Source organism: Oculina patagonica, chromosome 13 (assembly GCF_052425735.1).
Source record: "Oculina patagonica isolate OP01 chromosome 13, crgOcupat, whole genome shotgun sequence".
In the NCBI taxonomy this organism is placed as follows: Eukaryota; Metazoa; Cnidaria; class Anthozoa; order Scleractinia; family Oculinidae; genus Oculina; species Oculina patagonica.
Window position 1 is genome coordinate 26,318,825 of NC_135770.1, and position 243,793 is coordinate 26,562,617.

The window sequence follows — 243,793 nt, forward strand, 5'->3', positions numbered from 1 at the left end:
TTAAGATTCAGAGAACGCCTTGCAGTGTTCCAGAAAACGAAAACCGAGTAATAAGTACTAATTTTGTGGTAGAAATCCGCGGCTGTTACAATCAAGTTATACACATAAGTATCTCCTCAAATGGCCGCTGTCATTACTGTTTGAAATTACAAGTTGTGCAAAGTAAGAACCATCGTTTCTGTGAACCCGTTAAGCAATTTCTGGATTATCGAAAAACGCCCTGGTAAACTGAAGGCCGTGAGAGAACGAGTGCTCCAATCGGAGAGTGTAGTGTTTGAAATACATGTAGCAACTAAGATACAACACAACATTGTCCTCCCTTGGACACGACGACAAGTTAATTTTATTTATCGCATTGCATTACTGTTGATAATAATTACAATCGTGATTTATTTCGCAATGTAGTGTTTTCAGTAATTTTCGTTATAATCACAATCTGCAAAATTTTCGCTTTTTTCCCTCCTCCAACCATTTGACTGCTTATAAACTCATGCTGACTACCAGTTGTGACTACAGACCGTCCGAAAATCCAAAAGCAAAACAATGTTACGGACAAGAAATCACAATGGAAATCGAAAAGATGGGCAATACAATCAATAAGTATTTCTCTGCAGTTGAATAACAAGAGTTGACAAACCAGTACAAAGTGGACTTGGAAATTTTCGGCCATTAAACTCTTCCAACCGGACGAAGCCAAACCTATATAACCGTTCGTTAGTTCACAGTGAAGCCACAGTTTCCACTGAAAAACAGAAAACCGCGGTAAATGTTTTCTTTTTTTAACAGATGGAATCAGCAGTGAAAGTATTGTTTTTTGCACTGCGAAAATTTCGCACGGCACTCTCTCAAACAAAAGTTTCATTCATAGAAGGAAATACTTGGGAAATGTTCAATTTGCGTGACAGATTGTTGATGTCTGGAAAAGGTCATGATGCTTTAAATATAAATTTGGAAACATTCACTTTTATGTTTGACAAATCAAAGAAACTTTACTTAAAAATTCGAATTAATAAGTTGACACTGGCTAAAAATATTGTTTTTGAACGTTTCGGCCACTACTGTTGCCTTCTTCAGCAAGATAAAAATGCAAATGTTCAGCGGCGTCCTGTTAAAAATTATGTAACGAATGTGTGATAAAAACTAAATGAACTTTCCGAGTGCAACAAAAGTCTCTAGAGCATTCTTAATGAGTGTATGGATTCTTAATGCTATTGTAAACGTTTGGTAGCGCTATGTGTTCGTTTATAGCGTTCCTATCTCGCACAGAATGCCAAGCTTCAAGAATTAGTCGTTGTTTCCACACCGTTGACCTGTCAACAATTTCGACGCTCTCCAAATCTATTTGATGGTCGTTAAGCATATGGTGTTTTGCCAACAAAGAGTTTTTATCCAATGTTGCGATGGCCTTTGCGTGTTCTTTCATACGTGTTTTAAGCGCGCGTGATGTCTGACCAACATAAACACAGTCGCAATCGTTACCCTTGATCTTATATACAATTTCTCTATTTACAATTTAATGTATATGACTGTCTGTAGGTGTTGTTAAGTAGTTAACGAAAAGCAAACTTCCAACAAGAACATCGAGAAGCCGTCAAGACAAACTATAGAGACAATGGAAATGCTGATCAGTCATTCTCACTACAGTATAATACATTGCCATGTCGCTAGAGGCATGGTTCCACTTATAAAACGAACTTTGTCCATTATGTTGCATGAAAGTTTTCGTCATTTTCTCTACATACATGTTGCAAAAGAGTCTAAATAATTATAAGGTTTACCTCTACAACCATAAAGCTCCACTCTCATCGATGTCCACTGATACCAAGCAACTGGTAGAAAACGAACGTAACGTGACGTGATTGGTTGACTTAGGTCATGATACACAACTGTGTCCTGGTCCGTGTTTCCAGCAAATTCCTAAATCAGCAAGACAGCAATTTGTTAGAGATTTTTTAACTAAAAGAAGATCGAAATGGGATTCCTGGAACTCAATTTTATAGTCTCCTTAAACAAAATTCATCTACAGTTTGATCTCTTTATAACGAGAACACTTTGGATAAAATGAACGGGTCATTGTCTTATAGCGTAACTGAGAAAATACGATCCGTGTCAGCATGTGAACATCAATGCAAAACAGTGAACCACGCGTTATAGGGACAAAATCTCATGATTGTTTTATCTAAATATAGCCAATTGTCCCTGGACATCCTACGATGTCCTATTGTCGCTTCAAACTTCCAACACAACCAAATTGAGGACTGTAAATTGCCACAAACCATCCATTTATTTCACAAGTTATTCAACATGGCGACAACCACGAGGTCGCTTCCAAAACTGCTATCACGTGACAACTGATAGGCATGCAATGTGTACAAAAACGATGAAAATATGAAATGTCAATGTTCAGTCGCGACACCTATGGCTAAGGCATTTTAGAGCTGCGATTTTTCTAACTTAACGTTTAGAAGTGAAATAAACAGGATTGGTAATATTCTGTGGCAGTTACAGTAAGCTTTAGTAAGTAGGTGTAAGTAAGTAGATGTTTCCAAAAATTGACTGTAATTCACCTTGTCTGCGGCATCTCCTGGTTCTCTATAGTATTGGAAGTTCATTCCATCGTTACTGTACTGAAGCTTGTACTTGGTCACCCAGTTAGAAACGCCATTTCGTCCTTGTGTTGCTACACGTGTCACTTTAGTGTACCGACTACCCAGATCAATCTGAAGCCATTGATATGCATTATTTGTGGCAACCACCCAACCTCCAGCTTTAACTGCAGTTGCTTGATAGTGAAGCCTTCCCTGATGGGCGGCCTCATCAGCATTCCATTGGGAAGACGCAGTTATTTGCCCATCAGAGATTGCACCGTCTTCCATGCCAAGAGCATCTAAACATTTTAAATGTTTTGTACAATAGATGAAGATACAAAGCTTATTTTGGACATTACTACAGCACCTCAAGCGAAGTACATGTTGAGAATTGCCATATTGGCAATCGATCTACGGAGGTACGGGGTGATGTATTTACTTTCACAACACTTCTTATGTGGCCAGCAGAGCTATTAAGTGCCACTGCAAATTACATTTCATTATTTTGGCGTTCCTTGAGACATCATAATTTCTGGAACGAAAGTAAAGAAATGCAGAATAAAATAGTGACCTTTTAAAGTCTTCGGTATTTATAGTTCATTTAACAAAATCGGTTGATTCTGATTAGATGAGAGCAGTACTCATGACACGAATTTTTACGAAGATTTCCAAATTTAACGAGAAGACTTCTGAAGATCTCAGAAATTGACCCGAAGACCCGTGAAATTCGAAGTCAACCCAATGGCTTCCAAAGATACCCGAAGTTGTTCCAAAGTCTTAAACGTAGAGTTCCGAAGGCTAATCATTCATAGTACGGAAATAAGACTGTCCTAATTTTGTTGAATATACTATAAATACAAATTCGATGACCTTCTCGTAAAATTCGTGATTACTAGGCATTCGTGATTTTTTGAAAGTACTCAAATTGCACTCGCCTCAAGGCTAGTGTAACTTTATAACTTTCAAAACATCACTCGTACCTATTAATCATGAATTGTACTCCAGGTCGTGTGATTTCCTAAACATTTTTTCTTTCCTCTTTAATGACACTTTTCAAACTGAAAGAAATTGTGACAGAGTGTTTATTTTAGCCGTACAGCAACATGATGGCCAAATAACTTATTCCTGAACGACGCTTTGGCTTCCTTATATTACCCTTATTATCATTTTACTACTAAAGGGAAGTAAACTATGCGTTGCCAATTTTAAAGGATTGTCATTAATAGCTGTAATACCTTTCTTGCAATTGTCTCCATAAAATCGTTCGGTACACTCACAAACATAGCTGTCCTCTCCTTTTACTGTGCAGGTTCCTCCATTTTCGCATGGGTTGCTCGTACATGGAGTTGCTGAACGAAAAACATAAGGATCGAGTTAACGGAGTAGACCGAAGGTTGATGAAGGAATAAGCAGGTTACATTAAGGGCAGAGGAAAAACAGAACAATCTTCTAATTGCGGAAAATCACGAAACAGGTAAACAAATCGGATACCACGCTGTATACTTTGAAAAAGCGTTCGATTCCATCCACCGTGTAAGCCTGATGAAAACATTATGAAGACGTACGGTATGTCGAAGGGGAAGGGTCGGGGGGGGGGGGGGGGAATCTTTTTTCTAAATACACTGTGAAGTTCTATATTTTCATTTCGCCTGATTACACGCAATTGTAAGAAGGCCTTGTTACAAATCACTAATATTAAAGGTTGCTGAAGCGAGAAATATCACTGTAAAAACCAGTAAATCCTTGCTCACTTATTTGTTGTAAAATATGCGAGATATGATCCGCGTGCACTGATAAACATGCAATTGCGGCCTGATTTTCTCTTTCATTTCAATATTTTCTTAATATATAGATTTAGGCAAGCCTAAAAGCGGAGCTCCACATTTATTTAATTTTCACTGGAGTTTACATATGCGGTCATTCAAAGCTTTAATGTATACGCTGGCCCATAGGTGTAAGACAAAATTAAATCGATCATGGTTGAAATGAATGTCTTTATACGGTACAACAAAAATAATAATCTCAAGAACAACTCATGGCCTAAAAATCAATTAAGAGTTAATTCTCTGATTTCTAAGAATAGAAAATAGTTTCGCGATCCTCTTATCTTTTTGCTTTATACAAAAGGTACGTCAATATATTTTGTGGAAAAATATTCCCGTCTCGCTTTTCTTGTCTTAACATCTGTGCACTCAAATGGGTTACTCACGTACGCAAATTTAAAACTTTAATAATAACAAATCGTTGTTCATTTTTTAGCTTTTTTTATTTCCTACCGTGTGCACAGTTTAAACAAATTTTAACGTACACTAAATCATCTCCATTCAGTGTAGTCATTCAGTGTAAAAGTGAGCTTCACTAAAGCAAAAAACAAAAACTACTTTAAGGAAAATATTATTCAGTTTATATTCATAGTTCGCGCTCTCGATCTAGATGGGGTAAACATGATTTTCAGAACAAGTTTAGTTTTTTTGCTCGAGGTTTCTGCTTTATCGTCGTTCAGCACTTCAAAAAACATCACTTATACTGTATGAATTTCTTTTGCCGAGAAAATTTACGGCTTAAAGTCGAAATAAACTTACAGCAATAAGAAATAAACTCTCATCTGACAGGACACAACTTCAAGGGACTCGAAATCTACTTTATACGGCCGAACAAAATCAACTCATTACGCCAATAAATAATCAGTAAATCCATAGCAAAATAAGTCTAAAATAAAACCAACTCAGCGGAACAAAAACAAAATGAGCTGACATGTAAGCATAAATGTATTACATATTGAAGCGACTGAAAGCGGCAAAGTATTTACTGAAAGATCTAAACCTTGCTGGCGGAATCTCTCGAAACTGCGTTCAGAAAGTAAAAACATTTTCTGTCATAAAATCAGCTCAGCAAGGTCGTTACCTTGCATCAGACTCCTGTCTCTTTCTTCAGCGGACATGATCCATGCAGTAGTTAGCTTCGTTTCAACACATAGTTATTGTATTCTTGATAATGCATGACAGCCGTAGATTCAACCGCAAACAACAGAAAGAAAGCAAACTCGACTTGCACAAGGAATATCATTCGCAATTATTTCGGATCTCCTCGTAAACCTTTTTCGTTTTCCACAGTTTCATGGAATACACTGTAGATACGATGACTTTTTAGGTCATCGTGCGAGAAATATTTTGGTACGAAAGTTCTCCTTTTACTGGCGATTTCATTCAGCCTACACAGTGAACACCGCGCAACAAATTTTCCCGCGTTTTCAAATCATAACTTCGTTTAGATCGAACTGAAATGTCCACATCATCCAGGACCATAAAGTCAATTGCTCGTTTTACGGTTACGGAAAATGAATGCGACAAAAGACCGATAAAATAAAAATTTAACCGTGTAGCAATCGAGCGAGAGCCACATTTGTTTGCGTAAAGGTGCATAGAGGCTTCGATACACTCACACATAAAAAAAGGCAAACATAAAAGAGCAGTTGGATAATAAATCTCTCAGATGTTTTGCTGTGTAGTGTCGCTGAGTAATTTTACCCGTTGTCCATATTTGTCTTGCCCCATGCCATGATGACCATGAAAACTCAGCCACATGGTTTCTCTACTTGTAATTTTCTATGGCTATGGGGCTACGCTCTAAGGAGCTCCGCTAAAATTCATTGGAAGCACATAATGTTAAAACACTTTGACGCAAGTGCCGCATTTTCCCAGATATATATCTGCGCTCGGAAGACTTAAGAGAATTGAAATCGCCATAAATAGACGGCTGGGTGCTATAGATTCGAAATTTATAATAATAATGCCAGGATTTTTTGACAAAACACCGAGCGTGTTGACCTCAAAAAGCTCTTCAATCATAAAAAGAAAAAAAGTTTAAAAAAATGCGCTGATACAGTTTAATTAGGTCACAATCCGATGCATTTGTTAGTAAGTAAAAATGAGGTTGTTGAATAATTTTCGCCCTTTTTTGTCTATTGGATAAGTGGCGTTTATTAATGGAAGGCGTTTTCATTTATTAATTTTTTCATGAAAATATAGAACATGAAACTGGATATTGAGCAAATGCGGAAAAAAGTAAAGGGCAGAGATTAAAAGCATTAAAGCTAAGAACTTTAAACTTATCTCAAGTTCTCCAAACTTGGGTTCACAAAAATGAAGCAACAATTAAATTTATTATTGACACTTGCCATAACATACCTTGTTATATTTCTATTTTTTTAGTCCCTATTGTTTGGGTGGCGTCTGCTAGACATGGGGGCTACTATCATATATAATTAGATACGGGGCTATTGAAAGTTTCCTGGGTGTTTATTACAGGGGCGTTTGTCGGTTTTTTGTAAATCATGCCTGACACTCGATTCGAAAATGTGGTCGTGTGTACTGCAATTTAAATTTTCTCGCCCGCCATATTCTTAATAGCCCTTTAACCATCTGAAAAGAAAGTGCTGTTTGATATATTTCAATAAATGGTTTGGTGAATATCGCAATTATTTTTGTGGCTTACAGCTGAAATCACACGTTATGTAACGCATAATTTTTTGGTGGCTGGCAACTAAATTAAAGAATATAGATTCAATACTGTTTCAATGCTGTGATTAGAATTCGCACGTCAATATAAAAGGGCAAACAAACCTGTGCCATATTCTAGTACTCCATTAATTACAACCATCAAGCCAAAAACCCAAAGAGTCTGAAAATGCAATAAGTATCTAGTTGCATTAACCATGCAAGTAGTATGAAGAAAAAAGGAAAAAAAAAGAAAAACACGGCTTTACCTTGAGAAACATTTTTCTCACACCGATAAAGACATCAGTAGAATGTTTTTAAAACGTTAAAAGCTTCGTTGCCCGTCTAATACAGCAGAAGATGTTTAAATTTACTTTTCACTAAGGAGATGGGTAGCCCCACAGAGATTGTTTGACTGGGTCAAGAAAAGTGCATAAAAATTTAATAAAGATTTCTTATAAAATTTCGCAGATTATTAAGAAGTGAAAAATCTAGAAAACTATAACAAAAATACAGAAGGTGACAAAGGTCATGGCAGCGAAGAGCATATTTAACTTTTGACACCAAACGTTAAGGTACAAATGCGGTAACTTTCTTGTCTGTGTATGGAACCCAGCTGTGTGACAAATCAAATCAAAGCTTTGGAGAAGTCGTGGTGCTGTTTGTTTTTCGATATTGTGTAAGGTGATGTTGGAGAAAACTATTTGATTTTCAACTGAGTTTGCTCAAGAGAGCGAAGGGGATAATTAGCTAAAAGCTCTGAAAAAGAATAGGGGGGTTTAGTCCTTAATGAATTGACAGTGGTTTGAATTTCAGTTTTTAGACAGCCTGGATTATTTTGGAATCAGCCTAATTGAAGCTTCATGAATACCACTGTTATTTGTCAAATATTCATTACCCACATAATTACATATCTTTTTGTTTGTTTATTATAATGGCAGTGCGTAATAAAGTAAATTATGTGGGTAATGAATGACGACAAATAACAGTGGTATTCACAGTTATGAAGCAACTTCAATTAAACAGTTCCAAATAATCCAGAACAATCTAAAAAACTGAAATTCAAAGCCACTGTCAATTCATTAAGGACTAAAATTCTTTTTCAGAGCTTTTAGCTAATTATCCCCTTCGCTCTCTTGAGCAACCTCAGTTGAAAATCAAATAGTTTTCTCCAACATCACCTTACACAATATCGAAAAACAAACAGCACCACGACTTCTCCAAAGCTTTGATTTGATTTGTCACACAGCTGGGTTCCATACACAGACAAGAAAGTTACCGCATTTGTACCTTAACGTTTGGTGTCAAAAGTTAAATATGCTCTTCGTTGCCATGACCTTTGTCACCTTCTGTATTTTTGTTATAGTTTTCTAGATTTTTCACTTCTTAATAATCTGCGAAATTTTATAAGAAATCTTTATTAAATTTTTATGCACTTTTCTTGACCCAGTCAAACAATCTCTGTGGGGGCTACCCATCTCCTTAGTGAAAAGTAAATTTAAACATCTTCTGCTGTATTAGACGGGCAACGAAGCTTCTAACGTTTTAAAAACATTCTACTGATGTCTTTATCGGTGTGAGAAAAATGTTTCTCAAGGTAAAGCCGTGTTTTTCTTTTTTTTTTCCTTTTTTCTTCATACTACTTGCATGGTTAATGCAACTAGATACTTATTGCATTTTCAGACTCTTTGGGTTTTTGGCTTGATGGTTGTAATTAATGGAGTACTAGAATATGGCACAGGTTTGTTTGCCCTTTTATATTGACGTGCGAATTCTAATCACAGCATTGAAACAGTATTGAATCTATATTCTTTAATTTAGTTGCCAGCCACCAAAAAATTATGCGTTACATAACGTGTGATTTCAGCTGTAAGCCACAAAAATAATTGCGATATTCACCAAACCATTTATTGAAATATATCAAACAGCACTTTCTTTTCAGATGGTTAAAGGGCTATTAAGAATATGGCGGGCGAGAAAATTTAAATTGCAGTACACACGACCACATTTTCGAATCGAGTGTCAGGCATGATTTACAAAAAACCGACAAACGCCCCTGTAATAAACACCCAGGAAACTTTCAATAGCCCCGTATCTAATTATATATGATAGTAGCCCCCATGTCTAGCAGACGCCACCCAAACAATAGGGACTAAAAAAATAGAAATATAACAAGGTATGTTATGGCAAGTGTCAATAATAAATTTAATTGTTGCTTCATTTTTGTGAACCCAAGTTTGGAGAACTTGAGATAAGTTTAAAGTTCTTAGCTTTAATGCTTTTAATCTCTGCCCTTTACTTTTTTCCGCATTTGCTCAATATCCAGTTTCATGTTCTATATTTTCATGAAAAAATTAATAAATGAAAACGCCTTCCATTAATAAACGCCACTTATCCAATAGACAAAAAAGGGCGAAAATTATTCAACAACCTCATTTTTACTTACTAACAAATGCATCGGATTGTGACCTAATTAAACTGTATCAGCGCATTTTTTTAAACTTTTTTTCTTTTTATGATTGAAGAGCTTTTTGAGGTCAACACGCTCGGTGTTTTGTCAAAGAATCCTGGCATTATTATTATAAATTTCGAATCTATAGCACCCAGCCGTCTATTTATGGCGATTTCAATTCTCTTAAGTCTTCCGAGCGCAGATATATATCTGGGAAAATGCGGCACTTGCGTCAAAGTGTTTTAACATTATTTGCTTCCAATGAATTTTAGCGGAGCTCCTTAGAGCGTAGCCCCATAGCCATAGAAAATTACAAGTAGAGAAACCATGTGGCTGAGTTTTCATGGTCATCATGGTATGGGGCAAGACAAATATGGACAACGGGTAAAATTACTCAGCGACACTACACAGCAAAACATCTGAGAGATTTATTATCCAACTGCTCTTTTATGTTTGCCTTTTTTATGTGTGAGTGTATCGAAGCCTCTATGCACCTTAACGCAAACAAATGTGGCTCTCGCTCGATTGCTACACGGTTAAATTTTTATTTTATCGGTCTTTTGTCGCATTCATTTTCCGTAACCGTAAAACGAGCAATTGACTTTATGGTCCTGGATGATGTGGACGTTTCAGTTAGATCTAAACGAAGTTATGATTTGAAAACGCGGGAAAATTTGTTGCGCGGTGTTCACTGTGTAGGCTGAATGAAATCGCCAGTAAAAGGAGAACTTTCGTACCAAAATATTTCTCGCACGATGACCTAAAAAGTCATCGTATCTACAGTGTATTCCATGAAACTGTGGAAAACGAAAAAGGTTTACGAGGAGATCCGAAATAATTGCGAATGATATTCCTTGTGCAAGTCGAGTTTGCTTTCTTTCTGTTGTTTGCGGTTGAATCTGCGGCTGTCATGCATTATCAAGAATACAATAACTATGTGTTGAAACGAAGCTAACTACTGCATGGATCATGTCCGCTGAAGAAAGAGACAGGAGTCTGATGCAAGGTAACGACCTTGCTGAGCTGATTTTATGACAGAAAATGTTTTTACTTTCTGAACGCAGTTTCGAGAGATTCCGCCAGCAAGGTTTAGATCTTTCAGTAAATACTTTGCCGCTTTCAGTCGCTTCAATATGTAATACATTTATGCTTACATGTCAGCTCATTTTGTTTTTGTTCCGCTGAGTTGGTTTTATTTTAGACTTATTTTGCTATGGATTTACTGATTATTTATTGGCGTAATGAGTTGATTTTGTTCGGCCGTATAAAGTAGATTTCGAGTCCCTTGAAGTTATGTCCTGTCAGATGAGAGTTTATTTCTTATTGCTGTAAGTTTATTTCGACTTTAAGCCGTAAATTTTCTCGGCAGAAGAAATTCATACAGTATAAGTGATGTTTTTTGAAGTGCTGAACGACGATAAAGCAGAAACCTCGAGCAAAAAAATTAAACTTGTTCTGAAAATCATGTTTACCCCATCTAGATCGAGAGCGCGAACTATGAATATAAACTGAATAATATTTTCCTTAAAGTAGTTTTTGTTTTTTGCTTTAGTGAAGCTCACTTTTACACTGAATGACCACACTGAATGGAGATGATTTAGTGTACGTTAAAATTTGTTTAAACTGTGCACACGGTAGGAAATAAAAAAAGCTAAAAAATGAACAACGATTTGTTATTATTAAAGTTTTAAATTTGCGTACGTGAGTAACCCATTTGAGTGCACAGATGTTAAGACAAGAAAAGCGAGACGGGAATATTTTTCCACAAAATATATTGACGTACCTTTTGGGCTGTTCCGAAAACGCGGAGTGCGGAGTGCGGAGTGCGGAGTGCGGAGTGCGGAGTCCGAAAATGCGGAGTCTGTAAAAAAATAAAAAAATAAATAAAAATAAAATAAAAAAAGTGTGATAAAAAAATTAAAATAAAATGAAAAATATATAAATATTAAACTAAATATTAAAAAAATAATACACATTTTTGCATAAACTGTCGATTACTTGTCGTGACTCTGTTGTGTTAAATTGTACCTTGCCTTCAAGGCGCTAGTTTTCAAGACTTTGACAACGTTCAAATTTCACTCTGTTCACTTAAATTAGGAGCAGTTTTGATTTTTTTGAAAAGATAGACTTGTGAGGTATCACACATATGTGTACGTTATTTTCAATTTAAGTTGTAAGAGAATGCCTGCATTGCCAGCTTTATGTACAATTTACCATTTCTGTGCACTAAGTGGAAGGGATAATGTATGAAGTGGATATTTCCTGTTTCTTTCTTATCAGTAGCATGTTTAACTTGCGACAATTGATTGTTGTGGACAAGAAACAGTTAGCCGCGTTAAACGGTTGCGTTTTTTACTTAAGACATTTATATCTCCAGACAATAAGTTGCCGTTATTGTTTTGTCTTTTTGTTCATAGTTAGGGAATTTTCCATGCACTATGTATGGAAACACACGAGAATGAAAGCGTTTTTTGTGTAAACAACGAACCGAGACAGTGTACATCTAACCCGTATCAAAATATACAATGTTACTTTTCAGCAACAGATGTGTCATTTGTAGTGAAAAGCAAAAGCTATTGCAAGCTTGACATAACCATTACCAGTTATCACGATTGTCCTTGACACAGACGTGTTTCCATGACACCTGAAATAAACGGTTCCCAGGTTCCGAGTTCCCAGCGAAAAGAACTTACAATCAAAAGAATTAGTATTCTTGCACTGAAAACATGATTTCAACCAAAAATGACATGTCCACAGATGGATGTAGATATCCACGGCACAAAGGCGGTTAAATGACTTTTGGGGAAATTTTTATTTATTTATTTTTTGCTTTTTTATTAAGTGCTGCGGAGTAGCGTGTCGTTGTTGTACATTTTTCTTTAATTTGAACTTCGTCTAGCATAAAAGGCGGAGTTGAAAAGTGCCACGTTGCTGATGGTTCTTTTAGAGAGTTTACTGTGTATTCGTGGAAAGCCAGGCGAAGCAACATGGCTTTAGGCTCTTTGGTAAAAAAGAAACTAAAGTTATTTGAAGTTTACGAGTAGTGATTCCAAAAAATTGGAAATACTGTTTGTTAATATTTCGTGAAACGTGAACTGCAGTCATTTTTGAAGAAAGAAATGGCCGCGGTCTGAACGATCCGCTTCACTGCTTCGGGCGAAGCTGTGCAAAAATGTGTATTATTTTTTTAATATTTAGTTTAATATTTATATATTTTTCATTTTATTTTAATTTTTTTTATCACACTTTTTTTTATTTTATTTTTATTTTATTATTTTTTTTTAATTTTTTTACAGACTCCGCATTTTCGGACTCCGCACTCCGCACTCCGCACTCCGCACTCCGCGTTTTCGGAACAGCCGTACCTTTTGTATAAAGCAAAAAGATAAGAGGATCGCGAAACTATTTTCTATTCTTAGAAATCAGAGAATTAACTCTTAATTGATTTTTAGGCCATGAGTTGTTCTTGAGATTATTATTTTTGTTGTACCGTATAAAGACATTCATTTCAACCATGATCGATTTAATTTTGTCTTACACCTATGGGCCAGCGTATACATTAAAGCTTTGAATGACCGCATATGTAAACTCCAGTGAAAATTAAATAAATGTGGAGCTCCGCTTTTAGGCTTGCCTAAATCTATATATTAAGAAAATATTGAAATGAAAGAGAAAATCAGGCCGCAATTGCATGTTTATCAGTACACGCGGATCATATCTCGCATATTTTACAACAAATAAGTGAGCAAGGATTTACTGGTTTTTACAGTGATATTTCTCGCTTCAGCAACCTTTAATATTAGTGATTTGTAACAAGGCCTTCTTACAATTGCGTGTAATCAGGCGAAATGAAAATACAGAACTTCACAGTGTATTTAGAAAAAAGATTCCCCCCCTCCCCCACCCTTCCCCTTCGACATACCGTACGTCTTCATAATGTTTCCATCAGGCTTACACGGTGGATGGAATCGAACGCTTTTTCAAAGTATACAGCGTGGTATCCGATTTGTTTACCTGTTCCGTGATTTTCCGCAATTAGAAGATTGTTCTGTTTTTCCTCTGCCCTTAATGTAACCTGCTTATTCCTTCATCAACCTTCGGTCTACTACGTTAACTCGATCCTTATGTTTTTCGTTCAGCAACTCCATGTACGAGCAACCCATGCGAAAATGGAGGAGCCTGCACAGTAAAAGGAGAGGACAGCTATGTTTGTGAGTGTACCGAACGATTTTATGGAGACAATTGCAAGAAAGGTATTATAGCTATTAATGACAATCCTTTAAAATTGGCAACGTATAGTTTACTTCCCTTTTAGTAAAATGATAATAAGGGTTATAAGGAAGCCAAAGCGTCGTTCAGGAATAAGTTATTTGGCCATCATGTTGCTGTACGGCTAAAATAAACACTGTGTCACAATTTCTTTCAGTTTGAAAAGTGTCATTAAAGAGGAAAGAAAAAATGTTTAGGAAATCACACGACCTGGAGTACAATTCATGATTAATAGGTACGAGTGATGTTTTGAAAGTTATAAAGTGTTACACTAGCCTTGAGGCGAGTGCAATTTGAGTACTTTCAAAAAATCACGAATGCCTAGTAATCACGAATTTTACGAGAAGGTCATCGAATGTGTATTTATAGTATATTCAACAAAATTAGGACAGTCTTATTTCCGTACTACGAATGATTAGCCTTCGGAACTCTACGTTTAAGACTTTGGAACAACTTCGGGTATCTTTGGAAGCCATTGGGTTGACTTCGAATTTCACGGGTCTTCGGGTCAATTTCTGAGATCTAGATCTTCAGAAGTCTTCTCGTTAAATTTGGAAATCTTCGTAAAAATTCGTGTCATGAGTACTGCTCTCATCTAATCAGAATCAACCGATTTTGTTAAATGAACTATAAATACCGAAGACTTTAAAAGGTCACTATTTTATTCTGCATTTCTTTACTTTCGTTCCAGAAATTATGATGTCTCAAGGAACGCCAAAATAATGAAATGTAATTTGCAGTGGCACTTAATAGCTCTGCTGGCCACATAAGAAGTGTTGTGAAAGTAAATACATCACCCCGTACCTCCGTAGATCGATTGCCAATATGGCAATTCTCAACATGTACTTCGCTTGAGGTGCTGTAGTAATGTCCAAAATAAGCTTTGTATCTTCATCTATTGTACAAAACATTTAGAATGTTTAGATGCTCTTGGCATGGAAGACGGTGCAATCTCTGATGGGCAAATAACTGCGTCTTCCCAATGGAGTGCTGATGAGGCTGCCCATCAGGGAAGGCTTCACTATCAAGCAACTGCAGTTAAAGCTGGAGGTTGGGTGGTTGCCACAAATAATGCATATCAATGGCTTCAGATTGATCTGGGTAGTCGGTACACTAAAGTGACACGTGTAGCAACACAAGGACGAAATGGCGTTTCTAACTGGGTGACCAAGTACAAGCTTCAGTACAGTAACGATGGAATGAACTTCCAATACTATAGAGAACCAGGAGATGCCGCAGACAAGGTGAATTACAGTCAATTTTTGGAAACACCTACTTACTTACACCTACTTACAAATATGTTAAATGGCCATCTGTATCAATAATAACCTCGGGTAAAACGAATCCTTCGCCGACCTAAAGCTTACTGTAACTGCCACAGAATATTACCAATCCTGTTTTATTTCACTTCTAAACGTTAAGTTAGAAAAATCGCAGCTCTAAAACGCCTTAGCCATAGGTGTCGCGACTGAACATTGACATTTCATATTTTCATCGTTTTTGTACACATTGCATGCCTATCAGTTGTCACGTGATAGCAGTTTTGGAAGCGACCTCGTGGTTGTCGCCATGTTGAATAACTTGTGAAATAAATGGATGGTTTGTGGCAATTTACAGTCCTCAATTTGGTTGTGTTGGAAGTTTGAAGCGACAATAGGACATCGTAGGATGTCCAGGGACAATTGGCTATATTTAGATAAAACAATCATGAGATTTTGTCCCTATAACGCGTGGTTCACTGTTTTGCATTGATGTTCACATGCTGACACGGATCGTATTTTCTCAGTTACGCTATAAGACAATGACCCGTTCATTTTATCCAAAGTGTTCTCGTTATAAAGAGATCAAACTGTAGATGAATTTTGTTTAAGGAGACTATAAAATTGAGTTCCAGGAATCCCATTTCGATCTTCTTTTAGTTAAAAAATCTCTAACAAATTGCTGTCTTGCTGATTTAGGAATTTGCTGGAAACACGGACCAGGACACAGTTGTGTATCATGACCTAAGTCAACCAATCACGTCACGTTACGTTCGTTTTCTACCAGTTGCTTGGTATCAGTGGACATCGATGAGAGTGGAGCTTTATGGTTGTAGAGGTAAACCTTATAATTATTTAGACTCTTTTGCAACATGTATGTAGAGAAAATGACGAAAACTTTCATGCAACATAATGGACAAAGTTCGTTTTATAAGTGGAACCATGGCTCTAGCGACATGGCAATGTATTATACTGTAGTGAGAATGACTGATCAGCATTTCCATTGTCTCTATAGTTTGTCTTGACGGCTTCTCGATGTTCTTGTTGGAAGTTTGCTTTTCGTTAACTACTTAACAACACCTACAGACAGTCATATACATTAAATTGTAAATAGAGGAATTGTATATAAGATCAAGTGTAACGATTGCGACTGTGTTTATGTTGGTCAGACATCATGCGCGCTTAAAATACGTATGAAAGAACACGCAAAGGCCATCGCAACATTGGATAAAAACTCTTTGTTGGCAAAACACCATATGCTTAACGACCATCAAATAGATTTGGAGAGCGTCGAAATTGTTGACAGGTCAACGGTGTGGAAACAACGACTAATTCTTGAAGCTTGGCATTCTGTGCGAGATAGGAACGCTATAAACGAACACATAGCGCTACCAAACGTTTACAATAGCATTAAGAATCCATACACTCATTAAGAATGCTCTAGAGACTTTTGTTGCACTCGGAAAGTTCATTTAGTTTTTATCACACATTCGTTACATAATTTTTAACAGGACGCCGCTGAACATTTGCATTTTTATCTTGCTGAAGAAGGCAACAGTAGTGGCCGAAACGTTCAAAAACAATATTTTTAGCCAGTGTCAACTTATTAATTCGAATTTTTAAGTAAAGTTTTTTTGATTTGTCAAGCATAAAAGTGAATGTTTCCAAATTTATATTTAAAGCATCATGACCTTTTCCAGACATCAACAATCTGTCACGCAAATTGAACATTTCCCAAGTATTTCCTTCTATGAATGAAACTTTTGTTTGAGAGAGTGCCGTGCAAAATTTTCGCAGTGCAAAAACAATACTTTCACTGCTGATTCCATCTGTTAAAAAAAGAAAACATTTACCGCGGTTTTCTGTTTTTCAGTGGAAACTGTGGCTTCACTGTGAACTAACGAACGGTTATATAGGTTTGGCTTCGTCCGGTTGGAAGAGTTTAATGGCCGAAAATTTCCAAGTCCACTTTGTACTGGTTTGTCAACTCTTGTTATTCAACTGCAGAGAAATACTTATTGATTGTATTGCCCATCTTTTCGATTTTCATTGTGATTTCTTGTCCGTAACATTGTTTTGCTTTTGGATTTTCGGACGGTCTGTAGTCACAACTGGTAGTCAGCATGAGTTTATAAGCAGTCAAATGGTTGGAGGAGGGAAAAAAGCGAAAATTTTGCAGATTGTGATTATAACGAAAATTACTGAAAACACTACATTGCGAAATAAATCACGATTGTAATTATTATCAACAGTAGTGTAATGCGATAAATAAAATTAACTTGTCGTCGTGTCCAAGGGAGGACAATGTTGTGTTGTATCTTAGTTGCTACATGTATTTCAAACACTACACTCTCCGATTGGAGCACTCGTTCTCTCACGGCCTTCAGTTTACCAGGGCGTTTTTCGATAATCCAGAAATTGCTTAACGGGTTCACAGAAACGATGGTTCTTACTTTGCACAACTTGTAATTTCAAACAGTAATGACAGCGGCCATTTGAGGAGATACTTATGTGTATAACTTTATTGTAACAGCCGCGGATTTCTACCACAAAATTAGTACTTATCACTCGGTTTTCGTTTTCTGGAACACTGCAAGGCGTTCTCTGAATCTTAATGTAATGTTTGAAAAAAGCCATAACTTTGTTGTTTTAAAACGTGAAATCCTTCAGGCACTAATATTGTATATATGTTCCACGGAACCAGATGTATTATTTGTAGATTTGTAGGTTTTGGAAGCGCTAGTTGATCTTTCCGTTTCTTATCGGCATATGGTTTCATCACTCTGACCTCCTTTATCTTCCGTTATGGAGCCAAAACATTTCATTGGTGTTTTTCCTGTTAAATTTTATTCTGAAATAGGGGGCAAAAAAGTAAAGTATTGAACATATCACAAAACTCCGCGAGCCTGCTTGAACGCTGTTGCATGTGTAAGATACTAAAATTGCGGCCAGGTTTCATGATATTTTATGCACAAAAGTTTTGGCGCTGGCTTCCTAAACGTTATATACAACGTTTCGTAAAAATGCTAAAAAGCGTTTCGACCTAAAAGCTTAGGCCTTCATCGGTTTTGTGGAACGAGAAAGCGTAACGATGACTAACAAAGTCGCAAATTATGCAGATATGCTAGCCTGTGGGAAGTTAGCAAATTAACGAAGGGAGGTGTAGATGTCCGGAATGTCCACGTGGTCATTCCCTGAGCTGGGATCTCTTTAGAAAATACCATGATTCCAAGAACAATCGTTTATCATAATTTCGTTCTCTTTCAATGATCTTAATTTTTTCAAAGTCCATGCTGTGGTCGTGTTGAAGTGCGAGATCATCGAATTAGCATCGATAGTACGGACGGCTCTTCTGTGTTCCTACCCTAAGGGTTTCTTTCAGTGTTAGTATTACGTCACTTTTACGATTTGCTGAGTGTTACGCGTCACACTCTGTACTGTTTGCCCGTCTCCAAGCCCGATTGTGATGCCAGCAGATTCTGGAGAGAGTGATATATTGAGAGCTTATCCCGGGTCGCACCCTCAGTTGCGTTGGTGCGAGTGATCCCGTCGTTGTTTCTGTATCATCAGCAGACTTATGATTTCAACACCTGACACCGCATTACGGTACTTTAATTGTCCGTGTTCAGAGTTGAGATCAAATAATTAAAAAACTTTCACGTTTATGAGTCGACATCATCATCATCATTAACATCATCATTAATAGCATCATCATCAGGTATTCAGATATGTAGCTTTCAGGTTTCGCTTAAGGTAACAGTAGGTAAATTTTACATTTAGTTTTCTCATTCCACCTTTTTAATGACTGGTTTCTTTATTTTTTAGATACTAATTTAATATGTCGTAATTCCTACAAGATAGAGTTTTCAACCTATATTTTTTTCTTTTTTAAAGAACAGCTGCTCTGAAGCAGAATTACATAGGAAAGTTATTGATTTCCTTAAATATCATCTTTATGTTTCAATCAATCTCGTTTATCTCTTAGAATGTCAAGAAGCACTTGGCATGGAGAACAATGCAATCTCTGACGGACATATAAGTGCCTCTTCGCATAATAGAGTGGGAACTGCCCCCTTCAAAGGCAGACTACACTTTACAGGATTTTCAGGAGCTTGGAGGGCGGACAAAAACAATGTCAATCAATGGCTTCAGGTGGATCTGGGTAGTGTGTACACTAAAGTGACTGGTGTGGCCACGCAAGGACGACATAGACCTGATATGCCAATGTGGGTAACCAAGTACAAGCTACAGTACAGTGACGACGGACTGAATTTTCAGTACTACAGAGCACATGGACAAAGCGTAGACAAGGTAAAATATACTTATCGTTACCAACTGAAACACTGATAAACTCCAGTTCTTCATTTCTTAAAATCGACGTCTGTTCGTACTACGAAGTGAGCCAGAATTTGTATCTCAAATTATCAGTCCAACCGCGGCTTCTCTAGCTTATGTAGTTTAAAGGTATCATGTGACTCGTACAACCACGCTCGCGCAATCCAGTGAAAATCATGATGAAAGCTGACGTTTATAGGGCCGCACAGATTGGCGCGAGATGGTCCGGTAAAGCCGTATGGCCCCGGGACTGCCGTGAGATGAAATTTGAAAACATTTGGTTCTACAGTTTTTATACTAAAATCAAAATGAGAGACAGCAAAGACTAAACCTGACACAGTGTAGGTCCCACTAGTCAGTCTGACATATGAAACTTTTGAGTACTTTCTGGGCGACAACCGAAATGCAGAGCTCAGCATTTGTCGAGGAACTAACGAATTCAGTCAAGTGAAAGCAGCATGAATCCTCAATGGCAAACCAAACGACTTGAAGTCGAAGGGAAAGGAAGCGAAACAAACTGTACGATTAAGTTAGGTTCGGCTGGACGGGAAAACATTAGGCTCTCGGTCAGGATGCATGGAATTCGCTGCCCTCGGTCCTTACGTCTTGACCTCGAGCCAAATATTTCCCCTCCGACCCTCCCAGCCAGTCAATAAGTACATACTCTCACAAGTTTTCATGTTAATTATTAGGAATTTGTTGGAAACACAGACCTGGACACTGTTGTTTATCATGACCTTGATCCACCAATCGCAGCTCGTTACTTCCGTTTTCGACCAGTTGCTTGGCATATATCAGTATCAATGAGAGTTGAGCTCTATGGCTGTGTAGGTGCTGTACCAGGTTTTTGTTCTATTTTGACATTTTTCTGCCAGCTATTGCATACCAAGCGTATGATTTTATATTTATACTGGAATCACCATCAAGGATTGCGATGCACAAAAGTACTGCTTCTGGTTACCTGAGACGTTACCTAATTTCGTAATGCACGAAATTAAAATTATCATAAAAGGCAAAGCACAAACAAATTATAACATTAACGGCAACAGCAACAAAAAGTTTTTTATTTGAAACTAATTTTTACATAACAACAAATACAAAACAAATTCAGAATAATGACCGTAAAGGTCATATATGAATCTATAACTGTGGCTCAGGAGTAAGTAAACAATCGCACTATGACAAGCTTTTTTAACAAAGCGTAGAAAATAGAACTTTTCAGTTTCTTTTTGTGTAGATTTTTGAAGCTGAACGCAAATATTGAGCGATCACAAGTATAAAAAGGTCTTATAAATTGCTCTTCAGTAAATACTTGAATTCACACTCAACAGGCTTACTATTAATTAATTTTTAAAAACATTGTGGTGAATTTACTCTACTAGGTTTTTGCATTGCCACGTCTTCATGATTTTCTTTTTTTATCCTGTAGCCGTCAATATTCCACATCCTAAGGCCCTCTATCCTCTGAACAGCTGGTTTGCAACACGGGAAATCAACAATGAACAACCCCAGGGTACCGCCGTTGGGGTGTCTCTAGCCGCTGGCCCGAATGATGTGGACGGTGGCTCTTACCAATTCTACGGACATGTCAACAGTTACATCGAGTTCCCAAACAATGGAGGATTAGATATACAACACTCCATCACAATGTTATGTTGGCTGTTTCCTGAAAATACAGCCGGACCTATTTTCCAATATCGACCTAGTGTTGATTGGGGTGTTCATATGTGGATTGTGGGGTCCGGAAAACTGTGGGCTCAGTACACGAATAGAGATTACTCACCTACATCTGCCTTGTCGACCAGTCAATCCCTGGCACTTAACGAATGGCATTATGTTGGTACTTCCTATGATCACACAACTGGTATTGCAAGTATTTGGCTGAATGGAGAAAGAGTCCTGCAGCAGGATATCGGAACCGGCATGACTCTTGCTACTCAAGATGACGTGAGAATGGGTGTGAAGTCAGACGATAGCCGGTACTTGTTGGGACGAATTGCCGCCATGCAAGTTTTCGATGCCGCATTGACCGCAAAACAAATAAATACAGTGAAGAAGGCTGGTCTAGGTAGGGATCTGTGTCATCTTTTAGTTATTTCTTTATTTACTGCTAATCGTTTAATGTAGAGTAAAATAACCCACAACAACAACGTTTATATTTTTGTAGCAAAGTAGGCTTCCGTTTACAATACAATACAATACAATACAATACAATACAATACAATACAATACAATACAATACTTTATTTAAAGTGAGAAACATGCTTAGCTTAGAATAGCTAGTTTACAGATGTTCCACTAAAATAAAAATATATAATCTAAAATCTAAAATGTTTAAATGCACTACCTAAAAATATTATTGTGTCTAGTATGTTAAAAATGCTATAAAAAAATTACATCTCTCGGCTAAAAAGTTTAAAAGTTTACAGTGCGTATCCTTCGGACAAATTCATTTTTACCAACAATGGCCCTGATTTCATTTGGTAGCTCGTTCCATATTTTTGTAGCAAAGTAGCGCCATGACTTTAGACCTTACTTGGTGGTATTTACTTTTGGCAAGGCCAACATATTTTCACCCCTAAGATTGTAACTACAACCTCTTAATGAGACTAGGTTCTTAATGCTAGGTGGGGCTTTGTTACTTAGGCAGTTATTTATAGTACACAACATGTCCTGAATTCGTCTATTTTGCAGTGTCTGGGAACTCATTCGTTTCAACAGTTGTTCGTATGACGATTTCTTATCTTTAAAAACATAACGTAATGCCCGTTCATTGACTTTTTCCAGTTTTCTGGTGTTTCTTTTCCCGCAATGGTGCCAGACTTGAGAGCAGTAATAAAAATGTGGTAAAATGAAAGAACGATACAGCGACTGTTTTGTTTTTAACGGTAAAATGGTCTTCAGTCTATTAAGAGCATTAACTTGACTGCTGACTTTTCGACATACGATGGCAACATGGGCGTCGAACTTTAATTTACTATCTAATGTCACCCCTAATAGGCTGATCTGGTCCTTAATAGGAATGTTAATATCGCCGGATTTAAGGCTGATTTCTTGAGAGTTTTTGCCGAGTACTATGGCTTGATACTTGTCCGGGTTTGCTTTCATACCATTTTCTTTGAACCACGTAGCTGCATTGTCTAGGTCTTGGTTAACAGCTAATTCGACAGCCCCAGGGCTAGCATGGGAATGGTAGATCTTTGTGTCATCGGCATAACTTAACAGCCTACCCTCCCTTATCGCATATATCATATCGTTCATAAATATGTTGAACAGCAATGGCCCAAGAATTGGATCCTTGTGGCACGCCTCTAGAAACCTCTTTCCATGCTGAGTAAGTACCGCTCAATTTTACCCTCTGAAAGCGTGATGATAAATAACTGCGCAAAAGCTCCAATGATGTATCATCCATTCCACAGAACTTTAATTTATCCAGAATCAAGTCGTGGGGCAGGCAATCAAACGCCTTACTGAGATCGATTGCCGCTACTCCAATTACCTCGCGTTTATCTAATTGTTCCTTCCACCGCTCTGTGAGGGTCAGCAACGCCGCAGGACAACCATGGAACTTGCGATAAGCAAACATGAAGTCATGGAAAATTGATTCAAAACGCTCAGTTATTTGTGTATGCAAGATCCGTTCAGGATCTTGCATACAGTTAGGCTCTCCGCGCTTCCAAGTGTCTGGGACCTCGATCTTAAAATGATGGAATTGACAAGATCACTTAGAGGCTCTGATATGGAAGGGGCTGATGCTTTGACTGCCCGAGGTGGAATCTTGTCATGCCCTGTGGCTTTGTTTGTTTGTTTGTTTGTTTGTTTGTTTGTTTTTTTGTTGTTTTTTTTATTAATTGCAACACACACACACACAAAAAAAGAAAACGCTTATTTACAAATTGATTGCTTACATTACCTCTACTCACGGTACAGTTACATACATTACTTTACAGAAAAAAGAAAGACTACTTACTAATCGATTACTTGCACTACTTACGGAACAGTTACTTACATTACTTACAGGAAAAAAAGACTACTTACAAATTGATTACTTACATTACTTACGGGACAGTTACTTACATTACTAAAATGAAATTATAATTTATTGAGGCTGAGCAGGAGAAGAAACTAACACTACTTACATTAAGTCTATAGGATCGAAAAAAAAAAAGAAAAGAAAAGGGGAAAACGATACTACTTTACAAAATAAAAGAGGAGTTTAATAGTTAAAGATTAGGTGTCAATGTGTCAGATTTTCCACTTTGTATTTAAGATTGAGTTTGTTGCTAAAATCAGTCAGACAAAGTAAACTGTTATTTAGCTTTCTTGCATATATATAGTATTTCATGAAGAGGAGGGTGTAATTGACTTTTCTCTCTAGCACCGGGTTGTTTGGGTATTTACAGGATGAAAAAAGCATTTCCTTCGTATCCGGTTGGAAACTAGAGCCATTTTGAACATTAAACCAATCAATGACATTACGAGAGAAGGTTCGAGTAAATGTGCAATTAATGAAAGTATGATCTATAGAATCTGGTTCACTGCAATATGTACAATCACTGTCAGCGTGGATTCCATATCTGAAGAGTTCTTTCTTCGTGACGACAATCCTATGGATGAATTTGAACTGAAATTCTTTTAACTTATTTTCCTTGCATAGCTTTGGGTTTTCGCTAAAAATTTCTTTCCAGTCTTCTGTATCCATTGATAGATCGGTGCTCCATCTTTTAGGGCCAGTAGGGGGTGATTGATGTTTCTTGGCAAGAAGTAGGTGGTAATAGTCTCTTGCTTTAAACTTTTCCAGATTAATTTGGGTGTTTTGATTTAGCAGAAACGATGTAGAATTTTCGCTGTAGTTAAGCATCGGGTTTTGTCCTAAAGTTCGCGCTTAATCTTTCAAAGAGCCAGGAATTGCGCTCAAGATTTGGTAAAACTGGAGAAAATTCGTTTTGCAATGATATTTTATCTGAAAATCGTGGAAGGTTAGGTATTGACCTTCCTCATTCAAGAGCTCTTTGATCGTATGGATGCCTTTATTAAACCATTCCCTAATAAATATAGGCTTTCCATCAATTAAAATATCCTTATTGTTGAAAAGGATAATGTCGTTTCCTTGATCACGGTTGTACAAAGTTTTAATTTCGTCAAAGGCAATAAGTATGTCTCTTTAAAATTCTGGAAAATGCCCAAGGTATTTGGTATCGTAGTTACATCGGAGTAGGAAGTTGAGGTCACCATGTTTTTTAAAGAAGTGGTCCGGAACTATTTTCCAGTTGCCTTTGTTTCCAAAAAGAAGTCTTTGAATCCATGCTAATCGTAATGATCTTATTGCAAGTTCTATATCAACCATTCGTAACCCCCCATTACTATAGTCCTGATAAAGACTCGTCCGCTTTATTTTGTCCTTTTTATTTTTCCAAAGGAAACGAAACATTTTATCTTTCACCGTTGAAACTATCTCCTTGGGAACGTTTGCGTTCGAAATTGAATATATTAGGTTAGATAGCCCCAAAGATTTAATTATTAGCACTTTTCCATATAGCGTTAACCCTCTCGAATTCCACATATCTAGATTCGTTTGTAATTTTTGCACTTTCAGGTTGAAGTTCCTAGGAATTTTGTTGGACTATTTACCCATTTCATCCCTAACAGTTTGGTTTTATTTTTTGACCATTTTCCTAGCCAGATGGCTTTTGTTTTCTCTACGTTGAGCATTAATCCGGAGAATTTACCAAAGACATTCACTGTGTCTAGAGCTTGTTCGACCGATGTCAGATCACCACAGAATAAGTTCGTGTCATCTGCAAACTGACTTAGTTTGACCTCAGAGCTAAATAGACGAATTCCCTTGACGGTCGGGTTTTGTCTTATTTTATTTGATAAAACTTCTGCAGTTAAGATAAACAAAAAAGGCGAGAGTGGACATCCTTGCCTTACTCCTCTAGAAGGCTTAAACCAATCCGTAGCGAAGCCGTTGTTCAAGGCTGCACTTTCAATATCTGTGTAGAAGATTTTGATCCATTTTCTTACGCTATCCCCAAAGTTGAATTTTTGGAGAGTGCTCTGAATACATGACCATTCCAGTGAGTCGAAGGCTTTTTTGAAATCAACTGATATGAGTATACCTGGGATGTTATTTACTCTTGTTTGTTCCATTATATCGAATATTAGCCTTACATTTTCCCCGATATACCTTCCTTTTACGAAGCCGGTTTGGTCCGGATGCACAAGTTTTGGCAACATTGGCTCGATTCTCATTGCTATGGCTTTTGATGCAATTTTGTAGTCTACGTTGAGTAGAGTAATGGGTCGCCAATTTTGTAGGAGCAGTAATTCTGCATCTTCTTTAGGTAAAAGAGTAATTATACCCCGACGCTGGGATATTGATAACCTCCCAAACTCGTATGCTCTGTTTAGGCTACCTAAAAGATCTAATCCTATCAAATCAAAAAAGTGTTTATAGAATTCAACGGTTAAGCCGTCTACTCCTGGTGATTTACCGTTTTGAAACGCTTCCAGTGATTTTTTGCATTCTTCATATGTCAAGGGGCCGTCTAGTTCATCCCTTTCCTTGTCCTCAAGTTTAGGGATCTCCAAGTTTTCTGTAAATGTTTCGAAGTTATCCTGTGTCTCAGTTGTTTTGGAACTATTCAGGTCATTATAATACATTTTAAGTGCACATGTTACTTACGGTCAAACATTTGGCGGTAAGAGTCCTTAAATGGATTTCGCTCATTCTCTTACCACGGGTAGGCCTTAATATGAAATAAATCACAGTGTACTTTGTTTGGCTAAATATCGATTTGTTTTTGAGAAAATCGATAATCCTAAAATCCAGCAAAATTGACGCTTTCGGAGCTCAAAATTTATGCCGAGTTTGTTAGCTTCGCGTCGAAAAATAAAGCACTCTGGGAGAAAAATACCTATTAAATATCGAAGAATAACATCAAATTAGTACGTCGAAAGCAATTTCTGCCCTTGAAGTCCTTTTATTTACAAAATATAATTAAATTTGTTCGACACACTTTTGATTTAATTCAAAATAGGTCAAACTTATCGCTTTATTTAAGTATGAGCGAAGCGAAATAAATGGCCGAAAATTTGATATTAGACAGATAAATGATTGTTCTTTTCGATACTAAAAGGATTTCCTTGGGAAATGATTTAGTGCGATGCTTTTAGATCTCAAAGTTGCTAAAAATTCGTTAATTTAACCGACCGTGACATTGTTGGTCTTATCAACTTTATGTAAACATTCCACGCAAAGGTTAATTTTCCCCATGTGAACTTCATCTGAGTAAAATAAAAACATAGACTTGCTTACCGTGGTGTTCGCTGATACATTGTAAATCCTGTTTTCCTCATTTACGACAAAACCGAAGCCCTCGGCGAAGCTGGTTATCTAATTTTCTTGACGCTTGTAACTGATTTCCACGTCTTGAGGTGACACTTCTTTTCCATGCATTCTTGAAAATAGTCCAGTCTTAACTGATCAGTGTAAACAGGAATACGAAGTACTTTGCTTTAAATCAACTTAAAGCTTAGCAGCAGTGGTAGATAAATCGATACGGCCGGCGAATTTTCGTTTCGAAAACCGCCATTTGAGATTTGTCGGCCTTTTGTCCTTCGGTATGCAGATAATTAATTCACACTTGAGTAACTTCCGGCACATGAAATCGACAACCACCGTGACCAGAAAGCACCCTGCTTTTGGTATATTGGTTGAGGCACTATTTTTATTATTTTAATATAAACTCTGAATGAAAAACTTTTGGGCTGAGCTTGTAATTAAGTTTCACTTCAGTTAGCCACGTTCGAGAGAGTTGTTAAATGGTTGCATGAAAGCGCTTTTAACTTCCGGGTCGAAAGTTCTTCTGTTGCGTTGTTTCGCTTTGTTTCATATTTTTTATCCAGTTCTTTCCCTTGTTCAAATTCTTGATTAGGCTTAGGCAAAACAGTTGTAGAGTCAACTCTCGCTTAATGAAGACCTCAATAAGACGGACACCTGGTGTTGGTCCTGTCCTTGCCGTTTTTTCAGTCATTGTTATACTGTAACTAATTCACCGGCTTTGAGACGGTAACATAGAAATATCTAACAGAAATCTCGTGCGACTGTGTAGGGCATATAACTAGTGTATGTAAACGATAATTTGAGATGTAAATGTAAAATGGGCCAGATGATAGATAACTGTTTCCATACGTTTCGGGGTTACTGCCCCTTCTTCAGTGGAAAATTTGAAACGACGTTAAAATCCCTATAAGACGGACTTCTTTTAGACGAACTGAGTTGGAGCCGGTCCCGAAAGGTACCCGTTTCAGAGAGAGTTGGCTGTACACAAAACCTTAGATGGCGTCGTTGGATCCGTCTCCCGTGAATGTTAAAAATATATATTCTGTGTAGTCTAGCCTGTAAACAGGCTCTCCTACTTTCTCCTGTGGAGGATTGGGCGAAATGAAAGCGGAAAGGAAAGGTGGGGAAGGGGTGGGGAAAAAGGGACCATATATCATGTATATGCAGTTGTAATACCAGTCACGGTAAACAATTTATAATAAAACGCCGAACATTTATGACTGTTTACACCAAGGTGTATATTGGTGTAAAAATAAAGGAAAGGGTGTTTTTCACTTCATTCGATTAAAGCTAGGTGAAGAAAAGTACACGTAATCAGAAGTTTGTTATGGACTTCTGACGTGATGCCATTTTTTGTATTTATTTCTGCAAAATACAACAAGGCATTTATACCAAAGTAGCATTATTTAAAAAAAAAATGAGCATAATTACAGTTAAACATTATTTCGGACAAAAAACAAGCATTGCTAGAAGCATAAAATTCCCTTTTTACCAGCATAATTGGAAGAGCCTCTGGTATCAGTTAAAAGATACCGCGTTCTAGAAACAAGTCACCCCGTTTTGGCTGCCGATATTTTGAAACTTTTGTGTGTTCAAAATACCATACCTCGTTCTAGATATCGTCTATTATTAAAAATCCCGTTCTAGATCGGGAACCCAAAATTACGACCCATTGGACGGCGTTTTTGGGGAATACCCCAGCTTCCACAACTCCCTCCTAATGAAGTTCGCCTAGGGAATTGAGAATTAAGGTGATTATAAAGTTATTACTTTATAGCACTTGTTGTTTGGAAACTTGAGTCGTATTATAATTACAACCGTCGTATTTGCGAAGGAACAGACTGCGGATCGGGACCGTCTTTCCCCTAATAGCTTCTAAATTAACTCAAAAACACACCGGAAAACAGGTTTAAAAACATAATATTTATATAATGATATGATATTTTTAATACATTTGGGTCCCCTGACGGCGAGGCGTTCAGTCCCTCCCCGCAAGCTCTGGCGGGGGGCACCTTCCCTTTTTACGCCAGACCCCAACAGAATATATATGGTCATATACATATTTTTAACATTCACGGAAGACGGATCCAACGATAACAAAACTTAGGTACGGACTCGTCAAAAAGTTGGTCCGTTCCCGTCATAATTTGGTCCGCACCTAATCATTTTTGTAGAGAAACAGTTAAATCAAAACGGGGCCATAGGCGCCTATGGCCCCGTTTTAATTTGACTGTTTCCCTACAAAAGAGATAAGGTGCGGACCAAATTTTGACGGGTACGGACCAATTTTCTGACGAGTCCGTACCTAAATTTTTCTGTCGTGTAAACGCGCCTCTAATCAAGAACTTGGGCAAAGGTAAGAACAAAAAAATATAAAATAAAGCGAAGCAACGCAACAGAAGTACTTTAGATCCGGGAGTAAAAAGCGCTGTCATGCAACCATTTAGCAACGATTTTCGGACCGGCTAGGCCTTCTGTTTGCACGGGACCATTCTGGAACCGGTCCAGAACGGATCCAAAACTGGGCCTGCTATTTTGCAGGTCCAGTTATGGATCCGTTCCAGACCGGTTCCAGAACGGTCCCGTACGCGCGAGTAAACACCTGCATCGGTTCCAAACGGTTCCATGTAAACAGGTCCGGTTCGGTTCGGAACGGTTCCGGACCGGTCCCGTGTAAACGTAGCCTTAATTACATGTTCAGCCCAAAAGTTTTTCATTTAGAGCTTATATTAATATAGCAATAATACGGTGCCTCAACCAATACTCTACCAAAACGCAGGGTACTATCTGGTCACGGCGGTTGTCGATTTCATGTGCCGGAAGTTACGCAAGTGTGGAATACATTGTCTGCATACCGCAGGACAAAGGGCCGACAAATCTCAAATAGCGGTTTTCGAAAAGAAGATTCGCCGGCCGAATCGATTTATCTACCACTACTGCTGTCCGGAACGGATCCGGTCTGATTTTCGGACCGGATTGGCCTTCAGTATACCCGGGACCGTTCTGGAACCGGTCCGGGACGGATCCAAAACTGGACCTGCTATTTTGCAGGTCCAGTTATGGAACCGTTCCGGGCCGGTTCCAGAACGGTTCCGTGTAAACACATGGATCGGTTCCAAACGGTTCCGTGTAAACAGAAGCCGATCTGGTCCGGTTGAGTCCCGTGTAAACGTAGCCTAGCTGGTTACAGTATAAAAATGACTGAAAAAACGGCAAGGAAAGGACCAACACCAGGTGTCCATCTTATAGAGGTGTTCAATAAGAGAGAGTTGACTCTACAACTGTTTTGCCTAAGCCTAATCAAGAATTTGAACAAGGGAAAGAACTGGATAAAAAATATGAAACAAAGCGAAACAACGTAACAGAAGAACTTTCGACCCGGAAGTTAAAAGCGCTTTCATGCAACCATTTAACAACTCTCTCGAACGTGGCTAACTGAAGTGAAACTTAATTACAAGTTCAGCCCAAAAGTTTTTCATTCAGAGTTTATATTAAAATAATAAAAATAGTGCCTCAACCAATATACCAAAAGCAGGGTGCTTTCTGGTCACGGTGGTTGTCGATTTCATGTGCCGGAAGTTACTCAAGCGTGAATTAATTATCTGCATACCGCAGGACAAAAGGCCGACAAATCTCAAATGGCGGTTTTCGAAACGAAAATTCGCCGGCCGTATCGATTTATCTACCACTGCTGCTAAGCTTTAAGTTGATTTAAAGCAAAGTACTTCGTATTCCTGTTTACACTGATCAGTTAAGACTGGACTATTTTCAAGAATGCATGGAAAAGAAGTGTCACCTCAAGACGTGGAAATCAGTTACAAGCGTCAAGAAAATTAGATAACCAGCTTCGCCGAGGGCTTCGGTTTTGTCGTAAATGAGGAAAACAGGATTTACAATGTATCAGCGAACACCACGGTAAGCAAGTCTATGTTTTTATTTTACTCAGATGAAGTTCACATGGGGAAAATTAACCTTTGCGTGGAATGTTTACATAAAGTTGATAAGACCAACAATGTCACGGTCGGTTAAATTAACGAATTTTAAGCAACTTTGAGATCTAAAAGCATCGCACTAAATCATTTCCCAAGGAAATCCTTTTAGTATCAAAAAGAACAATCATTTATCTGTCTAATATCAAATTTTCGGCCATTTATTTCGCTTCGCTCATACTTAAATAAAGCGATAAGTTTGACCTATTTTGAATTAAATCAAAAGTGTGTCGAACAAATTTAATTATATTTTGTAAATAAAAGGACTTCAAGGGCAGAAATTGCTTTCGACGTACTAATTTGATGTTATTCTTCGATATTTAATAGGTATTTTTCTCCCAGAGTGCTTTATTTTTCGACGCGAAGTTAACAAACTTGGCATAAATTTTGAGCTCCGAAAGCGTCAATTTTGCTGGATTTTAGGATTATCGATTTTCTCGAAAACAAATCGATATTTAGCCAAACAAAGGCCCGGGTCGCACTTGAGACAAACATTTTAAATGTTGCAAGATGTTGAGGACAATGTTTGTCTCGGAACTTGTCCGAGACAATTTGAATTGTTGTATTTAGGGTCGCACTTGGACACACAAAATTACCCGTCACTTGATACTGTGTTAATTTCGCAGCAAAAATAACATTCAAAAGGGAGAGACAAACCGGTCGCATCGAATCAAATCAACGCAAATTTTTGTTTCTACCTTCGTAATGTGAGCGTTCGTAACGATGTCGAAGCTCATATATAAAGAAAGCGTGCCGCCGTATAAAGCGGAAAATTTGATGAGCAAATTGCTGTGCATCATGATTCGGACTGCGGCTACAGAACAGTTGCCCTAGCCTATACCGATCTTTCCTTTCATTTGAATTATCTTGGCGAGGGATCTTTTCCCAAATAACGGAAATATTCGGTCGAAAACAGCTTGAATTCGTATTCATCAGACTAGACAGTAAAATGTGAAGCGAACAATTTTTTAAGGATCACTGAACTGATTGACACTTTTGTCACAAGAAAAACAATTTTTGTTTGTTGTTCTTAAAAAGTCCTGCGTTGAGGCAGGACGACGGCTTCTTTGAAGATTTGTCTCCGTGGACAAGTTTTTGTCCGCGTAGGGACAAGTAGGTCGCACTTGGCGTGGTCAACTGATGACAGGAATCTGACAATTTTTTTGGTTATCTAAATAAACTTGTCCCGATTTTGTCCCAAGTGCGACCCGGGCCAAAGTATACTGTGATTTATTTCATATTAAGGCCTACCCATGGTAAGAGAATGAGCGAAATCCATTTAAAGGACTCTTGCCAAGAATTTTCATTTTTGTGTGAAATTTGTGCACATGTCCTCTTAATCATCGACAAGATTTGCTTTTCATCTGTGGTTGTTACCTCGTTTTCTAATTTAATTTCATTTATGGTTTTCCGATTGTAATTTCTTTTCTCTAAGTTAAAGAAGTATTTTGTAGCTTTCTCTCCTTCTTCGACCCATCGACATTTAGACCTGAAAATTGCAGCTTTGCCTTTATTGTCATAGTGTTGTTGGAGTTCCTTTTTGAGGTCATCATATTGTTTAAGGATAGAATCGATATTATCAAGATTTTGGCTATTGCAGATTTTTTTATCTAGATCATCTAGTTGTTCTTTGATCACTGTCTCGCGTTTCTTAATTGTTTGTGCCTTTCCTTTAGCAAAGGAAATGGTCGCGGTTCTTATTTCCATTTTCATCAGTTCCCAAAATAGCTGTTGATCGTTTACATAAGAGTACTTTCTGCGAAGCTCAGGATATAATTCTCGAATTTTGGATGTGTACTCCTCGTCGTTTAATAGAGTGTTATTGAATTTCCAAAAACCCGGTCCGCGAGGGTGCTCATCTGGCCACGATAATAACAAAAATATTGTATTGTGATCAGGCGCTATTGATGTTTGGATGTCCACTTTTTTAACAAATTGTGTTAAATGTTTAGCAACTAGAAAAAAGTCTATCCTTGATTTAACACCTAATGCCTTAGACACATAGGAGAATGTGTTGAGCTTCGGATGGCGTGTTCTTTGAATATCAACAAGATCAAGACTATCCATTGTAATTTTGACTAAATTCCTATACGCTGTGGGCCTCCAGGGGACACCACCTTTTTTGTCTTTCTTTTCCAAGGTACAATTCCAATCACCCCCTACTATTAGGGTTGCAATTTCGGCTTTGTCAATTAAGAGGCAATTCAGTTCCTGAATAAAGCCTAGTTGTTGTGTGTGGTCGTTTGGCGCGTATATATTGCAAAATGATAATTTCAAGCCATTGTATGTAATGTTAATTAGGATTATTCTGCCCGAGGTGTCACTGGATGTGCATGCCACCTTTTCCTTTACCGCTCGATTGATCAAAATACAAACACCTTTACTGTGACAGGTGCCATGAGAAAAGTAAATTTGACCTCCCCATTCATTTCTCCAAATTGCTTCGTCGCTTGGTTTGGAAAAAGTTTCCTGAAGAAAATAGAAATCGGCTTTCTGATCGTTTAAGTACATAAAAATGCTCCTTCTTTTAGAAGTATCTCTTAGACCCCTAACATTTAACGAAATTACCGAACATTTGTGTGATTTATGCATTTAAGTGTAGTTCTCTGGTGAAATATTATGTTTACGTTCTCCTACAGTAATAATAACAATAAGCGACAAAAAAGCTAATCAAAAAAACAAAATTAACGAACACAAAATTTTTAAAACAAACCTATTTTAAGAGTTCCTTCTCTCAGCAAATCCAGTCCGTTATCCCTTCATTTGTTCAATAGTCTGTTGATTTCATAGATCTTCTAAGTCCTCCTCACCGTAAATTCTAATCGGCGCTCCGTCTGGCGATGTCTTCACAAAAAGTTTTCCATCGATTGTCCACGCGCTAATGATCATATTGTCCTTTTTCTTCTTATTTGCTTTCCAAAACAATTCTCTTCTGAAGTCCGTCAAATTCTCGTTTATATATATACGTTGTTCTTGAAGAGAAGCGTTGGCGTAGCTTGGGAAAATGTCAGACACTTTTAAGCCCTTTAGCTTGGTTCTCGCTATTCGTACTGCATAAATTATCGATATAGCATATAAGTGGCACAGATTATGAATAAATTGACATTGCTCAAGTGCATCGGCTCCGGGAGCATGCCTGTGTCTTTCGTCGAGTTTTCATCGGAAACTTCAACACTATCTTCAGTCTTGACTGCAGACTTGAGCTCCTTAGATTAATTGTAACTACAAATGTGTATACCATTGCTTTTCCCGGTTAAATTGTAAACGTGTGAGCTTTCGTCCTCCAGTGTTGAATTTTATGGACGGAATTGCTCGACGAGAACGTTCGCGCGAGGACCTCAAATGTAGATTACATCGGCTCCAAGGGAAAAGTGGAACGCTTTTGGTGCTGGATACGTATTTCCAAGGAAGAAGGTTTTAGCAATGCCTTAGTGGGGCATTTCAGATGCCACAAGTCCCGGCAGGTCTTCTTTAAGCACATGGGACGTCAACAGCTCAACCTTGTATGCTTTAAGGTAATATTTTTGTTCAGGGTATTGTAAAAGAATTGACTGTGCTAGGTCGGCTAGACGGTTTTTTCGTTTATATTGGTACGTTCATGTTAGTTTTTGGGCATTATTTTAAAGGAGTCGAATCTTTTTGTTATTTTCACATGGCCGTGCGTATCAGTACTAGTTTGTGGGGCGTCTAGTGCGCTTGACCGAAGGTGTTGCATGTGCCAAAGAAGGTGTGTCTTTACTATTGTAATTTTTCCACGTGGTTGGGCTCCACTGTTAAGTTATTCTACGAGTGTTTATTTTTACGATTGTTTGGAGCTCAGAATTTGATTGTTCTCTTGGTGAAATGATTCTTTCGGCAAGGGACCGTAAGATGATCACTAATGAGTGTTTATGATATTTTGTTTGGAGCTCAGAATTTGATTGCTCTCTTGGTGAAATGATTCTTTCGGCAAGGGACCGTAAGATGATCACTAATGAGTGTTTATTGATATGTTTGTTTGGAGCTCAGAATTTGATTGTTCTCATGGTGAAATGATTCTTATGGCAAGGGACCGTAAGATGATCACTAATGAGTGTTTATTGATATGTTTGTTTGGAGCTCAGAATTTGATTATTCTCTGGTGAACTGATTCTTATGGCAAGGGACCGTAAGATGATCACTAATGAGTGTTTATTGATATGTTTGTTTGGAGCTCAGAATTTGATTGTTCTCATGGTGAAATGATTCTTGTGGCAAGGGACCGTAAGATGATCACTAATGAGTGTTTATTGATATGTTTGTTTGGAGCTCAGAATTTGATTGTTCTCATGGTGAAATGATTCTTATGGCAAGGGACCGTAAGATGATCACTGATGAGTGTTTATTGATATGATTGTTTGGAGCTCAGAATTTGATTGTTCTCATGGTGAAATGATTCTTATGGCAAGGGACCGTAAGATGATCACTAATGAGTGTTTATTGATATGTTTGTTTGGAGCTCAGAATTTGATTGTTCTCATGGTGAAATGATTCTTATGGCAAGGGACCGTAAGATGATCACTAATGAGTGTTTATTGATATGTTTGTTTGGAGCTCAGAATTTGATTGTTCTCATGGTGAAATGATTCTTATGGCAAGGGACCGTAAGATGATCACTAATGAGTGTTTATTGATATGTTTGTTTGGAGCTCAGAATTTGATTGTTCTCATGGTGAAATGATTCTTTCGGCAAGGGACCGTGAGATGATCGCTAACGAGTGTTTATTGATATGATTGTTTGGAGCTCAGAATTTGATTGTTTTCATGGTGAAATCGGATTCTTTCGGCAAGGGACCGTAAGATGATCACTAATGAGGGTTTATTGTTATGTTTGTTGAAGCTCAGAATTTGATTGTTCTCATGGTGAAATGATTCTTTCGGCAAGGGACAGTAAGATGATCACTAATGAGTGTTTATTGATATGATTGTTTGGAGCTCAGAATTTGATTGTTCTCATGGTGAAATGATTCTTTCGGCAAGGGACCGTAAGATGATCACTAATGATTGTTTATTGATATGATTGTTTGGAGCTCAGAATTTGATTGTTCTCATGGTGAAATGATTCTTTCGGCAAGGGACCGTAAGATGATCACTAATGATTGTTTATTGATATGATTGTTTGGAGCTCAGAATTTGATTGTTCTCATGGTGAAATGATTCTTTCGGCAAGGGACTGTAAGATGATCACTAATGAGTGTTTAATGTTATGATTGTTTGGAGCTCAGAGTTTGATTGTTCTCATGGTGAAATGATTCTTATGGCAAGGGACCGTAAGATGATCACTAATGAGTGTTTAATGTTATGATTGTTTGGAGCTCAGAGTTTGATTGTTCTCATGGTGAAATGATTCTTTCGGCAAGGGACCGTAAGATGATCACTAATGAGTGTTTAATGTTATGATTGTTTGGAGCTCAGAATTTGATTGTTCTCTTGGTGACGTAATTCCTTCGGCAAGGGACCGTAAGATGATCACTGATGAGTGTTCACCGTTATGCTTGTTGTTTTCTTGGTGACATGATTCTTCCGCAAGCGATCGTAAGATGATTGCTGATGAGTGTTTACTGTTATTATAGTTCTGAGCGCGGAAAGTTCTATGGTTCTTCTTTCGCACAGTTCCGCAAGCACCACTTGGCTCGATCCGTTAAGAGACAAAGATCAAATTAAGAACTTGGATATTGCATTGTGACAATGGCCGAGAAGCATGACCTCGACGTGTCAAGAACGAAGTTTTTAACAACCACTGCACAATATGATTCCAGTCGCCGATAGATCTCTTTGTTATTATGTCAACCTGTTGTAAATGGAAGGGAGATCTGGGTGTTACGCTTCCGGACTAGTAAGGCAAGCATTTGAGGAACTGGTCAAATGTTTGAAATATTCTTTCAGCGGTGTTAGTTAAAGAATAAATGCTTACAATACTGATGGTTAATTTCTGACTGTTGTTTTCTACAACCTTTTCTCCACCCTGGGGACTGCAGTAAGTGACAATTGCGAAAACGGGGTACCTTAAACCAACCCTCCTAGTCATTCTGGGTCACAATTGTCACCTCCTGCTGGCCTTGGGGTTTTCCCTCGTGATACATAATTGTTGCTACTGTTTTAATAAGAAGCTTTACCCATGCATGCTAAGTCTCCTCCTTTTCTACTTCAACGTGTCTGTTTACTGGAGGGGAAACCCTTCAAAAGCCAGTATGGGGGGTGACAATCACTTCGTTGAGGAACTACAACTTCGCATGGCGATGGGAACGACTCATGGGTGATCGTTCGAGCGGAAAAGCCTTCAAAGTTTTTTACACGGAGCATAGAGTGATGGAAGATGCTGATAGGTGGCATCCGATCAGCTGGACATAGTTCGGAGACTTTTGAGTCTTCTGGCATAAGGCTTCTAAGAGCCAACTTGTAACGTAGTTTTAAATTACTTAAATTGCTCTCAATGTGGATGGAGTTAATATGTATTCTTTAGCAATTTCCCAGTGAATAAATGGTTGTAATCTGTCATGTTGTGCCATGTTTTACGGGAGATGGTTGTATGTCCACTGATTGTTCGCAAGGGTTTATAACGGCGTTATACTGTAAAATTTAGACTCCTAAAGTGAGGCCTGTGTTTGAGGTTTGGGAGTAAGGTTTGGGACTGAGTGTTTCAGGATTAGTTGGCCTCCGTAGGTGCCCATTAATGGTCTCTTTGTTTGGATATGAGTTTTGGGGTAAAAGAGCCCATTGACATTTGGGATTGATAAGGGTTGACAATGATGGCATTTGTGGCAATGTAGGCGCATTGTTGTGTGTTGTATACATGTAACTTGGCCTCAAAAGGAGACCATCAATGGTCTCTTTGTGTGGATTTGAGTATTGGGGGATAAAGAGCCCATTGATGGTTCCTTGATCAGTGAAGCATAGGTGATTCTAGGTGAGGGTCGAATTTTATCCCCAATCTTAATCCAAACTTAATGCGATGCGATAATTGTTGCAGTACAGAATAGTATACTTTATAAAGTCGGGACTTCACTTTGTCGCTTAAGAATCGTACAATTATGGGTCTGCTGTTTTTTCTTCGCAGCTTGTGAGATATTTCTATTTCTTCTGGGTTGATGGTGATGTTGACAGCTTCTCCTATGCGGATCACGACTTCTTCGGTGGATGTGTAAGCGCTTTCTGGGACTCCGACAATTTCCAGGGAATTTTTGTGCGAGTATTGTTCCAACTCGTCATAGATTTCGTCAAGCCTGTCCGTCTCTTCTATCTGTTTATAAAGCTTGTGTCTTGTTTGTTCAAGCTCGTTCTGCAAGATGCCGTTTGCCTTTTGTCGAGCACTGCTTTAACTTCATGACGATTTGTCAAACGGAAACCGAAAGAGTCCACGCAGTCGACTGGAATGTTCGAGGCATGCGACTGTGCACTAATGGTAGTGTGCCCCTGCATATCCAGATCATTTGCTACGTTAATAAAATAGTCATTTAGCGTCTCTGCCACCTGCTCAGATCTAAACATAAACATGTATCAAATTAGTGTCGCATGGGGTCTTCGTACAGTGCGACCTTTTAGACTGTGCTTTATATATCTTGGGGTATTGTATGAAATAAATTTAGCCAAGACTAAAACCGGAGATCCCCGGTTATTTACTTTGCCCTTTTTGTAAAACCGAATTTACTGAACGTTAACAGAAAAAAAATATGGCACTTGAGCCCGCGATCGAATGTTAACCATTTCTTGGTCAGCGGTAAACCTCGAGAAAAAATTGACCTTAATGACTTCTATATGTGAGCCCGCGATATGGTCGTGTGATACTGGTCAGCGGATACCTTGTTTTGACAGCTGTCAATTGACCATCACATCGATGTTTACTATCAAAGATGTAAGCTGACGTTAACCATTTCTACTTCTGGAGTATGGCCACCATGTTGGGGCGACGTCGTCGCTAGGGCGCACGCGCCCGCGAACCATGCCGCTAGCCATTATGACCATGAAAATCCAAAAGCATGGGTCTGTTAATTTTCTATGGGTATGGGGCTCTGTAGCGCCGCGTTGCCTATCTACCAAACTATTGAGTGGAATAATTGTTTTATTTAAAATGCCCAAAGAATTGCAACATTTGAGCTTCCCGGCTGTTTTCGTTGACGCATATCGGATATCGGCTACCATGTTTGTGATCAATGGTATACTAGCTCATATACTATTGCCTGTTAACCAATCAAAACTCAGGAATTGCAATATACCCTTGCTAGTTTTTAATAATTAACAATTAGTATAAATTCAAACACTGGATAGCGTTTTTGGCGCGCGCTGATTGGCTACTAAATCTCTGAATATCCTTTGCTATTCACCTCCAAGCAACTCGCCCCAAAACTGTAACTCGTTAATGTAATAAACTAGTCAAAAGTCATCCTTTCGGGTTATATTATCTCACTGTTTGAGTATATACTAAGACAACTATTCACCTCAGTGTCGGTGGCTAGTGGTGGATATTTAGCTCGACGCTTCGCGGCTCGGTAAATATCAGCCACTAGCCACCTCCACTTCGGTGAATAGTTGTTTATTATTCCATGAGCGCGCGTTGGATATGAGATGGCAGTTAACTATCTCACATCCAACAATCGCGAATGGAATAATTGTGTTATTAAAAACACCCAAAGAATTGCTGTCGCGCGTAACATACTTCATTTTTTTAACAGCGAGCATGTACATTAGTCGAATGGGTAACAATGTAGCCAACAAGGCGCATTTTGATTTACTGTTATTTGTCTGCAGACGAAGACGAATGTCAAGATCAAACACACAATTGTGATAAAAACGCTCAATGTAGCAACACTTTTGAATCATTCAACTGTACTTGTCTCCAAGGATATTTAGGAGATGGCATAAACTGTTCAGGTATGCATGATAATATAGTTTAATCTACACATTCTTGTGACAATGGTTGTCGTGTACTTGCCTTTCTTACTCGCCATTTGTAGTACCCACGTTATAAATGGATTGGGTTTTTTTAATAGCCGCACGTTTAGAAGATTTTTGATGCTCGTATGAGCAAAGAGAGCACCTTTGAGGGTGAGTCATCTTCAGCTATGTCCTAAACAATTGATGCACTTCTCTCGTGCTAGTGCCCCTTCCACCTTTGCAAGGTATATCAATGTTAAATTATCTTGGGTGGCTCACAATACTAACACCTATACAAATATGCACTAGGAAAGTCATAGTGGATCCCAAATTAACCCGGTCGACTAGCTGCAATGCATTGAAAACACGAGTACCAGCACTATTTTTGACCAAAAGCGAGTCATTTGACGTAATTTACTCTTCTAACACCATCGGCAGAACTTTGAAAAAAAAATTGCAAACTAACGTTAATCGTCCAATTTAGCACGATGGAAGAGTATGAAGTGTCAGCCGTCCTAACGCCCTATTTTTCTTGTGTGTGGGTGTGTGGGGGGGGGGGGGGGGATTAGGGCGAGGAGACAGCTGCCTACCATTGAGCCCCGGTGTCTGACATTTGCAGAATGCAGAATGCAGAACGCAGAATGCAGAATGCAGACTAACAGAATATATTGTGTTACCTTTACCATTATTGAAAGCTAACCGTAAACGGTAAGAGAGGCTAACCGGAGTGTGTAGTAGGCTAACCGGAGTGAACTTTTCACTCAGGTTAGCCTACTACACACTCCGGTTAGCCTACTATTCCCTCCGGTTAGCCTAAATAGCACTTCGGTTAGCCTGTTTAAGGTTAGCTTTCAATAATGGTAAAGGTAACACAATATATTCTGTTAGTCTGCATTCTGCATTCTGCGTTCTGCATTCTGCAGTCTGCATTCTGCATTCTGCATTCTGCATTCTGCATTCTGCATTCTGCATTCTGCATTCTGCATTCTGCATTCTGCAAATGTCAGACACCGCATTGAGCCTTGCTTCAGACTACTGGAAAGGTGAAAATTCTGGATTTGCTGGCAAATGCACAGCTGTGCTCTTGGTATAATTGCAGGGTGCCCGAACGCTCTTACTTAGGGAATCTTGGGTGCCCAGCTCTTAAAATCTTTTATGATAGCAAAGTTATCTAAGTCGCCCAAAGGCAAAAGTCACCTCTGGAACCCGGGCCCTCCTAGAGCACAGCCCTAAAATGAAAGCGAAACCCGTACCAGTAAAACTTTGATCTATGCTCTAAGTGTCTAAGTGTTTGTTGCGAATGCGTGTGTGACATTTGAAATTCGTTTTCCGGCTGCGTATTTAAGTTGCACATAAACAATGCCCAGCTTGATCCTTAACACTTCCATTTGCGTTCTCGTTAAAATATTTTACCAATTACCATTTAATTTCTCCGCAGATGTGGACGAATGTCAAGATCAGACCCATAATTGTGACGTGAACGCTCAGTGTAACAACACTGATGGTTTATTCTATTGTACATGTATTCAAGGATATTCAGGAGATGGTGTAAACTGCTTGGGTATGACAAGTCAGCAGTTGATAATATTTTACCATCTAAACAAACATAATGTTATTAATGGCGGTCACTGCAGCATAATGTTACATTTGCAACCATGCAGGATCCTGCTATCCGAGCTTTCACAAAAGAGATGGGTTGATTGATATTGTTTAGTTAATCGTCCAGTGGAAAGATGATTTGAGCGTATTGATGCCAACAACAACAGGACAGATTCAAATGTTTGTATACAGTTATAAGGCTTTGAATTAACATAGCAAGTTTAGAACACACAACGTATGGGGAAGATTCAATAATTTTCATTAAGAATAAAAAACTGCGGTACCGTGAGCTTTCACCACCTGAACAAATTGATTATTTTATCTTCCTTTGGCGAAATTTCTGTCATTATACATACCTGTATGTACAAATACAATCTTTAGCTGATCGAACCAACCAGTTTAGCGACCAACGTAATGTACATACATCCATTGTTCGAACAATTATCCTTCAAAATCTCGCGAAATATCATCTGGTTCTCAGCCGGCGAGGACTGCAGTATAATTGATTTATATCAGCACGTCAGCATTTGATATGATATGCCATCTATCAGCACGTAAGCAAAATTTCAAGAAACGTTTATGAAAGTACTAAATGCACACATAAGCGTGCGAGGCGGGGGGGCGAGAACCCCCCCCCCCCCCCCCCCCAGTGCCAAAATGTTTCGGGGAAAACGCTAAGAATTCGGGCAACAAGCCAGAGAAAAAATAGAAAATAAGCAGACAAATCTCAATATTACAATCAAAATAAATTATATCAACACTTTCAAGTGGGGGAAAAACAATGTAAATTGCCTCCCAAAAAAACTTTTATTTTTGCTGAACTAAAGTGAATAAATAAAATATTTCCGAAGAAAAAGGAATCAGTGCATTGACATCTTCGGGCAACGCCACGAGATTAATTTAAGAACTATCGTTTAATTTAAGCAAGCAGACAAGGTTTGTACACAACTATTTTAACGCACGTTCTGTTGTCCATTTCGTATGCCTGTTTATTCGGCTTTCAACCCATGCCATTTTTTTTTTCGGGCAACAAGGTCTCCCCCCAGGTCCGAAGGTGCCCGTACGCCTATGAATGCACAGCTGCGAATCTCAAGTCACACGAACTTCAGCTTTCAGTCTTGACAAACAGGTTAAACGTTTACTTTATCTCCCATACAAAACAAACCTGACTAATATTGCTTTAACGATTATCCACAGATATTGATGAATGTGCAACAGCAACTCACAACTGTCATGGAGTGGCTAACTGTTACAACAATGAAGGTTCCTTCACCTGCGAGTGCCGAGATGGTTACAGTGGTGATGGAATAGTAAATTGTGAGCCCATGGGTGAGTGTAAATAATGAAATAATCTATTAAACGTTTTTAACGTGTTTGCAACTGAATCAAAATCCTCTTCGTCCAACATACTTTCACAAGAAAACTCCAGCGCCTTGTGATGGTAGCACATAACTCAAATGTATGTAAAACGCCACATCAGGAATTATCTGCAATTCCCGCAATCATCTGGATTCTCCGACCAATCCATAGACCTAGATGAAAATTCTAGTGCATTCATACCTAATTTGTTGCATAATTGGAGACCATATTAGATTTTATGATACTTTTTGATCCAATTCAAGTTGTTACTACGAGATCGCTTTTTCTTGGCAAGTTTCATTAAATCACTCATCATTGGATTACGCTTCTTTTCATCGAAATGTTCTGTCGGTATACCATTCACTCTACAAAGTACACTGAATGGTTTGGCTCCAATTGTTAATTATAACCTGCTTATCTTTTTTACCTGATGACGTTTTTATAACACTTCCAGGAAGCTTAAACAAATCAGCCACATGTTGACGTTTGTAGTCATCCGTTCTTGAATATCTCGCGTACGTAACGATGCGTTTTGTGGCTATTGCCAAAAAAGTCAAGCTACTCTCACATCACTTGCTTCATTCAATTGTAATCGGCAGGAGACTTTTCAGTGGCCATCCGAAACATTTCTAAGGACAAGTACCATTCGACTGTTGTCGAAAGGTCCGCCAAAAGTGTCAAAGAAGCGCTCATTCTAGGTCTACCACCTAATGTTGCTGCTGTATTATCACGGACACTGGAATGGCGTATCATAAGTGAAGCAGAACTTGCAGCTTCAGAGACAGCGGAAGGGAAAATAGTAAGTCAAGGAACAACTGAGTGGACCATTAACAGAAGGTCCATACCCGCTGGTATCTACCAAGTCAAACTATCTGCGTCATACACGATTGGTGATCCATCGTCCCCACAGACTCTTACTGCTTTCGACTATGGCTTTATTGAGGTAATTCCCGCGCCGGTACGAGCAATTATTGATGGTGGAAGCAGCGTTCGATGGGGATCTATGGGAATTGTAACCGTGGATGGGTCATTGAGCTACGATGGAGATATCGGTCCTGGAAATCATACTGGGCTTAATTTTGCTTGGTCCTGTCTCTATGCGAACGACAACGCTACTATTAGCAACGATTGTTTCGGTTCGTTTGTTGGAGAAGTAAATGCAATGTCCACTGCCATTAGCATCGACCCTGGTCTACTCGTAATTGGTGAAAACTATATTTTAAGATTAACTGTTTTGAAAGATGAGAGGATTTCCTTTGCTGAAATGTCTTTTGAGATAGCAGCGGGCGAAGTACCTCAGGTGGCATTAAGGTAAATACTATAATAAAAGCAATACGCTAGCTGCAAAATGCTTTTGGGTACGACCTTTTTCTCCAAGTTTAACACCAATTCGAGCCAGCAATCTGCTGTTGTTGATGCAACTTTAAATTTCTTTGAATTTTTACCAAGTCAAATTCACTGCTTCATACACAATTGGTGATACATTGTCCCCACATACTCTTACTGCCTTACGTTTTATTGAGGCAGTTGACATTATTTCTTCCACGCACTGACCACATTGTTAGTTTCATCATTCATTCCCACCAAACGAGTGCTCCGAAACTGAAAGTTACTTGATAATTTTATGTTGTACATTCTTTTTAAGATGCTTTGTAGATTGTGGCGCATTAGTGTCTGCTTCGAACAAGCTCCGAGTGACATCAGAATGCCCCAACTCGCCTTGCAATGGTTCAGTTTATGCATGGCGATTAAAAAGATTCAATGACGATTCAAGTAACTGGGAAGATGTACCTATTTTACCTAACATGACTTCAACTTCAGTTAACGCGACGAATATGGTTATCAAGAAGAACTCATTGCTTTCCAAATCTAAATACAGTTTAAAGTTATTCGTAACATCTCAAGAAGGAGCAGAAGGTTTCGCCGTGCTCGAATTTGAGACAGCCGGAGCGCCCCACAGCGGCTACTGTACGTCGTCAGTCAGTGAAGGAGTTTCACTTGAGACGGAGTTTACTTTTAAGTGCTTTGATTGGCAAGATACAAGTTCTCTTACTTATGAATTTCAACTTGGAGAAGAGCCAATATCATATGGCAGCTCTCCCCAGTCTGTGTCGACGGTGTTACCGGCGGGATCTCCAGAAGACGATTACCAGTTGCAAATTAACATCGTTATCAAGAATGTTGTTGGTGTAGCGGTTGTAGAACGGCTGATTATTAAGGTTAAAAAAATATTTCTGTTTATTTTTTCACCTTTGTAACTAGGAAACCAAAAGTTCTCTGTTAAACGGAAGTGCAGTAAGGAGGCTGTACACACGAACAGTTTTCGGCACTTTCCAGCTCTAACTTTGATGAGTCAGTGCTAAAAATAATAATCAGTCACTGATACAAAATTTGGTATCAAACAAGTACCCAATTATTGTTAAACAAATTGGGGTTATTTTCGGACTTCTGGTACTGAAGACGCCTTGTTATCTTGAACCAGGGGGAGGAGAAAGTCGGCACTTTTCTTCAATGACATAGCGGTGTCGGGAAACCGTGCAAATCTGTAGCAATCAAGCCGTTGCTAAGTTAGACGTCACCATGTTTTTTTGTTTCGAAAAGATTTTAATACCAATGCATGCATTCGTGTAGAATGCGAATAGCTTGAAAAAGTTCTTCGTTTAGTTCGCATGTTTCGGTCTTGACCGTCCACAAAACACATTAGGTTTTTTTACTTCTAACAAAGCAACAAGCCAATAGAAAAGTCACTGTTTTGGAGTTTATACATAGTGTTTAAAACAAAAGATTGTGTACCGTAAAAAAATTCCAACATATTTGATCTGTCATCAAAATCTTTAATCCCATTAATTGGTCTTTTGCAGGTGACAACATCTTCCTCACTTGATCTGTGCCTTTCGCCTCCAGATGCAGTTGCCACCAAATTGAAAAGCTATGTACTCGGGGAGGGCAATCCGCTAGATGAATTTCTAAATAAAGGGGAACTCTCCCAGGCTGTCCAGCTGTCTTTGTCTGTCCTCAAGTCTACCAACGAGGAAAATGATTGTGGACAAGAATTGGATCCGGATGTAAAAACGTTGGTACGTTCACTAACACACTGTTAAGAGAGCAAAACGATTTCTTTGGTTATAGGCTAAATCGACACTTGTCAGAGCATTTAATTCTCCCGCCAATCCACAAGCAAATCTTTTAGTGGTGTAATTTATGTACTTGTTCAAACCGTTGTTATCATGGAATGAAACCTATTTTGAAGGACTGAAACTCTACATGCTGATTAACAAATTTCCTTATAACTTTAATTTGGGGAATTTATATCACTACCCAAGCTGACAAATTGCGTACAGTGATCATATTCTTGTTTGGCAAAGGTTCATAGAACAACTCAAACGTCGATACAATACACAGTTATTGATTTTATCTTCCTAAACGGAAAATTTAACAGTGACACCAAGCAGGGCTGGTGCCACGTCTCGCTTTATCATGATTATGTCTGTTTAGTGGTACGGAGTAAATAAGCAAAATACTTTGTCTTTCGTGTATCAATGTCGGCTTCTTTAGCATTTTGTCTTCTTGTTAGATTTCAGAAACATTAATTGTGAAGTTTACAGCTATAACGCCTGAGAGTCTTGACATGTCTCGCATGATTATGTCCGTGGTTAGCGCGGCGATGGGTGGCGGACAAGGAAGCGGCAGTAATAGCGTTAGCCTAGTAAGTAACATCATCAAGACAAAAAAAAGCTCACGTTTTCTGTCATTTTTATTACCTACCTTTCTCTGAACCTCTTTCTCTATCTATCTATCTATGTTTTGTCTGTCTGTCTATCTGTCTTTCTGTCTGTCTGTCTGTCTGTCTGTCTGTCTATCTGTCTACGTTTCAAATCTTATTCAACGTAGTTGCTAATTTAGTCGCTGATCAATATGCTTAGTAGTGATTTACATGTGTCCACTAGAATCGTTCCTCTTAATCAGTCTGTATTGTTGCCGTTTCCTATTTTATCACTTGGGAGCGACAACAGAACGCGAATACTTTCACGTGATTTATCCGGGATAATGTAAGGGAATTGATCATAACGATCTTCACCAGCAAAGTAAAACAAGGCTGAAAATTTTATATAACGTGTCACCTTCGTCATTGTTGCCTTTATGCGTGCTCTAATGAAACAAGATAACGTTACGCAATGCTTTGCCTCTTTAACTTTGCAACTCTGTATCGAAATACGTCTTTTTTAGAAACACTTTTATCTGGTTAAAAGCATCAATTTTGTGAATATCTCACAAGTTGACAAAATTCTCATCACATAAATGATAAAGAAGGTGAGCATGAATCAGTTGTGCTTTGCTTTCTCGGAACTTTAGTCCAAAATAGCTTCAGCTGCTTACTCGTGGGAGTTTTACCTTCTATTTATTCACTCTTCTGCGGTAGCGCCGACATCTGCCTGACCTATTCTGTGATTAAACGTGTTCGAGAAGGCCATGTATGCATAATTGATACTTCTTATATTATTTTAGTTTTTCATTTAATGGTGTTTTATTCATGCTTTTAGCATGACAACCAATTAGATTAGTTCTCTGCTTGTGTGTTCGATTCAATAAATGCGTTTTGATGAATAGAAAACTCGATGTGACAAAAAAAGAAATTGTGCCATCGCTGTCGATGTTTATAGAAAGCCCACGCACACAGACAGATATCTAGATTATAATTCTCACCATGATAATAAACACAAGGCTAGCACGGCGGCAACTCTTTTACACAGAGCCCTAAATTTACCCAACTCTTCCGAAGGAAAACAACGAGAACTTAACCGAGTTCATTCAGCGCTTGAATCTAATGGTTACCCATCGAAGTTCATTAAAAACATCCAGTCTAACAAAACCCGACCATTGACAGTGTTGTCCCCGGAGGAACTTGTTGCAACATTTTTCAAGATGATCGAGGCGCCCGAATCACACAAGTCATTCGCCTCTCTACCATACATTAAAGGCGTAACAGAACCTCTGACCCGTGTTCTCAAAAAGCACGATATCACAGTAGTAAACAAACCACTGACCACCCTCCAACAACAGTTCCCGGCTCTAAAATTTCGACCTTCTTTGGAATCGCAGACAAACGTTGTCTATAAAATTCCTTGTGCTGAGTGTTCATGGTGTTACATTGGTGAGACGGGCAGAGCCTTCAACACCAGGAAAAAAGAACACCTGAGAAATGTTAAAACCGCGGCAAAAGGTTCGAGAATCGCTAATCACGTCTGGTCCAATAATCACACGATTGACTTTGATAATGCATCTGTCATTGACAAAGGCGGCTTTAGAACAAGAAAAACGTTGGAAGCGTGGCATTCGAAGCTAACTCCCAATGCGGATAACAATTCCTGTCCTCTACCTGGACAGTACAACATTCTTTTTAACAAATATTCTTAGTTATTAGCATTTTTATTTCGCAACTTCACACACTGCATTTTTTACCTTTTTACATTTTACCCGTCGAAGGCTGTAGTTCAAACAGCCGAAAGTTCGTATTTTTAAAGTTTTTAAGCCAGAGATCGTTTTAAATTTTATAAAAACAAGAATATCCAAACGATGTAAGCGCTCTTTCCGTTGTCTGATCTCTTTTCTGTAGTCATCTGCCTCTTCACATCCACAGGGTTAACAACTTTACCTTCTTGCGAATTATAGAGCACCTGTTAATATAATATATTTTCTTCTTTTCTAGGAAGCAACGATGCAAATGACAGAAAAGACCGCAAATATGCTGATGGATAACGTAAACGACTTAGAAGAGCCATTTTCCCCGGTAATGGAGCTAACAGCTAAGAGTGTCACAGGGTGTCTTACGAATGTTCTTCAGTCAGCAGCAGGTGCGACTCAAGGAAGCGGAGCCTCAGATGTGAACCAACCATCTCCAGAGGTATAATGAATTTACTGGAGTTGTCTGTGTAATTGGATAACAGCTATCTATACCACAGCACAGCACAGCACAGCACAGCACAGCACAGCACAGCACAGCACAGCACAGCACAGCACAGCACAGCACAGCACAGCACAGCACAGCACAGCACAGCACAGCACAGCACAGCACAGCACAGTACAGTATAGTACAGTACAGTACTGACAGTATAGTATACTCGGTTGCACACAAACTAGGAAACTGCTTTGGGATTTTGATTTACTGGTTGAAAAAGACCAGTAGCATGACGGAATCGATATTATAAACTTGATTTGAAAAGTACTTGCTGTAGAACACAATTCCGAATTCTTCTCTTGTTGTAGTTCGTGAAAAAGTCTTCTGGAAAATTGAGCAACATGAGCGATGCATTCTTTGGCCGCTTGGTTCCAGCTGAAGACCTTGTTATTAAAACAACCAACTTAGCAATATCTCTTAAGAAGGTGTCCGCTGACGATGTAAAGGGACTGGGTATGGAAGAAGGACCTTCAAAATTTAAGTTACCCGGTAACCTTGGAGATATGGGTGGTGGAAACATCAACGCAAAGGTAAGGAGAGTATAATCGGTGTCAAGATGTTGTTGTAGCGTTTATACCAACAAAGGAATTCCCTTGACACACCCAGGATTTCTGTACGTATATTAAAACGCCCGTGGCTTAAGCTAAAACAAACAATGTTGGACTCTTTATAACTAACATGTGAACCCTTTTTTGCGTGACAACGACAACACAGGTCAATAGCTGTCCCAAAAGAACTCGGACAAAACAAGCATGTGTAAGCGGGAGGCGATGACACATGAGTGCTACGGTTTTAGGCAATTTCAGTGCAAAATGATATTTCCCATTACCTTCTCAAGAAGAATTCCTATTTTGGCAAAAACTGTTGACAATGAAAGATCTAAGTCTTGGTCGCTTCAACGCAACTTATTTTGTAGTCTTAATGATAAGAACCGCGGTAAGTATTACGTCAACCTTTATAGACAAATTAACATGAGATTAAGATGAGGTTGTGCAAGGAATATTTCGGAACAAAATTTTGTCACGCTTGCTTTCAGCCTAAACGTGTTTCATTCACCTCTCACAGTGAACAGCGAGAGAACGCAGTCGTCTCGTTTTGATCAAACTGAAACTTACACATTAGAAATTGTAACATGTATATTTCGCTGCTTTGCTACTGATAAACATAAAACATAAATGATCCTTATAAGGCTACTTTTGTTGTTTTTCTTTTCAGATGCAGGCTGTTAATTTTAATCCTTTTACCTGGGACAAAAGCAGCAAAAAGGTCAAGTCAAGTGTGACCAGTCTCGATCTTCAAAGTGGCAATGGAAACAAGATTAATGTTTCAAATCTCAATAATGACATTGAAATAGTTATACCGATTTCCAGTCCACCAAAAAACACCAGCAACGGAACGGAGCACAATTTCCTAAAGCCAAACAAAATGTCCATCCGTAGTTATTACGCAGAACTAGCAGATGTCCCTGTTTCTATAAAAATCGGTTCGCAAGAAGAAGGCATTGTTATCGAGATGTTTGTTAAATTTGGATCAAGACCTACAGTCGATGACTCTGATCACAACTTTACTGTTACATCAACATGTTCAAACCAAACAGATCACAAGCAAAACGAAACAACCTGCCTCATTGAAGAGAGTTCTGTAACAGTGGTGCCTTTGGAGCCAAGTTTTGTTTACGTCGGCCTGTTGTTCCTAGGAAGTAAAAATGTCTCCGAACACTCAAGAAAGCGTAGATCGTGTTTTGGTCATGGTCGTGAAAGACGGTCATGCGTTGGCGTTAAGGATCCTCCACCCAAAGGAGTCTATAAAACGGATGTTCCACAGTATGACCCGTCAACAGATGTCAACTACACGTTCAGTATTACCCAATCAAGTTGTCTGTATTGGTCTGAAGATAAAGAGAAGTGGACGTCCGATGGCTGCAAGGTAAATCACATTCCCGACATCATGATTAAGCTTAGGGCAGTTAGTCAAATGACGAATGAGACCGTTTCACTTCGAAATGTTTTCTCATCAGGCAGTGTTTCCGCGAATCATTATCGTAGGAAGTGAATTCGGAGCATGTTTTTAAATTATTTCAAATTAAAGTGGAGATGTAACTCGAACGTAACAAGTTCACCATAAATGGAGAACGGACGAGATCGAAGGGTCGCAGAGCTTATTAAGAAAGACAACAGCCAGTGCAAGTAATTTTTTTGTTAAACTTAAATTAAAGTTAAAGTTTACAAGACCATCATTGCACGTGTTTGGAAACGAACGATGGAGGGAATGTTTTAGGGAAACGTTTTTCTTTCATGTTTTCGTTGACAATACGAACACCGAATAAGGTTAGAAACATGGAAGGAAAAGATGCAGCTCCTTACGAGTTACAGTGCAAGATGGAAAATTTCCTTTTATTTTTGCTTACAACAGATTTCTCTATCGTAGGTAGACGCCAGTTCAAACAGCACCCATCTTAAATGTCTTTGCAACCACTTGACTTCCTTTGGTGGAAATTTCATTCAAGCGCCAAACCCTATTGACTTTGATAAAGTTTTCACCGCGTTTACGCAGCTTGGCGAGAGTGGCAATATTTCAGTACTTGTGACAATTGCATGCGCTTTCCTTGTTTACTTCGTTGTGTTGGTCTTTGCGAGAAGGGCCGACAAGAGAGATGAAAACAAGGTGTGTTGTTGTTGTTTTTTGTTACTGTAAATAAGGGAATTAACTCTATCATGGCAGTGAAATAACCTATGATTTTTCCTCTGAATGTTAACTCTTAGAAAGAAAATAGAAAACGATACAAGCCAAGAAAACTAAATTATTTTTTTATCTTTGAAGGATTCGTACCCTAGAAATTTCCCACTACACTACATTTAACTTTTTTAGGGCAAACGCTCAAAGGGAGTCCCATGGGCAATTTTCCGCACTTTTGTTTCTATTTATATTTTTTGTTTTGTTTTTCAACTAGTATTTCTATCTTTCGTATAATTGACATTTTTTGTCAAATCTTATAGTTAGTTCGTAATTGCACATAAATGCTACTGAATCAGTGCGTGTACATATAACTTGACGCATCTATCATAGTTAGTATGCATCTATCTATCGTTTAAATTAACTATCAACTAACGACCGTTAACACGAGTACTGGCACCGTTACCATATATATCCCATTTTTGTTATGTTACATACAACGGACTATAACTTCAATTCACAACAATTTCTTTATTAATTGTAGATTTGTCCTCCAAAACATGTCGCTGTCAATGAAGGAGGAACCTATTTTTACGACATGGTCATTAGCACTGGAGTTTGGAAACATTCAGGAACAACAGCCAACGTAACAATAAGTATCATAGGCGAAACAAACGAGCACAACTTAATTTCACTACGAAGTAAAGGAGAGACAGGTGACATATTTGCACGAGGAGGTATTTATGGCTTTGTCATAATCACAAACGAACCGTTAGGATCTTTAAAAGAAATAACTTTGGAGCACGACAATTCAGGGGATAATCCTTCTTGGTTTGTAGAAGCAGTGGTCATCAAAGACAGGCAGACAGAGGAACGGTGGGTGTTCCCGATCAATCGATGGCTTGCGTTGGAAAAAGACGACGGACAGATAGAAGTCACCGTAGACAGCAAGAGTCCTACTTCCTTTTCAGCTCAAGTGCGTTCACGCTTTGGGAGAAAAATTGCTGATGGTCACCTTTGGATGTCAGTGTTTGGAAAAGCATGCAGCAGTACTTTCACACGCGTACAAAGAGCCTCCTGCTGTCTTTCAGTTTTGTTCAGTGCCATGATTGCCAATGCCATGTTCTATAACATTGGTGGCGAGTCGGATGGAGCTATACAGGTTGGACCATTCAAGTTTTCATGGAAACAGATTGTCGTCGGTGTGCAAAGTGGAATCATAGTTGCACCTGTAAACATCCTGATCGTCCTCTTGTTTAAGTCTAGTAGACCAAGAAGGAAAAAGGGAGACAAATATAAAGACATTGATCATGCCCAGCAACTTGTGGATGAAATAAGTGAAACAGGTTGCATGCTGCCTCATTTCTTTGTATATATCGGTTGGTTTCTCTGCTTCGTCACAACTCTTACCGCAGCAACGTTCACCTTATTTTACAGTTTAATGTGGGGTAAAGAGGTTGCCGAGCAATGGCTTGCCTCCATTTTGATTTCCAATGGACAAGATATTTTCGTTGTACAACCAACAAAGGTTATGTTGGCAGTCGTTGTGATTTCTTTAATCCTGAGCAGAAGCAAGGACAGTAGCGGGGATTCTGAGGAAGGCAGTGAGCAAGGTGACCCACATGAGAATGAAATCGATTTTCTGAGTGATGATCCAAAGCAGCGCTTTAAGCGATATCAGATGGAAAAGATGCGTGAGCGATCTAAAAAGGAGGCTCGGTTGACAGTCATGGTGAGGGAAATTATCCTTCATTTAATATTCATGTTCCTTCTGGCTATCGTTTGTTACGGAAACAAGAATGGAAATCGTTTTTTGATGACAACAGCAATGAGAAATCAATTCACGAAATTTGATAAGGTAAGAACTTGCTATATGACAGCGTAGGTGCTATATCCATGGGAGCGATGATGAGATTTTTTTGAGTGAACTACCCGAGTTGGGGTGGGAAAGGAGAGAGCCTGTTCACAGGCTATGGTCTATGGTGATGTTTCTTCAATCTCTTGGAAGGGCTTGGAACCTTCAACCAGTATTGAAGCGGACGTCTCATTCGCATTCAGATGGGGGGATTGTTCTTTTCTTTGGAACATGAATCGTAGCTACATTATGTAATACTTTGAAGACAGACCGACTGAAATGTTAAAACTGTCCCTAATGCAAACTCTCATTTTCTTTTTCAGGTAACCGACTCGCACAGACTATGGAGTTGGTTGACGCAGCAGTTCCTACCTAACATTTACAACCAGCCGTGGTACAATGGACTTGAAGAGAAAAAAGACGTGTACATCGAGAACAAAATGTCCATATTGGTCGGTATGCCTTGGATGCGACAGTTGAGGATAAAGAAAAGTAAGCTCCTAGTGCAGTTTATCTGTTTTTACAAGTGATCGTTTATGACGAGTATTTCTTTTACACACATATAAATAGTATTATAGAGGGGCCTTCATTTAAAATTTCATACAGGAAATTATATTAAAATGGATTTATGTCAGTGACGTGATCAATGGATTAGCCTGCATGGCAGGCGTATAAAGGAGACGGGAGAGGGAAGAAAAACAAATTAAAAGCCCTATTCGACGCCTGCAACGTAGGCTATCATTGAAATAGTTAAGCCACGTTTCTCCTGGGATGGATGCTTAAAATATTATTCAATGACTTTAAGCAACTCAAGAATGATAACTAATAAGAAATATTTGCTTTTCCTCTTTTTAATACACTGCGTAGTTCAAATACGTGATACTTTTTATATTCATTTCTATGTCTCCCAGAGATTGATAGCTGAGTAACTAGTCAATAACTAGTTAATACTCTGTGGTGAGCAATAAAAGATGTTCTTGACCAATACCATCTTGGAACACAGAATCAGAATATTCTCCTCTTTAACTTTGCACCAATAGGAGTTACCGATTAAATGCAGGAAAAAATGTCTCTTTGAGAGGCATCCGTATATCAAATGACATCTTTCGAAAAAACATTTAATATACCATTTTAAAAAAAAAATTCCATTGGAATCACAGAAGCAGATAATTGTTTTAAAAACTTTTGCCACCAACGTTTGGACTATCCTGGTACAACGTCGAAGTTTTCGGATGTTTGTAGTCGTTTTTCAACAGTACTTTCACACCAATTTAATTATAAAATTTTCTAATTTTGAAGGTTCCTGCGGATCACTCTCTAACATAATTTCAAAATGCTTCTACGACTACTCTCAAGATGGCGAAGATACTACATTACTGAGTCTACCAGGTTGGAAGCCTATCCCCTACAACACGTCATGGCCAAAGGCTCTAGAAATGTGTCCAAAGCCCTGGCGTTTCCAAACAGCCGACGAACTTGACAATGATCCAATAAAAACATCCCACAATACATATGAAGGGGGTGGCTATCCTGCAGTGCTGGGGTATGACGAAAACACTGCCAGTGGCGTCCTAAACGAGACCATCGGCCATGGCTGGCTTGATCGTCAGACTCGTGCGGTGATATTAGAGTTCGCAGTGTTCAACGTGAATACAAACTTGATAAGCATCGCTACGTACTTCTTCGAGGTACTGGCTAATGGTGCTGCCTACAGTTCAAGGCGGGTTGAAACACTCGAGTTGTACAGTACAGAGTCAGGGGCTCTCATGTTCTATCTCATTGGCCAGTTTCTGTTCATGGCCATGGTGCTCTATTACTTCATCGTGATGCTGATCCACCTTTACCGACAGCGCCTTGGTTTTTTCAAGTCTGTCTGGAATATGGTTGAATTCTTGATGATTGTGTTTTCTATAGCGTCAGTAGCCTTCTACATGATCAGATCGAAGAGTGTTTTGAAGAGCATCAAAGCCATCCAGGCTAATCCTTATGAAATTGTACATTTTCACGCAGCCCTAGACTGGGCTAACCTGGAAAATGCCTCAATCGCTGTTGCCATTTTTATGGTGACGCTGAAGCTTTTGAATCTCATTCGTTTCAATCCTTATGTGATTTACTTATTTTCGTCTTTTCGCCAGTCGGTAGGATACCAACTGTCCTACGTGTGTTTCTTTTTTATCGTATTTAACGCTTTTGTTGTATCAGGAATGCAGTTTTTCGGTGGCATAGTCCTTGAATACTCGAGCTACGGTAACGCAGTCGTTTCACAGTTTGAATTTCTTTTAGGCAGGGCTGTTCCACTTGATGACCTGCGAAATGAAAAGCCCTTTATTGGGCCGACCTTCGCTTTCTTGTACGCGTTAGCCACGACTATATTCATGATGAACATGATGATGTCTGTACTAAATGAGTCCTATACTGACGCCAAGACACAAGCAGAGGAATGTGCAGAAGAGCTTGAAATGGCGCGCTTTATTGGTGAACGTTTCATGGACATGTTCCAAGAAGGCGGAAACCGAACTGAATTCAAGCTATTCTGTGACGACACGACGTTCGTGAACATGTGCCGTTCTGACGCGGAGCCCAACTGTTTAAATTCTGAAAGTATTCTTCAATGCACCGAGGACAGGCTGGAAAAAGTGTCAAAGAGACTATCAGTTCTCACTCGACGAACAGAAAACTTTGAGACTGAACATCTGAAGGAGGAAGCTGAGTTCCTTGACCTCGTTGAAACGATTGCCAGTTGTCAAATAAACATCCATTAGACCTTTATGCTCTAGGTTGTAAAAATGAGTTCGAATTCATGATTGTAATGTTGCTATATTAGGTTGCCTTTAAGTATTTGGCAGTACATCGATTAAACTACCTTATTGATAATTTTCTTTAGACTACGACTCCTCTTATGGTTACTACCATGCCAGGTTTGTCGTATAAGCTTAGTAACCATTACCAATCGCTTAATGTGACAAAATAACTTCATCGAAGAAATGGCTTTTTGGGTCGAATACCTTCATGCAAATGCGTTTTTTGACAGTGACGCAGTTTCAGTTCAAATGTAAACGAGCTATGGTTATCGTAGCTGAATTTAATGTTTCCACACGTTCATTCGAGGATAAATCACACAATTGCTCATGTAGACAGCAACCATCAAACAAAGATTTTAAATATTTACGGCTTGCCCACTTGTTGATAAGTACTGGGGACATTCATGAGTCCGCCGGTGGCAAGTTTTACACGGTTTTTCATGGCCTTGTGTGTTTTTAAAGGAGATAAAACAGAAAACAACATAATTCTTTTTATCGTATTCCATTAGAATTCCATAAACACAGTCTTCTTAGTCCGAAAAAAGTAGAGTAGAGTAATTTACTTTGACGTGAGCTTAGAACGGCCCTCATTGAAAGCCACCTACAAAAACATTGTGTCAGAACTATGGCGCTACACTTTGTCAGCTTTCTTTAGACATGTTTTTTCTTTAATTCAAGGGAGAATATATGTAGATATATTTGGATTTTTTGGCCCATACGGGTGTGATGAATTAATGTAATAAGGTTCCAAGTAAAATTTTCAGTATATGCAGTTATGATAATATTAAACAATCATTTAACTTCAACATCTTTAAACGTTTCTTTCCTTCACTTACACAAGTTTATGTACTACAATTATACTTACTGACAGATAACCATCTTCTTCGTTTCGGCAAGGGGAATAACCCGAGCAAGCCAAACGAGTAAAGCTGAAATCAATTTGTCACCAGGCACGTTCTATATCAAAGAAACCTCTGCTTAAATTGGTCATTAAAAATCTTACTACCTATGATGATAAAATTTGAATCCCCAGTGACATCTCAGTGTTCTGCCTGGAAATGTACTCGTCTTGCAGAATTGGCTTTTGTTTCCGCTTTGCCCTGTGGTGGAAGTCATAAAATTTGAACTCCCGGTCACATTCCTATTTTCTGCCAGGAATTGGCTTTTATTTCTGCCTAGCGTACGTCATTTCAGTGACTATTTCAAGTTCATTTTGATTGGAGGCATTATGTGGGAGGCACGGATTTAGCGATGAAGGTTTTAGCCCTGACCAATGTCATTGCGTTGTGTTCTTGGGCAAGACACTACATCCTCTTATAGTTCACCACTAAGTTTCCTCCGATTCTGATTGGTTTAAATTGATCACGTGCCGCGATAGTGTTTATCCGCGGAGGGCACTATCAGCCCATAGTGCCCGTCCGAGAAAGATGCCCGGATGGATAGTGCCCGCCCGTTAACTTTTTTGTAAACAAACGTGACTGCAGACAAAACAAAAAACAACAAATTCACTGCATTTAAAGGGTTTCTTGTCCGGTTTTTGTTTCGTTTGTTCAAATTCGGCTTTCAATTGAGTTTTTATCCTGAAAAGTAAAAAAAAAAAGAAATAATTCACGATGCTCGTTTTTGAATGCGCACGGAAGAAAATTTAGTGGTTAGCAATAATAACGATAGAGTGCTTCTGTCTCGGAACTATCAGTCTGATAGTTGCCCCTTGGAAATTTGATGTTCGTAAAACATTAATTTCATTTTACTTTCCGCGGGGCAGCTATCAGACTGATAGTTCTTCTACAGAAACACTCTATTGTTTAAATAATGTTTCTTTTCACCCAGGTGTATGAATACTACCGTGGTAACGCTGAGAAGTACTAACCTCCCTTCCATGATAATACCTTAATTATGATGGCTCATTGCACTAGTATAACAATTTGAAACAAAACTAGACTGACAACTTTGTCTTTTCAAAGTCATGCCCATTGTAGTGCCCCCGTGACAGCTGGTTGAAACTTTTCAGCAACAACTGATTGCTACACGTTTTAAGAAATTTTTAGTCCAGTGCAATTTTCTTGTTAAGATGAATCTCATGATAGCTGGTTGAAGCAAAGGGACGCTTTTGTTTGAACATATCATCAGCTTTTTTTTTCATTTTTGTTCCTCTTTTATTTCGTACTGGGTATGTTGACTGCATGTTTATCGAAAGGCTTTCTGGTTTACGAGATAATGAGAGAATGTTGCTGTCTTTGCGCAATTCAGAAAATTAGCCCTAACAATGGAATTTTTCTGGAAAAAACAACAGTTGTTATATTGATTATATTAAATATTTAAACGAATTTTTCTCGTGACCGATGAGAGGTGGTACAATTACAAGCCACCCCATTTAAAACATGTGAGTCGATCAGTCTATGATTTTTTTTAAGAACTTTGGAGAAAAAAAATAAAAAAATGTCACGCCGCCGACGCCAAATGTCGAACAACCACGAAAGAGAAAGAATGATGCGCCAACAGAGACCCTCGATGAAGGAGGACAAATATTTGAAAGAACAGAGCAAAGATCGATGATTAGAGCCTAAAAATACAAAAATTAAATCCATTTTGAGCACGCCTCCTATGCGAACCAGTCACTAAATGTTTAAAAGAGATGTTCTTTTAATGGTAAAAAATCAGCCTTGGGCTTAATTGCACAAGACTCCCCTTTTGGACGAAATCACAACACCGACTGTCAACAACCGCAAATAATCGAATAAGGCCGAAACGCCCCCCAAAGCCAAAACCACATCACCCATACCACTCATTAGCACCGCCAAAATGCATCCACTCAAACGTACCAGCCCGAGACCAAAAAACAACAGCGCCGGCAAACCACCGCATCCGTCCACAGCCACCACGAAACGGCCAACAGAACGCCACAGTAAAAACCGCGTTTTGGCCGTTGTTTTGCAGAAGACAACAAGAGAAAATGGCGGCGACACGTCACGAAGAAGTCATGAGGGAGACCAAAAAATTTGTGGGGAGAGAAAACCGAACTCGATCCGAAACACCGTAAGTGGGGGGGAAAACGAAGACCTCCCCCAAAAGTCACGACACAAAACGACACAGACTTGCCACGAGAGGAGCAGCACAAGAGAAAGCCCGCAGAAAATGACGCAACGACCCCGGGAGCAGAGAGAGAGAGGCCAGGAAAACCGAGAAGAGAACCCCCCACCCCTCCCCCTCTCCTCTCCCTTTTTGCATCTTCATTTTGTTCCGCTCCTCTTGCTTTCCCGCTTCTTTTTTTTTCGTGCCTTTCCTTTGCTGCGTGCTTTTGTCTTCTCTTTTTTTTTTTATAGTGTGGTTCGCGGCTTTTTTGTGGTTGTTCGGTGTTCTTGCTTGCGTTGGGTCCTTCCCGAGTTCGTGACTCTGCGTGTGAGGTGGTGTTCTTTCCTCTCTTTGAGGCTTCGTTGTGATCTTTTTCAAGTCCCTTGCCGAATGCTTTGCTGTGAGGCCTTTGTTGGCTTTCCTCTTGTTTATTTTCTTTGTTTGTTTGAGGTGTACTGCGTTTCGTTTGCTTTTAGTCACTGTCGAGGTTGAGTAGGACTTTCTTTTCAAGCCCAGAGCATTTTTAAAGTACTCTTTCTCTTCTAGCCAAGTTTCAGGCGTCGAGTTTCGCTAGCAAGTTACGTCTCAATGTCTCCTCCTGTTCCAGTTCAGTTGTTTTTTTTTAGACTCTTTCTCAATGAGAAAGTCTCATTCGTTTTGTGAGCTGTTCTTGTGACATGCTCGTCGCTCTTTTTCGGCCATTTTATGTCGCCGGGCACTCGTTACAGTGTCTGATTTTCTCGTTGTTCTCCCCGTTTTCGACTTCCTAGTATCTCAGCCAAATGAGGTAGATGACTTGGTTTGTCCGCTTTTTTGTTCACGCGGTCTACAAAAAAATTCGCTCTTAAATTTTCTTTTTGAGATCAGCACGGGAATTATCTTTACTTAGCATGGTTTCACATCTTCTGAACGAAAATTAAATTTACCCTTTCCGTGGTAGCAACGAAGCTTCTAATTTGCAGTCTAATGTAGAACTTATCGATTTTAGGTCTAAATTTTTAGGTTTAAATTTTATCATCGGTCAGCATGTTGATCTCAAGTATGATTTCTTTTAAAAAAAAATCAGAAGCGACCAACGTTTCGTAATCCTCATGAAAGCATTATCAAGCTCAAAATGTCATTGTCAAATGCGATGAAGTATTTATGAATATAATAATATTATTGAATGATTACATATCTTTTCGTTTGTTTATTATAATGGTAGTGCGTAATAAAGTAAATAATGTGGGCAACGAATGACGACAAATGACAGTGATAGCAACCTCAGTTAAACACTTCTAAATAAGTCCAGAAAAATGGGAGGCTCACTAACGTTCGAAGTCAAATGTCAATCCATTAAAGACTAAACCTTTTTTCAGAGCTTTTACCTAATTATCCCCTTCGCTCTCTTGAGCACCTAAGTTGAGAGTCAAAGAGTTATCCCAAACTTCTTTTTAAGCGATACCGAAAAACAAACAGCACCACGACCCTTCCAAAGCTTTGTTTTCGCCACACAGCTGGATTGCATTCACAGACAGGAAAGTTAAACGGCATTTGTAGCTTAGCGTTTGATGTCAAAAGTTAAATATGCTCTTCGCTGACATGACCTCTTTCACTTTCTGTATTTTTTTATAGTTTTCTAGATTATTCACTTCTTTATAATCCGCGAAAGTTTGTAAGAAATCTTTATCAAATTTTTATGCACTTTTCTTGACCCAGTCAAAGAATCTCTGTGGGGCTACTCATCTCCTTAGTGAAAAGTAAATTTAAACATTTCCTGCTGTATAAGACGAACAACGAAGCTTCGAACGTTTTAAAAACATTTTACTGTACTGATGTCTTTATCGGTGTGAGAAAAATGTTTCTCAAGGTAAGGCTATGTTTTTCTTTTTTTTCTTTTTCCTTCATACTACTTACATGGATAATACAACTAGATACTTATTGCATTTTCAGACTCTTTGGGTTCTTGGCTTGATGATTATAACTAACGGAGGACTAGAATATGGCACAGGTTTGTTTGCCCTTTAATAGTGACGTGCGATTTCTAATCACAGCATTGAAACAAAATTAAATCAATATTCATTAATTTAGTTGCCAGCCACCAAATAATTATGCGTTAAATAACGTGCGATTTCTGCTGTAAGCTTTGACATAATTGCGACATTCACCAAACCATCTATTGAATTACTTAAAACATCATTTTTTCAAATTCTTTAATAGCTATAATGGCATGCGAAATTGCAGCACATACGCCCGAATTTTTGAATTCGAGATATTATTTACCGTAAATAAAACCGACAAACGTCCCTCTAATAAACGAGAAGGAACCGTTCAATAGCCCCGCATCTAATAGTAGCCCCCATGTTTAAAATATTCCTCCCAAGCAACAGAGAGAACGAAATAGAAAATATCACAGTATGCTATGGCATGTCATTAATAAATTTTAATTTCACTCAATTTTCATAAACACATGTTTGGAGAATTTGAGATAAATTTCATTAAAGTTCTTTAATGCTTTCTGCACCTTCGTTTGTCTTCACATTTGCTTGATAACCAGTTTACAGCGGTTCTATCTTCTCTTCCATAAATTAACGCCACTTATCCAATAAACAAAATTAGCTCAAAAAAAGAAGAGCATTAGTTGGTAAGGTAAAAATGTGTTTGTTCAAAAATTTTAACGCTTTTAAACTGAATCAGCGCATTTTGCCAACTTTTCTTCATTTTATGACTGAAGAGCTTTTTGAGGTCAACACGCTTGGTGTTCGCTTAAAGGAGCCTGGCACTCGTGAATGTACGAATTTATAGCACCCCGCCGTCTGTTTATGGCGATTCTCTTAAGTCTTCTGAGCTCACGTGTATATCTGAGACAATGCGAAACTCGCGTCAAACTGTTTAACATTATTTTTTTCAAATGAATTTGAAGATAAAATCGGGCCGAAATATCTCATATATTTTACAACAAATAAGTGGACAAAGATTCATTGAGTTTTACAGTGCCGGATATTTCACGCTTCGGCACTTTAAATATAAGTCATCTGTAAAGAAGCCTTCTCGCAATTACGTGAAATCAAGCAAAATGTAAATATAGAACTTCATAGCCTATAATCATACATCTATAATCGTACATCTTCACGATGGTTCCATCAGGCTTACACGGTGAATGGAATCGAAAGCTTTTTCGAAGTATACAGCGTGGTATCCGATTTGTAGACCTGTTTGATGATGTTCCGCGATTAGAAGACTGTTCTGTTGTTCTTCTGCCCTTAATTGCTGCCGCAGCGAGTGAGCCTGAAGCGAACGGGCGAGGCAGCTCTCTAATCGGCAAAGTATTACTTTATGGGGCCTGAAATCACTTTTTTTTACCAAGCGCAAGGAATTGTGGTCGGCGGTAAGATCAAAGGCGCAAGGAATTGTGGTTATGCGCGAACGGAAGATTCAGGATGCGCAGTGTAGTTCGCAAGGAATTGTGGTTATGCGCGAATGGAAGATTCAGGATGCGCAGTGGAGTTCAACAGGATCTTTGTTGATCTTTGTGCTAATGCAATTTGAATAATGGCGGAAGATGCAGACGAAGCTCGCATGTACGTCCTTCTTCTTGTCATAACTGCGTTTATGCGTTAAGTCCTGGTTGTGCTGAGTGTAGAAGCCACAGCTCATTCTGCAATATAAGAAAATAAACGGTCCACGTGTGCGTGCGACATCGGCAAAATGAACCTTCGTCACTAGAGGAATAACGAATGGAGACCAAAGGAAATGATTTCTAACGTTAGCTGAATGCTTTGCATTTCAATGTTGAAAGGAAGGAAATTCGCCTTTCAGGGCTTGCTCTTGGGTCATTGCAGATGTAAGCGAGTGGGAAAAGCAACTGTTTTCACGAGAAAAACAACCACCGTAAACGTCTGCTTTCACTCACTGTAATGAATCCATTTTAACAATGCGTAACGCAATGACTTCATAATCGTCATCTTTCTCATCAGAACATCGCCCTTTCGAACATGTGACGATATTCCCACTACTTGTTTCTACCGAACTTTTTAAAGGCACAATATATAGCATTAAACTTAGAAATACAGTAAACTAAAAACGGAACGACGTTTCGGTGTCATCTTGGCACCATTACTATCATTCTCATTTTTGACACCTCACTGGTATGACATGAACACTGAACAATAACAATTTAATTTATTCTATTTCGCACCACTGTGCGCAAAGTATTTCTCGTTACTTTTTAGTGCGAGCAAATTTTTATTGTACCCAAAGGCCAACTCAGAAACGTGCGCCAATTTGTCGGCCTCGTTGATTGCGTTTTGATATGTGACAAGGCGCGATGCAGGATTTAAAACAAGTGACATCTTGAATTTTCAGCGTGCACAAAGTAAACTAAACCATGTTAAGTACTCTGCTTTTCAAGGAAAAAATTGCAGAAAAAGTTCATTCGAATCGACGCAACAGGGGAAGTAGCCTTGTGTAAAATAGCCTGCGTAGCTGGCGGTATTGTTGGGTATTAACGCGCCCACCAGCAAGCGGGGAAGCCGCGACAACGAGCGGCGCAGCCACGAGTGGCTTGGGGAGTTTGATGGACGATTTACATCGCTTTAATACGCTTTAATACCCAACACTACCGCCAGCTACGCAGGGTAGGTGTAAAACGTTTTGCATAAACCAGGCAGTGCTAATGCTTAGACTTGCACCAAGTCACCCTGTATTGGCGAGCGAAGCGAGCCGAAAAGCGTGGCGAAGCGACGCGCAGCGTGGCGATAAACGCGAAGCGACGACCGCGTACCTAACCCGCGTGTCGAAGGACTTTGAAAAAGTCTATGCTAATGCTGTGCGTCACCATACATGACCGGCAAAAGTATACACGAAAGTGGATCCTGCCTAAGCTCTTGTGCAGACTATAAAATCATAAATTGCTTCCTGAGGAATTATGTCATAGTACACGTCTGTTAAACTTTTATTAATCCTACGGCACCTTGCATCGATCTCGCTTTCTCGATTTCTTCTCCTTTGGAAGCACTTCTACCATTTAGGTATACTAGTTAATGTAACTTGCTTATTCCATCATCAACCTTTAATCTACTCCGTTAACTCGATCCTTTTGTTTTTTCGTTCAGCAACTCCATGTACGAGCAACCCATGCGAAAATGGAGGAGTCTGCACAGTAAAAGGAATTGACAGCTACATTTGTGAGTGTACCCGTCAATTTTATGGAGACAACTGCAAAGAAGGTAATACCAATTAGGGTCGTAACGGTTACATTCTCGACCTCTAAAGCAACAAAAAGCCACTAATTTGCTATCTGTATAACTCGTGGTGTCGCTTTACCACAGTAGTTTGTGCGCAACAGTAGTACCACAGCACCACAGTAGTAGTTTCTTTTGTAAGCCTTCGTCTTTTCCAAGAGTAGTGACCACTTGGATTAATTTACCGCACATCTTTCCAAATTGACATGGGAGGCTGATGTTCTACTATATTACTTCTGAGTCTTGAAATTTAGCTTATTGTAGTTAGTCTTATCAGATGTCTTAATTATACCGCAGTAGTTTTGTAATATTAATTAGTGACCTAAATGTGCGGGATTTTTTTTTGGCCCGTCCTAAGCTAAGGCTACTGTATTAGTTATATTTTTACATGCGAAACCAGTTAAGTTCAAGTGAAGGTTAGTTGCGAACTTTAAAGAAACGAAGTCCGGTCTATTGTCCATAGTTGTCATGTAAACGATGTTTCATCATTTTCGATGGTAGCTTACTCAGTATTCATACTAAAAATAAGGATGATCACCAAAAGGTTACCTCGAAAAATACCATTTCCATTTGGATAATATTTATAATCCAATGAAAAGGAATTCGCCCCTTACGTCTCTTGCTTTGTAAACAGTTGACCTTCCTTTTGATTGAAATCTTGCTGGACAACAAAATACTGAAACTTAAATTTGGATTGCATGTACCCCTGATTTTGACCGTTTAGGTGAAGAATCAATGATTAATAGAGCAGCTCTAAACAAAGCCAAATGAATACACTTTCAAAACGATTAGACACAGTTCGACTGGTGTCGAACCAAACAAAATGCACAACCCACCCCTCGAAAATCCAACTAGAGAATTTCCAGCATCTACATCTTGAAGTTTTGAAGTGCTTCTCTGAACAATTCTTAGCATTGTTATTGCAAATACTCCATAAATCCGTTAGATTGTCACGAGGCTTTCGGCATGGAAGATGGTAGAATCACAGACAACCAAATAAGCGCCTCTTCAGAGTTGGATTCCGGACATGCTGCGATCCAGGGCAGACTTCACTTTCAAGCAACTTCAACTAAAGCAGGAAGTTGGAGGGCTACTACAACAGATGCCAATCAATGGCTGCAGATCGATCTGAGTAGTCAGTACAATAAGATAACAGGCGTAGCAACGCAAGGAAGAAATGGCTTGAACGAACATGTACGCAGTTACAAGCTGCAGTACAGTAACGATGGAGTGACCTTCCAGTACTACAAAGAACCAGGAGAAGTCGCAGAGAAGGTACATTTACCAAATTGTAAACGCCACAGCGTGCACTATTGAGTAATGAATGCAGGCGGGAGGTTGCTAAGCACGAAAGAAGCGTAAGAGTCGCCGAGGACACAGATCAAACTTTTAAATAAGCATCAGACGTGGCGTACACTTAAAAACCTTTCAGTTTTTTTGCGTTGATAGCTTGCGCCACTGTCGCATCACATCAGCGCGCGCGCTCAGGTTGAAAGTATTCGTCAGCGTCCACCCATGAGAAAATAGTAGACGCTAAATTAACCAATCAAATCTAGAGCGCGCGCTTTACTTGTGCTATAATAGACATTTAGCTGGCATGTCGTTTGTAGAATAGTAGTTCGAGAAAATTTTGTTTATGCAACAGAGTCCTTTAACTAACAAATTGCTATATTACTGATCTAGGTATTCGCTGGAAACGCGGACGAGGACACTGTTGTTTATCATGAGCTCTACCAGAACGTCACAGCACGTTACATCCGTTTTCTACCATTGACTTGGCATGAGCAAGTGGCAATGAGAGTGGAGGTCTATGGTTGTGAAGGTACATTTAAAAAATCGTACTAGAACTTTTTCCTAAGCTGAACGATATTTCGTTGTTCTCTTAGTATGGACATTAAACAACAAAATTCAAAATTCTTTCTTAGCTCCTAAGCTAAGGAGAATAAACTTGAAATTTGTTATTATCGCCTTTAGCCCCGGGGCCAAGCTGGAACTAAAATACGGACTAACGAAATATGCTTATCGAAACTTTCAAAAGAAGAAAAACGTTGATAAAGAAATATTTCTGCACGTTCCAGGCTGGTTCTCATATAATCGCCCCAATCGTTTCTATTGCCGCTGTCACTTTAAAAAATGGTCTTGCGAACCTGTTCACTTACATGCATGTAGCTACAACTTAAACACCGTTTCGTTCAAATCATAACTTGCTAGCGGACAGTTTTATCAGGTATGTAGTGATGTGCCAGAATTAATTGGACAGATAGATTTTGTAAAAGGTTTGTGAATTTTGTACTCGTATCGTTCTAGTTAACACGGAATCCGCTAGAACTTAGTATTAATTGGACAAAATTATGTGCCAAAATAAATTACATCTTATTGCAAACCGTAATGTTACTGTTTCAAACATTCTATCAAAATAAATCATTTCTAACAAAACCAAACATCGAAAACAAATTTCGAATTTCCGGTGAATTCCAACCTAAAAGACGATTTTACAAAAAAAGCTACACGTGAGATTTAGCCTATAGCTTGTGAACCTCGAAATTCACTTTCTCAGGCTCTGATGAGACTGAAACTGTTGTTGGTGTTATCACAGATAATTACTTACATCTTTAGCAGTTAAAACGGGCAGAAAATAACGCGAAAGGAATTTAAGTTATTCTGGTTCTATTATTGTCCAACTTAAATTAATATTAGTCGATTTCCTGAAGGATTCCTTCTTAATTCAATTTTGCAGAATGTCGAACTGCTCTCGGAATGCAGAATTATGCAATCTCTGACGGTCATATAAGAGCCTCTACAGAATTTGATGTCAATCACGCTGCTATACAAGGCAGACTGCACTTTATAGAATCTGGGTTAAAACGTGCATGTTGGACGGCTGGCACAGTGGACGCCAATCAATGGCTCGAAGTGGATCTTGGAGATCAGTACACTGAAGTGACACGGGTTGCAACGCAAGGAAGAGGTGATTACGGTCAGTGGGTCACTAAGTACAAGCTGCAGTACAGTGACGACCAATTAAACTTCCAGTATTACAAGGAACAAGGACAAAATGTAGACAAGGTGAAAACAAACAAACAAATAAATAAAAAATAAATAAATAAATAACAATTCATTCAAAGTTTACTAAAACAAAACTACAAAAACGCCTTAAAGGGAAATTTATGTTAGCTCACCCAAACAATAAATGAAGAAAAGTGTAATACTTATGGTTTTACATACATACATACTTTATTCGTCCCAAATGGGCTTTTCAGAATAAAGAGATACACAAGTAACTTAAAAATTAATCAACTATTAAAATGTAATTAAAACAAACAAACAAAGGTAAAACAATTAGGTCTCTAAAAAATTTGAAATTAAGCTCCTCTTCAGGCAACATTTGAAGACCTTTAGTGTTGGTTTCAACTTGAGAGTAGAGTCCAATGAGTTCCAGAGTTTAACTGTCCTGAAATAGAAAGTTCTTTGTCCTGTGGCAGTTTTATACAAAGGAATATTTAGCATTTGGGAGTTCCTCGTTGTACGCTTGGTGATGGTTACTCTTTGAATATATTTAGAAAATAGAGAGTCTGGTGCGCACTCAGTCATGCATTTAAAAGCCATTATTGCGTGGCGATAATACAACTGCTTTCTTACAGGAAGCCATTTTAAGTCCTTGAGGATTGGGGAGATGCGTAAAGTATTTACGAACTAATCAACGTTTACATTCACTTGTTTACATTCACTTGTTAAAACGATTTGAATTTCATAACCCTTCCACTTTGATAGGGCCTTCCATAGCTTGGTAATCTTCTCTAGGAAAGAGTACGTTTTCGCTGATTTTGTCTGTGTGGTTCTTTATCTTCACAAACGCTCTCACATTTGGTACATTCGACATAGGTTTTACTTTTCACGTGGTTGGAAGTTTGCCTTGAATTGATTATCGATCTCAACTTGTCCAAAATGATGACTTACCCGTAGATTAGCTGATGTAGAATTTATAGTTTACAGTAAAGTTTTAATGCAGTAGATTGTTGACAGTTTGCCATGTTGATTATTTAGGAATTTGCTGGAAACAGTAACCAGAACACGGTTGTTAGACATGATCTGAACCCACCAATCAGTGCACGTTACATACGTTTCCGACCAGTTTCTTGGTATGGAGAGATATCAATGAGGGCGGAGCTGTACGGATGTATAGGTACGACTAAAGATTTTTATTTTTTGACATCAGTATTCTAAAAGTTACTGAATATAAAGTATACGATTTTCTCTTTCTTATGAGACATAAGAATTCGTTTTGGTAAATGAATAGATTTCAGTTTTTGGATTGATCTCGAGGCACTCTCAAAACTCGGAGGCGGTGCGCGGTCAATGGGGAGGTAAATTTTGTCTAGATGAAGTCAATGTGTCTGAGTGTCAGAAATATCCTTCAGCTTAATATATAAAGACAGAGTTCAAGTCCAAAGAGGATAACGAAAAACAAGTTAATACGGTTCACGTTCTCCGAAATGCGCTACTATTGTCCATTTATGTTGTTGCTTTGCAGAGAACAGCTACGGCATTTACCGACATGTTAAAACACACTCAAAGTGCTCCTCATTAAAGCTTTTGTCAGGCGACGTTGTTGTTTATACGCCTAAGTTTGTTTCCTTGCTGGCAAGTAAAAATAGTGGACAGTTGATGAATAAAAATTTTTCGTCGTGACAGAATTTCTCTATCATTATACATATTTTAATCCTGGAAATCCTTGAAAATTTGTGGGAAGACTTTTTGGCAAAGTGTCTTTTCAAAAAGGATATTGGCAGGACAAGAAGTTTTAAAACTTGAATTTAACTGCTTTGAACCGATAGATTACCGAAACTTAGTTTAATACAGTCCGCTTGTAAAAGCTCATTATATAATTTCTTGTCAGGGTAACAACCACATTGGGTTTTTAATCGGACGTGGCCGATTTATAGTTTATCCTTTGGTCGTGCTAGACGATAGTCTCCTGTCGGCTAAAAACGACGGGGATAGCCTGGGCCAATCGGTTTCATTTCAGTTTTGACAGTAAATCGTTGTAGGTCGACTTTTGGGCTAATCTGCAATCTGGTTCTCTTCTTTGCTTCGGCGGGAGGACAGAGAAAAAAGCTTAAGGGGTAAAGTACTAATAATCACCATTGGGAAACTGTAGTTGCTTTGACAAGTTGAAGCTATTTTTGTAAATAAAAGGGGTAACGTCATTCATGTCACGCAATGTTTTTGTGGGAAATTTTGAAACTAGACGCTTTACTGGTTTCTACAAATAGCAGTGTGATCTGGCGGTACATTTTTTTGAGGCGGACTCCACTCTAAAACTATTTTTTTATATATTTAGCAAAAAGTATGTCGATTTTCATTTCCGCACAGTTGGGCGTCAAAGTCGCCTGTCACAAAGAGTAGAATGTTTACACAACATGTTTTGGATATATTTTAGATTTAACTAGTGACGTTAGTAAGACACAGCAAAACATTGGCAATGTAAAGTATTGGTGTGGACTTGAATGGAATTTTTTACGAGATCAGTAAGGCTATTGAATGAAAAGATGACTTCAAAATGAAAACTTCGAATAATTATAATTAAATACCAATTGAATTTTAGAAGAGAAATTCCGGAAGTGACATCTGTGTTCAAAATAAGAATTTTTGTACAACTTAAAGTTCCGAAAAAAAAGACCACATGTAAAAATCACAGACAAACATGATCAGGAAAACAAAACAGGCCAATGGGTTTTATTCACGAAAATACAACTTTCTTAAGAAAGAGTTTGTAAACAAGACAATGGAATCGAATTACATTTCACACGAAATTTGCGTGCATACATTTGAACTTCCAAAAAAGAAGTATCTCTGCCGAGACATAATAGCGAGACCTTGCATTAATAATTATTGTATTCTGATCTGATTGTTATTTTTATGCATTAACTATTTGAAAGTGGTTCTCATTGATGAAAACAAAACAGTTTTTCATTCACTGCTTGAAGTATTTATAAACGTGAAAACATTCGCTTAATCAAATTACATTCTGCACGAAATATTTTGTATCCATTTGTCCCGAAACTTTGAGGAAATTGAAATATTTGTTGGACAGTACTGCATAAAAGCAGTTCATATAATTGAATAAAAAGATAAGAACCATATTGATAAAGGAAATTTTAAAACTTTATTTTGGCTCATTTTGACGAAATTCAGGATTTTCAAAGACTGCCAGTAAACGGCTGTATCTTGTCTGTCTCTAACGATTTTGCTACAGTTTCGAACGAGCTAATTTTTCAACATGTTATCATGGTAGCGGACAGAAGTCGGTTCGTTCTGAATTTTTCAATACGGTATACAAGTTACAGGTCAATATACAGACCCTCTGTACAGTAAAAAACGTTTGGGAACAAACCATTGTGAACTTATTTTCTATGTTGATCAGTAAAAATCCTTAGTTCGACATGGGGTTTGTTATCAAGTTCGTTAGTACGTTAATACTGCAAGGTGTATAACCTCAGAGAATTATTTTTCAAGTGTGTTTTGTTTTATTAGCGGTTTATACTCTAAGGTCTTGGTATGGGAGATCAAAATTAAGGCAAATTTCTGTTATTATCTGATTGCTTGGCACAGATTAGTACGATACTGAATTGGTTAGGAAATGTAAACAAACATTAAATTGAATGAGAGTAGAAAGGGAGGGACAGGTGGTGGTGAAAGGCTAAGGAGATGGAAAGGGAGGGAGAATTAAAATCCATGCTTGGTTATATCAAGCAACCTTTGACTTCTGTTGTTTTCTCACAAGAACAAAAATTAAGGTGGGGTTCTACCTGAATTTGAATGGAACTTTAAGAGATTTAAAGAAGGGATTGAAGAAAAGAATGGAAACACCATCAAACAGTTGACCCCCTCGCAAGAGCACTCCGGGTTGTCAGGAGACTGTTTGGTATCCGTCCACCATTTTTTAACTTCAAATTCAAATTTTAAAATCACATTAAATCTCCAATATTTCTTATTTGTCTAAATTTTACTAATCCTTTGTGAAAAACTATCGCCTCCCAGACATCCCCCAAAATCGTCCAAAAATTAACAAAATACTGCAAAACAAATATATATGGGATAAGTAAAGCTTTTTTGGATTCCTTGAAACGCGGCTGAAATGGTTTTCAGTGTTTTCCAGCCCTTAAACTTTGGGTCACTACTACTATTCTTCACCAGTTGCTATTACAGTAATGGTATGAAACAACAAATATCTAATCATTGGTCAATAAGTTGTGATCATTTTCTTGACAATAGTAGTTACCTGATAAAGAGTTGTACACTGTTCCATTAAAGTGTAAGGGCTGGAAAATACTGAAATGCGTCAGCCACCTAAAGCGTTGGAAAAATTGGTATTCAGGTAAAAACCCTGCCTTTATTAAGTATTGCGAAAAGGCTGCACTTTGCTTAGTGTTACAAATTTATATTTTCTAGACGTCTAGTTCAATCGTTTATTTGTATTGTGCGAAATATATTTATAAATTGAGACCATTATGTCATTAAGTAATAATGCAATCTTGAAAACATTCCAGATTTTCATTATTAAATAGAAACACGAAAATTAAAAATTTGGGAAAACAAGCCTGTCAAAATGACGTTGCCATGGTGATTTCAAGTTACTGGCACAATAACTAATCCTACCAAATTATTGCGAGATAAATTTTAGATAAACTCGCAAAGTTTGGCAGCGTTTGGTTGAATCTTGAAAACGTTATAAGCGTCCAAAGTCAGCGCGGGCCTCAAAAGCCCCCCCGGTCTGAATAGGTTTAAGTGACTGTTTTTCCAGTGATTTTTACTGTACTGTACCCTGCCTTATAAGTCAAAACAGATAGCTAGAGACGACTGGCAGATCCTGTTTCCAAGATGGCGGACTGATTAATGGTGGTGTTGAGAAAAAAATAGGCACTATTAATTAGAACGCTTTCGGGCGCTTTAAAACGCCACAATTTGCTCTTCCACGATATATTTAAGACTAACAATCGGAGATTTTTTATCCATATCACACGGCTAGTATTCGCCCATCACACAACTCGACCCGTACGATTGCCCAACTACAGATCACTACAGTGTAATTAATCTTTCCCGCCGGGGAAATATAGAGACCTCAATTTAACTAAAACGCTTTCAGTCCGGTTGAAATACCGGTAAGCGTCAACAGACTTGTCTACATTTCTTTTTATGGTGAGAAAGTCAAACTCAAACTGAAAAATATTAATGTCTGACGGTTTCCTGTTGAAAGTGTTATAATTTGGGTCAAGGGGTCACGGCTAAACAATTCAAGTGCCGCCGTCAGATTATTCATTTATAAAGCTCGGACTGATCAAGGACGCACTTCTGGCTCTTTTCATATCCCTACAATCATGTTGCAACATATCGTTTAAAGCTTTATTATTAATTTACTCTGAAAACAAGCTACTCGGTTTTTTCATGGAATAAAACACGGGAATAAATGGTCACGGCATTCGCAGCATGATTATGTTCAGTTATGTTGTAATTTTTAAACTCATGCAGAGAGAATTTTATTGACTCACAAACGATAACCCTTTGTAATCCAGAATTACAGGGATCCATACCTTGCAATGATTACAAAATGATACTTGTGATTTTTCCTCTCTTCGAATATTCGAATGTTTCCAATGTTTCTGCTGGTATACCATCCAGTAGATGTCAACATAGCGAGCAGTTCAAATCAGCGACAGCGGCAAACGCGTACAAGCCGATAAGCACAAAAAGCTACAACTGTTGAACAAAACTGAGTGATGTTTGAGCCATACAATATATTTCTTCTCGTACATATAATATATTTCTTCTCGTATTTCTTCTCGTAAACCTATTGAAGCCGCCTTCTACCGTCCTGAAAACTTCCTTGGCCTTTGTTGTGACGGACGCTTGACGCGAACTCAGTGCGATAAAGAAACGCCGTTAAAAGTAGCTTTCTAGCCGCCAAATACCTCTGAAATTTCGCCTGGTACGACAATTAGGGACCCTAAATGTATCTAGCCAAAAATATATCCGAAAAACGACCAGTGCACACTTTTCGACTTTTCAACACACTTTTCGACTCACGATCTGCCAGTCGTCTCCTTCGCTTCTTCTCTTCCTTCCCATGATTCCCTCCGTGTTCAGCAGTCGACTCAAGACAGACTCAAAAGACGACTGGGGACGAGTCAGTGCTCGTTGCGTTACGTTGGCACCACATGATTCCAATATAGATTTGAAATCTTTTACGCGCAAGTCTGTTGACTATTTTGCGTTTTGTATATGCCAGTCTATGGTTCAGTTTAGGCAAGACCATGATTTCGATCCTCCATGTGGATCAGTTGCCGGTATTTGGTTTTCTTTAGTTGCTAGCGCAACTTGTTCATGTGTGAGAATGTTAGAAGCATTAATCGATCTACATATCAATCACATCGTATTCTTGGATAAACTGTTGGAATTGTACACTTTCAAGGCTTAAAAACGCCGAAAAATGAGGATGCCAAGAAAACGACAAAATTGCCAAGAAATCGACACGTTTTCTCGCAGGCGTCCCGCTCCCTTTCCTTCTCCTTCCCGTGGTCCCTCGCGCTTCGCGCTCGTCACCAGTCACTCGCGCTTCGCGCTCGCTTTGTTCTCGCTTTGTTGTAGCGAAAATCGAGGCGCCTGAGGAGGAGGCTGTTCTTGTTCTCTTTATTACATCCATTTTGAAATCACTGGTGATCCTTGCAATCTGATTGGCTCTCAGCAGTGCGATTTATTCACGAATCTCACTATTTTTTGCTCTAAATCGCATCTTTTTTTCAGCCAATGAGAAAGGAACAGTAAAACAAAAGAACCAATCAGATTTAAAGGAATGCATAAGTAACTAATCAAATTGCAGGAAAATTTTATGAAAAAGAAAGCCATTGTCTATTGTTTAGTGAATTTTTAACTTTTGTTTCCAAAATCTTGCTAAAAATGGATTAATTTAATTACTTTCAGTTTCTGAATGACAATAATGAGTTCTTTCAGGCCTAAGACCTACATTTGAGGAAGTTTTTAACTTTCAGTGTCATTTTGACAAATATTTTGGCGATTGTTCTTTACCTTTTGCACAAGATCCGTGTGATCCCGAGTCCATCAAAATATAAACAAACGAAAACCACACAACAAATACAGAGCCAACACAAGAAGTATAGGTTTCCATGCAGGTTTCCTTTAGTTTCAAGCGATGGAATACAAGAGCTCAAGTCTGTCGCTGTAAACGATGATTGAAGAAGCTGGTATCAGTTCCGCCATCTTGAAAATCTCGCCACTAAAACAATGGCACCGGAGGAACAACTTGACAAGATCAGTTCGCGTATGATTTCAGACCAAATTGCACTCCACTCAGTTCAATTACCATTATTTATTACATCCATTTTGAAATCACTGGTGATCCTTGCAATCTGATTGGCTCTCAGCAGTTCGATTTATTCACGAATCGCACTATTTTTTGCTCCAAATCGCATCTTTTTTTTTTTTTTCAGCCAATGAGAAAGAAACAGCAAAACAAAACAACCAATCAGATTTCAAGGCTTACTTAAAGTAACTAATCAAATTGCAGGAAAATTCTATGAGTAAGAAAGCCATTGTCTATTGTTTAGTGAATTTTTAAATTTTCTCTCCAAAATCTTGCTTTAAAAAATGGATGAATTTAATTACTTTCACTTTCTGAATACAGAGCCAACACAAGAAGTAATGACGTTTCCATGCAGGTTTCCTTTAGTTTCAAGCGATGCAATACAAGAGCTCCAGTCTGTCGCTGTAAATAAAAATACGCCAAAATATCACAAAACGATGATTGAATGTCTTTCAGAATGGTGCCAGTTCCGCCATCTTGAAAATCTCACCACTAAAACAATGCCACCGGAACAACTTGACAAGATCGGTTCTAACCTGCGGTCAAAAAAGGACGGAGAATATTACAAGCCGGAATCCCTTTACACTGTAAATCATGTAGAGTGCCATTAAACGGCATTTGAAGGAGAAAACCCATCCACTGACCTGATCGAGACCTGAGCATCATGAGATCGAGAGAGTTTCGCAACTCACAAGAAATCCTCAACACGATTAGGTTCCGCTTTCTTTCCAGTCGGCTACTGGATCAATAAAATATTGGTACTGACTAAAATCTAAATTGTGCGATTTCAAAATGGATGTAATAAAGTGGTAATTGAACTTCGTGTCGTGCAATTTTGGTCTGAAATCATACTTGTGATTTTGAAATCACGCGTATGATTTCAGACCAGATTGCACTCCACTCAGTTCAATTACCATTATTAATGCATTTCAAATTTTGCTATGACAGATTATGACTTGACGGTTAAATTATTGACATTATGTAGAAAGTGCGCATTTGTTTTTTGTTTTTGTTTTTGTTTTTTTGTTTTGTTATGTTTTTGTTTTTGTTTTTTTTTTGCTTTTTTTCTCTTTTTTGATTTTTTCTCTTTTTCTCTTTTTTTATTTGTTTGTTCGTTTGTTTGTATTTTGAGCGAAGCTTTTTCTTTCTTTGAAGTTTTACAGGCGTTCAATAGCAGGTGCAAACGTTCAATTGCAAATATGCTAAAACAATTTTTCACCTCAGTCTGGGTGGTTGACGGTATAGAAAATCCTATAACTTAGTAGCCGTTAACTAACCTTAAGGTGTAATATTACTTTCTTTTTCTGTTCAATATTGTAGCCGTCAAAATTCCAGATCCTAAAGCCATCTATCCTCTGAACAGCCAGTTTACAACACAGGAAATCAACAATGAACAACTCCAGGGTATCCCTGTCGGTGTTTCTATTGCTCCTGGCCCAGATGGTTTGGACACCAGCTCTTACCAATTCTATGGACATGCCAACAGTTACATCGAGTTCCCAAACAATGGAGGTTTAGACGTGCAACACTCCATCACACTGTTATGCTGGTTGTATCCTGAGAGTACAGTCGCGCCTCTTTTTCATTACGTTAATCCAAATAATAATTGGGGTGTTCATATGTGGATCTCAATGGGAAAGCTGTTCGTTCGTTTTAAGAAAAGAGATTACTCCAGTACACCTTCTTTGGCCACCGATACGGAGCTGCCCCTAAACCAGTGGCATTATGTTGGTTCTTCCTATGATCACATGACTGGTATTGCAAGTTTATGGCTGAATGGAGAAAGAGTCGTGCAGAAGAATATCGGGGCCGGCATAGGTCTTTCAACTCAAGATAACGTCCGAATGGGTGTATATGGAGACGATCCAGTATACAGCCGCTATCTGACGGGAAGAATTGCCGTGATGCAAGTTTTCGACGCCGCGTTGACCGCACAGCAAATTAATAAAGCGAAACATACTGGTCTAGGTAAGCAGCTGTGTCATCTTTTAAGTAACCCGCCACTGATTTTTAGTTTTAGCGGATTTAAGGTGGCCCGCGGGTATGTACGACGCTGACAGTTCCCTTTTTTTAATCGCGTTTTAAAACGGGAAAACGTGAAGCGATTGCTTAGAGTTTTGAGAATCTGAAAGATTAATCACTAAATTATATAAAATCATAAATTTTGTGGCGAACAAACGCGATTTGTTTAAGCTGTGAGCGATTTTCGGAAGCCTTCGTTTTTAATGAAATGCGATTATTATTTTTAAATGCCACGGTGAATGTTTTTGTAATTACCTCAAAACGCTGCCAAACAAATGAAGGTTACTCAAAACAACTTACAGGAAAATCCACTCCGTAGATTTCCTGAGCGAGCGACTTTTTTATTTTGCATTAAAAACTGTTGTATTATGCGTCTGTCTTGATTGTCGCATAAATGTGAAACTTGTAATAACCCAGTACCAGCCAGTTTTGAGGCTGATGTCACCTTAATCTCGTGTGTAAAAGTTAAAAGGATCGTGTACATACATCAAATGTTAGCAGTCAATAAAGATGGATGCTTTTCTGCCGAATTTTTTAAAATATCAAACAAATGACGTATTTTCAAATACGGAAAATGTGTCGATTTGTTTTGCACTTTTTTTATGCTGCAGCTAGAACAGGATATCGCAAAGTTTTGTGCCGAATTTCAGCGTGTTCCTTTCATAAGGTTTGGAGAATTTTCGGTCAGAAAGTCAGGTACATTTGCTTTCCAAGTTCTAGTCCCTTCGTAAACCCCGCTTGTTTCCTTTTATTACATAGAGGCACCGCAAGGTAACGAGAATTTTCAGTTTTTGAGTTAACAGCTACGAAATTTTTGGCAGGAAAAGACCGGCTTCGCCATGTGTCTAAACGAATATAGTTCACCGCTATCGTTCGCTGTAGCGCGTAACCCTTACAAGTCACGTGTTGCGAATTCTACAATTGTTTACAGCACGCGTAAATAAGTTGGATATTTAACAATAACGTGGCCATTGAAGCGCATTTTGATTCGCTTAAATTTCTTTCCAGACGTGGACGAATGCCAAGATCTGACACATAATTGTGACGTCAACGCTCAGTGTAACAACTTTTATGGTTCATTCAACTGTACTTGTCTTCAAGGATATTCAGGAGATGGCGTAAGCTGTCCAGGTATGACTACATATTATGGTATACACATTCATATGACAATGGTCGTCGTGAACTTGGTGGTCGTGTACTCCAGTATAAGAAACGAGTTTCTTGTCATTTTTAGTATGTACGTTATAAATCGGCATGCCTTTATCAGATTGTTGATGCTCGTGGAATGCTCAAAGAGCACTCTTGAAAGTGAGTTATACCCGGCTATGGCCCAAGCAATCATTTTGCTGCTCTAGTGATAGAGCTCTTCCACCCTTGCAATTGTACATCCATATATTTCCCTTTTTTCTGCATTCTGTCTAAAGTCGGATTAAGGAAAAAAGAGAATAAAACCTTGGGTTGATTCCAAAGTTATCCAGGCCGACGGACTGCAATGCATTAAGAAGTCGAATCCCTACTACGCCTTTTTATTGCCAAAAGCGCGTCGTTTGACTTAATCTACTTTTTACACCATCGGTGAAAATTAAACAAAAACGAATCAGCAAAACTCTTAGGTATTGTCCGTGTCTCACGTTGGCAAATTAACTGGGACTTTTATAAACGTACAGTAATCCCGCTACAGGCCTATACACTTAACAATACATTAGGACATCAAGACGATCAAAATGTGTAATTCATTACGAATTCAGTTATTCATTCATGCATGTCCAACGAAGCGGTAGATGTCCCAGGAGGACTTAGTGAGTTAGCAACCGAATACAGTTTTATCGATTACGAAAAACCGGTTTTTGACTCCGCGTAGATAAAATAACAGAGCGGCGCTTCAATCATCCACAACAACGTGCACTGTTTTTCGGTGATTTAAACGGTAGAATGATCGTTATAGGCAGAAACAATGTTCTATGAAAGTTCGTATGATGTGCCGTACACTTTTTTTTTTTTTTTCAAGAAAGTTTCGTGTTAACACGCGTCGGCGAGACTTGTTTGCTAATTGATTGTCTATTGTAGCGTCACGGCAAGTAGGTGTGTGGTGTAAAGAATGATGGTAAATTTTGGGCTAGGTAAAAAATGTGAATGTACGAGCGTGAGACAGAAAAATAGTCTGAGTACCCGACGGCAATCGAACCATGACCTCCAAAACACCGGGCGGTCGTTCTTTCCATACTGGTGGTCATTTCGTAGGTTCATATGTGACACTCGTTCTGCATACCGCTAGGATAGTAAGTCATGTTATGCAACATTTAACACCCGTTTCCCGAGTATTTAAGAAGCACATAAACAATACCCACCTAGGTCCTTAACTGGGCACTTGAGTTTGGGTGAGGCTATAAAAAAACACTATCTAAGCCACATCAACACTCGACTCGTCAAGGTAATAATTGCCATTATGTCTCCGCAGATGTGGACGAATGTCAAGATCAGACACACAATTGTGACGTGAACGCTCAGTGTATCAACATCAATGGTTCATTCTACTGTATTTGTCTTCAAGGATATTCAGGAGATGGTGTAAACTGTTTGGGTATGACTAGACATACTATAAAAATTATATTACTGTCTACACATTCCTAAGGCGCCCGTGGTTTTTTGTAGTCTTTTCCGCTTAGCAAGTAGGTAGTAGCACATTAAGTTGCATTAGCATTGCATTCACTTTATCCTAGCATCCACTTATTTATGTGCCGTATCGTTCAATGATCTAGAAAACTATACTGTTGTATTAATTTGACGTCAGCATCAAAACGGCAGATTCAAATGTCTGTTCATAATTACACGCTACATAATTGTGATAAAAAAGCGTTTTTTTGACAACTTTCAGGCTCGAGGATACAGTCAACTCTCTCTTAACGGACACCTCCATAAGACGGACACCTCCATAAAACGGACACCTGGTGTTGGTCCCGTTTCTTTCTTTTTCAGTCATTTTGCTGTAACTTGGACCCGGTCCCGACGGTGTTCGTGTAAGAAAGAGATGACTGTACACCAATACACCAGCCGCCCCAGAGGGTTTATTTACTAAATATCGAGGCGTCAGTGAACTTAAAGAAATGTTTAATTATGGAAGCATTGAACGCACATTCAGTAATCTTACGTCTTACGACTCCAACGCAGTCTTGATAAACGAGTTGAAAACGTATATTCAATCTTTCATAAGAAACAAACGCGACAACATTAGTTAAATTATTTTTTTTAAAAAGATATCGATGAATGTGCAACAGCAACTCACAACTGTCATGGAGTGGCTAACTGTTACAACAATGAAGGTTCCTTCACCTGCGAGTGTCGAGATGGTTATAGCGGTGATGGAATATTAAAATGTGAACCCGTGGGTAAGTGTAAATAATCTTTTTTTAATGTTTATAACGAGTTTGTACACCGAGTCCCCTTCTTCCATCGCTCTCTCACACAAAATCTGCACTTGACTGCCACGACAGCACACAACTCAAATTTATGTAAAACGGTACATCCGCAAGCATCTGCCCACTCCAACCAAACAAACATTGATCTTATCGTTGACGCAGTTATGTAGTAAATGTAAGTAGAATTAACATAATAGAAAAAGAGGACGAGATCCTCTCTCGTAAAACAGCCTTTCTTCCAATGGATTTTAAGTTGTTTTATAAACACAAACCTTATTTACTTTTATGATATTTCCTTTACCAATTTGTCATTAATTTGTCCTGTAATTAAAATATAGAGGCGTATATTATGTCACTTATGCTGCTCACTAAAATCTTAGAGATAATTGCGCTTCTACCCACGCGAATCTTTTGTGGTATACATGTCAATCAAAGCCATTTATTGCACAAAGAAGAGCGACTTGTTTGACACCATTTGTTAGCGCGCTTATTTTTTTCTGATGACCTTAATTGAAATACTTCAAAAAAGCGTGAACAGAATCAACGGCAAGCTGACGTTTTCCACTGTCCGTCTATAAATGTCTTGCGTACTTAGCGTTACGTCTTGTGGCTATTGCTGTAATGAAAAATAACTCAGCTAGTATCGCATCAATTTTGTTAAAAACAGAACCTTGCCCGAACAACACTTTCGATCGCCTTGCTTTCAGTTCCTTGACTTTTTTCTTGAATTTCACTGGGCAGGAGACTTCTCAGTGAGCATCCGACACATTTCTAAGGACAAGTACAATTCCACCATTGTCGAAAGGTTCGTCAAAAGTGTCAAAGAAGCTCTAGTTCAAGGTCTACCACCAAATGTTGCTGCTGTATTATCACGGACACTGGAATGGCGTATCATAAGTGAAGCAGAACTTGCTGCTTCAGAGTCGGCAGAGGGAACTTTAGTAAGTCAGGGAACAACTGAGTGGACAATTAACAGGAGGTCCATACCGGCTGGTATTTATCAAGTTAAATTCAGTGCTTCATACACTATTGGTGATCCATCGTCCCCACAGACTCTTACTGCTTTTGACTATGGCTTTATTAAGGTAATCCCCGCGCCTGTACGAGCTATTATTGATGGCGGAAGCAGCGTTCGCTGGGGATCTGTGGGAGTCGTAACAGTGGATGGCTCATTGAGTTACGATGGAGACATCGGCCCTGGAAATCACACTGGGCTTAATTTTGCTTGGTCCTGTCTATATGCGGGGGACAGTGCTACTAAAAGCAACGATTGTTTCGGTTCGTTTGTTGGAGAAGTAAATGCCATGTCCACTGCCATTAGTATCGACCCTGGTCTACTCATAGTTGGTCAAACCTATGTTTTAAGGTTAACTGTTTCCAAAGATGAGAGAAGCTCCTTTGCCGAAATGTCTTTTGAAATAGCAGCAGGAGAGATACCCCAAGTTGCATTAAGGTAAACACTATCACAGGTAGGTAGGTAGGTAGGTAGGTAGGTAGGTAGGTAGGTAGGTAGGTAGGTAGGTAGGTAGGTAGGTAGGTAGGTAGGTAGGTAGGTAGGTAGGTAGGTAGGTAGGTAGGTAGGTACGTACGTACGTACGTACGTACGTAGGTAGGTACGTAGGTAGGTAGGTAGATAATATTTTTTCATGGCTTCTGTCGGTACTTAATGCAAATGTAAACGACAAGCTTGCCTTGTCTAAGTGCCACGTCTCTATTAAAAGTGACATAGTTATAAAAAAGCGGCACTTTATCACTAATACATCTAAGGACTTAATTATGAATACGTTTTTGACGCCAGCTTACATTGTCTAACAAGCAAGATTTGTTAGAGCCTCGTCACTGCTTTGATGTCTTTCAATCAATCGTGCAGGCCTGTACGCAGCACATCTATCAATGTGATCAGAATTCGCTTTCCGGTAGCAGTTCCATAACGAGTCACAGTAGTCAATTTCTGACACTGATAAATGACTTGTAAATCAATTTTCAGTCTTTGTGGTAGCATAACACCTTATCCGACTCAACATACCCACTCTCTTGTCAGCCTTACCTAAAACATACTTCACATGGGTATTCCGAGAAAGCGCAGTGTTTAGCCCTCTAAATTTAAATTGTTAAACCACTTATCTTATTCATGTGCTGATACAACTTTCAATATTTTGAAGGAAGTATTCTTCACTTTGACCACACTGTTAGGTTCTTGTTTAATGGTGATGCCCACCTAAATGAGTGCTCCAAAATTGCAAGTTGCTTCACACTAACAAATTCATTGTTTTGCTTTCTACTTAAGATGCTTCGTTGATTGTGGCGCATTAGTGTCGGCCTCGAACAAGCTCCGGGTGACATCAGAATGCCCCAACTCTCCTTGCAATGGTTCAGTTTATGCATGGGGATTAAAACGATTCAATGACGATTCAAGCAATTGGGAAGATTTACCTATTTTACCTAACATGACCTCAACCGCAATAAATGCCTCGAATATGGTTATCAAGAAGAACGCATTGCAGTCCAAATCTAAATACAGTTTAACGTTATTCGTAACGTCACCAGAAGGAGCTGAAAGTTTTGCCGTGCTCGAATTTGAGACAGCCGGAGCGCCCCACAGCGGCTACTGTGCATCGTCAGTCAGTGAAGGCGTCTCTCTTGAGACGGAGTTTACTTTCAAGTGCTTTGATTGTCAAGATGAAAATACTCTTACTTATGAATTTCAACTTGAAGAAGAGCCAATATCATATGGCAGCTCTCCCCAGTCTGTGTCGACAGTGTTACCAGCAGGATCACCAGAAGACGATTACCAGTTACAAATCGACATCGTTATCAAGAATGCTATTGGTGTAGCGGTCGTAGAACAGCTGATTGTTAAGGTATCAAGAGTATTGTGGAAATATTTCTTTTTTCTCTCTCTCTTTAACTACGAAACAAAAACGGGTATCGTTGTTAAAAGTGAAAGCCACTGTACACTACTTCGTGGGGTAAATCTTTGTCTTACAAAGAAACAATTACTGAGTACCGACTTAGGGATGGTGGAGCGGGGGGACTGGGGGAGCTTTACTCCACTCCTCCAATATTTCCGAAAAATAAAGAATTAATAAGAGAAGAGTTTCTTAAGTCGCCCCCACCCCCCACCCCCGAATCCCCCGCCACCCACTTCAAGTCACTAGTCAGCCCCTCAGTTGACAAAAATGTTCCGCCGTCCCTGCGACTTTAGAACCGATGAAAAATATAACAACTTCGAATTAGTTGACTTCCACCCCCTGACTTTATGGGCTGATTTTAACATGCAATATAGTCAAAATGGAAGTGGAAATTCATATTTTATTAATTAATGGAACTCTCTTTTAGAGAGTAGTAAGGTGTGCCTTAGAAAAAGTTACATCTGTAACGCAGTTAACACAAAATAGCAGGCAAGTCTAAGCGTGGCATTCACCCGTTGTCTGCCGTCAATTTGGAACTGCAAATGCCAAAAGGCAGTTAGTTTAGCTATCCTTTTAAATATTCCAAGAGTTACTTGATACCTTAATCTAGTGCCTAAAGGAAGCCAATTATCTTAAAATATAAAAACACATGGCCAACCACTTGACTCTATACAATATTTATCTGTAATAAAAACTTGAAATCTTTTCATTTGGGTTTCTGCAGGTGACGCCATCTTCTTCTCTTGATCCGTGCCTTTCACCTCCAGATGCAGTCGCTATGAATTTGAAAAGTTTTGTACTCGGGGAAGGCAATCCGCTAGATGAATTTCTAAATAAGGGTGAACTATCCCAGGCTGTCCAGCTGTCTTTGTCTGTCATCAAATCTGTGAATGCGAAAAATGACTGTGGAAAAGAATTGGATCCGGATGTAAAAAAGTCGGTACGTCCACTAGAACGCTTGTATTGGTGATAAATTGGGTTATAGGCTTAATCAATACTATAATGCAAAGCAAACACCTATCACAGCATTAAAATATAATTCTTCCTACCACTACGTACAAATCTATAAATGGTATAATTTGTTTACTTGTGAAAAGTGAAAACCGTTGTTATTACGGAATTTAGAATATTTGGAAGGACTGAAACTCTCTATGCTGATCGCACATTTCCCTATAATATTAATTTGGGTAATTTGCTACTGTAGGCAAAGCTAGTGAATTTCATTCTAATTTCATTCTTTCGCCCTTTTTTCTTTAACGAAGTTTCGCAGAAAAACTGAAAGATTGATCCATCTTTGAGAGAACATAAAGTATTTTTCTTATCTCCATAAACTGACAGTGACACCAACAGAGGGTGGTGACAAACCTCTGATCATATCTGAACCAAAGAGTAGACAAGCAAAATACTTTGTCTTCCTTATGACATTGTCTGCTTCTTAAACATATTCACTTTGTCTTGTTTTTAGATTTCAGAAACATTGATTGTGAAGTTTACAACTATTACACCTGCGAGTCTTGACATGTCTCGCATGATTATGTCCGTGGTTAGCGCGGCGATGAGTGACGGACAAGCAAGTGGCAGTAATAGTCTAGTAAGTAACATCTTTTATTAAGACGCTAATGTTGTGATTTTCTCTGGAGTTGAAAGAATTCTTATCAAATAAATGACGTAGAACGAGAGCATGAATCAATTCGCTTCGCTTTCACAGTCCAGTAGAACTTGAGCTGCTTGCTCGTCAATGTTAAACTTCCTTTACATCCCTCTTAGAATTCATTCAACTCCTGTCAGTTCTGTTTTGCGTTTTCGAATAAAATTTATGTGTTCCAAAAGGCTATGCTTGCATAATTGATATTTATTATATAATTAAAAGTTTACATTTACTGGTAGTTTGTATATGCTTTTAAAACGACACCCAATCAGATCAGTTTTCTGATTGAGATCTGTAGTTTATTAAAAGCCTTTGAATATTTAATAAATTAATGCAAGTTAAAGGAGATACGATGGAAGTGAAACCGTCTTAGCAGATACTTTATAATTGACGTGGAAAAAGGGCTACAGCAAGCCTATCCCCATATGAGTGTGATATTACAAGCCGACCTCTGTTGTGTAATCCTTTACATCTTCGAGGCTTACAACGCCATCTCCTTGCGAATTATCGCACACATTAATATTATATACTACTTTTCTAGGAATTGACGATGCAAATGACAGAAAAGACCACAAATATGCTGATGGATAACGTAAACGACTTAGAAGAGCCATTTTCTCCGGTAATGGAGCTAACAGCTAAGAGTGTTACAGGGTGTCTTACGAATGTCCTTCAGTCGGCAGCAGGTACAACTCAAGGGAGCGGAGCTTCAGATGAAAACCAACCATCTCCAGAGGTATAATGAATTAACTGCAGTTGTCTGTGTGATTGGATAACAGCTATCTATACACACCACAGCTCAGCAAAGCAAAGCAAAGCAAAGCACAGCACAGCACAGCACAGCACAGCACAGCACAGCTCAGCTCAGCTCAGCAAAGCACAGTACAGTACAGTACAGTACAGTACAGTACAGTGCATACTAGTTATGCAACGCTTTCGAGTGGTATACTTAACAATTATTCCATGAGTCCGCGTTGGATACGAGGTGGTAAATAGCCAACGAGGCGCGAAGCGCCGAGTTGGCTATAACGACTCGTATCCAACAAGGGCGAATGGAATAATTTTTTTATTAAATTCTTCTCAAGTTCACTGAACTTGAAAATCGAATGGACATTTCATTTTGATGTAAACGAAGTGATAGTATGAGGAGGCGCGAAAATTTCTGGCGCGGTGTTCACTTCTTGAGTTGAATGAAACATACGAGGAAAGCGAGCAAGAGAGTTTTCTTCAGAAGATTTTCCTCAAACAATCCCCTCTAAAGTCGTCTAAATATCATGGAAATTGTGACAACAGTTAAGATTTACGAGAAGATCCGAAGCAAAACCTTTTCTGGAAACTACAAGTCTTGAGCAAGTCGAACGAAGCAAGTGTTTACATTGTACTTCTTTACGGCTCCACGGCTGTCATCAAGACTGCTATAGTATTTGAAGCGAAATTGAGCTCAAAGTGGACAGTGAGTGGAACAGGTTTACTAAAGTATGAAAGGACAAAACCAAGATTAAAAGGTAACAAACTTTACTGAAGTGCTGAGCCTAGTTTTATGACGTACACTGAATGAAACTGTGTCAGTTTGCCGTTCTTTCGTAAATTATTTGCTGCTTTTCTACTTTATTCACTAGCTCTTGCTGTGCGTTCAGTTTAAAAGTATTATTAATTACACTTTTCGCATCTATCCTTTTGTTTTGCGTAGTTTAATTTACTTTGGCATTTCTTTGGTTTTTGTAGGCACCGCTAATTCTTTCTTGTTCATAAAGCTCGCCAAATTTGCTGTTAAAAACCATTTTGATGGAACTGTCGCTTCCCGCAGAAAAATTTTAGTTTGGCAACAGTAACGCAATCATTTTCCAAATAAGGTCAAACTAAGGTATACTAGCTGACAACCGGGATTGAGTGAACCAATCAGAATGCTAGAAATGCAATATCCGTGGGTGAAAATTTAATAATATGGAATATCCCACGAGTCACTTGTATTTTCTCGGTATACACACGAGCGAGTGTGTATACGAAGAAAATACAAGTGACAAGTGGGATATTCCATAGTATACCACGAGAAGTGTTGTGTAACTACCATGCCATAGAAAATACGCTTACTAAATTTCATCGAGAATAAGATCGCAGCGCACAATGGGAAGGTTGGGTTGAATACCGTCGAATATACAACGGCTTTCCTGTATTCTGATTGGCTGTATTTTCTATGGCATGGTATAAAGTACAGTACAATACAGTACAGGACAGGACAGGACAGGACAGGACAGGACAGGACAGGACAGGACAGGACAGGACAGGACAGGACAGGACAGGACAGCGCAGTACAGTACAGTGTAGTATACTAGCTTGCACACACACTAGAAAACTGCTTTGGGATTTGAATTTACTGGTTGAAAAAGACCAGTAGCATGACGGAATCGATATTATAAACTTCATTTGAAAAGTACTTGCTGTAGAACACAATTCCGAATTCTTCTTTTGTTGTAGTTCGTAAAAACGTCATCGGGAAAGTTGAGCAACATGAGCGATGCATTGTTTGGCCGCTTGGTTCCAGCTGAAGACCTTGTTATTAAAACAACCAACTTGGCAATATCTCTTAAGAAGGTCTCCGCTGACGATGTAAAGGGACTCGGTATGGAAGAAGGACCTTCAAAATTTAAGTTACCCGGTAACCTTGGAAACATTGGCGGTGGAAACATCAATGCAAAGGTAAGAACACTACCCATGATTGGTGTTCCAGATCTTGTTGTAGTATTCATACCACAAATAGGTCCCTTTCCTCAGCAAGGAAAGGCTGTACTTATAAACAATTGAGGCTACAAACACGATATTATTTCAAAACAATGCCATTCCCTTTATGGTAAACATGTGGACACCGAAGATAACACAAACCTCGGCCTTGATAACGTTCGCTATATCGCTCCATCACATTCCATAACAGTTAATCATTCTTTACTCGACTACTTCCGTTGGCTCGTTTTCAGATGCAGGCCGTTAATTTCAATCCTTTCACCTGGGACAACAGTAGCAAGAAGATCAAATCAAGTGTGACCAGTCTCGATCTTCAAAGTGGCAATGGGAAAAAGATTAATGTATCAAGCCTCGATAGTGACATTGAGATTGTTATTCCAATTTCTAGTCCACCAGCTAACACCAGCAATGGAACAGAACATTATTTCCTAAAGCCAAACAAAATGTCCATCCGTAGTTATTACGCGGGACTAGTAGATGTTCCTGTTTCTATTAGAATCGGTGTGCAGGAAGAAGGAACAGTGACTCAATTGTTTGTCAAATTTGGATCAAGACCTACAATCGAGGACTCTGATCACAACTTTACTGTTATATCAACATGTTCAAACAAAACACATGACAAGCAAAACGAAACATCCTGCCTAATTGAAGAGAGTTCCGTATCAGTAGTGCCTTCTGAGCCAAGTTTTGTTTATGTCGGACTGTTGTTCCTACGAGCTGAAAATGTCACCGAACATTCTAGAAAGCGAAGATCGTGTTTCGGTCATGGTCGTGAAAGACGGTCATGCGTTGGCGTCAAAGATCCACCACCTAAAGGAGTAACTAAAACAGTTGTTCCACAGTATGACCCATCGACAGATGTCAACTACACCTTCACTATTAGCCAATCAAGTTGTCTGTATTGGTCTGAAGATAAAGAGAAGTGGACTTCAGATGGCTGCAAGGTAAATGATTTTTAAGTTATCTCGTTTCAATTACTACTGGTTTGAAATAAATAAGCTAATAGTAGCTGGAATTAAATAAGATAACTCGTTTTTTAAAACAACATCATACATATGAATTACGTATAATATAAAAACGCAAATTACCTTATTACATGAAATTTTCGCGACACGTTAATTTTGCGATTTTGAGGTGCGCATATTTCGCGACACTTAAATTTCGCGATTTTGCGAAAATTTTGTATTTTGAATCACTTTAATTTTGCGTTTTTGAGTAATACACAGTTTACATTTCCTTGGCAATATTATTTTACATTCCATTGAATTAAATAAAACGACTTCATCAAAGGAAAAATAACGTCAAAATTAACAAAAACGCAAGGGCAGGACGAAAATCTTGGAAATAGCAACAACAGAGCAGTTCTCACAATGTCTACAAGTAGGTTATGCTTGAACGTGCATGAGTTATTGTTCTTGATTCAATTGACGACAACATCCATTAAGATTGATAATTCCTTCCTTCAGTGGTACTAAACTTATTCTATCTTGATTATTGACATAATGTGAGTCTCTTAATTTTTGCGTCATGTTATGTTCGCGACACTTATTGTTCGCGTCACTTAAATTTCGCGATATTTTTGGAATCGCGAAATTCGCGAAATTAAAGTGTCGCGAAAATTTCATGTAATAAGGTACAATAAAAATTGTGTAAAATTTAGAACGTAAAGGCGAATCAATCCTCCTTTAAATGGGTTTGATATTAAAAATGAGTTACCTGATTTTAGATTTTTAGATCAAATGAGTTCTTTCATGTTTAGTTATGTTGTTGATTCCTTTTTGCCGACATCAGAACTTAATATAATTGGATCTAGACTCAGTTAAGTCGACGATTAACCTTCCTCGGAACTGATAAGTGGATGTTCTTTGGTTTTCGACAGAGGAAGGAAAAAGACCCTGTCAAGAATGAAAATGTTATAAATTTTATAATGGCAAACAAATATATGTAGAAGGCTCCGATCTTCAAATGTCGTGGAAGAAAAATAAGAAAGAGTGAATAAAAATGTTCAATGCTTTTTATTGTTACTGACAAAGGATGCTTCTTTCGCACTAGGTCGACGCCAGTTCAAACACCACCCATCTTAAATGTCTGTGCAATCATTTGACTTCCTTTGGTGGAAACTTCATCCAAGCACCAAATCCTATTGACTTTGACAAAGTTTTCACTGAGTTCACGCGGCTTGGTGAAACTGGCAATATTTCAGTACTTGTGACAATTGCATGTGCTTTCCTTCTTTACTTTGTTGTGTTAATCTTCGCAAGGAGAGCCGACAAGAGGGACCAAGATAAGGTACATCAATGATTGCAAATTCAAATCAATTTACTACAGTCGTAACATTTGAAAGAACTAAACAAACGCTTTGCCCCCAAGTTAGATTTGCTCAAGACGTCTTAATTGTTACCAAAGAAAGTTTTAGAACAATTCTATTTCACTGTAATTTTACTGACTATCACCTCGGCTTAGTTATGTGAGGCAGCTGTAGAAATCAGTAACTGTTTAATTTAATAAAAAGCTACACAGATGTAGGTAGTTTTTTGGATAGTTTCAAATTTTTAAATTATTAATACTACACGACCCCATAAGCGTTTGGCTTTTAACAATCATGCAATCGAGAAAAATAAAGATATACCGTATCGCATCAATTTAAGAGGAGATTGTCGAGGAAAATCTTCGAAAGAAAACTCTCTCGCTCGCTTCCTTCCGTGTTTCATTCAACTGAAGAAGTGAACACCGCGCCACAATTTTTCCCTCCTCCTCATACTCTCACTTCGTTTATATCAAAATGAAATGTCCCGTGGATTAATACTTTAAAAGTAATTTAATGAAACATTTATTCTATTCGCCCTTGTTAGATACGAGTGGTTATAGCCAACGAACAGTCATATGCGCGAAGCACTCGAGGAAAGCTGACGAAAAACAATAAACATGATTTTTCTATGTTTTATACTCTGATAAAACATAGGTTTTTAGGCAATCAGAGCGCGCGTAGACTCCTATCTATGTTATAAATAGAAAGATTGTACCTTTTTTGCCACTAATTATTCATAAAATAAGTAACCATGAAGAATAACTCATTCTAAATCTCTAAAAAAGGCACCAACGCTTTAAATAACCCCTACTTATATATTTGTTTCAGATCTCGCCTCCTAAACATGTCACAATTGTTGAAGAAGGAACTTACTTTTACGACATGGTCATTAGCACTGGAGTTTGGAAACATTCAGCAACAACAGCCAACGTAACTTTCAGTATAAAAGGCGAAATTAACGAACACAAGCTTATTCCACTGCGAAGTAAAGGGGATTCAAGTGAAATATTTGCGCGGGGAAGTGTTGATGGCTTTGTCCTCATCACAAACGAGTCGTTAGGTACATTAAAAGAAATAACTTTAGAACATGACAATTCAGGGGATGACCCATCTTGGTTTGTAGAGACAGTAGTCATCAAAGACAGGCAGACAGAAGAACGATGGGTGTTCCCCATAAATCGATGGCTTGCGTTGGAAAAAGAAGATGGACAAATAGAAGTCACGAGTGGACAACAAAAGTTCTTCTTCCTTTTCAGCTCAGGTGCGTTCACGCTTTGGAAGAAAGATTGCAGACGGTCACTTGTGGATGTCCGTTGCTGGAAAAGCATGCAGCAGTACTTTCACTCGTGTGCAGAGAGCCTCGTGTTGTCTTTCAATCCTGTTCAGTGCCATGATTGCCAATGCCATGTTCTATAACATTGGTGGCGAGTCCGATGGAGCTATACAGGTTGGACCATTCAAGTTTTCGTGGAGGCAGATTGTCGTTGGAGTGCAAAGTGGACTGATAGTTGCACCAGTAAACATCCTGATCGTCCTCTTGTTTAAGTCTAGCAGACCAAGAAAGAAAAAGGGAGACAAATATAAAGACATTGACCAGGCCCAGCAGCTTGTGGATGAAATAAGTGAAACAGGTTGCATGCTACCTCATTTCTGTGTATACATTGGTTGGTTTCTCTGCTTCGTTACAACTCTTACGGCAGCAACGTTCACCTTATTTTACAGCTTAATGTGGGGTAAAGAAGTTGCTGAGCAATGGCTTGCCTCCATTTTGATTTCAAATGGACAAGATATTTTCGTTGTACAACCAACAAAGGTAATGCTGGCAGTCATTGTAGTTTCCTTGCTCCTCAGCAGAAGTAATAAGAACAAAAGCGAGGACTCTGAGGAGGAGAGTAAAGAATGCGATGCCTATGACGATGACATCGATTTTCTTAGTGATGATCCTAAACGGCGCTTTAAACAAAATCTCTTGGAGAAGATGCGTATGCGAAGCAAAAAAGAGGCTCAGTTGACGAACATGGTGAAGGACATTGTCCTTCATTTAACATTTGTGTTTTTCCTGGCCATCGTTTGCTACGGCAACAAGAATGGATATCGTTTCCTCATGACAACTGCAACGAGAAATCCATTCACGAAATTTGATCAGGTAAAACGTAATCGACAGTTTCGATAAGTAGTGCAGGATTTCCCCTTAGGTAGGGTGACTAGCTGTACAAGTACTTCCCCAAAGGAAGGCTCGCTTTTTAGAACATTCAATTAAGCAAGCATAGAAGTTTATATAATATATATGTAAAAATAATGAATGTAACGGTAAAGTTGGCTTAATAGGTCATCTTTTATTGAATTTACAAAAGTGCCAGCTATTGGTCTAATTGCTATAATATCCATATGGAGGTAAATACAAGTCACTTGGCTCAAAACTATTGGTTCCCATATGACTCCGAAATGCCAGCTATGTCATCTCAAATACACTCTACCTCAAATGTAGTATACCTATACTGTCTGCGATGTAGCTGGGTGAAATAAGAACGACTTTTTTGTGGGCACCGCAGGCATTCTGGATCTAAGCAAGACCCAGGCGTAGAAAATAAATGAAAAGAGGGAAAGAAGTATTCAATTTTCTCCGCGAACAAAGTTCAGGGCACTATCTTAAGAACAATATTCCCCTGATCAAACAGGTTTAAACATTTTATGAAAATGTAATATTTACGATATGGAGATAAATTCCACGACTAAAATGTCACCAACAATCGACATCGAGTATATGGACAAAGAAAAGCAAAGGGGAAAGTTGTATCAAGGTGTGAAAGGAGTTCTGCTAAAATCGGACGATAAAGGGGCAGAAATTTATTAATACTAATATTATCGAATTTGTTAAAAAATTACCGACAGCCTTTGAACCTCAACTGAGAATACCTGTTCCAAACGATAGAATACGGGTAGGATATCGGAGAAAGAAAAGGAAAACGCAGTTCCTTGAAACCAATATTTAGCCAAACTAATGTTCCCTTCTAGGTAACAGACTCGCACCGACTGTTGGGATGGTTGAAGCAAGAGTTCCTTCCAAATATTTACAACCAACCGTGGTACAATGGGCTTGAAGAGAAAAAAGACGTTTACATCGAGAACAAGATGAACATATTGATCGGCATGCCTTGGATGCGACAGTTGAGGATCCAAAAGAGTAAGATATTTTTATTTATGTTATCATTATCATCATCGTCGTTGTCAACGTAACTGTCATTTTCACTGTCATTGTCACTTTGACTCTCATTGTCATTATCATTATCAATGCATTGTTATTGTTGTTATTATACTAAAATGTATAAACATTACTTGCAAAGCCTGTGTTTTATACCAAAAATGAAAGCACTGTTTCTCTAAAGAGAGAGCTCGTCCTTTCTCGGTTGTTGTAATTATACAGGTTCGCATCTGTATAGAGATCACGAGAAAATTAAAATGCTATCCAAATGACCTACTTCGATCACATTCAAACCGGTCATCAATAACAGTTGAAACAAAACAAAGTATTCTTAATTGGAGAAAGGTTCGCGTTGGTTTCTCTGCACATTATTACAAAGGAGGGGTGTCATTCAATTTAGTGAAAATCAATGCAGTATTTAAATTTCTGTAGTGGCTATACAACAGGCGTTCTCAGCCTATTAAAATGATTTTCTAAAACTTGGACCAGTTGGTAACTATGTTATGAGCGTTGCGATGCAAAGAGGCAATTACCGTACTCATGCTTGTATAACATGAATGGAATGGCCATAATAGTAAAAACACGACCCCCGAGGTTTTCAATAGGAACCCTAGCAATCGGAATGGGCAACTACCATTATTTCTAAGAAAAATCATTTTTTGCATAAAAATATTAGAGAATATCAACAATATGAACTTCGATCTCACATATAAACTATTTTAAATGAAATTAAATGTTTGGCTGCGTGTGCACATAAATAACAAAACCTGAATACGTGTCTTTTACAGCATTCTAACAAAATTATCCCAAAGAAGAATTTTTCACTTTTTTAATTCACGACGCGGTGTTTGATGTTTATTTACATTTATGTTCTTTTCAAGGTTCCTGTGGCTCTCTCTCCAAAATCATCGCACACTGCTATTACGATTATTCACCTGAAGGCGAGGATACTACATTGATGAGTCTACCAGGATGGAAACCTCTCCCCAGCAATACAACATGGCCAAAGGCCCTGCAAATGTGTCCAAAACCTTGGCGTTACCAAACAGCTGAAGAACTAGACAATGATCAAATCAAGGCTTCCTTCAATTCATATGAAGGAGGTGGCTATGCTGCCGTGCTAGGTTATGACGAAGAAACTGCCCTTGGGGTGGTAGATGAAACATTTGGACATGGATGGGTCGATCGCCAGACTCGAGCGGTTATCCTAGAATTCGCAGTATTCAACGTGAATACGAACTTGATCAGCATCGCTACCTATTTTTACGAGATAATCGCTGCTGGTTCTGCCTATACTTCAAAGAGGGTAGATACACTTGAGCTGTACAGTACAGAGTCAGGAGCTCTAATGTTCTATCTGATTTGTCAGTTTCTGTTTATGGGTATGGTGCTCTTTAACTTCATCGTAATGCTGATTCACCTTTACCGACAGCGCCTTGGATTTTTCAAGTCTGTCTGGAACATGGTTGACTTCTTAATGATTGTGTCTTCTGTGGCCTCCGTTTTGTTCTATATGTTTAGATCCAAAAGTATATTGCAGAGCATCAAAGCAATCCAAGCAAATCCTTATGAAATTATGCATTTTCACTCAGCATTAGATTGGGCCAGCTGGGAAAATGCCTCAATCGCTGTTGCAGTTTTTATGGTGACACTGAAACTTTTGAATCTCATCCGCTTCAACCCGTACGTGATTTTCTTGTTTTCATCCTTCCGCCAGTCTGTGGGTTACCAACTGTCCTACCTGTTTGTCTTTCTGATTGTCTTCAATGCATTTGTCATATCTGGAATGACATTTTTTGGCGGTACAATCCTGAACTACTCCAGCTACATGCAAGCAGTAATCTCGCAGTTTCAATTTCTCTTAGGAACCGCTGTCCCAATTGATGACCTACGTAATGACAAGCCCTTTATTGGCCCAACATTCGCTTTGTTGTTCATGTTATGCATGACTATAATCCTGATGAATATGTTGGTTTCTGTCCTGAATGAGTCCTACACTGATGCCAAGACAAACATTGAGGAAAGTGCCGAGCAGCTTGAAATGGCCCGATTTATTGGTGAACGTTTTATGGAAATGTTTCAGGAAGGCAAAAGGAAACCTGAGTTCAAGCTGTTTTGCGACGACACAACGTTCACTAATATGTGCCGTTCTAACGCTGAGCCATTCTGTTTGAATTCTGAAAGTATCATCCAGTGTACTGAGCAGAGACTAGAAAAGGTGGAGAAAAGATTATCCGTTCTTACTCGACGAACACAAAACATGGATACTGACAGTTTAAAGGAAGAAGCTGAGTTTCTTGACCTTCTCTTCCTGTGTACCAAATCTTCCACCCAACAAGAAAGCCTTCGTTAACTCTTGTAGTCCCAGGCAGAAAAAACTGCCTTTACTCATCGTTATTGAACAAGGAATATTAATATTCTTTTCACAGCACCTGTCTGCTTCACAATCTGTCATTTTTATGTATCATGATTTGTTATCCAAAACTTACTTTGTGACAAGATAACCTTCGCTAACATGTGCTGTTTGAATGTAGTTTGTATCCAAAACTTACTTTGTGACAAGATAACCTTCGCTAACTGTGCTGTTTGAATTTAGTTTGTAAAACACAAACTGTGATGACAAGGTCTGTCCCTACTCGACGAATCAAAAACAGTGAGACTGATCAGATGAAGAAGCAAGTTTACATAACGCACACACCAATTACTCAATTCTGCCTGATATCTCCAGTCATAAGCCCATGTTAGATATTTATTATTTCAGAGCCTATTGGCAACCTCAAAAGTTTGAGGTTTGATCGGCAATGAAAACGTCAGCAATTATTGCTCTTACTGTGTACTATTACACCCCGTAACATTTTGCTACTTTACATCTAGTTGTTTTTTAGTCAACAAGATCAATAACACATAAAAATAGCACAAGCACACCCATTTCAAAAATAGCCTTAAATTTGGCTTAAAAATTGCTAGAAAAGCCATAAACACCTATTGCAACAAATAACGGCTTCATTGGTAATTAACGATATTTTGATACATCTTTTAAACCTCCGTGCACGTAAAAAATCGCTATGTTAGCAAACATCCTACTCCTTGAGGCTAACTTTTTTCTATAGTATTTTATTTTAATTCGTTTTTTTTTTTATGCAAAAACATTTATTAAACAGTTCAACAAATAACGTACATTTAGTAACTATTTCCACGAATAAACAAAAGGTCATCTTTTACATTACTTGTAAGTTCAGTAAAATAAAGAAAAGGAAAAAAAAATTCATACAAGAATCAAAGCGGGGGGGAAGGGGGGGGGGGGGGGGAGGGCGAGAGGGAAGGGGAACCCCACCAGGGGCCTGTTTTCATTGCTTTCGTGCAGTCTAATAAGCATCTTTGTTTGATTATTGTGTAATAACTTTATTACGTATACATGTTAGAGCGCATGAGTAGTTGTTTAATAAAATCATTTTTTCCGCTGTTCACATTGGTGCCAGTTTTCTCTTACTGCTAACAGTTGGTCGAGGAGGTTTATGAGACTCTAATTAAGGACGTTCGCGCCAAAAAATTCTACTCGATAGATTTCTTTAATATTTTTTTGCTGTGGTCAGAAAATGAGTTACTTTTGTCAGAAATGCAAAAAAAGTTGGGGTCACCGACTTCGTTTCAGAGAGAAAGCGTGTGGAAAACAACCCTAATTTAGAAAAATTGGCGCACGAAATTCAACATGGTTTACATGGTTTATACTTAAAAATATCTAAGATGAGTAAACGAAGGCTAACGATCTAAGTCACATTTTGTAGAAGTGCGTCTGTTGCGTAAATAATTCCCAGTTTTGCCATCTTTTTTGTAAAACTAAACCCTGGAAAAACGCATTTGAAACTGTCGTACGGCAAAAAGGAAAGCTCAAAAAGCGGAATTCAAACCGTCAGTGTGACAAAAAAAATCAACTTCCACTCGATAGATTTTTTTTTCATTTTCTCGCAAAACGTAGATATTAATTAACATAAGCGAACCGTGAAGGAAAAACCTAGGGGTCACCGACCATTTAGGAGAGCAAATTGCAAGCGAAGCTGGCGGAACGGCAACCCACCCTATATGTTCTAGAACTTTTACTCAGCGCGCGCGCTCAAAGTATGACGTGGCATGACGTTGCGACACGAATTACTTGCGCAGTAGGGATGCGCATAAACAATTAGCGCGAACGTCCTTAAAATGACTATGATGACATCTTTTAACCTGTGAAAAAGTCTCTCTAAGAGGGAAATGGTCGAAAAGAAAGCAAGCGGAATGAGCCTAGGGGAAACGGATGCTCAAGGAACATACAAGGGCTGTGGATTAGGGTAGGGGGTGGATAAGTACGGTCGTATTACACAACGGCGCAGTCAATGAAATCCGAAATGCTAGTTATGAATCGCTAGGAAATTCGAGACAAGGCTCTAATTATGATCTATATGTGACCCTCCACGGGATTTGGGTCACTTTGGTGTTGACACGCGCACGACACGTTCGCACGGTGATAACACGACACGCTTAGCGTGTCAAGAACCTCGATATGCGCATAACTAATAAGCAAAACAAAAGCTAACGTGTTCCGTGTTGGTTGCTTTTGTTCTTACCTGCTTGACACGGAAAAGCTTTGTTTTCTTGACACGGTGCGATAGGCTTTGTTTCTTGACACGGTACGAGTAAGCTTCCGTGTTGCTTGACCATGTACGAAAAGGGTTGCTCTAGTCGTTCGCTCATTTCCGGTTGGTGAGAGACCCCGGGCGACGACATCACCCAAGGACCCGAGACTCAGAGAACGCGGTCGCACGCCCAGACGCGACCCGCGGATCGATCACGCGAGACCAGCGATCGCACGACGTTGTGACCGACCTGTCCGACCAGGGGAGGGAATGGCACGAAGACATACAAAGATGCCCGTGAACACGGAAAGTGAAGCACTGCAGCGGAAAAGAGCGCCGGAGCTGACGAGAGCTCAACGAGAAAGAGAGGCGAGAGGAAGAGGCGTCATGCGGTGCCCGCCCCAACGACACCAGAAGACCAGACGCGGAGCCCCGCGACCCCCACGAGACAGCGACGACCGGAGCAGGAGACGAGCGCAAGAGCGGCGCGAGCGGAAGGACAGGGCAGAGACAGGACCCGAACGCGCCCGACGCCGAGGGGAAGGCCCGGGCGCGCGCGGAGCGTTGTAAGCAAGTCTAGAAAAGGGTTTGTTCCGTGACACGGTACGAGTAAGCTTCCGTGTTGCTTGACACGTTTCGAGAAGGTTTTGTTTCTTGACACGGTACGAAAGGAATTTGTTCTTGGCCTTTACTTTTGACGAAATTAAATTCGAAATGCCGGTTGAAGTGATTATTTAAATTCCAGTCGGATCAGATTTGCCCGGAGTGCGATATGCAATGAACCCACGGATTTAAGTGAATATCCACTACAGTTCCACTTCAATCGTAGTAAGGAAGAAATAAGGTTGATCTGTTTTAAACGCCCTATTCTCCCATGACTTGAGGATTTTTTTTTCCTGAGACTGATGTTGTACGTTCTTTCGAAAAACACTACTGAAATGCGAGTTCGGGCGAGTGTTCATTTCAGAAACTCGATCGATCTTTGCAAGTCCTTAACTTCTTAATAATCGGTCCCAAGTTTCTTTCAAACTTTCGCTCCGGCATTTCACAGACCTACTTCCTTATAGAGTTCGAATATAAGTTACCGTTCAATGATATTGATCCCTGTGTTGATATTTTTAAGGGCTTCTTTACAGTAACAGGTCAATTTGAAGAGAGAAAAAAACGCTTTGTTTTACTAGTTTGTTTTTACTACAAAAATAACTATTTCCTTTTTTGTGTCCAAAAAGACGGTGACATATTTCGTTGCATTAATAACTGGGTAAAACAAGCACTTTTTTTTAATCTTCAGAGTTCGCATGTTATCGATAAAGATTTCTGTGCAAATTAAAATGCGTAATTGACCAAAAACAGTAGAGCCCTAGGCCTGGCAACTCGAACTCGGATATCTCAAACACCCCGCTAACTCAAACTAACTTCTATTTCCCTTGGATTTGACCCCTTTTTGAGTCATTTTTAGCCTCGTTTTCAATCGGTTAACCCGAACTAAGATAACTCGAAAACCCTGCTAACTCGAACTAAATTACAGCAACGAACACATATTTGACGGCCATTTTCCACTCCTATCATAAGGATGTATGACCATTTTACAGTTTTTTGACGAGATAAGTTTTCTGTCTATTATTAACATGGCAAATTAAATAGCTGCGAACGGTAGATAATAATTATGGGAGAGTAATCTTAGAGTATGTGTCGCTCAAACTACTAGGTTTACATCGGTTTTTTTGCGCTCGTTTCTCCCGCGTGTAAATCGAATTTTTGGCATCGCTATTTCTTTCGGCAGCTTCTTGTTTTTAATTGTCATGACAGCGATGCAGATCAAACTAATAATGTTCAAAGTCTCAGAAGATATAGTTCGGCGGTATAAGAACGACATAGCCGAAGTTTTGGCAATTATTTAAACATCGGCCGAATTGATCGAGATCAACCGTCAGATATTAGGTTTTACCAGATGTCCATTGTCAATAAATTCTCTGACGAGAAAGCGTACTATGGTACTTCTCTCTTCGCACGTTAAACGTGTTTTTTCCCATCCTTCGCTTTGTAAGTGTGCGTTGACACGGTTATTCGCACGGTAAGCGTGTGTTTTTCGCACGGTAAGCGTGTTTGTTTCGCACGGTAGGCGTATCTGTTTCGCACGGTAAGCGTGCTATATTCGCACGGTAAGCGTGCTTTATTCGCACGATAGCTTTTGTTTTCGAGTACTCACACGGACGATTGTCTAGTCCTTTGTTTTTACCGTGTTTTAAAAAACAAAAAGAAACTTTAATGAGGGATTAACTGGACACGGTTTTCCGGATCCGCCGGGAGGGGCGGCACACAGGACCCAAACCGGGAGGGCACAGGGACACAATAAAGTTTATCTATCTATCATCTATCTATCAGAATTGCTATGAGGCAATTTCAGTTGGGATGCTATGCTAAAGTCTGCGTTATATTGGAAAGTTAGTCATTTTAAAGGCTTTTACTCATCTTTTTTAAAAGGGATTTTGACAAAGTGACGTCACTACACTGCTGACGGAATTCTTCCTTAGAAGTCCGTTAACGGCTACACGTCGGTTAACGGAATGACTGATGCCCAGATGTCACTTAAGATGAAAATAGATTTACACAGAATAATAATGTGGAATTAAGTATTTTAAAAAGACCGAATTTGTTCTTAGGCTCGAAGTTTTCATTTCGGACTGACACACGGTTTATGCACTCGAATCCGACTCGTTGATAAACAAAGTACTTGAGGGGTCCTTGAGTGCTTGAACCGTTAAACGTAATCCCTTAAAATAAGTCATTCTGTTTTTTGATTATCATTGATTTTCTTAAGTGTATCAAGACTGTATTGATATGATTTTATTTGTTTTAGTCACCTGTTCGCTTGACAACGTATAAATCAAAGATTTGGATGCGTCAGTTCTCTTTCTCCTCTTTTTCTTGCCGATCCACGACGGCTAACTTTCGGGGAGCTTCAAGCTTTATATCTTACCAGAGTAAAAAGCTCACATGGATTTCTTCATTGAGGAACGATCAGTAGTCGTCCACGAATCTCGGAAATGTCTTCTTCGTCAAAGCTGCTTGTTAGTTAAGAGTTGATTACGTAATATCTTAACTGCAATCGAACTTTCTTATTCTTTTGAGCTTTTCTTCAGTGTAGTTATACAAACAACGCTTTTCATCTTAACTAACTTTTGTTAGAAGCTGAGACGGTTTCCAAAACTATCATAATAAAAAAAAAACCTTAAATATTGAGCACGACAAGCACCCCCTGCTGGCCTGCGTTGTTTTACTTCATCAAGGCCATTACATATGGTTTGATTACAATAAATCTAACCAAAAGTAGCTGTATTTAAATAAGTGCTTCTACATAACGGAATATTGGTAAAAGACCATCGTCTCTTTGTCTAGCATTTGCGCATGGCTTAGGAGAGATAAGTACCGGGTGTAAGCCAGAGAAGTTAATTAACGCGTACCATTATCAAACATCGGGGTAATTTTTGGATATTGTAAATGTAAATAAAACTTAGATCGCTCTCAGAAATTCGATAATTAGTTAATCTTGACCTGTGAATGATGTTTATACATTTTGCACTGTTTATGTCAATAGGTGTTCCAGTGCAATTTTGTAGCTTATTAGTGGTGCATGACAGCTGTTTTCAAGCCAGGAGTTGCTATTGGTTTAACTAATCAAATGTTTTTTACTCCTCAAACCTTGAAAGCCAAACATACTAATTGCGTAGTGAGGTATAGCTCTCAAAATAAATTTTCTGGAAAATTCACCAAAATATACAATAAAATTCGAGCTCTGTTTATTTTTGTTATTTCTTATAGAACAACAGTGAAATTATCTTCGCTGACACAGGTCTACTCATCGTAACCTTCGGTGGAAAACATCTTGAATTGAATCCATCACGTGGCAGTAGCTTGAAGCTTCGAAATTCCTGTGATAACTTTTTTTTGCTGCACTTTTCAAGTCTTATCACCAGTCACCATGGTAAATTTAAGTTTTTTGTTTATTTTTGATAACTTACATATGAAATAAATAATATATGTCTTTTATGATCAAAGTATGCAAAGGGACTGAAAATAAAACGCATTGAGTAACCTAATTAAACAAGTCTTGAGATATAAAATACAATTCGAACCCAGAGTCACCTTTGGAGCTTCAAAACCTACTAACGGCTCGTGATTTAACAAGCTTTTTTACAAGCTGTTCTCCCAACCCGCGTGAGTTAACTGCGCCGTAAACCCATGGAGAGTGTGATCTATTGCTAAAATACAAACAAGATTTTCTTTAATAATAATCTCCGCGGGGTAACACATCCCCTCAGGCAAATAATAAACGTAGCCTGTTAGATATGGAAAGGAAACATCAAACGACTTCCAAAACAGTTATCTGTCACCGATTTGGTTTTCACAAGTAGTCATCCTTGTCAGTGACAAAAAATGGGCGTTAAATTGCTTATATTATCATCCAAGGTGAGGTTATTTTTTGGTGTTTCGCACGGGTAAAAAGTATGCACTTATCAATTGTTTTGACGTTGTAGATTCGTTGGCTTCTTGGCTTCATGGTTTTAACTAATGGCGGCCTGGCATATGCAGGTATGTTTTTGTTTGTTATTTATAAGTACGCTTTCTAATCACGGCATTTAGAACGAGTGAGTGCGAGAGAATTATAACCTCAGTGAATTCCATTTCTCTTTGCCGAAATTGTTTCCGATTTCAGAGCTTCACAGGATACGGGGATTTGTATTTAAAAAAAGGAATCAGGTTCTTTGTTGAGATTTCGCCATTATACGGTTTGTTGCTTTTAATTTTTTAAGTGTGAAGAAAAAAATTTTAAGAAGGGTAAGGTCGATAACAAAAATTTATATGTGAAACAGTCACCAGGAAAAATCACGTCAGTTTTGAATGAAAAAATCAGTTGCACCATATAATTACATCATGAACCTCGCACGCATGACCTATGTGTGATTTCAACTTGCAACTGTAAGTCGTGAAATAATAATGGTATTACGAAATCGCCTTCCATACACTTTACTATATTTTCGAACCAGTGCTGTAAAAGGAAATAAAATTTAGGTGTCCATTTTTACTTGTCTACAAAACTATTCAGGTTTGAGAGTCACTGAGATAATCTGAAACAAATTTCAACAGAACAGCGCCTCTTTATCGGATTATATTCTTCAAAGAGTATGTAAAGAAGCGTGGGACGATAACGTTTTTATGTCACTAAATTTGACATCAAGTCTTGTGTTTTCTCGCTTGTATTGAAGAACAAACAAGTTCGATAGTAAACTTAACTCTAACGAGATTTTGTCCATAACATCAAACGAATACTCGCCTTTTTGAAGCCAAACAAAGCCTGTAATTTCACCACAAAGTTTGCTTTTACACGACAGCGGTTAGTGAGAGCCGATTTCTACCTATGAGAAGGGAAATGTTAAAATCTTTGCTTCGCGCTTGTGTAAATAACGTTGCGAATTGACGATCCCCGGACAGCGGACCATCCGTGTTGTGAAAACTCGAAAAAACATGGGATAATTGGACAATTCTCACAGGATCGCATGCTTCGAGATAAAAGTAAAATGTGTTTTGGAAAAGTCGTCAGATAGCCTGGATTGATTTTCTTTCCTCGCTGGACCCTGCATTAAAGCAAATCCCCAAACAGTAGCACGGCCATTTTGTTTTGTTTGCGAGCTTTGTCTCCCGATCAACTTTTACTCTCATGGGAATACCGCATTTTTTTGTAAAACGGTAGCCTGCGAATACAGCCGCCTTTCTTTCGCTCCCGCTCTTCGTTGCGGGAGCGAATGAGAGGCGGCTGGACCCAATTACCACATACAGTGTACCAATTGAAAAGTATTGGTAGTGATATGTAATAAATCATAGTAACAGAGGTAGAGAGAGTCACTGTTTCAACCCAAAAGCATTTAAAACGGAAAAACGAAAACGTTAAAAAATATCTTACCCTTACTATATTTCGGGCATACTCTTAAACTTTAGATTAATTTACAGCTTTTTATGTGTTTTTCAGATAATAACCATTCCATACAAATCTTGTGCCGTATGGTATTGGGGGAGTGAAAGGGTTCCTCGAATAGAGTTAATCGAGCTTTGAAGAACATGCGTACACAATTTGATCGAAAGATAAATTCATTCCGTGTGTGTATAAGGCCCGGGGGGGGGGGGGGCACCCCAAAGACATATAGGTATGTGCCGGAAACGGGAGAGTCGAGAGTTGAAAAAGGGGATTTGCCGAGAAATGATGGGGAACGAATAAGTAGAAAGGAAAACCGGAAAAGAAAAGACTCCTAAACATAAATAAAATCATCCTGCACGCGACAGATGCCCACTGACAGACAGCTATGCAAGGGGAAGGGTAGGGACGGGCAGTCAGTATAGGGGCACAGCTGAACAGGCTGGATTGGGTAAGGGCCAATTCCCAGCGGCACACCCCACCAAAAAATATACAGGGTGCCCCCCCCCCCCCCCGGGGTATAAGGATGATTTAATCTTGGGTTTAGGCTAATCGGCTTTCAAACAACCAGGACCAGGTTTCCGGATTCAGTTCATTTAAATTGTAAATGCATTATAAATATATAAATTCACCTTTCAACCTTACGAGCCGGTTGCATATATTTTAACACCTGTTTCTCCTGTTACTAAACCACATCTTAATTTTTTGGTAGTTTTTAATCTGTCTTGAAGTACTGTAAAAATGAATCAAGACTGCTGTGTTATTTTAAGAACATATTTTCAATAAAGATGAAAATGCTTATCAAAACAGTACTAAATTGCCTAAGCGATACAAATACACGGGCTTGTGGAATTTTGCACTACAAAAAATACAAATATTAAAAATATATTTCCTTGAAGAAACTCGGTAAAAAAATCAGTTACAACCGTAACAAAGAATATTAAAATCTAAAATAAATAATCGCCAGATAATGCTTCCTATTCTGCATCTTAGTCCAATACAATCTTCTAATCTTAACTGTCGTAAATGTTTTCCTAACTTATCATGTGGCTTAGTGAAGAAAAAATATGTCACCCTTTCATTCTTGCGTGGCTGTTTTGGATCCTAAAGAATAGAGAAAGAAATTTTCGCCTTTTCATACTTGCGCAGCTGTTTCAAATGAATTAAATTTATGTATAATAATATACCAGCATTTATTGCCTGGTTATACAATGTGGAGCTACTTATCTCTCCTTTCAGCGACGCCATGTGCCAGTAACCCATGCCAGAATGGAGCAACCTGCACAGATAAAGGCATTGACAGCTTTGTTTGTGAGTGTACCGAAAAATTTTATGGAGGACGTTGCAAAGAAGGTAATACCACTGATAAGGATTCTTAGCAAATTGGTAGGGGAGCGTAGTGCACGATGGTGTACTGCGTACTGTAAAACGATAGCGAAATTTGGAAGCCTTAGAGTTGCTCACAATTGACACAATAAGTTAGTAGAAAAATAACCTTTTTTAGCTGCCAAGTTGGTATACATCCTTCATAAATTGAACCAGGTTTTTTTAAAAAAAAACAAATGGTAAAATGTTAGTAAATATTATCGAAAAACTTCGAATGCAGATCTTTAAGATCATAAAAAGTGGCTATTTATGGCACGATTCCAGCGGCGTTAAATAGGCCTTTCTCGATTATGCTAGCATTTTTTTCGGCATTTTTTGGGAAAACTAGCATTTTTTTTTCGTTTTTTCTTGAAGAAGAATTGCTAGCATTTTCTGTCATTTTTAATGACTGTGATCCAGCTTTCAGCACTCAGAACTCAGAAGGATAAATAATCCTAAAGTTTCACAATTTTGATTACTTAATTTGATTGTTTTCCGTCTGTTTCGACTGTTTGTGCGTTGTGTTACTTGTGTACTTGTGTTGTGTTAGGGACGGACCATTATTTTCTTGGGGGGGGGGGGGGTGAAAATTTTTCCTCTGCAAACTTTTTTTTAGTTTATACACCTCTGCAAACATTTTTTTTCGAAATTCTTACTATTTTTTGTTATACATATCGCTTTTGCAAACAATTTATTTTCTTTCCAGGCCCTGCAAACAATTTTTTTCAATATTTTTCATCCTCCCCCCCCCCCCCCCTCCAAAAACATAATGGTCCGTTCCTTACTTGTCTGTGCTTTTTTTTTTTCTTTTTTTTTAAATAAATAAATATTTTTTATATTTATTTTTTATTTTTTTTTATAAACAACAATTATTAAGTATCACCTGTTGTTGATATGAGCATATAATGTAAGAGTTTGTACGTTTTGTTTGAAATAAAACAAAGCATTCTTTGGAATTCAAGTGGCATTCTTTAAAGAAATCAGGCATTATTCAAGCATTTTTTTGGCTTTATGCGAGAATTTCTAGTAGCATTAAATGCCAGTTTTACTAGCATAATCGAGAAAGGCCTAGCGTTTAAACCCCTGGATAATCTTTCGGCTAGCAACAAAATTTTTCTCATCCCTTAGAACATCTTTTCAAAAGTGATTAAGCTTTACAATTTAAAGAAGCTTGACTGAGACCATATAACATGAATGATGATGATGATGATGATGATGGGATGATGAGATGATGATGATGATGATGACGATATCTTTGTCGACATATTACGTTATATTTTCACTCTTTTCTACAAATCATTTAGAATGCAAAAGTGCTCTTGGCATGGAAGACGGTACAATATCTGATGTGCAAATCAATGCGTCTTCGGAATATAATGCCAATGAGGCCGCCCACCAGGGAAGGCTTCACAATCAAGCGTCTGTAGGAGGCTGGGTGGCCAGCACTAATGACGTCAATCAGTGGCTGCAGATTGATCTCGGCACTCTGTACACTAAAGTTACAAAAGTGGCGACGCAAGGAAGACATGGCGGTAACATGAATTGGGTGACCAAGTACAAGCTGCAGTACAGTGACGATGGAGTAAACTTTCTGTACTACAGAGAACCAGGAGCAGCTGAAGACAAGGTATTGATGAGATCGACTTGTTAATCCACTGAGAAGTTGATTACAGTCGATTTTAACATTTTTAGCCCACCAATTAATTTTCGCGCGCGCTCATTGGACAAAACGCATCACGTGGTACAGAATCGGATGACGGGTATCAGGCAATATACCCCGTCCGATTTGATATCCGTCGCCCAATTCTTGAAACAAGTACAAAACAAAAGAGCAAAGATACCTTTTCATGCCTAACTGTTTTATAATCAAATAAAAATCAAATTACAGTGTTAAAAAGTTACGTAAACCAACTAGCTTGCATTTATTTCAACCGCATTGAAGCCGCTATCAACACTGTAGGTTTTCCCTAAAACAAGTTGTAGAAATTAATCGGAGGGTTGTAAAATAAATAAACCCCTTTCTGGCTTGCTGGTATATTGGAGGATAATGCCCTTGGCTGAAAGATTGTCCTCAAAATTTCACAGTTGCCCTCGAAGTTTCGCTTCTCGGCCAACTGTTCATTTTTCGGACAATATTTCAACCTCGGGCATTATCCTCCAATATACCAACCGCCTGAAGGGGTTTATTTTCTAAATATCAGTCCTCCTGACCTTGTTATATCTCTTTCAACGTTTAGATTTCTTTTTCATTCCATTCGTTTGTAGCCCGGCTTGCTATTCGTCAGTCGAAACCAGCCCAGGTGGTGATTCTCTTTTACGTGAAAAAACTATCATTTTTGAGGTCTTCTCAATTTGAAAGTAATCAAAAATGACTTTAGATGACGTTAGGGAGCTTCTTTAACGGTTATATTAATGATTGGGCATGATGTCAGCAGCGTGCGGGACTTCATGCACTCTTTCGCATTATGTCGATTTGTACATGTAGATGATATTAGTGATACAAGGCGTATTTCATTCTTCACTAAGTTAATGCATCATGCCAAGTTACAGACGCTTCCTCCCATGACGATCATTTCTTAATTTTTAATATGACCAGGTAATTTTGTTCATAGTGTGACCATAACAAATACTCAAACTCGACTCACTACCCATTGTGCCCACTGGCACGTAGGGCAGCAACAATAACAAATAGATTTAACAGAAAAAAAGCGGAAAGATAAGAAACAGACTTGAAAATCCGTTTTAATAGTTCTGACAAATTGCTCTTTTGCTGATGTAGAAATTTACTGGAAACGTGGACCAGGACACTGTTGTTAGAAAATCCCTCAATCAACCATTCACGGCGCGTTACGTCCGTTTTGTACCAGTAGAATGGTATGTCTGGATATCGATGAGAGTGGAGCTCCATGGTTGTAAAGGTATAGTATGTCATGTTACAACTTGTATAAAAAGGAAAAAGAATTTCCATTTTAGTTTTTCCTGGTTTTGCACTCCCTGTAAAGGCCTAATGGTTAGTACGCTGCACTAGTCGCTTCATGCTGACGAAACCGGGATAAGTTCCGGTCTGGTGGGCCGCTAGGCTCGAACGCAGTCTAAACTTTTACCTTACACCTACCTCGTATGTTACACATCCACTCAACGCCTAAGTAAGACTTCAAAGGGCCTCGCTTGTAATAATAATAATAATACATTTAAGTACAAAAATAACGTTTTTGCTGCAACGACATGAGATAAGCCGCTAGCAGAATGGAAAAAAAATAGCCTTGCCCCAGTTTTCTCTCGGCCAAAAGCAGCTTTTAAGTATAATTCATCCAATTCTAAGTCCGGAGCACAAAAACGGGCACGAGGAACCCCTCTGTTCTTCCATTCACTGTTTATTTGGCCCTGGCACATGCAAGTTTCAGCATCGTTTCAATATCGTGCAGTATTTTGTAAAATCTGATTTCAAGGTTACCGAATTCGTAATTATCTTTTCAACTGGCATAGCTCTACGATACAAAAATTAATGGCCACCTGGGCCCGGTTGTTCAAAGCACGATTAAGCTAATCCAGGATTAGCGTGAAATTTGATTTCAATTTTAAAACATTTTGCCGAGGTTTTCTGTTAATATTTTCTGTCCCCCAGTTTTGACGTGTACCAATCTCAAACTTCACAAAACATTAGCTATGGAAAACCTTTTAAAACAAGAGATATTAAAACCTCGATCATCTTTTAATCCTGGGTTAGCATTAACCGCCTTTCGAACAACCCGGCCCTGGGCTTTAAATCGTGGTGCAAATCAAATCAAAAACATTATTTTAATAAGGAAAATTTACAAACAAGGCGTTTTCGTTTATCCCATCCTTCCAGCCGGCCGTTCCGGCGATGTCACAAAAATGTATTAGTCATCAAGGACCGGTAAAAAGTCGTTCAGGGATTAGTCCAACCTAGCGCTAAAACGGTTTTAAGCGGAATTAATATTTGTTGTTATTAGTATCGCTAATTTTTGGAGTTCTTCATTCAGTGAATAAAAGTAGGAGGATTTTTACAAAGAATAACGGTTCTGTACCAAAATTACAAAGGAAAGTTAAAAGAATTGTGTCACGGTTGAGTTAAGTTTATTTTATTAGGTTTTGCCAAATACTTGCTAGGAAACTTAATTTTTGCAAAGAAATTACTTCTGTGGATGTAAGTGACAAAACAATAGCTTCATTGATTTTTGTCATGCGTACCTTCTTTTGTATATGCTGTATCATTGAAATGTTCGTTCACTATTTTAAGAGGTTATTTTTATATTTCACTTAATTTGATGGTCATTTCCCATGCCGAAATTTGGCTAAAATCCGTGATATAATAACTTTAAAATTTCGTTAAATATCATCTTTGCTATTTTATCGATCTCGTTTATCTCTTAGAATGTCAACAACCCCTCGGCATGGAGAACTATGCCATCTCTGACGGACACATCACTGCCCCTTCGCAATTAACTTCATCCCATGCCCCCTACCTGGCCAGACTAAACTTTGAAGAAGGTACGGGAGGTTGGAGGGCGGGCACTGACGACAATCAGTGGCTTCAGGTGGATTTGGGTAGTTTGTACACTAAGGTGACTGGTGTAGCCACGCAAGGAAGACATAGCGCTGATTGGATCATGTGGGTCACCAAGTACAAGCTTCAGTTCGGCGATGATGGAGTGAGCTTCCAGTACTACAGAGAACAAGGACAAAACGCAGACAAGGTAAAGTATTTTTACCGCATTCAACTGCAAAACGCTGAGTAACTTCAGCTCTTCATTTCTTAAAATTGATGTCCATTTGTAGAGAGTGAGAATTTAAACAAAAAAATGATTTTCAATGCCGGGCCGACTTGAAAATGAATTTACTTTCCAAATAAATTAAGTTTTTGATTGTTAAAATATCACTTCAACCGCATTTTCTCCAGTTAAGGATCCACATGTCGGTCGGTGGATTAGAAATTAAACCAAAAAGGTAGATTTCTGACAACTTACCATGTTAATTTTTTAGGAGTTTGATGGAAACACAGACCAAGACACTGCTGTTTATCATGACCTGAATCCACCAATCACTGCACGTTACATACGTTTTTTACCAGAAGCTTGGTATGAAGCCGTAGCCATGAGGGTAGAACTCTACGGCTGTATAGGTACGGTGTTGTTGTTGCTTGTTTTTTGTTACTGTTGTTTGTTTTTGTTTTGTTTTGTTTTTTGTTTGTTTTTTGTCTTTTCCGGGGGGGGATGTGACAATTTTTTCGGAAATTAAGGCAGATAAAGTATATAAAGGTTTTTTCTTTATATTGCAATGAAGGATCGCATTTGACACAACTTGTGCGCATAATACGCACGTATACGCTCGGATACAAAAAAATATCTGTAAAATAGCTAAAACGTCATAATTAAAAAAAGATAAAGCTCAAATGTCTTGTATAGACAATAGCATCGACAATCTCTATTAAGAGTTAATTTTACACAACAGCAAAAAGTATACACTACAGCAAATAGAAACAACTAATAGAGAATGGAACTGGTGAATATAAAAAGGGTAAGAATATATACAGGATAATGCTTCCAAAACGTACGGTCAACACAACAGAAACTCACTAAGATTTTTAAACACATTCTTCAGAATAAATTGTCATTTCTAAACTTAAAGACGTCACATAATACAATGAATAATTAAAGGTAATTGTTCATAGCACTGGATGTTACAGCTACAATCATAACACTGTACGTTACAAAAAAAGGAAAATAGGTAATAATAATAATTAACAATGAAATAACATAATAAGCAAAAGAAGGTATATTACAAAAATAAGATAAATCAACGTGTTTAGATTGCAGGTTTAGAGTTGGCTTTTCTCGTCAAACGCGCATTGCTTACTTTAGCTTATTTTAGAAAACTGTGTGGCGTGGTCTCCTTTTTTCGCTTATTGTGTTGTAATTTCATTTTTAACCGGTAACCTTTCTATGAGTTTACGTTTTAAGAATTTACGCTTGCATTGACTTATTACAATCAAGCGTTTGTTATTCACTTTTTCTTTTTTATTTTGTAGCTGTCAGTATTCCAGCTGCTAAGGCCCTGTATCCTCTGAACAGCTTGTTTGCAACACGGGAAATCTACGACAAACAACCCCAGGGTACTGCTGTTGGGGTTTCTCTTGCGACTGGCCCTAATGGTAACGACGGTGGCTCTTACCAATTCGACGGACACATCAACAGTTACATTGAGCTTCCAAACAATGGGGGCTTAGATGTGCAACACTCCATCACAATGTTATGTTGGCTGTATCCTGAGGATACAGACGGACCTATTTTCAACTATCGTCCAAGCACTTACTGGGGCGTTCATTTGTGGATTGTCGGCGGATCCCTGTACGCTAAGTATACGCACAGAGATTACTCAGAAACACCCGCCTTTTTTACTGCTCAATCCCTGGCACTAAACCAGTGGCATTATGTTGGTTCTTCCTATGATGACACAACTGGTATTGCAAGTTTATGGCTGAATGGAGAAAGAGTCCTGCAGCAGGATATCGGAGCTGGCATAACTCTTGCTACTCAAGATGACGTCAGAATGGGTGTAAAAGCAGACGATAGCTCGTACTTGAAGGGACGAATTGCCGCCATGCAAGTTTTTGATTCCGCGTTGACTGCAAAACAAATAAATGAAGTGAAAGAAGATGGTCTAGGTAAGCACTAGTGTCGTATTTCAGGTACTTTGTTACTGGCATTTATTTTGTGTTGAGGTAACCCGCTACAATTACATGTACCTATAGCTAATTGTGTGTTGCCAAATGTGTGCAAAGTATGTAAAGGTGTGCACTATAGCCCAAAAATCTAAATGTGAAAAAGTTTTGTACCAAGACTCACTTTGTAAAACAGGCAAAATGGACTCGGAAATCGCCTATTGACCCTAATGTCATAACATGTTCAAAAGGCTGTTTTGGTGGGGTTAGTTTTGAAGGGGCTTGTTATTTTGCCGGGAGAGGGGGTAGGGTGCTTATCATCGGAATTCAACCGTAAGACAGTTTTGTGTGCTCTTGTTTAATCAAGTCTGGACTTCCATGTGTAACCAATCACGCTGACTCCTCTGAGTTGCCAGCAACTAAAATTCAATGTGAATGACACTTTGATTGCCTTAAATTCAATGTTGGCTGATTTCTTCTTACATAGGGACGAGCTTAAAAGTTGATAGGTGAGTAGGTGTTCTACAAGCTTTAAAGTTTTGCAGAGTACAGCAAGAAAAGTCCTTGGTAAATAATGCATGGTTTGGCTATGCTTTGAAACAAAATTGTTTTACAACTATCGTACAGTATGCTGATGTCGCGTCCAAACACATGGACTAAGTGCATTCGTTAGCGAAGCAAAAATCTACAAATTCTCACGGCCGCAAAAAGTTGAATATTTAACAACAACAATTTCTTTGCAGACGAAGACGAATGTCAAGATAACACACACAATTGTGACGACAACGCTCAGTGTGATAACACTTTTCGATCATTCAACTGTACCTGCCTTCAAGGATATTCAGGGGATGGTTACGACTGCTCGGGTATGCTTAACTATACTATATACATTATTAACTAAGCATGGAGCCTTACTGTGGGAATATTGGCCCTAGGTCCTAACAAAACGGATTAAGCGCGGCGAGGTCTGCACAGAAAAGACCTATGCTCTGTAATCTTTCAGTATCGTCTGGACAAGCTTGAATTTATTTAAAAAATAAAATGCCTTTACGATGCTTTGCTCTGTTACATAAAGCACGAATGAAGTAACGAGAACACGAAAGACGTGTAAAGACGTGTTTCTCCCCACTTCTTGAGTGTCGCGTGCACTTCTTGAGTGCGTAGTGTCTCATTGTTGGCCGGTGAACATATTTAATACAAACATACCACATATTTTGACCGGCGAGCAAACATCTATCTAAAAACAGACTTCTTTACGTACGAATCTGTGTGATGTTTGTGTATTAGTAAAAATCTGTTTCCTACTCAATAAAGAACAAGCAATGCAAATAAATATAAGCAATGCGTATTTACATGTAGTTCCCTTCCTTTGAGCCTGCACTTGAGATTGCGTGGTATAGGGCTTTAAAGACAAAAGCATTATCAGACTCAAAAAACTATTTTATTAATAAGTGTTATTTCTCCGCAGATGTGGACGAATGTCAAGAACAGACCCACAACTGTGACGTGAACGCTCACTGTAACAACACGTTTGGTTTATTCGACTGTACTTGTCTTCAAGGATATTCAGGAGATGGCTTGGATTGCTATGGTATGGTTACTCACTCAATGTTATAAAAAATAGGTCACCAAGGGTGACATGAGTCTAATGCCGTATGGCATAGTGATACAGATTGCGCGGTTTTCGTAAGCCGGTTAAAATTGGTTAGAGGTTTGTGTTCGGGAGTTTAATTTAAAATGCTTATAGCAAGCTAGGGGCATCGTGGATGATTATGGATGAAAACGAAACAGTCATAAATGTTATATGCTTCACAAAATTTAAAGTATGAACAGGAGTTGATGCTACTTCTTCCGTATTGTCCGTAAAAGCAGAAACGATTAAACATTTGGACAAGATTGCGTGACGATTTACAAAAAGCATGTTCATTACAACAAGGGTTGAAGAACTTCACATCGTTTTCTTTCAGATTTTTCACCATTTTGATGATGACTCTTGAAACAGATTTTGCAATAAAAGCACTTGAAATAGTGACTGTTACTCCATTGTACTGTAAGCACTTAGTGACAGATTTTCCTAAAAACGGGTGTAAATGCTCACGTCAATATAATGATGACCTTTTGAACGCTGGAAACTAGGCAATTATTATCGAGCTACCATACACAGAAGCGAAGACTGTTTATCATGATGTACAAATTTCGCGAATCATCACTTCCATATCAATGTAACCATTTTATGATTTTTCTAGCTGTAAGAAGAACTTAAGATTTCTGAGAGTCGTGAAAGCATGAAATTCGATTTCAGTGTATGGCAAAGGCCGGAACAGTGTAATTCTGCAAAGCGGCCAAACAAACGCATTTTGATTTAGTCGCGTAACTTGATTTACATTTATCCATGTACATCTTTTATTTTTGAAGGTTTTTGTTTGCACTGTAAAGAAAAAATTGGTCAAAATTCGAATGACTTAAATACAAAAACCGAGGTAAAGTTTTCTATTTTTTAAAACAAAATAAATATTTGGTCGCATTGTGTAAATAAACGCGAGTCGCCGTCGAAATATTTTTTCTCAAAGACGTCTTGCTTTTTAAGCAAGACGAAAACACAAGTGCTTAACTGAACTGAAAACGAAGATTTATTTTCACAAAAAGCTTACAAATGTCTTAACTGGAAAATTATTTCGTCCTATTCAAGTGTTGAATAATCGTGACTTGAGAAAGAACTTTTTATAATTATGCGTGGGAACACGTGTCGCTGATTGGCTGTTTTTAATTGAAACTAATCGTGCGTGTCCGTACGGAGTCCGTTCTTGCAGCTGATCATTGTTTTCTACATTACAGCGAACGATTATCGATCCCGAACCATTCCCTTGGGATTGCTAACAGCTTTTTTCATATAACAAAGAGTCTAATGCGCATGCGCAAAGCGCACGCAAGCATTAGACTCAAAAATTTGATTTCCATTTATAAATATTAAAAGGAGAAATTCAAATGTCTGTTAATGTTGTAGAAAATGGCAGCATTTTCCATCTTTACATAAAGAAAATTGGGACACTTTGTATGATATGAGTACGAGAATTTTTATAATAGCATTAAAGTGCCTATAACCGCGAAAAATCAATCAATTTATCAAAGTCATGCGTGGCACGAGACTGCCCTCTCTTGTCAGGGCTTGGGACTCGTCTATAAAAACGCATGACAATAATAAATAACAAGTAAAATTACAAGAATTCAAAGAAAAATATTTTTAATTGGATTAAATTTTTGCATAATGCTAAGCGACATGCCTCAAAAACGTTTTGGTTAAAACCGCAATTTTTATAAATTTTCAAAGTCGGGATTATTTTTCGCACGACCGAGTAAAGCGGGAACTGGGACCAGTGACGTCATTCAAGTGTATCAGCGACAAGAATCACATAAGTAGACCCGGACAGTTTGTCTAGGATGTCTAAGTAATAACTTTTTCTTGGTTAGGTAAATTATTGCATGTTTGTTTTAGATGAGTGAGTAGTAACAGAGTAGTGAGTACTGTTGATTTGATTCAAACTGTTTTGCTCAGTCCTTGTATACCACTTGGCAGTGCTGAACTCACGGAAATGTCACGCAAACCTTCGTTCAAAGACGGACGTATAAACACGTCTTAAAGTAGCTTCAATATTTACAAGAAGGTTTTCTTCCCACTTCTTTTAAAAACATACTAAAATGGATAAGGAAGGAAACATTACCATGAAAAATGGTTAAGCAATTTTAAACTCAAAGATCGTTTCCGTGAGCCCAAATAAACACGTAGTGTCTCTTTACAATGCTAATTTGGCCTTTTCACAGAGCCCACAGCTTAATAAGATAAATAGAATCGCTTCAAAGTCTTATAAAGAGTAACTCCACCATATACGGAATATATTTTTCCCCAACTAGCCGCCAATATCAGGCGGTATTGTCGTCTCAAAATCGCAAATAATTTATTATAACATAGCTAACGAGCCACGTTGTGATGTTGCTCCGCAGACGTAGACGAATGTCAAGATCAGACGCACAACTGTGACGTGAATGCTCAGTGTATCAACACTAATGGTTCATTCTACTGTACTTGTCTGGAAGGATATTCAGGAGATGGTTTAGTTTGTTCAGGTATGATTAATCATACAATAATACACATGTGTTAACCCATTCTACCTCTCAACTCGCTGAACCCTTAACCATGCTCAGAATTTCTCACTGTTGGATGATTTTGACCGGCAAACGTACATATAATATACAGTAACCTTTAAATATGCGTCCTAATTTAAGGATTAGTGTGATGCGCAGGGGGGGGGGAGAGAAGCAACTTCCCATACATTCTCTTATACGAAATCTGAGCGATGCTCTCACAACTTGCAAAGCAATCAGCGGGGCGGTAGTCAGCGGATGCCTCTGAGACGCATGAGCAGCTACTCTCATTCTAAACTTGCCAAAACAATAACAACAACATGGAGCCAGTGGGAGAGCTCTGTATTTTTTTTTTTTTTTTATAGAAGTAAAAGAAGTTTTCTTGGTTGTATCTTTAAATCAGCGAAAATGTTTCCGGAAAGGTTCTTGTTGTCAACATGCGGTGTTTGTTATGAAATAAAACTATTAATGAATTGTTAATTTTTCCGTGCTGGTCGGAGCTATTGTTTAATTTCTATTGTTTTTAGGTTGTTTGTTGAATTAGGGCGCTTTCCATTCGACCAAAAATTCTGGTTTGAGTTTCCGGAAAATTCCAGTGGCAAATGGAACAGCATTTTCCAACTTTTCCGGTTGACTGCACGGAAGGCAAAACAAAATTTGCATATGATCAGGTTGTGCGTCTAATATGGAAATTTCTACGGTGCATTAAATTAATGCTTTGTGGCCGGTTTCCTACACATATGGTTTGATATTTTTGCAAATAAAAAGCATTCCGAGCACTGAAAATAAACGCCATGAATGACATCGTGGCCACAAATACAGGGACCTTTAAAAAGGCACACTAAAAACAACGAAAACGTCGCCAACCCAAAACGTTTAATGAGCAAAACAATGGCGAAGCCTACACGCGCGTTATATAATATTTGCCGTCTGCAAAACATCAACGAAAAACAACCGAGTTCACCTGAATTTTTTTGTTTGGAGTTTCAAGAATGCTCCCTTAACACATGTAACTGCTTTCAGCCGCACAAATCGCTAAATTTTCTGCCGAAGGAACATAGGCTGAGTGTAAAATGGTAGCTTTTTCCAAAATTTCCGGAAAAGAGGACAACCTCGCAAGGTAGACCCAAATTTTCGAAAACAATTTCCGGGAACTTTCAGTTCCATTTGATTTTGCTTCAGGAATTTCCGGGGTTTTCGGTTGAATGGTTCGCATTTCGGAAAGTCAACACTTTCCGGATTTTCCTGAAAGTTTCCCAGGAAATTTCTGTACCATTCGTCCTTGTTCCGACATTTCCGGAATTTTTGGTCGAATGGAAAGCGCCCTTAGTCTCTCCTTGTTTTAGCACATTTGCAATCCCCACGTGGGTCAAAAATCGAGGTACAGTCATTTGCATCTCATCGCTAAACAGTAGCACGACAGCACAAAATTCTGCGTTTTTATAACTACATGAAGATGATGAAATTTTCGGATAACAAAAGTGGATTTAAAATTTAAGTTAAGATAGTTGTGATCTCTTTACAATAGCTGAATTCACAGTATCGCAGTCATGATAGTCATTCACTGCGATCAAACGTCTCAGGCAGGTTTACTTTCCATTTCGCCGTTTTTTGTTCAGATTGAAGTGTTATTACGAGCAAGGATAGATAAAAATAGTTGCCGAGTGAAAGCATAATCCCATTCCCTCAGGTAAACCAGTGTTTTTACTTTTTAAATGTTTTGCATCCGAACCAAAGGTGCTTTGACAAATGGCGCCGACAAGTCCGCATATCGCTATTTTCAAACACGTAGAACTTTTTTAGTAGAGCTCCAAAAAAACTTAGTAAACCCTTTGGATACCGGTTATGTATCGAACTTTGAACTGTGGAAATTAAACCCTTATCTTTGCAGTACTTTTCTTATTTTTTGCATATTTCTGTCGTTTGACCGCGGTGGATGGTAGTCATGATTCCATTTCACGGGAAAGGATGGCCTGCTTCGTCATCGCCCAAAAACCGCTGATCGCGTTGCAACTTGTGAGAGCATCCCTATTCGGTCCCAGACCTCGTTTCTCTCTCCCCCCCCCCCCCCACCCCCTTGGTGATGCGTGTGTAACATTTCACATTCGGTTACCTGTGCACTAAAAATGCGCATGAATAATGCCTACCTAGGTCCCGAACTGGGCACTTGCATGAATTTTCGTGAAAGAAAGCTATTAGAAACTCATCATAAACAGACGACTGGTTAAAACGTTTCACCAATAACTTTATTTATCCGTAGATGTGAACGAATGTGAGGATCTGACGCACAACTGCGACGTGAATGCTGGATGTGACAACACTGTTGGTTCGTTCGACTGCACCTGTTTTCAAGGATATTCAGGAGACGGCGTGAATTGTTCAGGTATTATTAATCATGCAACTTTATATTGTTCCTCTTGCATTCTAGAACAATGGTTGTCTTTTATATGCAGTCACTTGGAGATTTTATGTTAACCTGGCGTAGGAAAGCAGTAGGACAGATACTGACTCGTCCTCAGGCATCCTCAGGCACAAAGGATGATGGGAAAGAAGCAGGGAACAGAGAGAGTATATTATCCTCCCTTCTTCCTACCATCCTTCGCATCACATAAATATTCTCATACCAGACGACTGGAACGAGTCAGGGACAGATATAGGTTCTATGTTGCAACAAGGTGCTAGCTATTCTAGCATACATTTTTGTAACTGCCTCAAAAGCATTGAGACTCCCACAGGTTGTAAAATGCGTTTTTTAAGCACCTTATTATTATTATTATTATTATTATTATTATTATTATTATTATTATTATTATTATTATTATTATAAGATGGCTTGGATTGCTATGGTACGGTTAATCATTCAATGTTCTAGAAAGAGCGGACGTTCGTAAAACATTTGTCGTATTCTCAAATGAGTCCCACATGCTGCAGAACTACAAGAAAAGTGTCAAAACGACGTGTTCATATTTCGTAGAATATTTTTTATATAGGGGCTATATATATTAACCTCTTACTAACCGAGCGCGAGGGCCGTTCTGGGGAATATTGGCCCGAGGTCGTGGCAGTACGGACCGAGCGCAGCGAGGTCCGTACAAAAACGACCGAGGGCCAATATTCCCCAGTACGGCTCGAGCAAGCTTGGTTAGTAAGTAGTTTATTATATGGCACTCGAGCCATGCTTGTTTATTTTTCGGTTAAAAAGCACTTCCGGTCACTTGCATTCAAAGGGCTTCCTCCGTAAAGTGCAGTATGATGACGCGAGCAACTCAGAAAGAACAAGCTACCACGAGTTTCAAAACAAATTCATTGATTGTGACGAAGAAGACGAATACATTCACCAAGCGGATTTATTATTCTAAAGATCGGGAAAGTTCTGATGTAGAAACTGAAACAGGCATCACTGAAAGCCAGAAGGCCGCTCGGCTAACCAAACTGAGGTTTCTTGGCCATCATTCTGCGTTGAAGTTGAACGTCTCAGCTCCCCAGCGTAACTTTCGGCTTTCGTGACTCTGGCTCATAAACCGAAGTGTAAGGGTAAATTTAAAAAAAAAGCACAAGACAGTTCTATGAAGTGTCCACTGGATTGGAGTCGCTTAATTCTTCCGCTTCAAAAAGAGCATCTTCGACTTCGTCGTCTTTACAATCCGGCTGAGCGGCTTGCGGCTTGCGGCTTCTTTCCTTCGCCGTACTTGTGAACTAGCTGAGTGACTGGCACTTCGCAGCTAGTACTCTTCTCGATTTTTCAAACTCAGTGTCGTTGAGTATGTTGAATGGATACTTCTTCTCAGGTATCGCTGTATGCTTCGCTGAAAACTGGAAATTGCTGCTTGCTCGTTTTCTTCTCCTTTTTTTTGCTTTGTGTGTTTATAAAAAATTCGCTGCGTGAAAGATATGTACTCATTTGGACGGAAAGTTGGTCAAGCTCGGAAGCAGGTAGGCTATTAATTCTTTCATTTGTCATACTATTAACTTCACGTTACTTCCAATGTAGCGGGGAAGAGCTTTCATTTCAGTAGCCGTCTTAGTTTTCCGTTCCGATCCTTTATAAAATCGTCCATATGGCCTCCTGGCTTTCGGTGATGCCTGTTTAAGTTTCCACATCAATAGAATTTGGTTGAAATTCGCTTGGTGAATAATCGTTTTCTTCGTCTACGTTCTAAACTCTGTAAAATATCAATCTGGTCGGTAGTTTCTTTGCGAAGAATGAGAGTACACGTTTTATTTTCGCAGGTTTAGTTGGAAATTTGAATTTGCCGGCTTTCGAAAAAAATACACGGCTTGGACCGTTTTCATGGAAACGGTCCGTATGGCAAAATCCCGACCAAGAAAGAACCAATCAGAACGCTCGGATTTGCCTAAAACTGGCTTTGCCATATAATAAACTCGTTTATTTACACAAAAATGTATAATATAAGTCATGTGCCATATTTCAAGAAGCTTTGTCGTGGACGTTGCATCTTTATAAAATTGGCCATATTGTCAAGTTCGTCATTCGCAACAAGTTCTAACTTTCCTCAGTTCTAACTATCCTTGTTTAGTTTCGGTTCATTGCTTCTTCTTTGGTGTTTTTCTCCTTAAAAAAATATTTTGACATTTTCATAAATTCGAAACGAGTTTTGTACATCAGAAAAATGGCCTAACATATTGCGACATAGCTCCTTTAATGAAAGGCTGATTGCTTCTCTGCTTTGCATTCAAAAAAAACGTGAAAATATATTGATACATAAAAATGTTATCCTTTAGATATCGACGAATGTGCAACAGCAACTCACAACTGTCATGGAGTGGCTAACTGTTACAACAATGAAGGTTCCTTCACCTGCGAGTGCCGAGATAGTTACATTGGTGATGGAATATTAAATTGTGAGCCCATTGGTGAGTGCAATAAGGTTATATGTTAAATGTTTATTTTCTTATCCTCTTGGCCAACTTTTTTTCCCACCATAAGAATTTCGCTGCTTTGCGATGGCAGATTTTGTTCAAACATGATATCTGTTACCATCTGGTTGCAGCAGCTCTTGTTTTCAGCTATGTTGTTCTCTCGAATGGTAGCAAGCCATACATGTTACACCTTGCGCGAGCTGCTACCCAATCCAATAGATGCAATCATAGCACAACTTAAGTAAAGCGCGCGCTTTGATTGGTTAATTAAACGTCTACTATTTACCCATGGGTGGACGCTGACGAATATTTTCAACTTGAGCGCGCGCTCTGGCTAGACAAGACGGAGGCGCACGAAAAAGAAAGTGTAACTTTTTACGCAAGCTTTTTCCATTTTTCTTTAATTTTCTTCCAATGAATTTGAAAAGCTAAATATTAAGAATACATCCCCTAATAACACTGAAAGATTGTTTGTATCAGACGTGGCGTACAGTTTTAACTCTAATGCAGAGAGACTGTAGTAAACTGCCTTAAAGTTGTGCTATAAAACAAATGGTAAACGCCAGAGCGTACGCTATTTAATTGAGTTGTGGATGCGCTTGGAGGGTTTGCTAAGCACTCAAGAAGCTAGAGTCGCCCTCGGCTACCGCCTCAAGCGACTCTAACGGTTGATAGAGATATATAGAAAGGACCACGCGGCAACCATATAGAAAGTTATTAATTAATATTGATGAATTTTATGGTGTGCCAGTAGTAGGCAATAATGCCGATACGCCAAAGCCACCTGGGTTTACACCCTTTAAAAGTAGTTTTTAGAGGGTTTCCACGGGGACACCATAATATTCATAAATATTAATTAATTGCGACTCTTACGCTTCTTTCGTGCTTAGCAACCTTGCTTAAAAAGTTCTTTCTCTGAACCCACATTTGACGACCTTTGATACTTTGGCTTTTAGTTCCTTTTAACTTCTATCATAAACTTCAATACGCAGGAGACTTCTCAGTTACAATAAAAAACATTTCTAAGGACAAGTACCATGCCACTGTTGTCGAGCGGTCCGTCAAAAGTGTCCAAGAAGCGATAATCCAAGGCTTAAACAATGATGTTACTATCTTGACGAGCATGTTGGAATGGCGCATCACAAGCGAGACAGAACTTGCTGCTTCTGAGTCAGCAGAAGGAAAATCAGTAAGTCAAGGAACAACTGAGTGGACAATAAACAGGAGATCCATACCCGCTGGCATCTATCAAGTCAAATTCAATGCTTCATTTATTATCGGTGATCTATCGTTTCCACAGACTGTCACGGCCTTTGACTATGGTTTTATTGAGGTCGTTGCAGCTCCAGTACGAGCCATTATTGACGGAGGAAGCCGCGTTCGTTGGGGATCGGTGGAAATTGTAACTGTGGATGGCTCATTGAGTTACGATGGAGATATTGGCCCTGGAAATCATACTGGGCTCAATTTTGCTTGGTCTTGCTTTGATTCGGAAGACAACGCTACTTTAAGCAGTGACTGTTTCGGTTCTTTTGTTGGAGACGTAGATCCTTTTTCCACAGTCATTAGCATTGACCCTAGCCATCTTCAAGTTGGAAAATCTTATGTTCTAAGGCTGACTGTTTCGAAAGATGATAGAAGCTCCGTTGCCGAAATGGCCTTTGAGATAGCAGCCGGAGTGATACCCCAGGTGACTCTGAGGTAATACAGGAAACGGAGTAGGCTTGGATAAATAGGCTTTTGGCAGCTGCAAGTATTCTGCCGTACGAATTTCGCATTTTCGAACAGAATTTGAGCAGAATTTGTGTAAAAGTAAAAAGAGAGTTAATTCCAAACTACATGGAATCGAAATTACCTTATGATTTGCATCTCGCAAAAGATTGTATTGGGTCAGTATTATGCAGGTTTCAGTTGTGCATTATTGTTGTTTTGGCCAATTCTTTACGTTCATACAACGTGAAATGTTTTGGAGAAATCATTGACGCCATTTGCACTTTTTACACATATAGATGGCATTTCTAACAAAGCTATAGCAACACTTCATGGTAATCCCAATCCAAGGGGAAAATGAAAAATTGCAAGTAGCTCAATACTTACCAGTCTTTTTTATCTATTTTAGATGCTTTGTAGATTGTGGCGCAGTAGTGTCTGCTTCGAACAAGCTCCGAGTGACGTCAGAATGCTTGAATTCGCCTTGCAATGGTACAGTTTATGAATGGAGACTGAAACGATTGAATGAAAATTTAAACACGTGGGAAGATATACCTATTTTACCTAACATGACCTCCACTGGAGTAAATGCGACCAATATGATTATCAAGAAGAACTCATTGCAGTCCAAATCCAAATACAGTTTAGAGCTCTTCGTAACATCTACAGAAGGAGCAGAAGGTTTTGCCGTGCTCGACTTTGAGACAGCTGGAGCGCCACACAGCGGGTACTGTGCTGCGTCAGTCAGTGAAGGCGTGTCACTTGAGACGGAGTTTACTTTCAAGTGCTTCGATTGGCAAGATACAAGTTCCCTTACTTATGAATTTCAACTTGGAGAAGAGCCAATATCATATGGCAGCTCTCCCCAGTCTGTGTCGACAGTATTACCGGCGGGATCTCAAGAAGAAGAATACCAGTTACAAATTAACATCGTCATCAAGAACGCTGTTGGTGTGGCAGTTGTAATGAACCTGTTTGTAAAGGTATCTGTAATATTCATATAAATCTCACGGAAACGCCACATCATTACGCAGCTCAATATTTTCACCATTTTCGTTTCTCAATTAGGTTTACTATTAGCTTTAAGTTAAAAACCATATATTAAATGAGGTCATAAACTATTTATGCTTAAAATACGAAAAAAACGTTACTCGTTCGCATTATATGATGCAGTTGTGAATAGGCCGCACTTAGGTTAGAATAATGGCATTTTAATTAGGTTCTAACTTTTAATAAACGAACCTGATATTTTATTTAGGTATTTTAATTTTGTAAATTTTCTTTTCTTAGTAATCTTTTTAAAATATGTACATATTTAATTATAGATTTTAAAGGTCTTTTACCCCCCCCCCCCCCTTCCCCTCCCCCACGCTTTTTTATTCAATGTCTTGCAGTGATAGGAGTATGCCTCCCTTTGCAAGACCCCTCTCAATGTAGATGTAGATGTAGACCCTCGCGATTATTGCACCAGGGTTACTATAAACAATAATAAATAAACAAATGATAATAAAAGGGAATTTTAAGTGGCGATTACACAGGGTGGTTCTTCGCCCACTGTTCCGGGTCGAATTGGAATTTAGAATTGGTGGTTTTTGTGGAGGGAAGGTACCCGGAGTATCCGGAGAAAAACCCTCGCAGCATGGACGAAAACCAACAACAAATTCAACCCACATATGACGCCGGGTCCGGAAAATGAACCCGGTTGGTGGGAGGCAAGTGCTGTCACCACTGCGCCACCCTTGCTCTCCCTTTGCTACATATAGTTCGAATAATAATTCGATCCGTTTGGTCATCATGTTTTAATTTGGTCTCAAAGAGTGAAATATTTAAAAGGTTGAAAAGCCTTTAAAGGTAGCGGCCATTTTATATCACTTGATAGAGTTAATCAGTCGTTCTATCTCAACCTTGCATTATATGCTGACACATATTAGTCGACTTGCTGGTAATATCTTATTTGATCCGCCTGCAGGTGACACCGCCTTCTTCGCTTGATCCGTGCCTTTCACTGCCAGATGCAGTCGCCACCAAGTTAAAAAGCTATGTAATCGGGGAAGGCAATAAGCTAGATGAATTTCTAAATAAAGGTGAACTCTCCCAGGCTGTCCAGCTTTCTTTGTCTGTCCTCAAATCTGCCAATGGAGAATCAGATTGTGGACGAACATTGGACCCGGATGTAAAAAAATTGGTACGTCCACGCACAATTGTGTAACAATTAAATCGCTTTCATTGGACGATCTGTACATATCATAACGTTATCATCTTAATCAATCGACAGTACACATGCTAACATTAAAGTATTTAAATTCTCTCGCGAATCGACCAAGAAAAAGTTATATTGTGTAAATTTGTATTTACTTCAGCAAGTGTACAAATATGTGGATTGGTGGATTGTGATTGATAGATTTCGAGAATCGTTGATTGCCGTCGTAATTATGATTGACGGCAATGAAACGCACTGATCGTTACTTGGGTTTTGAACCGAGTTCTCGCGCGTTATTAAAAGGCGGAGTAATAATCGAACAATCTTCGGTATGACATTGTTATTTTAATTTTTTCAATCTTGTTACTCTGTAGCCTGCGAGAGCAGACGCATTTCCGGCCGTCGCTTCTCTCCGCCGAAAAATAGCGTCTGCGAAACCATAGTTAATAAAACCGAGCCAGGAAACGATTTCTGTGACGTCGCATCTTTTGTTTTCTCTTTGGCCAATTAGATTACGCGATAGAATAAAACACGAGTGCACACCACGCGGCTCCCTCGCGACAAAGCTGTTACGAGCTGTCTGCGAGATGCTATGGCAATTTTTCTGAAACATCGAAGGTTTTTTACCCCGGTGAAAGTAGTTCTTTGCAGAAGAACATTTTCAGTTGCAAAAGAGGATAATGTATGTCCTTTTTTTCAGTAGATAGGTCATAAATTCTAGCAACACACCGGACGCGACAATCGACCAGGTGAGTTTCATCTTCACCTTTCGAGAAATTACACAAAAACGTTGCGACAAACGTCATTGCAAGGCCTGCGAGTTCTTAACCCTGAAGCGTTCTTAGCGTCCTTCTTTGCACCACGAAGACTCAAACGTTTGTCCCAAAGAATAAAAACCAAGAAAATTTTCGCAGATTTTAGCGATAGCTAAAGTTATGTTTACATCATGATCCGCTGCGCTCGAAAGATTCGTCTCTTTCGGAAGAGACAGTACACTGAAATTACAACTCTGACCAATAATAGTATTGCTTTTATTTGGTATCTTCATCTTAGTTTCAGTTCAGGGAGTTTTGTCTAGGAGTAAAGTTACTAGTTACAGCATGCAACTGAAGTACTGTAATGAGTTTACCGCAATTGACCCCAAAACACCGGAACTTGGCTCGATTTCTGTCGCTCTCTTTGGAACTGCCGGCTACACGGTTCCGGTTGATCATACATTTTCCTAAAATTTCTAATCGATTTTATGACTTGTTTTGAAATCCCTGGTGACAGTATATACAATAAAATAAACTTACCAACAAAACTAGTAACATGTTCATATGGTTCGTCAACAACGACTGCTGCTACCGAATATTTATCTCACCTATCTGAGACTCCACTGGTGATCCGTACACGATCAAATAGCGGCTATTTTCAATATTTCTTTTCTCAGCTTCCAATGTTATTCAGCACTATTGCAGCTAGGTCAAGCGACGATAATAGGCTGACCTGGTCCTTCATTGTCTTCATTCAACTTAGAAATTACAAGCGGCGGAAAGACGATCACAATAGTATACTAAATATTCCTCTCAGGCAATGCTTAGAAAATTGCTGATGTCCCAAATCCATTCTAAAGATTCGTGAGTACGTCTCCCACTTCCAATTAAAGCATTAAACTGAAACACTTTGCAAGACGTTTCTCATCGCGTAGTGTCCACTTCGTTTGCCATTGTTTTTTCCACGCGATTGTGTGACGGCTCACAGGCTACACGCGTGGCACCTCTTCGGATATGCAAGGTAAATTTTCATTGGTTACCTTGAACTGACGTCACAGAAATCGTTTCCTGGCTCGGTTTCGCAGACGCTATTTTTCGGCGGAGAGAAGCGACGGCCGGAAATGCGTCTGCTCTCGCAGGCTAGTTACTCTGTCGAGACCTGTTATTTTTGGGTGGTTCTTATTCATTCTCATTTGTGGCCGTTGCAAGATTTTATCCACGCTAATGGAAAGTGTAAGAGCTACTTGAAACCAATGGTCGTCACATATGCCTTAACACATGATCTTGATTATATAATATTGCCACAAGTTTGTGGAAGATTGAATCTCGTTTAGTGCCAATCGATAACAAGTCAAGTAAAATCAATAATTTTTGTGTACATAATATTTCATTCATTCTACGTTCTTTTGGCTCGTCACATAATCTTTTCCCTCACACTGATCCTCCTCGCGTTTAGTGAGGTAAGGTACAGTGTATATGCATATTAACTTACCTTGGTATAAGGCATACTTCTAGTAGGCAGACGGTATCGTTCTTTGCCAATGTCTGCCTACCTCGGGTCTCTTTTACCTATAGGTCGAACGCACTCCCTAATCTCTGATTACTACTAGTATTAGTGATTAGCCAGTGATTAGCCTTTCTACCGTTATTCATAACTGTTATCGTTTTATCCTGTTGTTAGATTTCAAAAACATTAATTGTGAAGTTTACAGTTATAACGCCCGAGAGCCTCGAAATGTCTCGTTTGATTATGTCCGTGGTTGGCGAGGCGATGGATGGAGAACAACAGCAAGCGAGTGATAGCAGCGGAAGCAGCAAAAGCGACAGCAATAGTATGGTAAGCAATATCTTCTATCTATCCCACATATAGTCACAGCGATGTTGATTATTTTGCCGTTGATTCATATACAAAGGCATGATATACCTGTGGTCATTTAGCTTTCTGCATATGTAAGATATACAAAACCAAAAAAATCTCTTTTTTTATTTTTTAACAAGAGAATCCGCAGCATCACTTTTCTTCTTTACTTCACATTATTGTATGTTTAGTTGAACAATCAAACAAATCAGCGCAGCTTACATAATTTGCTGAATGTTTGCTGTTATTCACCAAAATTCAATGGTGAACAAGTTTGTTACTCAAATAATTATTCAAATAATTATTACTCGTGGAAATGGGGATATCGCTTTAGAGTAAGAAATTCCCCTTTCAGTTCAACGTTTAACCTCTCTCTGACCTTCTGGGCTTCAACCTCACCTCCCTGTCAATAGACCGTTTTAGCTTCGTTTGTTTGTTGTCCCATTTCAGACCATGCACGTGATGTTACCCTTGAGAATTATTTCTTTTAGCTTCAAACAAATTCACCTGGAAATGAATGAATAATTTCAAGATAGACAAAGGAACTATTGCCCAGAGAGTATCAGATTATCTTAAGAGGTCTATTATGCACAGTCCTTAATACAGTAAAAACACGCGTATAAGAACACCTATTTTGGCGGTTCAGGCTGTTTTGGTTCTTATAATCTGCAAAATCAGCCTGTAAGTGTTCTTAAGTGTTCTTAAAAAAAGTTTCTTAAAATAAGGAACATACTAGGCTACCAATAGATGAAATCAATATATATGCACACAATTGTATTTTAATTTTAATAAAATTGATAAATCAAGGCAATACTGTACTGTAATTGGGGTGAAACTATTATGTGTGCAATGAAAGGTAGTGTTGATCTTTGATATTTTTCCATATATAAGAACAACTTTCATTTTTCAGGCTGAATGTGTTCTTATATAAATGGTACTTTATTTCCTAAAATCAGGCCTGGGTGTTCTTAATCCACTTGTTTTCTTATACGCGGGTTTTTACTGTATATTACGTCTTTCCAGGAATTAACAATGCAAATGACAGATAAGACAACAAATCTGCTTCTTGGTGCCCTTAATGACTTAGAGGAGCCATTTTCTCCTGTATTGGAGCAAACAGCTACGAGTGTCACAGGATGTCTCACGAATGTTCTCACAGCAGGTGCAAGTCAAGCAGACGGGGCTTCGGACGAGACCCAATCATCCTCAAAGGTAGTTTATATGACAGCTATGCTGACACATCAGCGTTCACTATTGTCATCTCACATTGAAGTAAATAGAAACATCGATGGAACACCTGTGCTATAAGACTCTGGTTTGATTATTTGTATCTCCAGGCTGAAATAGTCTTGAGGAAACAAAACTATGAAAGAATCTCCATCAATCAGCAACTTCAAGAAAGTTACTGACGAAAATCTATGCTCTTTTTGCAGTTCGTAAAAGAAGCTTTGGAAAAATTAAGCAGCATGAGCGATGCGTTCTTTGGCCGCCTGGTGCCGTCTGAAGATCTAGTCATTAGAACAGTGAACTTGGCAATTTCTCTGAAGAAGGTCTCCGCTGACGATATAAAGGGACTCGGTATGGAAGAAGGACCTACAAAAGTAAAGCTACCCGGAAACCTCGGAGACATGGGTAGTGGAAACATTAATGCAAAGGTAAGGAGACTATTATTGGCGTGGACCTTGCTGTATCTGGCCATGGTAGTGATCCCTTTGAAGCACTATTTATAACGCTTTCGAATGCAATATCCTTTCAACCAAAGCTATTAATGCCAAAATATGCGAACATGACGGATGCCCTCTATCTTGTACTAGACTTTTCAGGCGTCCGGCTAGTTGGGGAACAGCGCGATAAACATGTCGCCATTTTTTCAATCGCCGTTCTAAGCGCTAATCCCGCTTTTCCCCAACTAACTGAACGCCTGGAACAGGCTAATTGTGTGCCAACAGACGCTCCGTAGTTTATGTTTTTTACATTTTTCTACACATTGTTGCTTTGGCGCTCACATTGAAACAGGAAACCTGGGCTGATCACATAATAAAGAAGTTGATTCTCCTCCAAAAGTAAAAAGACTGTTGTGGGGTTAAACAGTAATTTACTTTTAAAAAGGTAAAATACAGGATTTTATTCAGCGAGCGTGCTACATATACGAAACACCTCAAAAGCAACCTCCCTCCTTTAGTGAGTAAGCTCACCTCTTCAAGTCATTTTGTTTGTTTGTTTGTTTGTTTTTTGTGGGGTTTTTTATGGTTTTCACCATGCGGTTAGCACCGATCTCATAAAATAAACGACCAAATGAAAATACCCTTTTAAAAAAGGGAGAAAAAACTTTTATTAGCGTTTAATGTCGGTTTACTTTTTATCGGATTTCCATCAGCCGACCCATAGAATTATAATTAAAGCTGGCCCGGGTAGCTGGTCCTTCACTTTATCTCCTTTTTGAAGTACGCGACCCCTCCGCATAAATTCTCTTTCTGTCTATTTCTCGCTGAAACCTCTCGAAAGCGTAACCCTAACCCTAACCCGTTCACTGGCGTATTTCAGAGATGCTCCCTCTTTTAATAGCTCTATGAAAGAATTAAATATATAATAGCTCTATTTCAATCTAAAACCAGAAAAAAATATATACGCTTCGTGTATCGAAGTGTACGCTTAATAATGCAGTTTTTTCCGTAGAGTTATTATAGTTGACTACATTAATATTTCCTACTTGGTCGTAATAAACTGTCAATATAAAATATTCTAGCTAAAATCTTTCTTTCGGCTTCTTTTCAGATGCAGGCTTTGAAATTCAATCCATTCACCTGGGACAACAGCAGCAAGAAAGTCAAATCAAGTGTGACCAGTCTCGATCTTCAAAGTGGCAATGGGAAAAAGATCAACGTATCAAACCTCGATAGTGACATTGAGATTGTCATACCGATTTCCAGTCCACAAACGAACACCAGCAACGGAACTGAACATTATTTCCTAAAGCCAAACAAAATGACCATCCGGAGTTATTACGCAGAACTAGCAGATGTTCCGGTTTCTATTCAAATCGGTGTGCAAAAAGAAGGAACAGTTACTAAATTGTTTGTTAAATTTGGATCAAGGCCTACGATTGAGAACTCTGATCACAACTTAACTCTGAGGTCATATTGTTCAAACCAAACAGATGGCAAGCGAAACGAAACATCCTGCCTTATTGAAGAGAGTTCTTTAACAGTAGTGCCGTCTGAGCCAAGTTTTGTCTATGTCGGTCTGTTGTTCCTAGAAGCCAAAAATGCCACCGAACATACTAGAAAACGTAGATCGTGTTTCGGTCATGGTCGTGAAAGACGGTCATGCGTTGGCGTTAAGGATCCGCCACCTAAAGGAGTCTATAAAACGGATGTTCCACAATATGACCCATTAACAGATGTTAACTACACGTTCACTATTAGCCAATCAAGTTGTTTGTATTGGTCTGAAGATAAAGAGAAGTGGACCTCAGATGGCTGCAAGGTAAATCACATTCACGACATCGCGATTAAACTATGGAGCAATTACTCTTATCACAAATGAGACCTGTTTTACTGCGAAAAGGTTTCTCATATGGTAGTTCTTGTACGAATCATGATCGCGAAACATGTGAATTCTGAGCATGATTTACACCTGCTTTCAGTTTTCAGTGCATGGCTATCTTTCTACATCTATCTTTCGACGTGCTGTTTGAAATTAGTCTATCAAAACCAATGCGTACCGCAGTTGGTTTCATGCAAATGAGCCCAGAAAATCAGAAGGTCATGCTAGTTGCGGTGATTGGCAGATTTCGATCCGTCTTGTTTGTTTTTTTATTAAACCATGCGTGGCACATGTTTGGAAACGAGCATTAAACAGGATATCTTAAGTTTAGCACCAACACGGAATAAGCTTACCAACGTGGAAAGGAAAGAGGAAGAAGCGACTTTAAGTTACAAGGAATGTTTCCTTTTATATTTACTAACAATAGATTTTTCTATTGTAGGTTGATGCCAGTTCCAACACCACCCACCTAAAATGCCTTTGCAATCACTTGACTTCTTTTGGAGGAAACTTCATCCAAGCACCGAACCCCATTGACTTTGACAAAGTTTTCACCGCGTTTACGCAGCTTGGTGAAAGTGGCAATATTTCAGTACTTGTGACAATTGCATGTGCTTTCCTTCTTTACTTCGTTGTGTTGGTCTTTGCGAGAAGGGCCGACAAGAGAGATGAAAACAAGGTGTGTTGTTGCTAAAACTTTAATAAGAAAATTAACTCTGTTACGGTTTTCAAATATCGAAATAACCCATGAGTACCCCCCCCCTCCCAAGCGTCAGTCCTAAGAAAGGAAATGGGGAAGGGAAAGAGGAAAAGAAAAACGCTTTTGACCTCGAACCTACGACCTCTACTACTCAATTTTGTATCTCATGTCTAAAGTTCAGGAAACGATTTACTTAAATATCTTTGAATTCCATATTGGGCGAGGATGAATTTCATAAGTATTTTATTATACCAAAGAAATAATCCAAAAATCTGTAGAATAACATTTAATCAAATTGGATAGAATTTAAATTTTATTTCACAAGGCCAAAGGGCCCAAAACAATATAAAACAAACCCTCAATATACATGTATATATTTACCTGGTACCTTTGTTTAATCGTTGGCTACTTATGAGCAAATGTGCTAATCGTCTTGAAATGAGTAGCTCCGGTCTGAAAAGAATGGATATAATATTTGGTCAATCGATCTGTCACTGTTTCTCTTAGCTGCGAGATCTTCGTTCCCATTGTATTAAGGATCTCTGAATGCCTTCAGATTCATTCCTTGAAAGTATTTTTGGCCCAAAAGCCTTCATGTGTTGACAATTTCCAAAATTCCTTATGCTTTGATACCCGGACTTGGAGTAAATTATTTCAAATGAACGAAAATTACCGTCAGCAGATGCCGCCATTTCTACTTGTCTGGATAATCTCTGTCCAACATTTCGCTGTTCAATAGGATGCTGTCCAACATAGTAAAATAATGGATCGGCACGTGACCAAAGTACAGACATTTTATTACTGGATTATTACTGAGGTATAATAAGATTGTATTCCAGTACACCACTACCTGCACATTTTATTATGCGGTGTCTATTTATCGATCTACGTAACTAGCTATTTACCTATCATTATTGTAATCACCAGTTCTGGAACCGTAACCATGCATAACCCAAACTACTTTCTGAAATGTTATGAAAAATGGACTATGACTTAAATCCACCACTGCAAATTCTAATAACCATAACTTCTTTATTTATTGTAGATTTGTCCTCCCAAACATGTAAGTATTACTGAAGAAGGAACCTATTTTTACGACATGGTTATTAGCACTGGCGTTTGGAAACATTCTGCAACAACAGCCAACGTAACAATTAGTATTAAAGGCGAAACAGATGAACACAACCAAATTCCACTCCGAAGTAAAGAAGAGTCAGGTGACATATTTGCACGAGGAAGTATTAATGGATTTGTGCTCATCACAAACGAACCGTTAGGAACTTTAAAGGAAATAACTTTGGAGCACGACAATTCGGGCGATGATCCATCTTGGTTTGTAGAGACCGTAGTCATCAAAGACAGGCAAACAGAAGAAAGGTGGGTATTCCCGATAAATCGATGGCTTGCGTTGGAAAAAGACGACGGACAGATAGAAGTCACCGTAGACAGCAATAGTCCTACTTCCTTTTCAGCTCAAGTGCGTTCACGCTTCGGGAGAAAGATTGCCGACGGTCATCTATGGATGTCAGTATTTGGAAAAGCATGCAGTAGTACCTTTACCCGTGTGCAAAGAGCCTCGTGTTGTCTTTCAGTTCTGTTCAGTGCCATGATCGCTAATGCCATGTTCTATAATATTGGTGGTGAGTCGGATGGAGCTATACAGGTTGGACCATTCAAGTTTTCATGGAAACAGATTGTCGTCGGTGTGCAAAGTGGAATCATAGTTGCACCTGTAAACATCCTGATTGTACTCCTGTTTAAGTCTAGCAGACCAAAAAGGAAAAAAGGAGACAAATATAAAGACATTGACCATGCCCAGCAGCTTGTGGATGAAATAAGTGAAACAGGTTTCATGTTGCCTCATTTCTTTGTATACATCGGTTGGTTTCTCTGCTTTGTAACAACTCTGACAGCAGCAACGTTCACCTTATTTTACAGCCTCATGTGGGGTAAAGAGGTTGCCGAGCAATGGCTTTCCTCTATTTTAATTTCGAATGGGCAAGATATTTTCGTTGTACAACCAACAAAGGTTATGTTGGCAGTCATTGTGATATCTTTAATCTTAAGCAGAAACACGGACAGAAGTGGAGATTCTGAGGAAGGCAATGAACAAGGGGATCCATATGAGAATGACATAGATTTTCTGAGTGATGATCCCAAGCAGCGCTTTAAGCGATATCAGATGGAAAAGATGCGTGAGCGATCTAAAAAAGAGGCTCAGTTGACAGTCATGGTGAGGGAAATCATCCTTCATTTAATATTCGTGTTCCTTCTGGCTATCGTTTGTTACGGAAACAAGAATGCAAATCGTTTCTTGATGACAACAGCGACGAGAAATCAATTCACGAAGTTTGATAAGGTAGGGATGTGCTATACTGTAACGTAGGTGCCATATCCGTCCGAGTGAGGATGAGATTTTACTTACCTTGACCATAAGCTTTTCTACTTTTCAGCTTAAACTTATGCATTGCAATTTTGCGTTTTGTAAACGTAAACAGTCTAAATTTTCACACGATCTTAAAGGAATCCATCATAGATGTTTACGGTATTCCCATATATAATTATATTCCTGCAACGTTTTTTGGTAGGTGAACTACTAAAACCTATAATATCAATACTGAACTCTTAACATACCAATTAGGCCATTATTTATTAAGGTGAATGTCTAGATGAAATTTATGAGTACAGCACTAATTCATGGCACTGTTATTTATTCCACTCTGAGTATGTATCGTTCTGCAATTAGCTTATCTAAAGATTAGGGGATGCTGCTCTTGATTTGAGGGTTGGCGCGACAAGAAATTGATTTTAAGCCAGATTCGGGGTAACTTATGGAATAAATAGCAAGCCTCCAAATTTCCAACGTCTTTTGTCACCCCAATAGAGAGGACCAGGATTTGTCTTGTTTAGTGTGAGGCTACTGCAATACTTGGGAATGGTTCCGAACCTTAGCTTCAACCAATAATGAGTCAGAAGTTTTATTCGCGTTCAAATTGGAGATGGTTTTGTTTTTCGGAAAGTGAATGGTAACTATATAATGTAACGCTTTGGAGACATACTGACTGACGTGTTAAAACTGACCCTGAATCAAACTCTTTCCTCTCTTTTAGGTAACCGATTCACACAGACTATGGAGTTGGTTGACGCAGCAGTTCCTACCAAACATTTACAACCAACCGTGGTACAACGGGCTTGAAGAGAAAAATGACGTGTACATCGAGAACAAGATGTCCATATTGGTCGGTATGCCTTGGATGCGACAGTTGAGGATAAAAAAGAGTAAGCTCCTAATGTAAATCATTTGTTTCAACATGCAATCATTTATGACGAACATGTCTTCCCTGCATATATTAGAATTATCCCAAAATCTATCTTTTTCAGTGATTGATAGGACACTGAGAGGCATTTTACATATAAGCACATCACATTAAATTTGTCCCCTTCTTTAATTTCTCCTTATGCCATGTATAAAGAGGGAGGGGATTGTTGTTCAATAAAAGTGATTGAACCTTTAAAAGTTAAGATTGTAGAGACTTTTGAAACCTACCCTGGTACAAACATAGTAAAACGTCAAGACTGTCAGGATCTTTATTGTCTTTTCTCAAAGGAATTTATAACGACAATTTAACACCAATCGAGTTATATATTTTTTCTTTTGAAGGTTCCTGCGGCTCACTCTCAAACATAATCTCAAACTGCTACTACGACTATTCTCGAGATGGGGAGGACACTACATTGCTGAGTCTTCCAGGTTGGAAACCTCTCCCCGACAATACCTCATGGCCAAAGGCTCTAGAAATGTGTCCAAAGCCTTGGCGTTACCAAACAGCTGAAGAACTAGATAATGATCCAGTAAAAGCTCAATACAATGCATATGGAGGGGGTGGCTATCCTGCTGTCCTTGGGTACGACGAGGACACTGCCAGTGGCGTCCTTAGTGAGACCCTCGGTCATGGATGGCTTGACCGTCAAACCAGAGCAGTGATTATAGAGTTCACATTGTTCAACGTGAATACAAACTTGATAAGCATTGCTACCTACTTCTTCGAGGTACTAGCCAATGGTGTTGCCTACAGTTCAAGGCGGATTGAAACACTCGAGCTATACAGTACAGAGTCAGGAGCTCTCATGTTCTATCTCATTGGCCAGTTTTTGTTCATGGCCATGGTGCTCTATTACTTCATCGTGATGCTGGTACATCTTTACCGACAGCGCCTTGGTTTTTTCAAGTCTGTCTGGAATATGGTTGACTTCTTCATAATTGTGTTTTCAATAGCGTCTGTAGCCTTCTACATGATCAGATCAAAAAGTGTTTTGAATAGCATTAAAGCCATTCAGGCTAATCCTTATGAAATTGTACATTTTCACGCAGCTCTAGACTGGGCTAGCCTGGAAAATGCCTCAATCGCTGTTGCCATTTTTATGGTGACACTGAAGCTTTTGAATCTCATCCGTTTCAACCCTTACGTGATTTACTTGTTTTCATCTTTTCGCCAGTCGGTAGGATACCAACTGTCCTATGTGTGTTTCTTCTTGATCGTGTTTAACGCTTTTGTTGTATCGGGAATGCAGTTTTTCGGTGGCATAGTCCTTGAATATTCAAGCTACGGTAACGCAGTCGTTTCGCAGTTTGAATTTCTTTTAGGCAGGGCTGTTCCACTTGATGACCTTCGAAATGAAAAGCCCTTTATTGGACCGACCTTTGCTTTCTTGTACGCGTTAACCACGACTATATTCATGATGAACATGATGATGTCTGTACTAAATGAGTCCTATACTGACGCCAAGACACAAGCAGAGGAATGCGCAGAAGAGCTTGAAATGGCGCGATTTATCGGTGAACGTTTCATGGACATGTTCCAAGAAGGCAAAATGCGAACTGAATTCAAGCTATTTTGTGACGACACCACGTTCGTTAACATGTGCCGTTCTGACGCGGAGCCTAACTGTTTGAATTCTGAAAGTATTCTCCAATGCACTGAAGAGAGGCTAGAAAAAGTGAACAAACGACTGTCTGTTCTCACTCGACGAACAGAAAACTTTAAAATTGAACATATGAAGGAAGAAGCTGAATTTCTTGACCTCGTTAACTTGATTGTCAAATTTTAGGGTCGTCACACAAACATCCATTAGACCTTTTGGTCCTGGGATATAAGTATTTTTGCCCTTGTAAGTTACTCTAAGGATTAAGCAGAACATCAAGTATAACACCCTTATTGATAATTTTCTTAAGTATTATTTGAATTTACAACATATAGATAGTTGCGCGTTAATCAGTTTTTGGAGAGGCTTCGACTTTGACTGTTATGGCTACTGCCATAACAATACTGTTTGTAATGTAAGTTAATGGCAAGCATTAGAAATCCATTAGGACTTCAGGACGGACAAAAGGTGTAATTCATTAGGTTTTCAGTAATTCTTATACACATGCGCAATGGAGCTGAAGAATTATCAAGGGACACCCTGTACTACCTGGTATCTAAGCAACTAAATGCGGAACTTGCCAAGCAAGCATCCAGTTTTAAACCTGTTTTGCCTCACGTTTCATAAACGTTGCGAATCGTTTCAATAACTTTATAACTAACACAACAATATTCCATGGATCCTGACGAAAGATTAATATCTCTATACTCTCGTAATATCCTGTTATGTTTTGATTTCACTTCTTACATCTTATAGAAGCAGAGGTACTACTCTTGCCGTGAGACAAAAACCGGCGATAGAAACATTTTTAATTACGCTTGTGACTGCGCTTATTTATTCAGTAGAATTGCCTTCGCTTGGCTAACAAACATTCTATCACACATTGAACATTCCAACGAGTATTTGCTCATCGTAACTACAGAGCCTTTCACCACTTATACTAACTCTTTGTATCGTGGAAGCAGAGGTATTATTCTTGTCGTGACGCTAGCGCTTTTCATACACAGATACAACGAAATATGAAGTCACATATTTCGGAGCGTGTTTTAATTAAAATTACCAACAGACAATCACTTTTGCTCGCGTGATTATCTTTCGCTCACAAAAAATTCGCAGGAATTCTCGGCGCGTCATTTTGTTAAATATCATGAGTTGTTTCTTTGACTACATAGTTTTTTGCTGTTGTAAACACCTTCGACAGCCTTGTAGAAGCGGTGATTTACTTCCCGTCATGACACTTCTAAAATTAAATTCAAACATCAAAGATAAAATCAGTCTTGTCGGCATGTGTTTATTCAAGTATATCAAACAAAAACATTCGCCTGCACAAAAAGAAGCAACCGTACTCGGCGCATCATTTAAAATCATTTTCGTTCCTTGACTACAGAGTTTTTCACTGTTACAAACAGCTTTGTAAACTTTGTTTAAGCGGAGATTTAATTCTTGCTGCAACTTTAGTGAAAGATCGGAAGATAAAATATGGTCGGCGCGTGTTGATTCGACCGGCTGAATTGGACCGGCTGGATCAAACAAAAAAATTCCGCTCACAAAAATATTGCAAGCATATTATTATAAACTGGCGCATCGATTCAATCTAAATCGTGAATTGTTTTATTAACTATAGAGATTTTGCTGTATTTAACGTCTTCGTAGACTAATGTAGAAGCGGAAGTTTAAACCTTGTGAAATCATGCTAGCTATACCAGTTTATACCAGTGATCTAATGATCACTGATTGGCCCTTCAGGATAAATAAAGTTTTTATTATTATTATTATGTTGAGGCTTTGTCGGCCCGTGAAACAAATAAAACCTTTCGTTGTATTCTTTCGCCGTCATAACCAACGTGATTTCGAAGAATGCCGTCGCCTCATTCTTCCAAACTATCAGTCAACTTTTTTCAAAACTAGAAAGCTTCAGCTCTATTCAGACTTATATATCGCTTCTGAGCAATCGAGTCAGTTTCGAGTTGGCTTCGAAAACCGGTTTTCACGAATACGCCAGTCGTTAGGCTCATAAATATGCACGAACCCTGAGTGGGGCTCGTGCATATGTAATGAATTACACACTTTGTCCGTCCCGAAGCTGTCATGGCGTATTAAATCAAAAGAACGGGGCGGTAAGGGGGGGTCATGCGCACAGTTCACGACTATTAAAAATGGTAAATCACGTTTCACGGAAAATAACATAGACGAGGAAGTCTTGTGCATTTAAGCCTCCATATCGAAGTGTTTTTAGTCTTGCAAGGACGATTTTGCAAAAATGACTGACTACCTGTTCTTAAATATTTAGCCATCACGCAAATTGTGTCCAAAAGTAATCTTCCTTGCACAGCAGGTTGGTTTTTTTGGAGAAAGTGCTGAATTCTAGTCAAATATTATGATTACACAACCTTATTTTTTGCTTTCACGTGTCACAACAAGTATGTCATTCACAGTTCACGGACAATATTATTTTATAATCACGGATCACGGAAAATAAAAACGTACAATCACGTTTCACGAGAAACCCCCTTATCGCCATGATATTTCAAACCCTTAAAATTCTATTTTCGATCTATTCGATCAATTTACTCATATAGAAAGCAGAAGAAGAGGATGAATATTACAGCAATGAACACAATAAAAAGATAAAGGTGATAAAGTGAAGTTATCAATAAAAATGGCTTACCTTATTCCATAAGTATGTTCCTTGCTTCTGGTGAGGTTATTTCATCCATTTAACTTGATTTAGTCCATGCGCCAAGACCTCAAAAATCTATTTCCGTAGCACCCCCAACCGAACAAAGTTTCATTGGTACCAAATGAAAGCTCAGGGCCTAGTGTTTTATATTCAACTTGTTTCCAGCTGTGAAAATGGAGCTTAACGAAGAAAATGAGGTGTTTGTAACAGGGGGGTGGGTGTGGATAAATTTGAAACATTAGATCGGTGTTATATAACAATGCTGATATCTATAACATCGTTACACCAATATTCATTAAATTTGGATGAGTTAAACAATCGATCATACTCTATAATATGAGATGCTATTTAATGAATTAGCGAACGCCATAGAGGCCGTTGCTAAGGCCTATTTAATGAAACAACGACACTTCAAATCCTGAGTTTCAGAATGAAAGTTAAATGGCTGCGTTTTTAATAAAAGCTGTATTAGCGCAATAAAGGTTTAAAATAGGAAGCAATGTACAAACTAAACTACTCTCCAGGTGAAGAATTTCGGAATTAGCAAGTATTTTCTTGCATTTTGAGGTATTTAATACCTTAGCAACCATTTGTTTACATGCAGGCCTTTGTGTACAGTATGCACACTGTCAAGCACACTGCACGGTTATATCCAGCAAGTACAACGGTTATAAAATAAAATGAGTGAAATATATTGTGCTAGAATGAAATGTGGTCGTTTTTGTACCAGTTATGTCATTATGGCAAAGATTGCTAGGCAAGGTTATTGAAAACGTTGTTCTTTATTACCATTCGCAATGGTGAGTATACTGTACTTCACGAATAGCTGGTATATCAACTTCACAAACCCGTCTCAGTTTTGTGTTCATATATGTTCCTAAACTCATTGAAATTCCACGAAACATGAAGAAATAAGGAAACTGTTAAAAATATGGAGAAACCGCTAACACATTCCTATTCAAACAAAACGACAGCTTCTATTTACAGAAATGATGGTAAATACAAAATGCTGTTGATAATGCCTCCAATGGCTCTAATCATTCTTTTAGACTCAAAATGTAATAATAATAATGATAATGATAACAGTAATAGTAGTAATAGTAATAATAATAATAATAATAATAATAATAATAATAATAATAACAATAACAATAACAATAAAAATGATGACATGTCACCATTATCAAATGCAAATTTTTACATGGTACAGAACGATATTTATAGAAAAGAAAGTGTGAAACTAAATTACAATAAATGAAGCGTGGAAAACAGAAAAATGTGCATAACTAAGTAAACAGTTTCGCTGGTATGGAGTCCTTTTGAGTGTTCAGGGATGGTTTCTTTTTCCTAATTAGCAGCATCTCGTAAATTAGGCACTCAAACTTTCCGCGGCATTTCTTTAGGATGGCAAATTGGCTGTGAAGGTCGATCGGCTTTTGATTGTGTTGTTCTTGAAGGTGTTTACCAATTACGGAGTATCTGTGCTCCTCGATGCGCAGGTGAAGGTACCTGACCTTCCCGCTGCAACTGATCTCCTCACAATCTTAAATGACGCGCACCCAGCAATCCAATTCACAATGGAAACGGCAGTCAACAACATGTTACCCTTTGTAGGCATGGCAATCATTAAGACCGATAACCGCCTTAACACATCTGTCTACAGGAAAAAGACCAATAAAGGACTTCTGCTCCATTATCAGAGTCACGTCGACAATCGATATAAACGATCACTTTTAAGAACTATGTTTGATCGCGCCAAACGCCTGTCTTCCTCGCCGGATCTCTTCGCACAAGAATGTAGGGAACTAAAGACCACATTCCTGAAACTGAAATATCCCGGGAAATTAATTGACTCTGTCCTTAACAGATTTCATTCCTCTCAAGACCAGAACGAAAGTTGTATTGCGCCAGCGGACAACCCTGTACGCATCACCTTGCCATTCAAAGATCAAAAATCGGCTGACTACGTACGTAAAGAACTGTGTGACCTAGGAAAGAAAATAGATCGTGAAATAACACCAGTCTTCACAAGCAAGAAAATCTCTGAAGATTTGAAGTTCACGGAAACAAAGCCCTCTCTAGTAAACCAACAAAGTGTAGTATATGAATTTAAATGTAATTCGTGCGATGCGAATTATATTGGCTACACGAGCCGCCACCTTCACCTGCGCATCGAGGAGCACAGATACTCCGTAATTGGTAAACACCTTCAAGAACAACACAATCAAAAGCCGATCGACCTTCACAGCCAATTTGCCATCCTAAAGAAATGCCGCGGAAAGTTTGAGTGCCTAATTTACGAGATGCTGCTAATTAGGAAAAAGAAACCATCCCTGAACACTCAAAAGGACTCCATACCAGCGAAACTGTTTACTTAGTTATGCACATTTTTCTGTTTTCCACGCTTCATTTATTGTAATTTAGTTTCACACTTTCTTTTCTATAAATATCGTTCTGTACCATGTAAAAATTTGCATTTGATAATGGTGACATGTCGTCGCCGAAACGTCATGTTTTAATAGCGTTGATTTTTATTCTGAAATGTGTTTCAAAATCTTCCGTTATCAAATAAAAATGATAACAATAATTATAATTAAAACACATTTAAACAATATTACTGCATCATTTTTAAGAAAAAATTACTATCAATGCAGGTCCTGAAAATAAAAATATCTAACAGTATGTATAAAGAATCACAGTATTTGAAAAAAAAAAACATAAAAAAGAAAATTTCAAACTTTCCAATGGCAATGGAGTCGCAAATTCTAAAAAAATGTGTTTTTCTACACATATTAATTCTAGGTATTAACTAATAAAAAGTCAGTATCTTCGGGTTCGCTCTTATCCCCGTCTATGTCCTCCTTGCTTGACCAGTTGGTGCAACTACTGTCCTCGCAGGACATGCATCTCTGCAAAGCATACCACTTCTTGTCCAGGATCAGCGCCGACTCCGGCACTGTACCTTGCAGCCACAACAAACCAGCTCCATCACCGCCTCAGGTGCTAGAGCTTGGTCTGTCTAATCAATATTCAGTTCCTGGTCCTTTTATATATCATCCGTTTCCAACTGAATTATGGGCTGTCGGGTTTGCCTCCAAAGCATTTCTCCAAATATAAGCCTGTAAGGTTGCTGTACATGTTTCTTGAGGGCAGACATTCAGTGGCGGGAGGTGGTGCGACTGTAATTCTTTATTTTGCAGAATAAGTGGTATCTAACTTGATTAACATCTTTCCCTGCCTTTCCATACAAAAAGTACACAAGTTCTTCAACATCTGCTGCATGTTCGTCCCTCACATGTACATTATCGTGGCCAAAGGGAAGAACAAGTTCTCGTAGTTTGTTATTTCCTTAACTAGCTTAAAAGCTTTTATTTTCCGTTTGCCGGAGAAGGCACTAACCGAATCGCAGCCAGTCAGTGCATGAAGGCCTGGAATCACTTTGCATACTACTTCCCCTAACTGATTGCAGACACTGGAAATGTCCACGATTCGAGAATGATTCTGAGTCGTACTTACGATGGCAATTCTTGCTGGTTTGATGATGGCTTGCCAGCACTTTCACGTCTGCATCAGAAGAGTAAATACTCAATTGTCGATGACCATTGTGAATGCATCCAGAACGTGCAAAAACATCCCAGTTCTTCCTGCTCGGTATAAAGCTCTGGTACTGCCGTTGACAACACACGACCATCGCTTCCCGTAAGTCTTGTACCCAAGGAGCCATCTGTGACGTACACAACACGTCCTTCTAGCTTGTGAGAATACGAATGTCTTGCTCATTCACAAGCAAGGAAATGAAGCAGGCAAGTCTTCCCAGTGCTCAGAAATGTCTTCCGGCCATTGTCGTGAGCGATTCAACGTTGCTGTGAGCTACTAATCTCCACATTCTGTCCATCCCGACTGCGCTTGCTTCTTTCAGCATTTTTGATTGAAATTACAGGGTACTGATGCCCGGCTAATAGCACTATATGCACTGGAATTGTCTGGCACATGTGTCATTACCTGAATCACAGCCACGGCATCAATGATAACAAAGGTAGAAAGTAGTGAAGAGGGCAACACAGGAACATTATTTTTTATCCAGCAGCTTAGACAAAACGGCTTTGTTTGTCTTTGCCAGCAGTGATCCATTAAGTGCTGCTAAAGACCAAGGTAGCGCGCCTTATTGGTGTGCAAACAAGTCTCTGATATACCTTGCGATTCTCATCTGGAGTCTGACCAATAACAAGAAGTCTGGCGATGAGATTTCTGTCTGCCTTGAGCATTACATCCCTGCCTCCTGTCTCCGCGGCTTTGGATTTCACTGCATTTGTAAACGTTTACAGCCTCAGTTTGGTGAGGGTGTCGAGGGTAGCATTTGTCAGGATTTGTTACCAAGATACTAGATTGACAGACGCGCGTTTGCACGGGCTCATTGGTCACTTCCTCGTGTGCTGCTGGTTAAGAGGAGAGTTTCACTTTTTTTCTATCAGCTCTTGTCGCGTGGTCTTTATTTGTGTATGGCCAATAGCACCTCTTGTGATATCCTCCCTTAGGACCTTCGCTCTAACATCATTCCATTACTCTAAAAACTCCATCTTTCCAGATTTGCACAGGTTTAAAATGACTTCTATATGTCTTATTGTTAAAGATACACAGATTGCCATTAACATTTCTAACGTGGCAAAGGCATTTACCTCACTGAGTTTGGTTTACTACCATTGACTGATCGAGCACGTTTTCCTTGAGGAATATTTAGTTCAGTCATTATTGTGTACAACAGTAGAGCCACTGTGCAGCAGGCAATATGGTTCAAGACGCTACATTGTACATACAAAATATTCAAAGCTTATAAACAACAGCAAGGACACCCGAAACCCTCGAAATGAAACACACAGTCAAGAAAATGATACTCGAACATTGTGCAAATGGCATGCACTATTGATGCTGCAAAAATTGTGCTATCTTATTCAAAAATAATCAGCAATTATCTCATTAGATAATTACATAATAATAGTATTGATAATTAGTATACGTACCAACCACAGAAACCACAGATACAGAATAACGTAAAAAAAAAACATTGGGAACTTTTGCAATCGTAATTCTCTGTTTATAATATACAATATAACATTTTACTATACTCCACAGTCACCCATAAAAAATGAGTTTTGAAGATCATGCTCTCGTGTTACTTTTTTAATCGTGCAATTGGTTACAAAATCAGCGAATTGGGTGATTTTGGCGATGTTCTCAGAAAACCCAAGGAACAGCCACATGACAACCAAGTTACTGGCATCGTATATTAAGTGGAATGAAAATCGTGTCCTTTTGTATACATTAGTGAAAGTCAAATATCCTGGAACTCTAGAGGGACAGAGCACTACCCTGGCACTCGAGGCAATAATGAGTCTAAAAAGAATAAAAAAAACTTTCAAGAGGAGGCTCCCCTCGCATGACGTCGTTTTCAGAGAGGTCCTCAAATGAAACTAATTACAAGGTTAAAAATCAAGTTAAAAATCAAGTCTGCCATAAAACAGCACTCGGAGACTACTGGATATGACATTCATCCAAACTTTGTAGAAATACTGGAACGAGGCGGTATTTTTAAAATCTTTGGATTCCACAGTAAACACCGAAGCTGTTAATGAACGCCAGTCTTTCCCTAAAGCGTATTTGCCACTAATTGTTTCCCTTAGGGACCGTCAGAAGTTTTAAACTTTTAAATTTATTTTTTAAGTAATTTCATTCTGAGGAAGGCAACAGAAACGTTGCCGAAAATTTAATTTTAACATTTTAAAGGTAAGATACAACCATATTTTTAATTTTTATTATGACCACTGATCACCCAAACAGCAATAATTTTTGAAATACTGCTATATTTCAGCTCATCGTACTACTTTTACGTCCCAGCTGTTCAAAAGTCTACATGTAAACAAATGGTTGCTAAGGTACTAAATGTCTCAAAATGCAAGGAAATATTTGCTAACTGAGGGATTTTTAACTCGTGGAGAAGTTAAGTTTGTACATTTCTTCCAATTATAGCTTTCATTGCGCTATAACAACTTTTATTAAAAGCGTGACCATATAACTTCCATTCTGAAACTCAGGATTTGAAGTGTCATTGTTTTATTATATAGGCCTTAGCAACCGTCTCTATGGTGACAGTTAATTAATTACAAAGCACCTTATGTTAAAGAGTATGATCGATTGTTTAATCCCTCCAAGTTTAGTAAAGTTTGGTGTAATGAGGTGGGAGATATGGGCCTTGTTATAATATACCGACCTGAATGTTCTAAAGTTATCCCCACCCACACCCTGATAAAAACCTCTCGTTTTTTCCTTTAAGCTCCATTTTCGCGGCTGGAAACAAGTTGAATATAAAACACTAGGCCCTTAGCTTTAATTTGGTACCAAGGAAACTTTGTTCGGTTGGGGGTGCTACGAAATTGCTTTTCCAGCCACTTTTTACGAATTGGCTCATGGACTAATTTAAGCGATTTTGTGAATCTTTTTCCGTTCTTCGAAGAGAAAATGCGGAAAAAAGAGCTCATCTTCAGATGAATTGCTCGATATGAAATTGTCGATGGTGCAGGATACAAATTTCTTGGGGTAACCAGCATTCGAGAAAGTGGCCTTTTTTATGTCGCGATCAAGATTAGTGGAGATGTTTTTGGCTCTGTGTAGGGCTCCTCTAACACAATTTCTCCTAAAACTCCCCTACTGCAAGAAGAATGAAATCGCAAGCAAAAAGTTTATTTCAAAATTGAACTCTTTCACTAATTTCAAGTACATTTTCATAATTCTGTGGCAAACTAGACAAATCAAAAGCCTATTCAGCCTCAAGGACAAAAACCTTCACAAGTCCCAAGTTATTTACGAAGGAGAATGTTCTTGCGGAGAAAACTATGTAGGGGGAACAATGCGAAATCTTGAAGTGCGAATAACGGAACATTCGAATATCTATCACACCTCGGAAACAGCACGTTACCTTTTGGAAAAACTACGTCATTCATTCCAATGGAAAGTCCATTGTTCGGCAAGATCGTACTTTAACAGAAAGATCATCGAAGGCCTAATCATCCAAAAAGGAGCTCAACTTTGAACAAACAAGTAAATTGCTTCGTTGCACAGTTGTTCCCTTCGGGATTAACTTGAGTATAAAAACCATGCAAATTACAAACGGCCTTTTAACTCTGATGATGGCAAACATGTCGAAAATGTTCGGTTCATTTTAATTGTTTTTTTTTTCCATTTTCAGCCTTGTATATACCATTTTTAGGTACCTTATTCTTATGGAGTAATTGTGTTTAATGCATTCAGTGGCAATAAATATGATGCAGTACTGAAGAGTACAATGAACACCCACTCCAACCATTTATAAACCTGCAGGTGACAAGAAGTCTACACCCTGTCCTAACCTTATCTACATAGGACCTGAAAGTGGATGGCAGTTCAAACCGCAGCAATGGTCTTCTCTTATTATTTACCTCACATTAGCATTTATTATAATGACAAACAGTTCGCACATCATAACGCATGTGAAGTACAGAACTGACATTACGTTGACATGAAAAAACATAGTGTATTAACTATTTTCCCTCTTCATAGTTCTCACTAGAATGCGTGCCTGCGAAGATTTCTTTGGACAGAATACTTTATATCTTCGCCTGCCTCTTTCGATAAGTACGAACAACTCTGTCCAGCGCGACAAACAGATAGTTGAAAAAAACCTTATTGAATATTTTTCGTATAAAAGACACTCAGATCAAGCAAACTTGCATTCCTAAAAAGTACTAGCCTGCGCCGCAGAGGAAACCAAACCCTTGGTTAAATCCTAGCCGGGGTTTAATATATTACGCCTGTAACGCAGGCTAGAAAAAGTACAGGACGAGAAGGATATTCCTGTGTGCATTCTCGATTTTTTTATATTTTCTATATACGACAAGATTAGGAAGCCTGCTCCTTCGTTGCCCGTAACTAATAGTTAAACGGAAAATAAATAAGAACAACGTGAGTCACTAAATGGTCAAGGAATAGAATAACGTCAAAAGGGGAAATAAACGGTATTAAATATAAATAAATACAATTAAACAGCGCTGCCTGACCGAAGATACTTACGCATCGACTGAAACAGTACTGAAGGCAAATTCCTTCCTTTCAAATTAGCTTCACTGCAGTCTAAATTCACGATAATTATCGATTATTATCGGAAAAAAGCAGTTCTGCGCAATTTTAAATTATAATCACCAGGGTAACTTATTAGACACAATCTAAAAGTAAAAGCTTTTGTTGTCGATTGTCAGCGGCGCGGCCATATTAAATTACACTGTATGGCTGAAGGGGATCGAATATTTTTTTGTTTTCGACAATATATTGGAACTTTTGGAACATTACTCCGCAAATATCGAAAAACTCAGCTTTAAGACTTTAAGAGGGAGTTGTGACAGTACAATATTCGCGTCTCGGTATAAAAAAGCGTGTTTATTTACAAACGGCAGACAACAAAAGACCTCATATGATACTCTGTTCACAGACTGCGAAATTAGTCGGCATCAAATCGCCTCCTATTACAGTTTGTGAAGTATAAGGCTCTCTGAGAACCAGTGTGTGTTACTATACCAGTTCAGAGAGTTAAACATGATAAACCTCTGAGCTGACATGTTTTAGGGTTTTACTCCATGGCGTTTTTCTTCGCATGCTTATTTGAAAACAAATGTTAATTTAAATTAAGCAAATCTTAAGAAGTTCATCAGCGAACGTGACTCTTTCATAAAATGGAACTTATAAATTGACTGCCCAAGATCTCAATTGTTAAGTTCGCCATTTTTAACCTTCTAACCTACAAGGTGGGGATGTCACCTCCCTTACCCTCGAGGTATCTGCGAAATTTTGAAAAGGAGCTTTTCTCTGTGATGCTGAATCTTTCGGAGCTGTTTATTCATCCCTCTCAGCTGTGTGTCCATTATTTTTGACGTTGCCATGATAAACGCATATATGTTCTCCCTTGACTCCTACCCTTTTCAAAAACTGTTATCCTCCTTTAAGTGCATACCTGACAAAACTCTGTATTCATTGATCTTTAATTACAAATTAAACGAATAAAATTTAACTCTTCTTCGTTCATTCACTTTGTTGATTTGAATCTGTATATAAAAACCAGGAATGGAGAATGAGGGATGTGAATGGGGTGAGCAGCATAAGTAATAAAAAGAAGATGTAGAACTGTTTATGGACAGACAGCAGTGACGGTTACAGACTTTTAGATAAGGGGGGACGATCATCCAGACACTAAAATGGGGGGGCCGTCTTGAAAAAAATTTTCTCGGCCCTTCGGGCCTCTATTTGTTCTAAAAATAGGAGGGGCAGGCCCCTGGGTCCCTCCCCTAGATTCGCCACTGGACCGAAGGCGAGAAGACCTCCATCGCGTATTCGAGAGGAGAAAATATATTTAACCGAATATTTAAGTGACATAGGATTTCTATTTATAGTCCAGTGCAATTTTGTAGTAAAGAAGCACCCCGGGACAGCTTTTTTGAAGCAATGAGATGTTTTGTTTAAACTTGTCATAAGCTTTTTATTCATTAATGTCGTTCCTGTTTTAACTAACTGGGATAGTTGAGTGTTTATAAAAATGTCTTTGATTAACTCGAGAATGAAAGCTAAGCCGAACAGTGTCTATTCAAATTTCAGAAAATTAAACCTTACAATGGAATCTTCTGGAAAATGTAACAGTCGTCATAATAGGCGGATTAGTGTACATTAAAAATTTCTTTTCTTGGACCAGCACAGAAATTATCTTTATCCTGTATGGTTTCTCATCGTCTGATCGAAAAATTAAATTATGCTATCCCATGGTAGTAACGAAGCTTCTGATTTGCAGTCTGCTGTAAAACCTTTCATTTTGGCAATTTTAGCGTCAATGTGATCATTGATAATGAAATGACGTGTGTTGATGAGAGAAGAACTCCTTAGACAAACTCAAGATTAATTTTCGGTTGTTTGTTTGTTATAATGAACATGCGTAATTAAACAAATAACGTGAACTGCGGGTATCCAATACTGACACAAATCACAGTGGTGTTCACAGTTGTGAAGCAACTTCAATTAAAAAGCTTGCGACCAGACGTCTCCTGTTTCAACATAATAAGTAAAGAAAAATCTGAAGCTCGATCACTTTCAAAGCCAATGTCCATCCGTTAAAAGACAAATTCGTTTACATAGTTTTATCCAGTTCGCTCTCTTGAGCACTTAAACTCAAAATTGAAAAGCATTCGCAAACTTTATTTTGCACAATATCAAAAATAAACAGCGCCACAACTGCTGAATAGCCTTGATTTGAACTGTGACACAGTTGGGTTCCATTCACTGGCAGGAAAGTTACAGCTATATCTAAGCTTAACTGTTGGTGTCAAGGGTTAAATATATGCTCTTTGCTGCCATGACCTCTTTTAATTTCAGTATTTTTGTTATAGTTTGCTAGATTATTCCTTTCTTATAATCTGAACAAGTTTGTAAAAAAAAGTATTAAATTTTTATGCACTTTCGTTAACCCAGTCAAACAAACTCTGTGGGGCTACTCGTCTCCTAAGTGAAAAGTAAAATTAAACCTAGTCTGTTGTATGATGCGGACAACGAAGCATTGAACGTTTTAGGAAACATTTTACTTATGTCTTAATCTGTGCGAGGAATATGTTTCTCAAGGTAAAACCGGTTTCTTTTCTATACTTTTTGCATGGGTAAGACAACAAGATACTTATTAACTGAGTTGCACTTTCAGAACCTTTGGCTTCTTGGCTTGTTGGTTGTAACTAGTGGAGGCCTAGCATATGGCACAGGTTTGTTTGCATATACCTTATACCTTATATATTATCTAAAAATATGATTTCTTATCGCAACATTGAGATTTACAACCTTTTACTTTAGTTGCCAGCTCCAAAAAATATACGTGAATTGATGTGTGATCGCAGCTGTAGGCCATGAAATAACTGCAATATTCACCAAACCGTTTATTGAATTACTTCACACATCAAAATTTTTTAAACTGGTTCAGTAGCTATTTCGAAGATGATATACAAGGAATTTAAATTAAAGAACACATGACCCTATTTTGATGTTATAAATAAATTGAAATTTCACTTCATTTTTGACTTATTTTTTAGATGAGTTTAACACTCTTTAATCTTTAAACTTTTCGTTTCTCAGTATTTTGCTCGATATCCAGTTTTCAGTTCTTTCGTTTTGCGAAATAAAAACGCGTTTTAAAGGAGCTATGTCACGGTGATTTTGCAGATTTTTGGTCTTAACTGTTCTAAAATTAGTGGTAGTTACCTTAACCCATGAAAAACATCATGATTATCTTTGAACATCTAAATAAAGATATAGCCTTAATTTGTGGATAGAAATCAAACTTCGACTATAAATATTGATTTTTTTTTTGAAGACGCGCGGAAACAAATTGAAATATTTAGCCTTAATGTTTTAAGCTGCACCCATTTCCATCCTAGCCATCAGCAGCCAAAGACGTTTGTAAATAGTGTCAGTGCTCTGAAGTAGCAATTGTTAAAAAAAATGGATCATTACTTTTAGGTTTCCTACGACACAAACATAAACTTTGGCTGTTCAAAAATCCCGTGACAAAGCCCCTTTTTATTAACGTCACGAATCGAATGAGCAAAAGTAGGTAAACTGTACGGAAATTTGCTAGTCAGTCAAGTTTTTTTTTTTTTTTTTTAGTCAGTCAAGTTGAATAAGCTAAAAATTTTAGCACTTTGCAAACGTCAGCGCAATTTTACCATGGACAGAATGGCAGGTGCTGTCTTGTTGGCATTAAAACAAAAACCAAAAAATCCATAGAAATGTATATTATGGTTATGAATGTAAATTTACTATCCACATCAGAAATAAAATAACAATAATCCTTGCCCTTCGACGGCACAGTGAAAGCCTTCATGGAAGTTTTATCATTCCCACGGTCTTCTCCGGAATGCCAAACTCCTTCATGGTGGTCCATAGGCTTTTAGAGGATGGAATCGAAATCTATTTCGAAGACTACAGCGTAACTCACCCTTCGTTGAGCTGTTTGATGATGTTCCCGGCAATATGAAGACTTTTCACTGTTTTTCTTCTTCCCTTTCTGTAACTTGCTTGTTCGTTCGTCGGCCTACAGTCAACTCCGCTTCTTAACTGGCCGTCGATAATAATCGTCCCCAACACTTTACCCTTGACAGACAGTGGGGCTATGTCCCGCCAGTTCTTCTGTTTCCTTCTTCGCCAGCCTGATGACAAGTCCCCCTCTACCAATTTTTTGGAGGTTTTTTAGTGCCTCTATATTTTCTTCCACAGTTGATGTATTTTATTTCTCAAAAATGCCCGGCTTAACACTCGGCCGTGGTGAAATCGATTCCTGGGGCTTTCTCTTTCTGCCGTCTTTCTTTTGCTGCTCTGACTTCGTCTAGTGTTGGTTCGCGGACTGCAGTATCTTAAATCAATTCAATGAATTCGTCATCATCATTATCGTTATCGGTATTTGTCGCCTCTCCATGAAGTATAAGACGGGCAGCAAGTCTCGAGCCACCACGTAGTAAAATATGTGGTTCCTTAAACTCAGGTGATTGTTTTAGTTTGAGGAAGCGAAGAAAAAAAAATCGACGATGGATACGGAAATGAAAACAAGAAAGAAACTTTAAAATTATGACTGATGTTCTTAACGCTCGGGGTGATGTTCTATGTACTTGTGACGTGATGGATTTTCTAGTCTTTCCTTTTGTCAAAGAATTTCTTAAAACTGTTCTGTTCATCTTTTCTCCCCTTTTTGTTCCCACGGTTGTGCTTTCTGCTCCTATTCATACTAGGTGTACACTACTTAAATCTTTCGTTTCACCGTGTCTTTCTTAGTTGTTATGACGTCTTCTTGTTTGCTTGCAGGCTTATGGTGTGTTGACTTCTTGCTGCTCCTTTCGCTTCACCCGCACTGTTCTTTAGTCCAAAAGTTTTGCAGAATTTCTATGTAATGTCTCACTTGTGTTGAGCTATTTGATGGCATGTAGCTGTATTTCTTTATTTTCTCTTTTCAAATGATTCTTTAAAAGCCCTTTTTAAGGAGATTTAATAAAGCCATTGCATTGTATTCAAAATATTATGTCTGTTGAGATGAATTAAGCGATTATATTGAGCACTGCTGATTTTATTCAGGACAATTTACAAAGAATCTCTGCATACTACGCAAACAACCCCTTTTAATCATATCCACGTCTTCTCGCTCCCAAGATGGCGTAGAGGTTCGTTCAGTCCTTCAAATTTTTCCTTAGTCGAACTGTCAGGCGCAGTGGTGAGAGCACTCGCCTCCCACCATTGTGGTCCGGGTACGATTCCCGGACCCGGCGTCATATGTGGGTTGAGTTTGTTCTTGGTTCTCGTCCTCCCTCCGTGGGTTTTTCCCCGGGTTCTCTGGTTTTCCACCCTCCGCAAAAAATCAACACAGCTAAATTCAAATTCGATGGGGAACATTGGACGAAGAGCCACAATGCGGAAGTGCCACTGCAAATTCCCATTTATTTATTTATTTATTTATTTATTTATTTATTTATTTATTTATTTATTTATTTATTTATTTATTTATTTATCTAGGGGCAACCGCACAAACAAGATAGTGACAATCATTTTTGTGACTTTCGTGGTCGGTTATAACATTTAACATTATTTCACTGTTATTGGCTCTTCGAGATCATCCGTTTATATATATATTACATGTAGTTAGAAAATACTGTGAACGCCACATCCATGAAAGAGGAAAAGTAGAGCGGTACTACCTTTTCGGGGAGTGTCACAGAGACAATACAGAGGGGGATATCCTCTTTGAGACGTGTGCCCGTGTAAATGTCATATTTGTAAAGAAACATCTTCACACTGATAATGGATACGGAGTGTCCGAAGCATGTCTTTGAAATTTAGGAGTGTGTTTATTTTTCCAAGTGTTTAATTTCGCTCCTACTTTGAAGAAATTTCGCTTATATTATCTGATAGTCGATAGTCGTTAACTTTCTAAACATGCACGATAGTGGCCCTAAACCACTTATATATCAAACAACGTAGCTCCTGGCTTCCTAGTAAGCAAAGGGATCAAATTGTGTACAATTTTTGCTGGACGCACACACTTGGGACTTTTGCCCAACAAAATTAAGATAAAGATATACGAACGAAAATTTCGCTCGCATAGCTTGATTTCTCGGTGGTGTTTTTTTTTTCCACACTACAAGCGTTCTAATTTTTTGGGATTGACATCAGCGGTTAAAGTCTCAATGAAATAGCCGGCGTTCGATCTCAACATACTGAAATAGCAAAATTTACTGTTGCGTTTGTTCAACCTTTAAACTTTAAATAAAACGGCGTACTGACTTAAAAAAAAAAAACAAATGAGAAAAAAAGAATAATTATAGCTTCCGTTTGGATTTGAACCAACGACCAAGGCATACGCAACTTCTGTAGAAGTGTTCTCTACCAACTGAGCTATCGTAACTTTGTATGGTAAAGAATGTTTTGTTTTGTATATTTTAATATTATATTTGGACGCGCTTTAAAAAAAAATACATGTTTAATTACTCGGTTATGAGTAAGCAAAACCCTAAAAAACGCTTTGTTTGAGATTATCGTACAGAGATAATTTCCACCAAAATTTTACTCTGCATGTCGCAATAATATTCAAGCGTAGGGAATGATTTAAATATATGCAGTAACAGAGCAATGTATGGGCACGTTGCACAGAATTGCTAATTTCTTGACTCTTGAAAGACCCATACCAAAAACCAAAATGTAGGGATATTAAGAGTCGTACAGAGAAACTTCATGCCAGATTTTGGACTGAAAGGTGCAATATTCAAGCCGTAGAATTATTTAATCACAAAGATGATTAACATAATTACAGAGCAATGTATAGGAACATCATAGAATCGCAAATTTCTCAACTCTTGAAAGATTTTTATCAAAAACAAAAATGTAGGGTTATTAAGAGTCAAACAGAGATACTTCATGCCAAATTTTAGACTGAAAGGTGTAATATTCGAGCTGTAGAATTATTTAATGGCATTTATTTAATTTTTACAGAGCAATGTATGGGCACGTTGAACACAATTGCTAATTTCTCGGCACTCGAAAAAAATTCCATCCTAAACAAAAATGTAGGGTTATAAAGAGTCATACAGAGATAACTCATGCCAAATTTAAGACTGAAAGGTGCAATATTCGAGCCGTAGAATTATTTAATGGCATTTATTTCATTTTTACAGAGCAATGTATGGGCACGTTGAACAGAATTGCTAATTTCTCGGCACTCGAAAAAATTTCATCCAAAACAAAAATGTAGGGTTATAAAGAGTCATACAGAGATACTTCAAGCCAAATTTTAGACCGACAGGTGTAATATTCGAGCCGTAGAATTATTTAATCGACTTAATTATTTAATTTTATTTATTTTATATCTTGTTTGTGTAATTATTTTTTTTTATTTATTTTTTTTTTATTTATTTACATCAAACAACGTAGCTCCAAGCTTCCTAGTAAACAAAGGAATAGACCATTTTTGCGAGTTACCCTTTGCCTCTTTTTTCAAAACGAGTCTACGTGCGAAAACTTTCAAATGAAAATTAGTTTCATCTACAGGTCTATTTTCATGCAAATCAAACTCATTTTCATTTGAATGGTTTCGCACGTAGACTCTTTTTGAAACAGAGGCAAAGGTTAACTCGGAAATGGCCTATTGTATTGTGTAGAATATTTGCTGGACGCACACAGTTGGCTTTTTGCCCAGCAAACTGATTAAGATAAAGATATACGATCGAGAATTTCGCTCGCATAGCGACCCTTTACTCCGTCAAACGAAACAACTCAATGTAAACAATAAATGTAAGTTAAACTTTTGATGCATTTAACCAACAATTTAAGCAATGAGATGTGCCCGCACACACTCAAGATTAAAAAAACTGAACCGTCTTGCCAATTAAAATAAATGTAAGCAAGTTTTAAGAAAATATATAAGCAAGACGTTTGCTCGACACGCTCAAGATAGACTTTTACTCGTAATGAAAAAAAAAAAAGAAAAAGAATAACAATAGCTTCCGTTTGGATTTGAACCAACGCCCAAGGCATATACAACTTCTGTAGAAGTGTTCTCTACCAACTGAGCTATCGTAACTTTGTATGGTACGGAGTATTTTTTTCTATATTTTGATATCATATTTGGACGCGATAAAAAAAACATGTTTAATTACTCGGTTATGAGTAAGCAAAACACTAAATAATCGCTTTGTTTTAGCTTGTCGTACAGAGATAATTTCCACCAAATTCTGGCTGCACTGCATGTTGCAATCATATTCAAGCGTAGCGAATGATTTAAATGTATGCAATTACAGAGCAATGTATGGGCACGTTGCACAGAATTGCTTATTTCTTGACTCTTGAAAGATCCACACCAAAAACAAAAATGTAGGGTTGTTAGGGGTCATACAAAGATACTTCATGCCAAATTTTAGAATGAAAGGTGTAATATTCGAGCGAGAATTATTTAATCACAGAGATGATTTACATAATTACAGAGCAATGTATAGGAACATCATAGCATCGCAAATTTCTCAACTCTTGAAAATTTTTTATCAAAAACAAAAATGTAGGGTTATTAAGAGTCGTACAGAGATACTTCATGCCAAATTATAGACTGAAAGGTGTAATATTCGAGCCGTAGAATTATTTAATGGCATTTATTTAATTTTTACAGAGCAATGTATGGGCACGTTGAACAGAATTTCTAATTTCTCGGCACTCGAAACATTTTCATCCAAAACAAAAATGTAGGGTTATAAAGAGTCATACAGAGATACTTCATGCCAAATTTAAGACTGAAAGGTGCAATATTCGAGCCGTAGAATTATTTAATGGCATTTATTTAATTTTTACAGAGCAATGTATGGGCACGTTGAACAGAATTGCTAATTTCTCGGCACTCGAAAAATTTTCATCCAAAACAAAAAGGTAGGGTTATAAAGAATCATACAGAGATACTTCATGCCAAATTTTAGACCGAAAGGTGTAATATTCGAGCCGTAGAATTATTTAATCGACTTAATTATTTAATTTTATTTATTTTATATCTTGTTTGTGTAATTATTTATTTATTTATTTATTTATTTATTTATTTATTTATTTTATTATCTAGGGGCAACCGCACAAACAAGATAGTGACAATCATTTTTTTGTGATTTTCGTGGTCGGTTATAACATTTAACATTATTTCACTGTTATTGACTCTCCGAGATCATCCGTTTACATGTAGTTAGAAAATACCATGAACGCCACATCCATGAAAGAGGAAAAGTAGAGCGGTACTACTTATTCGGTGAGTGTCACGGAGACAATACGGAGCGGGATATCCTCTTTGAGACGTGTGCCCGTGTAAATGTCAAATTTTGAAAGAAACATCTTCAAACTGATAATGGATACGGAGTGTCCGAAACATGTCTTTGAAATTTAGAAGTGTGTTTATTTTTTCAAATGTTTAATTTCGCTCATACTTTTATGAAATTTCGCTAATATTTATTTGAAAGGTGCGATAGTCTTTAACTTTCTAAACATGCACGATAGTGGCCCTACACCACTTATATATCAAACAACGTAGCTCCTAGCTTCCTAGTCAGCAAAGGAATCAAATTGTGTACAATTTTTGCTGGACGCACACTCTTGGGACATTTGCCCAGCAAAATTAAGATAAAGATATACGAACGAACATTTCGCTCGCATAGCTTGATTTCTCGGTGGTGTTTTTTTTTTTCTACACTACAAGCGTTCCAATTCTATTGACATCAGCGGTTGAAGTCTCACTGAAATAGCCGGCGTTCGATCTCAACATACTGAAATATAAAAATTTACTGTTGCGTTTGTTCAGCCTTTAAACTTTGAAATAAAACGGCATACTGACTTTAAAAAAAAGAGAAAAAAGAAAAATAATGGCTTCCATTTGGATTTGAACCAACGACCAAGGCATACACAACTTCTGTAGAAGTGTTTTCTACCAACTGAGCTATCGTAACTTTGTATAGTACAGAATATTTTGTTTTGTATATTTTAACTGATATTATATTTGGACGCGCTTTAAAAAAACATGTTTAATTACTCGGTTATGAGTAAGCAAAACACTAAAAAATCGCTTTGTTTTAGTTTGTCGTACAGAGATAATTTCCACCAAATTTCTGCACTGCATGTTGCAATTATATTCAAGCGTAGCGAATGATTTAAATTTATGCAATTACAGAGCAATGTATGGGCACGTTGCACAGAATTGCTTATTTCTCGACTCTTGAAAGATCCACACCAAAAACAAAAATGTAGGGTTATTAAGAGTCATACAAAGATACTTCATGCCAAATTTTAGAATGAAAGGTGTAATATTCGAGCGAGAATTATTTAATCACAGAGATGATTTACATAATTACAGAGCAATGTATAGGTACATCACAGAATCGCAAATTTCTCAACTCTTGAAAGATTTTTATCAAAAATCAAAACGTAGGGTTATTAAGAGTCAAACAGAGATACTTCATGTCAAATTTTAGACTGAAAGATGTAATATTCAAGCCGTAGAATTATTTAATGGTACTTGTTTCATTATTAACTACAGAGCAATGTATGGGCACGTTGCACAGAATCGCAAATTTCTCAACTCTTGAAAGACTTTTATCAAAAATCAAAACGTAGGGTTATTAAGAGTCAAACAGAGATACTTCGTGCCAAATTTTAGACTGAAAGGTGTAATATTCAAGCCGTAGAATTATTTAATGGTACTTATTTCATTATTAATTACAGAGCAATGTATGGGCACGTTGCACAGAATCGCAAATTTCTCAACTCTTGAAAGATTTTTATCAAAAATCAAAACGTAGGGTTATTAAAAGTCAAACAGAGATACTTCGTGCCAAATTTTAGACTGAAAGGTGTAATATTCGAGCCGTAGAATTATTTAATCGTACTTAATTATTTAATTATTTAGTTTTATTTATTTTATATCTTGTTTGTGTAATTATTATTATTACTGAGTTTTCGTAACCAAGATACAAATTAACGGTGAAATAAATAATTTATAGTTTTGTTAATTTTATAGGCAAGAGATTGAACACTTTTCCCATGTATTTTTGGGTTAAAGGTCTGCCCGTTAATGCTCTAAAAGGTAAATTCTTGTAAATGGTGTAATTTTATGTTGAGCTACTTATCTTTTCATTCAGTGACTCCATGTACCAGCAGCCCATGCAAAAATGGAGGAACCTGTACAGTAAAAGGAGTTGACAGCTACTTTTGTGAGTGTACCCGTGGACGTTATGGAGACAACTGCGAAGAAGGTAAGAACACAAATTAGGGTCTCACAGCTTTAATTCTATCTCTATATAGCAGCAAAAAAGTCACTAATTTCTTATTTATAACCTGCGGCGTCGCTTAAACACAATAATTTACAAAACAAGGAGTTAACGATTGAAGACCACTTTTGCTAGGTCTAATATTTTGAAGCATTATTTCTTCCTAAGAGTAGTAACCACTTGGAATCTGAGAGTTAAGTCTTGAAATTTGTTTTATTTGAATTCGTTTTCTTTTAACTTAATAAGACAGTCGTTTTGTATTATTATTTAGTGACATGTATGGGTATCCGTCTTGTAAGTGCTAGAAGTCCCGGTGGGGGAACAGTCGACTCTCTCTTAACGGACACCTCTATAAGACGGACACCTCCATAAGACGAACACCTGGTGATGGTCCCTGCCGTTTTTTAGACATTTTCTGTAAGACGGACACCTTTTTAGACATTTTCTGTAACAAAACTCCCTATAAGACGGACACCTTTTTAAAACGGAAACTTTGAAATCATTAACGGACACTTGAGAAGTATTTTTTATCATGTTTTATTAGTGAAAATACTTCCAAATTTTTATTACTTTAGTCTTGTTGCAGTTAGCAAAGGTTTGTTGCATTGTGCAAAGGTTAAACTTAATTATCTCAGAATTACTGGTGTCATGTTACCTCGACTCTCTACAGAGCGGACACCTCTCTAAGACGGACAGCTGCGGCTGGTCCCGAAGGTGTCCGTCTTAAAGAGAGTTGACTGTAGTACCCAAAATTTTCTACGGGGGTGTGCCGCTGAGTCATTGAGACCCTGGACCTGTTTCAGAGAAAATAAGGTGAATTTGCCACCCTATTCCAGACAAACATTGAAAATATAGGTACCCTGTTCCAGACAATATGCACGGCGGGAAAAAATAAATATAAAAAACAATGGAGAATATCATAAATTGATCACTTGAATTTGTCTGTGACTTCAAGATAAAGCGATGAGGGGGGCGGAGTTTCGTAGCTATACTTGATCGTACTTTATCAGGATTCTGGGGAAAATTTGACCCTGTTCCAGAGAAAAAGGCTGATTTTTATATCCTGTTCCAGAGTCAGGGAGGCAAAAATAGGATATAGCCCATATATGGAAGCCCACCGCCCCCCGGGGCTAGAAGTGAACAATGTTGAACATTGTTTCAACATTAAATCGTATACAGCCGCTAGCGAAAAGTCGCTAAATCAAAAAACGTTAACAGTGTTCCTGTCAGATCTCGATCTAAACTGAAGCATTGTCTAGTTAATTTATGAGAAATGATACTGAAATTCTTTTCTGAAATTAACACAACTGATGAAAAAAAAAACTAATGATGCAATTTGCCTGTGACTGAATCATCCTATACAGTGGAATCCCGATATAACGATCTTCGATATAACGATATTCCCGATATAACGATGAATATGTTATGTCCCGGCAATAGTAAAATGTATGGGACGGAACCCCGATATAACGATTCCTCGATATAACGATATAATTTTACTGCCCCCTTGGCATATCGTTATATCGGGGTTCCACTGTAGCTATAATTGTTCGAATGGCTGGCTGGTGTTTTCATTCGACACAACTCGGCTGGTGTCTAACCAAACAAAATGCACAACTCGCACCTCGAAAACACACCTTAAACCAGCATATAGATTTTTAAGTGTTGAAATGTTTTCCTTAATAAATAAAATAAATAAACCAATTTATTTAAGTGTCAAATGTATTTAGCACTGCTGTACTAATCGAGGACACTGTAAATAGATAAACAAATATTATAAATCGAACAAAAACTTGTTAAAAACCCAAATATCCGTAATTTTGTAAGTAATTGTAATGTTTTCATAAATCCTTCAGATTGTCATCACGCTTTCGGAATGGAAGATGGTAGAATCAAAGACACAAGAATAAGCGCCTCTTCAGAGCTGGATTCCAAACATGCTGCGATCCAGGGCAGACTCCACTTTCAAGAAACTGACACTAAAAAAGGATGTTGGAGGGCTTCTACAGCAGATGCCAATCAGTGGCTGCAGATCGATCTGAATTATCCGTACAGTAAGGTAACAGGCGTAGCATCGCAAGGAAGAAATGGCTATTACAACGAACATGTAAAAAGTTACAAGCTGCAGTACAGCAACGATGAAGTGACCTTCCAGTACTACAGAGAACCAGGAGAAGTCGAAGACAAGGTAAAACAGACATAACCCACTGAAACGATGAAGTGTCGAGCCTCCTTCAACAGCAAGCCACCTCTATACAACAGACATCTTTTTTGACTGCACGACCACTAATCAATAAGTATTCTTCTCAAACCTCTCTAAATGGTCGTATATCATTAACGGCAACGACAAAGAAAACATATCATTTGCCTAAAAATGTTTCCTATGATGTCTGCAACTGAACATCATGACGTCATATGGTGTGAAAATAACATCATAATTTTCATGCAACCGACAGCCAGTTTCTACCGTTTTGTATTTGCCATGACGTCAGAAATTTACCAAAATGCTAAAATGATCTTAAAATGTGAAATATATGGTCAAAATGTGAAATATATAGTATATGGCGGTCATTAGTCTTTGTCGAGTGGACTCTCCCTAGTAGAAGAAAAGCAACTCCAATCTAATCTGCGAGGTTGACTGAATAAAGTCATATCAGCTAGCATGTCAGCAGGCTGCTGTCAGCTATCATGGTAACTGTAGAATATTAGTTCAGGGAAACAAAGAATTTTGTTTATGCAGCATAGTTCTAAGACTAACAAACTGCTATATTTGCTGATCTAGGTATTCGCTGGAAACACAGACCAGGACACAGTTGTTTATCACGAGCTAAACGAAACAGTCACAGCGCGGTTTATTCGTTTTCTACCATTAACTTGGCACAAGCAAGTAGCAATGAGAGTGGAGCTCTATGGTTGTAGAGGTATGCCTTGAACAATCATGCCGCTAAACTTCTGTCAATAAAGTGACGATGTCTTATGTTCCCATTTATTTACATCTTGGAGAATGATTTCATGCATTTCTTTTGCTGTTCAAAGGTTATTTTGCTTAACAGTGAGTGCATCCTCGTAATTCTTGAGTGTTTTACACAAAAAAGTAGAAGATTTCTCGTAACACTGTCCCTTTAAGAGTCGATTTTGAAACACGTCATGACATGAACATGTTAGTTACTTACCATTGGCAACTGTTATGGACTGTTATGAAGTCCGCAGAACGACAGCGAATCCCACCAATCAATAAATCAATTTAAATCAAAATAGCCTGGAAAAATAACTAACAAAACCGCATCTTGAAATAAATTTGAAATCGCTAAAATCATATTGTGTTCTACTCCACCTACTCGTTATGCTGTTTTCAATTTAAAGACAGTCAATAGGTTTTTCGCATACAGCATCCGCTTTTTACTGCTCTTTTTAAAAACTTTCATAATTTTCATCCTTGTTTTAAGCAAATTTATATGTAATATAAATGCCAATTTACATGTAATATAAATTAAAGTTAATGTGACAACCATGAAAGGAGTTCAGAGAAGTCATAAGATCACTCTATTCAAATACGCAGATCTGTCACGCAATATGCTGCAAGACTATCACTCTTGCGTTACATTCAAAGGTCAAACTCACTTCTGAGTGTGATGCGCTATTCGGGCTGGCCAATCACATCGCCCCTTTTCTATTATGTCAATCAAGGCCATGCGGTTTTATCTAGACTTGAGTAGTTTTACTTCAAATTCTCTGAGCTCCCTAAAAGAGTTTTCACAATAATTCCCACCCACCCAACCCTCTTTGGTTCTCTTTTAGCTTAGTATTTGTAAAAATGTAGGCAATGTTTTAGTTCTACGCACATATCCGGCTATGTTAAGGGTGTTTATTATATTACTATTATTATTTTTAAACGTTAGCCATAGCTGATGGACTAAAGAAGCAAGCCCGCATTTATAGACATTATTCTAATAATTATTATTTCCATTTTGTATGCTTACTTACGTTTAGAGCTGATGGACTTAAGCAGCATGCCTGCTTACAGAAACATTGTTTTTTATATTGTTATCATTTTGTATGCTAGCTCAGGCTTAGAGCTGTTGGACTTGAGCAATGTGTCTGCTTTTGAGATATTGATATACATGTAACCGTTAGCTTTAGTGTCGAGCTGGCATGTATCAACTCGACCATTCTGTTATTCGATTACTGTCTCTTCCGAACTTCTTCAATAGCTTTAGACCATCTTAACTAAGCATTGTCTTTTCTTATAGTTAATAAACCACGGGAGGGGATGAAGTGCTCTGTACCATTCGCCCTTTTGCCCCATAGCCTCACAGGGTCAGCTTTCCCCTTATAGTGGGGCCCCGCAGTGTTGCTGTTGTTGGTTGTTGTGATTGTTCCCAAGGGTCCTAGAGATTAGGACCCCAGTTTCTTGGGAACCAGGGCATGTGGTTGTGGTTGTTCCCAAGGGTCCTAGAGATTAGGACCCCAGTTTCTTGGGAACGTTCCCAAGGGTCCTAGAGATTAGGACCCCAGTTTCTTGGGAACCAGGGCATGTGGTTGTGTTTGTTCCCAAGGGTCCTAGAGATTAGGACCCCAGTTTCTTGGGAACTAGGGCTTCCTGAAAGGAAGGAGAGGATTCCAGTCTCTCGTTGCCAACCAACTAACCTGTGATACATGTACCCTGCATGATTTCTATTGATGATTCTGATTGGCAACTCGAGCACTTCATCCCTTACCCCTTTTCTCCCACTGAACTTGTTGTCTTGTTTTGACTTCATGGGTTGGGAACATTAATTGTTTATAGTTTGTACGCAACATCACAAACTGTTAGCTTTGAATTTTCATCTTGTATGAATAGAGGCTGTATGTATATGTAAGTAAGTCCTAAAGCGGCTGCTCAACATCACGCAAAGACTATCAGCAAACTAAATCTGATCGAAAAAGTGTGCAGGCAGACTTCGTAAAAATATACTAAGATGAAACTAACTAGTCTTTTCTATGCAAAATTTGGCTCGCTTCAGCTTTCTTTCGCTCCATAACTCAGATTTATTTGAAAAAAAAAGCACGATTTGAAGTAAACTGACCTTTTTAAGGATCCTTTCGTTTATCATTCATTCTTTTTATTGTCTATTGGTTTCTTTATTGGAATTAATTTTACTATAAATTATGTAGACATCATTGTTGGCGATATAAGGGCCAAAATTACCAACTTTCGCGAACGGTTCATGTACGATGCATAAAAATTCGCCCACTCCAACGTCCAGATAGACAGACTTTAATTTACTATTAGATTCGAATCACTAACGACAACTTGTTATTTGGTACGTGTTGTTTGTAACTGGCTTGTGTCGCTCTGCTGGTAAAACGTATTTTCTACTTATATTCGTTCTCATTATAATTTTTAAAATCTCTTAGAATGTAACTATCCCCTTGGCATGAAGAACCATGCAATTTCTGACGGTCATATCAGTGCCTCTTCGGAATATGATGCCGATCACGCCGCCATTCAAGGCAGAGTGGGATTTCAAGAGACTAACACAAAAGCAGGATCTTGGTCAGCTCGCACAAGTGATGCAAATCAGTGGCTACAGATTGATCTTGGTAGTCTGTACACTAAAGTGACCCGTGTAATAACTCAAGGAAGACACAGACGTGACCAGTGGGTCACCAAGTACAAGCTTCAGTACAGTGATGATGGAGTGAGCTTCCAGTACTACAGGGAGGAAGGGCAAAACGTAGAGAAGGTAAAAGATACTTTATAAACTTGTATCCGTTTCAGTTTGCAAATATTGAACATGAAGCAATCCTTTCCAGTCATAGTCTCCTTCGGAGCGGGCAATTTTTTTTACGCCCACTTCAAGGTGGCCGCCACTTACGGTCGTCGACTGGTAACTAGTACCGGTTAGCCTGCTATGCACTCCAGTTAGCCTACTATGCACTCCGATTAATGTGCCCCGAGTTCGATTCGACCACGGGGCACATTATATCGAACATTATCCTTTTTCCTCTTTGATAAAATTCGAAAAATGCTTCTCTCCACTGGCGCAATGCCTCTCCTCACTGGCGTTGCGTGAGCCCAAACAACGGCTGCAATGGAGACGTATTCCAAACAATTCGAAGTTTTAAATAGTTCGGTTGTCAATTCAGCTGCAGCTAAACGTAGCTATGTTAAGTTATTCAACATTGCCATCCTTTAAAAAAAAAAACATTCCTAGGCACTGAACTGCTGTGTTTTTAATGAAGATCTTAATGTTATATTTTATCATTTTATATTACAGTTCTTATTTTTTATTTTATATTGTGTATAACTCTGTCGTTATTTTGTAAGAATATTTAGATTTTGTTATTTTGAATTTATTTTAGAACGCTACTCTAGTATTGACACTTAAACAAAGGATTACGATAACAATTACAATAGTTGTTTAAAATCATAGATTCTGACCACTAGCCCTGTTAATAATTTAGGAATTTATTGGAAACGAAGGCCAATCCAGCTGGGCTGGACGTGACCTAATCCCACCAATCACGGCACGTTACATCCGTTTTCGACCAACGGCCTGGAATAACCATATATCAATGCGGGTGGAGCTGATGGGCTGCATTGGTACGATATAGAGTTTTATATCTGGAATACTGTTGACATATATTCTATTCTTAGATCAGGGTGACCAAAAATATTGAAAACCACCAGAAATCAAAATTGAAGATTTCGAACCCTCTACACAGGCATTCGTTTATACTGTCACTCCTCGTCACAAATTAAAACAATACTTAGGAGACAAACAGTAATCTTGTTATAAAAAAACCTTCAGTATAGTTATTTAATACACGTTAATGGTATAAGGTTAAGAACGGGACATGATGTATGGTAGAGACTGCAAAAGCGCTGGTAAAAAACAAGGGTCACAGAAATGAATCTACAAATGGATGTTGAGGAGTTAATTGTGATTTCAACCTTTTCAGCAAACTACTTTTAAATTGCAAGATCCTATGTGGGCCTTCGTCTGAGAAGGGGCGCTTAATGTGCGTGTGTAATTACGTAAACACTAAATATTCACACTACTCCTAACTTAAATAGGCTGTTGCAAGTGATTAACTATACAAAAAAAACTTACGCAAATAACATCAAGCTTTATACCAGGCCCCTTCCTTTAAGATCAGCCTAACCTGCAAGGGGAACGTTTCTACGTCGACAACCTTCTCCATAGTTTTGTACATCCAATTCAAATGAATTTTTAATAAGAACAACAGATTTCCGTTAATCTTTTTCTCTGTTCAATCTTGTAGCCGTCAGCATTCCAGAACCCAAAGCTCTCTATCCTCTGAACAGCTGGTATGAAACAAGGGAAATCAACAATGCAGAGCCACAGGGTACCCCTGTTGGTGTTTCTCTTGCTCCTGGCCCAGATGGTACGGACGACACCTCTTACCAATTCTCTGGACATGCCAACAGTTACATTGAGTTCCCAAACAATGGAGGTTTAGACATTGAACACTCCATCACTTTGTTATGCTGGTTGTATCCGGAGAATACAGACGCGCCTCTTTTCCATTACGTTAATCCAAATAATGATTGGGGTATTCATATGTGGATCTTATGGGGAAAGCTGTTCGTTCGTTTTAAGAAAAGAGATTACTCCAGTACACCTTTTTTGGCCACCGATACGGAGCTGCCCCTAAACCAGTGGCATTATGTTGGTTCTTCCTATGATCACATGACTGGTATTGCAAGTTTATGGCTGAATGGAGAAAGAGTCGTGCAGAAGAATATCGGGGCCGGCATAGGTCTTTCAACTCAAGATAACGTCAGAATGGGTGAAGTAGCAGGCGATGGCCGATACTTGTCAGCACGAATTACCGCCATGCAGGTTTATGACGCTGCGTTGACTGCAGGTCAAATAAATAAAATGAACGGCGCTGGTCTAGGTAGGAAACTGGGCCGTTTTATAATAATTACGTCACTTTCAGTAGAACTCATAGAAGATAAATATCAATACTGTTTGTTTGACTTAACCAGATAACATTTTTGTGTGCTTCACCTACCAACGGATACAATCAGATTGTCGCTTCTTTAAGGTTACATTTTATCTGAGAAAACTTGACGAGTTTCCACAATTTTGGATACACTGCATGGTGCGCTTAACATTGGTAAATACTTGTAGGAGCGAACGATTCAAGTTCTTGTTTCACGAGAAATTATTATTATTATTAAATTGTTATTTCTTCGCAGATAAAGACGAATGTAAAGATAGGACTCACAACTGTGACCGGAATGCTGATTGTGTTAACATTGTTGGCGGCCCGTTTAACTGCACATGTCGCCAAGGATATTCAGGGGATGGCGTGGCGTGCTCTGGTATGGTTAGTCATACAATGACATTTTCTATTCCGCAAGGGGTCGGAGTCATGAAAGAATCCTAAGTCATGAGGTGCTTTAAAAATGTCGGCATGTAGTGTCTCCATGAAGACCTATTTTATTTATTTTTATTGTTGTTTACTCAGAGGAAATTAAAACCAACTTCTTAGGTTATGTCGTAGTTCGAGGTGATGGCCGCCATTTTGCTGAATAACGATCAAGGACCGGCTATGCACACGGCGTGAATCCGTTTTGCTTCCATTTATGCCATTTGCCATTATTCTCGGGAAAGTTGTCTGCCTTGTATGTCGTCGGCGTCTTAGCTGATAGCTTTTCTAACGTCCACTTACCACAAGCCAGCCTGTCTCTTACCTATTATCAATACTAGCCTCTTTATGCGCACAAATAATTTTCTCTCCATAACAGCTCATTTTTATCTTTAAAATATAATTAAGGCACATAATGAAGCCACTTTAACTTGTCGTGGAAGCGCTTATAAATAATAACCTAACAATATTATATAAAAAAAAACGTTTATCGATCTATATTTAATGAGTAATTTAATATTTTTAATTACAAGTTTTCGTTTATAATATATTGCTCTGAACCTCATGTCAGTCTCGTTACAAATGTCTACTATCTCTAGATATTGATGAATGTCAAGATGGAACTCATAACTGTGACGTAAACGCTTTGTGTGGAAACACTATTGGCTCATTTAACTGTACGTGTCTTCATGGATATACTGGGGACGGAGTGGACTGTTTAGGTAAGGTTTGAGAATGACATCTGAATTCTTTTAATGACTCGATAGGTGGATGTTGTTGTTTTTTTATACTCTGGGTCCGGTTGTTCAAAACTGCGATTAGCGCTAATAAGGGATTAAATTGCTTAACCGATGAGTAAAATTCAATCTGCGATTAGATTGCGTTGCTTAAAGCCCGATTAGTGCTAATGTTACTCCGGAGGAAGACTAACTCCCGATTAAACTTGAAACAAAATGGCCGGCTAGTTGTTTCACCTCCCTTGCATGAAAACAAAGACGACCACAAAGTTATCGATAAAACGATAGTATACTTGCTTATAGCGATCAAGAGCCTCGGCAGTGAGTTTATTCAATACATTACAAGTCTCATAGAGGCGGATTTACGAAGGAAAACGAACGTTTACCGTTTCACGAGCAGTTCACAAGTATGCCAACTGCTATCCGCCAGGCAGAACGAATTCATAAAGTAACCAACAACCGCAGCCGCCACCAATGACTAATAAGTTTTACGTGGCCGCCTTTGTTATCATTGTTCAACATTTAACACACAGAGGCGCGTAAAATCAATGAAAGTATAAGATTGTCCTGAAGCACGTGTTAATCTCGTCACAAATGTCTACTCTCTCTAGATATTGATGAATGTCAAGATGGAACTCATAACTGTGACGTGAACGCTTTGTGTGGAAACACTATTGGCTCATTTAACTGTACGTGTCTTCAGGGATATACTGGGAATGGAGTGGAATGTTCAGGTAACGTCTGAGGATGACTTATCATCTGAATTCTTTAAATAAGTTGTTATCTGGATGCTATCAAAACAAGTGCTTCGGAAATAAAGCAGCAAAGATAATGGATATTGATATGAGGCCTTTAGGAAGTGATATCAACTTTTAATGACTCCTCAGGAAAAGCTTCGGTATGCACTAATTTAATGAACAAATTAATATTACACAAATTTTGAGTAATCATTCTTCAACTTCCAGGGAAATTGTGATACAAAATCTTCGAAGCTTATCCAAGTTACTTTTTTATGTGGGGACTCGTTTTGATCACGAGAAAGCAAACGCTTTGTCTCAACTTTCTATCTCTATCGCCGGTAATTGAAGAATTATTACTCAACATAATGAATTCCTAGCAAAGGAATCTTCATGCCATAATATTATATCAACATACAGTTTCCAGTTTTTATATGCATTTTACATAGGGTTAAATCAACAAAAGTCTTGAATAGCTTTGATCCTTATGACTTTTATGTCAGTCTCGTTACAAATGTCTACTATCTCTAGATGTTGATGAATGTCAAGATGGAACTCATAACTGTGACGCAAACGCGTTGTGTCAAAACACGATTGGCTCATTTTACTGCACGTGTCTTCAGGGATATACTGGGAATGGAGTGGACTGTTCAGGTAAGGTCTGAGAATGACTTAGCTTATCACGTTTTTAAATAAATTGATATGTGTATGCTCTACTCTGGTAATTAGAACAGATCCGGCCCTATCCCCTACCTGGGGGCAAGGAACTAAGCAAGCAATTAGAACAGATGGAAACACACGTGTTTGGATATCCAAGGACACGTTATTTTACAGTTTAACATTAACCTCAAGGAAATTTCTCAATTAAGGACATGCAGTTTGTTGTTTATAGATACATTTCTTGAGCAGGGTTATCTTCTAAAGCTTTAAATTCTGAATTATGAAAATCGATCCTGCTAGACAGAGCTGGATAAGACTGATGTATAATTGTGGATAAGTAATATACTGTACGTAAGTATAAATGTATTTTATTTCAGAAGATGTAAGAAAGTAATACAATGTAATAAATAAATTCTCACCAGTGGCTTTCGTTCAATCGGGGAAGTCGAGGGGAAGAGTCTGTGAGTCCAGGTCATCCGACTTTTCTCAAGACTGAATGGTTACGGTGGTGACTGGCTGAATGGTTACGTGAAAATACTTTTTTTTTCATCGCAATTTTCAAACGCTAGAGAAGAGATGAAAGCATGAGGTTGTATATTGATTATATCTTTGCTATCTACACCTTATTGCAATAAGGTTGTCATGGAAAAAAGAAAAAAGGAAAAAAAGGGGGTTAATAAGCGAAGTTTCATAACTGGTAAAACGAGTTTTTATCTGCACACTTTGAGTCCACTTGTTTATGCTGTAACAAGATAAATTGATTTATTCGTATTTTGGGACCATTTGTAGGAATAAATGTCATGCATGCGCTTAATTAATTCCTATTTGACTTTTTCCTTTTTCTATAACAACCATATTGCAATTATGTGTAACTAATGAGAAACCGGAAAATAGGTTATTTTCGCTATATTGCAACATATCAACCTTGAAAGAAAAAACTTCTCACAACACGTATAAAACGTAGTTATGACCTAGCGAATACATAGTAACATACTGATTGCGGTTATTCTACAGACATCGATGAATGTGCAACGGCAACACACAACTGTCATGGAGTGGCTAACTGTTACAACAATGAAGGTTCCTTCATCTGCGAGTGCAAAGATGGCTACAGTGGTGATGGAATATTAAAATGTGAGCCCGTGGGTGAGTGACATTTTTGAAGGATAATGAAACTCTTATTGCTTTAAATATCATCAGAAAGTAATTCACATTCGTCATCCGTACATAACAAATATCCTGCGATTCCCTTGCCATATAGGAAAGGTGCCAAGATTCCTCTGAACTCTTGTAAACCGCTGCTTAACCACAGTATTTTTGGATGGAAATGTTTTTCGTTGACAATTTGTCGAATAATTAAACAATTATCCTGTTCAGATATTCCGCAAGATTGAACAGGATTATTGTTAAATATATTTACTTAGGCATTCATGCTTTCACAAAAATTACATCACTTCAGTTTCATATTATACTCTGCCACTTCAAAGAACTTTATTTATCAGCCCGGTGAATATCTTATTCACAATGAGGCTTTAGAGTGACCTTATACCGGCAGAAGAGGAAATCAGTCCAATTTTCGGCGATTTGGAACATTTTTTACCATAGATTTGCAGTTAAAAGTACACGTTTATAGAAGCGGCTGGTGAAAGGTATTACGACACTATTACAAAAGGACAAACTACAACATTTTCCGGTTATCGGTTGTTTTCAGTACTCAAGAAAGGCTGATAGAAAGACAATCGACTATTCATAAAATACTACACTTTGGGAGTTTGATTGACTTGCAACCTTTTGTAATATCCATGAAAAAAATGTTCTTGTCCTCCAAAGACAAACGACTAATCACCTACTGGAAGTTAGGCTGGGATCGGATGTGCTCTTTCTCCGGGTTCAGACCCTACCTTTGGGTAAGGACTGATATTACACGCACACTATTATAGTAACGTTAAAAATAGTTTTCGTGTTGCTACAACTTGTATGCCTGAATCTCCTTAATGACATGATCTACAGGAGACTTCTCAGTGGTCATCCGAAACATTTCTAAGGACAAGTACCATGCCACTGTTGTCAAGCGGTCTGTTAAAAGTGTCCAAGAAGCGATTATCCAAGGTTTACCTAATGATGCTGCTGTATTGACAAGCACGTTGGAATGGCGCATCATTAGTGAAGCAGAACTTGAAGCTTCAGAGTCGGCAGAGGGAAAATTAGTAAGTCAAGGAACAGCTGAGTGGACCATAAACAAGAGATCAATAGCTGCTGGTATCTATCAAGTCAAATTCAATGCTTTATTCACAATCGGTGATGCAGCGTCCCCGCAATCTCTAACAGCCTTTGACTATGGTTTTATTGAGGTCATTCCGGCTCCGATACGAGCCGTTATTAACGGTGGAAGCAGCGTTCGCTGGGGATCAGTGGAAATTGTAACCGTGGATGGCTCATTGAGTTACGATGAAGACATCGGTCTAGGAAATCATACTGGACTAAACTTCGATTGGTCCTGTTTTGATATCAACGCTACCGCGAGTAATGACTGCTTCGGTTCCTTTATTGCACAAGAAGACGCCATTTCTACGACTATTAGCATCGATCCCAGTGTACTCGTAGTTGGAAAGACCTACATTCTAAGGCTGACTGTGTCCAAAGATGTAAGAAGCTCCTTTGCTGAGATGGCCTTTGAGATAGCGGCCGGAGAAGTACCTCAAGTGATTCTCAGGTAAATATCCCTGTTTTATTTGTTCAATTAAGGATTCCTAGTCACTTGACAAGAGAAATGTTGAAAGATTTTGCACTGTTATTTTACAAGGGCCTGCTTTTTTGTTGCTTTGTTTTGTTTTTTGTCGCTTGCTGAAATCAACAATTTATCAATGTTTTGTAATAATATTTTACAAGATTCAAATTTTAAATCTGGCATAACGAAGTGGTTTTTTTACGATACATTCAAACAATTATCAAGCAGGCAGTGCTTAATTTAAATCTAAATCCATCAGTTAACTCCGTATATCATTCTTTTTAAAAATGATTGTGACTTTATACTGCCATCAATCCATTTATAGACGGTGATGTACGAAAAGGAACCCCTTTAAAGTTAAGGGGGAATCCTATCCCGTGGCCATTATTGTGCTTCTATGCACGGTGCCCAAGGGTATGCTTAATCAACCGTTTTGGTTTTCCGCAGCATGTTTTTTAATTGGATGTGGTCGTTAGAAAAAGCTATTTTATACTAAAATTCATATTTGTTGATAACGCCATCTCAAATGTTTACGGAAACGGAATCCACTCTACGCGAGGGAAGCTGTGAATATTTATTAGACATATATTAGGGTTGGTTTGTAATTTCGTGTAGAAATCACATAGTTTGGTCTTAGTAAATGAGATAAGGAATCGATAAGTAAGCCACACCACAGGGTCTGGTGCGCCTAGGAACGCCAAAACAATATAAACAACGAATTCGCTAGTAGTTTAAAACGAGCTAATCTTATCCGTTTCGATTTTTTCCCCAGTTGCTTTGTTGATTGCGGCGCAGTTGTGTCTGCATCGAACAAGCTACGAGTAACATCGGAATGCGCTAATTCTCCTTGCAATGGCTCAGTTTACGAATGGCAACTTAAAAGATGGAATGACAATTCAAGCGTGTGGGAAGATATACCAATTTTGGCAAACATGACGTCAACCGCAGTAAATGCGACCAATATGATTATCAAGAAGAACTCATTGCAGTCCAAATCTAAATACAGTTTAACATTATTCGTAACATCTCCAGAAGGTACAGGAGGCTTTGCCGTGCTGGATTTTGAGACAGCTGGAGCGCCACACAGCGGGTATTGTGCAGCGTCAGTCAGTGAAGGCGTGTCACTTGAGACGGAATTTACCTTCAAGTGCTTTGATTGGCAAGATACAAATGCTCTCACTTATGAATTTCAACTTGGAGAAGAGCCAATATCATATGGCAGCTCTCCCCAGTCTGTGTCGACAGTGTTACCGGCAGGATCACCAGAGGACGATTACCAGTTGCAAATTAACATCGTTATCAAGAATTCTGTTGGTGTAGCGGTTGTAGTAAATCTGGTTGTTAAGGTATGCAGAACACTATGGGCGTATTTCTGTCTAACTAATGATGATAAGAAATATATAAAAGTTCAGCAGTATACCATGCTGCTGTATAGGTCAAAACCTAAGCTATGTTTCTTCAAGTTCAACAATTACTCGTTATCAATCTCAATCTCTCCCAATCGGAGGATCTATTTTAGGACTGTTTTCGTTATAAGATTTGCTACTTTCACCTTACATAATATTATTTAAAAGTTCCTTGCGATTTAAAGGCTACTTTATGCATTGTATATTTCGAATAAAGTTCAAAACTAATAATGCTTAATGATGCAATTGGCTGTATGTCATTTGGTTATATGTTCAGTTATGAATCTAGCTTCGCGGTTATACCTTTGGCCAACTTGGAACCGAAATGAAAGCATCTTAAAAGATACAATCTTAGCAGTGCAACTTGGTACTTTGTTCTGAACAGAACACATATGGCTTTACCTCAAAAATCTTATGAATATTTAATTTGATGTTCTGCAGGTGACACCGCCTTCCTCCCTTGATCCTTGCCTTTCACCGCCAGATGCAGTCGCCATCAAGTTAAAAAGCTATGTACTCGGGGAAGGCAATCCGCTAGATGAATCTTTAAACAAAGGTGAACTCAGCCAAGCTGTCCAGCTGTCCTTGTCCGTCCTCAAATCTGCCAATGAGAAAAATGACTGTGAAAAAGAACTGGATCCGGATGTAAAACAATTGGTATGTTAACGCAAATTATGTATCGAAGTATTTTTATTCACTCACGCGCCGATTTTTATCCTTCTTAATATTAATACCGGGGGTTGGGGACTCCCAAATGAAAAGGACGGAGATGCTCGTCGGAAATTTTAAAACCCTAAAGGAGAATAATCTGGGCGTCGCTCAAGCTTCTTTTGAACCCTTAGAGATACTAAAATACTATTAAAAAGGAATTTACAGTTCCACTTGTTTTCGCGTGCAACGCTAAAGGAGAACTAGACGGCTAAAGATATTGAAGTTCTGTACCAAACACCCCAAGTGAGACCAAAAATCCAAAATTAACACCCATAAGCGAAATGACGGGCATCAACATCCATTTCATATGGGAGTCCCCCCCCCCCCCCCCTCCCCCGAATATGAAATTTTCCGTGTTAATGGTTGGGTGACATCATACAGGCATGTGCTGGAGGGTCATAAGACTAAATAAGAGGACGCCCTCCTGCGGGGGGCGGGGGGGGGGTGTGGTGCGTTTCAACTGGAATAGTTAATTGCTGTTGCTGGCATTCTTTTTTGTTGCTCGTTGAATTTTTGCTCTGAGTGCCGCTATTGTGGTTGTTTTACATGCTGTTTCTTTTTTGAGTGCTCTCACCGTTACTTGGCCGAAAGGAATAGTTCTGTTGTGTAGATATCAGTCTAGATTAAAAACAATGATTTTATTAAAGCGGCTACGACTCCTTGTTCATACTTCTAGCTTGGTCTGTTTAATGACTGTATCGTGGCCGTTAACAAGCTTCAGAATATGCAGCACTGACTTATACTTGGATGGGACTGGAAGGGGAGAAGTATAAAATGTATTAATGGTGTAATATAGATTATGTTTGCACTTACGTCACAGACGATTGCAATTCTCCATAATGCTTGTCATTTTAATTTGGAGATGTAACAGTGTTATAACACGATAATATCGCTAGGTGACAAACTATGTACTCTCGTTTCATTCCTCAAGAACGAAGAAAGTTTATTCAAGAAATAAGGTTTCTCACTGCTCAATTTATTGCGCGATTCGCTGACGTGTTCTAAAGGATGTTTCTTAGATAATATCATTTTGTCCTGTTGTTAGATTTCAGAAACAGTAATTGCGAAGTTTACAGTTATAACGCCCGAGAACCTCGAGATGTCTCGCTTGATTATGTCCGTGGTTGGCGTGGCAATGAGTGGCGAGCAGCAAGCGGGTGGCGGCGGAAGTAATAGCATAGTAAGCAATTTAGCAAGATTTAAAATTAATGTGATTTATATATTTTTATTTAATTATAACATAGATACACCTGACCCCCCCTCCCCACTCTTCTCACAAACCTGGTATAGGTCAAGTTCCCGTTTTCAGATTGAGTGTTTTCTAGTACGCGCGCACTTGTCGAAAGCATTTCATCAGGAGGAAACTTCCTCGTCCCCAGGCGCCGGGGCTTGGTTAACGCTCTGTCCTCAAGAAATGCATTTGTGCAATTCGATATTTAATTCCAGTGCAACAGGTTCACGAAATACAATGCCTTACAAGCTTTCTATTCTAGACATATTGTTGGTTAACAGCACCATCTCCCTATGAATTATTGCACACTCGTAATATATATCACTTCATTCCTAGGAATTAACAATGCAAATGACAGACAAGACGGCAAATATGCTAATGGATACCGTTAACGACTTAGAGGAGCCATTTTCTCCTGCAATGGAGCAGATGGCTAAGAGTGTTACAGGATGTCTTACAAATGTTCTTCAGTCGGCAGCAGGTTCAAGTCAAGCGGAGGGAGCCTTACCATCGCCGGAGGTATAATGAATTAAACAAGTTGTATAATTGTATAATAACTATTCGGACAAAGCTATTGGAAGCTGGTTTATTCCTTGTATTTTCAGAGTGAAACAGAAGAAATAAAACTGTTTAAAAACGTGACTGAATCTCTATTTTGAGCTTATTAATATCAATCAGCAACTTGAAGAGAAAATTCTGTTGAGCGCTACTTTTTCTCTTATTGCAGTTCGTGAAAAAGGCTTCGGGAAAATTGAGCAACATGAGCGATGCGTTCTTTGGTCGCTTAGTTCCTTCTGAGGCCCTAGTTATTAAAACAGAGAACTTGGCAATATCGCTAAAGAAGGTGTCTGCTGATGATGCAAAGGGACTCGGTATGGAGGAAGGACCTGCGAAATTTAAACTACCAGGCAACCTCGGAAATATCGGTGGTGGAGACATTAATACAAAGGTAAGGACATTGTCCAAACGATTTTGGTTTAGTTTTTTCGAATACTGTTTTCCATCAGTACTCAAAAGCGATCATGCCATTGTGCATGTTAACTATTTTTCTATCAATTTGAACCTGAAATGAGCAGCTATTTCATAAACTCTGATAACTTACATTGTGGCTAATTTTTTGTGGGAACCTCTCGAAATCGACCACTCCCAAAAGCGATCACCTTCATGAAAATGTATACCGGCCATATATACTTGGTGTAACTTTTTAAGGATGTTTAATCTAGTAAAATTCAAGTTCACTAGGATTGGCGTTTTGCGAAATGAACCGTCGACATAAAAATCTCTAACTTAAATACTCCCTTTTTTCAGATGCAGGCTGTTAAATTTAATCCTTTCACTTGGGACAACAGCAGCAAGAAGGTCAAATCGAGTGTGACCAGTCTCAAACTTCAAAGTGGCAATGGAAAGAAGATTAATGTTTCAAACCTTGATAGTGACATTGAGATAGTTATACCGATTTCCAGTCCACCAAAAAACACCAGCAACGGAACGGAGCACAATTTTCTAAAGCCAAACAAAATGTCCATCCGAAGTTATTACGCGGAACTAGCAGATGTTCCTGTTTCTATTAAAATCGGTGCGCAAGAAGAAGGCATTGTTACCGAAATGTTTGTTAAATTTGGATCAAGACCTACGATCGAGGACTCTGACCACAACTTTACTGTTACATCTACATGTTCAAACCACACGGATGATGACAAGCGAAACGAAACATCCTGCCTTATTGAAGAGAGTTCCGTAACAGTAGTCCCTTCTGAGGCAAATTTTGTTTATGTCGGACTGTTGTTCCTAGGAGCTAAAAACGTCACCGAACATTCCAGAAAGAGACGATCATGTTTTGGTCATGGCCGCGAAAGACGGTCATGCGTTGGCGTCAAAGACCCACCGCCAAAAGGAGTTACTAAAACAGTTGTTCCGCAGTATGACCCATCGACAGATGTCAACTACACGTTCAGTATTACGCAATCAAGTTGTTTGTATTGGTCTGAAGATAAAGAGAAGTGGTCCTCAGATGGCTGCAAGGTAAGTTATATAAACAGCTATTATCACATCATCGTTCCCATGTTCTTCCGATGAGTTAGAGAGAATGCCTAATAAACGGATCAAGTACATGATTTTAATATTTTGTAATATAGAGTTTTTTGGTCTTTTTTATAATACATCTTACTTTTTCTGACACTTGTCTTGTCTTGTAGGTTGACCCTAGCTCAAACACCACTCACCTTAAATGTCTCTGCAATCATTTGACTTCCTTTGGAGGAAACTTCATCCAAGCACCGAACCCCATTGACTTTGACAAAGTTTTCACTGCATTTACCCAGCTCGGTGAAAGTGGCAATATTTCAGTACTTGTGACAATTGCATGTGCTTTCCTTCTTTACTTCGTTGTTTTGGTCTTTGCTAGGAGGGCCGACAAGAGAGATGAAAGCAAGGTACTTTTTAAGTTACCTCAAATCTAAATGTACTGACAATATCCACAGAAGTTATTTTAAAACAATTTGTTAGTTTAAGTTTTGTTGTTACAATGGAACATAAAAGCACAAAATGAAAATGCTGACCCATGTGGTTTACCAATAGCGAATTTAGTTATTGGCAAAATTGTTTAAAGCAGAGGCCACCTCAATCACTTCATTTCACTGGTATCAAGTTTCTACAAGTTAATTTAGTCCTTCTCGCAATTTTTAAGAGAAAGCACACGGCCGGTGTTTTGTAGATGATTGTCTCCATGTAGATGTGCAAATCGTTCAAGGATTAAGCTACCAGGAAAAGAACCCCAGTGATGAAACGTTCTAATCATAACATAAAAGGGACACTGATTGGAATATACTTTAGAAACCTCTTCGACCCATAATAACAAAGAATATTATCATTACAGCAGTTTTTAATTGACTGTCGTAATACATAAAAAACGCAATCTACCAATGAGAAATCGAAGCAAATACTCGGAACTGGCACCCATCGCTGGAGAGCCAAAGCATTTCCGCATTATTTTCAACATTTCAATTGAAAACCGCCATGACCATCAAAGAAACAAAACTTGAGCAAATTTTTACTAAATCGCCTTTTATCTTAAGTATTGCTTTTTACTATCCAAACTTTTAAACAAATTTGTCATCTTTTTCATTTTTAGATTGCCGATTTCAATTTTTAATTTGTAGTTTTAATTTGTAGAATTTCATTTTAAGAGGACCCTCCTAGAAAACCACTTTTGATGATTATCATCATCATCATTTCCGTACTCATCTACCAAGTGACTGTAATTTCTAAATAACAGCAATTTTGACATTTATTGTAGATTTGTCCTCCCAAACATGTAACTATCAGTGAAGAAGGAACCTATTTCTACGATATGGTTATTAGCACTGGCGTTTGGAAACATTCTGGAACAACAGCCACCGTAACAATCAGTATTAAGGGCGAAACAGATGAACATAAGCTAATTCCACTGCGAAGTAAAGGAGAGTCAAGTGAAATATTTGCACGGGGAAGTATTAATGGCTTTGTGCTCATCACAAAGGAATCGTTAGGAGCTTTAAAAGAAATAACTTTGGAGCACGACAATTCAGGGGATAATCCTTCTTGGTTTGTAGAAGCAGTAGTCATCAAAGACAGGCAAACAGAGGAGAAGTGGGTGTTCCCGATAAATCGATGGCTCGCGTTGGAAAAAGACGACGGACAGATAGAAGTTACTGTGGACAGCAATAGTTCTACTTCTTTTTCAGCTCTAGTACGTTCACGCTTTGGGAGAAAGATTGCCGATGGTCACCTATGGATGTCAGTGTTTGGAAAAGCATGCAGTAGTACCTTTACCCGTGCGCAAAGAGCCTCGTGTTGTCTTTCAGTTTTGTTCAGTGCCATGATTGCCAATGCCATGTTTTATAACATTGGTGGCGAGTCCGATGGAGCTATACAGGTTGGACCATTTAAGTTTTCATGGAAACAAATTGTTGTTGGAGTGCAAAGTGGAATCATAGTTGCACCTGTTAACATCCTGATTGTTTTCTTATTTAAGTCTAGTAGACCAAGAAGGAAAAAGGGAGACAAATATAAAGACATTGATCATGCCCAGCAACTTGTGGATGAAATAAGTGAAACAGGTTGCATGTTGCCTCATTTCTTTGTATACATCGGTTGGTTTCTCTGCTTCGTCACAACTCTTACGGCAGCAACGTTCACTTTATTTTACAGTTTAATGTGGGGTAAAGAGGTTGCCGAGCAATGGCTTTCCTCAATTTTAATTTCGAATGGGCAAGATATTTTCGTTGTACAACCAACAAAGGTGATGCTGGCAGTCGTTGTAATTTCTTTGCTCTTGACTAGAAACAAGAAGGAAGGTAGCGGTGATTCTGAAGAAGAGAGTGCACAAGTTGATGAAAATGAAATCGATTTTCTGAGTGACGATCCCAAGCAGCGGTTTAAGCGATATCAGATGGAGGCGATGCGCGAGCGCTCCAAAAAAGAAGCTCAGTTGTCAGTCATTATGAAAGACATTGTCCTCCATTTGATATTTGTGTTTTTCCTGGCTATCGTTTGTTATGGAAACAAGAACTCAAATCGTTTTCTGATGACAACAATGATGAGAACTCAATTCATAAAGTTTGATCAGGTAAGAGGGTATTATAGATAGGATATATTACATCAGTACTGATCACTGTATAAGGTTTTGAAAAAAACACGATGCTTTAAAAATACATTATTATCAAGATACGCGGCCTAATAGGAAACGGGACGCAAGGGACTTAACACTCAGTTTATGTAGTGAATACTTAACAGCACTCCGTTTAGCCAAACAAGCCCTTCGGTTAGCGTAAATACCGTTCGGTTAACCTCAATAACTGTCCGGTTAGCCTATTTAAGGTTGCTTGCGGTAAGCCTTATATTCTTATTAAATGTGTTAGTTAGCTGGACCCAGTTGTTCAAATGGTGAATAACGCTATCCACTGGATAAATCGCTATCCAGTGGATAACTGTCAAACAAAATCTACTCCCCATTCCACCGGATAGTGATTTGTTTGATGGATAGTGTTATTCATCCTTTAAACAACTGGAGCGTTGATGCTATTTGGCCTTGTGTATTGAAAATAATGATAATAAAATGTCTTCTTTTAGTAACATTGTTTATTAGTTCCCGTGTAGTGGCATTTGCATTTCGCAAATGGCCCTACCCGGGCGCAAAAAAACAAAACAGTGTTCCCGAAAAAGTCATTTTAATCCCTTATTTTCATTACGAAGCATGTCTTGGATGAGTCATCATCTGTTGCGACATGTTTTGTAATGAAAATAAGGGAATAACGTTTTTTCAAAAGCCTTGTCTGGAATTTATATTGTTACCAATTTAACCATTGTATAGTCCTAAATCATGAAAAGTTGTCGGTGCTCAAGATCTTATTCTTAGAGTTGGTGGAGCTAGACATTAAACTTTCTCGAGTACAAGCTATGTAGTATAAATAAATATCTTAATATTGGCGGACGCCGCAATCAAAGAAGCAAGATTTTTCTGGACAAAATTGGTCTTGGTTCTTTAATAAAATGTAACTGAGCTTAAGCTTTTCCCTCATTTCAGGTAACTGACTCACACAAGCTTCGGGGATGGTTGAGACAGGAGTTCCTCCCAAATATTTACAACCAACCGTGGTACAATGGGCTTGAAGAGAAAAAAGATGTGTTCATCGAGAACAAGATGAACATATTGATCGGCATGCCTTGGATGCGACAACTGAGGATCCAAAAGCGTAAGCTAACCAAATGTTATATTTGCTCAACCAATGAGAAGATCAGTATCATTCGCCATGCTTTTATCGCAGTTCTTATGTCTTGAGTATATTCACTTCGCCACAGCCAACTTTTTTTTTACATAACATTTCTGAGACGGGGAACCTAGGGTCCCTATCGTGCATACTAAACTTTCTTTTGGATTTTTCATATTCAACGTATGAAGTGTCTTTTAACCAAAAAACCATTCAAATGCCGGATTACTGTTTTAATGTGTTCGTATAGTTTTGTTGCAGTAAAATGATTGAAATATGTTGGGGACTTTGATTATCCGCGAAAAAGGGGTGTCCACTAAGCGAGAGTTATCTGCATTTCTTATAATTTGTCTTTTGAAGGTACCTGTGGAACACTGTCTAAAATAATCCCAAACTGCTACTACGACTATTCTCCGGAAAGGGAGGACACTACATTGTTGAGTCTGCCGGGTTGGAAACCTCTCCCCTACAACACGTCATGGCCAAAGGCACTAGAAATGTGCCCAAAGCCCTGGCGTTACCAAACAGCCGAAGAACTAGACAATGATCCGATTAAAGCTTCATACAAAACATATGGAGGGGGTGGCTATCCTGCAGTGCTTGGGTATGACGAATTCACCGCCATTGGCGTCCTAAGCGAGACCATCGGTCATGGATGGCTTGACCGTCAAACCAGAGCAGTGATTTTAGAGTTCACAGTGTTCAACGTGAATACAAATTTAATGAGCATTGCTACGTACTTCTTCGAGGCACTAGCAAATGGTGCTGCCTACACTTCAAGGCGGATTGAAACACTCGAGTTGTACAGTACAGAGTCAGGGGCTCTCATGTTCTATCTCATTGGCCAGTTTTTGTTCATGGCCATGGTGCTCTATTACCTCATAGTGATGCTGATTCACCTTTACCGTCAGCGCCTTGGATTTTTCAAGTCTGTCTGGAATATGGTTGACTTTTTAATGATTGTGTCTTCTGTAGCGTCAGTAGCGTTTTACATGATTAGATCGAAGAGCGTTTTGAAGAGCATCAAAGCCATCCAAGCTAATCCTTATGAAATTGTACATTTTCATTCAGCCCTAGATTGGGCCGGCTTGGAAAATGCCTCAATCGCTGTAGCTGTTTTTATGGTGACACTGAAGCTTTTGAATCTCATTCGTTTCAACCCTCATGTGATTTACTTGTTTTCGTCTTTTCGCCAGTCGGTAGGATACCAACTTTCCTACGTTGGCTTCTTCCTGATCGTTTTTAACGCTTTTGTTATATCGGGAATGCAGTTTTTCGGTGGCATAGTCCTTGATTACTCAAGCTACGGGCAAGCAGTTATTTCACAGTTCGAATTCCTTTTAGGAAGAGCCGTTCCACTCGATGACCTTCGAAATGAGAAGCCTTTTATTGGACCAACCTTCGCTTTCTTGTACATGTTATCCACGACTGTATTCCTGATGAATATGTTAGTTTCTGTACTAAACGAGTCCTATACTGACGCCAAGACACAAGCAGAGGAAAGTGCAGAGGAGCTTGAAATGGCGCGATTTATTGAAGAACGTTTCATGGACATGTTTCACAAAGACAAAAAGCGAATTGAATTCAAGTTATTTTGTGACGACACAACTTTTGCGAACATGTGTCGTTCTGATGCAGAGCCCTTCTGTTTGAATTCTGAAAGTATTCTCCAATGCACGGAAGATAGGCTAGAAAAAATGGAAAAACGACTTTGTGCTCTTACTCGACGAACAGAGAACTTTAACACTGACCATCTGGAAGAGGAAGATGTCTTCCTTGACCTCGTTAACACGTTTGCCAATTTATATGATCGTCAAGAAAACAGCAATTAAAACTTTCGGTCCTCTTGTTTATTGTACTGAAGAACGACTAGACACGGTGGAGAAACGACTCCCTGGACGAACAGACAAAACTGAAACCGAACATCCGAGTGAGTAAGCTGAGTTTCTCGACTTCGTTCATTTGATTGTCAATCCTTCTGGCCGTGAAGAAAAGACCCACTGATCATTGCAGACCAACGAACAGAATATGTAGTAGTGGCTTTTTAGCCCTTTCTTATTGGTAGTACGTAAAGACAGTAAACCTTTCTAAGTAAAGTTATTGATATTTTCTATGGTTTAACTTTAGAGCTACACATAGATATTGTAGATATTGGCTCAACCTATGAAGTTTAAAGTCACTCCCAGTATTGCATTGGGCATCCTTATTGTGCATAATTTTATGCGTGATTTACGCGTAATTTATAGCTGGAGCTCGCCAGAGAGGTAAATCGTCGTTTTTGATTTTTCTCTTCTTCTGAGTTTAACAATAACTTTCTTTCTGTAAAATGAATAAAGACTTATTCCCAGTTTACAGAAGAAAGACAGGAAACAATCATCGGAAACGTAGTTTAGCAAGCAATCGTTAATATAATCATAATGATATTGTAAGAAATTTTCGCGTTTTAACATGGTGCAATTGCCCCTACACGGGTATAGGAACCATCATTTTAGTTTAAAACTTTAATTCGTTTGCGATGCGCAAAATATGGCTTTTCAGCCCGTCTATTTGAAGAAAATTTTAAGTCCCACGTTCATGAAAGGGCCTGAAAAACAAAAATGATATGCTTCTCTTTGGCGCGCAAGTTTACTGTTAATACTTAAAAAATTTTAATAATAAATACTTGTTCGGTCGATACTGGTATAAATATTGCCGGTTGTTGTTGCCTTTTTTAGACGTTTATGGACCTTGACCAAAATTTCCGTAGTAAGGACCTCACGCTAGCATAGTTGTATACTTATTGTATAGTATAGTTTCAGAGTCGAACATAGAAATGTTAGTACTTTTATTGGTTGTCAGGCTCCGACTATGACCCTATTTTACCCACCGCTTGATTTTCGTGCTTTATTGAATATTCACATCAGGTGGTACGAAATCGGACGACGGCATAGAACAATATAAGGAAGTTTTTCGTCTCGAAAATCACCTCAACTTAATATATATTTATATATATATTATGCATATTTATATAATGCCGATGTAATGTAGGTGTCTTTCTGACGCAGAGCCGTGACTGGAAGAAATTTATTGACCATCTGAGGGCGGAAGCTGAGCTGCGCGTGCATAGGTATCCTGTATTTAATGGTAAGCTGCCTGCCATAAAGTTGAAGAAACAATACCAGGCTCTAAGACGTTTTTCTTGATTATTCAAAAGAACCACTGACATTATACTTTATTTTAATCATATTAGCGGCTGACACTTACTTTAATTTACACATGGGGAAATTATCGTAAAAGGAAAATTACATCTCATGCAAATGCTTACTTTAAGAAACGAGTTCGTGCATAATATTTAGATTCCACTAAACAAACGATGTTGGATTTGATTATTTCAGCTTACACGCATAAGAGCTTTATTTCATGATGATGAGAAGTTTCATGCAGCCGAGAAAAGAATGTAAAGGTCCAGCAGCCTAGTTTTACCACGCTAAAAACGTGGAAAATCTTAAAACCCTTTTTAACCTTCAATTAGGTTCGTAATTTAGGATGGTCACATCTGGGTTGAAATTGGATTGATATTCAAAAAATTCTGACAGAATCCATGTTATTACTCATGTAATCCATATCCAAGTTGTTATTCATGTAACAAGTACTAAGTAGTACATTTGCCACAAGTATTGAGCCTTAACAGGAGCACCATTTTACATATAATAGACTAATGTTTTAGAAATAAAGATAACATTGTTTCTGAACCAAAAATGAAGCGATTAAGTAGTATCTCAGCAATCTTGATGATTTAATTGTAGGTCTTAGAGCAGATTTATACTTGTGTCAGTAGTGGCTTCGACTAAAGGCTTCCTGCAGGCAAGCTTTCATATTTCCTACAAGCAAAGCTATGTCGAGAATTAAGCAATAACTAGTTTTACCTTACGCCAATTTGAAGGAGCTATGTTACGATTAGGATGTGCAAAGTTCCCTTCCATTGAAAGAAAACTGGTCAAAATAATACTAAATAAGAAAGAAAATAATACAGGGATATAATAGAATAATAGATAACAACCACACCAAGGATTGTAAAATTGCGATTTATTGCAAACGATGAAACTGAAATGTTCAGACTAATTTTTTGTACGCCCTATCCGCGACGTAGCTCCTTTAAATTGAGAAATCCTGTGAATATGACGAGGGTACTTTAAAGTTTGGTATCGTCATCGCTTTTCTTGTTGTTAAACCCAAACAAAAACGTTTTAATAAACTTACCCATACCAAACGCTTCCTGGACCCTTTCTTCATCCTCCTTTACGTCGTGTAAATTTATATCAAGAATTGATACAAAAATATTGACAAGAAGAATTGCAAGTGTGAGCATAAAACTGGCTGTAAAAAGCGAGCCTAAGAGTCTGTTGACATCATTTATCTCCACAACGTGAATTGTGTTACCTAGCGACAGTTCAAACTCAGAAGCGAACGAGCGGAAAAATGATGAAAAGGAAAACACAGAACTACCAAAAGCCAGAAAAGCAAAATGGGCATGTGCAACAAAAAGTATACTAAAGAGAGCACAAAATGAAAATATGTCATGTCTCGCCGTAATGATCGTCCACGCTAAGATTTGAACATGCGGATTAAGGCGAATAAAGTGAAGAATTTTAAAGGTGGCAATAAACAAAGCAAGAGAAAGAGCAGCATTTTCAACTTCAGTCCAAAAAACTGCAAACTGAAAGCTCACTGTCACAAAAGGGTTTTGTCGAAGTTCTTGTATGCTATCATGCATAAACTTTACCTTGATGATATAGAACACAATGGCAAGTGAGGCACTCATAATTTGTCCAATATCTACCCAGTTCCATACACGTTTAAAAAAATCACACCGCTGACGGCATAATCTCATCAAAAGGATAACGACATACACCAATACTATCAACATAAACAGCAATTGGCACGTTAGATAAAAACTGTAAGAAAGATTTCCAAAATTAAATATTTTTATCGTGTCAATTTTTTCATAGGTAAGCCCAAATCCAAATGGAAGAACCTCATAGTGGTATGTTACAATGCTCATTAAATTAGTGTTCAAGTTTAAAACTTGGAATTCAAGTAGAATGGCCCTTGTTCTTCTGTCAATCCAGTCCTTGTCTTTGACGCCTTCCATCATGCGGATAGCAGTCGGTTTATCATACCCAAGATCAAGGACATATCCACCACCGTCATATATATGGTGCTGTGCCCATGACGGGAAGTTATTGAGCTCCTCTGGTGATGAATAACGCCATGGCATGGGACAGAGTTGAGTAAGGTTAGCCCATCCGTGCTGCGCGTCTGACAAATGAATCCAATGTGGGAGATACAAACGAGTTGTATCTTCCTCTGACATCGAGTAGAAGTCGTAGCACTTATCAATAATCTTCTCAAACTCTTTCACAACTCGGCAAGAATCTATTTTGAACAAAAAGTGGATTATCTTTTTCCAGTGTTAACAGTTATTAAAATTAGTTTACTGCAACGCGCAACGATAAGTTTACCCTAACCGTTTCCCCGCGTGGTTGCAAGACAAGGCTGTTTCTCTTATAAGTACAAAAAAACATTATGTTTAAGGTAGTTACCTTCTTGTATCCTCAATTGGCGAAGTCGTGGCATTCCAATAAGCATTGAAAATTTATTGCCTATGTACTCTGGGGTCTGTTCCATTTGGCCATTGTACCACTCACCGGCATACGCATCGTGAATGAACTTGCCCAACATATAAATCCACATTTTTTCGCCTGTGTTCACCTGAAAAAAACAAACGAGGTACATACGACTAAACAAATAATCTTTTAATCCTTTGATGGGATATTGTTGTCGTAGTAAAATTCCCTATAGAGTGGTAAAGTGTGACGTCACGGTTCCATGGTAACTAATTCTGTGGTTCTAAACAATGTAAGAACGAACCATAACAAAGAGAGCTCGAACCGCATCGAAGCACATTTGCTGTGGTCTTAGTCGCGCTCAGTGCTACTATTTAGCTCAAAACATTCGTCTATAATTTGAAAACGTTAACTTCTTTGATTTGACAACTTGACGAAGAACTGGATTGTATTTAAACGTTGTTTTTCGGTGACGTTCGTCGCCCGACATCATCAACTATGGTGCAGTGTTTTGTCCCCGACTGCAATCATCAGTCGGAAAGCCATACCTGTCAGTTTTTTCGTTTTCCCAAGGATGAGAAACAATATAAACGCTGGAAGGACCGCATCAGGTACGTTTAACACGGCATCTTGTAGGCGATTTTGTTTAAATTAGATGCATCAACAGGAATTGCGCGTGTGATTGTTACCGAATAGCATTCCATTAATCACCGAACTTGCCTTTCAGGAGAGGTGATCGCGATCCCAATTCCTACTCAAGAGTATGTAGCTGTCATTTCCGTGATGGAGACAAAAATCGTGGACCAGAATTGTTTGCCTGGAACGTAAACAAAATATTTGCACCGACTTCTCCAAGAAAGAAAAGAAAGCGCACAGTGACGAGTACTAGTAACACAGAATCAGAACTCCAACTTGAAGAGTCAACGGACTCGAGAACTGACGAAGAAAAAGTTGCTTCTGCCAGCCAGACAATTCTAGAAGCCGAATTAGACTGTTTAAAGAAGGAACTAAGAGAACTTAAGGAGCAACAAGTCTACCAAAGAACAAGATATTCTGTTGCCGCCATGGATTGTGAAGTCTTAAGAATGGAAACTGGACTCCCAACTAAGGACGTCTTCCAAATTGTTGTCAATTACATTTCTAAATTTAAAGACAATATTAACTATTATTATGGGTGGAGAGTCGATTCTATAAAGTTGGAAGATCAGGTATTTATCACACTTATGAAATTAAGACAAAACTATACCAACCTTCACTTGGCACAATTATTTGGCTGTTGTGTTACAACTGTAACAAACATTGTTTTGACTTTTGTTCATGTTTTGCACAGTTTGTTTTTTGAGGATTTAATGAGCAGTATGCCTTCCAGGGACAAGAATAAGTCTTGTGCTCCGTCTTCATTTTCTTTATTTGGTAACTGTAGGGTTATCATTGATTGCACAGATGTTGAAATTGCCACACCAGGGTTAATGAGCCTTCAGAATGCCACCTATTCCACATACAGGGGCATGAATTCTTTTAAGGCCATAGTGGGTGTAGCTCCTAATGGAGTGATTACTTATGTAAGTAAATTGTTCCCAGGGTCAGTGTCAGACAAATTCATTGTAGAACATTCTGGAATTTTAAAGCAGTTTGTAACTGGGGATTTAGTTATAGCAGACAAGGGTTTTCTTATTCAAGATATTGTACCAGATGGTGTAGCAGTGAACATTCCACCATTCCTGAATAATGGGAAATTTGCCTCAAGTGAAGTAAAAGCTACCAAGTCTATTGCCAAATGCAGAATCCATGTAGAAAGAGCAAATGCCAGGATCAAAGACTTTAAAATTCTTACTTTTATTCCATCCTGGCTAAGGAGTCATGCAGACAAACTGTTTCAGGTTATTACTTCATTGGTGAACTTACAATTTCCACTGATAAAAGAGGGTTGTGAGGGTACAGAATTCGAATAGATATCTACCTGTAAGTGTATGGGGCCTGCTTAAATTTTATTAAGTTGTGGGGGGAATTGCCATGGTTTCATTGAATGAAATGAGTGATTTACTATTTGTTGAAAAAAGTTATCTGGGAATTTAGTGTCACATAAATATTTATACAACTTTTCTCTCTCAGTGGAGATACAATTAAAACTGCCACATATGTGCATGTTTACTAACAAGTAAGGAAAGATTTGTTTTGTTCTTTTTTTGTTTCCAGGGAGTCTTACCTCATTTTTCTAGTGTGGGAGTATCTCTTCCTTAAGGCCTTTGATATTATTTTAGCATGTATGAAAACTTTGATTTTAAGTTGTATATGGAGAATAATAAATGTCATTTTAAACTTCAGAGCAAAAGCCTCAGTCTTTAACTCTTACAGATTATTTACTTATTATGCCATTACTTGTATCTCTGTCGTTCTTTAGAAATTTTGAACATATAAGCTATGAAGAATATCTATAACTAAGACATTAAAATAAATAAATTATTGTAGAAAATATTTTTTATTTTACAAATTGAAATGGAACATACGGAGAAAACTTGAACAGGTAATTCAATCAAACTTCTAATAATTTAAGATCCACCGGATAATTTTGATGATCTTATCCAGACAAATTAAAATCATTACAGCTCACCCTCAATTATCGTGGGAAAAATATGAGCAAAGTAAAATCGTTTTAAAATGTTTAGATTCTCTCCCCATGAATTGTCTTTAGTAATCTTAATTACTACAGTATCTTTAGTGGTCCATACTACAAAGTAACACAGATCTCTAGAGAAATACATCTCTCCCTGTGCTTGATGCCAGTAGGCATGGTCTTTTTTGAGGACAATATTTCCATCTTTATCTTTCTTTAGGTAGAAATTTGTTCATAAAATAAGTTAGCTGATCGTCACCAAGTTGTAAAACAAATTGTTCAGATAAAATTATGTCTTCTACTGTTCTTACTGGTAAGGTAACAGGAGGTTTCTCCGGACTCATTAACCAACACAATCCGGTAAACTTCCCATAGTCACAAAGCTCTTTGTATAAAGAAGCTCGATCTTCCGCAATTGGATTTCGTGATAAGGCAGCGTATTTCTTCGGAGGAGGAAACATTTCGTTTACAGCCTCTGTCCTCTGTACAGTTTTTCTTTTCCTCCAGCTACACTAGACGTCTGTTCGACTAGGATTGTGTATTCCGTAGATAAACAACGCTGCTGCGTGACTGCACTTGTATTCGCCCCGAGGGCATTCGCACTCGGTCGAGCGGATCTTCAATTCTTCGTCTAAAAATACCTAAAAGAACGTAAGGATTGCAATGACTGTGTTGCATGGGAATTTAGTATCAACGTGATCAGAAAACTGCATCATTAAGATACTTGAACGAACAAATGCAAAGAATATGGTCAACTCAAACTTATAAAAATATGGCGTCGTAGTTCGGCTTGACATACCGTGACCTTGTAGATTGTTTTCTTCATGCTTGCATGAACTTCTCCTTTCAAAACACCAGGAAGTTACGCAAAGCTCTCTACATGACTGGATCTGCAATGGTTTTCACCTCTATCTATAGATTTCTGCTCTCCCGCGAAAAAAGAAACAAGGGAAGCTATCGAAAGTAACGCCATCTTACACTGTAATCGAACCGAGGAAGGTTTGTTTAGAACCAAGAAATTGGTTACCATGGAACCGTGACGTCAGCACTTTACCACTCTATACGAGCGTTTGGTCTCGTTACACACTTTGATAGGATATATGTGAGCGAAGGTAAACGAACAGATACACATCGCTTTTTTAAAGGTTTAGCGAGAAAACATAACTCCTTCCTCTATTCCTAGGGAACTAACACATCAGTTTTCAGAATTACCTTTATTACGTAGAACAATTTTACGGGTGCTATATTCAAAATTGAACCACAGTATACTATTAAGTTTACAACAAAAGAAAATTTTTTCAATGTCCTATTTACCAGCATACTTATGAAACTTTCGCACTATTCTTTCGGAAGAGTCCTGTTTTTTCGCGTTTATCACATGTAGAAGCAAAAGATCGATATGATCTTTACAAACCTTGTAAAAGAAGGTGAAGCTATCACGTGTTCCTTTATTCATCAGATATCTGTGATAATCTTTGTCCCCGTACGTTACTGTCATTAGCAAGACGTAAAAGACCATAAAGGCACCAAACTGCCGGGTAAACCGAAAAAATGTCGCTTTTTGTAATTCATAGGCACGCAGCTCTTTCATATCCTCTGCAAACGATGCTCCATTATTATTACTTATCTCCTCGGGAGACTTTGGCCTGTTGAAGATTATAATCAGCAAAAGAGTAAAGAATAAAACTTTGCATGGTTGCCAGACGAAAACATCCTTGACACAGGAGACGACTACCGAAGCTAGCCATTGATCTGCAATTTGTTTCCCCCACTGAAGACTATAAAATACTGTTATGGTGGCAGAAGACCCTATCGCCGCAAAACAGAGCAACCAACCGAGATACACAAAGGCATGTGGTAGCAAAAATGGTTTCTTTTCGTCTTTAGACGAGGCGTTTTTCGAAACATTGTTCCCGGTAGCGCTGTCTTCTTCATTCTTACCACTCGCTTTAGCTTTTCTCCGACGGAACAACACAGTTATCAAAACACTTGCTGGGGCAACAATCAGCGCACTCTGAAGACCAATAATTACTTGACGTAGTGACATCTTCAATGGTCCAATCTGAATCACTTCGTCTGAAACTCCAGTAACTTGATAAAACATGGCGTTACATACCATCGCCAAATATAAAAAAGATAAGCAACAGGAGGCTCGCTGTACACGTGTAAATGGATTGCGTGGTGGTCTGGTAACGACAGAGGCCCAAAGATGATAATCTGCTAGGTCTGATGAAGAGACGGAATAAAACATGTTTTTAAATCCAGGCCCATGTTGATTTGGATCATTGGACATCAGAGTAACCTTGGTTGATCCGTCACCTTTGTTAAGAGCGAGCCAATTATGGTGGAAGAAATCCCAAACCTCGCCTGTACCTTTAGCAACAATGCGAACTTGATCCAGAAACCATGAAGAATTCTTCCCAAAATTGTCGTGCCACATTTCTATCTTAACTATAATTCCAAGCGAATTCTCAAGATGGAAAATAAACCTGTCGATGCTGCCTCTTCCAAACATTTTTCTTCCTGGTGGAGAACTTTCAGTCAGGTTCAAAGCCTCTACAATGCCTTCGGTGCCGAAGATTTTAATGAACACGCTCGCCGTCGACCCAGCGTTTCGCCACACGCCTGTACTTATAGTTAAATCATAGGTATGCGTGCCGTGGGCTGTGGGTTTGACATGTACAGCAGGGCCCAGCTACCAAAAAAAGGAACAATTTCACGTTATAACTTAACTTATTTATAACGTACCATAACACCTTACCATGTGATACGCAAACAGAAATTCGTCAGATGAATACATGAAACATCATATAGTTAAAAGGCTTTCTTGCTGGACTTATAGGTTTTTATGCTGGGCGTTTTTTTTGTTTGTTTTTTCAAGTGGGAGACTTCTTATCGGAAAAAAATATTTGTTTTAAAAAACATTTTGCTTTTGAAAAATTCAAAACGAGTTCTACAGTCGCGGAATGAACATCACAAGTTTCTAGGCATACTGCAAAATATAAAATACGAGTAATCGGAAAAAAATTATATCTTCTTCTTTTTAAGCTTAATAGTTTAAGCACCTGCACTTATGTTCGGGGGGGGGGGGGGGGTTACAGGAAAGGTTTTTTGCTTCTAAAACTCGTGGGGCTAAGCCACTTATTTTCAGGGAGTGGTTATCACAAAAACATTACGGTACGTTATTCTTTATTGTAATTTTAATGTCTTGATCAATAATGATTTCTTAAAGCATAAAGGAGCGAATATTAACGTTAAAAGCCGACGTTTCGGCGTCATCCTGACACCATTCTCAAGGCAAAGTGAATAAATAATGCGATATCAGTTTCTAAAGTCTCTACGAATTAACATAATAACAAAGGATCACAAATTCGTTTAGTGAACACCTTTGCGCGAATCGAGTCCGTTTGCACGTTTAGGGATGGTTTACGTTTTCTTATGAAAAGCATCTCCTTGATTAGGCAATCAAATTTGTTGGTACATTTGGTAAGCACGTGATTTTTGTTTGTGTCCATCAACGCGTTCGTGGAGGTGGCCACCTCCACGAACGCGTTGATGGACACAAACAAAAATCGTCGGGCCACCTCCACGAACGCGTTGATGGACAAACAAAAATCGTCGTCGATTTGTAAAAATTACCTTAGCGAACATAATTCAAACGTGCCACCTTGAGAGTCCTCATGGGCCCGATGAGGATAAGTAAGTAAGTACCTTGTCTTTCAGAACAATTTCACGTGCTTACCAAATGTACCAACAAATTTGATTGCCTAATCAAGGAGATGCTTTTCATAAGAAAACGTAAACCATCCCTAAACGAGCAAACGGACTCGATTCGCGCAAAGGTGTTCACTAAACGAATTTGTGATCCTTTGTTATTATGTTAATTCGTAGAGACTTTAGAAACTGATATCGCATTATTTATTCACTTTGCCTTGAGAATGGTGTCAGGATGACGCCGAAACGTCGGCTTTTAACGTTAATATTCGCTTGTTTATGTAATTTTAATGTTACTGTATTTTTAATTGAGGAACTGGACAAAATGAACTAGAAAAAATGAGCTATTTTTTTACGTGTTTTACCTATACACTCTTTTTTTTTTATAAGAATACAGTTTTTCCGACCCAGGCTGAATATTCTTATTTTTCTGCTGATTTTAGGCTGAAATATTCTTATAAACATTCTTAGAAAATATCGTTTGACATTTCCATTTTAGCAAGTATTGGGTAATCAATTACAAGTGTTTGGTGTCCAGAATTGTTTCGTGTTATATTGTGCACATGTAACATTGCTCTGGTTGCAGCCTGGCCGTTTTGGCTTTAAACAAAGCATTCCTCACAAAGATAAAGTGACGGAAATGAAAATACCTGATTTTGTTTCAACTAAAAACATATTAATTTGTATTGTATTTACAAATCTTCAACTCAAAACAATATTCTTTTCAAAATCTCAGCCTCAGGTTTATTCTTAAAATATTCTTAAGAATTCGCCAATTTCAGCCTCGATATTCTTATAAACTAGATTCTTATAAAAAAAAAAAAAGAGTGTAGTGACCTGTGTGGGAGTACCAAGCTTTGCCCCGTGGATTGTAATGCGGTGAAGGGCAACAGACCACAGCAGTTGCTTTTTTTAAAGTTGAATTCGTCGCTTTTTTGGCAAAAAAAAAAATGCACCACATATTTACACGTGTCTAAAAATTATCTAATATGAGGCGCAATTCGTATGATTGAGTGCTTATAATATGGTCATCTTTATTATTTACCATCTTTATTATTTACTACAAATTTGATGATTTCGACATTGCTGATCCTAGCAGTATGCAGGACGCGTGTCACATATCAACCTAGTAAATGGCCTAGCTCACAGCGAGTCTCACGTAGCTCAGTTGGTTAGAGCGCCCAACCGGTATTCTGGGAGGCCATGGGTTCGATTTCCGTCGGGGACTTAGATTTTTTCTTTGTCCCACGCTCGTGTCATATAGAATAATATTCTTCACTATTTATCACCGAGCTTAAAATCTACCATCTTTATTATTTACTACAAAGTGGAAATATGTTTTAAATTGGCCAGTATCGATTTAACCTTGCTTGCAAGTTTAAAACGTACCTTTCTTTCGTCTAGCATATCAGCCTTCCTTGCCCAGATTAAGACCAAGAGATAGACGCCAAAAATTGAGCAGACCGTTGCAAGAACCACATAATTTCCTGTTTCTCCAAGTCTGGAGAATTCTGTTATCACTTTGTCGAAGTCGATCGGATTTGGTGCAATAAGAAAGCCGCCACCAAAAGATGTAAGATGATTACATCGACAATGAAGTAGTTGGTCGTTCGTGTCATCTCCAACCTAAAAAAAACACAGAAAATTACAAGTTATAGTTTAAAAAGTTCATAATAAATTATTAGAACGGAGAAGTATCAGCAGTTTGGTAGTCCTCTGTGAACAATTGGGTAAGACTGTTGTTAGTGGTAGACGGCTGGTTAGTGAACGGTAGTTATCTTCAAAGACAAGTGAAAAAATGTTGCGAGAAGAGGTTTCTGTTCCTTGTCAGTTTGGCAGTTACCCGACAAACGTTTTTTTTACTTACTCTGTAAGACAATAACTCAACCTCAGCTTATCGAGGGGTTCGTCACTGGCAGTAGTATTTCCCAATATCACAATCCCCGAACAATCACACCAAAAGGAATAACCTATTTAGATTCTTTATTTTTATGCCTGAGATTTAGATTTTTATTGGAAGTAAGACTGAAGAACCTGCTTCTTTCACAATTTAACCATTAAAACAAATTTTGGTAAATTCAACATTCGATTTGCAGCTGTAAAAGTTTGGAATCATCAAGACGAAACCATTAAACACATCCCCCTTAAAACCTTCAAATACAAAGTCAAACTGGAAATCTTACAAAGTTACTTGAGTTTTCAACTGGTACCTATTGTTTGCTTATTAATTTATTTATTCGATAATTTATTTATTTTATTATTTATTTATTTATTTATTGCTTTATTTAGTTATTACATACTTCTTTTTCCTTTTTCTTTTTTCATACTTTAGTGCCTAACAACCTCATATATATGTGAATATTACTTATTGTTACAGCTCGATTAGCTTTTTTGTTGTACTGAGTAAATTTACCAATTTTTGTATAAATTATGTTTCAAATGTAAATCTGATTTATTTTGTTAATAAAGCGTGTGTTGTTGTTCTTAAAGTTGTTGAATTGGCGAATCTTGTCGTAGACAGTGCAACGATACAGCATCATTTTTCGGTTCGCGTTACAGTAAACTCTCTATAAAATGGACACTGTCGGGACCGGCTCCAACTGTCCGTTTTAGAGAAGTGTCCGTCTAATTATAATTAAGGAGAAAATGTCTGTTGTTTTCCATACCAGTCCTAGTTTTGGCGCAACCACTTTAGCAATAAGCATTCACATTTCTTTTCAGACGTTATGCTCACCTTACAGCCATCTTTATCCCACTGGTCTTGCGTCAATGAAAAGTAGTAGCAGCTGTACTTGCGAACTTTGACGCTATAGTTCTGATCAGTAGTAGGATTATAAGTCAGTGTTCTGTTGTACACTGTTCCTTTCACTGGAGGTGGCTTTGGTTCAACACAATCCCTTTTCTGTCTTCTTCCTCCAAAGCACGAACGTCTAATTCGAGTATGATTCAGCTGACTACGTTCCACGTACAGCACTCCGACATAATACAAACCTGTCTGGCTGAAGTCCGCAGTAGACATGATCTCGTATGGACTCTTCGAGCACTTTGTTACCAAATGACCACTTACGTTGGCCCAGCTACAAGACGAATAATCTGGTATAATGGCAGTGTGACTGTAATTGTTTACTGTTGGGCGTTCTCCGTATTTAACATACACTATCATCATTAGACTGCGGTTTACTGGTTTCACCTCAAGTATCATAGAATCAGAAATATCGGTAAGCTCCACCGTGTGGTATCGCATCATGAGTGGTCTGACAAAGAAGTTATTTAGCGATGAGTCTGCAGAATTAAGTGGTATTCTGATGTCGATATCTAAGTTATTTCCTCCAACGGGTAATACTATCCCTTTGCTGTCTGTAAATTCAAGACTCATTATTTCTGACTTCACGTTTTTGTGGCTTTCGTGCCACTGGTATGGGTTAAAATTCATGTGAAGCATCTGCAAAAAAATAAGTACATAAACAATAACACAAAGGAAATTTTGAACAAACGGAACGTATGAGATGAAGGGAGGCATAGGAAGGAAGGAAGGAAGGAAGGAAGGAAGGAAGGAAGGAAGGAAGGAAGGAAGGAAGGAAGGAAGGAAGGAAGGAAGGAAGGAAGGAAGGAAGGAAGGAAGGAAGGAGGGGAGGAAGGAAGGAAGGAAGGAAGGAAGGAAGGAAGGAAGGAAGGAAGGAAGGAAGGAAGGAAGGAAGGAAGGAAGGAAGGAAGGAAGGAAGGAAGGAAGGAAGGAAGGAAGGAAGGAAGGAAGGAAGGAAGGAAGGAAGGAAGGAAAGGCTATGCAAATAATACCTGATATTCAACCCACTCAAGCTCCGCATCACGAAAAGCCTGTCTCATATTTTGTGGTAGTGCAAAGCCCTGATCTTCAGACACGTTCAAACCTTTTTCTTCAAGTCCGCATGTTGTTTCCCGACCCAGCATGACATTTATGCCAGGGACCTGGAGATTTTGAGGAGGCTGTGATACAGCTGACCTTGTTGCCACTGTCCTGAGTAACGTTTTAATAATGCCGATCGATTTCAGGACAATTTCTACCTCCTGGATGGGAAACAAAGTTCAATCCAGTTAAGATTATAAAGATTTACAAATTTTGATTGATAATATTTAACGCTTCGAATCATCATGGTATAAAAAAGTCGTGGCTTTTATATAACTTGCCATCCAACAAAGAGCTAAACATCGATGAGACAGCTGCTTAAGCTTTACCTCTTAATTCCAAACAACACAACTTAAGGTGGCTGGCGACAGTTTCCAGCATTTTTCAAGACGTAGATTTTGAAGGGTCATTATAACCACTCTTTATCAGTTTATGCTACAATCATGTCATACAAATGCTCAATGTTTGGTGAACACATTGTTATCATTTTTTTGATACAATAGGTTACAATAGTAACAGTATAACCTTCTAAATACACCCTTTATTTAAGCTTTAACTGCCAATAAATCAAAAACGAGCGCGTGGCCCCTTTTTATGATCAAAATTTGATTAGCAAGTCAAGATGCAATTTTGAGCAAAGTCTAAAATAATTTTTTACATGGGGTTCAAAGCCACCTTAAGGTGGCTCTGAGCGCCATGTGCCCGTAATTCCAAGCCTACCTTTGAACGGTTAACGGACGTTTCACTGTCATCAGTTACTTTAGACGCCTCTGCAGATACCATAAGGAGTTGAACTGTTCCGTATAACGTATTATAAACCCCTTGTGAGATAAACCTTTCATCTTTTGCGTTCATATTGTTAGCCTCGGCAAGCAATATGTTACTCAAGTTTCCAAAAATTTCTGGGAGAAGGTCCTGCAAAATTTTTTATGGAGACGATAAACCCGCACACTGATGAAAGCTGCTGGTACCAAGGTTAAAATAAACATAATGAAATGGATAAATACTGTCCATTATAAACCATCAGAATTTTTTGTTTCGACATGAATGAATAAACATGGCGTGGTGCTACATCCCGAAGTAAAAACTGGAGACCCACCATTTTCAAAGGACGGACAAGACAACAATATAACGTCTATTTTTAAAAATTGATAAAATACAGTTGAATCCCGATAACTCGAACCCTCGATTACTCGAACCTTCCACTAACTCGAACCCTTTTTGATTCCCCTCCAGGTAACTTTCTTACTACAGTTGAATCCCGATAACTCGAACCCTCGATAACTAAAACCTTCCGCTAACTCGAACCTTTTTTGATTCCCCTTCAGGTAATTTTCTTACTACAGTTGAATCCCGGCAACTCGAACCCTCGATTACTAAAACCTTCCGCTAACTCGAACCTTTTTTGATTCCCCTCCAGGTAATTTTCTTACTACAGTTGAATCCCGACAACTCGAACCCTCAATAACTAAAACCTCCTGCTAACTCGAACCTTTTTTGATTCCCCTCCAGGTAACTTTCTTACTACAGTTTAATCCCGATAACTCGAACCCTCAATAACTAAAACCTCCCGCTAACTCGAACCTTTTTTTATTCTCCTCCAGGTAACTTTCTTACTACAGTTGAATCCCGATAACTCGAACCCTCGATAACTAAAACCTCCCGCTAACTCGAACCTTTTTTTATTCTCCTCCAGGTAATTTTCTTACTACAGTTGAATCCCGGCAACTCGAACCCTCGATTACTTAAACCTCTCGCTAACTCGAACCTTTTTTGATTCCCCTCCAGGTAATTTTCTTACTAATATTACCCTCGATAACTAAAACCTCACGCTAACTCGAACCTTTTTTGATTCCCCTCCAGGTAATTTTCTTACTAATATTACCCTCGATAACTAAAACCTCTCGCCAACTCGAACCTTTTTTGATTCCCCTCCAGGTAATTTTCTTACTAATGTTACCCTCGATAACTCGAACTCCCGATAATTTTAACCTTTTTCGATTTTCCTTGAAGGTTCGCGTAATCGGGATTCAACTGTATCGATAAATGTTTATTTTGCTGCCAACTTAAAAATTAAGTCCAAGTAGCCCTAGCTTTTTAACTCTGAGTTTAGCAAGGTGCACCGCTACTTCTGCTGAATTGGGATGCAAGTCCATCACAGGCGTCTCACCAGCATTCTGTCAGGTTGCCCCAACAATTTGCCAGTTCCCATTAAAACTTCTGCGTGGACAAAGGCACTGTGAGAGCAAAGATAACCCCGTCCAGGGCTCGAACCCGTGGCGCACTAACCATTAACTCGAGACTTATCCCACTGGCTACAAGCTTTTTAGTTTAACTTTAAATATCGTGTTTCAACATCCCGTTCGTGGGAAAGATATATGAAGAATAATGCAATAAACTTAGTTTGCCTTCTTAGACATTCTTCATTTTGTTACAAGTCAAGGGACTTTGCTTTCGGAAAACTATTTGGTTATCCATGTTTTCGCTCCCAAAAAGGTTAATCGTCTGCAGTTTCATTTTTTTTTTCATCTGGGATTTTTTTGTTCCATTTAAAGTTTGATATACATGTTTGTTCAATAAGAAGTTACCTTACTGTCGAAATATAACTCGGTCACATTCTTTCCTGCGGTGGCCAGAAAGGCTGAGATGAACACCAAACCAGGTAAACCACCAAGCTTTTTAACTTGGAAACTCCTAAGAGCGATGTCTCTGAGCTGAAAAGCAAGTTACGCAAGTTACCCGTAAATTGTCAGTTTTACGATCAAAATATTACTTATTGTTGACTGCCAAAAATTTCTTAATGAAACTTCTAAGAGAAGGGTGATGACTTTAACTTCTGTCAGCTATGTGGTCAACAATTAGTACATTGAAACTGCAAGGAAATATAAATCATTACGTTATGAAATGGGTAGGGAGAGCAGCCTTTATAACCCTTCTTCGCATTTAAATTAAGGTCACTTGCAGTTAATATAAATTGAAAAATATCAAAACGCATATGCGATTCAGTTGTATTCCTCGCTATTTCAGAAGACCCAAATGCAAAAAGTTCCCTAACTATGGAATTTTGAGCAAATGATGTAGGCATGTACAAGGCCTAAGTCGCCCTGAGTCTTTCTTTAGATATGCAAACCTGTCAAGTGTGCCATCCATTAATTTCCAAAACAGTAATTTAATCTTGACTCTCATGTCCAGTTCTTTTTACAATTAAAACAGTGAAATTTCTCCGTGCGTGTATGTAAAAAATTTCGCCAGACTGCTTATCATTGGCTGTCATTGGCTGTCATATCATATTTAGGGTTTGATGCTTACAGCAATTTTCTGTTGACTCGATACTGTTGAGTTGGGGAAACTGCTGTTGGCCAATGCTTGTTTCTCTATTGTCAATAACATTGCGGTCATCAGTTGCCATGCGCTCTCTGTATCCAGTGTGTTAAGATACTCTTCAAAGGAGCTTGAATTCCTTTCAAGAAGTTCAAAAAGATCCTTCTTTGCTTTTGGATTGGGTGGAGTTACCTACAAAAACAATAAAACAGACAAAATTACGCTTGGGAGAGAAAAAAAATGGAACATATTGGTATATGAACCGAAACAGGCGACAGTCACCGTAAAATATCTCCTTTTATTTTAATTTTTTTTTATGCGTAATAAAGGTTAAGTCCTCAACGAAATGTTCTTGTCACATCCTAGCGACACACACTACGTTTAATGTTTCTGACGTCCTGAGCTTTGAGAATGCGGTGATACACCTAGACAATACCTGACAGCTGTCATTTATCCTTTTTAGCTTGCTTACTTGACTTTGAAGGTAAGTCAGATACTGACAATGAGGTGGTGATATTTAATTTAGGCATAACATAGCAACAACACGTGATGTAAAGAAAGACCTTACCGTTACTGGAATTTCCAGCTCAGAAGTAGCGCCGTTGCTCCTCGTCACAAATACCTTGACGTGGGACAAGTATCCACGTGAGGCATTTCCTTGCGGTAAAACTAACTGCTGTTTATCCAGGAGGCCATAATACAACGTATAATGTATATCGCCCTCCCCGATTATCTGTACTTCGTATGTAAAGGTCTCATTTAGTGCGAACCAACCGAAACACAACAGTTCAAATAATGTATAAACAGCTTCGCCAGTGTCCGGTGTTATAGTACAAGAGCCATCGCGTGGAAGGACTGCAGTCTTGAAAACCTGCACACTTGTAGAAGGGGTTCCATTGCTAAGTAGCACGGTCAATTCCAATCTATATTTTGTATTGTCTTTAAGAAAATTTGGGTCGATTGTAAACACTTTGGAGTTTTCTGCGTTGTTTAAAACTTCTACCCATTCTACATCTTTGCCTTCTTCGTAAAGGATCCATTGGTATTCCACTTGATCATCACAAGAGTAGCCCACGTAATCGGCTGAGATGGTCAGCGGCGCTGACGGGATGACGTTTAAACGATCATTAAGCAAAAACCTTTGCCAAAAAGAAAATCGATTAGATTTTTCCAACCTTAGACGAGAACACTTGCAAGAGGTAACATAACAAGTGAGGGAGACAAGGTTATCCTTACGGTGTGGTGAACCAAACAACTTATTTCCCTTTGTACATAAAATTAATCTGACAGTTGCTTTATCTTGTGCTTTAACTGAATAAGTTTACTCTGTGTGACTACAGTTTTCGTTATGTTTTTGACAAATTTCCTTCCAAAACTTTTGTATTGTGCTATTTGCAGCCTACCAACTCTGAATTGTTTGTTCTAATATATGTTGTCGATACCAGGTTTGTAAGTTGTGATAGAAATGATTTTTTTTCATTGGCAAATGAACGGTGTTCATATAAATGATATAACTAAGGATATAACCTGCCCTGCGATTTATTTCAGAATTATTTTTTTGATAGGCACGAACTTAAATGGCAGCGTTGTTTCGCCTCTTCGCAGAGTTTTCGTATAGTGCATCTATAACATGGTGCAAGATATAATTGTTTAATATACTAACTTCAATGAGACTTCAGGAGGGTTTCCCTCAACGACATGAACTGTCTTCATATCATTAGCTGTTCTGGCGTCTTTGGCTACAATAAGTTGGAAAACGTATGATGCGCTCGAGTTCTGCATTGCTGAAGCGTTTAGCACTACAACAGGCTCAGTGGATTCCAGTCTCCCAACACCGGTACCAAAACAGCCTCCATCTGATGCTTCGGAGCCGTTTAAAGAAATAGCCACCACTTGGATCTCAAGCAGGTTCTCAGCTGGGATTTGTTCATCTGATTTCTTACAAAGCCAATTAAATGTTAACCCGTCCAGGGTCCCGGGCCCAACATGAGGATCGTACGACTGGGATCCATTAAGGATGATATTTTGCTTACTTCCTCTTGTTATTTCGGTTTCACCTGAGATTATTGCCACCAGAGGCGAAGGACGTATTATAATATAGCCTTTATCATATGCACTCTCTGTTACATTCTTGTCCCCTTGGATTACCGTCAAAGAGAAGTACAAAGCATGTAGTTCATGGGCGAATGCTAAATGATGGTCGGCGAGAGTCCATTTATTTGTTTTCGCCGAAATAACGGTTCCATTTGAAATAGCTTCAGCATCGTTTAACGATGGATCCGCTAATATCCAAGACATGTCTTGTGTCCATACCTGAGCACACCTTAGTTCAACGTTTGTTTCAAATGTGTAATATGAGCTCACCTGAACCACAGTGGGTTGATCAATCGTCCGGCCCACATTAGTTATTCTTACTCGTGGATTATCACACAATGTAGTCCCTTTAAGAGAGAAAAACGACATTTGTGTTTTCTGGGCTTGAAATATGAATTTTCCTAAGTCTGAAATTTTTAAAGCACATAAAAGACATAGCCATAATTTCAAAGAAACAAGGCGTTGTTACATAACGGAATTCAAGGATAAAAAAAGACGTGCTAATTTTTTACTTGACGTGATAAGCAGTGTTAGAGGTAACAGCCTTTAAATAATTTACAATTGACGAATTACACACGTTTTCGGTCCTGAAAAATCAAACCTAATTTGACCTATGAGTCCACTCAAGTAACGCCAAGAGTTTTAGGTAAAAGGGGTTACCCTAGCAATTGCTTCCTATTCCAGATAGGCTATACATACCAAAGCAGAGATGAGATTCCGCTGCCGAACAGTTGCACTCATAAGATCCATCCAAATTTATACAAGTTGCATTCTCAGCACAACGGGCGGGGTCCCCACATTCGTCAACGTCTTTTACATAAAAAAAAAAAACAGCCATTACGATCACGAAATAACAAAATTAACAAGTAATGATTTTAGTAAGTATACACAAGGACAAAACAAGTGCTAGCGTGCAATAAAGCTGTCAGAGAAGAATCTATTTTGTTTCTTAGTAAAGTGGAGAGACTTATTTTACTATCTGTGTTCAACGTTTTCACAGCTGACATTGGACCAAGGGGCTAAACGTCATAATTAACCGTGAGCGCAAACGTCTGTCCAATTATGTGTTACGGATCGCAGAAAATTAACGGCCGAGATACGGTTCCTGTAAAGAAAGAGAGTTTGTTAATAACGAAGAAGAAAAGCCACGTTATAACGAAGCCTTTATGATTTATGAACACGCGAGGAAATATCAGCTTGTGCGGTCAGGAAAATCGCTTTTTGACGCTAGTTTTGGGCGAATTGACACCTAGGGTCTGCGTTAGGAGACTAGTCATTGAGAATGCGAAATGTTCATAAAAGTAAACAATGTTTTTTACCAACGCAAGTTTCTCCATTCCAAGCAAAATGTTGCTTGTAACAGGAACAAATGTAGGATCCTGGAGAGTTGATACACTTAGTTACTGCTTTATCACAGTCATCCAACTCCTGAACGCACTCATCAATATCTGTGAGAAAAAACAAAAACAAGACCCACATAATCAAGGCCTTCGGTGTATCGCAAGAGATTCTAATCGGTCTAAATAACAAATACAAACGTTACAACAGTGATGTTTGAGCGATATAATAATCAAACTTTATGTTTTGGACATATATGTAGAAAGAAAATTCCAAGATAAACTTTATTTTCTAAACTGTGAAAGCGCCTTTAGCTTATGCTTTAAAAGAAGTGACGGTTTTACGCTCTTCTGGGTGACGTTAATAATTCCTGAAATTGCTACGTGATGAAGACCTAGGCCTACACTTAATGAAGTTTGATTAGATGCTGCTTGCCATTAAGAATCCCAAAAGTAATCAACCGAAGACTAAATTGCAATGTTCCATTAAAGAGAACCTTGAACTCAATTGAGATGATTGATTATAAAGCAACTGTCATCCAGCATTACTTTCTCACCGAAAAACGTTAGCCTAACAGTATCCTGCATACTTCTGTATGATCCGAAAGTTAAAATAATATCTGACCCTGTATCAACACAGGACTTGCTATGTGTTTGCTGTTGTTTTTTTGTATGTTGGTGTTGATGTTTTCTTTTGTTTCACGTGTTGTAAAAAAAAACACACATCGTATTACGATACATTGAAGGAATAGCCAAAAACTTTTCTTTTAAATTTAGCGTACCTGCACACATGCTGCCATTGTAACTGTATCCCGGCTTGCATGAGCAGTTATACGAGCCCAGAGTGTTGACACAGTAGGATGAGATGGAGCATTCATGTAAATGTTCTGCGCATTCATCTATGTCTAAGAAAAAATTTAGTGTTCAAGAAGAAAACAATGCAAAATTGTTTCTATAGTTATTAATTTGTCTCAATACGACCAATTTCTATTTGCATATAACGCTTACCAACACAAGCTTCTCCATCCCAAGCATAATTTAGCTCGTGATCATCACAGAAACAAAGGAAGGATCCTGGAGTGTTTACACACGTTGTTAGGGCTTCATCGCAATCATCCCAGTCCAGAACACACTCGTCGATATCTGTGAGTAAAGAAAGGGCGGGCGGCGTTCAGCTAATGCTCTTTACTTACAAATGATTACTGTAAGGATGGACTTTACGATTACACATTAGACGACAATACACTGGTCTTAGCAGCAGTACACCTAAGTCCAAGTACAGCAGTGTCCACCTGAGAAAATGACTGACCCTGACGCATCCTGACGCAGTAGCAGGAACAGGTTTAACATCACAACTGTAGTGTCATGCACGGCAGGTATAGACTAAACAAAATAAATGTAGCATACCTACACACATACTGCCATTATAACTGTATCCCGACTGGTTGCAAGAGCAGTAATATGACCCTATAGTGTTGACACAATAGGCAGTGACGTGGCAGCCATGTGACCCATCGGCACATTCATCTATGTCTAAAAATTGAAAGTTATGGATTAGAGGGTTTCGTGGAACCCTGATTACACAGTTGAACTTTAAGATTAAAGACAATTAAGGGATCTGGGTGGCATATGCTTCGTATGTAAGCCACTCGAGTAACATTATGGTTAACTAAACTGACTTACCGACCGATAAACGCCGGGACCGAAAAACGCCGGGTCCAAGGGGAGGAAAAGACCACCAGGAACTGTGGAAAAGCGAGGTGAAGCCAGAACAGCGAAAAGAAGAAAAAAGCCGGCAAAAACCGGAGAAGAAAAAACGCGCGAGCAAAAAACGCCGGGCACCAGGCAAGGAGAAAACGCCGGGGGCGAATCGAGACAATACGGTATTATTCCACGTAATAGCACAGGGCATAATAACACAGGGTAGCCTCGTCATGACAAGGATTGTTAACTTATCCTTAAATTGATTGGTGGCACTGTTCATCTAAAGGAGGAAAGAAACCGGGGGAGGGCCAGAGAAAACTCTTAAAACAAGTCCACAGACCAGTAATAAAACAAACCCACAGAGGCTGAAACGGCTAGAGAATAAAGCTGTTGGCCAGCAGGTCCGAGGCTTGAACCCACGATCCTCTGCTCACCCAATGAAAATACAGCAGCCCACAGTCATGTACATTGCCAATTCAATGTTATCTTTGTGTCATCCCTAATGCGACTCACCTTGACACTGAAGCGAATTGCCAACAAAACCATCTTTACAGATGCAGGTAAAGTTGTTACTCATATTAACACAGTGCGCGCCAAAATGGCAACTTGTGATGTCGACGTCAGCACTACAAACAGTTACCCCTTGGGCCTGAACTGGTAAAAACAAAACCATACACAAAAAGAGATTTACCACTACAGTCCCAAGCTCAAACTAGTAACTTTTCATACTGATTATTTTCTGATAGCCACACAACATTCCTTTAATATTATTTTTGATCCAAATTGATTATTTTAGGACACCTTTTGTTTGTAAAAAAAAGCACACTTACGAGCAACGGCACATGTTGTCTTTGCTATAAAGTCGGCCTTTGCTACTAGCTCGTTGAATTCTGTGGCTAGAAAAATATCATCTTCTTGTTCAGTCACAATCCTCATCTCCGTCAGGTCAACTGAATCCCCAATACCAACGCCAAAAATCCGAGCAGATTTGGAGCGAAGGAGCTGCACTGTATCCTCTATTGGAATGTAATCCGGAGTCATAAAATCGTTTCGAGTTTGTTTACCATCAGTCAACAATATCACAAGTCTTTCAGTTTCGTTCGAACTCTCTGTTAAAAAGTATTCATCATAGGCCAGGCGAAGAGCAAGGTCAATCCGGGTAAACGCTTCAAAGTACGGGGTATTATCCACCGCAGTAGCGAACGATAATGCTGTTCCACTCGACCCGAGCTGAATTTCATTGGAAGCATGATTGCTGAATACAATAACTGCAACTTGACTACTGTTCTCTAGATCATATCGACTGGCTAAAATCTTTATAAAGTCTTTTTGTTTTTCGTAATTTTCAATTCCAACACTCCCAGAGGCGTCTACTGCAAAGATCAGGTCAACCGGAACTTGGCACTTTTCCGGAGCTAAAAATTAAACAAAGAAAAACAGGTTTTGTCCACTTAAGAAGCAAGGTAGGTATGTAAGTAGAAAGATAGGTAGCTCTTGTTTGAGGGAAAAAAGCAACTGTAGGAGAAATAAATAAATTGATTAAGAAGAAATAGATAAACCGCTGGAGGAAAAACGAACTGTCAGAGGAAAAGGGAAAATTGCTAGAGGAAGAAAGTGATGGAAGAAGAAAGAATGGGCTTTAGAAAGAAAGAAAATGCCGGTAGGACAAGGAAATTGGAGGAAGTAACACACTTCACATTCCTTGGCAAATGATCCAATCGTACAAGCAAGGCTAGCGAACAGCGATCACTCACTAATAGTTACTAATAATCTACACTGTTTTTGATAGTTTTTTTTAGCAACGGTGTTATTGTGAGCAAAGGTGTTTTGGTGTGGGCATTGTTTCTTGAGTTTAGACTCTTTGTGTTTTACAATGATGCAAGCCACAGGTGATCTCAACACTAAGAAATTGTTTGAATTCTGCTTAGACGTCTGGGGAGTCTAGCTTAATAGCATAGGAATGCAAAATACCCTATGATAAGTACTTAATAGTAATCAACACTTTTCGTACTTCTACCCTGTAGATCTATAAACGTACCTGTACACACTGTGCCATTGCCAGAGTATCCAGGCACACACGTGCACTCATAATGTCTGTAGTTGTTCGTACAATAAGCGTCTTTGTGGCAAGCGTTTAGTAGAACTTCGCATTCATTGATATCTATATATAGGGAATTTTTAAGAAATGGAAAGCTTGTTAGAGTATAAACTGGTTTTTTTTTTCAGCTTCCTTTGCACAATAGGATGAAACAGGTAGAAGGAAAGGTGTGAGGTGTTAATGAAGGAAGAAAACGGCAAAAATCGATTCGAAAGTGCCGTTTTTGGTACGCTTTTTAAGCGTTTCCGATTCTTACTGGAATAATCGCAATGTCGTTTAGCCACTCTGACGAAAATCGCAGGTTCAATGAATATGCTCGGATACGAGATTCCAGCTGAATAAAGACAGTCTTTTGGAATGATGAATTGGGTAAAAAGACATAACCATAAAAGGGAGAATACATTTTAAGGCAGGAAGAATAAAAAGGCGGTCGTGATAACAAAATGAAAACTAATTTCAACACATATAGTAGTTCTGAATACCAGGGGTTTTCTTGAATTCCTTTTTCCAAGAATGTCAGACGAATGCAAGCGCGGTAAAGGTTTTTATAATAGAAAGATTTTATAACACGGTTTGTCCTTGCCACAAACAGCAGATTTTACCATCATTTTTCTCGCGTTTGTCATGTACACGATTAACTTGTTTCCATTACTTTTGTAGACTGTTAATAAAAACTTTCAGAACATTTTAAAAACTAAAGTAAACGGCAAGTGGACGCATTGGTTGAGTTGGAGGGAATACGGCTTATCTGATCCCTGAAGCAACTGTGAAACTGCGAAAAATGGAAGAGCAGCGAATTCTTTCACTCATACGATTTGAAGGATCGAAATATATACTTGAAATTTAAATGCAACATGGCAAAAAGAATCTTGATTCTTCGAGAGACCTGTTACATGAAAGTGTAGCTAACGCTTACCAGAACACTTTCTTCTACCGTCCCCAGTCAACCCGGAAATACAAGAGCAGTTGTACCAGCCTATTGTGTTTACACATGTCGCCTTTTCGTGACAAATGTAAATATTCAACAAGCATTCATCTACGTCTAAATATAAAGAGAAAGCCAGCCATTAGATAAACAACAGCTTTAGAACTAAAAGGCTTTTAGTCAAGTAATTATTATAAAATGACAGGGGGTGGAGTTAGTGAGGTGGGGCATTTGCAGAGCGTAGAAATTGTTTGCCAATCATAATCTCCTGCTTGTTACTTGTGTTTTCCAGTCACCCTTCTTCTGCCTAAACTTTTATTTGCACTGCTTCAATTTTGCTTTTTCAACTCCTCCCCATCGCAATATCTCCTCCTTATCTCTTCAAAGGTCTGTAGTTCAAGTGACCACGCCATTAATAAAAAAAATTATCCCAGCAAATAATGGGTGAAAAAACTTAAGGGACAGGAAGGTTTTGAAACATTTTAGTAAACAGTGAAGGAAAAACTAGCATTAACTCCAAAACATCACCAAAAAATGCTTCCACAAAAGGACGTGCTTTGAAGAAATCATTTGGTTTGAAAATATCACTGACCAATTCCAGTGCGTGTAGTATTTCGGCACTTACAACGGATGATAACATACCGTCACATTTTGTCCCATTAACGACATATCCTTTTGGACATTTACACGTGTAACTTCCTTCTGTGTTTACACAAGTAGCAACTTCGTCGCATTTGTGCGACCCACTGAGACACTCATCCACGTCTAAAAATAAATTGCAGACTGGTTATTCTTCAAGATTAGCTGAAGGCAGCAAATAGGGGTTAAAGGGTGTTGTCTGTTTCAGATTGCTAAAAATCTAATTTCGACTTGTACTGAATTTTGTAAATGAAATGAAAGCAATGAAATAGTGACTAATTTATATACCGTCATTTCCTGGAGCTCAATAGCTCAATAGCGCTTTACAATGTGTAAAATATATATAAAAAAGGCCAAGAAAGTATGTGATGAGGAATGTCTTAAAGGCTAGTTACAGACGACTACACGCCAGCTCGCAGTTTCAGTGACGCAAAATCTTTAAGCTCTGCCGTTGAAAAGTGAAAACGCTTTGAGAATTGATATGGATGGAAAACCATTGACGGGAAAGGGTCTTAAAAGGCATCGAGAAAAGGTCTTGATACTTGTCTCTTGAGGGCATGTATGTGAAAAAAAACAAGGCATTATCAAATTAGTTATTTCATATTTCAATAAGCTATTTTTCCGGTATTTTGGACGAATCACAAGATCCCAACCCTCAACCATTTAGAAGAATGGTTTCTATTTTACTTATCAGGTCAGTGGAAATGTCGAGCCCTGCAAAACGTGAAAGTCATTTTTGTTTGTCGTGTACCAGGAAATATCGTCATTGTTTGTAAATGAAGCTCATAATTGATGACATACAAACTGGCATATCGTGACCTAAAACAGACAGATACTCACCAAGACACTGGGTACCATTAGGAGAAAATCCTGAGTCACAAACACACTGATGGGTATCGTTCAGCAGAACACAGCCGGCATGCTCCTGACACTGCGTCACTCCAGCATACAAAGGACAAATAATCGTGCCAAGGGACAGAGCTAAAAGAAATATGGTTCCCTTTATTACGTTCGCCTTGTACTGATGACGACGTCTCATCAGGAATAAAATAACGTCAAGCACTAGAAACTAGCAGACTGGTTATGTGCCACCTGTACTAGACATATCGCGCTCGGTTTTCATCGAATTTGGATGAGAGAGAACTTGGTGCCCGATAATAAAGTTAGACCAAAAAAGTGTTGTTTGAGTAATTTCAATTAGTTTATTTCTTCCCCACCAGGCTCACTATTCTTTAAGCTGTCTTTGGTGTGTGTGGGTGTGTGTGGGGGGGGGATGGTGGGATGGGGGTAGTAGGTTGGGGGATATAAATCGTTTTCCAAAGGGACCAGAAAACAAAGCTATATCTGCGACTCTCTGTCTGTAGTACAAAAACCTTAGTAAAGGAGCAAACGACATATGCAAAAAAAATATTCAAACACGAGAAGATAGATCTTCCCTCACCAGTGGTTTTACATATATCCTTGTAAATGACCATGGCGTCCGCTGTAACGTTATCGAAACCTTTCAACAAGATGACCTTTGATGGTTCTGTAGCGATGTTTTTAAGATCTTGCACTTGGACGCTATCACCAATTCCGATGGCAAAAGTAATCACATTTGCCTCCTTAAGTAGCACAGTAATGCCCTCTATTGGTATATACTGTGGTGTTATTTGAGGATGTTGCAGCTGTTTTCCTGTTGTAAGTAACACTAAAACCCTTTGACCCCCGGCTGGCCCTTCGTGAGACAGAAAATAGTGGTAAGACATGTTCAGCGCCAAATCGTGACGGCTGCAACCTCCCATTAAGAGCTGGATATCGTGCAATCTCTCAGCAAACTCCCCGACTGATTTTTCCAGAGTTGAAAGAATTTTTCCTTCATGTGGTGTGTCGCTGTATGGAATAATGCTGATACGACTCGTGCTTGTGACATTAAATCTGCTGATGATCCGTTGTATAAGCAGTTTTTGTCTCTCAAAGTTTTCTGTTGACATCAAGTTTGACGAAGTGTCCAGTAGAAAAACCAAATCCACTACGACTGGGCACTGCTCAGGAGCTGCGAAAGCAGATAAACATTTTCATGGTAAATGGCAATGGCAATGTCAAACTGCAAATGTGTGAGGCGAAAGGGGGTGAAATAGTTTAGGATTTGGTGATTTTCAGTACAGGTCGGTGTAACAGAAGATTGCTATGCCTAAGTTAACCATTGATAAAAACATGTTTATCTCGAAATAGTCGATAGGTTTATCTTTAAATTCCATGACAGCGCACTGAGCAAATAAAAATATATCAATAGTGTCCGCTTTAGAAGGTGACAGACAGTTCTAATTATCGCTTACGTTTGAAATAAACGTTGCAATTTTCAAATTACCTTACCTTACACCCTTAAATTTAGACCCTCTTATAGAGGGATAATTATATTGTTCCCTAAATTTCCTCACCGTGACAAAGGCCGCTATCCTCATTAACGCCAGGAACACAGCTACAAACGGACGCCTTACGTCGGTTGATACACTCTGCATTTGATTGGCACGACTCCACTTGAGATGCACACACATCATGGTCTATGAAGACATGTGCACAGCATTCATTAGTGCTTGCCAAAACAAAGTAAACCACCGGGGACGTTTTTGCATCTTGCATTGAGTCCCCTCTCTTATCTGGAACACTGCAATTACACCGATAGATTCGGCTTTAATTTTCCGATAATTGAATGAGTATAGCAGTATTTATCGAACGAATTGACATTGTAACTGTCGGAGTGTTGTAAGACTCAGTTGCACATGTTGATGGATGATGTAGGCAGTGTTCATTTTGTTGTTGTTAACATACCGGTATTGTTTATTTTCACTATGTTACAATACACGCATCGCTTACCTTACTTTATCCTACTTGCACACGGCATCAATCACCCTTTTATCATTGCAACTTCAAACGTTTGTCGAATATAAATGTATACACAGCACATATTATCCCACAATCCAGCTTGCAGTCTCTCCACATCTTTACAAAACAAAAAGCTTTATCCCAGACTCATCTCTCAGGAAAATTCACTTCATTTCAGATTGCATTTTTCATAGCATAAAAAGTACTTACAGACATGCAGTTGATTGTATGACAGAGGTCTTTCAAGGCTTCCGGACGGTGTTTGTACACCAACGGACACATGTCCAGATTCAAGACCAGGACCAGCCTTCATGTTGACTCTCAAGAAATATGAAGAACCTTCAGACAATTGAACATCTCTGGACATCTGTTTGTTTGGAAACCTGGAAGTAGGAGAATAATTAGAGTAAAAGACAGTTCTGTGACTTACATTTTTTGTGTCGAAATTGGTGTAAAACATCGAAGTTATAGCATGAAATAATTGTATTAGAAAATCACAAATAAAATTCTAGAGGGATTTAAAACTTAAACCACTAGTCACTAGATTGACTTTAAAATCTCTCTTTTTTTTGTTGTTTAAATAAAAGTTTCTAAAAAGAGAAAACGCAAGGGTTCCCCCAAAACTGACAATACAGTAATAGCTTTATTCTGCCTCTGTAGAAAGGAAATCGTACTTTTCCCATTGTTGATAATCAGTGGATTCCCAAGGTTCCAGTTTAACCATCCTAGTCATGTTAGCCTCCACCTCATCACCGCTAAGCCATAACTCGCAGGCACTTGTACATGCCAAAGAAAAGACGAAAGAGCCCGTCTCTGGTGACTGGAAAGCAAACACGGGCAGTGAGAACAGGTAATCGTGTTTTTTTTTCCCAAACAATTTGCAAACATTGAAAACACAAGTGAAATTAACCTTTTCGAAGCCTCCCATTTAAGAAACCGCAAGGTGTACTAGAACACGTTCTCGGGAACTGACCGTACACCAGACTATTTATTGCGAAATGAGCGCTTTATCTTTTGTCTAAACCAATAATCCTGCTCATTTAGCAGTTTTGCGCTCATATGATACAAGAGACGAAGAGACAGATAACCAGAGAGACAAACAGACGGACAGACGGTTTATTTCGTTACAGTCGTAGTCATAGTCATTGTTTACTCAAGAATCCCGGTCAGATGATACTTTGTATTAATTTGCAAATGACTTTCGGGTTACGAAGCCACAAGCACACTAAACATCCGTTTAATTTGAATGCAATCGAACCTCTGTTTCTTACCTCGTAAAAAGTAGAAAGCCGCTGGCCATAACCATTTATATCGTCAAGAGTGACATCAAATTTTGTCAGTACCTCAACGAAATCTGGGCTTTCGGGAAACTTTGGATGACGATAAAGTTCTTCGACAGTATCTCCATTTATTGAGGTGTAAACCTCCCGGTAAATCCCTGAAATTGATGAAAAAGTGGAAAGCCTTACTGATTATGTCACGTCTTGTCTGACAGGCTTAGGGGTGACAGCAACTGAAGGTAGTGTCCTAATTCGACCTTGGTTCCGTTCGCATTGTCGAGTTGGTTGTTTGGTTAGTTTCTTTAAATTAAGTTGAAATTATTGTTCAGTCATCATGAACCGATCAAACGAAAAAGTCGGGTGCGTTTTCTATCATTTCGTGAACACTTGAGCACTAAATACTTGAAACGCTGCATTGCAGTAAAGACACTATGTTTAAATGAAATGTTAAGTTCAGAGTCCCTTACTAACCTTTTCCAGAACCATTCATATCTGCAATTAAAAAAAATACGGCATCATCAGTTCAAAATGTGCAACAAGAACCGGGAAGAGAAGTCAGCGAATTTACTACGCAGACGTTTTTATTTATATGTTGTGGGGAGAGGGGGAAACGATGCAAAGTGTCCTGGCAGGTTCGGCTGCTACTGGCGCTCCCTTAGACACACATAACGTAAAACTCATTTAACTGTCAAACTCCATTTCGTATTATTAAGTTAAGTGAAGAAAATGACGTGTGTCAACACAAAAGAAAAAACCTACCAACACAAGAAGAACCATCTTTTCCGAAACCTTCTTGACAAATACAAATGTATGAACCCGCAGTGTTCACACAGTACGCAAAGTCAGGGCATTGAATGGAGCTGCATTCGTTGAAATCTACAGAGAGAAGTACGAAAATTGTCAAAAGCTACTCCGTCGATTAATAATGCTTATGTAAAGAGTGAACTCACAAGAGCGATAAGGCATGAAACCGTATGCCCAAACTGGGGAAGTGAGAAAGGGGCTGATAATTTAAGGTGATGAGTGGAATCAATTGCCGTAAACTAACAATTAATTAATTAACAAACTCTGCATCATTCTCGTTCCCAGAGCCCGCGTCCCCCTGGACCAGCGGTCGGGAAACGCGATTTTGAATCTAAAAACTCGTCTGCTGAAGCTATCTAACATCAATTCAGATATTCCACTACTGCAATCTAACAGTACACTATGGCTGCCTACTGACAATGTACAAAAGAGTATTGCCTATTGTTCTTTTCGATGACTGCTCGATAGCTATTGACCACTGTTCCGGTAAACCATTTGACGATAGCCATTTAACGGCTTGTGTAAGCCGGATTTAAAACTCTTCTTAAGTTTTGTAAATTTCTTGGTAAATATTATCATTGAATTTTAAAACAATGAAATCTAATCTTTACCAACACAGAGCGCTCCATCCAGTTTAAACCCTGCTTTACAGTTACACCTGAAGTTGCCGCCATTCTCTTGACACTCCGCGTTTGCTTGACAATATTCCTTTTCTGCTGAGCAGTATGGTGAGCCCAAAGAACGAACTAAATTAAGTACAAGGAAACGTGCAAAATGTTATAATAGTAGTTTAAGACGCCTCGAGAAAGAAAAATAGTTAACGCATGAGTATGGCAAAGTGACGACGCCACTCAGTGTGAATGGCAAAGTTGGGGGGTATGAAAATTCAACTTGGCGACAAGAAAGAACCAGTACTAGCCACTACTGTTTCATTACGAACCAAGAAATTTCCTTGATGTCCTTACACATCATCCCTGTAGGTGGACTCGTTTGAATAGTTGACTTTTCCTTTAACATTCACTTAGTATGCTTTAAACGAAAACGTGTGTGGCTTGGTAACTATTGCACCAAACAGGGAAATCTTGCGAAGTGCAGCCGTGAGCTTTAATGTCAAGTTTCACATTTACTTTTATCAAAAGACACTTTTAAGTCTATAAGTCCCCTTTTCTACAGTTTACCTGCAGCTTCACACACGGCCATCGAGAAATCCCCTGCTGCAGAAATAAGCTCGTCATAGTCGCGAAAATACCAAATCTCGTCGTTGCTCTCGAAGAATTCATGAAAGTCTTCACTTATGTTCACAGCCACAGCCGCCATGATAACCCTGACACCTGCATTCTTTATTTGACTTGCTATTTTAGCAGGCTGAATGTATGAAGGACACAATGTCGACGAGCGGTTCAAGCTGTCACTGACAACTAGCACCATTACTTTGGCATTGGCAGACACAGGAACCTGGTCAGCATTAAAGTACGTGTTAAATACATCGCGTATGGCCAGATCGAGACGATTCTGTCCGGTTAAAGTGGTAAGAGATTCTATTGCAGCTAGGATTTCCTTGTTGTCTTTTGAAGCATCCAAAGATGTTTGATGTTCCACAGTGTCTCCATACACACTAACAGCCAGGCGATGTCCGTCAGATAAAATAAATTTGGTCGCCACTAATTGCAAGAACATTTTTTGTTGTGCAAACACGTTTTCTGGGCCAACAGCATTCAGCAGAAATGACACATCCGTTGTGACTGCACACGGTGGATCCCACGGTCCTTGCGACGGAAAACGAGAATACAAATTAAATTTTAGAGCGAGAAAGAACATGTAAAAAAATGCGGCGGAAGTTAAGCTTTGAAAGCTTTCTTCTTTGCCTTCAGAACCAAATGGAAATTTTACAACAAAGTTGCACAGCTAAAAATAAATGTATATTTTTTGGATTGGATCATTCATAGCCGAGTGAAAGTAATTTTTTAAAGGGCCTCAATGCATAAATGGCAAAGCCTGAAGAAACAATAATAATAATAATAATAATAATAAACATTTTTATAGCGCCTATCCAGGCCTGCTCTAGGCGCTTTACAAATCTATAAAAATTTTTTAAAATTAGATAAAAAAATCTTAAAAATTAAAAATATATATAAAAAAAAAAAAAAAAAAAAAACCAAAAAGAAACAATGCCAATATTCCGATAGCAAAATGATCGAGCGCAGGACTCAGCTAGTAGTTGTGCCACATATGGACAGTTCGATGGTTCAAATTCGGGGGTATTTTAAAATGGGCTTCCTTTTTCTTTGTTCGTTTTTTTCGAAAGACGACAATAGCAGCAGAGGAATACTGGTTAAGTATCTTTTTTTAAACAGTGGTTTTCTTCTAAAAAAAATCATTTTAAATTGATATTTCCTATTTAAAAATAGATGTAACGTTGCGAGTACGAGTAAAGTATCAGTTGAAAAATGTTTTTTGAAATTATAAATTATACCTCCCAAAAATAATAGTTATTATAATTAACTAATTAATAATAAATTGGTCCGTTATTCTTATGACTTGCCAGTTTTGAACCTGCAAAGGGAAGTTAGGAATTTATCCTTACCCGGAAGCAAGGTTAAGTGATGTGTTCAGTCAGTGTTTGTTTTCTGGTTCGGTTATAGGGGATATTATTTCCTTAATTTTTCTTACCTGTGCACGAGAAACCATCACCAATGAATCCTGTGATGCACTCACACGAGTATGAGCCATAAGCGTTCGTACACTCAGCCAAGCTAGAACAGTTATCTGTTTTTAAACTGCACTCGTCAACATCTGACAACAGAATATATATACAGAATATATATACATACTACCATTACCCTTCATACATGAAGCGTGACGAATTTAGCGCGTAGTTTTACTTTAAAAGTGTTAACGGTTTAATCTAAAAACGTGTCAGTTCGGACAAATAAATCAAGCCTCGAAAATCTTGCTATAAAGCGACTCCTGGACGATTATTCTTTCCAAACTTGTCATCTTCTTTCCTCTCCATTGTAATGATATTTTCTGAGCACACTATCATCTAAGGAAACGGGCAAATCTTGAAAATATTGATAGTTTGTGAAGAAAACATGATCGAATGGCGTAAAACGTTGTCAATTTCGCGACCTGGCCGCAAACGCTTCATAGGTCAAAAGTGACAGACAAAAGCGTTAAGGTTTTAAAAGTAAAACTACGCGTTAAATCCGTCACGCTACACGCTACATGGATGAACGCAAATGGTAGTATATACTGGACAGTCAAAAATCTTTTATTAAGCTTCTTTCTTTGAAGCGACCAAACATAGTCATCATAAGCTCTAAATACAAGCTCAGGTAAGGCTGTCTATATCAACACACTGGTGTCATACTGTACTCATAACTCATACTCTTGCACTGATGTTTCTTTCAAAAACCACAATAAACAAGAACTTCAAGGCCGTAACCAGACCTTTGCCACAGACGAGGCAAAATCTTGTTAGTGGGTTATGAGGGCATGTCCTCCACAAAATTTTTAAATCTAGAAGCTATGAATCTCTTTTAGATACATTTTTCATGTGGTAATCTTGAGAAAAATCTATCGTGTTCAACTGGGAATCATTTTCTCAGCAAAACATATTTTGATTTTAATTTTGGGTACTTGCTGGACATTTTGTAACTTGTGGTCGGATGCTTTCTCTTTTTATCGAAAAAGTTCGTTTCTTCACCTTATGACCTTATGAGGTATTTTGGGGGTGTTATCAGATACCCGTGCGCTATTCTGATCTGTACTTACATTTGAATAAAGCAGGGTTCGAATACTCAGTCACAAACTCTACATGGTTCATGTATTTAGGTTTGGCGATTTAGTGTTAAAAGAAAAAAATCTTTGGAATGTTCTCACTGATCCACACTTGGGTTTACCTATACACTTCATTTTGTTTGGGGACCACTTTAAGCCAGGTTCGCAGTCACAAGCGTATGTCCCTTCTTCATTTATACAGGCTCCATCACTGCTGCAGGTATGTGCCCCCGTACTACACTCATCCAAATCTTGAAAATGAAACACATTAACACGTTATCTTTTACTTTTATTATAGGAATATAACGAAGCATTTTACAACGCGACAAATGTCGGTATAAAATTGTTTGTTTTTTTTCTTTCTTTTTTTTTTTTTTTTACTTCAAAAAAAAAGCCTATAACAACACAAAAAAAAGGAAAAAAAAAAAAAAAAAAAAAAAAACAAAAAATTTAAAACAACTCAAAGCCTATTGGTCTCTTACAATAAACTTCTGTGCATTCGTCCGTTACAGCAGCTCAGCAGGGCTCAAACTTAAAGTTCTTTTAAGTTTTAAATTAAACCAGGGGATCGCAGAAGTAAAAATGTCCTCTCCTAGAAAACAACCCAATGATTCCGGCTAAAGCTTGAACCCAGACCTTTCGATTTGGAGTTTAAAGCAGATGTTGGCTGTTTTTTTTTTTTAATCAATTTAACTAACTTTAAAAGGACTTCCTAAGTCAACAAATTATTTTCAACTATCAATCTAAAACCGCTCTAATCATCATAAAGAGACTTATTATTTAATTTATTACTTAATCTTCAGGCCTTAGACTGAACTGGTGTTGTTTCCTTGGATGGATTGCCAATGAAAACTGGCAAAGATGATTTCGATGGTCACTTTTACTTTTCCAGTGGTAATGGTCGTTACCTGTACACAAACCACCTTCGCCAGTGTATCCTTTGATACAGTCACACAGGAATGAGCCATCAGTGTTGATGCATTTAGCTAAATCTGAACAGTCATCTGTCTTCAAACTGCACTCGTCAATGTCTGATAAAAGAATGTAAACAAATGAGCGTACTGTAGTCGAAAACATATTTATAGGAAAAATTGATTTTTCCATTATCGCAATTTTCGTCGGTAAATAGCTGGAAAATAGTTGGACTGTTTTGTGTTTTCCAAAGCATGATGCAATTTAAAAATTGCAACTTTTCCTCATTAGAATACTGGTCTAAATATAACCTCCTAGTAGTTTCTCATTTTTTCAGGTAATAACGTTAAAACGATCGTTGTTCTCACAAATGATAAAGAAAAGGAGGTTGCATTTCGACCAAAAGCCCCAAAAATTTTCGAGTTCTTAAATTGTGGGCGTGTTCAATCGATGTCAGAGGAATAAAAACGTAAGGTAAGGTAAGGTAAAGTCTTTATTTAACGAGGGTAGCACTAAAATAGCATAAAAAACTAACAAACCAGTGGCCCTCAATAATTATTTACAATAAAATATAAAAATACTCAGAATAATACGTATGTTTCAGTTTTCAAAGGTATGCTAAGAGGTACCAAAACAATATTAGGAAAACAAGGTGTTCTGCTTATAAGAAAAGGTTATAGATATGTAGAATATATCTAGCATAGTATATATTCTTGTTCACCTTGACATTGCATGTTATTTGAACTCCACTGTAGCCCAGGGCCACAGTCACAAGAGTATGTCCCTTGGCTGTTAACACAGGCTCCATTGCTGCTACAAGTATGTGCCCCCGTACTGCACTCATCCAAATCTTATGAAAGGAGAACATTATAAACAAATTATCATTTAGCCACAATTTGATTTAGTAATAAAGACTTTTAAAACGTAGTGTTTCTTTTCTAACACGGACAAACTGGTCCTGTTAGTAACCGAAGAATAACGAACGCTTTTTAATCACGTTTGTTTTATAATTTATAATGTCTGTTACCTGTGCACAGAACACCATCGCCAGTGTATCCTACGATGCATTCACACAGGTATGAACCAACGGTGTTCGTACAAGTAGCCAGGTTGGAGCAGTCATCGGTGTTTGAGCTACACTCGTTAATATCTGATAAAAGAAAAGAAAATATCTCGCTCAGAAAACAGCTAAACCACTACGAAAGCTTTTTTTGCCGTCCTTAGGGAGAGATATCCTCGTGAGAGCGTATAAAAGAGAGGAGAGATTTCATTAGGAGTTATTCTTCATTCGCACTATGGGATGCTGGTCCTGTCCGTCCGTCGTAGGTTATGTGATACCCCTATGCTCTTTATCAGGTTTCTCCAGTATTCACTGATACTACATCAGATGTCAACCACAATGAAGAATTACAAAAGGATAAAATAAAAAGGAAAAGAAGACGGTCACACTGTGGACTGCACTTTGATTTCAATACATTTCTATAAAATGGCAAATATGTCACACCTCGCATTTGCAGTGTTGTTACCTTGACATTGCATGTTATTTGAGCTCCACTGTAACACAGGCTCACAGTTACAAGTGTATGTCTTCACCTTATGAGGTATTTCGGGGGTGTTCTCAGATACCCGTGCCCTGTTATCTGTACGTACGCTTGAATAAAGTAGGGTTCGAATACTCGGTCACAAACTCGTGTATTTAGGCTTGGGGCTTGAGTGTGAAAAAAAAAACATCATTGGGATGTTCTCCCTGACCCACAATTTGGTTTACCTCTACACTTCATTTCCTTTGGGTACCACTCTAAGCCAGGTTCGCAGTCACAAGCGTATGTTCCTTCTGTATTAACACAGGCTCCATCGCTGCTGCAGGTATGTGCCCCCGTACTACACTCATCCACATCTTATTGGAAATAAAACGAAATAATACAAATTGTACAGTTCTGTTTACTTGCAAACAACTGACAAATTATCCAATGATTTATTTCTATATGAAATACAATGTTCTTTAGAGAACGTTAGAAAGTTAAAAAATATAGAAAAGTTGGGGAAGATGGGTGCTTATAAGACGAATATTTTTTTTGTAGTTTTTGCAGACAGATGGGCCCGCCGCCGAAAGCCGGAATTATAAGAGCGAGAGCTTGTAACCAGTATACTACAGAAAGAGCTAAAACAAGTGGTTTTCTTTAAAAAGTATAATCAGGGTTAGACTGCTACAGAATCAAAGCAACTTTAGTTGTTCAGCAAAGCACTATATTTAGAATAACCATACTCGTTTCATTACATTCACGAGTAAAAATGAATCTCTTAATTCTCCTCTTGATCTTCATCCTTGCTGTTTGCTCTTCAAAGAATTATAATGGAGGAAATGTCAACTAATTCTAGATCTGTGGTAATCAATTAAACCTTTTAACTATGTAATAAGTGTTATTACTAATAGAAGCTCATTTTAGATCTAGAGTTATAAATACCAATCACATATATAGGTACAATTTTTAAATTTATAAATACCTGTACACTGTATTCCGTTGCCATCAAAGCCGTCTTTGCACGTACAGGAAAACCCTTCAGGTAAATTAGTGCAGGCCGCGTTCTGATCACAATTGTTGAACTGCGGATCAGTACATTCATCGAAACCTATGAGGAAGAGAAAGCGTTTCCTTGCGTTACATTGCAACTCAGTTATAAAAGAACCTCCGGATTTTCCATCAGCGTAAGAATAGTACTGCGAAAAAATATTACCATCTTTCTTTATTTATTATCAATAGTTTACTTTACTGACGCTTTTAGGCCTCTAAGAACGGCCTGCGAACGAGGTTGATGCGACAGGGGTTTTATAGGAAATTCTAACGTTACTGGTTTCGCACTTTAAGATACTTGACCTCATTTCTTAGGCGAAGGGTTTTGTTCATAAAGTTGCTGTTAAAAACGCCCAAGTGCCACAGGAAAAATATGATCGCGTACCAGGTGCAACCACTCAATCAACCCCCACGAGAAAATTCATCCTCTCTTGCAAAACATCCTCACCAGAATCTCCATAGGGTTGAAGCTCGCTCAATACACAAAAAGGAATTTAAAAACTTAGCATGAAGTGTGCCGGCCTCAAACAGGCTTAAAATTTAAGCTGATTCGGAAAATAGAATTATAGTCGTCCGAGGCACTAGGTAACCAAAATCAGATTTAAAGCCTTTAAAGCAAAATGGTAATTTTTCTGCTTTCGTGAGATCCAAACTGCACTAATGAGCACTCCAGCTGTGTTGCCTCGTTGTGGCGGTTCTTAGCGTAATTTCAATACAAACAGCCCACAAGTTTTCAAACTGAGTTATGAAGGGTAGACGGCTTTTTAAGGTTAACGTTGCCTACGTTCGTGGCCAAGGTAGTATCTGCTTATCAAATTTTATAACGCCTCCAGTTATTGACAAGGTAAAAAAAAGACAACCATAAAAATAACAACAAAATTTAATACTCTTAGTGGCCTCCTCGATTTTAGTTTTTTTTTTTTTTTTTTTTTTTTTTTTTTTTTAAATATCTAAACAGAAAAAATACGTTTTCGCCATAGCCCAGCGCAGTTGAAATTGTAGCGGGGCAACAACAACAAACAAAGAAGCAAATAAAACAAAACTCTTCAACGAAAATAAGCAAAAGAAACAAACAAAACGAAATTCTCTTGTTTTCGTTGCAATTGCAGCTGTTGCAGTAAACATCATCTCTGAAAAGTTACTGACATAACTATCTGTTATGTAACTTTTCACGGACAAGAGAGTCATGCAGACGAGCCAGAAATGAGAAATCACAAACTAACAAAGCTAAAACTAAAACTCGATGTTCAGTCGTTAGTCATATGACATTTGTAACCACAATAGTTAGTGCTCTTTCGTTCAAAGCCGCTTGGCAAAAAACTGTAAGTGCTGCTTAACCAAAGAGAGGGAACACATTAACCCTCGTTTGCTATCTCAAAATTCTCACCTGACTCAGGCAAAGGGTACAAGCCTCTATTTGGCCTGATTTTCCTTGTATCCATGTATTTTGTGGGAATTGAAAGACAATGGAAGCTAATAGAAACTTTGCACATTTGACCTGTTTCCCTCATAGCACAAAATGTTACGTTCGACTTGTTCGTTTCGGATTTTTTCGCGATGGTAACAAAATACTGGATTTGGCATTCTTGGCCCGTCTAGAGTTTCGTTATATTTCTTTAACAAGTTTAGAGTGCATTTCTTTTCTGGGCATATGTTTTGGGCCTAAAGGCTTGATTTGCCATTAAAAAGAAAAACAAAATATAATATCCTTTTTGCGTATCGTGAAGTAGGTTTAGGTTAAACAACTAAGGTTTTAATTAGTAGATTAAATTTGGAGTACGTCCGTGGTCACTACACACCTCTTTATTTTATCAAGTATGTTAAGGGTAATCTAAATACTCCCTCCTCAATACACTTTAGTAGACCAACTCGATGTAAAACGAAAACACCTGCCAAGCAGTTCCTCAGATAAAAAACAATGTCAGCAACGGAAGCCTTTCTTAATAGACTCAATACTTTTATATTCTTTTCATTTTTGCTTCAATGACATGAACTATTTATACAGTGCCGGATTAGTGTTCCATTTATACGAAGAAGTGCTTTTTAGGAATTTCTATTGATTTTCGTTTGCAACTTAGAGTCCTATTTGTCTGGTTTGTCCTCACCTCACCTCGCTATCACACTGTTTGCAAAGAAAATTTTTGCACCATCTCAGACTTGGCAGTGGCAATGGACTTTTCGTGGTTTCTGACGTGCAGCCGTGAGATAATTTGAGATGAGTAAATACAGTGCGACTAAGGCGTTTTACAGTTCCACTTGAATTTGTCGAATTTTCCTAATTTAAACTCTCTTTTATCAAAATTATATATATGTATGTGATGTGAAATAGACGCCGACACAGTATAATTCGTTAGTCGATTTTGAACTTCTCGCCGTGTCTTTGGCCCTCGTAAGGTCAGGTCTTTTGCAACCATCAGTGCAATAAAACAAAGCATGTTAATTGCACAGGTTTTCCAGCAATAGAACGAGTTAAGCCTTGCGTTATGTCTCTAAAACTGTTCTGTACTTTAGTGAAAGGGACAAGGACAACGTTTTGGAAACATGTTTCGACAGAAACGTCTATTATTGTTAGGTAAACTGGTGATATTTACGACTCACAGCAAAATGTTTTAGAAGGCTAATCTCAGCGTTGGTAAACTGTTGTCAAGTTTGGGGATACGTTTAACCCCTCAACTCCATCTCTAATATTGTCAGTAAAATACCCCTTTGTTGTATGCAAGATTTTCTTTCAGTTGTCTGTTATGGTATGACTAAATTAGTTTTGTCGAACATAGCACCACTAAATGGGTTAGAAGTACAACATGATCACATTCAGCTTTGATATTGTAGCTAGTGAAATGACCAATAAATTCTACGCGACGTGAGATGAACTGCATTAATTAGACCGATATCTCCGTTTCTGTTCATTGAAAAGTAGAAATACGTACTTGCACCAAAACTTACTCACTTTTTACTAATCTCTGCAGTTGGAGCCAAGCAACACACAGACAAACCAGCTGGAAAAAACAAAATACAAAGACCTCTGTCACCAAACGTAAAATTAAAAAAAGGAAACTTTTTTAAAGTAACCTTCAAAAACCAAGAAAATATTTATGAAGCAATCTTCTTTACCTTCCATTTAAGAGTGTTCATTGCATATTTCGAATGAACCCAAGTGATGTCGCGATATGCAGTCTCGGTGAAAGCAAAGCGGGTTTGCAAATATAGTATAAGATTGTCCACCGTGATATAATGACGGCAAGCGGTTACTTTATGACTGTTATGCGAAAAAGCGTCATCACTCCTGCTGTGAGTGTATTAAAATGCACCTGCTATTGTCAACACAAAAAACCTAAAGCTTCCGACTTGTTCTTTGACCTTAACGAGCGTACTTTCTAGCAAAGAAAGCCGCAGCTGCCTGCCATACTTTGCCGTTAACCGTTTCAGTCCTGATTCATTTCGTTTCATTTCTGGTTCATTCCCGCATTTTTTTATGAGAATTTGGTGGCAAATCATTTTTATGTGCCATGGCTAAGTCCCAAAAGTAAAAAAGAACATTTATGCAAAGAATCCTCCATGCCAGCAGAAAGCCGAAGACAGTGAATAGAGACGTTCAAGAATAAAAGGGTTATTTTTGTCAGTTTGTTTTTCTGAAAGCAATCAAGCAGCAGTTTGTTGTTATATTTTAATAAGGAAGTTTTTGTGTTACTCAGCACGTGAATAGTAACAAGAACAAAACGTTAAGTTTCTTCGGCATTCTTTGTCTTTCTTTCTTTTAATCTGTTCCTCTAAGAAAACAAACTTGCTCAAGGGCAACACATCTGGAATGTTTCTATTTATCAGCATAAATCTGGTCAGGAAACGCACGCTGCTATATAAAGTTGGAGAATAAATTAAAGTGAAGCATCCTTTAACATGAGCACTGGCCCGCAACTGAGGGGACGCTGCACAGCAGGTCACGTTATGTCATAAATCAATGTCGCCAAGTGTTAATACCAATTCCAAAAGAGCCTAATTACGTATTAAAATTCAAACAGGGGGGGTCTTAATTTGCCGTTTGAAACAATTTGCCGCGCTATTTTCAGACACTTTTTTCTAGTAAATGTAATTCCCCGAAAGCCTAAAACTACTGTCCAGCCATTTGTACATCCAAAAATTGCAGTTACTATGTGAACTTTTAAGAGCTGTCATCCAACAATTTTGTGTCCCCAAATTAAGTAATAACAAAGGGATTATTTTTCCATAGGTTTAAATTATGAATTCACAATGTGAAGATGTCAGAATTCGCTGTCAAGGCAGCGCTAAAAATTGTTAGAAGAGAGATTAAGCATGACGTTATACGGCAAACGGCAAACGGCAAACGGGAGCATGCATTTCATTTTGTTGCCTCTTTATCGAATCTAAAATTAATCCCTCATAAAAATAGGCAAAAAATCCCGCATTCCCGACAAACACAAAACTACTCATTTCCGCGTACGAACGCCAAACGCTAGATGGCGGAAGTTAAATTTTGGCCGTTCGCGGGAAAAATAAACGTCATGCTTAATCTCTCTATTGACGTCAATGGACCCTTGGACGGCCATGTAAAACTACTCTCGCATGCACAAAAAACACCGGGCATATTTTGAATCATTCGCTCTGTGGAAAGGAGGGCTTAGTAAATAAGAAATAAAGTTGAACAATGTCAGACAAAAAAATGGCTTCAAAGGGGACCCACGCGAAAACATTTCCTGTGTAAAACAAAAATAAACAAAAATAAAATAAACAAAATAAACCTTAAAGTTTTGTAAATTAGTGCAAGACTTCTATCTGATGCCTTGAGCGTTTCTAAATTAAAATTTCCCATGGGAGCATGTCCAAGGACTCCCTACTTTGTTATGTACCGAGCGAGCAGCAGCAACTCAATCCTACCAACTATTTCGTTGCAACACAGTTGCCACACGCTAACAATTGTGTCCCATCAATTAACAGTTAATCATAATCACTAGCAGTTATTATTATTATTATTATTATTATTATTATTATTATTATTATTATTATTATTATTATTATTATTATTATTATTATAAACTTCATGGGTTTGAATTGTATTCATTTTCGGGGGGGGGGGGGTGGTAAAATCAAAAATTTTAGATTTTGCGGGGAGGCCAGGGTAAACATTTCTGATGAAGAGATGGGCCATTATTTTTACAGGCACTATCACCCCCCCCCCCCCATAAAAAAATTAAAAGTGAGTCCTTAAATCTTTTTGTCCTTGTACAAAATATTCATCTACAAATAAAAGTCATACAAATTTTACCGGTAATACGAGTATCAGAAATGACTGCAAGTCATTAACACTCATAAATGCCATTATATGCATTGTTGCTAAAATTATGAAACAAGATTCGAAAACTGCCCTGAACTGACAAATAAAGATCGGCCAGAGCAAATCATGTAAAACTTTTTACACTTTAGTTCACTTTATTCAGTTCAATTAATCCATAAATGGAAAAAAGAATTGCTTCAACACTTTGGCGAAAGTTGGCCACAACTTTGTACCCAGAACTTATTCATTTAGCTCAGTGCGTCAGCACCATGTCAGCTTATCGAGAGCAGGCCATGGGTTCGAGTCCCCTAAACCCATTGTAAATTGTTTTATTCCTTTTTGTTTTTTATTATTTTCGAACGAATGTGTGTGTAAATCATTTTGCTATAATCATCATTTATTGTACCATAATGCATAGCCATGTGACAACTTCGAAAACAAAATTAAAAAGGCAAGGCCGAGAAATGATGTCATTGCAAAAACTGAGTTTCGCTTTTTTTCAAGAAAACGGATACTAGCACAATATTTCGGCTCTATTACAGAGGCATAGTTATTTATTGATTAGCCGTGTTAAAAGTATGTTATATAATAAAAAAGTAGGTTTTTTCAGAGAAAGAGGTCTAATTCTGTAGCTCTAGGCCTTATAGCGCTTGCACGCATTGCGTGCCTCTTGAACATATTGTGTGTAAGGGTGGGCCGATACACGTTTTTCAAAACGATACGATATCGATACGATATTTGCCTTTTTTCTCGATATCGATATCGATATCGATATTATGACGTCATTTCCGTCCTGATGTCATTGATATGTCACGTGATTTGTTAAAGAATTCAAAAGACAGTCCTGGCGTTGTAGATGTTAGCCACGAATGCTGATTTTTGGTCTTTTTGATTCACTTTTGCATCAAGGCAAGAAAAATTCAAATATTGACAAGAACAACAATATTTGTTTGAGCAAAATTGCATTTTTAAACCTTAGGTGCTGACCAGGAGACCGCAGGCTCAGGTCACGTGTGCAGTATCGAAAACGTATCGAAAGTGCGATATTTTTCGAAAGTATCGATACTTTTCAAAATTGTCAAAATATCGAGGTATCGAATATTTGGTATCGAGTATCGGCCCATCCTTAATTGTGTGCCTATGTTAACAGGAAACTAGTGAAAATGGCCTGCTAACTAAAAGCCCGAATTTTCCGAGTTAAAAATGACGAATATCTTTTCTTTTTGGCAATTATACAAACTCTGTTGCAGACGGAAATAGACACCATCTTGGATGGAAACAAACACAGAGTCACCAAAAATCAACGATATGCAAAACTAAAAAGGCATCAATGTTGTTTATTCCCAAGTATTGATTTCCTAACCTTGACTAGTCACTTTTGCTCATTAAAACACAGGCAGACCACCCTAATTGTTGGCATAAGACGAACAAAAGTTTCTTCCAGGTTGAAAGTAATTTAGTAAAGAGGCTTAAAGCGGCCCACGAAGGCAAAAAACACCCCACATGAGTTGATTAACGTTTCACAGGGGAGCATGGGTGGCGTAGTGATGATAGCGCTTGCCTCCCACCAATGTGGCACAAATTCAACGTCGGCCCAGTACCATACGTGGGTTGAGATTGTTGTTGGTTCTTGTCCTAGCTCCGAGGGTTTTTCTCCGGGTTCTCCGGTTTTCCTCCCTCCACAAAAACCAACATTAACAAATTGCAATTCGACCTGGATAGAGGACCCGCATGAAAACCAGTTAGAGCTGATGTGGCTTTCTCACTAAATATACAGTAGTAATTTATTTTATTTATTTATTTATTTATTTATTTATGAACCAGTTTTATAACTGTTTTTAAAATGATATTTTATACAGATGCAACTTACTTTTAGCTTAAATCTGGGGGCCCCTAGTAAATTTATATATTTAAATCTTTTTTTACTTTTATTTTTGGTTCATTGCAAGGTTTTTTGTGACTTTTTTTAATTTTTGCTTTTTACTAGGGCCTCTGTTGATAGCAGATTTAAATGTAAAGCTGATGGAGTAAAAAAAAAAACTGCGTCGAATTAATTAATTGTAGAATTAAGTGAGTGGAGTACCTATTTCTACTTCCCCCTAGATGGGATGCTAGTCCATTGTAGGGTTACTGACCCCCAGCATTATTTTGCTGGTATCCATTTAAACACCTGGGTGGAGAGAGGCACTATGAGAGTAAAGCGTCTTACCCAAGCACACAACACAATAACCTCAGCCAGGGCTACAACCCCAATCATTCGGAATCCAGTGCGCTAACCATTAGGCCAACATGCCTTCCACAAAGCTGATGAAGTAACCCTATAGGCCATTTTCAAAAATACCATAATACTCTTTGTTGTCCCTCCAAAATTTGCGTTTTCTCTTGTTGTCCCAAGAGAAATTGAAAACAATGCTTATGCAAAATTTTAGAGGGACGACAAAGAGTATTATGGTATTTTTGAAAATGGCCTGTTGACTAGGCATTAAAATTAAGGAATCTTACAGTACTCAAATTAAGAAGCTATTGACTTCATTATCGTGAAAATACCTGTTTCAAGCTCTCGGCCTCCTCTTTGACGAGTCCATGAAAACATAAAAAATAAAATTAAATAGGAGAAAAATATGAAACGAAAGGAAAAGTTGACAGAAAAGAGATAATTTTAGCAGATCTTATTGGACAAATTACTTACCTTAAAATCCTTTAAGACAGGAGTTTCTTTAGATAATCCCAAGCCTATGTTGAGTGGGAAACGATGTAGATGTAATAACGAACTTTCAACCCCATTATTAACGAAAAAATTTGCAAGGAACATGTAAGAAAACGGCGAAAGTTTCGAGAAAGTTTACGCCTAACACGCATAAACGAATTTCGTTTGCGGCGCTCGACTATTTTTTTGCAGAGTTTTTTCTGCAAATGTGGCGTCCGCGTCTCAAATTTCCCGCTCTTTGTGTCGCTCTTTGTCACTCTTATACCACGTGATAGAACGCATCCAATCAAAACTCGTCACTTTGTAAAATGTCTCAACCCTCCCCTCCCACTATTTTCAAAAACATCTCCCACAAGGCTTTGCGACTTCAAGAACTTTGCAATAAGCATGAAATTTCTAACCGAAGTGGTGAACCTCGAATCGCCGGCTATAAGTCTGTAATTTTTATTCTCTTTAACTAACACTTCGCAGGGAGAGTAAAAATAATTTCAGCAGCATGTCACAGGTTTGTTCGAATTGTGGTGGAAGTGATATTGACATTGATCAAGCTCGTGGCGATGCAGTTTGTATGGGTTGTGGGTCTGTGCTCGAAGACAACATTATCATCTCAGAGGTTCAGTTTCAAGAAAATAGCATCGGAGGAGCAAGTGCTATTGGACAGTTCGTCTCAGCCGAAGGTAGGAAGTCGTTTCTTTAATTATACGGCATTAATATCAATCTCTGATTCGAGAGAAAAGTGTAGTTTTGTACTTGTTTTTACGACACGTGGATAGCTCGCCTATCGACTTTATTAACATTTCTTTTTCCGATGTAACTGCCATTGGGATAAAAAAAAAAGAATGAAAAAAAGCCTCGGCTAAAAAAAAGATTTTAAGTTGACATGATCGAGAATGGAGGATACAGGGTTTGAACTCAGTACAACGAGACCCGGGAACGAGAGCTTCGCACGGGTGTGTGGCGAAGTTCATCTCCGTTGTGCCATGTAAGTCACGTGACTTTCTTACTTCGCAATCAAAAGATTTTATTGAGAAGAGCAGCACAAAAGACAAGATGGCGCTTGTGTAGCTGGAAGAGTCTGAAAGGAATTCGTTTTTGTTCTGAAGTTGTGTTGTTCACAGATTAGATCTTTTCTTTTGATAAATAAACCTCATATAAACAGAAACAATTATTTATGTTACATGAAATTTTGCTGTTATTTTACAAGCGTAATTTTAAACTTTTTTTATTAACATTTATTTATTATTTTATTTTTTGTCAGGAAACAAGGCAGGAGTTGGTTTGGGAACTGCATTTCGTCATGGGCTTGGCCAGGAATCAAGAGCAGTTACTCTTGAAAATGGTATTTAAAGTTTTACCAATTACCCTTTCATTAATTTTTACTCATAATTTTAACCAGGGATCTGATCATGAGGTTTCCAAAATTTCTAGATTCCTCTTATTTTAAAGATTTCAGGTGTCAACTACGCCTGGATTTGGGATTTGGTTTCCAGTAGTTGCTTCAATTTCACTGTCAAATTAGAACAGTTTTCACTCAAGTGTTATTTTTAATTGTACAGTACATACCTGCCAACCCCCAGAGAAATCTTTGCATTGTAAGGATATCATTTAATACAATGTATGAATACTCGCCGGAAATCAGACTAGGAGATTTGATGAAAAGCTTGGAGTCTCCCGGGAAAATCTGGAGAGTTGGCAGGTTTGATTGTATTGGTTTTGCATTTTCCTGGTATGTTAAGCCGCTGGAGGAGGGAGGCCGGGAATAGGCAGCAGATTAGACAGCAATTGTTTGCCCGTAGTGGGGACTTTAGACCCTTTTAATGGACTTTCTTACAACATTTTATTGAAGTTTAGTGACTCTTTTGAACATCCACAAATGCCCTGGGGTTGGGCATTTATACAGAAAGTCTCATCTAAGTTCAAATGCCTGGCATATGCCTCCCCCAACCCCCCTCAGCAGCTTAACATTGATAGGTGCAAATAAAAAAATTCACCAATCTCTTTCCCTGGTAAAACAAAGGCTTAAGGGTCTAAAGAATGGGGAGCTTTAATTGTTTTTTTTTAGGGAGTGGGGGAAGCCAGAAAATGTGAGAGGTACCTAATTTTCTCACCCATCTCCACTTCCAAGTCCTTCACCAAGTAAATATAATGATCAGTCCTTCAGTACCACAAGCATTTTCATAAAAATCCAGTGCGTTGGCATTATAAAGATCTTGATAACTTCTTAAACCTGTCTTCAGGGAAAAGAAGAATCAATGCAGTGGGCCACCAATTACAGATGAACCAGCATTGTATTGACACAGCTTACAACTTCTACAAGCTGGCAGTCAACAAACGTCTCACCAGAGGCAGGCGAACAAATCATGTTGTGGCGGCATGCCTGTACCTTGTATGCAGAACAGAGAAAACTCCTCGTATCCAAAATGCAAATGAAAAAATGTTATTATAGCATGTATAATTATAATTATCTCTGCTTTTATTTATAAGCAGAGATATCTATTGTACAGTATCTCTGGTTTCTGTAGCCTGATGAAGCTTGATACTCCTCCCAGGAAGGGATACCGTAGAATTCCGGTTATAAGCCCTGGGCTTATACAACTTCGTAAGGGGTTTTGGGTGGGCCTATAAGCGGAGGAGCTTATATCCCGGAGGGCTTATAAGCGTAATGAAAAAAATCGTTTCGAAAAGTGTCACAGGAGTGTTGACTGAAATACATTTTTAAATTAAAACGCATAATAAAGCAACCTTTAGCCCTGTTCAGTACTGTCATCCGGTAGAGGGGGGCTTATATCCGGGGGAGCTTATAATCGGATGTATTTATTTGTTTCCAGGTAGATGGGCCTATAACCGGGGGGGCTTATAACCGGAAATTTACGATGCCAGTCCATGACAATATCACTCCTTCCTGGTAGCCTGATAATTAGGGCACTGTTACTGGACTCTGGATTAATAGCTCCAGGTTCAAGAGCTGGGTGGCTGGTGTCATAATTACGGTAACATGTATTTTCAACAAAATACTCTACATTACAACCCTCCAAGTTTATTTTTTTCCTAAGTGGCCATTTGGCCACCGACTGCTGAAGTTTGGTCGCCAGTGAAAAATTTTAGTCACTAAATCAGGCTCACTCTTTCAATCCTTCTCAATTTTAGTCACCAGGCTGGCGACTTCAGTTCCAATTTAGTCGTTAGGTCCAAAATTTTAGTCGACATGGCGACTAAAATGGTCTTAACTTGGAGGGTTGCATTAACGGTGCTTCTCACCCAGGAGTATAAATATAGTGCCTGTTGGTGAACATTCACTGTAACCTTTGGCAACCAGATGAACCATTCACTGAGGTATTGTAAAGCGCCATGAGCAATTAGTGGATTTTGGCGCTATAAAAATACTTTTTATTATTATTATTATTGAGGTAACCAAAAGCTTAGAAGAAGCGATGTCTGGCATGTGTCGATCTGTATGTGAATTAAAATGCCATGTAGCTTTCATGTAGCATGTCATGTAATATTTACCATGTCATGTAGTATTTACCCTGTCATGTAGTATTTACCACTCATCAAAGTTTACAATTTATTCACACCTCTTTAATCTGTTAGCTTTCATAACTTTAGCCCTTTCACCTCCCTATCTCCCAAACACTACCGGCTACTTGATTTGTGAGTTTCCAAACTTTTTACCTAAAAAGCAACAAAAAAGATGGAGCAATAGTATTAACAACAGTGTATATCGCATGCACTATATATTTGTTAAATGTTTGTACCATGGAATGAGAACTCTAAACAATTAACCTTGACAGTTTACAGACATGTTACTGGACTTCAGTGATGTTTTACAGGTACTTATTGCTTTCCAAGTGAAACTGAAAAATTTTTAATTTCCACAATTCACTTCAAAATCTGATTCATAAGAAAGGTTGTTTAAGGGTGTATTAGTGAATAGTGTTATTCCACAAACAATCCATACCCCTCCCACAGAAGGCTTTTTTATTGGACCCTTCCCTTCCCTGGACAACTTTTTGACTGGTACTTTCAGTGAGCTGCATGCTTTTTGTTTACAACTCTGGAACTCCCATCCACCCTGTTATTTTCCAATAACCTGTGGATATGGATATTTCTTGGAAACTAGCACATTATCTACAAGACCCGCAGTCATAGACAATGAAGGCCAAGGAAATGGCTACAGAATTGCACTTAAGAATACTGTCGAAGCTCTCTTAGCGGACACTCTCGTAAGCGGACAGCTCTTACAGCCGCCTTGTTTGAAACCCCGTTTTAACTCCCATACAAACTCAGTATTTTTACAGGTTCTCGTAAGCGGACATAATTTCCTGTAAGCAGCCGCAGACACTTTCACCTGAAATCCTGATTACCTCCCCTGCAGGGAGTGCTTTAAAACATTCTAAAGCTGTCAGAGTAAAAATTCATTGGTAAACGTTACCATGGAGAATCTGGTCTTATTCTTACTAATGAATGGCACTTTTTTGTCAGATTGATGTTTTCACCCTTGGTAGAGCATACCTGAAGCTGGCTCAAGAACTTTACATTAACTTGCCTGCAGTGGGTAAGATTATAAAAACTCATCAGTTTAGAATTAGTTTAGAATGAAAACATAGAGCCGTATAACCGTAGAGTTTAGAATGAAAACGTTAGGGTGTAGAAGCGTAGAGTTTAGAATGAAAACGTAGAGCCGTAGAGCCGTAGAGTTTAGAATGAAAACGTTAGGGTGTAGAAGCGTAATTTTCATTTGTATTACACAAGGAATAATAGAATGTAAACGTAGAGTTATAGAAGCGTAGCTCTAGTTAAGAATTAAAATGTAGACCCGTAGACGTGTCGAGTTAAAATGAAAATGTAGACCCATAGAAGCATACAGGTTGGAATAGTACGGAATAAGAACATAGGGCCGTAGAAGCGTAGAGTTTAGAATAAAAAAGAAGACCTGTAGAAGGGTACCGTTTAGTTTGCAATTATAGAGCTGTAGACGCGTGGCGTTACAATGAAAACTTAAAGTTGCAAAACCGCATAGTTTAAAATGAAAATGGAGCAGTGGTAGAAGCCTCGAGTTAAGAATGAAAACGTAGAGCCGTAGAAGCGTCAAGTTTAGAATGAAAACGTAAAGCCGTAGAAGTGTGCAGTTTAAAATGAAAACGTTGGGCTGTAGAAGCGTAGAGTTCAGAATGAAAACGTAGAGCCGTAGAAGCGTACAGTTTAGAATAAAAACGTTGAGTCGTAGAAGTGTACAGTTTAGAATGAAAATGCATGTAGAGCCGTAGAAGCGTAGAGTTTAGAATGAAAATGTAGAGCCGTAGAAGCGTAGAGTTTAGAATAAAAATGTAGAGCCGTAGAACTGTGGTGTTTTGAATGAAAACGTAGAACCGTAGAGTTTAGAATGAAAACATAGAGCCGTATAACCGTAGAGTTTAGAATGAAAACGTTAGGGTGTAGAAGCGTAGAGTTTAGAATGAAAACGTAGAGCCGTAGAGCCGTAGAGCCGTAGAGTTTAGAATGAAAACGTTAGGGTGTAGAAGCGTAGAGTTTAGAATGAAAACGCAGGGCCGTAGAACCGTAGAGTTTAGAATGAAAACGTAGAGCTGTAGAACCGTGGAGTTTAGAATGAAAACGTAGAGCCGTAGAAGCGTAGAGTTTAGAATGAAAACGTAGAGCCGTAGAAGCGTGGAGTTTAGAATGAAGCGTAGAGCCGTAGAAGTGCACAGTTTAGAATAAAAACGTTGCGCCATAGAAGTGTACAGTTTAGAATGAAAACGTAGAGCCGTAGGGCTGTAGAGTTTAGAATGAAAACGTAAAGTCGTAGAAGCGTAGAGTTTAGAATGAAAAGACTGAAAACGTAGAGCCGTAGAAGTGTAGAGTTTAGAAAGAAAACGTAGAGCCGTAGAACCGTAGAGTTTAGAATGAAAACGTAGAGCTTTGAAGTGAAGAGTTTAGAAAGAAAACGTAAAGCATTGATAACGAAAAGTTTAGAATGAAAACGCCTGTACTAATCTACGGCTATACGCATTTTCAAGAGCTACTGTCTTATCTGTGAGAACTGTACTAAGTAGAAGCGTAGAGCTCTACGAAAATCTCTACGCCTATTCGGACCTCATAAAACGTGCCGGGTATAAAAATAATAAATTAAATAAATATTAATATTTAAACAGGGGTCCCTTTTACTGAAGTGCTTTTCAATGGAGCCCTGTATAAAATAAAATAAATAAATAAAAAATATATTATTATTAATTTAACTAAGGCAAATCATAAATACAATAAAGTAAAAAGCCTAACATACATACGATACTACTCTTACAGTACAATAAATCATGTCTAAATAGCAAAATGTTTTGAACACACGCGTTTAAAACATAATAACAATAGAAAGAAAAAATAATAATTTACAACAGGTACTAAAACTCACAGCCTTTTGGCCTGCTCTCGATTAGCAGACATAGTGCTCACACACTGAACTAAATGAGTAAGTTCTGGGTACAAAGTTGTGGCAAACCTTTGCCATAAAGTGATTCTTTTCTTTCTTTCATTCTTTCTTTCTTTATGGATGTATTGTACTGCGTGAAGTGAACTGAAGTGTGGAAAATGTCTATTTGTCAGTTTTAAGTTTTAGATTCTTGTTTCATAATTAATTTTCCAAGTTTAGTGGTTAAAAATTTTAAAAAAATAGGAAAAGAAGCATGGTCTCACACCGTTTGTTTGTTTTCCGTGTGGTTTCATCTGGCATCTGATTGGTGGATACACAGTTGACATACCGTAAAATGATTTAATAAATGCCTGGGGCGTCAATAAAATTTTAGGGGTCCTAGGGGAGGTGTAAAATAGATATGAGGCATTTATTAGAGAGAGGCATTAATTTCACTTTAACTGTAACAACCTCAATAAAACAAATTGGATGCATAGTTTGCTCGTGGAGTAAGATACAAAACAGAGTTTGTGTGTAGGAGACTACTCTGTTCTGCGCTAATGCAAAGCCTAGAGATGTAGTTCAAAGTTCGTTATAGACGTTTTCATCTTCATCGGGGTAAATAATGTTGGGGTTGTTGGCCTCGTCGATGTCCGAGTCAAGCAAGAAACTAACAATATTGCGTGATTTTACTCTATGAAGCATTTCCTTGGTTTTTGATATTATTCTTTGAGGAGGGCATCCATTAGATACGGGGTGTTTATTAGAGAGGGGCGTATAATACAAACTTTACACTTCAGCGGGAGCGTTTAATTATTAGATACGAGGCATTATTAGATCATTTAAGGTATCAAAATCAAATCAAAGAGGTCATGTTATTGTTTTACTTTCACAGTAATTTAAGTTGTTTATCCTGACATGATGAAGAAGTCCTTTATTCTCGTAACTACGTTCTTGTTAATGTTTGCACGTACAGTTATGCCCGCTTTAATATGGTTTAACTGTACTTGCATATAATAACAAGAAACTGAACAGGATACCAAAGAGATAGGGAAGAGTTTCTATATTTTGTCCAGAGGTTTCTGTTTTGGTCTAGCTCTCTTTCCTTTGACTGTACATGTATTTTATTTTTATTTTCATTTTATTTATTCCATTTCAAAATTTACAGTCTGAGTGAGTATAATATTTCAAACAAGACAACTAGAAAAAAGAGAAATGGAAAAGGGAAAAAATATAGTAAGCTAATTTGATGCCCTTGTTTTAATTACAATAATTATTAAAATAATTTAGAATAAAAAATGAAAACTAATAAAAAACGTAAAAGAGGAAGATCTAGAGGTATGTGAAGTAGTTAGTACTGAGCAAAATAAAACTGGTTAAGTGCTTTTTCAAAACTTTTTTTAGTTGGCATGTAATGTATAGATATTGGAAGGACATTCCAATAGTAGCATCCAATAACAGTGGGGCAAAATTTCCTTATATTTATTCCGAAGAAAGCGGGGTTCAAGTGTTGTAAGGATGCACTTCGAGTAGCATTATTGTTGCTTGGATACCAGAGATAGAGTGTAATTCGACAGCTTTTCATCAATTAAATGATCATATAGTAGCTGGCAGGTATATGATTTAACAATTTGATTGTATTTATAATGTGCTTGTGGACTTTTAGATCCCTGCTTGTACATCCATCGTTTTGCGCACAAGTTACAATTTGGTGAGAAGGAGCATGATGTCGCCATGACAGCCTTAAGGCTTGTAGGAAGAATGAAGAGAGACTGGATTCATCATGGCCGAAGACCTTCGGGCCTCTGTGGAGCAGGTACTCAATATATTTTAAGTCAGTCACAACCAGTGATTTTGTCATTTTTGTCTGTATGTATTATTGTCCATACTTCTACTTAAGTTAAAATAATGAGGGGTTTCTTTGTTTTTTGTTGTAGGAGGGCCAAGTGTGGGAGAAATTTTTTTTTTTTTTTTTTTTTTTATTGGCCCCCCCCCCCCCCCCCCCCAAAAAAACCAAAACCCCCCCCCCCCAAATGCTAATTTCTAGCTAAACTCTATCAAGTGGCCACCCTCTTTTAAGCAGCCACTGATTGAGTCTTACAAAATTAATGTGCAAGGCTTGCAAGGCAAGGCAGTGAGGCATGCGAAGCAGAAATCCCTACTCCAAATAAAAATTCTATAACCGCAAGCTACCTTAGCTAACTGTAAGTTAATCGGAGTGCTATTTAGGCTTACCAGAGTGCTATTTAGGCTTACTAGAGTGCCATTTAGGCTAACCCGAATGGATCGTATGCCTCGCTGCCTCACACTTTGTGATGTCACCCACTGATGCATCAGTATAATGCTGTTATTTTTTAATAGCTCTCTTAGTTGCTGCAAGATTACATGGATTCAACAGAACAGTGCGTGAAGTTGTAAAAACTGTTCGCATCAGTGATACTACAATAAGAAAGAGGCTTGGTGACTTCCGTGACACGCCTTCCAGTCAGCTAACCATTGATGAATTTCAAACCATTGACCTTGAGGAAGAGCAGGATCCTCCTTCATTCACACAGGCAAGAAAGAGAGCAAAACAACAACTTGAGGAGTTAAACAAACCAGAAATTGCTTCAGAATTAGAAGCATTTCAGAACTCAATTGAGAACATTTTGGGCATTGATTCCAAAAAGGACAAACCTGTAACAGAAGAAGAAAATGGACACACTGATGACTTGAACAGGACTCCTGAAAAAGATGTTACAAGTGATGTTAATAGTGGCTCTTCACTTGTAGTACCTCCCAATAGCATAGCAGATCTGACATCAAAAAATGACAACATACACGAAGAAGGTACTATTTAAAGTAGATTACGTACAAAAACATACAAACTTTTTTTGCCAGGTAAAGCAGGTTAGGTAAAAAGCAGCAAATGCTGATGTTGACCTGCTACCCTATTGTTACTTATTTTTCGCGGGAACTTAATTTCGCAAAAATGGAACAGGCATATTTTGCGGGACTTAATTTTTGCGATTTAGCCAAAAAAAACGTAATCAACATAAAAAATTATAATGAACAAATTAAGAATAAATTTTCGCAGGTCTTAAATTTTGCAAATCGCTAAAATTAAGTCCCGCGAAAATAAGTAACAATAAGGTTTTTTTAATTCTTGCAATACTTTAATTAATTAAATGAAGAAAATACAAAAAAAATAAAAATAAATAGAGGTCAAACAGTCCTGTGAAGTAGCATGCTTTTATTGCCAGTTATATTCAAGTTCTATTCCCTGGTTGCTTTATTTTCATTCAGTCTTACACCCCTAGGAAAAGAGTCCACTAAGAAGGTGTATCCAGTCAGTTTAAATTTAATAAGTGTTTTCCTCTGGCTGGGACCATTAATGAATGAGTGTTGACTAGTCAAGACAGATTTGAAATAATTTGCCTGTAATAGAAGTCATCTGTACGGGAAAGTTCAATCATTGGACTTTCAGTCCCCTAATATGATGTCACTGCCCAATGACATGATCATCTTAGCTGGGACAAGTTTCTAAATACTGGCTAGGGCCAGTTATTTTAATACCCTTGCTTGTGGTCCAACCAGGATTCCAACCCATAACCTCCCACTCAACAGTTTGAGACACTAATAACTCAGCTTATATGGGCAGCATACTTGACTAAGCAATTGAATGATCATTATTATCTTGCAGATAAAACAGAAGAAGATAAAGAAAGTGAAGAGTTGGATCTAACAGGCCTGGATGATGTGGAGCTTGATAAAGTAAATCATTTGATCTTTTATTAGGTTAAAACCTTTGATGTCATGATAAGTCCAGCTGGCTCACTGTATATAGTTATAGCAGAGTTATAGCTCTAAATTATAACAATGTAACCCTGCCTTGTGATGTATTCCTTTATTTTTCCCAAACTACATGGTGTTGTTTACTTTGCAGTGCCTTTTGAACGAAACTGAGATAGCAATCAAAACAAAACTGTGGATGGAAGAAAACAAGGAATATTTACAAAAACAAAAAGGTGAATTTGAACTTGAAATTAAATTTAATCATTGTCCTTAAGGGGATACCACATCCGAGAAAAACTGACAACCAAAATGGTGCTGGAACTTCAAAACCAACAGGAACATTTTCCCAACAGATGATTTCCCAATTAATCCAACTAAATATACTGTATTCCAATAATTTGGCAAGATTTTTTAATTATGTAGGCACGCAAAGCGTACTTAAGAGGCTACTGCTACATAGCAACAAAGAATTTTTTTAATAGAAATTGTGCGACTGTGTAGAGCATATAATAGTAGTGATTTTACTTGATAATTATAAATGTAAATAATTTGCCAGAAAATTGTCTCCAAACGTTTTGGAGAACTGCTGCTTCTTTATTCAGTATATTTAGCCCTAAGCACACATCACAGAAGTGGAGACTCCTTTAAGGTGAAGCGTTGCTGTGAGAAATGTTTGCTGCTTTGCCAACCTGTTAACCTGGCTGTGTTTATTTATTCCTAGAAAAAGAGGAAAAGGAAGCACGAGAAAGAGAAGAAGGAATTAATCAAGAACCAAAAAAGGTTGAATTCCCCTCACTTTTTAAACTTTGTACAGACAGGCTGCTCTCCTGCTCTAACATACTCTATTTACACTAATGCTCAAAATAATCATGTTTAGACATGTGGATATTTTGTGTATACATTTCAATCGTCACTTATTCAGGGCTGCAAATATTTTTTTTTCACTTGAAAGGACATATGTCCTACTTAGACACATACCATCTTGGTAGGACAAAACAAAATTGTGGTCGGACATATTTTTATTCATCGTTGCTGTAAAATGATTTGGGATCAAAAAATTGTGCAGACATTATGCCCGACCGCATTTGGGATTTCCTCGGATACGAGCAATTTTTGGTCGGCCAATGTCCGATGAGCAACTGTTATTTGCAGCCCTGTTTATTCCCACCCCCTCCCGGCTCCCCATCGCCCTATCTTCTTAAAATTTTGGACACGGTTCATATTATAGTAAAAAATGGATTTTACCTGATATCAGTTTTGTACTCCTTCTGTAACAGAAAAGAAAACCATACAAGAAAAGAGTGCAAACCGGACCAGCAAACACTGCTGGCGAGGCCATCGAAAAGATGCTCGTAGAAAAGAAGATATCCACTAAAATAAACTACGAGGTACTCAGGGATCTGGAGACGAGCCAATCCAGCAAACCGGCTCCACCAGTCACACCTGTTCCTGAACCGGTTTTACCGCTCAAACAGGAATTTATTACGCCGCGTGTACCCACGAGGACGGGAGGAAGAAAGCGGTTAGTGTTTCATAGGGTTATTGCGTCGAATACGAGCGAATGGGTTAAGGTTAAGTGTTCCTGCTTTAATAACTTTATTATTTTTTATTGTTTGGAATTCTTAGAGAGTCTTCTACTCCTGCTGCATCGCCTTTAGACACCTTCAAGAAACCAAAGGTAGGTTTTCATTTACTACCGCAAGATTTCGAAAATAAGCACCCCTCCCCTCCCTCCGAAAACAAGCTTTAAAAAAAAAACACAACAAAAAACAGACTTCAGACGCAAAAATCCTTCTGAAAACAGGCCCTCCCGAATATAAACCCATGGGCTTATATTAAGTTATTGCTTTTACAGGAAGATGAAACTTGTCTGATTGTAAGGTCTTGTAAGCCCTTATTGTTGGACTTGTTCTGTGTTTTACGCTGTTACAGAGCGACTGTAAGACTTGTTTTATGTTTAGAGAGTGTAACTATGTGGTATTTCTCATGCACCTAAAAAGTTTAGTCACAGTACATGTATCCCGTCCAAACAGAAACCCAAAGGGTTTTGAAACGCAAATTTCCATCCGAAAAAAAAGCTTCCCTCCCACCCCCGCCCTATATAACCCGCCCCTAAAAAAGGCTCACCTGAAAGAAACGTTGAGCAAACATTAGCCCAGAGTTTATTTTTCAAATTTTTAGATATTTTATCCCGGTTTCTGTTACTGTAGTCAACTTCATGAGTTCACAGAATGAAGAATAAGAAATGAACGTTCAACATTCACGATCCAAACCCTGGAACACTCCACCTCCTCCACTCTGTAAAACAGCTGTATCGAGCTCTATCCGGGAGCTATCCGGGAGATTGTATAGAACGACGATGTGATACGACTATATTACGACTATAGTACGACTTCGATATGACTGTAGCACGACTTTAGTACGACTTTAGTACGACTTCGATATGACTGTAGCACGACTTTAGTACGACTTTAGTACGACTTCGATATGACTGTAGCACGACTTTAGTACGACTTTAGTACGACTTCGATATGACTGTAGCACGACTGTAGTACGACTTTAGTACGACTTCGACATGACTGACTGTAGTAACACTTCGCCACGACTGCGTACGGCTGAAATGCGTGCGACTTTAAGTACGACTGTAGCACGACTTCTATTCGACTGTAGTAGTATGCGACTGTAATAGTTAACTCAATTCATCAATTTAATTTTTTGATCTACAGCTTGATCAATCCCAGAAACCAGTTAAGGCGGAAGGAGGTGACAAAGAAGTCGTCATTGAGAGTGGCCCCGTGGAGTATGAAAAGACCGACGAAACTAACCCTGTGGGGGAGGAGGACGAATTTGACGAACTGGAAGAGGAGGACGAAGAACCAGTGAGCGCGGTGCATCTCATGGGTCATTTATATGACGCAAGTAAGTCACAGTCACGTGTTACGGTCGTGAACCAGTTATGTGTGTTACTCCTAGTTTTAGCAAATAAGCTTGGTGTTTTGTTTCTCCAACAAAAGTTTTAAGCTCGGTTAGAGAGCAGATAATAGAGAACTGAGAAGAAAGCTTCGCCTTGCATGATCTCCGCTGTGTAAGCCGTTTCGCTTTTTTTATTTATATATTTCAGGAAGCGTGTCATAATCAGTCAAAAATTGTAGTAATTGATTAAAGATCAGCGTAAAATAAGTCCTTTCACTATATGTTATGTTGTGTAATAAAGGAAACATTCATTTGTAACTTTCTTGGCATTTTGCTTTCAGATCTCGAAGACGACTACGGTGACTTCGAAGATTACGAGTAACAATTCTATCAACCGCCGCATCTACCGTAATTCTCCAATACTTCTCCAGCCAAGTGAAGTGGAACAAAGTGCATCTGGGATATCCCCGTGGAAAAGAAAACATTTGAAGAGTTTCCCACTCTTTTATTAAGACAATCAGGAAATTTCGCTAGCATTCACAAGGACACAGAAAGGAAAGCAGTAAGTGACGTCATGTTACTTAGCAAACAAAGTGGCGTTTACATCGGGATCAGACATACGTTTGCTCCGCCGGCGGTTCACGCCAGAGAGAAGACAGAACTCCGAGTGTCTTAGTAGATAAGTTCTTCAGGAAAAAGTAAAAAACTATTTTTGGCCAATACTGACGGCTGTTTTACGGTGAATCTATAGTGAAGAGTTGAACTGGTGGTGTGGAAAAGTCGTTAGAAATGATTACTGTCGAAGGTTAATTTGATCGAAAAAGCAAGTAATAATAGAGGAATCATGTAAGATTTCGAAAAAAAAATCAAACTTCATGAATATGCCTGTGATATGGATACATCCGTAATGTAAACACTACTCTACCAAAGTGGAACCGCTATAAAGGACAGGTCTGTGAAGTGGACACTCTTCAAATTGGACACCTCACAAATGGACACGCTTCGCAAGCAGGAAATTCTCATGGGCAGCTAACTCTCTAAAGACGGACACAAAAGTTGGGTCTTGGCCATATATTTTCAGTCCTTTATTTTGTGTCCTTTTAACGTGGACCCCTCTCTGGACGCGTGAAGCTGGAGCACTACCAGAAAAGCTCAGTCAAACATCCCTCCATATAAAGTGGACACGTGACCTCTCAAGGTGGACAGCACTGCACTGTACTAATAACAACTCGGATAGCTAAGAATATGCATTCATTACTTTGCGATTAATCTTACCTTTCAGTGGAAGTTGACATATTTCTTATGAAAACTTATTTCCAAACAAAGGTTACCAAAAACTTTCTCGACTATCATTGAGGTCCTGAAAGGATTTTTACCCGGAGAAATGAGTCGCATTATTTCCCTTTCTCGGTAAATTGGTCCAGAGAACGATCGCATTCGTAGCGAAATGACTCACGTAAATATTATTCTAGTTTCACTGAATTTACCCAAGAAACTATTATACTACAACACCTGATCAATCTCCAAAAGAAAAAGCCGGTGTTAATTGGTTTCATTCTTTCTATTTGGATCTTCATGGCAACGTATTGTGTAAGCTAGGCATTTTTCATTTCACAATCAAGAGGAGGGTTTATGAAGTTCCTTTGAAACACCGCCTAGTTTCTAATTAAAAATTTCCTCAATAATTTGCCTCGATATAGAATGAAGTTTGCATAGGTCACAATATTTCAATAAAAGATTAAGCTCATGTAATTGTACAGGTCTCAGCTAAAAGCTAAAGCTTATTTAATTAAAAGCTCGAGCAATCGAAAAAAAAACTCTTAACAATACCTTGCGAAAACAACCGGTAATTTCGCCTGTTGTTTCGGGGTTGTAAGGCCAACCCGTGTCAGTAAATAATTTATAAAGGCAATAACTATGAGATTATTTATTTTAACAGAACCATGCAGGAAAATATTTTTATACATCGATGTGTGTGGTCTTTAAAAACTCGCTGAGTTTTATACTTCCGAAAGGACCTTAATCCATGTAGAATTT

The 243,793-nt window shown here is 38.4% G+C and overlaps 10 protein-coding genes, 1 long non-coding RNA gene and 1 pseudogene across 14 annotated transcripts in view; 8 read left to right on the forward strand and 4 right to left on the reverse strand.

The window, feature by feature from the left end:
- Positions 1 to 7,412, reverse strand: part of LOC144635518 (EGF-like repeat and discoidin I-like domain-containing protein 3) — a gene marked incomplete at its 3' end in the record, with an annotated part of 9,892 nt that extends 2,480 nt beyond the window's left edge. Inside the window, exons 1-5 of the mRNA XM_078494616.1 lie at positions 7,354 to 7,412; positions 7,211 to 7,268; positions 3,824 to 3,937; positions 2,568 to 2,887; positions 1,779 to 1,917 (exon numbers count right to left, since the gene is read on the reverse strand). Of these exons, the coding sequence (XP_078350742.1) occupies positions 1,779 to 1,917; positions 2,568 to 2,887; positions 3,824 to 3,937; positions 7,211 to 7,268; positions 7,354 to 7,365 (643 nt within the window). The remainder of the gene's footprint in view (positions 1 to 1,778; positions 1,918 to 2,567; positions 2,888 to 3,823; positions 3,938 to 7,210; positions 7,269 to 7,353) is intronic.
- The window catches only part of LOC144636226 (polycystin-1-like protein 2), a 144,606-nt gene extending 87,986 nt beyond the window's left edge, over positions 1 to 56,620 (forward strand). Inside the window, exons 11-24 of the mRNA XM_078495381.1 lie at positions 39,500 to 39,622; positions 41,064 to 41,186; positions 42,422 to 42,553; positions 43,183 to 43,894; positions 44,229 to 44,802; positions 45,445 to 45,660; positions 46,158 to 46,289; positions 48,291 to 48,485; positions 48,848 to 49,069; positions 49,755 to 50,465; positions 50,967 to 51,203; positions 51,757 to 53,070; positions 53,391 to 53,559; positions 54,367 to 56,620. Of these exons, the coding sequence (XP_078351507.1) occupies positions 39,500 to 39,622; positions 41,064 to 41,186; positions 42,422 to 42,553; positions 43,183 to 43,894; positions 44,229 to 44,802; positions 45,445 to 45,660; positions 46,158 to 46,289; positions 48,291 to 48,485; positions 48,848 to 49,069; positions 49,755 to 50,465; positions 50,967 to 51,203; positions 51,757 to 53,070; positions 53,391 to 53,559; positions 54,367 to 55,829 (6,323 nt within the window). The 3' untranslated portion in view covers positions 55,830 to 56,620. The remainder of the gene's footprint in view (positions 1 to 39,499; positions 39,623 to 41,063; positions 41,187 to 42,421; positions 42,554 to 43,182; positions 43,895 to 44,228; positions 44,803 to 45,444; positions 45,661 to 46,157; positions 46,290 to 48,290; positions 48,486 to 48,847; positions 49,070 to 49,754; positions 50,466 to 50,966; positions 51,204 to 51,756; positions 53,071 to 53,390; positions 53,560 to 54,366) is intronic.
- LOC144635520 (lactadherin-like) lies at positions 8,596 to 21,526 on the forward strand. The gene is made up of 8 exons (XM_078494617.1): positions 8,596 to 8,681; positions 8,768 to 8,825; positions 13,676 to 13,789; positions 14,721 to 15,049; positions 15,764 to 15,902; positions 19,050 to 19,375; positions 20,092 to 20,230; positions 20,829 to 21,526. The coding sequence occupies exons 1-8, from the start codon at positions 8,670 to 8,672 to the stop codon at positions 21,524 to 21,526; spliced, it is 1,815 nt and encodes a 604-aa protein (XP_078350743.1). The 5' UTR covers positions 8,596 to 8,669.
- A 5,433-nt stretch (positions 56,621 to 62,053) lies between the features above and the next one.
- LOC144637077 (lactadherin-like) lies at positions 62,054 to 65,479 on the forward strand. The gene is made up of 3 exons (XM_078496239.1): positions 62,054 to 62,201; positions 64,034 to 64,147; positions 65,109 to 65,479. The coding sequence occupies exons 1-3, from the start codon at positions 62,054 to 62,056 to the stop codon at positions 65,477 to 65,479; spliced, it is 633 nt and encodes a 210-aa protein (XP_078352365.1).
- Positions 65,300 to 95,740, forward strand: LOC144636599 (polycystin-1-like protein 2). Its single transcript, XM_078495812.1, is given in 20 exon segments — positions 65,300 to 65,437; positions 65,846 to 65,984; positions 66,900 to 67,228; positions 68,207 to 68,345; positions 75,861 to 76,508; positions 77,571 to 77,693; positions 79,021 to 79,143; positions 79,817 to 79,948; positions 80,720 to 81,431; positions 82,266 to 82,839; positions 83,615 to 83,830; positions 84,356 to 84,481; positions 85,080 to 85,274; positions 87,014 to 87,235; positions 87,511 to 88,221; positions 89,330 to 89,566; positions 90,414 to 90,809; positions 90,811 to 91,731; positions 92,601 to 92,769; positions 93,669 to 95,740. Coding segments are annotated over 19 exon segments (7,473 nt in total). The 5' UTR covers positions 65,300 to 65,437; positions 65,846 to 65,956; the 3' UTR covers positions 95,141 to 95,740.
- Positions 95,741 to 101,756: 6,016 nt separating this feature from the next.
- On the forward strand, positions 101,757 to 138,800 carry LOC144636598 (polycystin family receptor for egg jelly-like). Its single transcript, XM_078495811.1, has 24 exons — positions 101,757 to 101,867; positions 101,936 to 101,990; positions 104,608 to 104,721; positions 106,038 to 106,360; positions 107,513 to 107,651; positions 109,129 to 109,451; positions 109,738 to 109,876; positions 110,783 to 111,418; positions 112,159 to 112,281; positions 112,884 to 113,006; positions 115,415 to 115,537; positions 117,816 to 117,938; positions 120,299 to 120,430; positions 121,429 to 122,137; positions 122,556 to 123,129; positions 124,116 to 124,331; positions 126,783 to 126,938; positions 127,983 to 128,171; positions 128,393 to 128,614; positions 129,735 to 130,445; positions 130,948 to 131,184; positions 132,251 to 133,564; positions 134,316 to 134,484; positions 134,867 to 138,800. The coding sequence occupies exons 1-24, from the start codon at positions 101,835 to 101,837 to the stop codon at positions 136,312 to 136,314; spliced, it is 8,331 nt and encodes a 2,776-aa protein (XP_078351937.1). The 5' UTR covers positions 101,757 to 101,834; the 3' UTR covers positions 136,315 to 138,800.
- On the reverse strand, positions 127,071 to 138,858 carry LOC144636630 (uncharacterized). The gene is made up of 3 exons (XR_013567582.1): positions 138,797 to 138,858; positions 131,594 to 131,658; positions 127,071 to 127,466 (listed from the first exon to the last, which is right to left on the reverse strand). It is a non-coding gene; the product is annotated as an uncharacterized LOC144636630 (long non-coding RNA).
- Positions 138,859 to 149,404: 10,546 nt separating this feature from the next.
- LOC144636227 (polycystin-1-like protein 2) lies at positions 149,405 to 184,415 on the forward strand. Its single transcript, XM_078495383.1, has 24 exons — positions 149,405 to 149,491; positions 149,568 to 149,625; positions 158,053 to 158,166; positions 160,038 to 160,369; positions 160,964 to 161,102; positions 163,579 to 163,907; positions 164,629 to 164,767; positions 165,451 to 166,089; positions 166,394 to 166,519; positions 167,166 to 167,288; positions 167,915 to 168,037; positions 168,572 to 168,694; positions 169,715 to 169,846; positions 170,711 to 171,413; positions 172,201 to 172,774; positions 173,276 to 173,491; positions 174,591 to 174,725; positions 175,113 to 175,295; positions 175,504 to 175,725; positions 176,085 to 176,798; positions 176,972 to 177,208; positions 178,072 to 179,382; positions 180,340 to 180,508; positions 180,884 to 184,415. Exons 1-24 carry the CDS (start codon positions 149,480 to 149,482, stop codon positions 182,353 to 182,355), a joined length of 8,325 nt encoding a protein of 2,774 aa, XP_078351509.1. The 5' UTR covers positions 149,405 to 149,479; the 3' UTR covers positions 182,356 to 184,415.
- Positions 184,416 to 184,571: 156 nt separating this feature from the next.
- LOC144636221 (polycystin family receptor for egg jelly-like) lies at positions 184,572 to 228,854 on the reverse strand. 4 transcript variants are annotated; one of them, XM_078495374.1, is made up of 41 exons: positions 228,649 to 228,854; positions 228,507 to 228,529; positions 223,620 to 223,668; positions 220,605 to 220,730; positions 219,868 to 219,996; positions 219,127 to 219,249; positions 218,821 to 218,949; positions 218,096 to 218,218; positions 217,310 to 217,438; positions 216,078 to 216,200; positions 214,586 to 215,173; positions 214,019 to 214,153; positions 213,363 to 213,479; positions 213,075 to 213,095; positions 212,595 to 212,761; positions 211,998 to 212,143; positions 211,534 to 211,706; positions 210,879 to 211,001; positions 209,900 to 210,493; positions 209,299 to 209,439; positions 208,462 to 208,584; positions 207,811 to 207,936; positions 206,835 to 206,957; positions 205,627 to 206,211; positions 205,310 to 205,450; positions 204,500 to 204,625; positions 204,101 to 204,235; positions 203,875 to 203,997; positions 203,075 to 203,203; positions 202,455 to 202,565; positions 201,325 to 202,102; positions 200,230 to 200,800; positions 199,650 to 199,853; positions 198,929 to 199,054; positions 197,061 to 197,255; positions 196,253 to 196,501; positions 195,192 to 195,899; positions 193,847 to 194,083; positions 190,158 to 191,438; positions 186,106 to 186,274; positions 184,572 to 185,938 (listed from the first exon to the last, which is right to left on the reverse strand). In XM_078495374.1, exons 5-41 carry the CDS (start codon positions 219,878 to 219,880, stop codon positions 184,695 to 184,697), a joined length of 10,329 nt encoding a protein of 3,442 aa, XP_078351500.1. In that variant the 5' UTR covers positions 219,881 to 219,996; positions 220,605 to 220,730; positions 223,620 to 223,668; positions 228,507 to 228,529; positions 228,649 to 228,854; the 3' UTR covers positions 184,572 to 184,694. The 4 variants fall into 4 exon arrangements, with proteins under 4 accessions (XP_078351500.1, XP_078351498.1, XP_078351499.1 ...); XM_078495372.1 differs by lacking the exons at positions 228,507 to 228,529; positions 228,649 to 228,854 and adding an exon at positions 223,784 to 224,214; XM_078495373.1 differs by lacking the exons at positions 218,096 to 218,218; positions 218,821 to 218,949; positions 228,507 to 228,529; positions 228,649 to 228,854 and adding an exon at positions 223,784 to 224,214.
- On the forward strand, positions 186,090 to 188,100 carry LOC144636351 (uncharacterized). The gene is made up of 2 exons (XM_078495539.1): positions 186,090 to 186,740; positions 186,857 to 188,100. Exons 1-2 carry the CDS (start codon positions 186,628 to 186,630, stop codon positions 188,079 to 188,081), a joined length of 1,338 nt encoding a protein of 445 aa, XP_078351665.1. The 5' UTR covers positions 186,090 to 186,627; the 3' UTR covers positions 188,082 to 188,100.
- On the reverse strand, positions 188,201 to 189,826 carry LOC144636504 (uncharacterized; annotated as a pseudogene).
- A 204-nt stretch (positions 228,855 to 229,058) lies between the features above and the next one.
- LOC144636285 (transcription factor IIIB 90 kDa subunit-like) lies at positions 229,059 to 243,573 on the forward strand. The gene is made up of 14 exons (XM_078495457.1): positions 229,059 to 229,343; positions 229,925 to 230,005; positions 230,904 to 231,077; positions 232,465 to 232,496; positions 233,149 to 233,221; positions 236,736 to 236,885; positions 237,431 to 237,898; positions 238,752 to 238,822; positions 238,995 to 239,076; positions 239,565 to 239,623; positions 240,121 to 240,365; positions 240,470 to 240,521; positions 241,570 to 241,762; positions 242,098 to 243,573. The coding sequence occupies exons 1-14, from the start codon at positions 229,163 to 229,165 to the stop codon at positions 242,136 to 242,138; spliced, it is 1,902 nt and encodes a 633-aa protein (XP_078351583.1). The 5' UTR covers positions 229,059 to 229,162; the 3' UTR covers positions 242,139 to 243,573.
- The last annotated feature ends 220 nt before the right edge of the window (positions 243,574 to 243,793 follow it).

Excerpts from the sequence above, each read along its gene's own strand:
- LOC144635520 (XM_078494617.1), top strand. Across the intron at positions 15,050-15,763 it reads CAGGAGATGCCGCAGACAAG|GAATTTGCTGGAAACACGGA; the intron begins GTGAATTACAGT and ends TTGCTGATTTAG. Across the intron at positions 20,231-20,828 it reads TGAGCTCTATGGCTGTGTAG|CCGTCAATATTCCACATCCT; the intron begins GTGCTGTACCAG and ends TTTATCCTGTAG.
- LOC144637077 (XM_078496239.1), top strand. The coding sequence starts at position 62,054 with ATGGTTCCATCAGGCTTACACGGTGAATGGAATCGAAAGCTTTTTCGA. Across the intron at positions 62,202-64,033 it reads CTTAATTGCTGCCGCAGCGA|CAACTCCATGTACGAGCAAC; the intron begins GTGAGCCTGAAG and ends TTTTTCGTTCAG. Across the intron at positions 64,148-65,108 it reads TGGAGACAACTGCAAAGAAG|ATTGTCACGAGGCTTTCGGC; the intron begins GTAATACCAATT and ends TAAATCCGTTAG.
- LOC144636598 (XM_078495811.1), top strand. The coding sequence starts at position 101,835 with ATGGGCGTTAAATTGCTTATATTATCATCCAAG. Across the intron at positions 107,652-109,128 it reads GGAGCTCCATGGTTGTAAAG|AATGTCAACAACCCCTCGGC; the intron begins GTATAGTATGTC and ends TTTATCTCTTAG. Across the intron at positions 131,185-132,250 it reads ACAAGAGAGATGAAAACAAG|ATTTGTCCTCCCAAACATGT; the intron begins GTGTGTTGTTGC and ends TATTTATTGTAG.
- LOC144636227 (XM_078495383.1), top strand. Across the intron at positions 171,414-172,200 it reads GTACCTCAAGTGATTCTCAG|TTGCTTTGTTGATTGCGGCG; the intron begins GTAAATATCCCT and ends TTTTTTCCCCAG. Across the intron at positions 177,209-178,071 it reads ACAAGAGAGATGAAAGCAAG|ATTTGTCCTCCCAAACATGT; the intron begins GTACTTTTTAAG and ends CATTTATTGTAG.
- LOC144636351 (XM_078495539.1), top strand. The coding sequence starts at position 186,628 with ATGGTGCAGTGTTTTGTCCCCGACTGCAATCATCAGTCGGAAAGCCAT. Across the intron at positions 186,741-186,856 it reads CGCTGGAAGGACCGCATCAG|GAGAGGTGATCGCGATCCCA; the intron begins GTACGTTTAACA and ends CTTGCCTTTCAG.
- LOC144636221 (XM_078495372.1), bottom strand. The coding sequence starts at position 223,804 with ATGAACACTCTTAAATGGAAG. Across the intron at positions 215,174-216,077 it reads TGATGGTTTCTCGTGCACAG|GACCGTGGGATCCACCGTGT; the intron begins GTAAGAAAAATT and ends TTCCGTCGCAAG. Across the intron at positions 211,707-211,997 it reads GATTATCAACAATGGGAAAA|GTTTCCAAACAAACAGATGT; the intron begins GTACGATTTCCT and ends TCCTACTTCCAG.
- LOC144636285 (XM_078495457.1), top strand. The coding sequence starts at position 229,163 with ATGTCACAGGTTTGTTCGAATTGTGGTGGAAGTGATATTGACATTGAT. Across the intron at positions 233,222-236,735 it reads CATTAACTTGCCTGCAGTGG|ATCCCTGCTTGTACATCCAT; the intron begins GTAAGATTATAA and ends GTGGACTTTTAG. Across the intron at positions 239,624-240,120 it reads TTAATCAAGAACCAAAAAAG|AAAAGAAAACCATACAAGAA; the intron begins GTTGAATTCCCC and ends CTTCTGTAACAG.